Source organism: Colletotrichum navitas (genome assembly GCF_030913465.1).
Source record: "Colletotrichum navitas strain CBS 125086 chromosome Unknown LY79scaffold_36, whole genome shotgun sequence".
Classification (NCBI taxonomy): Eukaryota; Fungi; Ascomycota; class Sordariomycetes; order Glomerellales; family Glomerellaceae; genus Colletotrichum; species Colletotrichum navitas.
In genome coordinates, this window is record NW_026850582.1 from 1 (window position 1) to 239227 (window position 239227).

Genomic DNA, 239227 nt, shown 5'->3' on the forward strand with positions numbered 1-239227 from the left:
TGCGCTCTGTTGCTGTATATCTGGGATAGAATATAAGGACGCTATCTTGAACTCGGCTGACTGGGCTGGATACCGAGGTCAAATGACCGTGTAGAGGGTAGCTGTTCTCCTGATTGACCGGTCTCGGCTGCATTATTCCACTACTACTGAGGTATCCGGCACATTCACTGTATCGTTTGTGTAAACCTTGAGGTTTGAGTGTTGGGGTATACTCACCAAGAGGGCCAGTTCCACCTTGGTCAACTTTCACAGCATCTTCTGGTCCATCGTGACTTTAAACCCCTGCGCCTTCGTTTATCAGGAAGTCAGTTGTTCTGACACAATCCATTAGTCGGGCGGTTGGCCTATTTGTGAAGAAGTGGCGCTTGTTTTGAATGTGATCCAAAGTCTTTGCGAGGTCGAAGCCTTCGACCAACAACTCTATAGTTGATGGCTGGCTCCTGAATGCCCAAAGCTGTCGCACATTTCTCCTGCTGGGACTCAAGATCCCATCTTGATCGAGTAGCAGTTTGACCACAGAATCATTCCCACTCAAAGATGCGATTCCGCGGGTTGACAATCAATGGACGGTGGACTTTCTACCAGCCCCTTTTCTGGGAAGGAGATTTGCCCCTCGAGCTGAACCCCCAAGATAAGCTGCTTACCATTCGTTCTCAAAGAGTCTTCCTAGTTCGTTGATACCCGACGTTCTTTGAGAGAAACTTAAGATTGCTTCTCCTCCTCCTTTGTAAAGTCGCGCTTGTAAATGCTCTTTGGCTCCTGAGATTGCAAGCAACTGGCACTCATAATTCTGTGTCACGAAAAGTAGGGCATAGGCATCTATAACGGATACAGTTCATTTTGGTCTTGAGGGGTGATTCATGACATGCGACATAATCATCCTTTCATCAAGATTACCAAAACAGTCGTTGAAGAGACAGGATGACCCGGGAAGCATGAACGATGCAGTTGAATACAGACAACTGCAACACATCTAGAGATGGGTCGCTAGAAGAGTGTACTCGTCAGGAAAGGCTTCAGAACAAGCTTTACGTCGTCCTCTGGGTCATCGATTCATGCCATCCGTGTATCTATGAGGCTAACAACATCCTACAAAGATCTCTAGTGACTGCGCTGTTGAAGACCTCTACTGAGGTACCTGGATGGACGTTGGTCAAGTGCCGAGGAGAGAGATAGTGCACAAACTCGTTTCCGTCCGATCTCCTTTCCGCCAGGACCCGAAACTATAATCATCCGATGCAGAGACAGATATCTTACGCCGTGTCATCCCAACCGCTCAGGACCGTGCTCGTGTGATCTCAAATTCAACAATAAGACCAACCAAGCGGGACTTCCATTGAGGCAGTCGTGAGGTATGTACTGAGCCAAGTCCTGCAATAAGTGGACAGCTCCGTCCGGCTCAAAGCACCTATTTCTATTGGTGATGATGTCGACATTGCCAAGGAGAGTCGTTGCGCTTGCTAGTGAGATGACTTATGTTGGTTCTTGTTCAGTGCGGCAACGAGCTTACGTCTCTCGCGGTTGTGCCTACGTTCTCGTGGAGCCTTGAAGCAAGAAATGAGGGCTTGCTCTCGATAGAGATGCCGAGGAGAATGACAGATATGAGTTAGGTCCCATGGAGTACGTTGGGCAAAGATCGGATGCGTGCTCAAGGGGCTGGAAACACTCGCCTCGCCACAGCTCAGGAGACCAACGACCAACTTGTAATATAGTCTTGGTCGACAGCAGCTATTCGCGAGAAGCTAGAAAACGTATGTGCCGCTTTTCTGCCACATCGAGGCTGGCTGCAGCATAGCAGTAAGACGGACTAGAGTTCGAAACCATTGGGCCCAGCTTCAACGGATGCCGTACGTCGTATAGTCATTATCTACCATTTGCACTCTTTCACTAAGTCGACGAATGTTCGATCGATTAGTCTGATACATGACGCAACGACAGACATCAGGGAACCAAGGGACGAGCTCACGGAGAATCACTGACTCATCGACACGCCAAGCAGCAACGTGGATACCCGAACCCTCAATCTAATTCTGGGACTCCATCGTCTTTCTCCCCGGCGTACAAAGTCGGCAATGACGCAACCTCCACCCAAAGAGTTTCATGACAACATATGATGGGGATGATACGAAATGACCTAAGCAGTGTCGGCGGCAGCACCTGCTTTACAAGAAGGGGTAAACGGCTGCCTGCGGACGATAGGGACGGCATATCCACACACACACACACACAAACACATGCGCGCACGCATGTACGTTGTGTGCGGCATCCAAGTTTTTCCGCCCTCGCACGGCCGAGCGGTCAGTCCTTGCCCGGGATACGACTGGAGCCAGCACATCATCGTCACGTCCCTGCATGAGCCAAGGAGCACGTATTTCGCGTGTGTTGCTCCATTCGAGAGGATCCGGATATCTTCAGCTGCGTGCACTTGCCGGCTGCATCCAGAGAGTAACCCTCTCCCGTTATTGGGGAACATTCCGAGCCCACCGCAAGGTGTTAATTACGTTTATATGATTGCGGTCTAGACATGGTGGCAGTCTGATAGACGACGCTGGAAGCGATTGCAGAGCCTGAGCCACACACACCCACACACACCTCTGGCATCAACAATAAGCGGTCAAGATCTTTGAGAGATCCGAGCGCGTTTCCACTAGAGGTGGACGGCGCTGTGGTGGCATTGAGGCCCGCGCCATCGATAACCTTAATCGGTGATGGCGGCCGTGAGAGATGGAAGCGTGATTGAACGGACCAAGGAGAAGGAGGAGGTCCGGTGCCCCGCGTCGAGAAAGGAGGGGTCGTAGGAGGGGTCACGGTAACCAATCTGTCTCATACGCAATCAGATATTACAGAGGTCACCATACCAATTGGACTTCCCGTGGTTCAACTTGAACTCTTATCGACTCGACGAATCGATTGCCACTCGACGAGCTATTGTCGCGGACTCGAAGACGACCATGCAACTAAATTAGGTTGAGCCGACGTTCCGGATTGATCGACCATAGCCTCAAATAGTCGCCTGTCTTCCAAGAGTCCAGACAGTAGCGGGAAGCATTACTTGCATCACGGAAATGCAAGGAAGACAGCAGGCTGACAACGTCCTCGGGGCGAATCCCGCCAACGCCCAACAGACGGGCCAATGTGATTGGCCGACGGGCACCTCCAGGCGTTTCTTTCAGACGGAAAATCTCACACCGCAATTCGAAATCCAGGGGATGGTTTGCGGCAGGTTTCTTTTGCCGTTCAAGAGGGCGGGCACGGAAGAGGGGGGCGATGGCGGGGAGAGATGACCGTACCTGAGCGATCCCCTTCCCGGGCGGCTCCTCCAGAGCTATGGCTCTTGTCCGCAGCGTTGCTGCTGGTCTACTATAGGTATTTCGTTGGCCTTCTTGCATTGTCCGCCACCCCCGGTGTCGGGCCGGATTTGACCATGAAACTGTGGTTCACTTTGGCACGAGGTTCGCAGCTCAAACAAGACAGATGGCTTTTCTGACAACGGGTCCTGGGCTTTGGGGCGTTTGTACGACGTAGACTTTGGCGGATGCGTGACTGAGACCACACGCGTGGCATCTCGATTTCTTAGAATACCTCGTGTCTAGTGAGTGATTGTCCGGTTCGTGTGGAGTCCGACCGACCAACAGCAGGTGGCAGAGAACCAAGATGGTTAGAGGTAGAGAGGGTATGCAAGATGATGTGCCATTTTTATGCCATAAATGCGGGCAACCAAGAAGAGGGCAACTGGCACATGAATCGCCATCACCGACTAGAACGGTGTGGTGTGTCTTTGCAAGTGGACATGTCGGAACAACCATCGCCTAAGAAACCCGACGTCCGTTGCCCTTATCGCATGTGGCTGCTGGCAGGGTGTGGCTATCTTGGTGGACTGGAGGAGCTGGGAACAGGCCGTATCAATCGGGAGACAGGCGCAGATCTGATGTGCCTGGTTCGCAGGCGAAGCCAATAGGGGGGAACATGCTCTCGCGGCAAAGGAGGGCTACTACATACATACTACGTAGTAGTGAAAAGAGGCTCCCGCTTGTGCCATTGATCGCCTACTCAAAGCAAGAGGGGTCTTTCGAGGTTGGGATGCACCCTGATTCGAGCAGCCTCGCAACACAACGCCAGACATGATCCGTGATAGGAGGTGGGTATTAGCCCGTCGTGTTAAGCTGCCGCTGGCTGATTGCCCGCGCCGCGTCAAGCCCGGCTGCTCGACGAGCAAGCCTGGACCCTGTGCTGCGACTTGTTTCGTCATCTGCGACTGGTTTGTTTGGCAGGTTACGAGCTGCGCACCCTCCTTGCTGTGACGAGCCACTAGTTTATGCACGGATACACATACTTTGTACCATCGAGGAGGAATAGGATAGGTATCTGCTGAAGCCTCGCAATGGTCTCTGGACTGGCACTCCGCGATCCACCTGGTGCTCGGGCTAGACCGGATTTTCTAGCCAACCACAGGGGGGATGACGGCCTTGACAGCCAGCGAACCGTCGAACAATTAGGCGCATGATTCAGCGATCCTCCAGGAAGAAATCATTCCCGTGAGGAGGTTCCCACTAAACCGTATGACCCGTTCACCGTGCCATGGCAGCATCGCGTATCGCCCATCCGTCACGACCAGGCAACCAGCTTTGAGGCCATTGAACCGTTCCAAAATAGCCCGAGGCCAGCTACGGACGGTCGAAGCTGGCCAGCCAACATGCAGGAGAGCGCCCCAGCAGAGGCGGGGTCTGCAAGAAGGCAATCCGGACGCAGGTCGTCTCCATGATGTGGGGAGGGAGAGGGGCCTCGGAGACATCAAGTCCGTTCCGTTGTTGCCAAAATCGCTGGGCCATTGGTAAAGGTGGCTTAGCCCACCTGCAGTCTGCAGCGGGGGCATGGAGCCATGGTACGGTTCATCGGCCGAGGGGAGAACTGCGAATACCTACGTATACGGCAGCCAGGGTTTATGAGGAGCGTGCAAGGTCTCGCGGTTCGCCTGAGTTTTTGTTGAGCCGACTGCGAGCGGCTGCGTCGTCTTTTGAGCTACTCGGCATGCTTGTATTCGTAAGGGTGTCCCGGATCCGTATTTACAGAGTGGTGTATCGTATGAATACGGCGAGCTTGCGCAGGCGTACGGACTAGGGACCTGTTGTTATCCACTGCAGTGGGCTTCCCGTATGAGAAGATTTTCAGGCTTGTGTTTGCTAATACGGAGTACTGATGGTAAACTAGATCTGCGGCAACTCACGATCGAGACCTTGCGTAGCAGGCGAGTCGCCCATGGTTGCTTTGGTCCATGCTCGTGGGGGGGGGGCTCTGGTTGTGGTGGGTGGTGGTATTGTACCGTAGGAGGCGGGGCGGGTTGAAAACTCCGAAGGGTCTAGTCGGTGGTGAGAGGGGTGCGGCCCTGATTCTCCCCCAGCCACGGTGGGCTTGGCATCATGGGAGAGGGTCCAAGAGAGCCAGGTTTCCCGCGGACGAGGACTGATTGATTTCTATTGACCGAGGTTGTCCAGAGGGTGGCCCGGTTGAAAACCTTGGACTTGTTTGCTCGGTGTTACCGCTTGTAGAAACAGGGCGACAACGATGCCACTTTATTGATGTCGTCGATGTTGGTTGTCAGGGGGGGGTTGGACATGATGCCACTCACTCTTAGATGGATACGCGAGCTGCAAGCAACGGCGATACACAGTGTGTACCTCTTAGTACGGACGAGACCCTGCCGGAACGAAGGACAGAAGAGAAGAGAAGAGGGGGGGGAGGGGCCGAAGTGCCGTTGATGCGAGGTGCAGATAGAGTTGCCCGTTGGCAGCCGGTTCATTGCCGTGAGGAGGAAGGAGCTGATCATTTCGTAAAAGGTTAGTCTGCGTGCGCCTTTGCCTCTCCATTGCCCGCTTGGCACTGTGTACTGTGCTGTGCTGTCCTTTGGCTTGCCAGCTGCGCCGCTTCGCCGCGTCGTTGCGAGTCGCACAACCGCCATTCATTGTATACTTCCAGGCCACCCACCCACTTGGAGCTACCCTAGTATGTACTGCCCGGGTAAGTAAACTATTTACTTTACAGTGGCTAAAGGAGGACGGGAGCACGGTTGGATGCTGATCGAATGGTGCCCTGATCAGCCACCGGCCAACGTCCGTGGGCCGTGTGTATTGTATGTAAACCGCGTATTCCGCATCGCAAGAACGGACGAATGCTTCGGGGGCAGCCCGACCGGCTCTGTTTTGCAGAGTTGCAGATCGGGGTGACCCTGTACAGGCAGAACGCATAGCGCACGCAAACACACACCATCACCCATCTATCAGTCAGTAGTTCAGTCACTTCTCGTCCAGCCCGGAAGAGGGATCGACTTGGTGGATGACGCCGGACGCTTGTTTGGCGACAACCGCTAAGAATGGCCGGCGGTGGCGGCTGCAGCAGCGTCAAGTGAGCGAGAGGCGAGGGAGCGGTTCAAGCTTGCAGCCCAGTGCCGATGACCAGGTCCAGCTACAGGCTCGTGAAGGGCTCATCTGAAGAGAAGAGGGCGAGAGGAGGTCCAGTGGATCATTATCCGGAACAAACTGTTTTAGACTACTGCCTCTTTGGCCCTGCGTGCTGCAGGCACGAGGATTGCTCTGGAATGTGGAATCTGGATCAGGAGATTGCGTGCGCATTTTTGGTGCGGATACTGCAGGAGACAAAATGAGAGAGATAGAGAAGCGAGCCGTTGGAGCCGCGATGGCTGATTTGTGTGCTCGTCAATCCTGAGGCAGTAGCTGTGCTCATGAATCGTGATAGAGAGCAGAGATACGAGGCGGAGCAGCGTTGTCCAACCACGGTAGCAAGAGCGACTATCGCCGGCGATGATTTCCCAAATGTGTACAAGTGCGAGACTTGCTTGTACTTGAGAACAAGAATAGAGGGCAGAGAACAAGAGAGGAACAATGGCGAGAGCAAAGGTGAGAGTGACAGTGAGAATGAGAGTGACTTTACATGGATATCGCGAAGGTGGAGAGGAGGAGGAGGAGGAGGGTTCAGAACGTCGCCAAAGGCGGGAAAGAACGTTTCCATTGACGCTTCCAAGGTGGAGGGCAATGGGAGGCAGGTACGTACATGATGGATACCTACCCTGCAAGGTACGTATCGCACCCACACTACCTACCCACTACCTAGATAGGTATCTACCTAAGCACTGATGGCGGCTGCGATAGCGGGAATGTTAAGTACCGTTATGTGGAGGTGGTAGACACTGCACTGGGTACGTACCGTTAAGAGCTACTAGTATCTGGTCTCGCTTTTTTTCTGCGCCGTCCATCCAATATCAACTTTCCAGCCATTCTGCCATGGACAGGGTCTGATGGGACGAGGGCCCAACATCTAGCCCACTGTTAGCGACACGTTTTGCAACCGCCCATCCCACCCACAGTTTCTTACCCGCTAACGTGGAGGCTTGGCCAGCCTGCAAAATACAGTATCGACTCATTTATAACACGGTCTCACTCACACGGAGACGGCCGGCTGATTGGACGAGCTCGGGTTACAAAGTGGTCCTCGTGAGCAGCCGCCCCCCCCTTCCACCTTCCCAGCATCATCCCCTCCCCCCCATCCGCCAACCCTCCTTCTAGTTTACTGGCGCGAATAGAGCAGCCATCCCCCCCCCCCGGTCGTCCTCGCTCCACACTTGTGCAGCTGCAGAAGGACAACCGGCCCTGTTCATTGGCTCTGGCTCCCGGCCGGGGCTGGACGTTCAACTGCATCTCTCTCACCGCTTCTTTCGCGGGCTCGTCGCCGTTCCTCTTCACCCACGCATGCCCGCTTCTGGCCCCCCGACCAAGTCCCCTCGCCTCTCTCACCACCTGAATCCCTCTCAACCCACCTTTGCCGTCCCCCAAAATCTTGGTCGTCAGCGTAGAAGGTCCTCTTGCTGCCCTCATCCACATCCTCGACGCCCCGACGAAAGAGCGGTGTCTTGAGGAAAAAGCCCATATCTGCGCACCAACTCCCGTCCCTCGACTTACACCTATTCCCTTGTTGGACCTTTTCCCACGACTGATCTCACCCAACATGAACGTTAACTTTGATTCGAGTGGAGGCGACGGCCTCTTGGACCTCTCCTCCTTCGACCAGCGGGACCGGTTTTCCTACGCCTCGCAAATCCCTTCGTCCCAGAATAGCCCCCAGAGCATCACAAACATGCCCGCTCAGAGGATCTGGCCCATCCCTTTGGATATGTCCTCCAATGTCGCAGCCTCGAGTCCTCCCGAGGATCAGCAAGCCCATTCGCCCTCACATAGCTCATCACCTCTGACCCAGCACTCTCACCATTCGCCGTATCAGCAACCCGTCAACTCGCTGACCGACTGGGCCCTTCAACAGCACCAGCATCAACAACAGCAGACGCCTCATGGATTGCCCGACTACTCCCAGTTCGTCCCCGACGCCTATATGCCCGTCACATACAACCCGTATGCCCCTGGCTTCCAGACAAATCCCATTGACTTCCTTCCCGCGACGACGCAAGCGCTGCAGGCGGCAAATTTCCAACTCGCATCTGCATTCAACACCATGCCGCCCATGGATGAGACTGTTCCCGCCATGAACTGGAACTTGGGGATGGAGAGCTGGCACGACATCCAGGCTGCCGCCTCGGCTCTTCAGATCGAGGGGCTCTCACATAGCATCGGCAGCAACTCGCCGACCGGCACTTTCCTCGAGGTCCTGTCTCTGCCCAGCTCCAGCAACGGTGAGGGGTGGTCAATGGTCGTCGAGCAGGGTTCCGGAGCAGGATTCGACCACTTCCAGCAGGCCCAGCCCAACGCCGCCATCTTCAACCCCGGCCAGACGCTGCACCTAAGAACCAACTCGGACTCGTCGGACGGCGCCAATTCATTTGAGCTTGGCAGCTACGAGGAGATCGCCCCGTTCCCCATCTCGCCCTTCTCACCCGAGTCCGATGGATACGTCGATGCTGGATCGCATCGCAACTGCTTCGGAGACAACCACAGCCATAACCACGGCCACGGCCACGCCCACAACCACGCTCATGCTCATGCCCATGCCCACGCTCATGCTCACAACCACGACACAGCCAGCCCCGCAGCGGCCGTTCCTCCCATGGCGATCAAGAGCTCGACCACGCCCCCCCGGCCTACGCCCGCCAGCGGCTCCGGTGCCACATCTCCCCCCATCCTTACGACCGCTCGGAGAAACTCGGGTCAAAGGCGAAGCCCCGTTACCGGCAAGGCTACCAAGGCTGTCATCCGCCGCACTTCAACCGGCAAGAAGGACGGCACCGAGGTGAAGAAGGTTGGCCGCAGGAAAGGCCCCCTTCTTCCCGAACAGCGTAAGCAGGCCAGCGAGATCAGAAAGCTCCGTGCCTGCCTGCGCTGCAAGTTCCTGAAGAAGACCTGCGATAAGGGCGAGCCGTGTGCTGGTTGCCAGCCGTCTCACGCTAGACTCTGGCAGGTTCCTTGCACCCGCATCGATATCAAGGACATTGGCTACTTCATGAAGGACTGGAAGGCCGACTACGAGCGCCATCTCGGTCGCGGTGTCTCGGTCTACAACGTCAAGGGCTTCGCCCAGAACGAGACAATCATGTGGATCACTCACGGCTACGGCTTTGCCCTCCCCGTCTACGTCCGCGAGGTTTACGTCGCGGACGAGAGCTGCTTCCAGGTTGACTGGGTTGAGTCTTGCCTGACCGACCAGGAGCCCATCGACTTCGAGCTCCGCACCGAGAGACTTGATGTCGGTGCCAAGGGCGTTTCCGTTGAGGCTCTGTCCGACTACCTTGACAAGCACATCGATGGTGGCTTCGAGGACTTCATTGAGGACCACTTTGAGGGCACGCCCTTCATCACAGAGATCCTCAAGACGGCTCACCGCTACTACGTCAAGGAGCGTATGCCCGTCATCCGCAAGGCCCTTAAGCTGGTGCTTGCCTACAACCTCACCCTGCACATCACCATGGTTGAGAGCCAAGGCGAGGAAATCCCCCTTGATGGTCAGATTGATGACGAGGATTCAAAGTTCTACGGCAAGACCGTCGCCCCTGTCATGATCAACTTCCAGATCAAGTGCGCCATGGCCGACATGTGGCGCGAGCTGCAGAAGGAGATTCTCGAGGAGTTGTCTGCTCTGTACTCGAGCGTGTATAGCGGAGAGCGCCTCAAGAACTGGCCCACCATTTTCATGCTGGCCTCCATTCTTCTTGCCGTCTGGGAGGAGATGCAGTTCGACTGCCACTACCGCGTCCCCGACCCGGCTGCCGTCAACAAGTTCTGCAACGACATGGAGACTACTCCCGTCGGTGTCATTGTTGGCCTCTTCCACGCCATCTCCCAGAAGCTTCCAGCCTTTATGGACTGGGACACCGCCAAGCACGGTCACCTCCTCAACAACAACGTCGCCGTCTGCGAGGCCATGACCGAAGTTCGTCAGCATGTCATCAAGCACGGTAAGTTACACCGCAACAATATGGCGATATTGGTAGATTATACTAACGATTTGATTAGAGGCGTACCTGCGTACTCGCCCTGACGCCAGCTTCGATCGCAACGACTTTGACTGCTTGTCCAACAAGTTCCTGTCGAAGCTCGTCATCCGGGCCAACTAAAGCCCCCTACTGTGCTATATTGCTGCCATATATTTCTTGAGATTATGATTTCTTGGAAAATGCCTCGGGTGGGCGATTTCTTTTCATTTCTTTTGTTATTTCGAGTCACAGCGACGGCGTTGAAACGAGACACCACACATACGCGCAGTATCACTCCCCACACACCTCAGTTCGCTTCTTTTCGGCTGGTCACCTCCCCACCACGACGATTCATCGCGATGTGTTACGACCTTTTATCATGATTCAAATTACGAATGTATGACTCGAAACTTCGGGGGGTGGTGGTCTGTGGTCGCGCGCTGGCGCGAAGGGCTGCGCAGCGGCCAAGAGAGACGCGACATGCGCCAGAGATGTTCATGGAGACGATCATGCCGGCACGACAGGCAAACGACAGAGCATAGCAAGCGTAGACGATTACGATATGCATTGGAATTGGGCGAAAGGGAAAGGCCCTGGGGCAAAAAACACCCTCCAGACAAGCTTTGGAAAGGGCACATTGGCCGCTATAGGCATTACTTGTTGTAGTTAAGCCAAAGATCGATATATCAGGCTGTTTGTTTCATGTTCTTCCAATTCTTTATGCACTCTTGAACTCGTTGATTGAAATGAGGCGCCATATGATGATTGAAGACGGCACATACCATTCGAAAGATAAAGTGGCAACCATCGTGGCGCAGCCGACTAGGATCTCATATCTGACAAGGGGATGAACCGCTGCGAGATTATTCAATATACCTAGGTAGCAGGATCATGTTCCGACCAAGTAAGAGCAGTGGAGGGAGGAAGCGAACTTTGACGCGGTTGTGACCAATGCAATGATAGCAGGGGAGGGAGGCTGGAGGAGAGATGCAGATAGTGGTGTTACGCTACCATGGTGTTTGCGGTCTGCCACGTTGACAGGGGACTCGGGGTTGCATGTAACCTACTGTTATCAGGCGTGGCCATGCCGGTGCGAGCGAAGCACTCGGTCGGTCGCGATGAGGCCCGAGCTGGAGAACACCAGTGTCACCATCGTCCATTCCTCGGTAGATAACGAAAGCGTCAGTCCCTCGAAAGGGTGGGGGACGAGGGAAAGTTTGTGAAGAAGGGACGGAGGTTGCTCGGCGATGGTTCGTCGTCACTCGTGGTTTCTTGAGGCATGTTCAGTCGCATGCAACCCTCGGCTGATCGTTCCGACTATCGTTAGGGATGGCCGAAAGGGTTGTTGAGGTTTTTGTTCTCGTTCGGGCGATGGTTCAGGTAAATCTAGAGACGAAGAGGTTGGGTGGTCTTGGTGGGGGATGACGTCGGGTTCTGGTCTAATCCCGGTCTGGCCTGTTGTACCTCTCTTTCTCCGCACTTGAACGCTGCGCTCGTAACGATGGAGGACTCACTGACTGACTGGCCGCTGATATCATACATGTTCTTCTGAAGTCAATAGAAGCTTTTGTACGGGTAAGGCAGGCGAAGCGAGTCTTCGGACGATGCGAAGACTGACTAAGAGGCTGCAAAGGTGGCGATTTCCGGGATGTGAGAGCGACCGGTGTGACACAAAGCTTTTTGCGCAGTCAGTTCATTGTTTCTGGAGGGCGCCTGGACCGGCTGGCATCAGGGTGGCGGGTGGGGCGCTTGTTTGTCCAGACATAGTCAGACAGTCCGCGGTCGGGTCGGATGTCTTTGACCTTGGGGGGCTGACTTCGTCTGCAAGGCAGTGAGACACGGCGATTCCAGTGAGATGCCAAACGAACCATGGCCAACTTTTCCCTTTCCCATTGTCGAATACGGACACCGCAGGACAGGACGAGCATTCCAGGCTGATGCTCTCGGCGAGTGCTTCAGCCCCAACACTATCGTAGACGATGACGACGAGCTGTTGAATGTTTGCGTCTTCGGGGGGAGAAACAGCTACAGGGATTGATGAGCTCCCGAGAAGAGGGGCTGTATCGACCCATCAGTTCCTCACCGATAGCGCGCCCCCCAAGGCATTCTGGGGAAACAACAGACTAGGTATCGTGATCTTTTTTCTTTTCTTTATTTTTCCCTTCGGAGATTTCTCATCTTTCAGGTTCAAAGGAAACGCAAATCTTTGATCGCGCGCTCTCTCTCTCTCTCTCTCACTCCGGAAAAGCCGCATTGTGTCAACTGGTTCCGTAGGACTAAGGAGGGTTGCAGCGGTGGCATGAACGAGACCATCTGATCAAAGAAAGCGTGGCGGCGGCCAGCGGCCAACCGTCAACTGAGACATCCAATCCGGCACAGCAGTCAAAGTTCCAGCGGCCAAACGTACCTGGCCCGATAGCCAAGATAAAGGGTTACCGATACTTACTCGTGATACTATTTCGCCAGTTGTTCCGTTGGGGATCTAGGTACCTCTACTTTCCGCCGAAACCCCCACTTGGTTCTGGAGGGTTCCGGCTTGCTCCTGCTTACAGGTATCTCAACGCTGTGTGGTACTTGCGCAGTTGCTGATGAATCATTCGCCATTCCCCCAGACAAGGCACTCGCTGCATAATCTGCTCCACTCTTTAGTCCCTGCGCCTCCAATCAAGCGCCTCCTCCCCCTTCCCTTTCGCCTGCCTTCCGCAGTCAGTCACCACCCAGCCCGTTCCTTCCCTCCTCCAACAGACCGACCCGGGCCAACCTCCATCCTTGGTATTTAAACCACTTCACCTCTTCCTCCCACTCATCTTCCGATTCTTCCTGATACATCCTCTACCAATACGCTCTCGCTCAGCGAAATTCATTAGCGAATCCCTCGATCACGAACATTCAAGTTACGAATAATCACTCCCAAACACACAGACAGAACAAGAAGTCGCCATCATGCAGATCTTCGTCAAGACCCGTAAGTTGCCTCCCACCCCAGACCGTCCCTTCATCCACCAGTTATTAACGTTTCCGCAATAGTTACCGGCAAGACCATCACTCTCGAGGTCGAGTCCTCTGACACCATCGACAACGTGAAGTCCAAGATTCAGGACAAGGAGGGTATCCCTCCCGACCAGCAACGCTTGATCTTTGCCGGCAAGCAGCTTGAGGACGGCCGCACCCTCTCCGACTACAACATCCAGAAGGAGTCTACCCTCCACTTGGTTCTCCGCCTTCGTGGTGGTATGCAGATCTGTAAGTTGTTCTGCTATGCACTGCTCCTTTCCACCGTTACTGACCCCCCAACCAGTCGTCAAGACCCTCACTGGCAAGACCATCACCCTTGAGGTCGAGTCCTCTGACACCATCGACAATGTCAAGTCCAAGATCCAGGACAAGGAGGGTATCCCTCCTGACCAGCAACGCTTGATCTTTGCCGGCAAGCAGCTTGAGGATGGCCGCACCCTTTCCGACTACAACATCCAGAAGGAATCTACCCTTCATTTGGTCCTTCGACTCCGTGGTGGTATGCAAATCTTTGTCAAGACCTTGACCGGAAAGACCATCACACTCGAGGTCGAATCATCCGATACCATTGACAACGTCAAGTCCAAGATCCAGGATAAGGAGGGCATTCCTCCCGATCAGCAGCGTTTGATTTTCGCCGGAAAGCAGCTTGAAGATGGTCGCACTTTGTCCGACTACAACATCCAGAAGGAGTCGACTCTCCACCTCGTCCTTCGTCTGCGCGGAGGTATGCAAATCTTTGTCAAGACCTTGACTGGAAAGACAATCACGCTCGAGGTTGAGTCTTCGGACACGATCGACAACGTTAAGTCCAAGATTCAAGACAAGGAGGGTATCCCTCCTGACCAGCAGCGTCTTATTTTTGCCGGAAAGCAGCTGGAGGACGGTCGCACCCTGAGCGATTACAACATTCAGAAGGAGTCGACGCTCCACCTTGTCCTCCGTCTGCGTGGCGGTCAGTAAGCGATGGCCTCGGTACATATGGAAACTGCCTGTTTCAAGGCACCGGCGTTCATGGGTTATGATTAAGGGATATGGCATGGATGAACTTTTCACACATACCTAAGCATTAGCTAGGAACCTTGCGCTCACGAAAGCGCTTCAATACCAGACTCTATTTGAAGTCAATCTCTTTTCCTCGTTCCGCACCCTAACTTCGTGATTGGATAGGTAGAGTTTACATGTGAGCTGCATTGGTCTCTTATCAGTGACGTACACAGTGGAGCCGTCCATGCGACAGCGGGGCAGGCAGGTCACAGTGAAATCCTCCCACAGTATCCGTAGCTACTGGAGCCTTGCATCCAAATTGATCTTCTCCAGAATACACACACATTTGGCTCGCCTCCGTGTTGCGCCACGACATGAGGAGCTCACGGAACATTTGGAAACGCCTAGAAATACATGTTCTTCTGCCCCCATAGCGGCTTTTGATTTTCCCCTGAATTGTTTTTACTTTTCTCTCAATCATCCGCAAGTTTGCCAAAGACTGAAACGGCAGCGGCATCGCCCAGGAACGTGCGCCTGGTAAGGCTGAGAGAGGCTATGCGGTCCTTCTTCTACCACTTGAAGTTTGAGCTCTATCCCACCTCCAGCCCCGCGATAGGTGACGCAACGAAGACCAAAGGGAAAGCCCAAGCAGCAGCGGTGTTTAACAAGGATCTTTGGCTTCCTCCGAGAGGCGCCGACATCTTTGCCGAGCTTCCTGTACATTCGAAGAAGAAATCCAGACAAGCGAACAGTTCATACCGACCGCAGCCTTCGCCACTGCAGTCATTCGAATCCCCCTACCCCGCCGATACCTACAGGTCGGGTACACTGCGTGCGCCGATCGAGAGTCCGAGTCCCAACCTAATCGACTGTGGTCCTTCAAGGGCACCAGTTAAAGAGAACAGTGGCAGCAACATCGAGAGAATACCAGAGAGGCAGTGGAGGGCGCGCACGCAGAGCTTCCCCCCTCCACCTTCATCAGCTGCGCTACGACCAGAGGCGGCCGTCAGGGACTGGCGTTTCGGGCGAGTGAGCATCGAGAGTATTGACGTGGACCTGGAAAGCAACGCGCATACGAACCAGATGGCGACCGAGACAGCGAGCTCTGCGGCAGACTTGGGCGTCGGTCCGACGTTTGGCGGCACAGGGAAGTCCACCAAGGCGAAGTACGTTCCGCTAGAGACGAAAAACACAGAGGTCGGCTGGGGGGTGGTGCATTTCTATCGCGAAGAGGAGGACACGCCTGGATTGGGACTGCCGCCTTCAGAAGACGAGGGCGTCGAGGCGGAGGAATGTACGACGCTGTGTATACCTGCGGTTCCCAGTTACCTTAGTCCGGGCGACTTCCTTGGATATGTTGGCGAGAAATGGAGGGACGACATCAGCCACTACAGAATGGTCATGACGGCCAGGATGAACCGGTACCTCGTGCTACTGAAGTTCAGGAACAGCAAGAGGGCGCGCGAGTGGCAGAAGGAGTTCAACGGAAAGGTGTTCAACAGCATGGAGGTGAGAAGTCGCAGCAACTAATAACTGGTAAACCCACCCCTGACAAACTTCTCGCAGGCGCAAGTTTGTCATGTCGTCTTTGTCAAATCGATCACATTCGAGACGCCCACGAGGGAAAATCGCACGTTTCCCGACCTCAACCACGATCCCTTCACACCTTCCTCCTCCTCGGTTACTGCTTCAAGCAGCTTGAAGCCCTTCCCCCCGCCAACACCGAGTCTCGTCGAACTGCCGACCTGTCCAGTGTGCCTCGAACGGATGGACGACACAACTGGGCTGATGACCATTCCCTGCCAACACGTCTTCCACTGCACTTGTCTGCAGAACTGGAAAGGCTCAGGATGCCCGGTCTGCCGACATACAAACCCTGAGACGGCCTACGATCCGTCGAACCCGTATACTCAGCCGTTCGGATCATCAGTGTCGAATCTCTGTAGTGTGTGCGATTCCACAGATGATCTGTGGATCTGCCTCATTTGCGGCAACGTGGGCTGCGGCCGGTATAAGGGTGGCCACGCCAAGGACCACTGGAAGGAGACAGCACATAGCTTCGCTTTGGAGCTGGAAACGCAGCATGTGTGGGACTACGCTGGCGACACCTGGGTCCACCGTCTGATTCGCGACAAGGGGGATGGCAAGGTTGTCGAGCTTCCAGGGAGCAACAGGCATCACCACAGCCCTGAAGGCGGGTACGAGGACACTGTCCCGCGGGCAAAGTTGGATAACATCGGTCTGGAGTACACGCATCTCCTGACGAGTCAACTCGAGTCACAGCGGGTGTACTTTGAGGAAATGTTGAGCAAAGTAGCAGACAAGGCCTCCAAAGCCTCCGCGACCGCCGAGTCCGCCTCGACGCAGGCCGCCGCAGCGTTGGAAGAGAACGCGAACCTCAAGGCAGAGCTCACCCGCCTTCGAACGCAGGTCATCCCCCAACTCGAGCGCGACGCGGAGCGGGACCGCAACAAGGCCACCAAAGCCCAGGAGCTTGCCCGCAACATGGGAAAGGCCCTTCAGGAGGAGAAACAGGTAACGCAGGGGCTGATGAAGCGCGTGGAGCATAACAACGCCGAGGTCGAGGCGCTCCGGAAGAAGGACGGGGAGTACAAGGCGCAGATTGCGGAGCTGGAGGAGATGAACCGCGACCTGAGCATGTTCATCTCGGGCCAGCAGAAGCTCAAGGAGCTGGAGAGCGAAGGGAAGGTCGAGGCTGGTGAGGTTGCGGAGGGGAGCGTCAGTGTTCCTGAGAGGAAGGGGAAGCGGAGGGCGAAGAAGTGAGGTTTCGTTTTTTGCTACGTGGAACTTTTGGCGTTTGGGTCGGGGGATAATGCATGGGACGGCGGGGTTTGCGTGTATTAGTGGCGCAGAATAGGTGAACAGATGAAGGGCTCTCTCTCTATTTCAGCCCTTTACGTCTATAACCGCTTGACTTTCGTCAATTTCTCTAACGATTTGAAAACGAGATGTTATTCGAACGAAGATGTCCGCCCGCTCGCTCCAAAGCCTTCTGGAAGACCGCCCAACCTCCCTATCCCATGTTTACAGACAGTTCGAACTCGCTATTCTCGATCCTTTTTTCGTCCAGGACCCAACGCTGAGCGAAGTCATCATTCAACAACAGGCGAGGAGGGGTCATGAGCGTGGTTTGGTGGTGTTGGCGTCGCGTCACGGACTCGGTCTCGTATCTACAAAACTCAATCAAACCTTCCTCATAAGTACAATGCTCCTTTATAACGAAACAAGGCAACCCGAGATGAATGAGAAAACACAACGTCGCAACGCTTGGTGCCAGAGAAGAAGAAATTTCATCAGTTCGTCAAGTCATGGCGCAATCGTTCGCCCACGCCCGTCTCCCGTCCCCCATTTCCCTTCTTTCGCACGTCCCATCTGCAATAGTCCGCACTACCCCGCGGTGCTTTTCAGCAACAAGACCAGGTTCGCAACCACCATGACCGTGATCATCAGCCAGATCAGAACGGCCAGCACCGTCAACCACCAAGAGTTGGCCATCTTGACGCCCACAGTGCTGTACCGCCTCGCCGGCACGACGCCGGTGTCGCACCCGTAGCTCGCGGCGCCGGGGACGACCGTCATGTACTTGTCGCGCGAGGTGAAGTAGATGAGGGGCGCCGTGATGACGGGCAGCACGGTGCTGAGCACGACTTGCGTCCCCGTCAGCGCATTGCTGAGCCCATGCCGACCCGCGAGGGCGACGACGACGACGGTGGGCACGATGCTGATGACGCGCGTGATGAGGCGGCGGAGCCACGGCCGCATGCGCCAGTTGAGTGCGCCCTCGCTGACGAGCTGGCCCGAGATGGTGCAGACCAGCCCCGCCGAGACGCCGGACAGCAGCAGGGCAAAGGCGAAGATGATGCCGGCGGCGGACGAGATGCTGTTGGCCAGAAGGTCGTGCATGCCGAAGATGTCCGGGGCGAAGGACGTCTCGCCATGGTACATGGCGGCGCCGGCGACGATGAGGATGGCAGAGTTGACGAAGAGGGCGAAGATGAAGAGGGAGAGGACGATCTCGGCGATGGAGAACTTCATGCAGTGCTGGATGGCCGCCATGGAGGGGAAGTAAAACACCTTGCGGTAGCTGCCGTCCGTCATCATTGTGTCGGACCGGGGGGTCTCCTGGAAGTTGCCCTCCTTGGTGTCGTACTCTTTGAGGCGGGACTGCACGATGCCGGAGCCGAGCTGAATGCTATGCGGCATGACCGTCGCCCCTAGGATACCGCAAGACTGGTACAGACTGAGTAGTTGGATATGTTAGCCAGGACAATGCTCTCCAGGAGAGGTGTGGGGTCGGGCTGGGCTGCTGCCGCTTACCCCTGATTCTGGATGATGGAGCTAGATGGGAGATAGCCCCGGAAGACCTGGCCGATTGTCGTGTTCTCGATTAGAGAAAGCTGGATGCAGAAACATACAACAACCCCGAGCACCAAGATGCAGACGCCGATCTCGAAGATCCTCAGCCCCCGCATCGAGCCGTCGGGCCGGTAAAAAACCACGATAAAGACGACGTCGAGGACAGTCAAGGCGACGCAGACAGTCAGCGGCAGCCTTGGTATTAGTAAGTGCAAGGCCGTCGCCGTGCCGATGACAACAGCCATGTCGGTCGCGATGATGGCGACCTCGGCGAGGGCGTAGATGATGAGGTTGAGCCACTTGGGGAGGAACACGCGGGTTGCGGTGGCCAGGTCGAGGCCCGTGATCGTGCCGAGCTTGATAGCGAGGCTCTGGAGGAAAACCGCCACAACGTTACTCAGCAGGACAATAAACAGGAGGTTGAAGTGATACGACGCGCCGGCGGCGATGTCCGTGGCGTAGTTCCCGGGGTCAACTGCGGAGGATGGTCAGTCCCCGTGTGGCTCCTTCACGCCTGCTATCTTCGACTTACTATACGCAACAGCGATCATGAATCCGGGCCCAATAAATTGTGCAAAGGTGACGAGGTTGTCCCATTGCCGGGTTGTCCACTTGGGCCGCTCCTTGTGAAACCCGCCATCTCCAAGAGGAAATGTCGGTTTCGACAATAGAGACAGTGGTCCCGGGTCGTCTATCTTGTTGAGTTTCTTGGGCGTCTGGCAGGAATCGGTGGTGCTCTCTGACGTGCCCGGGGACGAGACGAACGTCTCAAGCACTACGTAGTCGGGAGGCACATCTATACTCAACCGTCTGGCATTCGCGTGCGACCGCCCGTGCAGTGTCTGGTTGATGGTGTAGTCCGCAGTAAAGAGGCTGGCGCTGAGCCCGCGGCCGTGGATGTCGTCCCCTTTCTTGGGCTCGTCCAACCAGGTCAGCTTCATGGTATCCCTGGTAACAGCGAGGGGCGTTGTGCAGGTTTGCGAGGCTGCACTCCCCGTGGGAGGTTATTTATTAGAGTCGATGGAAACAACAGATGGACAGGAAAGGCCTGATCAACTCACCATGAGGGCACTTATGAGCGACAGTGTATTGTTCTTTGCGGCGCGTCAAAGGGGAGGCAAATAGACAAAAGCGTTCCCGGGGGAAGAGAACAGGAAACGCGGGTTTTGTTATATCACGAGAGACGAAAGCCGGAAGCAGCCTTTAAACAACAATGGATCACACGTAACGGCAGGGTTCGCCGAATGCGGCACTGTGAGGGCGTACGGCACTTGTGTACGAGACCCCAATTCGTCATGGGCGCGGCGCGGAGAGCTGGCCGAGCTTCTGGGAATGGCAAAGGTCTCTCTCCAAGAAGTTGTCTCGCCACAAGTCCTGGGTTACGCCTCCAAAGAATGCTTCTGGGCCAAATCTCAAGACCTTCTGACTGTCTTTGAACTAGCCCAATGCACGACACATGCCAAGAAGATTCGGCGTGGGATGGGTATGGAACAAAAAGTTGGTGATTACGGCATGGCTTGCCAATTCATGTATAGGCATAGGCAGTGGGCTTGGATGGATAATTGCATGAACGTGTGGCGCAAGGGCGACGCCAACCATGCTATGTAAATTCTGATTTTCTGGTTGGTCTGACTAGAAGTGAAGGTTCCTCGGTCTTTGGTCGCCAAGGCATTCTGGGCAGCCGTACTCTGTTGAAGGCTGATCTCTGATTCTTGGCGGGCCGGTTTGGGCTGAACTCTGCCGGCCGGCCGTTCTCTCTCTCTTCTTCTCGGGAAATGGGTGCATGCATGTGGCGGGCCAGCTCACCGGGCTGACCGGTTTTTACCGGAGGACCGCATCTCGGTTCTTTCTCCCCCGGCGGGACCGTGCATGCATGGCTCCGTACACCCCCCTGTCGTCCGGTCTTGCGCTGCGGCCCCGACTCGGACGGAATTTTGGAGAATCATGGTGCTGTTGAAGCTGGGCCTCTTATCACCTTTACCTGACCTTCTTGGTGTCCTTGCCGGCAGCGCGCTCGCGGTCTCTCTTGGCGTAGATGCCAGCAGTGAAAGGGTTCTCGAAGCTCAGGGCGACCTGGTAGACAATGAAGACCCAGGCAGTCAGCAAGATGCCGGCAGGGTTGCCGTAGATGAGAGCGGCACCGAGGAAACTCATTGTGGAACCGTTGTACATCGGGGCATCGGTGATGTTGAAGGGGAAACCAGTCACAATGCCGTCCATGAGGATGCCGAAATAGTCACCGAGGAACGTGCCGGTAATACCCAGCTGCCACGTTGAGGAGAGAACGAGAATGTTGCCACAGGCGACAAGGGCATATCCCACATAGGTCACCGCATCGGACGAGAGCAGAGGGTGCGTGGGTTGGAAGCGAAGAGCCCGTTCGTAAAGCAGGTCACGGAAGATGCCGAGGGAGAAGATAGTAACCGCCAGGCCGTAGCAGGCAGCCTGCGACCGTCCGCCAAAGAGCTTGGTTAGGACTTTGTTCTTGTACTCTGGGGAAGAAGAGGACCGGGTTAGAGGGGCAGCACTACCAGGCACGACAGCAAGAGTGTGACGAACCTTGTCTCGCGACGATGCTACGCAGCTGTCAGCACATACGACTTCACTGGGAAACATTGGAGAAAAACTTACTTCCAGAAGAGCGGGTTGAACGCAATTGCGGCGGCGGAAACTATGTGCAGCCTGTCAGCAAGAAGGTCGACGAGGTGAGAAGCCGGTGGGAAGGCCCAAGCTCTACGAAGGCGGCATGACGTACTGAACAAGCTCTTCTGGTCGAAGTCGACCAGGGCCTTGCTTTGGAATTCGACTGGCGCCATGTTGTGTTCGAGTTTGGTATCAGTTCGGAGTAATGACTGCTGGGGAGGGGGTTTCAATTGGGGAAATGCCGGGGTTTTGTTCCTCTCTTGCGCTCTTTTTCGAAGGAGAAGATTTGAGGACAGACAGGCAAATGGAAGAAGAAGTGATGGGAGCGAGTCGCTTGCTTGTGACAGAAGCTTGCTCCACCCAAGTATTTATCTTGGTGGGGGCCGCTTGGCCATAGCGCCTTCGTCATCCACAGTAATAACGCATGGGTGCACCTGCTTTTCTGGGGTTTCGGCAGCCTTCGGGGGCTGGGGTTAAGACAAGAAAAGCTTCCATGTCGCCGAAGAGCCTCCAAAGAACAAGCCAAATCCCGTTTGTGGTACCGTCGCACGACCATCGAAATATTCGTCGTCTCATTATTTCTAAGTGGGCAGGTAAAATAAATAGCAAGCGCCGCAACGCCTGGACAAAACAATTCGCAACATGGGGGTATCAACCGCATCCTCAAAACACTCGGAACACAGAACCGTTCCCTCGGAGCTGGGAAAGCCAGCAACAACGCTTGGGCACCGTGTCACCTGCGATTCCTAGTCTTCTTGGCCACGGTGCCCGTGTCTTCCTCCTCGTCGTCCTGGCCCTTCTTCAGGTCCTCGGTCAGACCCCACTCCTCCTTGTCGTACCAGTCCTCGCCGTCCGACATGTCCCGGTTCGGTCCGCTGTGCGCCTCCGCCTTGGACCAGTGAAGCACCGTCTTGCGCAGCCGGTTGGCCTTGAGGAGGCCTTCGTGGAGCTTCATGGCACCGCGGCAGACCTCCTCCTGCTTCTGTACGTACAGTGCCAGCAACCGGCGGATATCCTCGGCCTCGGCCTCTGGCAGACCCACATCTCGGTCTGGACGAGCGTTGGGCGGCGGTCGGAAGAACGGGTGAACAAATGTTTCGTCCACCTCTTCCAATGCTATTGATGGCGCATGCATTCCGTTGTGGTCCAACAAGTCCGTTCCGGGCTGCGACCGGGGTGCCGCGTTGCCCTCTTGCATTTCAACATCGACAGCCTTTTGCTTCTGCTTCTTGTCGGCAATGCTCTCGTCGGCTCCCGCTTTCTGGGCAATGTCCGTCTTTGATGCCTGACCGTTGATTGGCCGAGACGCCTCGCCTGCGGTAGCTGTGTCCACCTTGGTCGACTTTTCGTCTGAGCCTGCATCAGCCATGGTCACGTCCCCGTCGCTGCTCTGCTTGTCACCCGAAGACTCTCCGTTCGTGCCGTTTGGCGCTCGCTCCGGTTTCGCGTCACCGTTCACTGTTCCTGAAGCACCGGCCTCGGTTTCTCTCGAGGCGATAGCTTTTGGTTTGCGCGCGTAGCCGCGCTCCACGTAGTCGCTCGAGTAGAGATCGGCGTCGTCAGGCCCAACCATCATGCCGCATGGCACCCATGTGTAGTCGCCGCATAGCCTCGTGAAGAGATGCCTTACCCTCCACAGAGATGCGTTCTCCTTGCGTCTGACTTCACAGCTTTGCTCAGCGATCTCGTCTAATGTCTTGGCGGTGAACGGCTTGGAGAGGGTAGGATGGCTTGGAAGGTCGGTCGAGGCAGTCAATGGAGCTAGGATCTCTGGAGAAACAGGGTCAGCTATGTTGCTATGGGGTCAATCAGAGAAGACTGACGCTCAATTCGAATGTTGGCATAGGGGTCGAGCTCGGTGGCCGCAGAGACGGCCTCCTGGATGCGCTCCTCGTCGTCGTCACTGTCAATCTCGTATCCCTCGTCGTCCACAATTGGCGGGTTGCGGCTGATGATCGTGCGCTGCTGTCCAGCATAATCGATTACCTGCAGTCATCAGTCAGTCAGTCATCCCTGATCGGAGACCAGTTGGCAGCGAGCGAGTGGGTAGGGGCGCGCGACGCACTTCGTTGTAGACTTCAGGACCGGAGGGTGGTGCGAGTTGACCCTGGTGGGAGAAAAGGGCACGCTTTTTAAGCTTGTGCCCGCGGTTTCCGTAGTGGTCAATTTCGTCGTCCGAGTCGGATTCTGCGAAGCTGCTTGTCAGAACGTGTACGGACAAGGGCGACGGCGAGGTCGTCGTCGAGAGGGGATTCCGGGGGGCCTACCATAGCTTTTCCGCTTGAGGGCCTTTTTCATAGCGGCCACCGTTTCGGCAAAAAGGATCTGTTGTGTAGCCATTGCGCCGTGTTGTCTGTTGCTCCTGGCGTCGTGCCGGAGCGATCGCGGAGGTCGGTCGGCTGGTCGGTCGGTGGTGAGGAAGGAGGAAGACGCGGGCGACGGCGAGGGGGAGGACGTGGTTGAGGGGCGTTTTCGAGCAAAGAAAGCAAAAAAGTTTCACAGAATTACGGTCGGAGCAGAATTCGCGGCGAGATGTGATCGAAAGGGAGTCATTTACGAGGTCGGAGAAGGAGGTGGTGTGGTGTGGGAAGAGGGTAGCCCTCAATTTCTGCGCGCAGTCTCTGTGACGAGGCGGGAGAAGAGGCACCACGCGGGCGGCAAGGCTGTCTGTCTTTCGGTTTCCTCCAGGGCACCTTTCGGCCATGGCTTGCTGTGAGTGCGCTCGCGCTTCCGCTCTTTACGGTGGGGCCCATGACAGCATCTGCATCTCCAGCCAATCATAGGTCATGCTACTAGTGACCACTCCAGTCTACCCGGCGACGAGATGCCCTGTTGCCAGCTGGAGGGCGGTGGTGTGTGCTGGCAAGGATACGTACCCACTCTCTGCGAAAGTTGCTACCTAGGTACCTACCTACTACGCTACGGTACGGATACAGTGAGATGTTTACCAGGTACCGGCAAGCGGAGTGTAGTGGGCTGGGATCGCTGGAAGGGAGCTTGCGACACCTGGGGACATGTACCTGTACTCTGTCTGCACTCTGTCCCGCTCGTGGAGGAGAGAGACCCTTGTTTGCGCGCTTCCCACTTGAACGAAGCTCCCACCTTCGCGACAATTCCTAGTCTTTCTTTGCTGCGTTTCTCTCCCGCCGCCAAATATACGATATCCTAGTCCCGGCGACGATGCTCCCTTGAGCACCACCATCCGTACGTGTCACCGGAGCTTTACAAGTGCTGGCCCTTGCATACCAGAGCTTTGCGATACGGCCGACTCCCCGCGAACCGAATCGCTATATTCATGGCCGCCTACCCCGTGTGCCATAGAACCTCTCGAAAATGGACGGATACCCAGTAGGAAGCCTGGATCACAACATCCCGCACATCGTCCTCGCCGGCTTGACGTCAAGTCCTACACGAGACCTGCCTCTGAACGCAGAGCTTCGAGACCAGGCCATCCTCCTTCGGTCAGAACTGCCGAGCATTCAAAGCAAAGATGCTGAAGCTCTGAAAGACTACGTTGTGCGCCAGGATGGGAGAAAGCAGCCTTGGAATGGGAGGGACAGCGGGAAGCCGTACAAGCTGCGGGTCACCGTCGCTGGTCGAGTATGGCTTACATCACCATGTGTCCTGTCGGGACTAACTCCTGCATAGTCTCTTGTCCTTCCTCCCCGTCGCGCCAGGCTCCCAGAGGGCCTCGAGGCACCCGAGACGCCCGCCGTCTTGCACTCGCCTTTTTCACCCCTGAGTCCGGCGTCGCCTTTGTATCCCGACGGCTTGATGAATAAGGATTGGCTTCAGAAACATGAGGATATGGTCCCCAGCGTCTACGTGTCATGCTACACCTTGACATCCGATCCCACTCTAGCGATGCTTCACGATAACCAGCTCAAGACCGACATCAACATGATCAAAGCGGCTCTCAGCAGGTCGGGCTACAGGACACGTTTTGCCGTGGTTCTCATGAGCGATGGCACCGTGCCCTCTTCCATGCAGGAGTTCATGCAGGACCGTCTTGACAACATCAGAAAAGGCGTTGCTCTGGACACCAAGTCGTTCTTCTACTTTTCATCTCACGACTTGTCCAAAGACTTGGAGCATGCAGCAGATTCTATGTTGGCAGCCGTCTTTCTTCAGGCCATAGAGTACTACCGCGACCTCGGTCGTCATGCTAGGAAGAAGCGCAGTCGGGGCGTCGCTCCCCAGCCCACGGTGCCTCCCACAAGCACCTCACAAACACTGACGGTGCAGGACTGGAACGTGCGATACGATTACAAGACGGCCATCTTCGCCGAGTATCGCCAAGAAATGGATGCGGCGCTACGCTCATACGACCAGGCCTACGAAGGACTTCTCAGCCAAGATGTGATGGACATCATCCCCAGCTGGAGTCCGAGATGGAACGAGGCGCGGATGCTAGCCGATGTTATTGCCATACGCAGCATGCGATGCTTGCTCTGGGCTGGACAGACTACGGCTGCAGCGCGGAGGTGGCAAATACACCGGGAAAGGATGGCGGATTTTGTTGACAGGCGTGGCCGAGGGACCAACAATTATGGCTGGGCCGCCTGGGAATCAAGATGGGCCGTCGTCATGGCCAACTTGATCGAGAGGGTGGATGTCCGCAGCTTGGCGCCGTCGACTCGGGCTCTGTTCCTTCAGCCAGAGAAGGCTGCCGCGGGCGAGCGACTACAGCCCTGGGAGATGCTGCACCACACGGGATACTGGTACCGCGTCGCTGCTGAGCATCTGATTGTCCGACGGGCCCTCGCTCGGTCCATTCCGGAAGAAGACCGGCGCTCGCCAGAGACTACTCCGGCATCAGCCCTGGCCAGCAAGGCGTTCCAATACGACACGTACATGTGCCCAGACCCCCATGAAGAGTTTCCTGTTCATGGATTGGGCGTAAACCACTCTCAACTTATAATAGACTGCTTAATGGCGGCCAGATCGCAGTTCCAGGCGCGGGGACAACTCCGGTTGTCGGCCGAGCTGTCGCTAGAGTGTGCCAAGGAAATGGTCAACATGAAGGCGTGGGACGACATAGTGGCGTTGTTGCGGCCGCTGTGGGAGGACATGTTATTCAGAACAGAAGGCTGGTTGAACATCACCGAAGACCTGAGCTGGGTATTACGTGCTGCGGCGGCACATGCTGGACAGGGAGAGCTCGTGGTTGCCATTGACTGGGAGCTGCTGAACAGGAGTAAGACGTGCCCGTCCACTTCCTACTGGCCGAAGACTAACATTGCTGGCAGAGTTCACGCGGCGGCCCAAGTGGCATTACGACATATCCAGATCCCTAGAGGGTCTTAAACTCGACTCGAAGCCAACGGTGACGATCAATGACAACGTCATCTCATCTTTCATATCCGCGTCCTTCATCTTCAAGACTGAAGACGGCAAGGCTGGCGAGGCTTGCCAGGCACAGCTTGCGATTAAATCAAACGCGTTCCCGGACACAGCGACGGTAACTCTCAAAGGCTTGAGGGTCGACTTCGAAGGCAGCCTCAAGACCATCACACTAGACCACGAGGCAGGCTCTACAACAGGCACAGAAAAGGGCAATGTAACGCTATCGAGGGTGCCTCTGACCGAGAAATCCCGGGCAGACGCCGAAGAAGGTGAGGAGGGCACATCAGGGCTCAGCGGATCGGCAGACTTGTCGGTGAGGCCGGGCCACATAAGTGTCTACGAAATGGCGATACCCCTGCGAGAGCCTGGGGAGGCTCACGCTTCTTCGGTGACTCTGGTTCTGGAGACTGACACTTTCACACTCAACTACACCATCGCCTTTCGAAACCTCGAGGCGGCGGACTTCTGGTTTAGCCCCTCGTTATCGAGGAGGCGGATTGTGCGGCAGAGCGCACACGTCATCCAAGTACAGGCGAGGCCGCCTAAGCTGGAGATAAAGCTGGCGCAGCCCCTGGAGCAGTTTTATGCGAATGAGCCCATGGACTTGCTGTTAGACGTGATCAACGCCGAGGACGCAGACGCGGTCGCCAAGCTGGAGGTTCACGTCTTCGGCGAACAAATCCCGCCCTTCCGGGTGCACATCGAGAACGGAGAGGAGCACACCGCGGAAGCCGGCAAGGAGGAGGCCAAGCTCACAGGCCTGTCGCTCGGCACGCTGGCGACGTCGCAAACGACCCGCGTCAAGATCGGCCTGGACCCGGCGCAACTGACAACCTCGTATGATGTGACGCTGAGAGTCTTCTACCATCTCACTACGGACCCGGCGACCTTGATCATGCAGATCCTGCCGGTCCAGCTGACCGTCGTCAACCCCTTTGAGGCTAATTACGACCTCATTCCCCGCCTCCACCCCGATCCCTGGCCAAGCTTGTTTGACCACGAGGGTGTGCAGGATCCCTCCGTGGACGAAGCCGCGGTGCAGCCTCGCGGACTGGCGCAGAAGTGGTGTCTGGTTTGCCACTTCGCATCGTTCGCGACGGACGACCTGGAGCTGGTCAGCATGAACGCCGAGGTGGTCGCATGCCAAAACAACGCGCGATGCACCACAGCGAGCCGGCCAGAGGTTCCCGAAGGAGGCCTCCGCATCCCGCCGAGGCAGATGCAGGAGGCGCAGTTCGACTTGGTGGCGCAAAAGTTCAGCCTCGACGACAAGGGACCGGCGTCTCTTGACGTGGCCTTTGTCCTCAGGTGGAGGCGGGCGAAGTCTCCGTCCTCGGCGGCGGCGACCGTCAACACGACCAGGATGCTCGTCCCGCGATACATTGTGCTGGGCACCGAACCCCGCGTCCTCGGTTCGTACTCGCTCGCCAACCCGCTGACGGGCCTGATCAACCTGAACATCACCATCGAGAACCCGTCGAGCCACTTCCTGACGTTCGGCCTGAGCATGGACCCGAGCGACGAGTTCGCGTTCTCGGGCTCTAAGCAGACGACGGTGCACGTGCTGCCGGTCTCCAGGAGGACCATCACGTATCGGCTGCTGCCCCTTGTGAGAGGCGACTACATCCGGCCCACGCTCGTGGTTAGGGACAAGTACTTCCAGAAGGTGCTGAGGATCATCCCGACGGAGGGCATGAAGATCGACAAGGAAGGTCTGCTGGTGTGGATTCCACCGGAAGAGGGCGAGGAAGGGAAAGAGGGAGAACGACAATGGCCAGCCTGACCAGGATGCCAGCTTTCTTGTATACATATGGTCTAGATCTAGAGTCCCTAGCATCAAACTCTTCAACGTCCCAAGAAAAACGACAAAGTGTCTACCATCGCACAGGCGTTCAAGTTCATCGCCCCGAAAAGAAAAGAAGAAAAAGAAGAAGAAAAGAAAAAGATGTCGCTGCTTGTGTATCACTGCCCACTCAATTCATAACTTCGCCTTGGGCGGCCGTGCAGAGCCCCCGAGCTTCTCCACCCACTCGTCCGTCAGCATCGTCTTCTCCGGCACGCTCAACCTCGTCCACCTTTCGTAATCGGTCTGCTCTTCCCGCCACTCGGCCAGCCCCTTCTCGATCCATCCGGCCGCCAGGCGCGCGCTCTCGCCCGGTACCTCCATGGGGAAGAGATGCCCGGCCCCCGGCAGCGTCACCTCCGCCACCTTGCCCCTGGCGGCGCCGCCGCTCCCGCCGACGCCCGTCCCTGTCAGGCGCATCTTTTCCTCCCTCAGCTCGGGGGTCGAGAGGTCGCTCGCACCGCCGAAGACGTACAGCACGGGCGGGCGCAGGTGCGGCAGGCGGGCGAGGGTGCTGGGGCCCTCGGAGCGGTAGAAGGGGAAGGTGAAGTAGCGCTCATTGAGGCTGGGGTCCAGGTCCGGTACCAGTTCCGGGCGCACAACCTCGCGGCCGGTGGGGTCGTAGGCGTGCCAGCTGGGGCGGAAGTAGGTAAAGACCTCCTGGTGCTTGGTGGTGGCGAGGGTCACGCTGCCGGGCGCCACCGTGGCGGGGTACAGCTGGGTGGGCACGTCACGGAGGCCGTTTGCGATCCAGGCGTCGAAGACGCGGGGATCCCAGGCCTGGTAGAAGGGGGAGCGGAGGAAGGCGGCGCGGGCGGCGTCGCGGGAGGGCCATAGGTCGCGGCGGCGGGCGGAGGCGGCGGCGGGGGAGGAGGTCATGGTGCCGGTGGCGTTGGAGGACCACTTGGAGATGACGGGGTCGAGGAGGACGATTGCAGAGAAGAGGCGGGGGTTGACGAGGGCGACGTTGACGACGGTGTTGCCGCCGAAGGAGTGGCCGATGCCGACCAGGGGCCGGGGCGGGCGCAGGGTGTTGACGAGGTGGAGGATGTCGCGCGGGTAGTCGAACCAGCCCGGGTCGTTGCCGAGAAGGGGCTCGTTAAGAGCCGAGGAGGCGCCCTGCCAGGCGGCATCGGCGATGATGATGGAGCGGATGCGGAAGGTCGAGGACGGCTTGAGGGACTCGGCGTGGAGGTCCTGCCAAAGTGCCTCGTAGAGTTCCTGGGGGGTTGTTAGTGGATTTTTCTTGTGAATGTCAAGCAAAGGCACGGCCCGTAAGCGAGTGATATGGCTTGGCCGTCCTATATTATGAGATGAGAAGACAAACGAAGTTTATGACTGACCTTGGGGAAGCCGTTGGCGTGGGCGCCGATGATGGTGACGTCGCCGGGTTTGGGGCTCGGGTTGTCCTTGGGAATGTACTCCTTCACGGCCAGCTTGAGGACGTCTTCCTGAGAGTGGGCGAGGGCACGGGGGAACTCGCGAATGTGAGAGCCATCAAGGACGTGCTCCTTGACGTGGAAGATGGAGGACACGGACGACGACGACGACATGGTGGCGATGCGCGAGAGCTTCACTCGAGTTTTATGAAGCGAGGTTGAGGCCCGAGCCGACGTAGTGCGGTTTGTGATGTAGGAGGACCTCACGGCGACGATGGAAAAGAATGAGTGTGGATTGAGACGGAGAATGAGCCGGCTATCTCAGAATGCCGTCTCGCAACTCATCGGCACCGGAGTAGAGACGAGGTAGACAGACTGAGGGGGTTCCACATTTTGCTGGAAGTCTGGGGTTTGTGGAGATGCCGAGGTTCCAGCGGCATATACAGCGGTTGAGCGGTTACCGGTAACAGCACCCTCCCCCGGGGTCCATTGCGTCCCTTAACCCTTGCACACATCTTTCCTCAACATATCCACGGCAAAAAAAGGGAAGGCATACGGATCAATCTAGGAGACGACAGGCTTGCGAACCTGGTGGGGGGGAAAAAAGGAAGAAGAAAAAAGATAATGCACTTTCCCGAAACATTGTGACTCGGCCACGTTGGACAGGCAGTTGTGCTTTGGGACACGCCATTCGAAGAAAGAGGGAGAGGACGAGAAGAAAAAGCAAGAAAAGAAATAGCAGAGGCGAGCCGGCGGATCGGAGGACGGTAAAAGGCGCCGCCGCCAGCCACCGTTTGAGATTCTGCAGTCTCTGTACGCCGTCTCGGTGCAAGTTCCTGTCTTCCTCGCCGCGCTTCCCCATGCATCCATCCATCTGTCACAGTGTTACCTACCCGCTTGTCACCCAGTCCGTGTCCTCCTCGAGATCGAATGGAGGAGAGGGAATGAGAGAGCCAGGGGGGGGGAAGCCACACACCACGACTCACTTCACGCCCCCGTAACGCCTATCCATCCTCTCTCCCCCCACTTCTTCATTATAAACTGTATCCGTACGGAGTACTTAGTGCCTGACTTATGTAGTACAGATGGTCTACCAACGTAAACCATCCACCCACACTTCAACCAACACGTTCGACTCGTTCCCCCCACCCCGGACCGGAGCTGATCCCGAAAAGAATACCCCTGCATGCCGAGAGTCATCATCTTCACCGGCGCCCCGGAGGCCGACTGGTCCTCCCCGGACCTCCTCATCCCCCCCTCCGCTTCCGCTTCCGCTTCAGCCCCGGCACCCATCTCGCATTCGACATCAACACCCCCCGCCGCACCACCGGCCTGGCGCTCCCTCCCGCTCCACCGCCGGCCCCTGGTCACGGGCTTCTCCCAACCCCACGGCCTGCCCTCCGACTTCCTCCCCCCCGCCCACTTCTTCTCCCTCTCTCTCGACGCCGACTCCCAGCAAGACACGACAACCGCCGGCGCGTCCCAGGAGCTCCTGTCGCAGTTCTACGACCACTCTCTCGCCCTGCACCACTCTCTCGCCTCCTCGCAGCTGCCCCCGCCGCTGACGCCGTCGCACCCCGACACGCCCGCCGCCGCCGGCATCCGCCGCGTCCTTCCCCCCTCGACGGCTGAGCAGCACACGGTGTCCTTTGACGAGACGACGGCCACCGAATCCTTCGTCTCGGAGACGACCGACTCCTTCCAGGACACCACCGCCGCCGCCGCCGACCTGACGTCGTCCGGCGCCCGGCCCCCGCCCGTGACGGCGCCGCCCCACCACCACCTGAGCGACCTGAAGGACATCCCCGCCGGCCCGGACCTCCTCCGCCTCGCACCGCAGACGGTGACGGTGAACCTCATCGCCGGCGTCATCTCCGTCTCAGAGCCGCGCGGCGTGACGACCCGCTGGGGCAACGAGCTGTCGCTCGTCGAGGTGCTGATCGGCGACGACACCCGCGCCGGCTTTGGTGTCACCTTCTGGCTGCCCTCGAGCGGCGGTGGCGGAAGAGACAGGGACGAGGAGGGCACGACGCCGATGCGGCTGCGGAGGCAGGACGTCGTCCTCCTGCAGAACGTCGCCCTGCACGTCTTCCGCGGCAAGGTGTACGGGCAGAGCCTGCGCAAGGGGCTGACGAGGACGACGGTGCTGTACCGGAGGAAGCTTGGCGACGACGACGACGACGACGAAGAGGGCGAGTACTACCGCCGGAGGGACCTGGAGGCGGGCGGCGGGGATGGGGCGCACCCGCAGCTCGTCAAGACCAAGAGGGTGTGGGAGTGGGTGCTGAGGTTCGTGGGAGGGGAGGAGAGGACCGGCACCAAGGGGAATAAGAGGAGGGGCTGGGATGCGCCGCCTGATGACACCCAGTGAGCGGCTTCACACGTACACATACACAACACATACATACATTCTTCCTCTACAGTTTCAATGGCACAAAACGCATCATTCAATATCACAACAAATTGCATTCAAAAGAGAAGGAGCATCCAACCCGGCGTACGCTCCATGCTGCCTTGATCCATATCGTACAGCGATCGTTCCACACATCTACACAGCAACGGCAGCGGCGCCGCTCTTGTCTTGCTGTTTGACACTCTTCCACTGGAAACCCAAGCAGGCAAAGAAGGCGGCACACACGCCAGCGAGTGCGACATAGAACGTGTGCCTCAGCCCCACCATGTAGGCCTCCAGCACCACCGGGATCAGGTCGACGCGGCCCATCTGGGTCAGGATGCGGCGGACCTGGTCGGCTCCCGAGTTGATGAAGATAGCGGGGTTGATGCCGGGGGCGTTATTGGTAACCCCGTCAATGAGCCCCTTCTGAAACAGCGTCTGGCAGACGGCAATCATGACGGCGCCGCCCAAGGCTTGGAAGAACTGCACGCAGGCCGAGGCGACGGAGACATCCTCCTGGGGTAGGACGGTCTGCACGACGAGCATGCCAATCTGGAAGCAAACACCGGTGCCGAGGCCGGCGAGGACCTGGTAGCCGAACCACGCGCGCATGGGCGTGTCGACGTCAAAGGTTGTGATCAGGCCGGTACCCACGGCGTACAAGGCGACGGAGGGGAGGACGACGGCGTTGTAGTAGCCGACGTAGGAGATGAGCGCACCGCCGCCGATGTTGCCGACAACAGACGCCAGGAGGTAGGGCAGGATCTTGATGCCGGCCTGGACGGCGCTGGCGCCCTGTATGACCTGGAAGTAGATCGCTGGTGGTCTGCGTCAACGTGCTGTAGAGAACGACAACGCTCGGCGAAGGGATGGGCACTTACACAGGTAGTAGATGAGGGGAAAGAAGCCGGCGCTGAAGAGGGCGCCAAAGAGGAAGGCGCAGAGTACGTTGCGGTCTTTGAAAAGCTTGGGGGGCAGCGTGCCCCTATCGCCCTGCCACAACTGGATGGCGACGAAGACGGCGGTCATGAGGGCGAAGCCGATCAACAGGCCAATGACGGTGGAGCTGCTCCAGGTGTACACGCTGCCGCCCCATTGCAGCGCGAGGAGCAGGCAGATGATGGCGGGGATGAAGATGGCGGTGCCGATGAGGTCGAGCTGCATGATGCGCCGGAAGATCGACTCGCCGAGGACGTTGTTCTCCTGGTTGATGGTCAGGAGACAGATGATGAAGAATACGACGCTACCGCCGACGGGCAGATTGACGTAGAAGCACCAGCGCCAGGTGGCCTTCTCGGTGAAGACGCCGCCTAACAACGGGCCGGCGACGGAGGCAATGCCCCACATGCCTCCGATGAGGCCTATGGCTATGGGCCGCTTCTGGAGGGGCATGGTGTACGCGATGATGACGATGGATCCGGAAATCAGGCCGGCGGTGCCCATGCCGGCAATGGCGCGGCCGACGATGAAGGCGGTGGAGGTCGGGGCCAAAGCGCAGATGAGGGAGCCGATCTCGAAGATGGCAATGGCTCCGAGGTAGGACCACTTGATGCTGAAGAGGTTGTAGATGGTGCCGTACATGGGCTGCAGGGCGGTGGTGGTGAGGAGGTAGGCGGCGCCATACCAGCCAATGTCCTTGACGGTGCCGTAGTCGGCCGTGATGGCGCCTAGGGCCGGGGCGACGATGGTCTGATCCAGCGCGACGATGAAAACGGTTAGGCACAGCGAGATGATGATGAAGACGAGCTTCAAGCCGGATGGGTACACGACTTTGCCGTCCTCGGAACCGTGGTCCTGCTTGCTGATCGAGTGAGTGGCGGTGGTCATGCCATCGCGCGAGTGTTGCTCATCGGCGGTAACGGAGGGATAGGCCGACGTGGTGATGTCGTTGAGCTTCTTTTCGGGATACTTTGAGTCCATGGCGGCGGTTGACTAGACTTCTTTCCCCCTTTCGCCGCAAGGGAGGAGGAAACCTCGTGAATAGTGTATAGTCTTACAAGTGGTAGGTGACGAGGGTTACTTTGACAAGATGTAGAAAGGACGACCAAGGAGTGAGCCTAGAATAAGGAGGGCAAGAGCTAGACGCGGAAGGAAAGAGAGGGGTACTTATCCTCCTATACGCCGGATTAATGTTCGTGATAGTGCAAAATCGGAAGCTACAGCTTCCGCGAGTTACGTTTGTACATATGCCACAAGCTCTAATTACACATCTGCAAGCCGCAGGGATAGACTGACTCAATCCAGAGCTTCTCAGGAAAATGGGCAAGTAGGTTCAGCTCAGTAGGTTGGCAGGCTCGGCGTGTGCTTGTTTGCGTTTGAGTGGGCGGGAGGGGACGATGTGGACAGACAGTCTAGAGAAAGGACAAGGAAACTGTCCGAGGAGCGAGTTTTTCCTTGAGGGAAAAGCGATGATTACCACAGTTACGGTACCTGGCCTTACATGCCGTACCTACCATGCAGTACCGGTACTCGTGCCCGGCGAGACGGCGCACCGGGCCAGAGGCCGTTCCAGGGCGGCCCCACCATAGATACCACCTATTTTACCCTCCTAGGTACCTAGGTACTTACCTTGCGCATACTTCCCATTGCGGCTTTACGACGGCTTCAGTCCGACTAACATGGAGTTGACAATATGGCAGTGGGCCGGGGTAAGACAGCAGGGATGAGCAATTGCCAAAGAAGATGGACGAGTAGAGAGTGAGCGCATCATCGGTTCCGCCTCTCTCGGACGTCGGAACCAAGCCTTGGCCGAACTGGATCGGAGTGGGCCCCCGATCATCAACCCTGTTCGGTCTTTTCTGCCATCGACACTTGGTCTTGGGGATCACTGCACGCGTACCTATTGATCCTCCATTCTTCTTCGGGGCTCGCCGAGGGCCATTGTCGTTGCGGACACGGTCGGACGGGAGATGCGAGCGAGTGTTGTGCTTGCCCCGGGAGACGGTCGACAAGACGCCTTCCCGGCCGGTGTACACGATAAGGAAACGCCCTGCTAGGTATTTTAAGCCTTCCCCCGCAGCGTCCCGCGATTGGTGCGGGGAACATTAAGAGTTGTCTGGGCCTTGAGGCGCTGTTTCACATTGCGAATGGGAGAATGCAAGAGGGTGCTTATCGGTAGTGAATTTGCATCCCTACTAGGTACCTTAGCTAAGTACCTAGGCACCTGGGTACCTAGATAGGAACAGTGCCTACCTAAGGTATCCGTACCTCTATCCCTTTGAACACAAGCGCTACCTATTTTAGTGCCTTGGTAGCCAAAGGGGACGACTGGCAATGACATAAGCAGCCTGCTTACATAATTTCCCTCTTGAGTAACTGTTTTTTCCCATCCAGCCCAGGCCCAGGCCGGTTCCAGAACCTCAGTGTGTAAAGGATGCTCACACGTCCAAGGGGACGAAAGATCTCCGTGGTCGGCTGGCGCGAGGCCAGAAAACGGCATCGCCGACAGCTTCTCGCCAGCTCGTCTAGGACCCTTATCGGAAATCCACTCATATTATCTCCCTCTCTATTGTACTTGGAAACCTACGCGCGCGTTTTCGTCAACTTTCAGTCTGCTGCAGCGTGCTGCGCTTGACCACGTGACTTGGCAAAGTTGCCTTGCGTTATAGGCACCCTGCTTCTTGTTGGGATACTTCACGTGAGTACAATGCCTACAGACATATTCTTATCTCTGTTAGGCCTTAGAGAGCAGTGGCTCAGTCGGAGGCAGATGAGCACACATGAAACAAAAAAAAAAAAAAAAAGAAAGAGGAAAAAGAAGAAGGAAAAAGAAAGAAGGGGAAAAAAAAAGGGAAGAAAGAGTATTGAAGTGTTGGTCTGGTCACGTGGGCCACTGCCAGCCAGATATCCAGCCTCTTCACCTTGCCAGCCAGCAGTCCTTTTCCTCTAGTTACATATTACCAATATCAATGGATATTGCCTCGTTACTCGCCGCCACCCACATCACCTACAGGTTATAAGCCCAGGCCTCTACCTTTTCTAACGCTATTAAAGCTATTTAGACCTTTTTTTTTCTTTTTTTTCTATAACAAATATCCTTACTGATTTCGCATAACTGACTAGCGCTCCTGCCTAGTCAGGCAACTATAACAAGGATTTTTCACCCTTGCCATAACAAGGATTTTTTACCTTTGCAACAACCATAACAAGGATTCTCACCCTTGCAACAACAAACACCTATCACAACAAGGGTCCCTTGCCCTTGCCAATCAACCATAACCATAGCTCCTGCTATATCTTGCCTCACTAGTCTTCCTATTCTCCACAGCAAAAAGAACTATTGCCACTGGCTGCTTGCCATTAAGGCCCTTCTTAACAAGGACAACCTTCTTAAGTATGCTGAATCCAACATCCCTGCTCCTGCCAATGACCGTAAGCAGTGGCGGAAGGCCTGAGCCTCAGCCTACGGCATCATCATCAACAGCATTGGGCCTATCCTTCCTTGCCTTAAGGGCTCTGGTTGGACCCCTAAGGGCCGCTGCCCCTACAAACTCATAAGCAAGCTTAAAGCCATTATCCCTCAGGTGTCTAGTGATGCCATTGCTGACCTTATCTGTGACTATAGACGCCTTAACGTTAATGACTCCAAGGATCTCTTCAAGCATCTTAAGACCTTCCATACCATAAGCCAGAGCATCAATAGACTCATCACTGACCAGAAGGCCATGTACTTCTACTTTCTTCTAAACTCAATTTACAGCAACAGCACCTTATCTAGGATCTTTGACAAGTACGCTGCCATCAAGCCTCAGGAGGCTAACCTCCAAGATCTACTTAACAACCTCTATCGCAAAGCTAACACTATTAGCTCTATTATAGCTAGCAAGGCTGCTCTTGTTAAAGTCAAGGCCAAAGATAGCATTATATATGCCCATTGCAGTGCTAACCATACTAGCAGCAAGTGTTACTTTGCCTATCTAGAGCTTATCCCTGTTAATCACCCTCACTATAAGGAGCTTTACAAAAAGGCCTATTACTATCACTGCACTAATGCCTACTGCAACAACTGCCCTGGCTCTGTCTTTATTAGAGGTGCTTCTGGCGCTCTTGGAGGATCTTCTATTGCTAGATGAGGCTATATAAATACAGTTTTGAGGGGAGGATTTACATCACTTGAGGGGAGGATTCATGTATGATAGCAGTCTGGCTAGGCAGAGCTGAGGGGAGGTGTTGGTCTGGTCACGTGGGCCACTGCCAGCCAGATATCCAGCCTCTTCACCTTGCCAGCCAGCAGTCCTTTTCCTCTAGTTACATATCACCAATATCAATGGATATTGCCTCGTTACTCGCCGCCACCCACATCACCCACATGAAGAGTCAATTGTGCTAGCTATCCACTCAGAACGTAGTCATAGAGTGGTCGGTTCGAATGAAAATGTACTAATCTCTCCGCAAGCTCGGCAAAGGCCCAGACCAGCCGAGCGGGAACGCAGGCGACTTGAGAAGACTGACCAGAGGAGTCTATTATGACACTCCGGTCAGAATCGGACTCGTCACGTTTCATGGACGACCCTACTGTCTTCCCAAAACCACCATAACTTTCCTTGTCCGTCGACATCATAGTCTGGGCTGGTGCCATGACAAGGTAAGTATGCGGCCCTTGCGATACCTTCTTCATACCAGTGACAAGCTCTTTTGTGGCTTTCTCGCATATCAACTTTCTCTGTTCGACTGTAAAGCTGTCCAGAACTTTGCCAACTTCACCCCAAAGGCGCAGAACATCGTCTGGATTGCGGTTGTCGACGTAAACTGAGAGCGTCAGCTCAAGCTCAACATGCACACCAGGCTTGCCCTCGACGGAATGCGGGCTTTGGCTTTTGACAACGCTTCCAACCACACTGGAGAAGCCACCCATGACTGAAATGAAGTCCGGGAGACTTTGCTTCTGTTCCCCTTTCTCGTTCTTGTAGTGTCAGCCATGTTTTAGCAATGCTTTTGCGGCGTCCAAGTCCGCACAAGAATGGGGGTTCAGATCGGCACGTAGGATATGGCGGATGTCTTCGAACGTCAAACAATACGTTTCGGTCGCAATTGCTCCCAGACTTTTCTCCACACCGTTTCGAACACTTTTAGCCTTGTCAAGATCTCTGATGTACGGTTCCTGAATGCATGGCAAAATTAGTCTCACAATGTCCTTATATGCATTCAGTAATGCTTACCGCAGGCCTTTGGTTTTCTTGAAGGAAGTTCATGATGAAGAATGGTATGTATTAAGCTATGAGTAGATGCCGACAGGTATGTGGAGATAGAAATCCCTTCATCAGTGGATTTGTCGACTTTTATACCATCCACCCTTGGCTTGGGAGTTTACACGAACGCTTGATAGACAGCCTCCTTTCCACCCACAGAGGCTTACCCAAGACTCGTCCTGACAAGTAACATCGAACGTGCCGTCATGGGCCATCTCGGCAACAGGAAGATGGCTTCCTTTCTCTCCACCGTCTCGCTTTCGCCGACGCATGTCGTTGAGACAATGTGCTCATACCATACATTAAAGACTTGCATCATTTTTTCAGCTGAACAGGGACATGCGGGCACTAGTTCGTCTGATTCTGACGGGCAATTGGACTATACTGTAGTCTGGAATCACCAACTCACGAGGTCAGTCGTAATAAGAAAGCAATGCGCAAGATAAAAAGGCGCATTCGCCCTTGCACTGCGTAGAATTGAATCATCAAACACCTCGTTCTCTCATCATCCTCCTTCACTGTAATTCGTTTCGATTCTTCCTTTCAAAGATGGGCAATGCTCTAAGTGCCTTAATCGCTCCCAATGAAGCAGCTGACGAGAATGAGAGGAAGAAGAAGGAACAACTGGAGCTAATGATGAAGCTCGCAGATGCACGACTGGACACATTTCAAGGGGAGCTGGAGAAAATGTTCCTGGACCGTGAGTCGGCGATGAAGACTAGTGTGCCAGGAAAGAGAGCATTGAGATTTGAGCGTCACGTCGCTGTTGATGCTGAAAGCACTGTGGGTTTGCATTCAAATCGACTCCAGAGTCCTTCACAAGCATCCAGTCGCTAATCTTGCAATACCCTAGCCCGGAAAAGGCGTTGAGGATGCCGTGGACTCCTTCTTCGGCGCTTCTGAGACGGGGGCCAAGGGCGTCCTCGACGGTTTCAAATCCGTGGTCAAGACAGGCCTTTCTGCGATTCTCGGCGACTCCTCAGCTGGCGAAAGCTATGACAAGAAGTTCTTCGTTTGTATGAAGCAGTATGATGAGCTCCTTCCATTTCTGTTACAAAGCCAACGAATGCTGATCAATGTTATCTAGCAACGCTATCATTCGTGTCGACATGTATACATACAAGTACACCTTCGGTAGCAAGGGAGTGGTCGATGTGCACAAGAACATCTTGGCCTATATCCTGTGCATCTCCGTTGTCGATCATAGGGATGTTACCCTTGACGAGCTCATCTATCTCGCTTCTGAGTTTGCCGGCGACGGTGATGTTGGACCGGGATCTGGATTCCAGCAATACCTGGAGATGATTATGAAGACCTGGAATGCTCTGAGAGCTATTGATCCTCTGCCTGTTAGCGGGAGGCCAGCTCTCGAGTACCCCGTGAACCTGCAGCTACCAGTCAGGACTACTCCTTCAGCCTAAAATTGACCATTTTATCTCCCCTGTATGGGTAGCTAGTCGCACATGAATGTTCATTCAGAATCTTTTATCCAAGCTGTACTTTGTGGCCTTATTTGGTTCAGAGATGCTGTACTGGACGGGAAGATCAATTTCATGGGACAGCGTCAGTTTCTTGACTCCATTTATATCCACGTCGAGGTGACCAAGCATCAACTCAACAGAAGGCTTTTCCTGACAGCAGTCAAGCACCAACTTCGGTCATCGCACCCTTGAGGCTGTGTCAGTTCTGCTCAATGGCTCTCCTATTCAACAAGGGACATGATGGTAATATTGTCATCCAACAAGCATTCTGGATTTCGACTCCCAATGAAGAACCACACCGCTAGTCCATAGAGGGCGTTAACGAGATCGAGAATACTGCTTGAGTATGATCTCAAGGCTATCCGTCTTTAAGTGAATTCCCACCAGCCTGGCTGCGAGAAAGGGAGCCAGCCTGTCCGCACAATCCCTCCCCTGGAGGACGTGGTTGACAAATACAATGATGCATGCCTGGGTGAGCTTGACAGGGTCATGGTCAAGCTGAAGGACAGCAACATCAAGATGATCATTTCTCCCCATGACTCCAACTCCCTCCTGGGTGACTATCGCGCGTAGGTTGCCTGCACTTAGCTCCCTCCCAGACACGCCACAGCCTTATTGACCTGCATCTTCAGCGGTATTTATTACGACACCTTCGGCAGGGATGCATTCTATGTAGATCAAACCGCTTTTGATGCCTACGACGCGCGTCTGTCACGTATAATTAACTTTCAAGGCGCTGGAAGAGTGTCCCTACAGCCAGGTTGAAGATGTTCTGCCTGTTGCGTGACCATTTTGCGAGCTTCCATAGCGACGACGGCGACTCTGCCGCCTGTTCCACATTCTCACGGTGTATGGTTCGCAGTGCTTTTCGTATTAATCGCCCCTTCTGGTTCCTGGCTACGCGCTATGCCTCCCAGCTTTGTTCGGTACGTTCCTGGCTGTATATCCGCCTCAGGCGCTTCCTTCAGTGCATTGTACCGAGCCCTTGTTCTTCCTGCCGCGAAAGAAATATTCGGCGCTCTTCTTTTTAGGCATGATCACTGCCCTGTTCGCAAGGCTCATGGGTTAAAGGATCAAGTGATCACCTGTTGCCGAAATCCGCAGAGTAAGAGCAGGAATTGGGTATTATCCGTTTGCGCAGGTAGGAAGTATGATGATGAGATGGAAAACAAGCGACCGCAGCGTCTCATATACTCATGACATGAGCCCAGCGCCCAGCGCTATTGCGAATATGATATGCGCAATTTTCGTGTCTCGTGGCTAAGCATCAGGCAGGCGGCATTCATGTGTCAAGAGAATGAAGAGGGTCGACAGACTCCGGGCTCGCTAACCAATCTGTCCGCGCCTCACCCCTGGTTGCATTCAACTGGAGCCTGATCCATGGCGAAAGGCGCATGAATTTAAGGCCATACGTTGTCAATTCATAAATGGGTAGGTGAGAGGTAATAGGTTAGCATGCAGCTTGTCGGAGGAATGGGCGAAGTTGAGGTGAACAAAGGTGATGCTCACTGAGCAAGGGTGATCAAAGCCTGAGCAAGAGCGGCGTTGCTGACTAACCCGGCCGGGGCGCGGACGTCCTGGGTTTCGTGGTAGACTACCTAGGTACCTAGTCCTCACCCCTGCAACAGTGCCGCTGTGGATCAGCGAAACAAATGGCCAGAAGCACGGGCGCATCGCTGAGGTACCGCCCCTACTAATCTGCGTGTGCCGATACTTATCTGTCACTTGCAGAGTACCGCCTGCGCAAGAGCCCCAGCATCCATCACCCGCCAAGGTTCGCTGTAAGTGGCTGTATGCGCATCGCCCTCCCGCCGCGTCGACTGAACCTCCGCTCTTAACCCACGACACGCCGACTGCCATGAGAGGCTGGCCGCGTTGATGCCATTTCCCGTCTCGCTGGTATCCCCACACAGACGACGCTCCAGACGACACTGCAACAGTCTTACCATGCCATTCGTCGAAATACACCATTTATCCAGTATCTCAATGATCTTCCCAAACCCATAATCACGACCCCGAAACGTCACCGAGCCCACCCACGCCCCAGTACGAACGATCCACTACCCGCTATTGACAAATATAATCCCATAGCAGTCGACGGCCTGTCTTGTTCACTCCTCGCCAACAACGGTGCAACCAGCTCTGCTGATACCATGGATCGAGCCATGGACTTGAGGGACATGGACTTTGAATCCGCCATCCTCGACGACGAAAAGGACGTCGACTTTGTTATCGGACACGCTCTCTCTACCCCACACCCGCTGGGCCGCTCGCCGCTGTCCAAGACGCGCTCCATGTCTGATGGAGGAGGGACCCCGGTGAAGCTCACGCCCTCGCCGCACGTTGCCGACGGTCGCCAGACATCCAAAGATGACAACCATATCAGAGAATCCGTCACCACGCCCGTCACTCCCCACCGATGCGAGTTTCCCCTCCGAGGCCTCACACTGCAGATGCCTACGAACCGCGACCCGGCCTCCTCTGCAGCCTCCTCGTCCGCCGCCTTCACAAAACCCGCACCGCTGTCCCCCAAGCTCGATCACTCCCAGATTTATGCAAGCCCCACCAACATCCTGCCGCGTCGCTCCCGCGGCCTCGATTTCTCGCGTGCTGCTACCAGCCTGCACCACTCGACCCTCGCCGAGTCGTCGCCCGACTCATCGCCAACCATTGGGGGAAGAGCCATGAACATCCCCGGCCGCAGGAGTAATGATTACGGCCAGGCCGAGCAGACGACCAACTCGCTCTGGTCCATGATGGGGAACCACGAGCGCATGACCGTGTCCAGCTCGCTCGGCAGCGCGAACCATCTGGGCTCGGATTCTTCTTCGTCTTCCGACGACGACGACTTGATGGACGAGGATACGGACGAGCCGTACATCGGGACGCCCCAGGCCAACAAATCCGTTCCTCCTCTCGGCATCCAGCCGATGATGATGGCGCCGTGGGGAGGCTCTCCCGCGATGAACAGCCTTATGCGCTTTCAGCACAGGCAGCGGCAAAGAAAGCAGCCGAAAAAGAAGCACAAGCTGCCGCTAAGTCTTGGCTTCAGTCCCTCCACAAACGCTGGGGTCTCCAAGTCACCGCCCAGTACCATGCCCAAGGATATGGCCGGTCATTCTCGGCGGGAGAGCATCAGCTGGCAAGCGAATCAGCTCCATATATCCGGGAGCGAGGAAGAGCGAGCCGATAACGTTGACGGTCTTGTTACAACTCCCAGCCGCGACGGACAGCGTCCAACCGTCATGCGACGCGTTGTCACACGTCGTGGGAACCTGTTGCCCAAGACGAAGAATTTCGCTCGTATCAGGGCGGCCTTGTTCGAGGAAGGAGCCCCCATCGAGACGGAAACTCAACGAGAGGCCGAAGTCGTCCGTCAAGTGCGTGAGAGCGACGTCGACCTTGGGGGATCCCGTCAGCAGACGGTGCTGGCCACCGCGTACTCGTCGCCAAGTCTTGGACCCCAAGACCAGCACCTGGACGACATTCCGGAAAGCATGATCACCGAATCGGCCCTCAATCTCTCGGGCAGCTTTAAGCAACAAGCCTTGAAGAACTCAAAGGGTACCAAGTTTTGGGACACGTTTTCCGAGTCGAGCAGCATCGGCGCCCGCACAACGCCACCGCCCCCGAACGGGGGCTTGCCCCGCGGCTCGTCTTCCGGCATGAGCGAGGACATGTGCATGGACTCGCCGTCGCTCGGGCCCACGGCGGGTTTTGCCATGGCCGCCAGCAGCGGTGAATCTCAAAAGGGCGACACCCCTCTGCTCGCGCAGGGCCCACAAACGGCGCCCAGTGTCGCAGATATCACACGCCGCATCAACAGCAAGCGCCGGCGGGACGACGACCACGACCCGGTTAGTCTCAAGCGTCGGGCCGTCAGTCCCGGCATGAGCGTGCATAACTCGCCCATCATGCAGAGCCCCATGCAGCGCGACGTGGCGCCTTGGGGGTCGCGGCCGGGCAGCAACAGCGGTGAGCGCGGCGGAAGCGGCGCGGCGAGCGAGTCGGGAAGCCTAGGCGGCACCCCCGGCAGCGGCGCCAACGCCAGCGGCCGTTTGAACGGCAACAAGGGACGTGTTGGGTTCCAGGGCATGGTCGACACCCACGACGGCCTGATGCGTATGAGCATCGAGTGATTATTAGGTTTATTCAGGGCGCTCTTGGAGCATTGTCGGCGCAATCTGCATTCATTCTAGGCGTTTGGTAAGTGAGGGGCAACGACGGATATCTTTGGTTGAAAAGTACACTACGGACGGGGAATCAGGACGGCGAATCGGCAGGTTATATAGGGGGGGGGGGAGAGAGAGGGAGAGAAAAGGAGAAACCAACCAGTATATCCATAGAAGCCTTTACTCGGCGACACACAGACGTGGAAAAAAGAAACGCTACACACATAACAAACACTTCAAACGAAATAGAGTCGTAATGACCAAAGGCATTGTACAGAGTGATCATACGAACATGGCGGTGACTGTTGGCCGTGGTATCTTGCCCTTCCCCAACTCCTGTATACGCCTGTAACTGTAGCTGCAATGCACCCAGAACCCTCTCCCGTCCCCAGAACCAAGACCGACACGGGGGAAGAAGCGCCCTCCCCTCCCTCTCGTGTAGCTCGGCCCAACCCGGTGGCAGAGGTATATAGTGACTAACAATGGTACTAATAAATACCCTTCAAAAAAAACCTCCCATTCGACACATCGTACACATCTGGCTGGGAACCAGAACCCCCCTTTGCCTGCCTCTTGCCTCCTTACACCCCCCACGGTAGCGGGGGGGAAGGGGGGCCCAAGCTATTCGACGCCGACGCCCTCCTCGGGGACCCGCAGGCTGCCGAGCTTGTCGTCGAGCCAGCGAGCCAGGTCCTCGGCGTGGCGGCGCAGGACCACGACGCCGGCCGTGTTGACGCTGCCGACGCTGGCGAGGCTCGTCGTCGTCTGCGCGCCGACGCTGAGGACGCTGTCAGCTTCGGAGGGGGAGGCGGGCACGAGGGCGGGGGTGGCGCCGCCGGAGCCGCCGTTGGGCTGGTGGTGCTGGTGGTGGTGCTGCGTGTGCAGGCCGTGGGCGGGCTCGGGGGCGTTCGGATCGATGGACTCGGCGAGGGGCCCGATGCAGACGAAGAGCAGGCCGCACTTTAGGCGGCGGATGACGACGACGCCGCCGGCGAGCTGGACGGTGATGGTCAGCGGTTTCCCCGCGCCCCCTGCGCCTGCTTTTGCTGCTGCGCCGCCGCCGCCGGCCGTCGCGCTGGTGGTGGTGGTGGTGGTGGTGGTGTTGTCGTTGTTGTTATTGTTATTGTTATTGTCGGCGGACGACTGCGGCGGCGACGACGAGGAGTTTGGCAGCGCGTCGGGGATGTCGGGGGCGGTGGAGGCGTGCAGGGCGAAGAGGGAGGAGGCGACGGTGGCCTGCGTGCGCAGCAGGGAGACGGGCTCCGGGGAGGCGTGGGCGAGGAGGCGGCCGGAGGGGGTCGCGAGGAGCGCCGTGTGCAGGTGGGCGTTGAGGTTGGCGGCGAGGAAGGCCGTGAGGCGCTTCGTTAGGAGGAGGGGGGGCGTCGGCTGGGAGAGCGACATTTTTTAATACTTTTTTTTTTTTTCTTCGTCGTTGGCCGGTTGTGTCAGAGGTGAGGGGGGTCGCGATCGTCGTGATGGTGTGGTGTGGGAGTTGGGGGGTGGGGGTCGGGCCTATGGGACGGTTATCGTGTCGCTTTCCAATGGCTTCTTCTCCTTCTTTTTTTCTTTTTCTTTTTTCTGGTGAAGAGATCAAGACGGGCGTCGCGGTCGCCAAGACTAATCGACGGTATTCGCAGCTGGATCTCGGGCTCGAGGCCGGCCTGGGAATACGGGTGTGGCGGGCAAAAGGTACGGAGAGAGGTCGAGGTTGGTGAGATCCACGAATCGAGAGAGCTGTATTCGCACGCTGAGGAGCCTCACGGTCCGCGAGCCCGGGTGGGGCGACCTTGGCCGTCAACCGTTTCGAGGGTACGTACTCCGTACTCCGTACTACGACCGATGCGCCACGCACTGATGGTGGGGGCGGGCACCCGTCGCGTCCCAACTCTCGTCACCATTTATTTCTTTCATGTAGTTCCGGTCGCGCTGATGCGGATAGACTGTCATTGTGTCTGTCTGTACCTTGGGTAGTCTTGCTCCAGTGCCGTCGCGTGATGGATGGGATGAACGGCCATAGAACGAGCGTGGACTAGCTTTATTACCTGGCCGCAACCGGCGATCGGAGAACTATGCAACGGCGCTGCGGGATATCGGCACCAATGTGTGTACTGTACATCTACATTGTGGGGAACAGACCGACAGACCAACGCCAACAGAACCAGACGACCAGTGTAGGCCGAATCGACAACTCATCCATCCATCTCCTCAGCCTTTCCCACGGCGGCAGCATTATTCAACACGAGGAACCGGTACTCGAGGTCATCATCGACGTCCACGTACTCCCGTCCGTCCTCAGTCTCGCTTCGCCAGCGCCGGTACAGCACCTCAATCTCGACCGCCAGTCCCTGGGTGCCGACGGCCGGCGCCTCGAGGTCGTAGTTGAGCAGCATCCGCACGGCGAGGACGAGGTTCGAGGAGTAGCGCGCGCGGTGCAGCGCCTCGTCGATGTGAACGTCCGTCTCGGCGGTGCAGGGCGTGGGACAGTGGCACCCGCGGAAGGCGTCGTGCTCGCACTCGCGGCCCGAGTGTTCTCCGTTGTAGACGCAGCTGACTTTGGCGCACCGCCGGATGTGGATGCATCTGCAGGCTCTACACCCGTCAAGGCTGGGGAGGGAGTGGCCGGTCATCATGCGGAAGAGGACGGCGCCTAGGGCCCAGTGCTCGTCGCTGAGCGTGTACAGCCGTTTGCCCTGCGGTTTAGGTTAGTTGCCGCGAGCCCGCGCAGTGGGTTTCGAGGACTCACATTTCTCCCGGTACCGAGGTACTCTCTCCACTGCTTGGCCATATTGGCCAGGCCCATATGACCCTTCTTGGGTGCGATCGGGAACCCGATGCTGTGAGGCAGCGGCTTCTCGTCGTCGGGTGCCCCGTCCCGCCGCGCGGGCACGCCCGATACGAAGGCGTTTCCAAACTTGCCCAGCTTGCACACGCCGTACGTCTCCCTGCCGCGCGGGTGCTGGAAGAAGACGGTCTGGGCGTTGATGCCCCGGTGCAGGATGGGCATCCACTCGGCGTCCGTCCTCATCCAGCGCCGCTCGCCGCTGGCCCAGTTCACCTCCTGGCGGTACCCATCGTGGAGCCAGACGAGAGCGCGCATGATTGACACGAGGACGTGCCAGCATAGAGACTCGGGCAGGAAGCAGCCCGGGTCGGCGTCGGCGTCGGGGTTCGCGAGGAGGTTCTCGAGCGTGCCGGCATCGCAGATGTCCCAGACGAGGTAGTCCTCGGTGGCGTTGACGCGCGGGTGGACGGGCTGCTGGCGGAGATAGCCGGCAAGGGAGATGATGTTCTCGTGGTTGAGGATGTGGGAGACGTTGCGGCCGAGGTTGCAGTCGTAGAGGAGGTCCATGAGACCCTTGACTTGGCGTTGCCTCTTTGTCGTGAAGCTCATCGAGTACTTGCCCGCCTCGTAGTACTCGTCAAAGTCGTCCACTTTGCGCGCGATGAACTCCTCGCCGTCGACATAGCTGGGGTTCTGGGCGACCCGCCGCGCCAGCCATATCTCGTCCTGGACTCTCTTGACGAGTTGGAAAGACGGCTGGGGATGATCCAGGTCCTCCATTTTTTTTTTTTTTTTTTTTTTTTGGTGATTGCGACTAGATAGCGGCAGACTGATGTCAAGAGGAAATGCAGACGACGTAGATGCGGTCGACGGCCAGACATCGCGGCAGGGAACCTGAGCAACAGGATGTTGTCATCTTTGTAGGCCTCCTTTCCTTTGCAGGGCATTGTAACCTGCTGGGAAGCGAAGCGTCTTCATGAATGCAGCCCCTTCGCGGTCAAGACAAAGAATGGCCTCGCTGCCATTGTCTCCCTTTTCGATTCAACGGCTGCCGCCTTGGCAAGAAAGAAAAAAACCCCCCGGTTGCCGCTTGCGCCTCTTGTGCATTCAATTCCCACGACCGTCAGGATACAAAAGAGATAATCACCGCAGGACTAGTCCAGGTGTCCTCGACGTCGGAGCGATCATATCTTGCTCGGTCAGGTTCGCCAGACGTCGAGTAACCAGAATGGCGATGCTCTCTCGACCGATGCTACCGCTGCCTGTAGTTTCATTATTGGAGCACTGTCGCAGGCTTGACCAAACATTAGGAAACATCTCAAGCACCCGCGCTGAGGCGTCAACCACTTCGCAGACCTGGCCCTCGGGGTTCGCGCAAGCACAGCCATTCTTGAACCCACCGTAGCCACCATATCACGGTCACGCCTTTATCGGCGTGTTGCATCAAGATTGGGATAGGGATAAAGATAGCCGATCACCCGGGGTAATCCACGTGCACCTCGCAAGCACCTCTAACGAGAACAGCCCCCTCCCGCTGAGCAAATTGGCCGTGGAAGCGAAATGGTGCGACTTCCAGATGTGGGAGGCGGCCAAGATTACCCTAGGCGTATTTTTCCCATGGTACCCATATTCTACAGGGCCGGGTTGGCCAACAGCTGCCGTCTGATCCGAAAGTGTTTTTGGCGTTTCCCTTGCAAGACGTTTGCGGAAGCTGATTGGTCGGGTTGTGCTTGGGAAGGACTCTAAGAGTGACGCAAGGAGTGCCGCTGTCAATCATGGCTCGTCTGTACTGGAAACGACCCTGCCTGCGATCGGCTGAACCATCGTCGAATGATATAAATGGATTAAGTAACAATGCAAGAAGAGAAAGAATGTGTGTGCACTGGCCAAGTCGGAGGTTGAGGACAATAGGTAGGCAGTGATGCCCCTGTCAAGGTCCAGCCAGGGAGCCGTCTCCGGCTTAATCGACGACTCGACATCATGCGTGCTGGGGTACGATTCACGAACAAGGGCTGCGCGTTTCACTGAGACGGTTCCGGGCGAAGCTGAAAAGCGTTGAGACGGAATGACCGCAGGCGAGGATAGAGACGACAAGTGCTGCTTCCCTCTCTATGGGAACCGGGCAGGGGTGCTTGGTCGTCAGCCACGTCGAGTTTTTGGTCGAGGAGGCCTCGCAGCGCGACCTCAGACCAATCGCCGGCGCTATTTTAGCCTCACGAAGCTGACATTGCAGATCGCGCGGGGAGAGTGGCTGACAATTAGCCCACGCTCCTTTGGGCGGGATGGTCGAGGCCACGCGAGCAGAATAAACACGTTTCCACCATCTCGAGAGGTGCAGGACTTGGTTCAATGGTTGGAAGGGTAAGACGGGCGCGTCCGAGCCGCGGGTGTGGTTCTTTTGTACATTTTGTAAGAGGCAAGAGACGGGAGGCCGCGAACCCGCAGGCCCATGTTCAGCCGCGAACCAGAACCTGTATCCAGCCAGACACAGTCACGACTGGCAGACGGTTACAGGTTTTGGAAGGGTTATTGGGATTCTGGAAATGGTGCTCTTTCAGTGGATGGATTGATGAATGAGCAGCGAATAAAGGGACGGAGGGAGCGGATACACTGTGGGGAAGGGGAGATATCTACCAGATACCTTAGTACAGTATTAGGTAGGTACCTAAGCTTACTCTTCGTGCCTGTTCCCTGTAGGTAGGTACATATGAAGCTATATCGTCGAGACAAGCCAATGAGAGCCGCCACACGGCACGGGAAAATGGGTCTTCAAACACTGCTCTTGCGCTAACCCCAGTCGGGACAGCTAGTGGTAGGGTACCTGCGTTAATGTGGCACGCTAGACGCCGTTGCTCCACATTCTTCCAGACGGTCGAAACTGCCAAACAGCGGCCGCGACAATTTTAGGAGGCATCTGTCTGTGTCTGCGACCGGCTGGGGATGAAAATTAATCGAACACATGGTACTCCGTACATACCACGTAGTAGTCGTTCCAAAATAACCCTGTTCCCCTTTGTCTTAGTACCGTCTCCTATGCTTGTCCCCCCCACCTGCAGATCCCTCTTCAAGACTCGAAGGTCCCGCTTACGTTCCTGTCTTGCGCTCCCTCGCCCTTTTTCACACACACATACACACACATACACGCAGACACGCAACATTCTCTCCCGAACTCGGCGAAGCAGTCTCACGGCCTACCTGGATAGAGCCTAAGACTAGACTCGACTCGGCTTCTTTCGATCGTGCGAGAAATCCACGTCTGTCGCTCCTTCTGTTCTGGACCTCGTCGACTCTTATTTGACAGCTCGGACCCGCGCGTTTCCCTCTCCCTTCCACTCTTTGCTTTTTTCGACATCCTGAGACTCAGCCTTGCAGCCCGCAGTGGCCGATCAAACGCGGATAATCGCCCAACCAGAAATTCCTCCCCCTTAACCCGCAATCCCACCACGACGCCGCTCGCTTTCATCCCCCTCCCAGGCTCCCCCTTCTCGACTGTCAACCGCAATCCGGCCAAGTCCGTACGAATGGTCTACTGGTAAACAACCAACCCGGCTTGGCCTTGCCACCGCTGTCGTCGAGTCATCGCGCACTCGTTACCATTACCCATTTTGATCCATCCCAACGCGCCCCGTCGCTCGGCCATGCTAGCTTAACTGTCCCGCGGTCCGACCTCTGTTTGTGTCGCACAATCCAAGCCCTCCGCACCCTTGACCCACATTCCATCAATTCGCCCTCTCGGTCGTCTTCTTCTTTCCTCAACAACCCCCGTCGTCCCGTCCCTTCGGTATCGACCATTTTCTTCAACATCATCAAGAAGAGAAACACTGTCGATTACTTCGCGGGCGAGTAACGACGTGTGTTGACGGCAGGTCCGAGTTGCGCTATCACACTCCTTCACCACTTCTTCTTCCTCTTCTTCGTCGTCTGTCTTTTCCAACTTGGCTCGGCTCGGCTCGATCCCATCGACATCCTTCGATCCCTTTGGACTATCAATCGTCCGTCCACCGACGCCCCGACTTTCAAGATGGGATGCCTCAGCCACCGTAGGAAGGTCGCCGAGCAGCGTGCCGAACAGAAATGGGACTACATTGTAGGCTGACTTCGCCGGCGCAACGGCACCGCACCCAGACGCTAACAATCTTTAGAACCTAAACGACTTCACTTCGCGCGGCTGTCTCACTCCCTTCGCCTACTTTTACCTCTGGCTCATGTTGGTCATTTCAATGGCCGTCTACGGTGTCGACATGTTTACTGCCGTCAACCTGCTGGCCTTCGACCGTTGGTCTTCTGAGATCGACCCCGCCATCGATTTCAAAATCTCAAAATGGATCTTCTCCATCTCCATCATCGCATCCTTCATCAACATTGCTTTTGAGCAGTTCAGGGCCATGCGCGTCATGAAGCGCGGAAATGTGGCAGAATGCTACCTCGACAACATTGCTGTCCGTCTCGAGAGTACGCGGATGGGCAAGGGCCAGGGCTGGAAGCGCTTCCTGGTCTTCGCCGAGCTCACCAGAAGCAAGAAGGGAGCCGAGTATATCGCCCTCTTCACCTACTTCAGCTTTCAGTGTAAGTCACACCGTTGTCGTTGTTGCACGACATCTATTGACGTATCCCAGCCTGGATCCGTGTCCTCGTCTGTTCTGGCCCCCGTCAAGTCGTCAATGCCTTGACCCTCAAGTCGGTCTACGATGCCAAGCTTGCAGTTCATGAATCATCCGTCGAGGGATCCCTGCTGGGCTTCTTTGATAAGATCAGGACGCTCGCCACCGAGGACTACCAGCAGGCTCTCATCCTGTCCGGCATGCTCTTCACCCTCGTCATCTGGGTCTTCTCCGTCCTGTATCTCATCCTGGCAGTCCTCTTCTACGCCTTCTTCCTGTTCCACTGGATCCCCAAGGCCGACGGCGGCCTCTCGGGTTACTGTGAACGCAAGGTCACCAAGGCCCTCATGAAGATCGTGACCGCCAAGGTCAACAAGGCCCTGGCGAAACAGGAAGAGACCAAGCGGAAACTTGAACTCAAGGCCGCCAAGAAGAATGGCGAGAAACTGCCTATGGAACGGCAAGCCACTCTGCCTACGCTTCCCAACGTCGGAGACCCCGATAAGCTTGCCGAGATGCCCATGTTTAGCCGCAACGACATTTTCGCGACGCTCCCCGCGTACGAGTCTCGACCCGGTACTCCTGGCAGCATCGAGCTCAATTCGATGGACCAGAAGCGTCCCTTGCCTTCGAGAATGGGTACCACCGCCTCCACCGCCAGCTATTCTTCTCGTGCGCCGTTGGTCGCTGGTGCGGCCGACTTTGGCTACCAGCGATCTGCCTCGCCCGTTCCGTCGCTCCCGCCGATGGATTTGAACAACTACCCGCCCGTTCGGCCCGGTACCTCCAACTCTCAACGGAGCTTCCGGCCTCAAATGTCACATATGCACACCAACTCACAAAGCTCCTTACGAGGGGGCTTCTCTGAGAGCCCCGCTGCATACTCCCGAGACGCCTTGCCCCCTTTCCCTCCTCCTGCCAGGTCTGCCACTGGCCAGACGATGGACGGCTACGGCCTGCAAAGGCAGAACACCTACCAGACTGACCGGTCCACGCCGGCACCTAGGGGCACCTATGATGACTACTCGGGCCAGTCTAACGGTAGAGCCAGCCCCGCACCTTCGGTCTACTCGACTCGTTCCGGCGCTCCCCCGTCGCGTGGTCCTGGCCCGCTCAACAACACGCCCCTCCAAGCGTACCAGCCATACACTCCGATGCGAAGTGCGACCGGCCCCGTTCCTCCCCGAGGCCCGCCGAATGCGCCTGTGCGGAATATGACGGCGCCTGTGCCTGCTCGTCCGCAGGAAGACTACATCGCCCGTCCGGGCACATCGCAAAGCCAAAGGCCCGCCCCGCGCGGTCAGGGATATGGCTACAACGACGATATTGAATCCCAAAGAAACCAGCGGTACTAGGCATATCGGACTGGGGCTCGAGGCCCATAGATCATCGTCGGGCTCGGGCCAGCCGCTTTCTTTTTCATAATGTCTCTTTACGTTTCAAGGGGCCGTCTTGCAGCGTGAAGGGAAAACGCGCATTGCTACCAAAAGGCTTCCCACCGTTTCTTCTTCACCCATGCTTTGAGCCTCACACTTCCAGGTTTGGATTCAAGTATCTGGCCATGCATCGGGTTGTCCCATCTTTTTACGGCCATCCATTCGATACCCCTCCGAGTTTTTCACTTCTCATTCGTCATGTACTATAAAGGGGATTAAGGGTCTGCTGGCTACAGAAGTGCTCCAAGGGCCGCTAAGGGAAATCCAGAACCATTGTACTACTAGCTACTAAAGTAATACAGATGTACCCTCTGACGAACAACCCGAAGTTTGCTCTCTTTCTATCCGTGATGGTATCTGCATTGCGCATCATCTCCATATAACCCCCGCGGTTTACAGGGCCCCTCGCTGCATCAGGAGATTTTAGAGTTTGGACCCACCCACCTGATGAACCCTGTCAGCTCGAGAGTGCCAACTGCCAGCAGTACTGCCAGCATCGGCATCTCAACTGTCAGTTACTCCGCATCACGACAAGTCGCGCCCTTTGTTGCTGATTTGTCACCCGCATATCAGTATAGTAAGCCATAGATTTCAAACACCGAGATTTTGCTAACATGAATCCTCGAACAATCTACTGGCAATCGCCGCTGCTGATAAATAGGATATCACTCAGCTGAGAAGCCGAGTGAGTATAAGGTCAACGAGGCGCTACCCCTACATATGAATTACACCAGCTTGCTAGTAACTCTATTCGCATCACACATCCTCCCACCAGAAGCTATATTCATCCCAGCGGGCAAAATGCCAGCACGGACAATTGAGTTCCACCCGGGTGAGGTCGCCCTCCACGACCTCCTCAAAATACCCAGCCGATCCAACCCCACCGCCGCCGGCCTCCCGCCGTCTTACGGCGCCCGCATCGCCGCATCGCCGCTCGTGGCCCTCGGCACACTTGACAACCAAGGCCGGCCGTGGACAACGCTCTGGGGCGGCGAGAGGGGCGCTGTGGCACGGCCAATCGCGGAGGACGTGCTGGGCGTCCGGGGCCTGGTCGATATCGCTGACGACCCTGTCCTCTCCGCGCTCTGGGGCGTGAGCGAAGAAGGCAAGGGCGTCAAGGAGGGGGTCGTGCAGCCCGGACTGGAAGCGGACGGTGGAAAGCTTGTGTCGGGATTGGGGCTTGACCTAATGACGCGGGACCGGGTTAAGTTCGCGGGTCGGATGGTTGCCGGGGCCGTGGAGGGCGAGGAGGTACAGATGGCGGTCCAGGTGAAAGAGAGCTTGGGAAACTGCCCAAAGTATGTGAACAAAAAGGACGTCACCGCCAGAGGCTCGGTCGAGAAGGGTAGGGTCGAGAGGGGGTTGCCGCTGGGTGAGGGGGCGCTCGAGCTCGTCAGACGGGCGGATATGATGTTCCTGACCAGCGCGCACGATGCAAGTATGGACACGAACCATCGGGGAGGATCGAGGGGCTTCGTGAGAGTTGTAAGCAACGACGAGGGTGGGGTGGAAATCATCTATCCCGAATGTGAGTTTTTCTCCTGACTATCCGGAGGCTAACATGGACGGTAACACCGCCGGATACATGAACCTCCTACAGTTTCGCAACCTAAACAAAGACAGAGTCCTGACCCGTGGTTACAGATTCCGGCAATCGGTTATATCAGACGCTCGGCAACCTTAAGCTGAACCCCTTGGTCGGTATCGCGATCCCAGACTTTGAAACGTCTGACGTCCTTTACGTGAGTACCGGTATCATTTCCTTTCTACGCCACCCCCCCGGGCTTTCTCTACAAAACCAGAAGAAGAAAAGAACATGCCCAAGCCAGTGACAAAAGGCTAACTGCGTTTTAGCTCACAGGATCGGCGTTGATCCTCGTCGGGCAGGAGGCCGCCGCCTATCTCCCACACACGAAGCTCGCTGTCAAGATTACGGTGTCGGCGGCCGTGTTCGTCGAGTCCGGGCTGCCGTTTGCCGGCACGCCCCTGGAAGCGTCGCCATACAACCCTACCGTACGGCGGTTGCTCGGTGAGCAGCAGCACTTGCTGTCATCCGAATCACAAGCCGAAAGGACGGCAACCTTGGTCCGTCGTGAAGCGATCACGTCGACGATGGCACGCTTCGTTTTCCGGCTGGAGCCCGGTGCGAAGTGGAAGGCCGGGCAGTACGTCACCCTCGACTTCTCCAAGGAGTTGGACGCAGGCTACAGCCACATGCGCGACGACGAGCCCCAGAGCCTGAACGACGATTACGTGAGGACGTTCACTGTCTCTAGCCCGCCGGGAGACGGAAAAGAGCTCGAGATCACGGCAAGACGGAAGGGGCCTGTCACGGGTATGCTATGGAGATGGAACGTCAAGGTCCCGCTCGAGGTTCCCGTGCTGGGTTTCGGTGGTGAAGAGGCGTTCAGGTTGGGACGACGGCAAGGGGACGGAGTGGAGGAGGTGTTTGTGGCGGCGGGCGTCGGGATCACGCCCGTGCTCGCGCAGACTGGTGGTGTATTGGCGGCGGGCGGCCGGTTGAAGATTCTCTGGAGCGTTAGAGCCCAGGATTTGAAGCTGGTGAAGGAGGTATGTGGGAGGGTGGATGGGTTAGGTGGTGTGTTGAAGGTGTTCGTCACGGGTCTAACCGGGGAGGCGGAGGAGGAGGAGGAGGCTATCAAGGAGATTGTGGGCCTCGGAGTTACGGCCGAGAGACGGAGGATACGGGAGGGAGACGTGAAGGAAGGATCTGGAAAGAAGAAGTTCTTTCTGTGCACAGGGCCGGAGATGGCGCGCGTTCTAGAGGGGTGGCTGGAGGGGGAGGAGGTTGTCGGGGAGATTTTTTTGTTTTGAGGCAGCACGCCGAAGGTTGTTGCTATACCCCATCGTCGGCACAGAGTCAAATTGCCTGGTGAACATTGATACGTGTGTGTTCTTTTGTTGGATGACATACCTACGTACGAGTCGCTCCAGGAAGACACAGTTAGGGTTGTTGGGTGATGTAAGCTCATGATGGAGAGTTAGGTGGTCAACTAACTTCCTGCCCAACCACTGTCTCATCGTACGATGCAGTGTGCGTCTAGGCTCGTTACAGAGCATATGGCTCGTTCAAAGAGTCGATCTGAGACACCGTGTTAGGGGTTTTAATCGAACCCCCCAATGGTACGCCCAGAGATCGGTTAGATTAAAGTCATACACAAAGCCCCAGAAGGGCACTGGCTTTGTGTAACGAAGGAGAGAAGTCCGAGGATGGCAGGTACTTTCGCGTCGGGTGTGTTTACCACTGTGGGGCGAGGTACATCCGTCTCCACTCAGCGATCGGCACCTGCCGGCAGCTGGGCGTCACCATCACGATCTTCCCCACATAAGCCACGATACCACACGATTTCTCGATCAGCACTACTTCCTACACCAACCCCGCGACGTTCCAGGCCTGCTGGTACCGACCGAGAGTCATCATCGACGACCGAGAGTCATCATCGACGACCTCGCCCAATCTCGCAGCAAGGCCGCCTCGTTGCGGAAGGAGAGAGAGAGAGAGAGAGAGAGGCTGGTGGTTAAGCTGGCTCACACCCCCCCTCCCACACCACTCCAAAAGCCAAGGGCTGGCTGCAAAGCAATGGGGCCCTACGAGGCATGTAAGCATTCGATTGAAATGCCGTCGTCAGACGTTCATCTATCGCGGCTGGTTTGCTGGATAAATGGGGCGGATGGGGGCCATTCTGCGTCAGCAAACATGGGGAGCTCTCACCGATTGACCGATCATACAAGCTTGGCCTCGGCGCAGCTCGATATTAATCGAGGTGGATCCATGGAGGGTGGTGAGGCATGCGGACTATGATCGAAGACGTGCGTGGAACAAGCATTCATTCTCGTTCGTGATGAGTGATCCAGCACCACACATGGGGATATCGATCGGATTGGAACTGAGGCCATCGTCGGATCGAACCAGCCTGCAAGACCCCCCAAACACGGTCGGATCGATGGACTCGGCAGATCACAGGACTCGCAACTGTCGTGTAGCAAAAGCTCCGGCGGCTGCCTCACATCGTCAGGTCCTCATCGCGCGTATGCGTCTGCGGCTCCGGCTCCATCACCCCCTGCTTCGGCTGACGATGCCTGTTGGACCGATCAAGCCAAGCCAAACAAGGTACATCTGGAAGACCGGGTTTGGACTAAAAATCCTCTCACCGATGCAAGGACGGCGGTTTGCATACCACCATACATACAGCAGCCACTGGCCAGCCCCGCCCCCCCAATTCGGACCATGCATTTGATAAGGACCCGGACTTCTGGGATAAAGAAAAAGAAAGAACGAACACAAACAATGTGACAGATCTAGATTGCGCCCTGACAGGGCGCTTGTCAACAGCACCGATGCGTGCCCGCTGCCGATTTGAACGCAAGAGCAAGGTGTTCATTTGCAAGTGCATCGGTCCCCCCATCGTCCTGCCATCGACGACGACGACCCTGGGCCACCCCTCTGAAGCAAGTGTGTCGCCTAGAGAGGCTCTTCCTTGGAGGAATGACGACGGAACGGGACCTGAGGCCTCGGGGCTGAAGCTGGAAAGCCTGACCCGCAAAAGGGAATGTAAGCTCCACGGATCATGGGGATCATGAATACTATGCACCCAGCATGGTACTCTGGCCAGACGGGTACAGTAGGATTCTCCAGCGACAAACGGCCGATTGCCGTCCCGATGCTGGTGGCCGTCTCCACCGCGAACATGCACAAAATCAGCCGATTTTTTTGTGCACCCAAATTGCGCGTCCAATCAGCCTCGGGAAGGTTGCAGGGTGATGATGCATCACAGCTACGTACAGGACACTGCGGAGTCAGAGCAGGGGTCCGAGGAAGGTGTGGAAATCGACGAAAGCCGTTACCTACCGGTACTGCTGCGTATGGCGATCGCTGTGATGGCCGGACCAAACGCGGATCTGACCATCGAATTCTGCTTCGACTCAGCATCCACACCACACATCCCTTTCCGCCCACGTCTTGTCACGCCCACACGCCCAGCACTCACTTCGGAGCATCGCACCGCTCGCCGCACGTCGCCACAGTTGGACGACCTAAAGATGGAGCCCACGAACCTGTCCGAGGGCCTTACTACGTAGTAGTATGCTGACAGTGGCCGAACAGAACAGCCCCTTGTCGGATTGTTAATCTCGTGTCTGACCCCCGCCTGAATCGCACAGCACTTGGCTAGGTCTTCTGGCCTATTCGAACGTACGGATAAGGTAACGATTTATTGCCGTCATGTAACGATCTGTTGCCGTCATGCCCCGCTCACCCGGCACTGCAGAGCATTCGTTCTTCTGCTGCTCCCTTCACCGATGTGGATATGGCCCTCCCTCTTTGCAGCCCGTTCAGGCATGAAAGCGGAACCTCTGCGAACCGGGAATATGGACCTGATCCTGTTGCTCCCATTAGCCATTTTACTATGGACAGAGACTGACTGAATCAATCAATGGTTCAATGGTGCAGTACCCCCCCTCCCTACACTACCAATCCGAAAACCCCGTTCTCGGATTGGATGGAGTAAGAGTCCCCTTCGATGTACCGATCTTGCGGTCCATGCTCGCTTACCTCACCGGACCACTGAGGCAAGGACCCTTCGTCTCGAGATTCTATCCACACGCCCCATGCCCCCGATCACCGTGTTCAACGCATTGACTCGCGATCAAGACCAACGGTATCCCACGATCGCTGACAACGGTAGCTTTAATCCCCACTGGTCGTCACCACCATGATTCCCCAAGTAGTCGTCTTTTGCCTAGCAAGTCCCACGTGTATAGTTTACAATCTGTTTTCAATCAAGCAGCTAGCCGCCCTTCAATCACTTCGGCTCGTCCATCCTACATCTGCTCAATGACCTGTCATCTTTTCTAACCTTTGATCTCGCACATCTATCATCAATCAAATCCTCTCGGCCTGCGGTTGACCTCCTGCCCAGCCTGCCAGCATACGAATAGCCGCGTGATGCAAAGTGCCTAATCACATCCTCATATTACCTCTTTCGGGCCCCGCTCCTATCTATTATCCAAACGAGTCAACCGACCCCCCGGCCCGCCATACTGCTTCCGCCTACTGCGCCGTTGCTTTATAATCGTACTTGGGCTCGCTGTCAACCTTTCATCATGTCTACACAAGAGCTTCAATATCAGACGTCTTACGTCCAAACTGAGAATACGGATCGTGTTCTATCATTCCGGACTCAGTACCGGAAACCCTCGACCATGAATCCATGGGAGTCGTGTGCGCTTGAGGTGAGTACCGAGTGATATTGAACCCGCGTTTACGAAACTGGCAACTGACTTGCCGGCCGCTCAGTATCAATTTTCCAACAGCGAAAATGAGCAAGGTTCTCAGGAAAACGCTGTGTCTTGGCGACGGCCCCAAGCAGCCGCCGATCCTGTCATGTACCCCGGGCTGTACTGTCCCTCGGGCTTCGACATGATGAGCATTCTTGTAAGCCCAGCAATATATTCACCAGCAACTCCCCTCAACTAACAACACTCAGCTACGCGTCGTGGGACGCCCCAACCCCAAGGTCGAACTTGGCGCCATCGACTGCTCCGTCGCACTGCTGCTCTGCGACCTCCAGCAACCCGACACTCCGATCGTGTACGCCTCTGAACACTTCAGCATCCTCACCGGCTACACGAACAGAGAGATCCTCGGCAAGAACTGCCGCTTCCTCCAGGCGCCCGGCGGCAACGTCAACAAGAAGTCGTCTCGCAAGCACGTCGACAAGGAAACCGTCAAGGCCATGCGCAAGGCCGTCGAGATGAACGACGAGATCCAGACCGAAGTCCTCAACTTCAGGAAGGACGGCACCCCCTTCGTCAACCTCCTCACGATGATCCCCGTCCGCTGGGACTCCCAAGATTTCCGCTACTCCGTCGGCTTCCAGGTGGAGCGGGAGAACTAAAAAAAATTTATCTAAAAAAGTGAGCGGGCTTTTGATCGAATTCTCCTTCGAAATCGATCTGGGGTTCTTCCGCAACGTTTAAACATTTGGTTCCCCCTACAAGGTAACAAGTATGTCGCGACTCTCTGCGAGGCATCTGCTATCAGGCATTTACGATACCCATGGTACACGCATGCGAATTTAGAGCTGAGGCAACTCCCAACTCGCAACAAAAATGACGTTTGAATTTTGATTTCTTTTTTTCTTATTTGTCTTTAATGTCTGGCGAGGCTTCTTATCCATGGCGTTAACCAAGAGTGGTTTCCAAAGCACAACATCATCATCAGCAAGGACAAGAAGGCGAGTTGACTGTGTGGGGATACGTAGTCACTTATAGGTGTACAGGAGGATTTTGGTATTTTTCTTTTCTTCTCTTTTTGTTCTTTCCCTCTTCCCGACCTCGCTGGAGGTTTCCCCCACATGGGTGGCAAGCATTGTTTTGTTTATTATTTCAAACGGGCGGACAAGGCTCGAAGCATCTGCGATGGCGTTGACAGTCGGGCACCGGCCTTTGACTGGAGTTCGTTTTTTTTTCTGGGAATTTTCTACCATGTACTGCACATGATATTTTGATCATACCGAAATAGGTTAGCACAGATGAAGAAACCTAGGCCGTCGGCGAATCGAAAGTCACTTGTGTTTCCTCTTGAGACAAATCCCTTTTTCTAATTGGTCCAACATTGCCTTGAGACGCTTGGTTTTGACGAACGATCTTACCGCAGTGATTATGACGTTACATATGGCGTACTTTACCATCAGGCCACCATCGCATAACTGTGACGGAAAGTAAACCTTGTATAAAAAACCACTTTCGCAGGTGTCTGTTTCCCCTTTCGAATGAGAGCACGAACTATCCCGACGCATTGCGCTAGTTCGCGGGCGTCATACGTCATGCTACTGGTGTGACAACTACACCTATTCCCCATCCGCATTGGGACAACAAAATGAATAAATGGGGGTTTAGCCGCATCAACTCGTGCTCGTCGCCGTAGGTACCGTACGTAGTCCCGTATTACTTTTCCTCTATTCGTCCTCCATCTCCCTCCTTGTGCCATTTCCGGCCGCACCCTGCTGCGCAAGAGTTTAGCAGACAACAGGTATCCGACGCGATTGGCGCGGCAGTACGGACGTCCGGATTTCTCACACCCTGTCCGCACCGAAAACGTGGACTCGAGTTACCTAAGCTTGGATGCAGGTGGGCAGGGCGGTCCGTTTTGAAATTGGAATAAAAGCCATCGACCCGAGCGGCCGCAACGTGGTCCAGACAGAAAGGAAGGAAGAGTGATCACAGAAAGGGATAAAGACAACTGAGAAGCGGAACCTCTACGTCTACGGAAAAGAAAGAGAGAGAGAGAGAGAGAAAGAACAAAAAAAGAGTCGCGCAAAAATGCCTCTCCGCGGACCCGTGCCGGTGAAGTTGTACAAGAAGGAGGACAGCGAAAAGATCTGCGTCGGGCCGATGACCATCTACATCTTCGAGGACGGGAGCAACACGGACAACCGGATCGGGTGCATGACGCTGGAGCTGCCGCCGGCCACGTCCGGGCCTCCGATGCACTGGCACCGGTTCCACGACGAGTGCTTCTTCGTGACCAAGGGTGGGCTTACCCTCCCCCTTCCTTGTGTTCAGCCCCCGCGATTGTACCACGAAGCCTGAGATCTGGTGATCGAGTTCGGTAGAGGGGAGAGGACGTACTGACTGACTTGGCGAATCAGGAACGGTACGCTTCAAGACACCCGACGGGGATGTCGACGCCGGAGAGGGCCAGCTCATGGTCGTTCCCCCGCGGGCGATCCACACCTTCGCCAACCCGTCCGAGACCGAGCCTGCCGAGTTCTTCATGACCTCCACCCCTGGTACGTCACACGACAGCCACAGACATGCCCCCCCGTGCTAACTCAAGGAAACTAGGGTACTACATGGACTGTGAGTTGGGGAAAGAAGAACAACCCCTCCCCCTACCTCCACCCAATAGCTACAGACAGCTTGTCATCCCAAAGATGGAGTTGGAGGTGTTGACCGTTGGAAAAAGCTAACGCCTGATAGACTTCCGCACGATGAGCAAGATCGTCGACGAGGGGAAGAAGCTGTCACGGGACGAGGTTCAGCACCTGATGGCGCTGTTCGGAACCTTTCCTCCGGACGTCGAGTCGGAGCCGTGAAGACTGGACTGATGCCCGCCGCGCGGGGTGGGCGTTACGTGGGGAAGGGGGAGGAGGCAGGCCTGTCATCCCTGTTCCCATCCCTTTACGCGCGAAGTTTTTGAGGGGATGTTGGTAGCCATATTTGGAAAAGGGGGGGGGGGAGGACTTGATGTGGACCCTCGATCGAGGGCACAATAGTTTATTTCTTCAATCGAAGGGATCTCCGCCTGCTACCCGCGTCCCCGGTCTGCGTCTCCGCCGTCTTGTCTTTCGCGGCTGTCTTCTTGGTTCTTGACGGGACCTTTTTGGCTTTCTCTGCGGCTCTGGGTCCCCTCGGTTTCCTGTTTGACGGAGCTTCGGGAGGTTCGGGAGACGACTCCTCCCCCTTATCCTCACCCTTTTGCTTCATCTCCGAGCCGGGCTTTGCCTGCGCGGGACCCCTGCCACCGCGTGCCTTCTTGGTCGGCTTCTCGTCTTCGCTTTCGCGCGCTTGCGCTTGCCTCTTGCCGAACTTCTTCTTCGGAACGGCCTTGGGCTGCGCCTCCTCGTCCCCGCTGACGGGCTCCTCCTTGGCCGAGGGCACGATCTGCCCAGTCTTTTTCTGCCTCCCTGGCGCGTAGCAGCTCGTGCGCCCGCCGACGGTGACAAAGGCGATCTTGTCGCCGTTCGGCAGCGCCGACGCCGCGCCCTTGCTCCCCTTGCCCCAGCGGTAGTTGAACAGCCAGTCGGCGGGGAACTCGTCCGAGTCGCCGAGCTTGTCGACGGCCGTCTGGCACACGAACCGCACCGCCTCGTATAACCGCGCGACCTCGGCCGCGTCGAAGCTGTCGCAGTACTGCTCAGGGTGCAGCCTCGCCTGGTAGAGCACCTCGTCGGCGACCCAGTTGCCGATGCCGCTGATGTGGGACTGGTCCAGCAGCAGCGCCTTGACGGGGACGTGGCGCGCGCGCATCTTGCCGGCGAGGTAGGCCTCGGTGAAGACGTCGACATCGACGACCGGGTCCGGCCCGTTCTCCTTCAGCGGCGAGTGCTTGCGGATGTCGGCGCCGGGGCAGTCCACGAGGCGGATGCGGCCGAAGCGGCGGGGGTCGGTGAAGGCGGCGGCGACGGGGGGTTTGTCGTCCGTCTCGAGCTGGAACTTCCAGTACTTTGGCGGCCAGACGTCGGCCTCGCCGTCCTTCATCTTCTTGTAGTAGTTTGTGTAGGCCGTCTTGTCGCCCTTGATGTGGATCCAGCCTGTAAGGTGTTAGACCCGTAGCGGGGAGGTTGGAACGGATTGGTGCTCATACCCGTCATACCCAAGTGCATCACCGCGTGAGGGGGCTTATCAAAGGTTATCCTGTAGAAACCATGAGCATCCGACAACCGTCCCGCGCGAAACCGAGACATACCAAAAGTATTTCCCCTGACTTCCCACAGACACAACCTTCCGGCCTTTCAGAGCCTTCTCGAACGCCGGGCCGCTGGTTCCGACCTTCCCAAAGACATTGGCATCATCAGGGGCAGAGACCTTGGCGATCGTCTTACCGAGGAGATGGTGGCGCAGGAAGTGCACGCACCGGGCGACTATAAAAGCATGAGTTGTCTGTCTGATTGAGGCAGATACCAGTCGTACCTTCGGCAATTTCAGGCATTATGTCTACAATTGTGAAGCGACTTGAATCACCCGTCGTGAACCGTCTCTACTTGGTCGTTTGACGATATGGGGACGAGCGGTTCCATGACGCAGACAAACGGGACGCGTCGAGCTCTCGCAGCCCCATCCGCGTTCTGAGCCGCGAGTACACGTGACCAGGTCCCTGAACTGCCCATTTTAGTGGGTCGTGGCCGACCGCGCGCGCCGAATTTTTCCCAGCCAGCCTCACCCCACTCGAGGCTCAATTTTCCACCACCTTTAAAAATCTTTCCTGGCAAGCTTCCGCATTCTCACGATCACTCCTTTCACCAACCAACGCCACGAAACAACGCGGCAGCGGCAGGGAGAGCTACGTGGCCTCGCATGATCCGGTAAGTTCGCAACGCGCGCCTATTTCTTTCATTTCTTCTGCTATACAATCCCAATCCTTGGTGATGACACACAAACACCGCAAACTAGAGTCTTTGACCTAAATGGAATGAAACCTCTGTTTTACACGTCAGTCTGATAGGACACGACAAACATCGCTTTTCGTTGTTGGACCTTGCGCTTCGCTTGAGCAAAGTCGCTAACTCAAGCAACCTAGGCTTTACATGCAGATCATTCTGACGCCGCGCTTCATATGGCCACGTTCCCGCCCTGAGATGGCTTGAGAAAAGGTACGATGCGCCCGCAAACGCTCCCTACACTGCTCCCGCCCCCGAGAACCTGATGATCATTTTTTCGTACTTTGTACGGTTGGAATTACCGGCTGAAACTTACTGTTGAAAACAACTGGCTGTTTCTGACTGTTCTCGTTACCACTCATTTCCGTGTGCTGTGCGTACTCGTGGATCACCATAACTAACATGGAATCCAATAGCCATCTCATACCCGATCGACAAGGTACATACGAACCCCCATTTTCTACCTTCATTACTACATGATGAAACGGCACTGGGCTCCGAGAGTACCCATAAGGGACTCAGCCATGAGCAGACAAGCCGTTTTGTGGCAGGCCTAGAAAACCTCGCCCACTGATTCCGAGCCAAACACTCAACTTGTTGGAAAATATCACTGTGCAGGAGGCTGACTTGCCTGTAACAGTGTCGAGATGGGAGCTTTGCTATCAACATTGCCTCGGCTGCCAGTGCAGCTTTTCGACCCAACCACCTCCCCCCTGGTCCACTCTTGGTAGGTCTACAATCTTTGTTTTTCTTACAATCCCCCACTGCCTACCTGATGAGTACATTAGATGACGAGTCTGATTTGGATCTTCCAATGCGGATAACCCTTTTTTATACCATTCATGCAACGACTGAACCTGGCAATCATACCCAAATTTTTGAAAGACGATGAAGCATGAACATCGCTAACCATTTCCAGATCACAGTTGTTGAAATGACAGGCACCCTGGAGGGGGGGGAGGAAACTTCATGGTTCAAGTGGTAAGCGCAGACTCTTCCTCTTTCACTACACCCAGCCTACCCACGGCTCCGTTCTTATGATGAACGATAAACCAAAGACAAGCATATGTCAGAGCCTAACGGCGAAGCTGAGACACGTTGACTACCAGTCATTCTGATCAAACGACCTCACAAATGCACTTTTTTCGGGACCATTGGAGACGTGCGGGTGGCTAACCTGACCTCCAGACCCATGTTGGATTCCATGTCGTTCGATCTTTCACCAGCAAGAACCTCGCGCCAACAGGTAAGCTGCTTTTCTTCCTCACTCTCATTTACATACACCCTCCTTCCCCGCGTCTACATGATGATCATAAAATTTTCACGACGGTCTCCATAGCCATATGCTTTGATGATAATGCCTTTGACAAGGCCTCCATACTGATATGACGCTTCATACACTGTTTTCTTTTCAAGTCGTGTGGTTTGCAAACAGTGGCTAACTGAAGTTCCCAGGCTCTCGTATTCACATACAACGTCGATTGATTTTGGCGCAGCAATGGTAAGTCTAGGACTAGTGAATTATATAGATGTCCGAATATAATGGCTCGTTTAAGAGCTCTGTTTTACTATCAACGTTACGGGCATATGACTCGGTGTTTTTGAGCTACTTTCGCGTGATCGCGGCATTCAGTATACCAGAAATATCAGACTCCCAACCATGGCGCGCCTATCAATTGGCAAGTGGTTCGCCGTATTTGCCAATTCGCCAAGACGGACAGGCATGCTGCAGGTAAGCCCTCACGTGGCCTGCTTCCTGCAGCAAAGCAGTAGTCTGCCTTGCTGCTGCTGCCTTATCTACCACATAATCACGCAACCCCGCCATTCTCGACGCCAGCTTCAAACGAAAGGCTCTTCTCTTTGTGTGGCCATCCGGATTTTCATCTAGATTATCGTCCAAATTTTGTCTAGACTTCTGTCAGACTTCCATCCAGATTTTTTATCCGAATTTCCATCTAGACAATAAATCTGCATGATGCGGATGCTTGCCAGGGTCGGACTAGATACCTCTGATCTCCAACATGGCAGAAGCATTCGGCCTCGCAGTCAACATTGCAGCCATTGTCCAGTTATCAACGAAGATTGCGAAAGTATGCCTTCAGTATTCCAAAGAGGTCAAGAACGCGAGGGAAGAGATAGCCCGGGTTGAAGAGGCGACCCTTAACCTGAAAGCCGTCGCTGAGAGTGCCTTAAAGCTACTCGAGGGCCCCCATGGCGCCACGCTGAAAACGTCCCAGACGTTGCTCAGTGCCGCCCGGGCAGCTGCGTCACGGCTCAAGGCTCTCGATGCCGAGCTTCGCCCTTCCGATACTCGCAAGGCGATGCGCCGGTTCGGCGTCCGCGCCTTCAAGTGGCCTTTCCAGAGCAAAGATGTCGAGAAGATAGTGCAGGATATTGAGAGATACACGCAGATGATCTCGATGGGGCTGCAAATTGACCAGACGTACGTTGGGAAGCCCATTTGTCATACCGCTGTCAGGTACCGTAGGCTAACCAGCCCATGTCACAGAACGATTCTACTCAGCCTCGATCAGAAATTCGTGCTCGACAAACTACCAACCGCCCCCGAGGCCTCATTTGATTCCCATGCTGAAGAGCATAATCCGACTTGCCTACCAAGTACGAGGGTAGAACTCCTGAAGGAGCTGGATCGATGGACCAACGACCCCATCGCAGAGGCCGTCTTTTGGCTCAACGGGATGGCAGGGACGGGAAAATCAACAATCTCTCGGACTGTCGCCCAGTCCTTGGCCAGAACAGACCAATTAGGCGCTAGCTTCTTCTTCAAGAGGGGCGAGGGTGATCGAGGTCACGCATCCAAGTTCTTCACAACGATAGCCTCACAGCTAGTGAGTCGTCTGCCAATGCTGGCGCTTCACGTGAAGGGTGCGATCGATGCCGATCCAGCAATACACACCAAGTTTTTACGAGAGCAATTCAACAAACTTATCCTTGATCCTCTTGAAAAAGTCCAAGGAGCTTATAAGGGTACTTCTGTTGTTATTGTTGTTGATGCTCTAGACGAGTGCGAGCAAGACAATGATATCAAACTCATCATTAACCTGTTTTCCTCCGGGAAGTCTCTCAAGTCTCCACGACTCAAGATTCTCCTCACGAGCAGACCGGAACTGCCTATTCGACTAGGGTTCAGTGCAATACAAGGCACATATGACAACCTGGTTCTTCATGAGATACCTGCTCCGATTATTGAACACGACATATCGGCTTTCCTAGAGCACGAACTGGCGCGAATTAGAGATGAGTACAACAGCTCTGTCTCAGAAGAAAGACGACTATCTCCAGTCTGGCCTGATAAATCGAACTTTCAAACCCTAGTGAGAATGGCAATTCCGCTCTTCATCTTCGCAGCAACCACGTGCCGTTTCCTTGATCAGCGTAGACGCGGCAACCCAGACCAACAACTGCAACGAGTCTTGGACCACTGGAACCGAAGCCAGGAACTAAAAGCAGACTTGGTCTCTAAATTTGACCCGACTTACCGGCCAGCGTTAGATCACCAGCTTACTGGTCTCTCTCTCCTGGAAAGAAACGAAGTTCTCCAGCAGTTCTGTCATATTGTTGGCACCATCATCTTGCTCTCGAGCCCTCTCTCGGCGGGTGCTGTGGCGCAACTATTGAATATTTCTCGGCATAGCGTCGAAGACAGGCTCGACATGCTTCATTCTGTCCTCGACGTCCCCGAGGATTCTGCTTCTCCTGTGCGATTGCTTCATCTGTCCTTTCGCGATTTCTTAGTAGACCCCCACTACCGAGACAGCAATCCATTTTGGATAGACGAAAGGGAGGTCCACCTCCAAACGGCGACAAATTGCCTCCGTGTCATGGGGAACCATCTCAGCGAGAACATCCTGAACTTGAAAGAGCCGGGCACTTCCCGGTCCATGTTGGACTTTTTGGACATTGATGCTCGCCTGCCATCAGAAACCAAGTATGCGTGTCTTTACTGGACACATCATGTAAAGCAAGCGAACTCCGGGGCAGACCTTCTTGGAACCGTCTATGATTTTCTCTGCCGCCATTTCCTACACTGGCTTGAAGTGCTGGGCTGGCTTGGAAAGGCCTATGAGATTGTCGCCATGCTTCGGGCAATTCAAGCCGCTGCCGCAGTAAGTGCATATAGAACCGCTGAGTACATGATGGCTAACCAAGGAACAATAATAGCACTTGGACAGCGGCGCGCTTCAAGAGTTTGTAGGCGACGCCATCAGATTCGTCCGCTCAAACTTGCACATGATCAGCACCGCACCTCTTCAGCTTTATTCATCTGCGCACATTTTCACTCCCCAAAGAAGCATAGTGCGTCGGACTTTCGCGGAGGCTACGCCCTCCTGGATTTCCCTCCAGCCAGAACCAGAACTAGACTGGGATCAGTGCCTGCAAAAGCTTGAGGGCCATGGCGGTGCGGTATATTCAGTCGCTTTCTCTCACGACTCGACCTATATAGTATCGGCATCTTCCGACCAAACGGTCCGAGTCTGGCGTACGGATACAGGCGAGTGTATTCACAGCCTGGAGGGCCATAGTGATACAGTACAGTCAGTTGCTGTCTCCCACGACTCGGCTCTTATAGTGTCAGCATCCTTTGACAAAACGGTTCGAGTCTGGCGTACGGATACAGGCGAGTGTATTCACAGCCTGGAGGGCCATAGTTATCCAGTACAGTCAGTCGCTTTTCCCACAACTCGGCCCTTATAGTGTCAGCATCCTTTGACAAAACGGTCCGAGTCTGGCGTAGAGATACAGGTGGGTGTATTCAACAACTTGGCCATAGTTATGCCGTTTGGTCAGTTGCTTTCTCCCACGACTCAACCCTCATATTGTCAGTATCGCGAGACGGAACAATCCGTATATGGCGTACAGATACAGGAGAGTGCATCCAAACGTTGAAAGACCACAGTGGAAAGGTGTTTTCAGCTGGCTTTTCCCATGACTCGGCCCTTATAGCGTCAACATCAGGGGATAGTACAGTCAGGATCTGGAACATCAAAGGAGGAAAGCATACCATAAAAAGAGAGGAACCTAGCAGTGCTTTCAGTTGGGTTGTCATCTCAAACGACTCTGATTGGATAGCATCGTCATCGTACGGTAGGCCCCTGGCCTGCCGTACTGTTACAGGCGACTGTATCCGAGAGCTTGGAGGCGATATAAGTTCCATATCAGCCGTTTTCTCGCACAACTCAGCCCTTATAGCATCGGCAGAGCATGATAAAGTTCGAGTCTGGTGCGCTAGGACGGGCATTTGTGTCAAAGAATTCAGAGCCGACGGCCTTGACCCCACTAGTGTCGTCTTCTCATACAGCTCAGCCCTTATAGCGTCAGCATTACATCGCGATAAAGTCTACATCTGGCATACTGACACAGGCGAGTGTACACAAGTGCTGGAGGTCCCTGACAGACCCAGATACAAATATTCACCCACTCGATCCGTCACTTTCTCACACGATTCAACTCTGGTCTTGGCAATAAGTAACTATCCTGATATTATTCAGATCTGGCGTACCGATACAGGCAAGCCAACTCAAAAGCTGGAGGGCCATAAAAGGGTCGAATCTGCTGTCTTTTCGCGCAACTCGGCCTTTGTAGTGTCGGCATCGAATGATCAAATCAGGGTATGGAGCACTAATACAGGCGACTGCGTCCGAGTAGTCCCTACAGGCGGGTGGGATGTGCGGCTCTTGTCGACCGAGCCTGGCAACTTGACATCCGAGCCAGGCAACTTGATATCCGACCTTAGCAGCACCTGTATCGTCACCGATACGGGCGTTGTAGCCTTTACCGATAGTGCTACAACCTTGACTACTGTTGGCATTGGACTTAGTCGAGATCGTTGCTGGATCACCTGGAACGACCAGAAACTGCTGTGGTTGCCGGTTGAATTCCGTTATGGGGAGACAGCTGTCCGGGGGTCGACTGTCGTGATCGGGTGTGACTCTGGCAGACTTATCGTTTTCCGGTTTTCCGAGACCGCTCTCCGACTGATATACGGCTAGACTTCGGGTTGGTATCCAGCAAGAGCTTTGTACACGCGTCAATGGACGACATCATAGTTCTGTTCTTCCTTCCGTTCTCACTTCGTCGTGTAGATTCCTGTCATAGGAACCAATCCAGATGTGGCTTTCGAGACAGAATGCTACCAATTCGTGGCAAAACGCAGAGCTAGAGACAAGGTTCAAGGGGCGCGAAATCGTTGCCATTACAGCTATCGTTAAGAGGGTATCATTAAAGTATTCAGCCAACACGTCCCGCACATATCTGTAGTGCCCCGTTTTCAAGTTTTTGTCCGCATTCAAATCCCAGAGAACGCCAATCACTGGATGCACCTAGACCCCATCCAAATGCTCCTCGCCGTACCATGTACAAAATGTACAAAATGCTCCCCTGAACTTGGTTTCCTTATAGACCCCCGACGCCGACGCACACCGCGCCGGCCATCATGGCGACCAATGCCGCGAAGGAGTCTCTCGGCCTGCTGACGGCACCGCCGCTCTTAGGCGTCGCAGTAGCGGTGAACAGCCCCGTCAGCACCGTCGACGAAGACGAGGCAGCCGGCTGCGTCGACGTCGGGGCCTGCGTGGCCAGGGGCCAGTCGCTCGAGGCGCTGTACAGCACGCCGTTGATGACGGTGCCGTCGCCGCGCGCAATCATGCTGACCTGCTCGTCGGTGCAGGAGCCTTCCATGTACCGCAGCCAGCACGTGGGTTCCGGCGAGCTCGGCAGCTTGTCCGTGTGCGTCGCGTGCGCGTCGCCCGAGGTGTTGAAGCTCGCCAGGTCCACCCTGTCGCCCGTTGAGACGGAGGTGCCCATGATGACGCGCGCAAAGACCTGGAACGCGGTTTCCGGCTGGTAGGCGGGCACCGAGTGACCGGCTTGGTAGATGCGGCTGAAGGTCAGGTTGCCGAACTGGCGGACGACGCCGCCAATGTACGAGTCGTTGACGATGATGGGGGCGTAGCCGGCGGCGCTGAAGCTGCGGCCGTAGACGGGGCCGGCCTGCCAGGCGAGGGTGGTGGAGGCGGCCTCGCCGCCAAGCCAGTTGCAGATGTAGTCGCGGTCGCCATAGATGAGGGCGACGCGGATACCGCGCGCGAGGAGGCCGGCCAGTTTCGGCATCAGGGGCCCTCTCATGTGGTCGCCGGTCGTCTCGAAGGCCGAGAGAACCGCCTGGCTCGTCATGGTGAAGTTGATGGTGGAGCCGATGGACTGTTGGAAGGCCGCCGTGTTGAGGTACTCGAGGTAAGTATTTGGCGGGAACGAGTCCGGGATCTTGCGCGCAATGTCGTACCAGCTGCGGCCGGAATCGGCGTAAGGTAAGATGGCGTCATTGTTGCAGGCGGTGTAGGCCTGGGAGCATAGGCTGTTCACCATGGCCACGCCGCCGGTGTTGTTGGCGTCGAAGACGGATTCGGCGGTGCGGCACTGCCGAATCAGGTCAAAGCAGCCGCCCGGCTTGTATAAAGTGCCGTTGACCAAGCTCGCGCGGACGTCGTTAATGGCCCTGAACCCATACGTGTTGTTGCTGGCCATGACAGGGTAGAATTCGGCCTGAATCTGGTCGTCGATGCAGCCGTTGATGATGCCCAGAGAGGTAAGGTGGATCTCAAGCGTGTTGTTGGCGGACAAGGACCCGTTTTGGCGCTTCTCATTCTGCATCTCCCAGACATCGGAGAAGACGGGGCCATATTTGCCTCCGTAGCTCTCGGCGAAGAGGTTGATGCCGAGGGAGCTGTTGTCGGGAGGGTTGTACTGGGGAAAGGCGCCCAAGAAGCCCTGGAGCATGTGCCATATGGCGATTGCGGCCGTGGCGGTGGTGTTTGCGGTGTTGTTGACGTTCAGCGAGCTGAAGGTTCCGTTGAGGAAGGTGGCGGGCGGCCGGCCGTTGGGGACGGGCTGGGGCGGGCTCGACTGGTTTGCATTGAAGAGGTCCATGGAGCCATTGGTGGCAATGTCGTAGGAAAAGCCGACTTGGTTAGGCTGCAGAGGGTCAGCTTGAGATTAGGCAAGAGCTTGGAGAGCGGCGAATGGCGTACCTGGTCGATGAATAACATGTTGGAAGCGCGGTCCCAGCCCCATTCCCTCGCAACGGTCTCGTACTGATCCAGGCCCTTCTCGACAACCTCACAAGGACCGACTTCGGTGAACAGGCCAAACAGCGAGCTCACACCCGGGCCACCATTGAGCCAGATGGTCATGGCCTCGGTGGGCTCGCGTGCACCGATGAACCAGAAGAACATGTTGGTCGGGAAGGGGCCGGGGACGGTAACCCATCCTGTGTACTGCTGCTGAGAGGCGTATGCGGTCTTGCAGGCGCCGTCGGGGATCTTGTAGCGAATGGTGACATTGCCGTCGACTGGCGACGTGATGGTGGTCAGATTGACCGAGGTGGAGGGGAACTGGGCGGCTGCGAAGGTAGAGAGCAGGGCGGCTCCGGCGAGGACAGCGTGAGAGAGGCGCATGGTGAGATGTCCTGCATCGTGACCTGGGCGCATCCTCTGTCGTCTGGGTCGGACGACGGGGCTCGTGTTGTTGTGGCTGCTGTCCCGTCGCTGCCGAGGTCCGATTCGAACGCCCGCGTTATGGTGCGGGTGTGCGGACTGGGCTCCGAATGGGATTGTTGAAGACTAATGGAGGAATGACGCCGAACAGACGAGGAGGAGGGTGTGGAATGGAGGAGCGACAAAGCTGCCGGGACGGGGATCGGGCGGGAGAGGAATGTTAACGTTTTCAAGGTTCGCAGTTCCCGCTGGGGCAGCGGCTTGGCAGACGAGCCCCTGCATCATCCTGGTGCTAATTTTACAGCAAGTTCCCCCAGTTGAACAGCGCGGCACAGGCCTGTCGAGACGCACGCGGCCCGCCGCGTGTTTGCGACAACGGGATCGTCTTACAGGTGCCGGGATCCGAGGGGCGCACTCACTCAGTGGTCGCAAGTCACTGACTTAGGTGGGTAGGTAGGTAGGTAGGTTCTCGTACAGGTATGTACACCAACTATTGTAGGTAGTCAGCATCGCAACCGCCTTTCAAATTCCCGCATCCACCCCGGGAGTTGGTTTGGAGATGCCGCTTTACCCGCAGCGATCCCGGAGACGAGACGAGGCCGTTCGTCCCATCCCGTCGCGTGACTGACAAACAAGCCCCGGCTGGGCCACGGACAGACGACCAATGTTGCTTGAAATGGGCCGAACCTTATAGGTAATTAATTGTCGGGATCTGTAGCCCAAGTCAAAGATTGGCACGGGATGCGTTTGTCATTCTGGAAACACAATACTTTCCTTACACCGCCCCGACTTTTACAGCCAATTTGTTCCAATTTCGACTGCCCCCGATGGAAGATACCTTTTTCATGATGCTGCACTGCACTGCACCGCACTGCACTGCCCCCGCACTCTGCAGTTGCTGATACAACAGGGTAGCGGTTAACAGGCAGACAGATTGCGGGTCAAACCTTAGCATCTCAGACTATCTCAAAGTACTGACCCACCTCCTCTTAAGTCACAAATTCTCCACACCACCAACTTCATCTACTAACTTCAAATCTTTAACTCCTAAGTCAACAAAAAGAAAAAAAAAGCTTTTTAATTAGTATAGTCTATAGTATATATACTTTTGTTTAAGGGGTAAGTCTCTAGGGGTAAATTTCTCTAAAAAGTTAATTTATGCTATTATATTCTAGATGCACCTTAAGCTTATAGAGATATCTCTGTTTTCTTCTTTTTTCTGTAGGAAAAGGGTAAGCTGGTCTGTGCGTAGGTCTGTGCAGGATTAAGCGAGAGACTTCAAGAGGTACTTTGATGACTTAAGTGCTGCCCCGCAATCTGTCTGCCTGTTAACCGCTACCTACAACAGGCATCCGGCTCTGTTTAACACCAAAACGGCTAAGGTCATCGCCAATGGCTCCCCAAAATTGCCAGGAACCGGTGCGGCTGAAGGTCGCCATCCAGGGGTGCTGAGTTCCCATGGCTGACGCAACTTTTCATGCTTTTCTTCGACCCAACTCTCAACCATTGACCTTGCTCAGGAACTCCCTTTGGCCTCCAAGACACTCGTTATCCCTGGGCCAATCCGAGACCCGCGGTTTCCACCCTCAATGGCCGACTCCGGCACCGGCTCCGGCACCTCCGCATCCGCCTCGGACATCATCACTTACATCGGCGTTCCTCTCGCCGTCCTCGGCGTCCTCCCCATCCTCTACAACACCGTCGTCACCCTCGCCGCCCGCTCCCGCATCCGCCGCATGCTCCGCCATGCCCGCCTGACCGCCCTGACCCGCTCCGACATTGTCAACCGCGTCATCGAGGTCGACCTGCCGCGCTACGCCATCATCCCCTGGGACCGCTTCGACCACCGCGAACAGTACTGGTCCCTCTCCCGCCACCCCTCCTCCATCCCTGGCGGGTCGTGGACCATCTTCAACTGGCGGACCAACACCATCGGCCTCAAGACCCAGAGGGTTGAGTATGCCGACCAGCTATGCCTGCCCCAGGCCGACATCAACTTCGAGGACCTGGTCTCGTACCTTCTGGACCTTGGTGCCGTCCCCGATGCTCACGGATGGAGATTGCTCAGAACTACGGGGTTATGGACCCCCGTCGGCTGCACTCTGATGCACAGCCCGGATGGTCAGCACAAGGCCCTTGCCATTGCGCCTCTGAACGACTCAGACGGCCATCTCTCGTTATCTGTAACCTGGTCCTCCCACTGGACCACAAGAAGCCATCAGTCTCTACCGCCTTATTGGCTCCGTCTTCCTCCGCCTCCCGAGGTCTCTCCAACCGACCCCGAACCCGAACCGGCTGAGGGTGCCAAAGAGCCACACTCCCCGGCATCCTCTCTCTCCAGCATATCCCGCGCCGTCAACGCCGCCGCTAAATCCCCAATCGCCTGCAAGCTCTCCTCCCACGGCCTCATCGCCGCCCACTCCGAGGTCGAGGGCCGCCCCGCCACGCCCCTGCACATTGACCACGTCCGCGTCCGGCCGGGCCTGTCCGCCGGCGTGTGGTTCGCGAGCGCCGCCACAGCCTACGGCACTTCGAGTACCACCGTCCTCTGGAGCTACACCATCCCAGACGACGTCCTGCGCTTCGCCCGCGCTTCCTCCGTGCCCTGCGGCGTGCTCGAGCTCCTGGGCCTCGTCGACGCGTCCCAGACCCCCGAGTGGGCGAGCTCGCACGATGACATGCGGGACAACCTCGACCTCGTGAGCCGGCGGATGCGCGAGCAGCGCAACGCCATGGCCGCCGAGTCGAGGATGAGCCCCAAGGACAAGGAGCAGGCCGTCCGCGACCGCCTGCGGAAGGAGGCAGAGCAACGTCTAGATGACCGTAGGTCCTCCCCAAACCCCCCTTCCATCACCACCACCACCACCTTCTCCTCCTCCCCCCTCCTCATATCCCAGCCCTGACCTCTCAACATCTCCATGACTCTTATTCTGACGCCGCTGCAGTCAAAGACAAGATGCGCCTCGATGTCCAGCGCCGCGACCTCCGTACCCACGAGGCCATCCAGTCCCCTAAATGGGACGCCGCCCTCGTGGCCTCCCACGCCCTCCCCTGGCTCCGGCAGCACGGCCACCTCGCCCCCGAGACCGCCGCCGACCCCCGCGCCGCCGCCGCCTCCCTGCTGCACCGCATGCTCCGCGACGGCGCCTTCGCCGCCCAGACGGCTGCCGTGCTCGACGCCTGGAAGGCCTGGACCGACAACGGCGGGATGCGCAAGGCCGACCTCGAGGCGCTGCGCGAGGCGCCCGCGCCCTTTGCGCTCGCGAGCCTGCTCGTCGCCGTCATTCAGGGCGCGGGCACCGCGGCCGAGGGCGGGCCGAGCGTGGATCTGCAGGAGTGCCTGGGCATGTGGCGACAGGTGAGGTTAGGTTAGCAGTGGGTGTGGTTTGTTGTGTGTTAGTCCGTGATACCCGTTGGTTTTGCTTAATGATGTACGGTATGGAATGCTCAGTACCTTTTACGCTGTATGGATACGGAGGCGTCACAACGGTCAAATGCAAAATGAAAAGAAGTTTGAATTCCACTGGTGGCCGTGCAGTCCCGATTCCTATAATTTCAAACTCGTTGTGACTTCCAGCCCAAGCGACCCATCTATGATCGATACCCCTTATGTCCTAATCCTTGTTATCCCAGCGAATCCAATCCAATTCCCAACTCCGTCGCTCCAAAATCAAAATGTAAAACATCACTCCCGCGATCCCATTATAGCGGCATGAGCCAGGCCCTGCTACAGCTCATCATCCTGCTCCGAATCAAATATAATGTCATCCTCGTTCTCCCGGCCCTCTGGCAACAAACTCTCGGGCAGCATCTGGCTCTTAGACAGCAACTGAGACGAGTCCAGCTGGAACGTGCCGGACGGCAAGCGAATTGGACTATCATCATCGTCGTCCACGAAGATGGGCAGACTCGAGTCCGCGTGTGTGGGCCGTGGCACCGACTTGGACGACGACTGCGATGGGCTCGACGCCTGACTGGCCGTCGTTGCCTGCGAAGGCCGCACCACGCGGCGGGGTGTGGGTTTGGACGGCCGGCTGAAGGGCGTCGGCGGCAAGGCCGGCTTGGTGAGGTGGAGCTCCGTGCCGAACTTGCGCCGACTTTTGGTCGGTGTCTGGCTGGATGGCACCAGCAGGTCGGCGTCCGATGAGGGGTGTTGGGTCGAGTGCTCGATATCGCTCCGGATCTGCTCAGCCAGTTCCTGTGATATCGTGGGATCCTGCGAACGCCCACCTCCAGCAGCCGGTAACGATCCACCCCTACCGGTTTCAGGCTCGGCCTCATCCTCCTCGTCTTCATCGTCTCCAAGAACGGAGCATCGCAGGTTGGCCATCAAATGCCCAACGACGGCCGGCGGCACGTAGGTGTACTTTTGTGGCGGTCCATGCAGGTAGTCCCGATCCATCATGTACTGGAGAGACATTGGATCGTTCAGCTCGTAGAGTTTGTACAGATGATAGGCAAACTTGGAGCCTTTCTTCTGATTAAACTCGGCGTTGCCGATGCCGTCTTCATCGATCTCGCCCGGTGACTTTGCGTCACTGAAGCATGCCATGTATTTCAGCTCTGCCACCGGTTGAGTGATGTAGAGCCACATGCGCGAGACGGTATGCGGGATCTTGTAGTTGCGGAACTCGTGGTTCTTCCTCCCGGACACAATCTCCTCCATGTGTTCAGGGTGTATTGAGATGAAGATGTCGGTGCGATCGCCCTGGGGGCCCATGCCGTTGATAACATCTCGAGGGAGTCGCTGACTCTCCAATCCTTGGGTGTGAGGCGTCTTTGGCGTCTCAACAAGGCCCCGTCCTTTGGTCTTGGGTGTTTTCTGGCTTTGCGTGGGTGTCTGACAAATAGACTCGTCATTTGTCTCCCCGCTTGCTTCATCAATACTCGAGTCACTATTGCGGGTAGGCTCAGGAGAAGACGTAATGACCTCGACGGTCTCCCTGCGATCTGACGCGGTCGAATCCAGGCGTCCTAGCTCGGGGAACACGAACGGCTTCGACAAAACCACCGTAGCTTCTTCCTCGTCCTCCTCGTCGGCAGAAGGGGCGACATTCTCCTTATCAGAGTCGCCGTCATCTGCAGGGGATGCCTCCTTGGAAGCCTGCTTCTCTTCCGACGAAGCAAGCAGCTGATTCATCTGGAGCTGGGTTTCTTCACCGACAGCGTCGTATCCTTCAGCCTCTTCGTCCAGGATTTCAAGATCTCCGGATTCATCCTCAGAGTCGGCAATCTCGCGTAAAGGTGACCTCGGGGGTCGGCGGGGCGACGGGCTAATATCACGTCCTTCCTGTTCTTCGCTGTCCGTCTCTTCCTCTTCCGCCGCCTCCTCCGTCGGAGGTTGGCTGGCTGTGGGATGCGGCGTGATAAAACGAACATTCTTGGCGGGCTGCAGTGGCACTTTGGAAGGAGAGGTGAACTGCTGACTTGAACCCTGGCTGCCTGTGGTCGCGTAGGAATCCTGAACTGTAAGAGTTCGTGGACGTTTGACAGATCCGGTAAGCTTTGGCAGCGGGGACATTGTGTTCGTTGACTTGTCTTTCAAGGGAGACCTCCTTGGCGCCGGGCTATACCTAGCCAACATGGGAGTGAGCGGGCTGCCTTGCGACGATGGAATCTCGAGAACGATGCGCTTGTTTGTTGGGGTTTGTGGAACAACGGACGGCGTCCTGCTTGGGGCATTCTTGCCGGACAACAGGTTCTCCTTATCGTTGGCCGAAGGAAGCACTGGTGGGCCGTTCTCTGTCTCATCATCCGATGACTGGAATTGCCATACATCTTCCTCTTCTTCCTCGACTGGGGATTTATCTGAAGATCTCCGCGACATCTGCGTCAAGGTCTGCGTGTGAAAGGAAGAGCTCGGTGTCGGTTCATCCCCCATGGTCTTTCTCCTCTTCTTCTTGGGCGCGGGGGTTTCTTCATCGTCGGATAGGTCTAAGCGCACGGGCGATGAGCGCGTGGTCTCGAACATCTGGGTCAAGGTCTTTTGCTGGTGATTGGGGATACGGGCGGTGGGCTTGCGGGCACTGTAGGTTCGCACTTCTGTTCGTCGATGCGGGAACTTTGCTTGCTTAGCCGGCTTGACGGACTTATAGACTCGGTCTGGAGGAGGGGCAGCTGTAACCCGTCCGCCGGAGCGGGTCTGTGGTGGCATGATGGACGGTTGGTGGAGTTGTCACTGGTGGGAGCTTTGCGTGATGTGATGACTCCCAGATCGTATGGATCGTCGAATGAGCAATGGGTGGAACGTTGAACCTGCGCGCAGGATAGGGGCCAACTCAGGTGGTCGAGAGCATGCTGACTAGTCCTTGTGCGGTTCGAAGGGCGCGTCGCGTAGTAAGTGGGATCGATTTACGCGTGTAGCTGGCGTGTCGGACGTGGTGACATCTGACATCACATGTATAAAACGGGGCGGCGGGGAAATGCATGTGAGTGCTGGGACGCCCGCTTAAGTAAATCCAAGACACCTGCACAATTTTTCGACTCGTTGCTGCAATCACGCCTTTGGGTGTGGCAGATTTCGTTGACAACACTATGGCACATTGTGTGTTTCATGAATTAAGGGGACAGCCGCTTGCGGCCGAAGTCCATGAATGTATAACTATTTCATATCATTTCACGACGGTGTTTATGCACAACATACTCTGAGTGGTTGAAGAATAGTAGTGGTTTGGAATTCTTAGTGGGTTCCAAGCTTCTGCTCTGACCCTGGTATCCAACTTGTAATGTACGCCCAATCCTCACGCCCAATGCTTGAATGCAATACACTCTTTCATACACCGCGCCCAGCGTGTATGTCTTCTTCATCACACTTTATTACGCGACCTAGCCTCCCTCTCGGCTGGTGTTGTGGTGTGTATGGTTCGCGACTCTGAGGCCAAACCTAAGCCCACAGCCTGATGTGAATGTTATTTGATCGAAATAGAGCCAGCTCAAGAGACTGCCTGACGATATAAGTCTTGGTCGGCATGTTACGAATCAAAACTTTGTTCAGTGAATATTTGTACAGGAGTCGTTTGGTGATTTGTGTGGTTGTGTGAGGCCATCCAAGGCAAGCGCCTCCTCAAAGCCTTTTCCTGGTGATACGTCGGAGAAAGCGTCTCAACTTGGACTTGGACTTCGTTAAAGAGTTGTTCGAAACCAATGAGACCGAAGATTGGGCGGAGATGGCCTCAAGGTGATAGTATTGCTCGATGTAGTCATCGATGAAGTCCTCAAGAGTAACGTCGTCAACGGCGAGGTCAAGGACGTGGTTCTGATAATATTGGGTTTTGGCCTCGTATCTCAAGTTTGCCATCTTGTCTGCCGACAAAAGCTGGGAAGTTGAAACAGTGAATGCGGCCATCTTCTAGCGTGTGAGATAATCTTTTTTTACTCGGTGACTTGGCTAGACGAGGGTTCCTTTTCTTCTTCTTCTTCTTCTTCTTCTTCCTCTTCAAGAAAGGTCAAGTAAGTATCGCTGCTGTGACTGGAGCAGAAAGGAAGGATGGGATGGGGGGAAGAAACAAGGGTCTTCTGGGGGCTCAAGAAATGCTTTGAAGGTAGAATCGGTGGGAAGAGTCACGAGCAGTACCAAAACCCAACGGTTGGTGAACCGTGGTTGGAATTGAGGTTAGTTTACGATGGCAAGTGGCCCATCTCCGAAAATACGCCCCGGCCACAACTCTCACGATACTTTGGGTTTATGGTTATGAGAAACCTGGCAAAAGCCATAGTTAACCACGCTTTTTAAGCGTTTGGCACAACCGCCTAAGGAGCAGGCGGACAGTTCAGCCATGATGGTTGTACAGCAAAGAAGATTCTAGAGTCAGTTATATACACATCAGAACCTTCTGATTTATTTCTTGGGCTCCTCCTTCTTCTCCTCAGGCTTCGCCGTCGGCAGCTTGAAGGTGTCCGGGCGTCTGTCCGTGCCAGGTCCAACCTGCTCCCAGGCGCTGCTGCCGCCCTCGAAGTTGCGGAAAGCCTGGGTCAGCTCAAGAGGCTCGGTGACGATGCGCTTCTTCTCCTCGTCGTATCTGATCTCAGTGTAGCCGGTAAGGGGGAAGTCCTTTCGCAGGGGGTGGCCCTCGAAACCGTAGTCGGTCATGATTCTGCGCAGATCGGGGTGGTCGGTGAAGAAGACACCGAAAAGGTCGTAGACCTCACGCTCGTACCAGTTGGCTCCGTCGAAAAGGGGAGTGACACTGGGGACGGGCGAGGCCTCGTCGGCGTACGTCTTGACGCGAATGCGCGAGTTGTGGCGGACACTGAGGAGGTTGTAGATGACCTCGAAGCGCTGGTCCCGGGTCGGGTAGTCAACCGCAGTGATGTCGCTAATCTGAGTGAACTCGGCCGAGGTGTTGTCTAGCGACTGTTAGATGTGAATTGGGCTACGTCATGGACAATTGACACGTACACTTGAGGAACGACATGATGGGAATGATTCCCGAGGGAGAAACGTAGATAGTGAGCTCGTCTTTCCAGACCGAGATCTGCTGGACGTACTTGGGCAAGCAGCCCATGATCCAAGATCCGTACTTGTGCAGGTTTTCGGCCTTGGAGCCGTACTTGTCGGCCGGGTTGACGAGAGGGGCTCTGAGGGTGCCGACGTGCTGGCGAGGCGACTTCCTCATGTTTTCGGCATCCTTAGGAAGCCCGGTCGGGAAGCCGGCCAATTGAGGGATGGAGGTCGAGAAGCAGCGAATCTCACTGGGGCGGCAGTTGCGCAAGCCCGCCAGAGCTCTACCACGATAGAGCTTGGTCGCCATCGTTGCCGTTGTTGCAGTGCTGGGGGGCTTGATGCCTCTGAGGAAGTGGTGATTGATGATGCTGTGCTTCTGTGATATGCTTGGGGAATGGAAAGAAGCTAGCCGGTTTAGGTTCACCCCCGGGGGCCCTGCTTTTGCCTTTCCCTGCTGCTTGAAATCTGGAAGGCTTATGTCTCTCAGTGCCCACTTGCAATTCCATATACCAAAATACTGTCAAAGGTCCTGGTACAGTTTAAACCCATAATTCTATCGAGCCGCCACACGCCTAAAATATCATCTTTCATATCATTTCAAAAGTCCATGTATTTGCACATGATCTCTGACGCTATGTCTTTCTTCTTCTCCGGGAATCTAGACAAACGGGGAGGGTCTCCCTAGACTCTGCTGACTTGCACCATTCTGAGCCTTTTGATTGGCCCACAAATCGGAATCTCACGGGGATCACGTGATGATGTCTGTGGGCCTCTGCTTCTTACCTAAGGTGCCAAACCTACAGACGACCCAGCCGGCAAAGGCTTTGGCTTCATTTGCGTATTGAACAACTTCCCTCTCCTTACCACCTCCACCCAGAAGCATACGAGCAAACCTCGCACAGAACACACTTACACCGCCCCAGATTGTCACCATGGCACCCCAAGATACTTTTATCGACGAGGAGGAAGACACATGGTCAGTCGCTCCCCTCCCTCTCATTTCGCGCCCATCGCAAAATTGCAAAGGCTTTCCAGTATTGGGCATCGTGAACTGACTTGCCATTCCACAGTCCGCTATGTATCGAAGAGTTCGACCTGTCCGATCGGAATTTCCGACCTTGTCCATGCGGCTACCAGGTACGGCAGCCCCTCGATCCGCCCGTCCTAGTTCCCGCCGGCGACCATCGATTTCTGACTGTTTCATAGGTGTGCCAGTTCTGCTTCAACAACATAAAGAACAACATGAACGGCCTGTGTCCCGCATGTAGAAGACCGTACGATGAAAAGACGATACAGTGGAAGGTTGTTACCACGGAAGAGTGCGTAACCTAATTAACCCCTTTGGGGCTGCCACGGTGACGCCACGCTGACAAAGTTTTAGGGTTGCCGAGTTTCGAGCAAATATTCAGAAAAACCAAAAGAAGCGAGCCCAAGACCAGAAGCAAAAAGAGGTTCAGAAGCGCGAGGTCGAGAAGGAGAGCCGCAAGAATCTCGTCGGCGTCCGGGTCGTTCAGAAGAACCTGGTCTATGTAACTGGTCTGACACCTACAGTACGAGAGGACGAACTACTCAAGACGCTGCGCAAACCCGAGTTTTTTGGTCAATACGGCAACATCCAGAAGATCTCGATTAGCAACCGGAAGACGTCGGACGGCCAAAACTCGCTCGGGATTTATGTGACTTTCGAGAAGAAGGAGGACGCCCAACGGTGCATTCAGGCCGTCAACGGTTCTCAGAACGGTGATCGCGTACTGAGAGCCCAACTGGGCACGACAAAGTACTGCTCGGCGTGGTTGCGGCACGAACAGTGCGCCAATAGGCAGTGTATGTTCCTGCATGAGTTGGGCGACGAGGAAGACAGCTACACTCGGCAGGACTTGTCTTCGATGAACAGCATCAGCTCTCAGCGGCCGCTGCCGGGTGGCTCCTCATCCAACAGCGGCGGCGGACCGTCGCGCGCTGCATCACGGCAACAGAACACCACGCCCTCTGTGCCTGCGGCTCCGCAACCCATGGCGCGATCGTCGAGCAAAGAGGGATCCGAGAACGGTGGTGATGGCCCGGCTCTGCCAGCATCGGCCAACTGGGCGAGAAATCCTCAGCCCAGTCGCAGGGGAAGCCACGCCACTAGTGGCGCCGCCTCCAGCCCTGCAATTTCGACAGCTCTCCCCGCAACCGCTGAGGCAGTACCCGAGGCTATTGATGAGACGCCCTCGAGAAAAGAGTCCCCTGCACCTGCGACCGAGAGCAAGGCCTCCAAGTCCCCCACCACAGCTGACAGCAGAAAATCCAACAGTCTCCCGGAGAATCTTCTTAAGGGACTCCTCAAGGCCATGCAGGGTTGTCCTTTCAGATACCATGCGCCCGATACGAACCAGATCGAGACGATATACCCCCCCATGTTCGATATCCGCGGAGGCGAAAAGAGACGAGCTATGCGTGAGGAGGAAGAGGCACGCTTGGGCGTTGACCAGGAGCAACAAAGCGATGCACAGGAAGCCTCGGAGGGCGAGCCAGAGACGGGAGGCAGCCTAGTACTCGGCGGCGAGCCTGAGGATCGGGATGCCGCTCGCGACGTCGCATTCGAGCAGCGTCGACCTGGAACCCAGCCGCCTATCCAGCGTGCCAACGGCGATGGTCTCTTCGGCCCTGCACTTGGCTCAGGGTTCGGCCAAGCGTCCGTATCTGGTGGTTCCGTCGGCGGTAGCCGCTCGATGACGCCTCAGCAACAACTCTTCGTCCGGTCCCAGAGCGGTTTTGGTGATCATTTGCCCCCGGGCATCGCAACTGCGCAGCCTTCGGCGGTTCAGCAACAAGGTGGCAGCCACAACAGACAAGGTTCGAGGTTCAGCTTTGCTAATGACAGCGCGGGCACTTCAGCTTCAGTCAAGGTTGCCGCGAACCCGAGAATCATGGCGCAACAGACGGCCATGATGCCGTCAGCTTTCCACTCGCAGCCCGGTAGCCAGTATTATGCATCCTCCATGCCCGGACCTCCTCCGGGTCTCAAGTCGACAGGCACGCCACCCAACATGTTTGGACAAGGCCACTCGTTCGGTGGCAGCTTCGGTGCGGCCTCAAAGGATTCCGCCGAGCTTCTTCAGACGTTGATCCGCGGTCGGGGAGCCAATGGTCAGGGTCATGATGCTGGTAAGCGTGAGTACATGTTATCTTCTTTCTCTAATCAGTATCCATCCTCTACCTCCTCCACCCCAGCTCCTGCTTCGGGCCTCCTGGCGTCGCTCTACGGTAACCAGCCTGGAGCATTCCAAGACTTCGGTCCCAAGCAGAAGAAGAAGGGGAAGAAGCACAGACATGCTAACACTTCCTCCTCTGGGGGAGGTGGCTTAGTGGATCTTGCGGACCCGAGTATCCTGCAAGCGAGAATGCAACACCAGTCGCAGAGCAACGCCGGAGTCGGACAGGGACTGTTCGGTGGACAGAGCCAAGGTGGGTACAACCCGAACATGATGTACAACACGCGCTTCCCCGGCGCCGGGTGGTAGCTTTTTCAGAGAGACAGCGCGATAGACTAGGGGCTTGATGTTTGTCGTTTACGGCTTTTGTTTTACACACACGCATACACACACACACACTTCATGTATCATGAGAAGCGAGGGCGTCGCGGCACATCACGGGCGGACGACGGCCCTTGGAAGGGGGCCGGGAGCGCACCGCACACATCATGCATTGATTCAGCGAGCATCGCGGAAAATATCAGGGGCCGCTCAGGGGAGTGGCAAGGGTTGCATTTGGCGTCGCGCTTCACACGTTTTCTTATGGGCAAACAAGGACCGACACCTACACGCGTCCCGGCACATTATACCTCTTTCTTCATTGGGACTCGCACGTCATGGATCATGGGTCACGTCAGTCAGGCAAGCCATCATCGTCTTCCGAATCGCCTTAATGTACGTTAACTCGCAGACCATCCTCCGGTTATGAGGATGGTGGGTGGCATAAGGAACAATATAGCATTTTGCTCACACCTATCGCTCGTTGTCCCCGCAAAACCATCAAGGAAGACGATGATGGCAGCCGTGAAGTGTTCCTGTAATCCGCACCCCTGTATATAAACGTTGTCTCTCGTGCTACCATGCTCTGGCATCTCTTTCCTTCTTCTCTCTTGCATCGGTTATTCGACGTCGCTCTGGGGAACCCCTGGCTAACTGGTTCCCTAGATGACGAGTTACTCTCACTCGACGAGGCTGCCTTCTTCTCGGTTGATGCACTGGTATCTGACGACCCTCTGCCGAGCCATGTTGGGACGATAGGGGGGTTAGCAAGGCCAGCGGTCCCAACACCGCCGCCTGGTCTCGGTCACCTTTCAAGAACGGCATCACCGGCTCCGCGGCAAGCGCCCATTCCGGTGGTACCTGCTACTCCACTTACGCCTGCTGCCCCGAAGCCTGCGGTTCCGACCATGGCCAACATTGTTCGGACGTCGTCCCCGGACCAGACCCCCCATAAAAAGGCTGCCGGGACGGAGGCCAAGAAGAATATCAAGGCTTTGGCAGTCGAGAGTGGCCTGTCCAAAGACATCGCGTCGCAAGCATCTCCGTCCAAGGGCAAGCCTCTGTTACATGAAGAAGATTTCCCTGCGTTGGATGCCGTCAAGGGGATTTCCACGCGGCCTGGCACACCGTCCAGGTCTGCCGTTGCAACACCAAAGATTGCTCCAGCCAGCATCAAGAAGCCCCAACAAGAGGCACCAACTGCAACTCCGACCCCGTTGGCCGAGGCGCCCAAGCCCATGTCCAAGGCTGCCGAGAAGAAACCGATGCCGGGCGTCTTGAACATTGCCGCGGCCACCAAAGCGGCTCAGTCGAAGCAGCCAGAGGCAGGTACGGCAGAACAGTCGGAATCGTCCGCATTCCCCGCCTTGCCAACTCCGACAACTGCCAGTGTCGCATCTCCCATTACGAGAGCTGCACCTAAGACTCTACGTGTCGTCTCGACTCCGAAGGCGGAAGTACCACCGGCCCTGCATTCTGGCACCGCCTCCGCTGCCGCCAGAGCCGTGTCTACCGCTCACGGTCGGCCCGGAACACCAGCGAGTGAGATCATCAGCGACAGTGCATCCATCGTATCGGCATCTGTTTCTGCATCCCGCACGAGTTCGCCTCCTCCCACCAGGATCGGGACAGCGCCCGTCCGCACTACGACGAAGAGCCAGCAGCGTAAACAACGCAAGGAGGCCCACAAGGAACAATCGGCCACCATTGCTGTGGTGCCGAAAGTAGCGGAAGCCGAGGAGCAAGCGCCCATCATTGGTCGCAAGAAGAAACAGAAGAAGGAGAAGCCGGTCACCACACCCCCGGCAGTGCCTAAGAAAGCTGCCGAGCGCGCAGCGACGCCGCCTCCCCCGCCGAAGGAGCCTACCCCTCCTCCCAAGCCCGTCGTCGAGACAACGATCGTTGATCTGCCACCTCCAAAGGGCAAAGCTGCCAAGAACGCCGCTAAGATGGCAAAGGCAGCCGAAGAGAAGGGTAAGAGCAAAGAGGCACCTGCGACAACTACGCCTTCGCCTCCAGCGCCGACTGCCGTCGCGGCGCCCGAAGAGTCGCAAGACATTGGAGACAACCCCAAGACCATCCCGGAAGTCGTCTTCCAGGACCTTGTCAGTGCCGGTGAGGCTCCTCCTCCCGACGCCCTTGCGCTGCTCAAGCCGCTCGCCGAGCAGAACACCCGCATTGATCGAGCGCATGCCGCTGCGGCGCATGGCACCAGCCCGCCTCCGTCGACCGCAACTAAGAATATGATCGCGGAAGCAGACCACGCCGTTCTTATGACAGGCCAGCCGGTTCGTAAAGTGATTGACGGCCACCGCGTGCTCATCACGCCCAACGGTGACTGTGTCCGCAATCTCACCGAGGAGGAGGAAGATAGATACCTGGAGCTTCAAAAGCGTGTTGCCGTGGCCAGCGAGCAGCCCGACAGTTTTGTTGCACCCCGCCACCAAGCTCGCCCTGGTGGCTTCTCCCTCATCAAGGGACGTGCTGTGCCCAACGGGCCTCCGTCATACTTCCCGCCATCCCCCAACGCACAGAAAATGTTCTCCGACGACCCGGTCAACAAGATCCAGCGCGAGGAGGCCATCAGCTACATCAACCAGTTTGTCCTGCCACGACTCAACCTCGGCAACACCAACTTGTTCCCGGGCAGCTGGAAGTCTGCGCCGGGCGCTAAGGATGCTCTCTCGGCGCGTGAGACCGCTGCTGCCAGCCTCAACTCGCTTGCTCCCTACATCTACGGCCATGACGCCGCCGCCGGAGCGGGCATATACTCGGCCGAGAGCGGCGGTTCGGGCAAGGACATTCCCGAAGACGAGACGCCCTTTGGCGGCCTGGACTCGCCGCACCACCAGGGTAGCGAGGTCGCCGTCGCGAGCGCCTCGGCCTCTGCCGCGGCTGCTGCTGCCGCGCAGGCCCATGCCCACGGCGGCAGCGCGCACCCCAAGCTCCCCGGCACGCCTCTTAATGCCATGTCGCTTATGAGCGTCGAGGACGCAGAGACGGCGCTGGGGCTGGCGCGCAAGGAGACGGAGAAGCTCGAGAAGGGTCTGAACCAGGCCATTAAGCGTAACCGGAGACTGCTTCTCGGCGGCAGGTGACTAGCCGTGAGTCTGATCGAGTTTGTCGAGAGGGCTATCGTGGCCGTGGCAATGCAGACGCTGGTGTTGGGGGTTGGTGTGGTTGGCACCGTCGTGGATCTCCTGTGGGATGCTGGAGGGGTGCGCTGGTAACTTCCGTCATGCGTCTCGGAAAACTTCGGCTTCGTGTTGCGTTTGACCGTCGTGATGGGCGGGGGCATTGCATTGGTACGATATGGAGGGGACGTTCAGGATACTTTCTTCGGCGCGTTCGGCAGGGCTTTTTATGACATGCACAAGGAATAGGTTATGTGTGCTTCCGGTTGAAGGATATGCTGTACTACTACTGTACATGTTGTTATTTGTACCCTTTACGGCCGCCCACGGGACGGGACGAGACGGGACGGTCGGGCACATTCGAGGAGTGGGATGGATGAAGCTTAATGACACTGATACCCCTTTGCGACGATAATGAGCTTTCAAGTCTTTTTCCCGGGTGTGAACGTGCTGTGCACGGGCATTGCTTGGGGCTACAGAAGATTCTTGCCTCTTTCCTCCATCCTATCATTCCTTTCTACTCCATTCCCAGCAGCTATATACTGACCGGATGGAGTACGTAACCTACGTATGCTGTTGTATGCTGATGCAGAGTTTGTACTTCTAATGCGCCTGGTTCGATACACATCATCGGATATAGACAGATGTTGTTACATGCAGTATATAGCAAATAACGTAAAAGATGAAAATGCTCAAATAAGAAAGTAGCAAACGCTGCCGGGGTATCACTCGCGAGACGTCTCCCGCACCTCGTTCCGCCCCTTCTTTTCGTCGGCCAGGTGGCGCTCCCTGTCCGCCGCGCTCTTCCTCTCCAGCTCCTCGTGCCGCACGACGTCGAGCTCGTCCCGCAGCTTGGCGATGAGCTTCGACAGGATCCACTCGCTCTCCTCCTGGCTTCCCATCAGCGGCGACTGCGGCCCGACCCAGGACCACTTGTCATCGAGATGCCACTTGCCTTCCACGTCGTTGTCTGCGTCGCCGCTCTTCTTCTTCTTCCTCCTTCTTTCGTTGTTGTTGCTGCTACTGCTGCTGCTGCTGTTGTTGCTGTTGTTGCTGTTGTTGTTGTTGTTGTTGTACTTGCCCGACTTCTTGCCGTGGATATGCGGGCGCGCCTTGCGGTGCATCTCGGGGTTGGACTCGTCCTCGCCGATGAGTTTGAGGTACCACGCCCACTCGGCAAAGGTGTACCGCCGCGGGGGCTTCTCTTTGGTGTGCTGCTGGACGGTGGCGATCTCGGAGATGAGGAGGAAGTGGTAGTCCGCGCGGGAGGCCGGGAGGGGGGTAGTCGGGGAGCGGCGGCGGCTGCGGCCGGGGGGGGCAGGCTCGCGCTGGGCGGGTTGTTTCTCGCGGAGTTCGTGGTCCGGCGACGATTGCTGGGTGCTGTGTGAGCGTTTGAGCCCGGGCGCGGACGAAGGCTGAGGCCCGCGGGAGTTCGCTTCCGTCCTGTCGGATTCGTCGTCTTTTTCGAAGAAGGACTGGCGTCGACGGTGGGAGTTGGAGAAGAAGCCTGCCGGCAGCCCGTTGTCCTCTTCCGAGTCCTCGGTCTGCGTCTCCTCTTCCTTCTCGGAGGGGCGGAAGACGGCGCCGCAGGAGAGGTGGTGGAGAAAGGACTTGAGGTCCCTGCGGAAGCCGCGCTCGCCGGGCAGGATGGTGATGTTGCCCAGCTCGAGGGTGGCGTCGCGGACGGCCTTGACGACGGTGTCGCCGGCGTTTGAGATCATGACGGTCATGGTGGGAAGGGCCAGCAGGGACCAGAAGACGAAGAAGGCCTTGCCAGCGTTGGAGACGGGGGTGCGGTCGCCGTAGCCGATGGTGGTGAGGGTGACGAAGGCGAAGTAGAAGCCGTCGAAGTACGACCAGTCCTGGTAGGCCCGTTCGCACTCCTGGAAGATCTTGGCGCCGACGAGCCAGAGGATGAGCACGGAGGAGAGGGAGATGGACATGGCCATCCAGCGGCGGCGGATGGAGGCCTCGTTCTGGATCTTTCGCATGAGGTTGAACTCCCTCTCACGGCGCTCCAGTTCGGCACTGCGCGTCGAGGAGGGCTTGGTGGACGGGGCAGAAAGATCGGAGTCCTCATGGATGGGCTTGAGGACATCGTCCTTACCTTTGCGGATCATCTTGCGGATGAGCTGGCGGCGCTTCTTCTCGACCATGCGGGCGTCAAGGCGGCGGCGGCCGCGCTCGAGGACGAGGCTTCGGATGGAGCCGACGACGAGACCGAGGCTGATGACGCCGACGAGGGCGTAGGGAATGAGCAGGGCGCGACCGAGGTGGGTGGCGGCGGCGAAATCGCCGAAGCCGACGGTGAAGAGGGTGACGTCGGCCCAGTAGACGGCGTCGAGGTAGGCCCAACCCTCAATGGTGGAGAAGACGAGGGCGCCGAGGAGGAGGTAGAAGAGGAAGAGGATGGTCTGCAGCATGAGGGTGCGCTGGGCGGGGGAGAGCTGGAAGTCCTCGGAGTAGTGGCGGGTGTAGGCGCCGTAGACGGTGACGACCATGAGAGAGGCGGTGAAGAAGTAGAGAATGGCGGCGAACATGCCGTAGTAGAAGGCCTGGGAGAGGATGTACTCGTCGGCGGGCTTGAGGACGAGCGGCCCTGAGGCGGTGGCGTTGAGGGCGATGAGGCAGACGGCCGAGACGTACCAGCCGGCGATGGTGATGGGCTGGGCGAGGGAGAAGCGCACGCGGCGGGCCATGTTGAGAAGGAGGAAGACATTGGAGATGAGGGCTATGATGAGCTGGATGGCATTGACGATGATGAGCCTGCGGGCGGGGCTGGCGTCAGTCTCGTCATACCGACTGTTACATCCTTTCCACATCACACTCTCTTACACCAAGGGAACAGGAACAGGACAAGAAAGACACCGGAGGGAACGGGGGAAGCGTACCATTTCGGGTCTTTGACGAAGGCGGCGGAGGTGATGTCGGTGCCGGGCAGGTGGTGCTGGCGCCACGGCCGGACGAGGGCGCATATGGAGAAGGCCGAGGCGACTGGGCCGAGGGTGCCGGCGATCATGGGGAAGGCGGAGGAGGCGAACCACCAGCGGCTCGGGTGGAGGTGGGCGTCATCGTTGGCGAAGCGCTTGTCTGACCGGGCCTTGGACTCCTCGAGGTGGCCGATTCGCTTCTCGATAGTGTCGCCCAGGTCGGCGTCGTTCATTGCGGCGGCTGGTCGGGGCGGCGGTAGTAGTAGCGGGCCTGGGGTGAAGGCATTCCAAACTGTGGTTTCTCTGGCCGGGAACGGCGGCGGCGACGGCGGGGAAAATCGATGCTTGGCTAGGTAGTCGAGGTTTTATCTTCAACCACTCATTCTCTAAATCCAATTTCTCGCTCTAACATACCTTTGTTAAATAGTATAGCTTACTACACGAATACGTCGCACGAATACGTCCCATGAAGAAGGTCCTGGTAACGGCGAAAGAGGCTTCGACAGATATAAAAAGAGTTTGGAAGATTACCCGTCATTAAAGGGAGAAAATGTCAACATGAACTCCCAAGGTCCAGGCCCGTGGTGGTCTTGGACTTGGAGCGTCGCTCGCCTGACCCCCTTGGCTGGGATGCCCCCGATCAGAGAGACAGAGGTACCTCGCGATGACGTCGGTCAGTGGTTCGAAGAGGGTGTGCAGCCCGTGTCTTGGCCTCGCTCAACTCACTCGCCCACCGGCCACTTGACGTTTTCTTGTTTATGCCGCGACACCGGACGACGTTTTTAGTTCCACGCATTCGGAGGCGAAACAAAACGTGGCGTGGGGGTGGTGTAGACGTGTGTCTGTCTGTCTGTCTGTCTGTCTGTTCAGTCCGTATGATCCCTGAGAGGCTCGAAGGCGTTGGAAACTAGTAGCGGAAATCAGGCGGTCTTTTGGGCGCCCCAAGCAGCCGTATTTGTATTTGTATGTGCGCGGCTACCGCGTTGAAACGGGGTCGACGCTGGCATTGCCCTTTTCATTAATTCATCCTTCTTGTGTGTCCGCCATGGACCGCACGTCTCTGGAAGGATTGTAGTGGATCATCGGCCTGGTCAGGTTGCCCTTGCATGCAGAAACGAGGGGGGCTCATGATCTTTGATGCAGCACAGCCAACACCCCTTGGCCGTTGGCCCTAAGGGAAAGCAAGCGACGGGCACACACGAGGGGGCGCTGTTTGGCTCATTTGGCGGCCACGAGATGACTCCCTTTTTTTATCGGCCACGGGGGGGGGGGGCGAAGACTTGGGATCCTGGGCGGTGCGACGGTGCAGAGCTAGTGTAGCTGGGGATGGGATGTGGAGAGGACGGATTGGCTGTTGGTTGGTCCGAAGGATACCCCCCAGCCTGGGAAAGGCGCGGAAAAATCGCGTCTCCGCCAGTGTTTTGCTTACTCATCTACGTTGTACATGGTGGTTTTCATGCAACGTCAACTCATATGAGGAGTTGCGTGAGTAAGAGCCAAACTGAATCATGCGAGGTGCGCAATATCTGCCTCCTGTTGTCTCTTTTTTTTTTTTAGACGATGAGAAGATGGCCGGGACCCAGGCTGTTGTCTCGTCTTCACTCAGGCCGCATCTTCCAACGGCGATGCTTCCATCATGACCCTTCGCCCGTTGTTGACTCTGTCGAGGTGGTTTGCGCCTCCTCGGGGAGCATCACAGTAGAGTACATATCCTTTGTACTCCCAACCGCCCGTACTTCTAAAGCTAACTCCTCTTCAGCCTGCATAATGTCGCCCGGCACGCCTCCTCAACCCCGCTGGTGCTGTACATCCCCCCCTTCTCACCAGCCCCGGGTGCACAGCCGGTTGTACCACGGTTCCTTCACCCGTACCCTACCGCCGTCATCAACTACAGGTGGTCCGCTACGGCCCCCACCCGGCAGCAATCCCCGGGCACTGTCGACCAAGAGCACGACTTCACCACGCCCTTGCAATGGCCGACGCCGCTGCACGACACGCTCGCCGGCTACACCTGGGTCACCGAGAACCTCCGGCCCCTCCGCGGCGCCCGCCGCGACGTGTACGTCTATAGCTCCCACGCCGGTGCTAGCATCGCCGCCTCCCTGGCCCTCACCGAGTCGCACAACCATGAGCGCATGGCCGTCCGCGGACTCGTCGCCTGGAACGGCATCTACAACTGGTCCATGTTCCTACCGGATCACAAGGTCAACAAGCCGGCCACCACGCGCAGCAAGAAGCTCCCACCGCGGCCCGAAGAGGGTTCGCCGCTGCACATGTTGCAGATGAAGATGCCTGAGCTGTTCCGCGCGCCGGTGGACCTTCTGGACCCCTTTGCGAGCCCGAGCCTGTTCTTTCAGACGGCGGGCATGATGGCGCCTCTGACGTTTACGCAGGCCGCTGCCGTGACCTCCTTCTTGGACAAGCTGTCTTCCTTGACGAGCGAGGTGAAGCCGTCAGACATACTGGGCCTCACTGGCGGCGCGTCCCCAACACCGAGACGGAGCGCGCTCATGTTTCCCCCGAGGAAGTCAACGCTGAAGCTGCCCTCGACATTACTCCTCCACGATTCCCCGCCGACCGAGCCAGCACCCCAGCGCAGGGCCAAAAATACGGCATCATCGCTGGCCAGGGAGCTCGCCTCGAGGACGGCGAGGCGGCGTCAGGTGGCCGGGCACACGTTCAAGGCCCAGACGATGGAGCTGGCGGGCCTGATGAGGCGGAGCCTGGAGAAGCTGGAGTTCAAGACGCGGTTGGCGTGGGACGAGGACTTTGACGAGGTCGCCGAGGCCGAGAGGCGGGTCAGCGTCGTCGATGCCGGCGAGAACGAGGGCTTGGAGCTCGGCGAGCAGGGACAAGAGGCTGTGCGGGAGTGGCTGGAGGACAGGATACGTTTGTGATACCCCCTTTTTACCGCGTTCTCTCCACTCTTTAACCTTTTTCTGAGAGTATGGCTGAACAGATCAGACGTTCTGTTTCTTTTGGTCTGCTCGCTTCGAGAGTTTTCCGGTGACGTATGAGGTCGTCCCCGGCGAGGCAGCAGCTCGGGTCCACGACGACTCGGACCACTCACACGCCCTCGTCGAAGACCCGGTCACGTGGGATCGCGAGGTGAGGTCGCGGTTACCATGGAAATCACCACCGCACCTGCATGCACCTTTTGTACACCAGCCTCCCCCCTTCGCTCCTTCCCTCCGAGCCTTTTATCAGGCAACGGTCCCCCATTCCTTCCAACCAGGACCAGCTTAGACCATGTGTAACCCGGGGCACATGGTCTAGTTGGTGGAAGAGACAAAAGAAATATCACGATCGGGGTCTCTCTGGTTAACCCGCGTGACGCGCAAGTTCAACTCGAGTGGGTTGACCTTGGGCGTGTACTTTTTTTTGCCCTTTCTACCCTCAGTCCTGGTTTTTATCCTCCTGATTTAACTTTTGGAGACTATTTTGAGAAAGGAAAACCTCTTGTTTACTCTCTATACGTAAGGAAAGTAGAGAATTGAGGAAATTCTATTCCGCTTGCTTGTCATTGCCTGACAAGCGGAGCTGCTGCATAAGAACAACAAGATGAAGGTCGCGTCTTGGGCATAAACATTGGAGGCAATGAATGAGCTTGGTAATCATCAAAACTGACTGGGCCTCTCTGTCTTGGGTGAAAACGTCTTTATTTTCGGATATCGGTTCATCTCGTAGCCGAACGAATAGAAAAGTTGGACCATGCTGGAAGAATGAATGCATGTGAAGTTTGGTATCAATCCCGGATCTCATTCATCGTGTCCAGTTCAATATCCTTCCTCATCAACCAAGGTAGTTCTGAGATAAACGTCTCGTAGGCCTCCGTCCAGATTAGGTCTCCTGGACGTTCTAACCCCTCGTCAACACCGTGTGCGAGCCCTTCTTCAATACCGACAGGCACCAGAGTAGGATACCCTGGTAACTCTTCGTCGCCGCCAAAAGCCGTGTCAGGGTCGCCACCTTTTCCGTCGTCCACCTCAAAGGTCTCCCCAGGAACCTCGCATGGAACTCCTGATACCTCGCACTCGGCCTCGGAAGTCCCTCTTGATGACCCGTACTCCTCGTCTGTTTCTTTGTCAACCCCTTCATCCGACTCGTAGTTGTGCCCACATCCGAGTAACTTCTTGTCGTCATATAGCCTCTGATCGGCCTCCTCCCAGGGCCGGTGAGATTTGATTAGTCTTGCCACTGCATGATGACCCTCGCTCTGGGCAAATCTGATCGCTCGGACGTATTGAAGACGGCCACTACCGACGGTCTTGACCCCAGAGTTGAGGAGTAACTGAACAACGTCCAATTTACCATGCTCGGCGGCGCCTTCTAACGCTGTTCGGCCCGTTGAACACCACGCTCCCAAGGCATTAGGATCTGCCTGGAACTCCAATAATCTGCGTACCAAACCAAAATAACCCCCAATGGAAGCATATTGCAAAGCAGTGGCGCCACGAACGCCAGCAGGAGCGTTGATGTCGGCACCGAGATTCTTGAGTTTCTCCACTAGAGGTAGATTACCCTGCCGAGAAGTCGCCTGGACAGGCGAATTTTCAAACCATAGCTAAGATCTTCACTTGCGAGGTTGACATCGACACCTGATGCAAGTAGCCACTCAGCGACATCGTAACATCTCTCCCCGATCGAACCCGAGAGTGTTCTCGACGTCATCTCCACACCAAAGCTCTTCATGGTTTGGAGATCTTCAAGACTTGAACAGCGTCCGAATCCGGGGCACCGAACAATCCGGCCGTACCCATATTGTCGCAATAAGATAAAAAAGCTGAGTCCTCGATCGTTGAAAAGACTGAGGGCACTTTCAAACAGATCAAGCTCCTCATAATCCTCGGTGTGAATCATCGAAACTTCGTGTCGCCATAGTACATAATCATCTGGCACTTGTAAATTCCCGTATTGGAGATCGTAAATGCCATTTTCGCAACCCACAACCAGACATTTCTCTGGTCGCAGCCCCGATGCCAGCATCAGTTCCACAATTTCAAGAAACCCGAATATTGCTGCCAAGCACATCGCTGTGCGATGCAACCGAAATGTGACCCAGTAGAAATTCGAAAATGCTTAGATCTGAGGTGGATTCCGCAACAAATATGGCCGCCCAGAGAGAAGACGCAACAACAGTCTGTGAGCTGTTTTTGATGATCTGAGAAATCAAAGCCATGTCTTCTGTGAGAGCCACAGTCTCCAGAACCGAGATTGCATCAGATATAGCTGAAGTCTCCTCGAAAGATGCTCCTTTGATGAGGAGTTCATCAACAACCGCGTCTTGACGGGATGCGATTGCGATTGCCAGTTCGCTTCCGACCAACTCGGGTCCTGCTTCGAGGAGGAAAATTGCATTCTCGTTGTTGTCCCAAAGAAAGGCCGATTGGAGAGCAGTTTTCCCAATATATGTGAAATCGGCTTTATAGTCGTTTGAATTACCCAAAGGCCATGCAAATCGAGAGCTTGAAGGATGGGTATAGTTAATCTTAGCTCCATGCCACAGTAATTTCTGAAGCATGTCGGCATCGGACACATAGGCAGCGTATTGAAGGGGAGAACAAGTAGTTAAGGTCGACGACGGTAGGTCGAGCGAGGCCCCCTGGTGAACGAGGCGTTCCAAAAGCTTTGTGTCTCCTGTATCAATAGCAGCCATTATTGGTGTAGCCCCCACTCGAGTCGGGTGGTTAACATACGCGCCAAAATGGTCCTGATCCTCTAATAGTAGATTCAGGACAATTCTGCTTCTTGCTTTGATAGCAGATGCGAGCAATTCCGGTTTTGATGCTGGGGTGTGAAGTCTTGTCCGAAAGAACTCAAAAACTTGCCTAGTGATTGGGCATGCCTCGACAGAAGCAATCTGTTCAGGCAGTTTGCAAGCCTCTTCATCGTCTTCCTGACAGAATACGAAATTCGACAGCAGAGATGTCATTGATCCCAAAGTCGTGCCGGGGGCGTTCCGGTATCCCCAAGCTGACCGTGTCAGTTCCAAATTGCTGCTTGGATGATTGGCATCCAACTCAACGAGTAGTTGAATTAAGGGGCGGTCGTTCGTAAAGATTGCATATTCGAATGCAGTTGCCGCCCTATGTATTAGATACTGTTGGAGGATGCTGGTCAGGGGTTGATTGGCATCAATGCCCACTCGAATCAAAGACCGGACAAGAGTAAGATCGGATCTTAGGATAGCTTCCTTAAACAGACGGTTCAGCGCCGATTGAATGCTCACTGGAAGATCGCTGTACTGCTGTGACATCAAAGGCGCCCAACCGTCGGTTTGCGGCAACACATCGAGCAACACTTCGATGACCTTATTATGCTCTTTACGCCAAGAACCATACCGATCAACAGCCCTATCAAGAAAGTTGTTGGTCAAGAGAAACAACATCACCTGAAGAGCACCTGTGATATTGCTACCATGCTTGGACGACAGGAGGAGGCTCTCGGCGTGGTATACATGGTCTTGTTGGAGCTGCTCGGGCATTATCAGGAAAGGGCCTCAAATGCCGACTGGAGCCTAGCTGTATGATTGGCTTGAACTAGAGGACGTTTAGTTGCCAACCTGAGGACCTCGTCTCCTGAAAGTTTGATATCCCAGAAGTCATCAGCAGTCCGCAACGAAGCGTACCTTTAATCAAGTTTCTGGCTATTAATCAAGGAATCTCGTACATGTTGTTCAGTTCGAAAACACTCTGGGGAGAAGGCGTCCGTATGATCAGCGATAGATCTATTAGCGACGGTGGCGCAACAACCAATCACGGCTGTTATAACTTGGTAGTCCGCGAACCAGCAACAAATGCCGTGAAGCCGCAACTAACCTCCCATGCTCTTCTCTAGAGCTGTCTCGTAGCAATGACGAACCCTTGCCTTTTCAATCGTCGCATCTCGCAGTTGAACGCCTGAAAGGTACACCCTGCTTTCTTTGCCTGCGGCGCGGCGCCTGCGAATGCGATGGTGTACGTATTTCCATTCCGAAGTGATCATCTTCTTGGTCATGCGCCATTGCGTCAGCTTCCACTCGAGCTGAGCTTTACTGTAGCGAGTTAGTGTACTGAAGATGCAGAACAACTTGAAGCCTGATGCTTTGATAGACAGCTCAGAGAAGCACACAGATAACTGACCTCGGACGGAAGCCATATGACATGCTGAGAATGGTCAAGAGGTCTTTTAGACTCTTGTCTTCGGTAAGATACAGCCTCCGGATTTCCGGCTGGAACCTCTCCCATCCCTCGTCGTCTTTGATATCACTCTTCTTGGCGCGAGGAGGCATGCTGGGGGCTGCTGGTGTGGTGCGTATCTCGACAAGCGATGTGAAGCCCGGCTTATAGAAGGGTAGTCCAAGCCTTCGGTAGTAGTCTTAGACCCGAACTCTGAAAAGGAGAGGCGCTGGTGCACGACTCTCATCCGATTGCGTTGGAGCGAGCACATTGGGGCTTTTGTATGTCATTCGTGAGCCCGGAGGGACGGCTGTCATGATTAGTCCGTACCGAAATCTGATGCGCCTGCCTGCCTGTTGGTGTTGGTGACAGGGCACTTCGAAATGGACGGCGTAGCCCAACGCAAATGATTGGCTGTTGCCGAAGTCTGGTTTCCTCGCATCGGCGGCGCTGACGTATCACGGTCGCAGCTGCAATGCACATTGATGCCGAGTATGCAGGCTGAGCGGTCGCCTGGGGGACCAGCTCAGTTGGTCGTCGGAAATAAGGCTGGGATGGAGGTAAGAACATAGAAAGGTCACCGGAACTACAAAGGCATTGCTTTGCGAGGGAATTCTTTGGAACGACTCAATGAGCCAGCTTGGTTCCATTCTCCTGCTTACGGGAAAGTTGTTTGGGCATCATGATACTGGAATGATGTGATGCTGAAAGGGCTAAGCTAATGAGACCGACGACTCAACAGGATTTGTATAAGAAATGCCACTGCATTAACCCACCTCGCCGAAATAAGGCGAGGGCAGCCCAACCAAGGTAAAACGGTGCTGGCTTCATGCAGTCTTCGAGTTCCCGAGCGACTGTGCCACTACTTTCTGTCTTGCTGGAAGCTCTCATGAAAGTCCCCCCCATGTGAGGCGAGAAGGAAAGTGAGTTACTATTAATTGCTCCGGTCTCAAATAGAACAACTCCACCACCGACCGGTTACAAATCGGCAGCAGCTACATACAAGCCGGCCCTTGCTCTCGAGTAGTTTATCACGGCCCGTCCAATCAGGAATTCCAACCTAGCTCCGCCCGTAGCAACCAATTTGATGGTCTGCCGGGAGCCACTTACACTGATTTCATTAACCTCTCTTCCCCCCTTCCTTGAAATTTTTTTTTGTCGAAAAGCCCAACTCGTCTCTCGACATCACTGGCAGCAGCTTTGGGGTTGTCTCTCAAAGCGCATTTTGTTTACCCCCATGTGCCCCAAATAACGGTGGTACGTACAGGAAGCCCAGACTGGCCCCCAGAAAGTCGCTTTTGACCCTGCGCAGCGCTGCAGCGGTAGGCGAGCGTGCCCACTGGCAGGCTCACCTGCCGTCAGTGCACGATCTACGAAACATAGGTTGCTAATTCGCCATCCCTGGCACGTAACAATTTCACATTTCCAGCCGATGATCGGCTTGTCGTGGCTCAATGGTCTAGAGGTATGATTCTCGCTTTGGGTGCGAGAGGTCCCGTGTTCGATCCACGGTTGAGCCCCAACCTTTTTAGTCCCTATTGCGACGGTTTTTTTTTTTTTGTGCAACTCCTCTTTGCCAGTGATGATGGGATTGATGGACACTGGAGTGATGGATGGAGTGATGGATGGATGGATGTTTGCGCACAAGTGTTGTGTGTGTTGCGATCCGCATGCACGAGGTGGATACGAGGCTGCTGAGTCTGCTCCCCATCCCGTTGGAGGTCATAGATCCGACGAAAGGACGGGAAGTTAGGTGAAGATCAACAGGCCAGTCGAGATGAACGGCCTCCGGCAGGCGAGGAAGACCCATCCGCACCAATTTCGAGCAATCTCGAGCCACGGCTCCAACGTTTGAACTTTCGGTACTCGCTGATTGTCTACGGAGTACCGTATACACTCGCTAGGTTCACAAACCGCACGGATCACCCACTAAGCCTATCTTGCAAGGCGGTCAACCAGCTTAGCCACCCACCCACCCATCCAACCCTAACCCTTGCCACCTAACTTGCTGCTAACGTTGACTAACCCCTGCATTTGCCACTTCTAGATCCCTGTTTCTGCCAGTCCGCTAGCCCCTATCCAGCAGCCCGTGATCAGTGCGGTTTGTGAATCTAGCGAGTGGATACGGTACGGATATCTTTCCCCAATTCTATTTTCCTTTATTATTATTATTTTCCTTTTCTTACTTTTTTCGATGGGTGTAAGCTTCTCCCTCGGCCCAGAACCAGCCTAGCGGCACGCGGGCTGGCTCGAAGGTGGTGTCGGACCCCTGTAACGCCCCAGCTCTTTATAGGAATGACGGCATTCCGTCAGATGTCGCGTTCTGCGCCAGCGCGTGCTTCATTAGCACAACCTGCACGAGCCAACCCATCAGGGCAGTCCTTGATTCTGCGGATGGGACGGGGCGAGAGAGATGACGGCCCTTGGCCCGGCCAGCGCCGAGGTGACGGGCGATGATAGGAACGGACGGGAATGGGACAGGGTTGGGGCGAAGAGATGGTTTGAAATGGAAAAAACTTGGCCGCATCTGCAGCGGGCGGGTGAGCGAGCAAGTAAGCTAAGAAAGCAAGCAAGCAAGCAAGCAGCCCCCCGAAAAGCAAGGTTTCAGCATCCCGCACTCTGGTCATCCCGTTCATCAAACTTCGGACTCGCATGAGGAGGGAGCTCTTTGCGATACGAAGAACGCTGTGCGAAGCTCGGATGATGGAAGGCAAGCAATATTGTCATGTTATATGGTTTAAGCCATGATGGCGGAGAGGGACAAAGGGTCCGTATGTCTCGGCGGCAGGCCCCCGTCTCTCTGGTTGTTGACGAATAGTTTCTTGGCCAGACGAGGTGCTACTGCAGTCGGCTGCAGAGTTGACGGCGGGGGGGAGGAGGGGTGCTGAGCTCGGAAACGTACCCAACGCCCGTTGGTTCGTGTTTCGCTCACTCGCTCGTTCGTTCATTCATTCATCCATTCATTCATTCATCTCATCCCTTGCCGTGGCGGCTGTGCAGCAGATGCCATCCCTATCCTGCCGCATACGACATGTACGGTGTACCTACCTGTATCCATAGATGAGTGTGTTCGATCCCAGTGGACCCACCTCCCCATTGATTGTCACTTGCCCCCGCCAGGCTTTTTCCAGGGCGGTTAATGCAGCCCCATTGGACCTGAGGTAGCTCTCTTTCTACGATAGGTACCTGCCGCCTTGCGCAGACACGGTGGGTGTAATGCAAGGTCGCAGTATCCCGGTATGGGGATGGGGGCAGCGACAGACAGAAGGTGCAGCAGGAGCAGTTCTTTCCCTTGCAACCCACTCACTCACTCAACCACTGTCGCTGCTTCCCCTTCCTGGTGGATGATGTGCCGCCGGCCTGGGCCAGGGCCATGCCATCCATGCCCATGCCAAGCATCCCATGGCAGTCACGCTGCTTGTGCCACCTTATGCTGTGCTGAGACGACACGACCCCCTTCCCTGGGCGTCTATTTCTATCTCGAGACCCCAGCCAAGCATCGTCACCCGTGTCCTCTTCTCTTTTTGATTCCTCTTCTGTCACTTCCATACCTCTGACTGACTGACTGCTCTTCCTCTCGTTGCGACCACTCCTCTACGGAAGGTCCATCTTTTTCTCGCCATTAGTAGCTCTTATCAACCACTACCGCTTACGCTGTTGCACGACACTACACGCCTCTGAAAGCTTACACCCGCGCAATCAGTCACCATGCCTGGAGTTCGTGAGTAACCGTCTTGCCCTTGCCCTGTCCGTTGAGGTATCACGACACACATCGAACCTTCCCACCGACGGAACCACATATGAACTCACACGACCCCGACCCCGAATGCCAAGGAATATTCGCTAACACGCTCCTCCTTCCAAACAGCCATCGACGCTCTGGACAATCTCAAGTCCAAGTTCAAGGCCATCTTCAAGAAGAAGGCCGACAAGAAGGCAGACGCCCCCAAGCCCGCCGAGTCCAAGCCCGCCGAGACTCCTGCCGCCACCACCACCCCGGCTACCGAGCCCACCAAGACCGACGCAGCTCCCGCCGCTGCCCCGGCCAGTATGTTCTCCCACCCGGACTTTCCTCGCCTTTTCAACGAACCGCCAACTAACAAACAAATCACAGCCGAGCCTGCAGCTCCTACCCCTGCTCCCGCTGCCGCTGCTGAGCCGGCCAAGGCCCCCGAGCCCGAAGCTAAGAAGGACGATGCCCCGGCCACTACCGAGCCCGCTAAGGCTCCCGAGCCTGGTAAGTTGAGATAAACAGCCCAGCTGCTTTGAAACTGCATCAACTGACAATTCATTTCTTAGCTCCTGCCGCCCCTGCTGCTCCTGCAGTAGCCACCGAGGCCCCCAAGGCGCCTGAGCCCGCTACCGCTCCTACCCCAGCGCCCGAGCCCGCCCCGGCTGCTGCCACCGAGCCCGCCAAGACTGAGACTCCCGCTAAGACTGAGACTCCCGCTGCCGCTGCCCCGGCCGCCGCCCCTGCTGCTGAGACCGCTGCCGCTGCCGCCCCCACCGAGGCCGCCAAGCCCGAGGAGAAGCCGGCCGAGGAGAAGAAGGAGGCCACCGCCGCTTAGACGGCGCTGCCGAGTGTCTACCATCTGGGCTTCCGGAAAAGTGTCCGAGGGCCGCGGCGGGTGAGCAGACTACGTTGGCAGCCGTCAAGCCGCGGCAGCATATAACGGGGAGGGATGCACGCGGAAGGAAATTGCATGACTTTCTTGCTTGGATTAGACCTTTTGGTCTAGTATGTTCTTTTGCTTAATTGTCGGATACCCATTAGTCTAGTAGTTGATTCAAGCGTGCCATGTTTACACTGTCCCCAAGGAGTACACGCCGCCTGTGCTTTTTGAAAAGAGTATACCGTGACTAGTCCGTACCAACACAGCTAGCTGTATGTAAGCTGCTTTTCTTCTACTGCCAGATTCGCGTGGAGCCAGCAGTGAAGGCAAGACTGGGGAAAGCGGGGTGCTTTTTTCCTCAGCGGGAGGCCGTCTTGCGTAACATCCCGGATCAGAACGCAGCAGCAGCTCCGGGTTTGCTCGAGATCTTTACTCGGTCAACCGCCACCTATTTTGCGCCCCTCTCAGATTGATGCTGGAGTTCGTGCCTCCTTAATGGACCTCAAAGCCCCCCTCCCTCCCCCCCTTTTTTTTTGGTTCATACAAAGACCGACACCAGCGGAGCCTACAAGTCGTCATCTCATCTCATGCTGCTAAACCCTGCTCACTTGGCCCACGGCGCCTTGGTCAACGTAATCTGCGCATCCGTCGTGCCGGCCCCGCTGCCTTGCCTGGCCTGCTGCGCGCCGGGGGGCATCGGCATCATGCCCGGGCCGGGTGGTGCCCGCGCCGCTGCCGCCGCGGACGAAGGCGTCGACGGTTGACGCGTCGTGTAGGGGATGCCGGCGCCGCCCGTCGGCGGGGGCATGCGGCCCGGGGCACCGGTCGCCCAGGGCGCCGCCGTGCCTGAGCCCTGTGGGGGCGGGGGCGCTGTGGTCGCGGGGTAGTTGTACGAGGGCTGGTTCGCGGCGTGGACTGACTGCGAGACGGGGATGGCGTCGGGGTCCTGGTCCCAAGAGAAGAGGGAGCCAAAGGTGAAGTGCTGGACGACGGGGAACTTTTGGAGCACCTCTGCGTTGAACATTTTGAGCATGCCCTGAGGCGGAAAGGGTGGGGGATGTCAGCATGCTTCCGTTCCTTCATACGGCCCCCCCCCGCAGACCGGGGTGTAGAGAGACTCACCTTGTTGATCTTCCCCCACCCATCCTTGACGCCCGACACGTCAAAGAGGATGGGGCTGTGCTCCCAAAAGGGGCCCTTCTTCACGTCGTTGATGAAGCCGACGGCGGAGAAGTACATGTTCTCGGACCGCTGGGCCTCGACGACGGCGGGCTTGACGATGTCACCCGTCTTGGGGGCGCCGCGGACGGAGCCCTCGGTGGGCATGGGGTCGGCGCCCGAGGAGACGGGGCTCGTGAGCTGGGCGGAGCCGAAGATGTAGGGGAGGAAGGAGTGGTCGTCAAGGCCCCAGACGCCGTGGGAGCCGGCGGGCTCGAGGGTGTAGGTGAGGATGAGGCGGCGGACGACGCGGAGGTAGGGCTCAATGACGCCGAGGACGATGGTGCGGTCGAGGGCGGCGGTGTCCGGCTCGCTGGCGGCGGCGGAGGTCGGGATGTCGTCGGCGAAGAAGGAGAGCTTGTAGAGGGAGCCGAGGAAGGCGAGGAAGGAGAGCTCGTGGCCGGTGCCGTAGTCGAGGCGCTGCGGGGAGCCGAAGGCGCCGAGGAGGTAGGAGAGGAGCTCGGACGAGGGAGGGTCGGAGCCCGAGGCGGTGGGAAAGGCGAGGACGGAGTCGGGGAGGTGCTCGGCCAACAGGCCGGGGGCGCGTTCGGCGAGGAGCTCGTGCCACCTGCGGAAGGAGACGTTGCCAAAGCGCCGGGGGCCCGGGTCCGGGGGCGCGAGGTCGATGAGGGACTCGGCGGCTGCGAGGAGGTTCTGGAGGGCGGCGATGGAGGGCGGGAGGCGGGCCGGGGGCGGCAGCGAGGTCAGCGGGTAGGTCGTGGCAGGGCCACCGCCGCCACCGGGCGGTCGGCGCGGGCAGAGGGAGCGGTTGAGCTGGAGGAGGAAGAGGAGGATGTCGCGGTAGGCCGTCGTCGTGAGGAAGGTCGAGAGGTCGGCGCCGGTGTTGATGCGCTTGGTGGGGGTCTGGAAGCTGCGCGGGGCGCGGGGCAGGGGTTTGATGGAGGGGAAGGCGGGCTGCTGGGGCGTTTGCGACGGCGGCGGCGGTGGTGTCGGCGTCGTCGACGATGCTGGATCCATGGTGTGTGTATGTGCGTTTTGGCGTACAGGCCGAGCGTTCGCTATGCAAGAATAAGGCGGGATGTTTTTGGTAGGTAGCTAAGTAGCTGTAGGTGTGCCAGCTCAGACAGCTCCCGGCGGTCGTGCGGACGGAAATGTGAGGCATGGAGGGGCAAGTGACGACACAGTGTCTTAGTCAGCGGGGCCGGACCGCGGGGTCATTCTCCTTTCCTCCCCCCATTGATTGAATGAAACAGGATGCATATTCCTCCGTTTGCTAGATTGTTCTTGAAGCATCTCGGCCTCGGGGACGAGATTTCCAATGACTTTCGGTCCTAGGCGGCTTTCTCTTGTTTGCGTTGTAATCATGTAATCCAGGGCCCCTCGCAGGGGACGAAGTGGAAACGGGACCGCGTCTCGGAATGGGCTGTAATTATTGCACGTCTATGCTTAGGTTTTCCTATCCAAACCTCGGCCATGTCTGAGCGCCGCTAATGGGACCCGCTCCCTAGTTATATGGACTCTCTCTTTCTATATGTACTTTTCGGCCGAAACCTTACGTCCGGGAGGATCTAGAGAAGCATAGTAGAAACTTGAGATAGATGGAAACAAAAAAATCTACAATGACCTGTGTTTCGAAGTAGCCATCTATTATCTACGAGGCCGCGCGGCCCTTTGAGGGCTGGCCTTCCCATCCGCACGTCTCCGAGTGCGAGCCGGGCCGCAAGTCTCTTTGCCCTGTGTTTCTCACGTTCTCGAACCGTTCAAGGCGGGTTTTCTCTCTCTGAAAGGGATGTCTATTTTAGCTTGTCGCCGACGAACTGCTTGATCTGGTCACCGTAGATACTTGGGTATTGCAGATGCGCGACGGGGTCGTTGCCGTTGCAGCAAAAGGGATCAGCCTCGTCACAAAACGACTTGATATTTTCCCCGTTTGGACATTGGAACCCCTGGGGTCGAGGTGCAAACTGGCTTGTGTGTCAACAGACCCGCAGTTTACTACTGGACGAATGTGTGAACTTACACCTTGTGTCTTGCAAGTTCCGACCTCGTAGGGAAGTCCCGCCACGTATCGAGGGTCGCCCATGAAGATGGCCACTTTGACCTGCCCCAAGGCCTCGTTGGAGATGAGCACGTTGGTTCCCTCGACGCCCTCAATGGTGTCTCCGCCGCCGCAGTACGCATTGTCCATGATTTGGGCTCCCTGACACAAGTTAGCATTTGCATCCAGGTGCATAAAGTCTGCCAAATCACCTGCGAAAAGCCCAGCATGACAATCTTCGTCTTGGGGCATTTCTTGTTGAAGTCGTTGACGGCCGTAGCGACAGCCACGGTCCCGTTCTTCACCGAGTCGGCGTAGCTCACGCCCGAGCAGTCAGCCGCCCCTCCGCAGGCAGGATACACAATGGGCTCGTTCGTGGCCCCCTGGTTTGCTTTCGTGATATCATCCACGATTCCAGAAGCCGCTCCGAACCCCGGCGGCGCCGTCGTCTCTCTCGCACCAAATATGTGTACGGGCGGGCAGTCGTTGCCTTGTCGTTGGCGGAGTTGCTGAAGAGCACGAGACGAGGCCAGTGCCTGGCCGAAAAGAAGTGCGATCCCCACGCTGAAAAGCATACCGGGCAATAACTAAACTTCGAGGCGGGACTCTTCGTAAATATTGGATTCGAAAACGAGTGAACATCAAACCAATCTCGCGGCTGGGCAAGAAACCTGGCATAGGTACTTCTGCGAGACGAAGACAAGCAACAAAAGGCTGGGCACCACCGAATAACACACTGCCACGCCTTGTGAAAAAACAATGCCTGGTGTATAGTCGATATGACTGAATCTTACGAGCGGTCAGAAGAAATACATTCATGCTTTCTAATACCACAGTGTTCATCTGCGGCATGGCGATCGAATCCTTATACGGCAGGCCGCCTTCCGCCATCAACTAAGGACGGCATTACCCTTTCTTTGGCGTCCTTGTCAAGGCTAGCCAAGAAACCAGGCGGGACGAAACGAAGATGGCGGCCACAGACGCTTGGAGGGCATTTCCATGCTCGAGAGTGGCAGTATGAAGCTCTGGCTCCGGGAAGCGAGGAAAGCGGATGGGACGTGTCGCAGCATTCGGATGAATTTAGCTATGCCGCATGATGCACGATCGGCACGAAGTTGCCAAGGCAGAAATGAGCTACGGTATTAAAGACGGGACTGAACGACAAGTAAGAGGACGAAGAGGATATCAGCCCCCGGCAGGTGGTGTGAAACGGGAGTGGAGCTGGATCACTATTGTGTTGGAACACGTCATTGTTTGACTTGGACCTCCATGCTCGACGTGTCTGTGTGCCTGGGCTGGATGAGGTCGGCTTTCCTGCCGATTGTATGCACATCCAGTCTAGGTCTGATGGGTTTGTTGAAAGCGTGGCTGCTACGATGCTGGTTCTTCTATCCTGTCGGAGCCTCTGAAAGTGAGTGCAAACCTATCGTCTAGGTACCTACGCTGATATAACCTTGTTTGGACTTGGGCTAAGTTAGAGTCGTTAGCACTTTACGATGAGCTCTTTTCCAATCTGACAGGGTCCGAATCGGGTCGAATGACGACCATTGGTGATGTTGTGTTACATTTGCAAGACTTCGGCCAGGCTGGAAACCTGACCAAATGACGTCTAGATGGGCGAGATAGTGACAGCACCGTCGTATTCGGGGCTGTAATGGACAGCCATCATGAGCCGAAGGCAAGCTCAAGTACATCAAGCCAAGAAAACGGCGTAGAATTTGCAATGGAAAAAGCCAAGTCCATCGCAATTGCAAACGGGATGGCATTGCCGAAGTGGCATAGAGAGAAGTCAGACTTGTGGATGCCTCACATCTTGACTGACGGAAGGTCTCTGATGAAGTCCTCATGGAGATCCACACTGCATCACCTTACCTTGTAGAAAAATCCGGTATTTTCAATCTTCTAATTTGTCCGTATAGTCCTTCCTGGAGTTGCTGCGGATGACGCTGATCCGACCAGTACATCCCTGATATCCGTACGTATGCTCCCTATATAAATCCGCTAACTAGCCAAATTATCACATACGACCATACCCACTGGAGAACTCGGGATCCCGTCCGCTCTCCCATAGATAAGCCAGTGAGGGCCGGATTAGTAGTTGGGTCGGTGACGACCAGCGAATACCTGGTGTTGTATGTTTTCGCCCCCTTTTTGTTCGGGCGGGGATGGAGAGTTCTATTTTGGTGGCGGGCGTCGACTTATAGTATAAGGTTGTTCGACTGGATGGTCCCGTGCTCATGCTTGCTTCCGGTAAACCGTTTTGACATAAAGTTAAATAGACAAAAAGCTCCATTCGTGGTGTTTGTCTCTTCGGATGCAAAGGTGCTTGTGCATCTTTCCGCAGCTCAAAACAAACATCATGGTGAAGTTGTTTGTAAAATGTGACAGACATTAAGCTTTCGCCAATGGCCCCCAGTCTTGGGGTAGCTATTACTTGCTGACTCAGCCAAGAAGGTATGGGGCATCGATCGGCCCCACCAGAGCATCGGGCGCTAGCAGGGTGGAGACCTGTGCGGCGTGGTACGATGAGCGCGTTTGCTGTCGCGCGCGCGAGCTTTGGAGAGGTCCCTCCGCTACTGGACCACCATCAGCTACGGTAACACAACAATGCGGCGCCAAACGCCTTGAACACCACAAAAGCAGCACTTGCAGCATGTTCTTGACGTCTTCTCTAGTGTTCAAAGTTATTTCGCCCTGCTGGCCTCACTACTGTGGATGTCGCCATGCCGACCTCTGCCAGAAGATCTCCACAGACCAGCTTCGATGGCGACCCTCCCGGGATCCGGCGTAGCAAGCGCCTGCGTCACGTCGAAATCGAAGATATACGGGACTATGAAGCGTTGAGGACAAGGAAACGACAGCGGATGCCTAAGGACCCCGGCGAAGGAGATGTCCGAGGTAGCGACGAAGTCGATCAAGAAGAAGGCGACGGCGATCAAGACGAAGGCGAAGGCGATCAAGACGAAGGCGAAGGCGATCAAGACGAAGGCGAAGGCGATCAAGACGAAGGCGAAGGCGATCAAGACGAAGGCGAAGATGCCGCCAATTCCACACCTACTTCTGTACCGACGGCGACCAGAGTAAGCTCAATCAAGTCTCCTGTCTTTCGCTCTGCTCACAAAACTCCAACAGGTTACGGATAGACCCGATCGGCAACAGGTACGGACGAATCTCCGGGTAGACACACTTCGCAAGGCCGCAAACACCACACGGCACATGAACAGTCGCAGTTCCAAGGCCGTCAAAGCCCCCCGGGCTCCCGATCACATAAACAGGGACACCAGATCGGCGAGTCTTGCCAGTAACCTCCGTGAGGCGCGTCCTCCAAGATTCATCTCACTGGCCAACAGCGAACATGCTGCCGAGACCGAGCCCGTCGGAGATGTTTACGAGTTCAGGGCTAGCTCGCCAAGGAAACCCAAATCACAAAAAGTTACAACCACTAGACCCCGAAGCCGCAGGGTATATACTCCGCAGGATTTCGAAACCGGCCACGGTCTTTTTGTCCAACAAGAGGCGGACGATGGAGATGAGAATGACGAAAATGGGAACGAAGGGGATGTGAACGGCGAAGATGAGACCGGCGGAGATGAGACCGGCGAAGATGAGAATGGCGAAGATGAGACCGGCGGAGATGTGCACTTATACGACGACCCCACCATCGTAGGACTACCACCTTCGGCGCAAACAGAAAGCCAGGCCACCGAAGATGCCGCACATGGGGCGGGGCCGCAGTCGAGCGCAGCAACTGAGCAACTCCAACACCTTGTTGCCGATATGGGCTCGGCCTCTCCCGAGCCCTCAGATGAAGCCGATGACGGATATCCGGACGATCACCTCATTTTCAATGAGCCTACGAGACAAGACCGAGTGGCCACAGCATCAATCAGGTCTTACTCCTTGAAGAGCATTACGGAGCTAATGAGGGGAAACGGCTGGACAAGATCTCGCGAAAAAATCACGCCCATGACCAACAAAGAGCGGCTCTCGAAACGGACACGTCCTCTATGGAACGAACTTTGCCACCTCAGAGAATTTTGGGAGGGAATGCCACGGGCGCCCCTGTTCGACCAGCAATGCGACTACTTGCATTCGGGCGACGAAGATGCGATAAGTGCGCGGCAGACCATCAAGAACGTGGACAGTCTTGTCAGCGCGGTAGCCTATAAAGCGAAGAAACCCAGCCGTGGAGAGGAATCACACATGCCGCCCCCACGGTTTGTGGTAGACCTCTATGAGAGTATCATTCCATTTCTCGTCAACATACTCGAAATCGTGTTCCAGAAGGGGGCCGAAACCGAGAGGTCGTGGTACACCGGGAGGTTCACCAAAATACTATTGCAGATCATGCAGAGATTGGTCGCCTGGATCTATAGGCTGTACGAGGCAATGCAGGCGAGCCTAGCAAGAAGAAGGCTGATGGAGCAGTCACTCTCGAAAAGGACCAGCCGAGAAAAGTTGGGCGAGTATCTGCGAGGCTTCAAATCTGAGCTCAGACAAATATGGGAGGAGACAGATGAGATCATCGAGCAGCAACAGCTTTATGAGAAGAGGTTGCTGGAGTTAAAAACCAGAAAGGAACGGGAGCAGCGTGAGTTGGAGGCAGCGAGACGACGGCAACGGGAGCTTTGCGATAGGCGCTTGCACGAGCGTCTGAGACGCAATTCTGTCCAAGCGGCACAGATAGAGGCATATTCGTCGCAGTATCCCTCTCAATTGGTGCTCTCTTCGCAGCTTCAGTCTTCTCAGCGGACAAGTCGCGGGACACAACAAGCGGCGCCGGCCCAGATCGAGCCAGGGGACCGCGAAGAGACTGCCATCGTCGGACCCAGCAAGCCGTGGCCCGAGGACGACGCTAAGAAGCTCTTGCAAATACTGACAACGAGGCCGTGGATGGAGATGGAGGCCCTGGTGTGGGAGTTCGAGCGTAGCGAGGAAGACGTTCAGGCCATGGTGGAGTTGCTGAAGCGGAGTGCCAGGACGTACGCCGCGTCCAAGGGCAAGACGGTTCCGGCGTTTGCTGCCAACTGAGAGAGCATAGGCGTTCCGCGTTGTCTGCGGAGCGTTTGTTATTGTTGGTTGCGAGGTCGTTATGTTTATGATACCCAAGCGTGTCTTTGCTGTAGAGTTCGGGATCGGTGTCCCATGGTGTTATTTGAGCACAGAGATGCATAGACCTTGGTGCCTATGGGAAAGTTTGGGGAATTGGAAAGGAACTCATTATCGATCATATCATATATCATTACCCCGTTACCTGACCACCCATGAACCCGAGCCCAGCCAAACTCCATCGGGTGAGAAGACTAATCAAGCTTCTCCTTCCAAGCGAAATACTGGTATGGGATGTAAATCGCGGCCACAGCCGCCAGAAACGCCGCCAGAAACGCCGCCAGCCCGAAACCAGATGAATCGTCCGCCCTCAGCGCCAGATAAGCGCCCATGATTGCACCGATTATCACGATCACCGTTAGGATAAGGAACAGGAACTGGCCCCAGTTGAAGCACTCGTTGACCCGTATGCCCCATCCGATGACCGGCTTCCCGTAAACCTCCGCCTCGCGACGCAGGGGATACCGGAGCTTCTTTGGGAACGTCGTGATCCAGTACTTGTCGCTGTGTCGGCCCGGCCGCGTGAGATGCCACAGCGGGATGGACGCGAGCGCTACGTTGGCCATTGGCACCGGCTCGTATAGATAGTTCCCGGCCTTCGCCTCGGAGCACGGGGGAAACTCTCCGCACTTGAAGTGGTTCGGCACGGTGGCCTCTCCAACCGGCACGAGTTGAAACTTTTTTGCTGGGTCAGCGGACTTGTCCTCTCTATTGGTGTCCAGGGACAACAGTAGGGGAAAGTTACCCGGACGAAATCGCCAGTATCCATCTTGAACAAGCTAATATCAGACAACGATCGAAATAGTCGGGATATCCATTTCAGCCAACTAGGAGTTCTTTTCTCAAGAAAGTCTGATACGCTGCTCATCACAGTAGCGATTAATAAAGGAACAAGAAAGGACGTCTTCCAGGTTGCCCCCTCCCGTATCATTCGGTAATATTCCCAGATTTCCCGGCAAAGGTACTGGTCATTCTCGAAAGAGCTGCACTCGATGTGAATCAGTATCGGGAAGCTCTTCTGGTTGATGCACGCCAGAAGGTACTGGAACCCCGACGGCTCTTCCTGCAGGATTGGTTCCTCGGACCACGACGAGGCTGACGGTGTCGAAGACCGTGTTGCGGATGAAGAGTTCCAGAGCTCGGAGCTCTGGAACGAAGCGGTAGACGGGCTTCTCTCGGACCGGAGATGCGCCGGGGGAGGCGGAAAGAGGCCTCTCGGAGCGTCTGTCGTCGAGTCTTGGGCGGCGGCGGCAAAGCTAGCCAGCCCATCTCTGGCCAACCGCTCGCGAAACCGTCCTACTCCGCCTGGACTTAGCTCCCTGACATCTAGAAACGTGTTATCGCCACATTCCTGTAGAAAAAAATCAGCCCAGGTTTCTTACGGAGCAGAGAGGTAGGAGAATGCAGCCACCTACACAGACGTACCTGACTCTCTGATTTCCAGGCTTCGGGGGAGAACAAAGGTCAAAAATTCCAGGCCGACAACCTCGCTCCCCAACGCAAGACCTTTGGTCGTTCAAGCGGCTTCGCAACCCGCACCCGCGGCGTCTCCTTTACTCGCTCGCGGCCTCGGTTGAGCAAGTCTTGAAACTCGGCTTTGAACCGAGCTAAAGGCACTCCAGAGACAAAGAAGCTCCTGGTCTCCTCGAGACCGACGCGGGCGCTGATGCTGTGGCGGTCCTCTTCATCCATGGAGCTTTCGTCATCTAAATCCGGTACGGTTTCCATGGCGTGTGTAGGGAGGCCCTTCGAAGTGGTTTCGATGCTGTTGAGATAGCGCTCCAGCGTCAGGTCTCGCTCTTCGTCCTGGGGCAATGCGGCGTGCACTCTTTCCCGCTTCGTCTTGTCGTGCGACTGCAACTTCTCTAGGACCTTCCTTGAAATGAGATCCCTGTGACTTCGCGGCCTGAGAAATTCAATGGCTGCCCTCTGTTTCTGATTTGTAGTTCGTGAACGCAGATACAGGTAGTATCTCTTGAGCAAGCGTCTATGGTTCCCAAAGAACCGGTAATCTTCTAGGCGTTGGGCCGCGTCTAGGTACAGAGGGGTCAAGTCCGGGTCCTCGGTCAATACTTCCGTCAGATAGATAGCTGACCGCAGCTGTTCTGAGCGCCCAAGGGACAGTTCCTGACCCGTCTTGGGATTGGATGTCTTCTGGTTCCGAAGCCAGGGATCAGATTTCATCGTTGTCGCCAGGGCGGTTGTCAGTGGTCTCGGTGTGGCTGTAGAAGTCCTTGACCTTCTGCTTGCGTGCCTCGTTGTCTCTTGTATGATTCGTTTCTTCTTCGAGCGATGATAGCTTCGTGGATGCGAGCTCCTCGCTGAGTAGCTGACTGCCTCTACCAGAGCTGGCGCCACTTTCAGAACCGCTGGAAGCTGTACTTCTTGAGTGTCCAGTCTCGCCGACTTCTGGTTGGGTTGGCGATAAAAGCGAACCCTCAGGAGGGTCAGGGGAAGCTGAAGCTTCGGGAACGGAAACGCCACCGTCTCCAACGAAGTATGGATTCTCTTTGCGTGGAATTGGGTCTTTTGAATTTTAGCAAAGCCGCGGTACATCAAAATGAATACGTAGGTTGAGTGCGAGTGGTCGTCGGTTCTTCTGCTTGTCCGTGGTTTTCGAGAAACGCTCTGGTCGTGGAAGCTGCCATTGCAGCAGCGAACTTTTGCCAACACTCGCCCTTGTGACTGTCGGCGTAGTCACACACCTCTTGATGATTATGCTCTGGAAATCGTCGTTGCGGGGCGGTCGGTTGGCCATGATGAGTCCTCAAAGATGTTGTTGAAGCTGGTTCTCAAGAATGTGTCTTCTCTACCTACTCAGCCTGGATTAGCTGAGGTCGTTCAGAACAGCCTTGCGAGTCAATATGAGGATATAGGCAAAGAATGACGATGGCTGTCGGAACGCTCTGATTAGGATGCAAGGCTGCGCCTCTACTAATATCAGGCAGGCGTGTCATCTGCAAAATTGATTGGTTCGTACACACAAACTGTGCCTCTCACGAATACTTCCTCCTTGTATGGCCATGTACAGGTGGTGCCATCATTCTCCAAGCTGAATGCCAAAGACTGAACACCATTTTGTCTGAAAAGACGCTTCTCGTTATCAGACCCAACGATGGCGGCGACTGAATTGGACGAGGCTCTATCAAGTTTCCAACGAGCTCCAATATAGGACCGAGAACACACAACACAGTAATTGCGTGATTTGAATCCCAAGAGGCAGTAAGCACTCAAGGAGGGCAGGCTGTACGGGCATCATATGGCTGGTACTTGTCAGAGGATTATACGGCGAGCAACTGCCAACCGGATCCGCAGATGTCCGAGCACTGAGGATTCACAGCTTCAGAAAGCTGGACGTTGCCTTGTATGCAATAAGCTTTTTGGCATGCTGTGATCGGCATATCGAGCATGCCAGTGCCATCAGAAAGTGGCTTTCACAGCCCAGGCTAGTTGAACCTTCTAATCCGCCGAGACTTCTGCGCAGGGTTCCCACTCGCATCGTTGACGCACTGGACGATGATGACTCGAGCCCGGTGGTTCCAACAGTTCAAAACTAACCCGGCCGTAAGTAATCTTATGTGATTGGATTGGCCTGCGGCAGTGATTCAAGTCTCAGTCGTCACACCGTATGAGGGGGCCTGGACAGGAGGGAATTGGCATTGCCGCGGCCCACGATGCATTTCCTTATTCATTCAAGGGCATCAACAAGGCCATCACAATGCGACGCTGACGCGATGCCGAACGCCGGTCTTGGCGGGACGGCGAATCTTATTTGTTTTATTTCCACGTGGCCCCCGACCGGTCCCGTCCGTGTCATGAACGGCAGTGAGAGTGGTACGGTAGGTAGAGCGGGCGGCGCATAGTGGTCAGCGCATGGAGGCGCGCGCGCGCTCTCTCTCCCATTCCTCTCGATGAGATCTAATGGCGGGCCCGTCTCTCGGCGTAGCTATACACCTAAGTCGAGGAAAGACGGCCGCCAGCCGTGTAGTCTTCATGATAGAGAGAGCTCACGAAAAACAACTGCCGAGAATGCTTTGGCGTGATGAGGTTATGACGCCACGTAGGTGACACTGGATCTGTTGGTTTTGGGGGGGTGGGCGGGGGACTTCGGCAGATGGATATGGGGGGGGATTTGGAACGGGAAGCGTAAGGGTCGGTCCCTGGACGGCCTTACTCTGTTGCTGACTTGGTTTCCGACGGGGAAACCAGTCGGTAGTTCCGGCTTGGGACGAAAGGAAGATCAGAAGGGCCTGACTCGGTAGAATGCGATTGCGCTTGACCGCAAAAGAGAGAGAGAGAGAGAGAGAGAGAGAGAGAGAGGGAGGGAGCCGCCGCGTTGGAGGGCAGTGAATGCATCTTAGCTCGAAGCGGCGAGCGGTGAACCGCGGTGGTGCAGTTTTTGGTGTGGTCCAGAGCCCCGGGACTTGGTTTGAAAGCCTAGAACATGGCCATTTCTGCTTCTTTACAGCCGACTTGAGGGAATAGTCCCCGCCCCAATTCGGACACGTGTTGTGGAAGGCTTTAAGGACCGGATGGCGGTCTTGGGGCTTGATGGGCTGGACGGCCAAGCCCGGCAGACAAGACGGCTGGCTTGGCTTAGCGATGCTGGATTCCCAGTGGCCCAGGTTTATCTGCTGGGCGAAGCTAGATAGGTAGATGGGGTTGCTGTTGGAAGACGACGGAATTCTGCCCGCCTTTCTGGCTGAGCCTCGGCGGGATTGAGGAGTCTACTGCTGCGTACTTAGAGGGAAGCGGTTTAAGACATGCCAAAAGTGCTGCGCTGTAACCCAACCACAACCCCAGCCCCTTCACTCAGCCCTTGCGGCGAGTGTGGAATCGATGATGCGGGTGCGGGGAACCCATGGGTTGTCACATGGGCGATGATACATACCCCCTTACGTAGTAGGTACCCGGGAGGTGCTGAGACGACCGAGAGCTTCGGACGTCGGCGGTGGGAGAAGGGCGGAGAGCGAAACCTGGAGTGAGAGTGCGGGGCCGAGAATGGATGGAAACGTGGGCAGCAGCAGTACTCTGTACAACACAATAGCAAAGGCATTAGTAGTAAGGCATAACAATTGCCGAGATGTGCTCTCGGCGGTTCAACCCAGTCAGTCAACAGTCAGTCACCGGCGTCCGGCACCAGGAAGAGACGAAACGGAAAAGTAAAAACAACGTTCGGCGGACCAGGACTAGCGCTTCGGATCCGAAAGCGTTTGACGAGTGTGCAGGGTCACTTGAGACGGGAGGTAATTGGGCAGGCTCCCGGAGAGGTTGCAATGGGGGGTGACTTGTGAGGGGGGCTGGTCCATGGAGGATGCCGAAGGGTGTCTTGGATCTCGCCTGTAGTCGTATTACATGCCGCAGCACTAGTGGACCTATATTAAGAGTTATATGGGTGTGATGCGCCAGCTAAAGCGGATAGATTCCCTGAGGGGAGGGGGGTCTCGGGTCAGAGAATCGGCAATGAGGGCCGAGTCGACGTTGAATTTGAGTGTCTCTGATGCTCTCATGGCTTCTTTGGCCGTCTCGACCGACCCATGGCCTGTTGTTGTTTGCCTCCGTTCGGCGAGAGCGGCTGCAGGAGACATGCCGACAAAGAGAAGTCGGGCCAAGAAGACGAAAGAAAGTCTGATCTGATATGATATCACGGAATCGTCACCAAAGCACGAGGAACAAAGGAATGAAGCAAATTCCCTTTTTCCCTCCCCTCGACTTGCCGAAATGGCCCAGAGTCGCTTCAGACTCGGGGGTTCTCAAGAAAGTCTTTGGCTGGTGAGTGAGTGAGTGAGTGAGTAGGTGAGTGAGTGAGTGAGTGAGCCTTCTCAACCCGTTCTGAGAGCGTGGGCGAGGGCAAACACAACTGCCGTGTCGCCAGGATGTCATGACCAAGAACTCATGCCTGTTTCCAGTCTCCAGTTTTCGGCTTTCTATGGGGTTTCCCCCCCCTTTCCCCCGCCGATCAAGTACACCGTAAATGCTGTGTATGTGTCTCGATACATACATCCATACCACGATAGAATTGCATCAGTATCTCCCTGACTCCGGTGGATTGTTCTGGCGATGCTTGTTTCCTTTGCCTGAGGTTCATTGGCGTCGGTCGACGTGCGCAGACGGCTCCGTTGTTGCCCGAGTCTATCTTTGCTGCCGTGACACCAGCTTTTGTTCCTTTCGGCTAACAATGACCGGACCGCACTTGGGACGAAATGCATCTGCCGAAGATCTCTCCCTCATCACACTAGTTACGAGCGGGACGATAAATCGTCCCACCTAACCGGAAGTATCCTACCCTGCCCAGCTCTCTCCCCACCCTCCCCTCCCCTCCCCCTCCACTTCCCAGCGCCATCCGGGGTCGGCATTGGCGATGTGTCCATGTCCGTGCAACCCGAGGGATTGACTGATGGAGTAACCGTACAGCTGCAGGCGCACTAGTGACATGAAGCGTTGTTCATTTCCCTTCGGCAGGCAACTCGGCTGCTGTGCAGCACCCTCCCCCTCCATCATTCCAGCGCGCTCTGTATGGGATGATAGCAAGCAGCAGAGATACCACACAACCCGTCTCGCCGTGATTCCGATGCGTCAAGCTGCATGTCTGGTGGATAACCGAGGTACTTACTGTACGTTGCCAGGAGTTAGTATCCGTCCATAATCCCTCGGCTCAGTCCCAGGAAACCTTCCCGCCTCCCCCTCCCTCCTCCCCTCCTCTCCCAAGGATTCTTCCCCATCCGTACCCCAGGATCTCCTCACGCGCTTGGCCACCGCATAATGGTGACTGACGCCTTTCAGGCTTCTCTCCCGACGCACTACCTGGCCGAGTGACCTCCCAAAGTTCCAAGTGTCATTCTGCAAGCTTCTGAGTGGCCAGCCGCCCCCCCCCCACGGTACCTGAGGCCGTACCACCAAGGCCACGGATGCTGCGTAAGGTGTGGCATTCCATTCGCTCATCTTTTTGGGATGACGACGCACTGGGCACTGAGCACTGTGGTAACGGAATCTCTGCCTGTCTAGCGGCGATTCGATCACAGAGACAGCCGTCCATCTCTACCTGTCCTTGTCTTCTGCGCTACCCGTTGACGCCACCACGGGGGCCATGGTGCTACGGCTACGAACGCCAGGCGGCTCGACTGAAAGCTACTCCTCCTCCTTATCTCTAATGTCTGCCTCCTGAACGGACTGGACCGGCTGGCCCGATTTGCGACAACGAAAACTAGTGTACGGATTCTTTTCCGGACCAACTGAAGAACAAGTAGTAGCCAGCCATCCAACGTCTTGTCCAGGCTCGCGGGTTCTGGCAGTGACGATCCCGGTATCCAGGGCCATCACTCGTATCGCCACCATCCCAGCCTCTCCCGTGTGGCTTTTTTTCATACTTTTTTCATTTTCATTTTCTGGTTTCTTCTTTACCCTTTTCCCGGCTCTATTTACCACGTAGCCTGCATAGTTCTATGACTTTCTCTCCCTCTTTCGAGATTATATATCTTCATCAGATTAACTTCCCATCCACACATTTGGGGAGGCATCCGCCAGACCAGGATTCCAGAAAGGCACAGAAGCGCAGATACCCCTTGCGCATGTATCCGAACTCTACTTCTCGCCCGTACTCTTGTCTCATGTTTCACGAGGCCTGACACCGAACACCTGCACCCTTACCGTGGCCCGTGGCAGCCAGACACGAGACGGCTGCAAACCCTCTCTCCGAACTTCCTTCTCTCCTAACTCTCCGCTACTTATGTACCCTGTAGCACGTTTATGAGCGTTAGCAAACTTACGTCCTTCGGCTTTCACCCAGGGTCCAAGATTATTTGCCGGGCCCGCAGCCTGGAGAAAACACACACACACACACACACTCACACACACACACACACACACACATGCACATACGATAGCGCCTTATCTGCTCAATTCGCCGAAAGCCTGGAGAAGACGCTCATGCTGCTCCACTCGCCGCAGACACAGTCGTAGCAGCTGCACGTCGACCCGTACGGTATGCCCCCTCGTACACCTCCCCGCCCCATACGTTCCGTCCGATGCGTCCCAAGGTAGCAACTGGATAAATTGCGTTTCGGTAACTGGCCCGGGAGTTCTACCTGGCGGCTGTCTGACAACACCTCTGCCTGCCCGCTTGTGGTTGTCCCCGTCCGGCCACAGTCTTATCCTAGACGGCCCTTCCCCCTCCTCCCTCATAACTTCCTTCTTTTGCCTGTTCGTTTCCCTTTTTTTGCCTCCAAAGGAAACAAACAAACGTCTTGACCTTGTTACGTGGCGCGGCAAACCTGTCAAGATGCACGGCATTACGGAAACCCTGCTGGACACGCTGGCCCAGCACTGGCTGTCGATAGGCCTGTCGCTGGTCGTGGCCTGGCTGGTCAAGAACCGCTACCACAACGGGCTCAACAGATACCCCGGGCCCTTCCTGGCCTCGTTGACGGACTGGTGGCGCTTCTTCGACGTCAAGGGCTGCCGGCCCGAGGTTACGCACCGGAGGCTGCACGAGAAGTACGGCGACATCGTCCGTCTCGGCCCCAACACGCTCTCCTTTGCCAACCCGGCCGCCCTCAAGACCATCTACGGCCTGAACAAGGGCTTCGTCAAGGTAAGCTTTTCTTCCCTCTCTCTCTCTCTCAATCTCTCTCTCAAACACACACCTCTTTTTCTTTTTCCATGCTGCCGTCTCGGCCGTGGAAAGGGGCGGCCGAGCTCGCTGCTGACGACCCCCCTCGCAGTCCGACTTTTACATTGTGCAGCAGTCCATCGCCAAGGGCTACAGGTTGGAGTCGCTCTTCAGCACGACCAACAACGAGTTCCACTCGCAGTTCCGCCGCTGCGTCAACTCGGCTTTCTCCATGTCGGCCCTGGTTCAGTACGAGCCCTTTGTCGACAACACCACCAAGCTGTTCCTGTCGCAGACGGAGAAGCTCTTCGCCGGCAACCCCGAGGGCTGCGACTTCACCACCTGGCTGCAGTTCTATGCCTTTGACGTGATCGGCGAGATCACTTACAGCAAGCGCCATGGCTTCGTTGAAAAGAACGAGGACATTGACGGCATCGTCGCCTACCTCGGCAAGCTGTTTCTCTACGTGGCACCGGTAAGTCCTCCCTGGGGAGACGATTATAAGTCGAAGGGCGTAGTCATCTGCCCGGGGCCACATACCCATGACTAACATCAACCCACCCCCTTAGATCGGCCAGATCCCCTTCCTGGACCTCCTCCTCCTCAAGAACCCCATCTACCTGAAGCTCTCTCAGTGGGGCTTCATCGACGCCACCTTCCCCGTCGCCCGCTTCGCCCGGGACCGCATGGCCGAGCGCCTCCCCGAGCTCGGCGGCGGCGGCGGCGGCGGCAAGGAACCCCTCCTCCCCGTGACGTCGGGCAAGAAGCTCGCCCAGCAGCCCGACCTGCTCTCCAAGTTCCTCGCCGCGCGCGAGGCGCGGCCCGAATTCATGAGCGACGTCCTCGTGCAGACCATGGCCGTGAGCATGGCCTTCGCCGGCTCCGAGACGACGGCCATCAGCCTCGCCGCCGTCTTCTACTACCTCCTGCGCACGCCCGCGGCGCTGGCCCGGCTGCGGCGCGAGCTCGACGACGTCGCCCGCGCCGGCGGCTTCAGCGATTCGGAGACGGGCCTCGTGACGTGGACCGAGAGCCAGCGGCTCGAGTACCTCGACGCCTGCATCAAGGAGGCCTTCCGCATGCACCCGGCCGCCGGCCTGCCGCTGGAGCGCGTCGTGCCCGAGCAGGGCGCCGAGATCGCCGGCACCTTTGTCAAGGGCGGCACCATCGTCGGCTGCAGCGCTTGGATCATCCACCGCCGGCCCGAGATCTGGGGCGCAGACGTCGACACTTACAGGCCCGAGCGCTGGCTGCCCGAGCCGGGCAAGGACCCGCTCGCCGAGGAGAGCCGCATCAAGGAGATGAACGGCCACATGTTCCAGTTCGGCATGGGCAGCCGCACCTGCATCGGGAAGAACATCAGCCTGCTGGAGATTTACAAGGTCGTGCCGAGTCTGCTGCGGAGGTTCGATGTGAGTGTTCCCTGTCTTTTTTTCTTCATCGTTCTTGTGCCCTGGCGTGTGCCGGTCAAGGGCGAGGAGGTGTCCGTACGTGTACACATGCTGACCCGACACCTTGGCAGATCTCGTTCAAGGACCCCAGCGAGGAGTGGGAGCTGGTCAACGCGTGGTTCGTCAAGCAGAACAACTTCAACGCAAAGTTCGAGCGGAGGGACATCATCAAGCCCGAGGTCGGCGAGAAGGCCGAGTCGTGAGAGCGGTTTGGTGTGCGAGAAACTCGATTTTTCCGATCCACCTAGTCGGCCAAGCAAGCTGCCAAGCAGGCTGCCGTACAGTGGCTTTTTTAGACTTTTTAGATACCAGGGCCAACTGACATGCCGGGCTGATTGAGTCGCGTAGGAACATTATACTTGAGATCATCTTGGCATTGTACCCCAATTTGTACAGCTGTAGCCTGGTACCATACGAGATACCATTACGGATTAGCATCTCCATTTAGCGTTCTCCATATTTTGTCACATCTTGTCTAGCTCCACGAAAATACGAGATACCGTGTTGGGATTACTATCCCCATCTTTTCACATTCTATCCGTACTGCAGGGAATGAATAGACGGCCAAGACAACTCGATTGCGGCCAAGCTTACTATAGCATGGTCTTGCTCGTACTACAATCCACTAGCCCGATCCTGTAGTCATTTATGGAAGAATTTGTACACTTGTCTATATAAAAGTTAGATTCCTACGCTCCTGGCCTGAAACAACAATAAATTCGTACAAGTATCCACGCGTGTTCCGTGAAATTGCACTTCCAGTGTATACTCTAGAGTTACTGTAGATGTGGTTTAGAGGATGTATATAGTTCTGGGATATCGTATGCGCTCTGTGAACCTACCTGTCCACCGCTTCTAGGCTAACAGCAATAGGCAAGGCGGTTGCCATAAAGAGAGTTAGGGTACTAGCACAAACCAGGCCCAGATACTAACAGAAACACTTCATCAGTCAACCTAAATAAAATTAGAAGAAGGGTTTGACTTAGTGTTTACGGTAATTAGAGCAGGTCACACTACCCAGGCTAGAATGTGTCGATAACCTAACAAGTGTCCAACCCGATCCGCGACGCCTCACGAACTCTGAATCCCGCCTTGTTATATTAGCCTCTCCCCCCATCCCCTCGGGTCCCCAACGTCCGTCCCACCCATCCCCTGGTTCCGATGGTAGGGAGAACAAGGCTCCTAAACCTGCCTTGCCTTGATCTCTGCGCTTCACTTTGGATCAGCCCCCCGGCTCCGTTTGTGCCTTGTTTCTCGAAAGAAGGAAAAAAAAAAAAAAAGAGTCGGAGCCGCCAAGCCAAGCTCAAGCTTGGCAAGATTGGACGGGGCATTTCCCCTCGGTAGGCATAAGCCGAGCTGACCCATTACCTCGATGCCTCCGTTCCCGTCTCCGCCGTATATCGGCTTCCGTCCGCCCCCCGCCCCCGTGTCCCCACCTCCCGTGATATCCGGACACCATCGGTGGGCGATGGTGCTCTCTGCTTCATACCTGCGTATCATCCCCCGCACCTACCAGACCGACATGCAGTCCGCATCGTGGCGTCCGCCGTCGTCTCCCATCGCAGACAGCTCTGGCCGGCCACTGCCGACGTAAGCTTCACTTCCACATGCATACTTACACTGCTACCTAGTCAGATTTTTGACTTTCCCAACAGCCATCGAGGCAGTCGTTCATCAATAAGGGAAAAAGGGGGTATCGTCCATTGCTATCTCGGCCCGTCAAAACACGCCACTGCACGCGTTCTTCGTGTAGTTACACAACGGCGTCCTTCCGACGCAACGCGCCTCTCTCTTACACACACACACACAAACACACACACACAGCAGGGCTCTTCCTCCTCTCTGACCAGCTGTCTTCACCCCCACTCCCTTCCTCAACAACCAATTTGCTACCAGTTCGTAAAACGAGCACTCGTTCCTCCGTCTTTTTTCCACTTCGACAAGCCAGCGCCAATACTAGGTACCGTCTGACAATGGGGAAACCCCTCGTGCTGTGTATATTAAAACAATAAACCTACACCCGGCCGTGCGGGTGAGGAGAAGTGGCCATAAACAAGCCCTGCGCTGGATAGGTTGCGAGGCCGTGGCGAGCCCGCTGGCCCAACCAGAAACCGTGCTCCTTTCTTCTTCGTCTTCCTCCCTTCCCTTTCAAACGCGCGCACGATGCCTTCGCTTAGTTGTTGAGCTGCGGCGACTGCTGGAAGTCCGTGATGGACTCCAGCATGGCCAGGTTCTTCTCCTGCATGTCGCGGTCCATGTTATGGATCTGGTTCGCGTTGACTCTAGCTCGTTGCAGCTGTCACACTGGTCAGCTTCCCGTCACCCGTGTAAAGGGAGCATCAAGCAGGGCCTTCCCACCACAGCTAGTGCCTCGGAGGAATGGTCTTCTTCCTCACCTTCCGCGGGCTTGTCCGCTGCCTCCTCCGCCTCGCCGTCGCCGTCTGCGAATCTGCTTGCCGCGAGTCCCTTGGGCTTCGCGAGCGCCGCATTGGCCTGTTGCCGTGTCAGTCTCGCCCTCGTCCGTGTGCCATATGCTGTCTCGTCTTGTCCTACCTTGGCTTCCGCAATCTCGGCGTCCTTGACCTTGAGTTGCGCCTGGAACTCCTCCACGCCCTTCTCCTTGTCGGCCAGCGTCTTCTTCAGACCCTCAATCTGCTCCTCCAGCGCCTTCCGCTTGGCCTGCTCCTCTTCCACGATCTTGGTCATCGTGTCGTTGAGCTCCTGGTAGTCGGCCTTGTGCGTCTTGAGCTGCTTGTCGGCCTCGAGCTTCGACGCCTCGAGTTCCTTCTGCGCGAGCAGCAGGTCGTCCTTGAGGTCCTCCACCTCCTGCTTGGCGGCCGCAAGGCTCTTTTGGACGATGCTGAGCTCCTCCTCGAGCCCCTTCTTGACGTTGTTGAGCTGCTCCCGGAGGCTGTCCGCCTCCGATGTGTCGGGCGTCTTGTCCTTGACGGCGTCGAGGGCCGCCTCGGCCTCGGCACGAGCCATCTTCTCAGTCGATATCATGGCGCCGAGCTCGGCGCACTCCTCCTCGAGCTTAGCCTTCTCGGCCTCGACCTTGGCGACCGAGTCCTTTGCAGCCTTGAGTGCGGCCTCGAGCTCGGCCGCACCAGACTGGCTCTTGGCCTTCTCGGCTTCTGCCTGGGCGACCGACTGCTTGGCGGCCTGGAGCGCGGCCTCGAGCTGCGAGTAGTCGGCAGAGATCTTGTCCACCTCCTGGGCGAGCGTCTTGCTCCTGGCCTCGTACTCGCTCGTCAGCTCCTCCACCACCTTGGAGTGGGCCTTGTTGATCTCGTCGAGCTCGGCCCGTGCACCCGAGGAGCTCTGCTGCTTCAGCGCCTCCAGCTGCTCCGCGTGCATCGAAATGAGCTTCTCTATCTCGTCCGAGTGGCTTTCGTCGAGCTTCCTCTTGGCCTCGGCGAGCGCCGCAGCGCTCTCCGTCTCCGTCTCGCGGATACGCGTCAGCGCCTCGTCGAGCTGGATCTTGAGGGTCGCGAGCTCTTCCGAGTGGGCGCTCTCGCTGGCCTGCTTGATGGCGGCCAGCTCCGCCTTGGCCTCCTCGAGCTCGGCCTGGTGGGAGGCGACGAGCTTCTCCTTGGCGTCCGCAAGCTCGGCCGCGTGCTCGGCCCGCAGCTTCTCGGTCAGGGAAGCGAGCTGCTCCTCGTGGGCGGCCAACAGTTTCTCCTTGTCGCCGGAGCTCTCGGCGAGGGCCTTCTCCCTTGCGCTCGTCATCTCCGCGAGCAGCCTCTCCTTCTCGCCAGAGGTCTCGGTCTGGAGGGCCTCGACGACCTCGGCGTGGGAGGCCTTGAGAGCCTCAATCTCCTTGGCCAGGCTCGCCTCGCTGTCGCTCTTCAGAATCTCGAGCTGCTTGGCGTGGCTGTCTTTCAGGCTCTGGAGCTCGGCGAGCTGGGCGTCCTTGTCAGCCGAGGCGCCGCTCTTGGCGCCCTCGAGCTCCTCGGCGTGGCTGGCGCGGATGGCGTCCAGGGCCTTCTGATGTTCGGCCTCCTTGGCCTCGAGGGCGGCAACGGCGGCAGCGAGCTCGGCCTTGGCAGCCTCGAGGGCCTTGGTATTGCCTTCGGCGGCGTCCGCGTGGCTCTTGGCGAGGTCGCCGTGCTGGGCCTCGAGCTCGCCGTGCTTGGTGGTGAGCTCGGTGTGCTTCGACTCGAGGTCGGCGAGTTTGGCGGTGAGCTCGCTGTGCGTCGTCTTCAGCTCGCCGTGCTCCGTCTCGAGCTCGGTGTGCTTGACCTCGAGGTCCTGGAACTTGCGCTTGAAGAAGGCGTCTCCCTTGAGCGACTCAATCTCCTCCTCGTAGTCCTGGGACACCTGCTTGAGCTCGGCGTCGTGCTTCTTGACCTGGGCCGAGTGTTCCGCCTTGGCTTTTTCGAGGGCCTCATCCTTGGCGGCCACCTCCTCCTTGATGCTGTCAATCTGCTTCTGGAACTCGAGCGCCTCCTCCCGGGCCTTGGCGACGTCGGCCTCGGCGGCCGCGAGCTTGCCCTCCAGGTCGGCGACGTTGGCCTGCACTTCGGCCAGCTCGGCAGTCTTGGCATCGAGTTCGGCCTTGGCCTGCTCGGCTGTCGTCTCGGCGGCCTCGAGCTTGCTCTTGAGGTCGGCGATCTCGCCCTCGACGGCGGCGAGCTTCGCCTCGTGTGCCTCGGCCTCGGCGGTGATCTTGCTCTCGTGCGCGGCCTCAAGCTCCTTCTGCGAGGCAGTGAGGTCGTCAATCTTCTTCTGGAGCTCGGCGACGGCGTCCTCGTGGCCGGCCTTCATCTTGGCCAGGGCCTCCTCCTGGTCGGTCGTGGCGGACAATCCCTGGCTCAGCTCGTCGGCGTGCTTGGCCTCGAGCGCCTCGATGGCCGACTTGTGCTGCTCGGCCAGGGAGCTCTGCAGCTCCTCGAGCTTGCTGGCGTGCTCTTCCAAGGCCTTGTTCATAGCAGACTCACTCTCCTTGAGTTTCTCCTCGTGCTCGGCCTGGAGGGCCTCCAGGGACTGCTTCAGCTCGGCGAGCTCGGCCTGCGCGGCCTCCTTGGCGGCGACGGCCTCTGCGTACTCGCTCTGCTGTTTCTCGTAGTCAGCATCGGTGGCCATAAGATGTTCATTGGCCTCATCCACCTGGTTCGCGAGCTCGGTACGCTTAGCTTCCAACTCGATAACCTGGTCCTGGTGGGCCTTTTTCATGTTGAGGACAGCGTTCCTCACCTGGACGGCATCCCTGTTCACCCCATCAGTGTACTGGGCGAGCTTGTCCTGCGACTGCTGGACCTGGGTCTTGAGCTCGTTCAGCTGCGACTCCTTGTCGGCAAGCTGGGTCTCCTTTTCGGCGAGCTGGACCTTGAGCTGTTCGACCTCCTTGCCGAGGGCCTCGGATGCGCCCGAGGAATCGGGGCGGGTCGAGGTGCGGGCTCGGGGGGCGGCGGCGGCGGTGGCAGTGCTCGAGGCGGTCGAGAGACGCTTCTTGGCCTCGGCGACGGGGCCGGTGGCGGCGGTCGAGGAGCGGGAGCCGATGGAGGGACGAGGCGCGACTGAGTTCGGGGTGCGCGTCGAGGTCGACGAGGGCCTGCCGGCGGTGGAGCCGGTGGAGGAGGTCGCGGGTTTCCTTGCGGCGGCTGTGGCGGCGCCGAGGGTCGAGGTCCTCTTCTCCTTGGTGGGCGAGCCGGCGGCGCTGGGGTTGCTGTTGGGGGCAGTCGAGGTGCGGCGGGCGGTCCTCTTGCTCTCGTCCTCAGAAGCGGACACGCTGGGCCGCGAGCGGTGGGTGGTGTTGGAGGAGACGCTTGCGGGCTTGCGGACGGTGCTGGTCGAGGTGGCAGAGCCGCCACCAGGGGGACGAGTAGGAGGCTTGGTCAGGCCGCCAGCGAGGCGGGAGGAGGTGGAGGAGGTGGTGCTCGCGGGCTTGCCGGTGCTCGTCGTGGAAGAAGTGGTGGGACGGCGGGCAGCAGTGGCGGAGCTCGAGGCAGGCTTCTTCATAGAGGAGGCGGCCGAGACGGTGGACTTTGCACTAGGGGAGCCCGAGGCGGCCTTGGGAGCTTCATCGTGCTGGACGACCTCGAAGCTGCCGGTGTCGGACATAGTTGTTGGAGCTCGTGAGTCGGCGGAAGGGAGAGGTTGCGTCGTTTGATTACTTGGTTCTGCGCGGGCATGGCAAGGTCAGCCGGGGACAGTTCGTGAGGGGGGGGATTGCGGGTGGCTGCAGGAATTGGGAAACACAAGGATATGGGAGGGACGATCTGGTAGGAATTACAGCATTCCTGGGAATCGAGCAGAGCTGGATTGAGTTCCCCAAGCGGGCAATTGGGTTGGGCGAGGGGCACCGAATTGGGGGGTGGTTTGTCTGGTTTTCATGGTAAACTCACCTCGCGACAAGTCGTACTTGACCCAATTTTGGTCTCCTTTTTTTCTTTTCCCCTTGCTTTTTTCTGTAAGGAGGGAGGGGGATTTCCTCCTTTGTGAGAGAGCTTGGAGCTTAACAGCGGGGAAATCAACAAAATAATCAAAGATTGAGCAGATGAAGAAGCCCCGGTAACAATACAGGAGACGCACGAATCAACGGGGGAATCGTCGTCGTATGTACAGAATTGGACCTCTGATCAGTGGCAACGGCAGCTGAACAGAGAAAGAGTAAGAGGAAGCAATTGGGAACAGGGGAGAGAGGAAAAGATGTCGGTGTCGGGATAGAGGACGGGCGGAAAGGCACGGACGACACGACGGATGGAGGTGAGGTGTCGAATTAGGTAAGGTGGGCGCCAGCAAGTGTACAGGTACACACACACCTACATACACACACCTAGTAGACTAAGGTATCCGTACGTGGTATCAAACACAAAACAAAAAAGTGGCTTCTAGATTGGCGTGGATGGAGACATGGAGCATGGGGATGGACACTCTTTTCCTTCTGCTGCGACCCTGTGCCCAGGATTGTTTCCAGACAGACCAGGCTCAATGCCTTCCTCTCCCGGGACCCTTTCTTTTCGCCCCTCCCCCTTCTCAAATCATTGGGGGTCATCAGGGTGACCTGTCATCACTTACTTAGATACGGGTAGTACAGTACAGTACCTACCTAGGGATGCATGGGATTGGATGGCATTGGCACAGGTACCGCAACACAGACAGGCGCATGATTAGGTACGGTGTAAGTAGGTACCGTACCTACTATAGTAAGGCAGGCAGGTATCTCTATCTAGGTGCACTCCGAAGACAGTGGCAGTTGGGTTGGCATTGGGCGGCCCTTACAGGCTTGCAGTACACTAGGCAGGGACGGCAAAGTACAGAGTACATGCCGCATTCTGCACATAAAAAAAAGAGGGTAGCCGTGAGTCGCCGTTACCGGCCATCCAGGACATTGTCACACATTCGCAGTCCTTCTGTCTTCCATTTCCTTTCTCTTCCTGTCCCTTTATTTGAATCACAGTCGGCAGACCTGGAAACCAGGGGAAACATATTCTAGGTACGGATATCTAGTTATTCTACTACCTACCTACCTACCTACCTACCTGAGGCAAGGTACCGGGCCTCAGCGCGCGGCTCTCGTTCCAGGGAGCATAGGCGGTGGGCCAACCGCCTCGTCCACGACCTGTCATTTGCCGCCATCTGTTAGCGGGCCAATCACATTTCGGATCATCTCATCCTCCGGGTACGTATATCCTCCCATGTGTATCGGTACACAGTACCTACCTACCTACCTACCTACCTACCTACCTACCTACTTACCTGCCGCGACGTTTCCAAACATCTCTCTGTCTCTCACTCTGTGCCGTGAAGCTCCTGTTCCATCGTCTTCATGCAACCACTCGGCCGCCCCTTTCGATTCGCCCAGAGTTCCAGTCACAAGAAATAATGCGCCGGGGATCGCCATGGACCATCGCCCCCCGCCCCCCGGACGCTGCTTCAAACTATGGACGTAGCAAGCCCGTCCTCGGTACGACGGACTGGCGCCTTTAATTGCTCAACGAGAAGAGAGAAAGAGAGTGAACAGAACAGTGACAGAGGGCGCCACCCCGAAGCCGTCATCATCACTTCAACCCCTGAGCTACAGTACATGGCACACACTAGACGACTGACTACCTACCCAAGGGTAGCAATTCCAACCGATCCCCCCCACCCCCATCCTCTCAGCCCGGCCTGTTGTCGATACGCCTTCTCAGCTTGTGGTTGTCGCCAATGGTCCGTCCTCTGCACGACTCATTTCGGCAACATGGGCGGGCAAAGGAAACAAGACAAAAAAAAGGAAGAAAAAAAAGAGTCGGGAAAAGGGGGCACGAGCGACCGGCCGCGCGGGTCACCCGCCCAAATTGACTCCGAAATTTGACCTCAGGTGGCCCGGAAGTATCACCGCCTACCCCCTGCCTGACTGACTGTCTGTCTGTCTTTCTGTCTGTCGTATCCGTACCGTAGTTCTGATTGTATCTCCTCCTTGCTCTCTCTGTTACTCTCCGTTGACCGAGCCATCGGATGGATACCGACCAATGGCTTCAGTCCCCCTCGACCCCTCCTCGCCCTCAGCCTCTTGGCCTCTTTTTACTTTTATTCTAATTTCATAACCTGCAACAGGGTGCTGTAGGGAACAAATACTGAGCCGTCAGCACTCGTCTTCGAGTCTGGCCTGTTGCCACCCTCACCAATGTCTCTCCGACCGCGCTCTGTAAACCGAAATAGTAAGAAAAGGGAAGAAGAATAAGAAGAGGGGAGGGGAAAAAACCCTAGCTCTCGCTACCAACTGAATCACACCTGCTCCCGGCTCTCTCCATCAAACGTCCGCCAGCATGTCTCGCATGCGAAGTATCCGTAAAACAGAAGGAAAGAAAAACAAAAACAAAATAAAGAAACCCCACAGATAGATCCCTGCCTGTCACACACGCAAACACACACACACGCACACGCATGCGAGGCGAATTCCACATGAACCCCTCCACCTCCCAAACAGCGACGCCAAACCGTCCGTGATGCGCTGTCAGCCCACATGTCACCGCGCCCCTCCCCCGCCGGTGTTCATGTGGCACCCTGCCGTTGGCCCCAGCCCGGATCGGGTTTCTACGACCACTACCACCAGGGCCTTCTTTAGGTAGGCAGCGTAGCATACTTACGTTGCATACTTATGTATGTATGTATGCCCTTGGGCCTTTCGTTGGCTTGTCGAATGACGTGCCGGCGGCCTACCTGAAGAGTTCTGGCGTCCTGGTTTCTGGCGCCTAAATACCGTCTGCCCGATGATGATGCATGTACCAAATCACAGTGTACGTACGTGGACGCATTGCTCCATGCTCACAATGGCAACCAGAAGGAACATCCAAGGTCGAGACGTGAAAGGAAGCAGAATTCCTACACTTTATTTACTCCCAGCTATTATTACAAAAGACTTGGCGGACAAAGCCGTCCTGCACATAAACCACTCTAGTAGTCATCGTCCGAGTCCGTGTCCTCGTCGGGCACGAGAGCACGGTATCTCCGGCTGGCGAGGTCCTCCTCGATGCCGCCCTCGCTCTCCGGGTCCACGTATCCCTCTCCGCCGAACAGGCTCAGCGCAACGGGCAGGAAGATAAGCGCGTGCGTGCCCGCGAAGATGACGAGCGCCAGCCACACCCGGAAGTAGTAAATCTCAAAGATCTTGGACCTTGTAAAGGCCAGCACGAAGACGCCCAGAAGCTTGGTGACCGTGATACCCGAGAAGACGGAGCTTCCCACGTTGACCAATGCCGTCCAGGCGCGCGCGTCACGCCCGCGGAAGCGGTTCTTGGCGCGCTCCATGACGGTGCGCGAGGGGAACATGAAGGCCCTCGCGATATGAGCGCAGAACTCCACGCCGATACCGACGCAGATGATGAGGTTGACGAGCGACACCGCGTTGAGCGAGACGTCAAACACGGCCATCGCCCCAATGATGTCCACGACAGTCATGCAGACCGTGACCGTGACAACCAACGCCGTCATCAGCGATCCCAACAAGATCGACGTAATGACAAAGATGATTGCCACCGCCGACCCGAGGAGCGTGGCCGTCAGCGACACGATGCTGGCATATTGGTCGAAGAAGATGTAAAAGAGACTGTAAGGGAACACGTCGGCGCCCGTCGAGCGGCTGATGTCGTCCGCAATTCTTCGCGCAGCCGACATGGCGTTGATGAAGTCCTGCTGGCTGCGCAGCGGCGTGTGCATCGTCCTGAAATGGCTGGCGGGAATCGTGTCCTCCTTCGTGTCGATAACTACGGCCGAGCCGTATGACGCTTGGCCGCCTAGCGGGCAGTCGTCATTCGTAGGCGCCTTGAGGAACTTCTCGAGGTAGTGGATGAACTCGCCATCCTGGGGCATGCCGGACAGGGTGATGTTCCAGGGAGGGTTACGGTCAGCAAAGCATGCCTTGCCGTTCTCCACACAGCACGAGTCGCCCAGGTCGGGGTTGAGCCACAGGAAGTAGTCGTCGATCCAGCTGGCAGCAGGCGAGGAGATGTACGAGACCTCGGGTCGCTTTCTCTCTCCCTCCAGGATGTTGGCGAGAGAGAACTGGTCGCATGTGGTGAACCTAGCGCAGATCTCGCGTTGGTTCTCACGTGCGGTGGCGTTGAATCCCCTGGTGACAAAGTAGACGGGCGGCCCAGTCTCCATGTATTCGTAGAGATCGTTGAAGTAGGGGATGAGGTAGGACCCGTCGGGAATGGCAACACGCTGGTCCAGGCCGAGCTGGACTTCGGGGAGGAGGGCGATGCCGGCGGCAAAGACGCCGAGGAAGATGGCGATGATGACGGCCTTGGCCTTCTTTGCGAGAATGGCGGGCGCGTACGTCCTACGGACGAACTGCTGCAGCCAACTCTCCTCCGGCACTTCGTAGAATCGGGCATTCGCGTTTCCGTTGCTGCCGCTGAGGTGGACCCTAGCGGCCTTGACTTGGAGACAGGGAATGCAGTCTGCCCGGTGGTCCTCGACACGGATCTGGTTCATAGCCAGGCAGGATACGAACAGCGTGATCTGGAGGATGGCGTTGATAAAGACGGCGCCCGCGGCGTAGGCGGCAAAGTTGCGCACCGCAGGCATACCAACAAAGGTTCCAAGAGCAAAGGCAACAGTTTCGGTCAGGGCTGACAAGAGGATGGACGGCCCCATGCGACCCAATGCCTTGGCAATCCGCTCCTCGACCATTTCGTCGGGATGGCTGACGTTGACTCGCTCAAACTCGTGGACAATCAAAAAGATGTTGTCGACACCGACGGCAAGGACGATGAAAGGAATGACCTCGGCGATGATGAGTGTAGCCTTGAGGCCAAACCAAGAGAAGAGACCGATGGAGGCGCTAATAGACATGAGAACAATCAAAATACCAACAACACCGAGGGAAAACTTGGACTGAACCAGGGCCACAGCCGGGTTCCTAATCATATCTCGGAACGACAACGTAGTGGATCCAAGAGCCAGAGATGCGTAGAGGAACATGATGATGTAGCTGATAATGACGATTTTGGCGTCAGTGTTGGTGGACTTGTTCAGCTCCTGCTCCAAACTGATCTCGGTGGAGAAGGACAGGCGGAGACCACGGTCTTGGGCCTCCTGCTGAGCCTCCAGAAGACGGTCCCGTAGTGCAATCTCCCAGTCAATGGCGTGCTCAACAGCAGGGCTGCCTTCAGCTGCATTCTGAACGACCCAAGTGACGGTCATGGCTGTGGCGTTGACGGGGTCGTCCTTGTAACCGCCCAGAATCATGTTGGGCTCGATGGGCAGGCCAAATTCGGGGCGACACTCGACGGGCGACTTCGCGCACTGCCGAAGCTGGTCCTGCCAGTCGTTCTTGCCGACGAGCGAGGGTTCATCACCGTAGTAGGCCGCAACGGACTGGACAACACAGGCGTTGCCAGTGGGCTTCAAGCAAATGTCGTCAAGAGTGGCACCGAACTTAGCGCTCTTCAGCTGTCTGACACTCTTCTCGACGTCCATCCACCAAAGCAGGGTGTCGTAGCTAAGAACAGGGGCGGGTTCCTTGGAGTGCTGGTCGTTGACCAGGAACGCCTTCTCGGCACGGTAAAAGGGACCGAACTGGTCATCGAAGAAGGCCTTTTCCTGCGCGGCAGGAGAGGTAGGACTAACCCAGAGACGCGCAGGGTCCCGTTCAAGGTCGAACCTGACCCATCCAGCACTGAGAATAATGACAAAGATGAGAGCAACGCCAATGGTGATTCCCTGGTAGCGTGCCGCTGCGTGCCCCAGCTTGCTGAAAGCCGCATCGCACCAGGTGTTGATTTTGTAGTACCGCTGAGGACGGTCAAACATGGCACCATTCTGAACCAAGTCGCCCTCGTCCTCGTCGTCGCTAGGCGACGCATCTTGCAGCAGCCTGAGGCGCTCGCTCTCTCTTCTGGCACGGCGTCTCCAGGCAATGTGCCCGATGACCCCAGCCACAGCAGCGAACAGCAGAACGCTATACGTGAAGATGGCAGCAAATGAGAGGCAAGGCAGAACGCCAACGTGGCACTCGCCGGGCCTCGACACTGCAGGGAGCTCTGGGCACACGGACGGGCAGTCGACACATGCACAGCGGTAGTTGGGGTCCTCGTCATTGCATCTCTTGGACTTCAGGTCGCGGGGCGCCATGCCGGGCTCGCTGTACTCGGTGGGGAAGTTAATTTGAAAGGGAGATCCGATGACCTTCTCGTCTCCCAAGAACTTAAGCAGTTGGGTGTAGTTCTTTGCGCCACCGCCAATGAAGTCCATGGCCCTCGAGTTGGAGGGTCCAAACTTAACCTCCTTACAGCTGTCGAAAAAGCCAGTGCCGTAATCCTTCGAGATCAACTGGTCCAGTTCCGTCACCATGGTCTTTTTGTTCTTCTCCTGGGTCTTTGTGATGTTCAAGAAAAGAGACTGGTCGGGGGAGCAGGTAAAGGTGCAGAATAAGTTGAAGAAGTTCTCCTTGCAAGCCGGGCAAGAGGAGATGATCTGCTTCGGGGTGCCGAGTTCGGAGGCGAGGGACTTGACCTGTAGAGACGCACATCAGTAAGCCAGCTCGCTTGCAGTGACTGCCGGGATGGCAATTACCTGGTCAGCATCACAACAGACGGGACCGGATTTCCATTTCTCTCCACAAAGGTCAACGATTTCTTGGCGCAGCTTCTCGTCGGGTTCCTCAGCCAGGCCGTTGTCGGGGCATGGCAGTTGCTTGCCAAAGAAGCTTTTGGAGCCACAGTGGCCGCGCATGGCACATCGTCCGGCTTCATGCTTGGGCGTGAATGGCTCTGCTGTCGCACTGCTGCTCAGGCCGGCCAGCAGCAGGCCGCCAGCTCCGAGAAGCTTCCACAGCGTCATGGTGGGGTGTCGTCTCTGCCGCTCAGCGGCGATGTTGGGGGGTTTCGTCGGTGCTCAGCTGAAACTTCGAGGTATTGAAAGGCGGGCGACACCAAATAAACAAGCGGAGGAGGATGCCGTCGCGGAATAGCCTAGGATGAAGAAAAACAACAGCGGCGATGGGAGATGTGGGATGGAGGAAGGATGGCAGAGAGGAGATGGAACGGTCGGATGTTGGAGGTCGGTCAAGGTGCGACACACGATACACCTCAGCAAGCTAGCTGCCTGAGAGGGAGCTCCGGTAATACTACCTCCGTAAGTAGGTACATCCACACTATGACTAGCGACTGTGCGTGACTGCGTGCCTGCGTCATTCAAGTGCAACAGCGTGTGTCAGTGTGGACTGCTGCCGGGTAGCGGTGGCTCCTGGCCTGTGGAAGTGGAGACAGTTCACTGCGCTGTCACTGCTACAGTTATCAATGGCGTCACGGCACCAGTCACGTGGCTGTCCGCTATGATACCTGCCCAAAATGGAACGAGCTTACGTTATGCTTGACAAGGTAGAAAATGTCACGTGCATGTATGCGTGAGCCCACCATCCATCTTTTGGCTCAAGCACCACCTGGAAGGGCTTCTACCATGGTGATCATCATCCTGCGGCGCTAGAAATGCCAGGGATTCCTTCTTGAACGCATGCTTGACATCGTTGAGGCAGTGATTACTCAAGACTCTAAAGAGATGGGGAAAATCCCCAGGTTCCGTCAAAATGGCGAGAAGTCATCGCCAAGATGTGAGGTTTGTTTGCTTCTCAACATTGACTTACCAAGCACAGTGTCCAGAAACTGGCATGGCCGCAGCCATTGGTACGGCTGCTACTTTATATGACAACCTGAGTTATTCCCCATTTCTCGATGAGCCAAGCGGATCTCTTAAGTATTTGATAACTACTAGGTGACTATGATGCGGCGGCGGTGGTCTTCATCCAATACGGGAATGGTCTGCTTCAACAAATCGCCATTACAGAGGCGAGGGACGTAGCATCAGGCTTACCGAGGCTCTGCAAGTCCATTCATCTCTTCTTCGAAGTGCGGCTTCACGCATAAATATATTGAGCTGCGTCGTTTTACCAAGTTATATATTTGGCCTGGCCTGCCTTTGGGAATCAGTGCCGGCCTGATCTACAGTGAGTTCAGCCACCAACATCCTCCTCGAAGCGCCCTCATAAAAATTCTCACCCCCCCTCCCTCCTTCCTCCCACCCCAAAATCTTTGGTCCGAAAGTGTACCACCCATACATCTCGACGCTCCCGAGGACGCAGAACCCGGCCATCAGCCAGTACCGCGCCCGCGAGCTTGTTGTGATGTGCCGGAGGCTGAAAACGGGAACCTCGACCGTACCCCCGCTCGGCCTGTTGTTCTTCATGTTGCTGGTGCTGTTGTTCTTTCCCGGCGCGGGGCCGCCGCCCGTGTTCGCCCGGGACGGGGCTGTGGAGAACGCGGCGCGCGGGAGGGGGGCCGCAAATGTCCTGCTTGCGATGCGTGCTGTTGCGGCGGACATGGACAGTTTGTTTATCTCTTTTTTTTCCCCTCTTTTCGATGTTCTTGTAGACTTTCCCCGAGATGAAAAGAATCTTCTTGTTGAGTCCAAGATTGCAGGAACCTTGCTTATATTATGTAGAACGATCCAGGGATGCGGGTGCGCCGGTAATTGTCCGCGCTTCCCACGGCTCATCTTGTACGCTGACGGGCTTATATCCTCGCTCCGTCGCTACACGACCCGAGCGTCTGCTGAAGGACTGTGCCTCATTCATCTTTGATCGGCATGGTCGAGCGTGAACATGATTTGCCCCAGCCGACTTCACCCGCGATTGCGGAGACAGGCCTGTCAGCTCGGGGGAACTCCAGAAAGGTCTCGGGTACCCCAAATTGCCTGATTCGGCCAAGTGGAGAGATATGGTGAATCGGATGGCTCGAGCAGAAAGCGGATCCCATACGGCGGCGCTTTGACATGTATTCTTATACTCCCATCTCTATCGTCCAGCCAAATCCTATGCCATCATGCCGACACTAAACGCCCCCAGAACCTAAGCAAAATACAGTCTCATCAAGCAATTATGACTTGTTAATAGTCAGTGGCTTGAAGGGTTTCCTCAGCCGGTCTATTGGTGCAATGCCCCCTTCCTTCTTCAATGCCGCAGGTCGCTTGAACCCTCCAAACCCGTTTGTCGTTGTCGTCGTGTGCAAACAACTAGCTGGCCGTTCTCGGACAGGCGGCGGCTGGTCCGCATCTTGGTTTTCTTTCTCAGGTGATGCTGGTCGAGGAGGGGAGCTCGAGAAGTTGGCATAGTGTTTCTTGAGCCCCACGGCGCCTTCAATCGCTGGTCTCGCAGGCTTGGGTGGCAGCTTGCTTGCTCCGAGCCTGTGTCCACTGAGGCTTGGCGCAATGGCCGGAGCAGGCTGTTGCACCTGGTGCAGATTCGGAAATTCAGGCAGCTCTTGAAGGGCCGACCGCGACTGAGGAGCAAATGCACGGCTTGCTGCTGGACCCGCAGCCACCGGCACGTCAGGCCTGGACCTTTTAACAAATCCCAGAAGACTCTGCTGGTCGGCTGGCCGCTTCGTCGTTCCCCTTCGAGGCCCAGTCGACTTTTGAGCGCCCGAGTCGCTGCGTCGGGCTGATGTTGCCATTTCGTTCGCGGCTGCAAGCATTTCCCGAGCTGCGCTCGCAGTAGTGAAACCAGGCAGTGTGAAGTCGGACGCACCATCCATTGTCGTGGAGGCATGCCATGTCGACACTAGCTGAGGATCAGTCTCTTCCGATGCTGAGATCGCCTGTGGACGAGGACGCCGCTGCCATTGCCTGTTTCTACCACCAGCACCATCCTCGAAAGAGTCCTCTGGATCCTCGGGGTACAGGTTGTCCTCGGGCCGTTCCAGGACGGGCATTTCTTTGAAGACTTCGTCTTGCGACGGCACCTTGGACTCTCGTCGCAGTATGCGTCCGATTTCTTGCAAAATCCCGGGTTCAAAAGATGGACCGCGTTTTCTAAAGTACGGGTGAATCTCTGATGGAACAAACTTGGACAATTCAGTACGCTCGCCCCCGTTCCCTCCGTGCTGCGAACTGTACATCGGGCAGCTAAGATAGAGAAGCGACTGGGCCCGCGTCATGGCTACATAGAGGAGACGGCGTTCTTCGTCAAGGTCCTCTGACCTCATGTGTGGGATAGACCCATTATACACGGCAGGGACGAAGACAACCGGCCATTCCAGGCCCTTGGCTGCGTGAATGGTCGAGATGGTCACCAGTGGCTTGTTGTCAGCATCGCCTTTTTGCTGGGCGTCCGACGCCAAGGAGACATTGGCCAGGAAGCGGCCAAGAGCGTCGTCCTCTTGCACCTGTTGGACTCCGTCGATCACCGGGAGACGATCTTCGTCCGCTGTTGCGCTCAGATCCCGCATAAAATCTCCCGCCAGACTGATAAACTCCTGCACATTGGCCCATCGTGTCTCGTGCTCGTCTGGGTAGTTTTCTTGGAGGTATTTTTGGAAGTTAAGTTGCGAAAGCAGGTTTTCGATCAGATCAACCAAGTGATAGTACGGACTCCCGGTGGGAGGTTCTTGGATCTTCTTCCCGAGTGCCGACACTAACCTGAGCAGCTCTCCGCTGATCTTCTGCTCCATGGCTTTTTTAATGTTCGTCTTTGCTTGTCGTTCCCCTCGGCAATGCTTGTTCAGCAATGCCCAGACGCTCAGCTTGGAGCTTTCAGCTTCTTCGAGAAGAGACTTAATGGTCGTGTCCCCGATGCCGCGGCGAGGAACGTTGATGATGCGGGCCACTGCATCATTGTTATCTGGTTGGTGGATGACGCGCAGGTAGTCAAGGATCACCTTGACCTCGGCGCGCTCGTAGAACTTGAACCCGCCAACCATTCGATATGCTATTCCAGATTTGCCAAGGGCTGATTCGATATTTCTGGAGAGAGATGCTGATCGTAGGAGAATTGCCACATCGTCGTGGGCAAGCATCTTGCCCGCCATCATCAGAATTCTCTTGATCTCAGACACGATCCATTCGGCCTCGACGGCGGAGGACTTGAGACGCCGCAAGACCGGTCGGGTGCCTTTGTTGTGTATTGGCAGCAGCAACTTCTGGTAACGTTTCTTGTCCTGTTGAATCACCTTTAAAGACACATCCAAGATTGCCTGCGACGAGCGATAGTTTTCCTCTAGCGAAATCTCATCCGTGTCTGGATAGTCTCTGAGAAGACGGTACAGATTTTTGATCTCGGCGGATCGCCAGCCATAAATACTTTGATCAGGGTCTCCAACGATGGTGATTCTCTCCCTTGCCTGAGCGAACAGCCGCATGAGCTCGTACTGAATTCCATTGGTGTCTTGGTACTCGTCGATGAGCACAGCCTGAACGTTGGCGACACAGGATGGGTGCTTGCGCAGCAGCTCGACACACCGAGTCAACAAGTCGTCGTAGTCCAGCAGGTTGGAGCGCTCGAGGTGGCTCTGATACTCGCGAAAGCATGTTTCCAGATCGCGGCTTTGTGGGACCTCCTGGCCGTTCCGCTTCTGCGAAGTTTGATTGTCGCCCTTTGCCTTTTTCTTGCTGATCCATGATCTTGCAACCGGAGGATCAACCGAAAGCTGTAATCGCTTGCATATCCTCTGGATGATGGATCTAGAATCCGCATCATCTGCGATGGCGAATTTCTCGTCTAACCCGATGCGTTTGCCGTAAGCTGCAAGATAGCGACGCGCAATGCTGTGGAAGGTGCCGAGAACAATCTTTTTCCCACGGTCATCCCCAAGGGCCTTGGTGATGCGTTCTTTCATCTCCCGCGCGGACTTCACCGTGAAGGTGGCGACAACAATGTCAGCGGGGGCATAGCCGACGTTGTCCAGGAGCCAGACGACGCGAGAGGCCAAAGTGTGCGTCTTGCCACTTCCAGGACCGGCCAGAATGGCGACTGTAGACGCCTTGGACGTGACGGCTCGGCATTGTGCTGGGTTCAGGGTTGCCAGGATAGATTCGGCTGGGCCAGGGGCCGAGCTGGGCGAGTTCATCGTCGAAGAGCGGTCATTGGCGGGAATTGCACACCAGATGTAAGTGTTTGTATTCAGGAGGCAAGTAAGCAACCGATCATGAGCCGCATGTCCCCTCGTCGTCAAAGGCTGTCGCGTACTAAGAGCTGGCCGACGCGTTTGGAGGGATGCACAGTAACGGCGCCAGCAGCCATGTCAACATCGCGACTCCCGGCACGGTGTCACATGATCCTATCATCTACCGAGGCACGTGATGATGAACGTGATGGACCATAGCACGTGTATGCCCAATTAGGTACGCACGTGCCATCGAGATCATCTTGTCGATTCCACCCCCATCCTCAACGGTGACCCCTGGGCACTGTACACCCACTTTGCCGCCGAAGGCACGTACCGGTAATGCCCTGGCACCCTTAGCTTTCGTCGCCGGATTTCGCTGTGCGGAGACTTCAAGACCACACATCCACGAAATGCATACTCGCGCACGCTTACTAGACTATTGGCATTTCTCGGCTAGAGGTAAAGTTCGTGGTGTCGGCCGGTCCACTTCTTTACCTCGCGCGCTCAGGGCTGCGTTGTGTTATCTTGGTCCACGGCCGTGACTGACTTGCGCCCAGCGTTGCATCTTGCTGGATTCGGATGCAGTCGTCGGCAGGTTGACAATCCGTTATCCTTTGGACTAACACCTTACTCAGTAACCCAGGTAATCTGAATCACCTACAGGAGATCAGGAGGTTATCCCCTAGCCCTACGCTGAGACCATCAATCATGCCGCTGACTCGACGAACTGGAGGTTTGTTTCCTTCATCAATCGTCCCATCTCGTTGCTTCCATATCGCTACCGGCCGAGCAGAGGTGTGCAAGGTATGCCTGATTGGGGCATGGGCATACGGTTACCTAGCATGGTACGGACAAAGTTTGTCCGCACGTGCTTTGATGATTCGCAAAAAGCTCCTCTGCCTACCTACCCCCCAACAACAAACCATTGTCCGCCGCAAACCCAAAGGTTTCCCCTCTCTGCCACGCATAATAAGTTGAGCGAGTGGAAGTCTATCTCGATGTTCCATCGGCCGATCGGAGAGACGACGGTCTCAATCCTATCACGGTGACGAAGCTAACGACCATCACGCTCTAATGCTGCTCCCAATGTGAAGTCACACTCAGGCAGACATCCCATTCGAGGACGTTCTGTAATGATACCACATGGGGTGGCGGGGGGAGGATGGCCTGTGCGACGAGTCGCGTCTAATTGCAGGAGGGAGCGGCGCTTTGCGGTCAGAGAGACGGGAAGACTGGGAGGTCGAGAGACACGATCCATGGGCCGACGCAGGGACAGGCCTCATGTGACTCAATATGATCGCCCGTCTTCTTTCATCGGCGCAACGGTCAAGGACGAAGACAGGACGAGAGAGCGCGAAGACCACGACCGACAGGCCGAAAAACGGCTGATCCGGAGAGCGGTGGGAGGAACCGCTCACCTTTTCACCACCTTTCCTTCCCCTATCCAAGACCGGAACACGGTGCTCCCGCCTCTCAATGGACGGGCCGTTTGTGGCCCTGACCGACATGCCACCGCCCTGTACTGACGAATTGAGTTGGCAAAATCGATTCCGGTGTGGTACAGCGCGGGGTTTGGTCAGCTCAACTGTGATGGGGGGATCCAATCAAGACCCCGGCAACCGGGCTGGGCGCTTAAACCCCCTGGCCATCACCACGATCCGTCCAACCACACAGCCGGATGCCCTTGATGCTCCCGCCTCCCCTCCTCTCGGTAGAAAACAATAATAGCCACGGGTCTTCGTAGGCGCTATCATTGCTGCTCGTCGCCATCGAGACCATTATGCAAGTGCGACCGCTTTGCAGGATTCGTGCCTGGAGAGGGGGGGTAGGCTCCAGCAAGTCAGAGTGCAGAGCACACGGTCAGCGCCAATCTCGCGCGGCATTACCGAATCTCACCAGCCGCTATATACCCTTTGTGCGCCATATCCGTGCCTTTCCATGTAGTTTCTCCATCATAATGTGTTTCGGACCCTCCTCCAGGAGGTAAGATCATCAAAGCTGGGTTTGACTTTTAAAAAGAGTTGCTGTGTCCATGCCAGCTAACCATGAAACCCTCCCAAGCCTTTATCAACCTTCGTCCTCAACTTCGACTTCGCTTCTTGTCCATCACTTTCTTCTTTGCCTTGTTCGTCTGCAGCTGCCCTACTACCGCGCGTGCAGCACCCTCTGTCCACGAGACTCGCAACAACAGTCCTCTAAACATCAATAGGGATCTCGCACCATCACTCGAAGACGGACCCCCAGCAGCATCTGCTGGTGCTCCCAAAGACCCCTCCTACCTTCCTTACCAGATCGGCGCCATCGTCGGCTCGTACGGAGTTTCCTTGGTGCTGGTTGCCGCTTTGTTACTCATACTGTCCAAGAGACGCCGGGAAGCCCTAGCCGCCGGCAACGAAGAGGTCGACTTCGAAGACCCAAAGCCCCATCCCCCAAAGCTCACGCTAGAGGTGCCAAATTCCCCCCGTAGCATCCCGCGGAGTCCCGTTCGCAACATTTCGTATCCCGCCGCGGACGAATACCAGACGCCGGAGTACCCGATACCCCAGACACCTTACATCACCCCAACACCCACCTCGACGCTTCACGCCCCAGGAGTAGACTTTGCCGTGGACCAGACTGTGGTCGCAAAAGACAGGAAGATGGCGCAGACGCAACTCGAGGAGATGTACAAGTACGTGATGGAGCAGGAGGAGGCCAAGGCGGCGGGCATCAAGCTGGAAGGCTCGCCGGTGCTCCCCAACAGTCAGCCACAGCTGCCCACGCCGACAAACGCCGGCTTCAGCAAGTCGACGCTCAGGAAGGAGAAGCACAAGCCGGGGAACCTGACCCTCGGAGAGGAAAAGGGCGAGAAGAAGCAGTCTAGGGCGTCGTCCATCTTCGCTGCGCTGCGCTCGCCCAAGAAGCACAAGGAAGTGCGGGGCATCAGCATCTCATCACCCATCATGACGCCCATGACGGGCACGTTCCCGCGCCAGGAGTCTCAGGAGCTGAGCGCCATCCCGCCGCGGCAGTACGCGCCGCCGCCGCCGCCGCCGGCAGTGCCGGGCAGCTCGTCGACGTACGGGGGCGCGCAGCAGCACAACGGCCAGATATCCCCCGTTAGCCCGGAGCACTCGCCCGAGAGCACGCAGAGCATCGACGAGAGAATCGGCGGGCAGATACCTTTCGGTCACGCCCGGAACCCCTCGGCGGCCTTGTCCGAGATGGAGCACAACTCGGCCGTATCGGAGAGGTCCACTGCCCCGCTCATCGGGCTGCCGCAGTCCCCGAAGCCGGGCGCACGGTTCTCCAGCACTCTCCCCGCGTCCCCGAAGCCCGGGTCGTCGTTCCAGATCCCCCCGGCTCCGAGTGCCGCCGGTGGGTTCCGATCCAAGGCCCCCTCGGCCGTCCGCACCGGAGGCAACCTGCCTCTGCGCGCGTACGAGCCCGCGATGAGCTCGCCCTCGCTAGTGTCGCAGACCACCAAGCAGACCGTCTTCACTCGCGCGGGCCCGCTGTCGCCGTCGGGGGCGCGGACACCGGCGACTGGGATGGCAGTGCCGTACTCGCCCTACCAGCCCTTTACACCTTGCGTGCCCATGACGCCGACACTGGTCACCAAGGCCGACCGCAAGAGGATGAAGAAGCTGGAGCCCAAAACGCCGACGTTGGAGATGGTCCGGAGTGAAAACGATATCTGGTAAAAGCAAAACAAAAAGAAGAAGAAAGCACAAAAAAACAGCATGACCCAAGGCTGGCAAGGAAGGGGCCTAGAGAAAGGGAAATACCATATAGACCGTATGGAGGGGGGATCAAGAGCAAAGCCCGCCTGGCGGGCGACCGTGAGTGTAATGTCGTGATGAAATTTTCTGTTTTCTTTTTTATTCCCTTTTTTTGGTCTGTTTTCCTCGAAGATGTTTTTTCTTCTTCTTTTTCTTTCCCTCTTTCGCCACCCCTTTTTTGTTTCGAAGCTTTCAAAAACGAGAGTGCGCGGGTCAGCGGGCGCGGCTCCTTGGCAATGTCTCTGTTGACGTTTTGTTCCCTGCTTCAAGCGGATTTACGTCGATCGCGTTGCAGCAGACACGAGTATGAGGATGAGGATGAGGATGAGGATGGCAAGTTAGGAGAGGGAGTGAGTGGAAGAGAAAGCACGAGTCACGCGCCCTGTCGACACTCGAGAGTGAATCTGGGTGACGTGAACGAAGGGGATCCAAGGACCAGGAGGCGAGGTGAGGGGGAAATCCGCGATGCTGCGGTAATCTGAACTAGTAGCATCGACGATTGAGGAAGTAGGATATTTACATAGTAATAGGGTTTTTCCATTCTACGCGTCCTTCCTCGCCCGTCTCGGCATTCCCAGGGCCTTTCCGTGACGCGGTGACATGCATGGATGGCCCCCAAATGTCCCAGGATGGGAGGAGTGCGTTTCAGAAGGCCCGGAAGGGCTGGAGATGAGGCATGCGACGTTATCTGCCGCGTCCTTTCGTGTGTCGGGGTGGGCTGGAATGGGGAGGGGGAGCATGTGCTGATGGGCGGGCGGTGTTGCGGTCGGTCGGTCCCTTTGACGACAATGATCTTCTTTTTTTACTGGTGCCCAGAACTGTGATGCCGAGCACCAAGCTTACTGCTGATTCTACACCTTGCCCATCCGGATACGAATATAACTTCGCTGCTCTCTTCACGGACTACCTGATCAAAATCACGAACCCGAACGTATCTGTATTGTAGACCCGTAATGCAGGGGACCTCTTTGCCGCTCCAGGGCATCTCATGATTGACGCCGGGTCTCCTTGCACACCCAAACAAGATTGAGGTAGGTATATTGGATTTTTGCTGCTGGGGGTGCCCATGTTGGTGAACTTTTCCACTCGTTATAGTTAGATCTAGACCATGGCAGCGGTTTTGTACTGCCGACTTTGAGCGGAGAGAGATGGCACAAGCCGAAAAGACGAGAGAGAGCGAGAGAGAGAGAGAGGGAACGAAAGAGTCTCGGCCCACTGGGAGACGGCAATGTGCCGGGGCTGGGGATCGTTAGATGTTACAGAGGCACGGTCGATCGGACAGTCACAAGCATGCGGGGGGGGGTTCAGATTCACATTTTTTTTTTTTTTTTTTTTTGCTTGCCCCGCTGTCAGCTTGGCGGGTTTGATGTCGCACCCAGCGCCAATTGTGAGACAGACACTTACTGAGGCGTTGGAAAAGAGAGGAGGAGGGGGGTAGCGAAGTGACATGGAGGCGAAGAGGGAGATTAGAGAAAGACGGCCGGATCCAGCGAGACTCGAAGGCCGACCCACGACGACGGAAACCCGTAGGCAGCTGTGGCAGGCATCGGCAGATATTAGCTGACATTGCGACAGGTGTTTTTGGGCAAGACAGGGCGGCGATATTCAGATGGAACGGGGAGGATAGCCGAGGGCCACAGCTGTCTGTCTGTTTGCGGCTGGCGTTTGTGCGTTTTATTATTTTAATTATTTGTTTTAGCATGACCGACCCGACGCCGTGGCGAGGCGCCGGTGGGAAACCCACGGCCCTTCATTGGACGTTTTGGGAACAGATAGCCGCGGACACGGAAATTCGGGCAAAAAGAAACAGCGACCGCCGCTGCCTGTGGGGGGCTTCTTGTCTCTCTCTTGCTTTCTTTCATTCTTTCATTCTTTTTCCAAGTTGAGGAAGGCGTGTTTCCTTGCAAGGAACTGATTTGTGGGAAACGGTGGTTCACAATATCCACAAGGCTCCTTTCTTCCGCCTCCCCGCTGTCTCGCTTATTATGGCTTGTTGCTGTTTACTTGTACCTAGGTAGGTAGTATAGGTACAGTGGGGTGCCAAAAATCACGGTACACCTCACTCGATAACGCGTCACAACGCGTCCTCCAACATTCACCTCCTCTTCTTATCTCCCCCATAACTTCAGTAAATTATGGCTGACTTGCAAGCCTCTTGTTCTCACATATAAAGTTGATGGTTTTGTTGCTAGTTAAAGTGATGCAGTCATAATGCTGGTGGCCAGGAAATTAGTGGGTGTGCCAAGACCATTTGGCACCCCACTGTATGTATGTGTGCCGCTCTTTCGCTGTCGGGCAAACCTTGTTTTTCTGTTCTTTCTCCTACCCTTCTCGTTTTTCCCTCAGCGTTTCCTTGGCTGCTACCGGTACTGTCTGCTCTTTGCTAGGTACACTAGGTACACTGTACTACGCTGGCGGCGTCTCTGCGCCGTGGACCATGGTTACGAAAAGATGCTACGCCGTACGTGCTGCTTAGCGAAAATGAGAGTGGGTATGGCCCGGCTGGGATGCTCCCCGGGGCTGGCTCCGTCTCCAGCGCAGCGCCCAGCAGACGCTGAACAGACGCCTTAAGCAAGAAACATAGGCGTCCATGCTGAGATGCTTTTATGCAAGGATGCATCGATGCAATGCATGGAAGAGAAGGGAGAGTGCAGGGTGGCGGGGCCAGACAGGAAATGGCAGCCAGAGGCAGGCACACACTATCTACCTATCGACAGGCATAGGCGGGGCATAAACAGACTGAGACGGACAGACAGGTAGGTAGAGTACGAGCACCTGTCTCTACGAATGGTGGCCGAGGATAGGTAGCCGGCGGGCGGGTAGACGGACGGGACACACACCGGTGGGGACGAGGGAAGACTAAAGAGAGGCATCGTCTCATATTGTTTAGCTTGCCGAGGTACGTATCTGCCTGACACACGTGGTCCACATGGCAGCCGAGCCTACCTCACACCCACAGCCCTTGTCTTTCCCGTCCTGGACTCGACGAAGACGCTTTGGGACAGAAGAATGGACAATCGAGGGAAAGGATGAGGCCGAGTAGGGAGCTACATGGCACGCTTCGGTCATCTGCACTGGAAAGAAGGTGCTTTATGTACACGTACCTACCTACCTACGGAAAGGATAACTTGAAGGGAAAGATGGAAGGGAAAGGGGGGTACGATGAGGCAAGGACGGGCCAGGGGTGAGCAGGGACGGGCAGGGACACAGGTGGTGGTCTGGGCTCCTGCTGGTTTCTGGGCTCATAATCGTACGATGGGCCCCCGTTTCTTTCCTTCTCTGCTCTCTCGACTCTCTTTCCTTCCTCTCCCACTCCATTCGCGTCTCTCCCCGACTCTACTACGATTTCTTCCTTAGTCCCCGACGACTTCTCTCCCCCCCTGCACTGCACTGCACTGCACTGCACTACACTACACTATATTGTACTGGACTGCACTGTACCGACTGTACTCTATTGCACTCGCCTCACTCTGCTCTCCTTCGGGCAAATCCTATTCAGTCCATATTTTCTGTCTGTTCGACCGAACGAGTGACAAAGCTCCGTACTCGGTGTCGCGACAGTGGAGTGTGCGTGTCGATTCATTCCCACACCCACGACACCTTCCCCACCACCCACCGCCCAACCACTGCATCTCTTGTAAACTAACAACCATACCCGTCCCTCCCCGTCCCCATCCCTCCCTTTCCTCCCCCTTCCCTTCCAAACTTGGTGTACCTACCGCAACCCCCGCTCCACACACATCGATCATCTCTGCACTCAACCCAACCCAACCCAATTAACCCAGACTGCAACTGTGTGTGAGTGTGAGGTTAACTGCGCGAAGAATAATCGCTGCAGGGAACCACAGAAAGAGTAGGAAGGCAGAAAAAATAAAATAAGGCCAGCATCATACGACTCGAGCTTCCCGCCTGGGTCTTTCCGCCTGACCGCGTCTCAGCTGACACAACCACTCTTCGCATCCATCCCTCCCAAATCTGCTCATCCCAATCTCTGCCGACAGTCGTACGACTGACAACACGATTCCTCTTCTTGACAGAGTTCGGATCGCTCCCGTTTACACCCCGAATCTCACTGGACCCTGGGGCCCTTCTCGATCGATCCTGTTGCCACCGCCGGCCACTCACATCTCGTCCCGGGGCAGCAGCGGAAACCGGCTCGCCATTCGCGCAACCGCCCCGGCACTCTAGATGGTTTGTGCCGATTTCGATGAATTGAGCATCAGTCCATAGTTGCATACCAAACAACCCCTCAGCAACATGGCGGACCAGGATTCCAATGCCTTATTTGGCCTCGATAACAACAGCCTCGGTGTCGCCCCGTCTTTCCTTGACGACTCGGAGGGCCAGAACGTCAAGCCTGGCTCCAACGGTGCCTCTAACCTAGCCACCGACAACCAGTCCTACTACGATACTACCAATTGGTCCTTTCAGGACACGCCCCCGTACGACTCCTACACTATCGCGGCCACCACCGCCGCTGGCGCCACTTCTATCTTCCAGACGGCTTCGCCCTGGGAACTCTCTCCGAATCAGCAGCAGCAACAACAACAACACCAGCACGTCGTCCCGAACGTCTCGTCCGCCCTCGACCACTCGACCCTCGCTCAGGCTGGCTTTTATGCCGCCTCCACTCCCGCCCCTGCCCCCAACCATTACTCCCAACAAGCTGGCAAACACGACAGCCTTTCGCAGGAGAATCCGAGCCTCTTGACGCCCGCCCAGCAGGAAAAGCTCAGGAACATTGCCATGCCCGCTCATCTCCAGTACCAATCCCCCAAGAGCGAGCCGAGCCCCGGATCTGCCACGAGCGACCACAAGGCAGCAGGACTGTCGTCCCCCGAAGCTCATGACCACTCTAGCAAGGCCAGCAGGAAGCGCAAGTCGTCGGCTGATGTCGACGATGACGACGACGAGGATGACGAGAACCACCCCGTCAAGAAGACGGCTCACAACATGATCGAAAAGAGGTATCGCACCAACCTCAACGACAAGATTGCCGCCCTTCGCGACAGCGTACCCAGCCTGAGGATCATGTCCAAGAGCGCCCGCGGCGAGGATACCACCGAGGACCGCGAAGAGTTACACGGCTTGACGCCGGCTCACAAGCTGAACAAGGCTACGGTAAGTCGAGATGGCAAGGACGAAGGCACTGGCCGAAACGCGGGTACTGACGTTCACAGGTCTTGAGTAAGGCGACAGAGTACATCCGCCACCTAGAGAAGAGGAATAACCGACTCTGCGAAGAGAACAGCGCGATGCAGGCTAGGATTAGCGCCTTTGAGAAGCTTTTCGTCGCCGGCGCAATGAATGGCGCTATGAGCCCCCTCCAGCAACCGCCGACGCCGATGCAGTACCCGCAAGACCATTACATCCACACCCCATCGGCACACCGCGTGGCGAGTCCGCCCAAGGCATAATTCCCGTGCCCGAAGACATGAAGCGCATCATCTCCGCTCAGATGGCAGTTGGCCAGCCTTACCCCGTCCCGCAACAGGGCTATCGCGGAAACCCCAACCTCATGCGGCAGCAACAGATCCAACAGCAACAGCAGCAGCAGCAGCAGATGCAGCAGCAAGGACGCTGGGGCGCTGGCCCTTACTTTGGCAAGCTGATGGTCGGCTCGCTGGCTGGACTGATGATCATCGAAGCTGTGCACGAGAACGAACAGAGCAACGAGTCGCCCGACGGACGTGGTCTCTTTGCCATGCCCATTCAGCTACTCAGCTACCTCGGATCGACTTCACACATGCACTTTGGCGGCTACTACATTTCTCCCGCTCAGATCATTTCTCATTTGAAATTCTTGCTCTTCCTCGGTACCTTGTTGTGGGTCTTTGTGCCCTCGCTGTTTGTGCCATCCGAGAGGAAGCCCAAGAAGGCCCACCAGGTCAGAGAGTCACTTCAGGCCGCAGGCTCTGTTGCGTCACCGATTCATGTGCGCCGGCAGGCGTGGCTGACAGCCATTCAGACGGTCTGGGTTCCGCAGCACAACTTTTTCCTCGAGGCTGCGGCCTTGATCTTGAAGACGATGAAGCTAAGCATGCGCAACGCCATTGGCGTGCATGGCTATCAGATGCTCACTGGCCTGACCGAGGAGCAGGAGGCCGCCCGCGTCAAGGCATGGTCTATTGCCCTGGATGCACAGTTGGCGGGCGGCGACGTCGAGATTAACAAGAGCCGCCTGACGCTTACGCTGCTGGCGTCCGGTACCCTTCCCGAAACCCCGTCCCGACTGATGCTCAAGGCTCTGCATGTTCGCGTCCTTCTCTGGGACCTCGGCTCCAAGGGTCTGCACAATATTGTCGCCAAGAAGCTCGCCCGCTCTCTATGGAACGATGCCAGAACTATGAACCGCATGCTCGCCCAGCTCCGCCGCAACTCGGAACAGGTCGAGGACGACCTCCCCGACCACCTTGCCGCCCTGATTGAGCTGGAATGCGATGACGTCCTCAACAACAGTGTCATACAGCGAGCCTACAACTTGGCATGGAACCTGGCGACGACCGAGGGCGTCACCGAGCACAATGACGGCATGGACTCGGTTGTCGACGACCAGGCTGTGCGCTCGCCCCTCGACGCCGTGGCGGCGTGGTGGTCTAGCCAGACCATCCAGCGCGCCTTGATCACCAGCCTCGGGGCCGATGAGGATGACGGCGACGCTCCGAGAGTGGTATCGACTTGCTTGGAGTCGGCACTCAAGACCGCCCCTATCGGATCTGGTGTACAGGCACGTGCTCTGGTAGCCCGCGCTGTACTCGTCGACGAGAAGCGGGGCGCCAACATTGCCGCTGCACTTCAAGACATCCAGCCGACGGATGAACAGAAGTCTTTCAGCCAGATTGCCGCCATTGTCGGCTCGTCCACAACTGCCCAGGCTCCCGACGTCCAGATGGCGCTCAGGTGCGCAATGGCCATTGCCCACCTGCAGCGTGCCAAGTTGACGGCCGCGGCGCCGCAAGAGGGTCTCCGTCTCATCGAGAAGATTGTCCTCCCGAGGGCCACGGCCAACATGTCGCTCCTCGGCTGCGCCGCACTCTTTAGGCTGATGGAAGAGCTGTTTGCCAGCGGGCCATCAACCGAGTGTTTCAGCACCTCCCTCGAGCGGCTTGCCGGCAGCCTCCGTATCTGGATAGGCAGCGCGCCCGGCGAAAAGTGTGGCCTCGAGCAGGACGTCCGCCACAAAATGGTGGACCGCTGCATCGGCATTACCAAGAGCGTCGTCGGCATGGAGACGGATACAGGCTACGGCAGCATGAGCGAGTGCGAGGAAGAGGACTGCTGATGTGTTCCTTTGTTTCCCCCGTCTCTCCAGGCGGTTTCTCTCCCCTTACTACATTATAGATGCAGTCTTTTCTTCTTCTCTTTTGTATTTGCCACGGCCGGGACCTCTTTGAATTTTGGCGTCGGGCAACCGGAGCAGGATTGTATTCTACTGTATGGCTTGCAGTGGGGCGTTTCTCATTCTACTTATTATTTTTTCCATTCTTTTGTGTAGGGAAAGCAACGAGGCAATTGGCTGGAAAAGGTCGGGACCAGCGGATTTATGCATGGACAGAGAGACCCCCTGGTGGTTGACATTCAAGCTCTCACAAGGACTGTTGAGGGATGGGAGCGGTGTTCTTGGGATATGCACTTGACGGCTCGAAAAAAGTTGCAAAGGGATGTGTCTATAATACGTGGGCCATCGGGGGCCAGGCACTATGCTATGTAGAATCAATTATTGGCAATGTGTCGTTGCTTAGCAGTATATGACGGTGCATGACATTTTGTAATGAGCGATGGTGGTGAACGATGCATGGGGCGGGAAAGACGGCCTGGAGATATGTCCTGATGGAGCAGGTTGCCAGCGCTGGGAGGGTTACAACGGGCAGGATGCCCCCCCGGCGACTTTCCTATCTCGATGCAGATAGATAGATAGATAGGATTGTCGCCACATGACGAGGGTTGTTATATGATGAGCCCGGGATCACGCGGTAAAGAAAAGGGGCGGGATGGGATTGGATCAGGAGAGAGCGCCGGTGACGTTGATGTTGGAAAGAACTCTCTAACACGAGGCCAAGGAAAAAAGCATGGCAAGAGGGAGAGGACACCAAGGTGTTATGCTACACAGGTACTCCGTAGTGAGGCACGTATAGTCCCAGACCGAGATTTTCTTCTACAGGGGCGCGCAGACAGAAAGGACGCCGCCTAGCGTACCTATCTAGGTAGGTAGGTAGGTACCGAATGCAAGTATTCGTCACTAGGTACGGATATCTGTAGTGTAGTTTAGATAAAAGAAAGCAAGAGCGGGATCCCGCCTTCTCCAACTTCCAGATACTGTAGGTACGTGCATGACCCCGCCCGGGCAGAAGATAGGAAGGTACGTATGGAGTATAGACACTCAACACAACATCAACGGGGTAGCCAGGTGCCCCATCTCTTCTCGCAATCTGGGCTGTACACCACAGAAAAGCACATGACGCGCCCGAAAAGGAAACGTCGACATAGACTATTCTCTGCCAGGTGACTGGGAGAGGTTGCATGCATTCGGCGGCCTGCTGAATCGGGATTCGGGGTGTGGTCTGTCCCGTCTCTCTGAGTCGTTATCTTCTGCACATACCGCCGGCGACGCAAAAAGTAAGTCCTGGATCGGATGGGACTTTCGGCGCTGATACAACTTTGATTCTCTAGTATCAGCATGTCGGAATGAGGTCCGTTGCAAAGCGACCAACCAGTTCGCCAAGAACACACGCCGCAAAACCAAATGTCTTGGACGAGGACCGCATGCCGCCGTGATGGCTCAGTCCGCCACGAGCTGGAAGCTCTCTTTCAGCACAACCCAACCTTCGAGCCCCGGTAACCCACCCAATTCGCGACAGTCCTGTTCGATACCGAATCGGAAGTCATCCTGCCGAAAGGGTGTCCATCTTGGATATCTTGCTCCCCTCCCTTGCCCCCTCCTTTGGACCAGGACCGACCGGCATGTGTGTGCCATTTCACTCACGGTACCTAGTAAACCTGACCTCCAAATTACCATTTCCCCCGCATCCTGATGGCAGCCTACCGCTTTGTCTAGATCCAATCAGACGCCAACATCACCGGGCGCCATTTGACGCAAGATTGCAGCCGGCTGGGCAATGACAGCCTGCTCCTCTCGCCCCCCCTCTCCCCAGGCTCGACTATCGCCGTTTGCTGTCGGTAACTGGTTAGTATCGGCCGGCTCGCTCGCGGGCGCGCGTCTCTCTTTCTGGCCTTTTTTTTCTTCCAATATTGACATGTATGGTCGATCACCCTCGCTTGAGATGTCCCCCCTGCCGTCCAACCCATGTCGTCCACTACTCAAGGACTGCGCAAGCAAATCATTGTGCCCGAATTGTCGGCATACCTTCCACTTCCTGCGGCACTGGCATTCTGATGGTCAGGTACCCGTCCTGCTCATGCTTGTGTAGGCAAGGGAGATCGATTACTTTCACTAGCTCCAAGAGATCCCATAGGCAGGGGGGGGAGGAGTAAGATGTCATGTTCACGAGTTCAGTTCCTCGGCGATGGGTAGAACATTATAAAGAGCGGGCAATTGGTCGTGCCTTTGGGCTCTCGTGTTCTGGGTAGTCAAGCTCAAGCGACGCTAATCTTTCATGATGCCTCGTTACTCTCGCTCCGGGCTCGACATGCCACGGCGCTCCTTGTTCGCCGTGTTTGCCCTCGTTTCGTTTGTGCTTCTGGTCACCATTGGCCTCGCCACGCGCGGATCCCACCAGGGCCCCAATTTGCGGTTTGAGCGCAGCGACGATGGGAAATGGCATGCCAAGGCCAAGGCCAAGACCCGTGCCGCGCCCGCTGGCGACAAGTACCTCGTCGGGGCCGGCAAGGCCGACATCACCGGCCCCGTCGTTGAGATTGGGTTCGCCGGCTACGCGGACCTGTCCCAGGTGGGCACAGGGCTGCGCCAGCGCATCCACAGCCGCGCCTTCATCGTCGGAGACGTCAACAACCCGAGCGATCGGTTCGTGTACCTCGTCATGGATACGCAGAGCGGCGACACGGCAGTCCGGAAAGGTATCATCGAAGGCGTGCAAGCGCTTGGGTCCGAGTACTCCGTCTACAACAAGAACAACATCGCCGTGACAGGCACCCATAGCCATGCCGGGCCGGGCGCATGGTTCAACTACCTCCTCCCGCAGATCACCAGTCTGGGTTTCGACAAGCAAAGCTACCAGGCCGTCGTCGACGGCGCCGTGCTCTCCATCAAGAAGGCCCATGAGTCCCTGACCGAGGTATGTCGGCCTCCTCTCCCGCAGTACAAAAATTGGACCAATTAACTGACGTTAACAGGGTTACCTCGACGTGGGCACCGCCGAAGTCACCGACGGCGCCATCAACCGCAGCCTCTGGGCCTATCTCGCCAACCCCGAGGCTGAGAGGGCCAAGTATAGCTCCAGCACCGACACGACCATTACCCTCCTCCGCCTGCAGCGCGCCTCGGATGGCAAGAACATTGGCCTGCTGACGTGGTACCCGGTGCACGGCACCTCGATCCTGCAGAACAACACGCACGTGGCCGGCGATAACAAGGGCGTCGCGGCGTACCTCTTGGAGAAGGACCTCGCGGGCGACGCGAGCGCCGCGCCAGGCTTCGTGGCCGGGTTCAGCCAGGCCAACGTCGGCGACACGACGCCGAACGTGCTCGGCGCCTGGTGCGACGACGGGAGCGGTCAGCAGTGCAGTCTGGAGAACAGCACGTGTGCCGACGGCAAGAGTCAGTCGTGCCACGGCCGTGGGCCCGCCTTTGACAAGTTGGACCTGGGCATCTCGAGCTGCTACGAGATTGGGAGACGGCAGTATGCCGGTGCCAAGTCGGGCTATGTAAGTGATCTATCTCGAGCGACGTGAGTGTAGGAATCGCAGCTAATGCTGTCAGGATGCCCTGGAGTCTTCCTCGACCCCGATCGTTGGCACGAGCGTCAAGTCCTTCCACTTCTTCCACGACATGTCCTTTTACAACTTCACCCGCGCCGACGGCACCGTGGGCCAGACGTGCCCCGCGGCGCTGGGTTACTCCTTCGCCGCGGGCACGTCGGACGGCCCCGGCGCGTTCGACTTCACGCAGGCCGACTCGGGCAAGCCGGACGCCAGCCCGCTGTGGGCGGTCGTCTCGGGCCTCCTGCGCGCGCCGACGGCCGAGCAGGCCGCCTGCCAGCAGCCGAAGCCGGTGCTGTTGGACGTCGGCGAGTTGAGCGTGCCCTACTCCTGGAGCCCCAACATCGTCGACATACAGATGCTCCGCGTCGGGCAGCTGGTGATCGTCGTCGCGCCGGGGGAAGCGACGACGATGTCCGGACGGCGGTGGAAGGACGCCGTCAAGGAGGCTGCCAGGACCATTGTGGACGACGAGCCTCTCGTCGTGCTCGGTGGCCCGGCCAACACCTATTCCGTAAGTGGCACCCCACCTCCTCGATCCATCAGAGTGAACAAATCCCGGCTGACGACGATGGCGACGGTAGCACTACATCGCTACACCTGAAGAATACGGTATCCAGCGCTACGAGGGCGCGTCTACCCTCTTCGGGCCCAACACGCTGCCGGCCTACATCAACCTCACCGTCTCCAACATCGGCTACCTCGCGCCCGCCTCGACGTCCACCCCGCCCGACGGGCCCTCGCCACCAGACAACCGCGGCAACTCGCTATCCTTCATAACGGGGGTCGTCCAGGACGGGGCGCCGATCGGAAAGTCCTTTGGCCAGGTGCTCACGCAGCCGGCAGCGTCGTACTCGCGCGGCGCCGTCGTCAACGCGACGTTCCAGGCGGCCAACCCGCGCAACAACCTCCGGCTTGAGGGCACCTACACGGCGGTCGAGCAGCTCGGGGCCGACGGGCAGTGGACGCAGGTGCGCAACGACAACGACTGGTTCCTCGTGTACACGTGGAAGCGGACGAACTGGCTGCTGGGCTACAGCGAGGTCGTGATCAGCTGGGAGACGGGCGCGGACGACGGGGCCGCGCCGGGGACCTACCGGTTCAAGTACTACGGCGACTCGAAGCCGCTGATCGGAAGCATCAGTGCGTTCGAGGGGACGAGCGGGAACTTCACGTTGGTTTAGGGGATGGGGCCAATCGTTGGGTGGTGGGAGTAATGATGATATTCGGTTATGAATGAGCGGGCGGTAATGCCGATGACAGCTAGCGACTTATGGATACCTTAATGCTACGAATTTCTTGTTTGAGTCCCGAAGACGAATAGTACCCATGCCGTGTGTTTCCGCATCTGCTGGCTTTTATATACATTGTTCATCAAACACGCCGTCGCAGTCCGTCATGTGGGAAGGTGTTTCGCCATCTCACGCATGTATTCCTGGTCTCTGAACATGCACGCATTCTAGCATACGAACCACATACCAAAGTTCAGCTTGGTCTCACACAAGACCCTGTCAACAGACAAATATGCCACGCTGCAAAAAGCAAAGGATCCCGCTCGGCACCGCCGTGATCCCCCCCGCCCCCCCAATAAGCTCAGTGGCTCATGGCTCACCAGGCCAGCAGACCCTTCGTCCATCTTTTCGCTTGCTATGGCTCCTTGGCTACAGGGCGCACGTGGACTGGACAAGGTGAATGCCTGTGACCAGGAGCGAGGGCGTTGTGTGGTAGAGAGCGAAGAAGGCGTCCGGATTTTTTTTTTGGGGGGGGGGGGGGGGGGGGCGATATGGGAAGCTATTTCTGGCGAAGTCTGAGGCGGCGAGAGCATGTCCGAACAACACGGGGCCCGGAGCGGGTTCGCCACTCCGCCGTCGTCGGCCGTGTCCGCGCCGACAGCCGCTGTATATAGGCAACCCTGGGCCAGGTGAAAATTCAAGAAATGTTATCAAATCTATGTCACGACACTGGCTCTTCCTTCATATAACACATATGAGTAACGATAGTCGTGAACATGTCTGCCTCACATTCGATAATGAGGAATAAGTGATCAAAGCAAAATTGCACTCCGCCTTTGAAGTCCGCTTTTCCGCTTTTGAAATCAAGGCAATGCTACATCGAAGCTGTTTTACAGTTTTATTTTCTATCTTCCTTTCTCCACCCCCAAAAGATATCATACAGCATATCCTCCCGAGTTCTTCTGTCTCGGCTCACCCGCCGCCTCGAAAGTGCCGTTCGGCAACAGTCTCACGCCCTGTGCCGTGCTCCCGCCGGGCGCAACCCAGGTGACGTTCGTCCCCAGCGTCTGGAGGTAGCTGGTCGTGGCGTTGTCATAGGCCCACTCGAAAGCGGCGGTGTTGGGGCTCAGCTGGTCGTGGAAGCGGGGCTCGGCCAAGGCTTCCGCCGTGGTCAGGTTCCTGTCGAGGACGTTGTGGATGTTCTGGATGGTCGCCGTGGTGATGCGGCTGCCGCCGGCGGAGCCGATGACGAAGTACAGCTTGCCGTCGGGGTGCTCGACGATGACGGGGGAGATGGACGACAGGGGCCTCTTGCCGGGGCGCACGAAGTTGGCGGGGCTCGGGATGTAGCCGAAGGCGTTGCTCGAGCCGGGGATGCTGAAGTCGTTCATCTCGTCGTTCATGATGACGCCCGTCTCGGGGACCATGAGCTGCGAGCCGAAGAGGAGGTTGATGGTGGTGGTCAGGGAGATGGCCATGCCGCTGGCGTCGGCCACGGCGATGTGCGAGGTCCCCGGCGTCTCGAGCGACTCGATGCCGTCGGGGTTGTACCACGAGGTGTTGTGGGTCCGGAAGTCGGAGATCTTGGAGCGGACCTCGGCGCCGACCTCGGGGGACAGCATGTCCTTGGTGTACGACGTCAGGCCGTCGACGAACGACGGGTCGCCCAGCTTCGTGCGCTGGCCGTAGGCGAAGCGCATGGCCTCGTCGAGCCGATGGACGGTCTGGTTTCTCGCGGCGGGCTCGCCGAAGCCCTCGTACCCGCTGACGATGTTCAGGGCGCTCAGGGCGACGACGCCGCCGGACGGCGCGCCGCAGGCGGTGAGCTTGTACCCCCTGTAGGAGATGCGGGCGGGCTCCCTGATGGCGACGGTGTAGTTCTTGAGGTCCTCCAGCGTCATGATGCCGTTGGACCTCTGCAGGGCCGCGATGGTGGCTTTGGCGAGGGAGCCGGTGTAGAAGGCGTCGGCGCCCTCCCTCGCGATGACCTCGAGCGTGTCCGCTAAGCGCTTCCGCGTGATGGTCTCGTTGAGCTTGACGCGGTAACCGTTGGGTGCGAAGTCGACGGCCCACGACGGGTCCTCGGTGAGGAACTTGCCGTTCGGCGTGACGCTGTCCATGTATCGGACCAGGTCCTCCGTGACGCGGAAGCCGTGGCGCGCCACCTTGACCGCCGGCGCCACCACCTTTGCCCAGGGCAGCTTGCCGTACTTCTTGTGCAGGTACTCCAAGCCACGCAGCTCGCCAGGGACACCGCTTTCGAGATGTCAGTTATTGCCGTCCGTAGAGGGTCCCGAGCGTGAACCGGAAGGGTGGGGGGGGGGACTTACCTGGCCATGCCTCCGTACATGCTTGCGCGCGTGTTGTTCCTGTACATGTCCTCGAACGCGGCGGCCGGGGCGGTCTCTCTGAAGTCGATATACTCGTAGGTCCCGTTGCTCGACCGGACGAGCATGAAGCCGCCGCCGCCGATGCCGCTGTGGTACATGCCGACGACACCGACACAGAGGACGGTGCCCACCGTCGCGTCGGCGGCGTTGCCGCCCTTCTTGAGGATGTTGGTGCCAATCCGGCTGCAGATACTGGACTCGGATGCGACGGCGCCCAGCTTCGGGATGGTGCTCTGGCTCGGGGCCGCGAGGGCGGGCTGCGCGATGCCGAACAGCAGCTGCACGAGGGCAGCAGAAGTCAAGGAGAGCTTCATGACGGGCCGGGACGGGGGGGTTAGCTGGCGAGGGCCTGTGCGAGGGAGCTGGGCTACAAGGTCGGGAGCGGGAACGACCTGGCTGGCTTCAAGAATGTCAACAGGCGCGCCCGAGTTATAATGTAAACGAGACCCGGATGGCGCAATCGTCACGGGGCAAAGTTCACCCCGATCTCGTTATGGTTCCGACTCAGGCCGTGGACCTGGTCGGGCTGTGGAATGGTTCATTTCGGCCGCCCGCAGGGCGGTGACGATCATCACCAACGGTCGGTCCGCCTTATCGCGATGGGAACCGAGAAGCAGATGTGCCTTGGGACAACACAGGCACGCACATAGTATGTGTCGTATGCCCAAGGCAGACCAATTGGGACACTGTATCTCGGCTTCCCCGCAGGGCCCAGAAAAATCACATTTCTCATACTACGTAGACTCAACAACCTGAGATAAGCTCACACAGGACCGGGCAAACTGCCTGCGGGCGTTTTTACTGCGTGCCTGAGCCTCGTCGACAAGGACCGGGCCGGTTGTGGCCTTGAAAACTCGGGTTGAACAGTAGCATCTCATGCGCGTGTGGGTGGTTGGGAAACAGTGAAGGCTGATTGGTGATGCACCACCAAGAAATATCGAGGAAAACGCCGAACGGAAACCCACATTGGAAAAGTTCAGCGGGGTTTGATATCAGATCACCTTCCTATTCCGGATAGCTCACGGCGTCCCCGGCCGCCCTCGGAGGCTTGTATCATCGCGTAGCCACGCTCCGCAACGGGCACAACAAACATACCATGGTTGATGGTTACAATATACAGAAACGCAAATCTACCTCGTTGGTGTTCCAGAAGTCGTGCTGTAGAACAAGTCGCTTTGCCAATGTGACAGGAGTCGATGCAGAACCATCATAAACTCATTACTCGTTATCCCAGCAGAACACGTTCTAGGGCACAGCGAGCTTGACTCGGGTGCCATGGAGCATCTGTGCGAGACAGGAACAAGCCTCAATGCTTTCTACTTTGTCCATAGTGGGGTGCCAAAGGCCTGGAAATAATAATCATATATTACAGTGCAACACCAATACCCCCCTTTCCCAGACTTGGCTTTCCTGAATTAAACTTATTTGTCTATGTAAACAAGTCCGACTTTTGCGAGACGCCTTCCTTATGCGTGTTGGTGCGCATCACCCATCTCCTCTCGGAATCAAGTTGAGTCTGTTTGTGACGGCGATGATAAACCCAAAGCTGCAAGCAGAAGTTTAAACAAGTATATGCGATAGCGGTTACTGTGTGAGATGCTCGACTCTGGTTCATGAATATTGTGTTGTGGGTACAACTATAGAAACTTCATTCTACCCCCGACCAAGCGAACCCTCTTCGCATGCAGGACCTTGTCAACCAACAGCTTGGCCAAGTCGTGGACTAGGGTTACCGCAGTTTCAAACCCAATGCCTCAGCGTTAAGATTCAACATCCAAGGCTGGGGATTGCCTGGTGATAGGTTGCGAGAAAGACCAAAAAGAAGAACAGGAAGAAGAAGGAAGATAGTTACCCAATAACATTATGCTTTGAACGCCTCAATCTCGGCGATTGAAAAGAAACCCTCATGTACCTGTCACATGACACTCTTGCTCGCATCATTCTATGCAGACCCAGCAAACCAGAAACCCAACGCTTTCAATGCATTCCCTCCCGTGCGGAATAGCAGACTACTACTAGGTAGCCGAGTATCCCCCGTCAACAAAGATCGTCTGCCCCGTCACCGCGGCACTGGCGCCGCTCGCCAACCACACTGCGACCCCGGCAAAGTCCTCCACCGTGCCGTTCCTTCCGATCATCGTGCGGGCCGCGTGCGCCTCCGCCTTGTCCGTGTCGGCGAGCAGGCCCTCCGTCATCGGCGTCTCCACGAGCCCCGGCGCGATCGCGTTACACAAGACCCCGCTCCGTGACCAGGCCTCGGCCTGCGAGCGCGTGAGCGAGACGAGACCGCCTTTTGCAGCACCGTAGGCGCCGCTGTTGTCGAAGGCGCGAAACGACTGTTGGCTGACAATGTTGATGATGCGGCCGCTTCCGCGCTCCGCCATCCCGGGCCCGAACGCCTGCCCCAGCGCGAACGGCGCCGTCAGGTTGGCCGCGATGGTGTAGTCCCAGTCTCCCTGCGTTATCCGCGACAGAGGTGGCCGGTGAGACACCCCGGCTGCGTTGACAAGGATGTCGGGCACGCCATGGGTCGACTTGATGCGGGCGCTGGCGTGGTGGAGATCTGCGAGATTTGACAGGTCTGCTGTTATCGATGTCGCGGGGATGCCGAGCTGGGTGAGTTGCTCGACAGCGCATGTCAGAGGCTTCGCCCGGCGCGCGATGAGAATCACCGTCGCGCCGCTCTGCCCGAGGGCGAGCGCGATTTCTTTGCCTATGCCCGAGCTGCCGCCCGTAATCACAGCCGTCCTGCCTGCCAGGCTGAACAGGCGGGTCAGGTATGTTGGTAAGGCGCTCAGATTCCTGGCCATCTTGTGCAGCGGTCTATCTTCAGCCTCTGGAGTGGAATGAAATGCTTTCTTTTCCTCTTCGTACACTACAGGACGACAGGGGTTGAATATGGTTTGGTGTTATGGTGATTTGAGATGAACATCAGACAGTGAGGGGTTCAAACGATGAAATGCTAAATTGCGAATACACGCGCACTCCTATGACTAGATGAACGCGAACAACTGGCAGTCCAAGCCAAGCAAGGACAACATAGTGCGACTCAAGGCGGGGTAAGTCGTATGCAGCTACCGGCGTCTCAAAGGCCTTAGACTTGGTAGGTCGTGAGTTATTGCCCCGGAATCGTCACACGTGATGGCATTCTGCTTCACACTATCCATTCAGAATGGTTGCTTCTACTTAGAGCGAGGGGTTGGCATGCATGGGTTAAGGCTCGCGTGAAGCGAACAACCGCTAGCTGGAAAAAGGGGGTTGGTAATTGGGTAGGATGGTTTAGTGAGTGAGCGAGCCTGAGTAGATACCGTGTGACGACAAACGATGAGTCAGGTCTCAGCCGAGGGACATAGCGATGAAGACCACCATTTGAATTTTCAGATTGAGGCGGATTCAATTGCAGAGGCTGAGAAGACTCGAAAAATGACCTTTCTGGTGGTTGGCTTTGTCGTGTAGCAACATTAACATGAGGTTGTGGCCTGCCTATTAGCGCCAGCTTAGCGCAGTTGGTTTTGAATTGGCGGAAAGAAAGTGAGATATACATGATCATGTCATACAAATAATGTTTCAACCGCCTGCGGGAGACTGGTTGAAGACGACGTCGTGCTGATCCGTAGATGCTCCGCGTATTCCTCTTCCAAGGTAAGTGTTCGTCCACGATTGATGAGTCTTTGTACACGATGATGATGAACAGTCCATGGTTGTCCAAAGTGTAGAATTGATGACGCAGTATCCAGGTGCATCATTTATTGGTAACGAATCGCAACTCCCTCCACAACACAGGCAGTCAATCCCAGTGTTAACTCCTTCAACTTATTATGCTGCACTCAGTGCAATAACCCGTAACTCCAACCATGTATCGCCAACAAACCATTCACCAATAACACTTGCTTGCCATCCAAGACACCAGCATGCTCTCCAACGGCTCTAGTAAGGAGGTATGCAGTGCATGGCCCTAAAATGTTGCTTAGGAGCGGACCAGAAAAACCACGCGAAGACCCAGAGAAACCCAATGGTCTTCCCAACTTTGCCGCTCATCTTGTCGTAAAAGCGCGGGAAATAGGCCCGGATGAAGTGGAGCAGTGCCGTCTCGCCGGCGATTACAACAAAGTTCATGTTCCACCACCAGATCTCCCACATCCAGGCGCAATGGACGCCGGAGATGTAATCGGTGCCTGCGTGGAAGATGCCGCTGATGAAGAAGACAAGCCCGTTGAGCAACCAACGCTTCTGTCCGCGGAATGGTCGCTGGCCGAGACCGACGGCGGTCATGAACATCTCGCCGAGGCCGTTGACGGGGCGGTAGATGAGCCGATCCCAAAACTTGCTCCAGAGGCGGCGGAGGCTCCAGGCCTGGCGGATGTCGCCGAAGACGGGGGGCCAATCCTCGGGCTCGTCGATGCGGAGGGCCACGAAGAAGATGGCGATGATGGAATGCACCTCGGTGTAGAAAGCGTAGGGGGACCAGACTGATTGGACGGCAAAGAAGCAGCGAACGATGACCTCGTGGGTGGTGACTTCGTTGAGGCGGCGCAAGAAAACGGTCCTTTCAATTTGGATATCATCCCAATCAAATCCGATGACTACCTGGGCGTGTTCGTTTGCGCGGTCCAAGACCCAGACAATGATGATGGTTGCGATTGTTTTCGTGATCCAACGATTCCTGTGGCCGATCCAATTCCAGAGCCTGACCACGGGCAGGCCTACGCAGCCCCAGACCCAATGGCCGACTTGTCGTACACCATCGCAGGCGTTTTTGATGTGAAGGAAGCGGTTGCTGCATTTGTCGTCGGTGTTTCCAGCAAGGACGGCATGTTCGTCGAGTTCCTCGGAATCCTCCTCTTCCACAGTAGTAGCGCGAAGTGCGGTCTTTCGAAGCTCTTCATCCGCCTTTAACAGGTGAAAGACAGGAGCAGGCCGGGACGTTTTGACAAATCGTGAGTTCCACATGATTTTGTATGTGGCGATGGCGCGTTGTCCCCAAGGCAGCTTCTTCTGCTCCTCGGTGAGACAGAACTTCTCCCAGAGAATCATGACGACAGCACCCATGTTGTGGATGATGATGACCCTGATCAGGGTGTCCTTGACCACGTACTCAAGGCTCATAGGGCTGAGGCACTGGAGGATCACGACCCCAATCGCAACGGAGGCGGCAACCCATGCTCCACGGTAGCGTTCCTTGGTGTTGAGAGCAATGGCGATGCAGGCTACGCTGAGAATATAGAGAAATGCTGGGTAGAGAAGCTCCTTGGACGCCATGTTTTGCATCGACACCCACGTCTCCCAGATGAAGAAGGTGTATAGGCTTTCGATCCAGTCCATTCTGCCATAGTAGCCGTGAGGGTAGAAGTCGGAGTACTCGGCGTACCCAAAGTCTGACCAGTTCAACATCTCTCCCAATGGCATCTCCATTGCACTCATCGCTTCCAACGTGTCAATGCTCTGCAGGGACTCCATGTTTGCGATGTTGTGATTGAAACGGATGGCGAATCCTAGCGAGTGTATCAAGGACTTTTGCTCGAACGGTGTAAGAGGAGGAAAGAAAACTGAAAGACAGGGTGGTCAAGAAGAAGAACAGAAGAGGAATAGAGTAGAGAGAACAACGCTGTCACTTCATGGCAGAAGGGAAGAGATGGAGCACTATAAATAGCCCTAATCATCGTAATATGATTGGAAAGGCTCAAAGGTTACGTGAAAACCTAAGAGCATAGGAGGCTAGAGTTGGCATACTACCATGGAAGCGGTAGTCACAACGGTTCGTTACTGAACCATAATGTACAGGCGAACCAGGCATAGCCAGGGCGGCCAGAATCAGGCCCGTGAGAAGACCACTTATAACACCAGTTTTGCGGATACAACGCCCGAAGTTTCATCCTTCGACGCGGCACAACTTGCCATTCTCATGAGGGAGTCCGTCAGCCGTATGGATTGTCCAAAACTCACTGCCGACCGCGGTAGCTGCATAGAAGACATCGTTCGGATCCCATTTGCGCTTCAACTCCAACAAGCGCGGGTACTTGGTGTCCCCGTAGAAGGATTGCTGAAAGTTCGGCTCCATTCTGTCCGACTCAGACAGGTACGAGCCCGCCCCTGGCGACACGTCCCGCCAGCGTTGCATGTCGCCGAAGGTAAAGCCCTTGCGCGCCTCCAAGATCTGATCGGCGGTCGCGTTGACTGGCCATCTGACTGACTGGATGGCGAAGAGGATGTTTTCGCGCCAGGCGGGGTTGACTGCGTTATCCGGGTTATCAGGGCTGGTTGCCTTAATATTGAATCCGACAAAAACATGGTTCGTCTCGAGCGAAATGCGGATGGCGTCGAAGGTGGCTTGCTTCAGCTCCACATCTTCAAAGTTTCGACGTGGGAAAAGACGAGAACCGCTCTGCACGTTGACCTTTTCGACCGCCTCGAGAGGGAAGAAGTCTTGCCAGGCAGGGTAGAAGCTGCCATACTGCGTGATGTTGGGAGTAAAATCGATCCCAAGCTTTCGAAGCTCGGCGAACCACGGATCGAACAAGGCATTGACATCTTCTACAGTCTTGTTCGGTGCAAAAAACGGCGTCATCTGGAAGAGAAAGTCTCCAGGACTCGGGTTGTTGGGCAGCATCACAAAGTAGGCGTACGTGCCGTTATCGGCGTTGTGGATGAACGAGTCGAAGTAGCTCCGCACGCCGGCCCAAAAGGTCTCGTTGGAGATGCCATCCGCGGTCGAAAACTTGAAAGCCGCCGCGGTCGTCGTGACGTCCGGGAAGGCTTTGACTGTGACGGAGATTGCAACACCAAAAGTCGAGCCCCCGCCACCACGAAGAGCCCAAAACAGATCCGAGTTTTGGGTGTGGTTTGCCGTCACGAGCTCGCCGTCGACCGTGACAACTTCGAATGAGAGGGCTTGGTCTGCTCCGGTGCCATAGATCGAGCTGAGGGGACTGTGTCCTCCGCCCTGGATGTAGCCTCCCATAACTCCCACTGTCTAGAAAAGAGTTGTCAGCCACACAAGACTCTGATTGAGGACCTCTTTGATAAAGTACCTCTCCTTCGCCACCAACAACCACCTTGTTGTACTCCGAAGCCACCTTGTAGATCTCAAAAGCCTGAACTCCAGTGCCACACTTGAATGCGGGACCAGAGTACCCCTCAACTGCATCGATCACCTCTTCGACATATTCGACATCTTTCAAGTAACGGGTCCAGATGCTCAGCGACTCCCCGCCACCGGACTTGCCTGAAAAGTCATGTCCCGTGTTCTTCACCACAAGCCTCACACCTGTCTCCGCGGCAAACCTAACGCCCTCCTGTACATGCTTCGGCGAAGTCGCATTGATGACATACCATGGGAAGCCACCCATGGTGCAGTTACCCGAGTCGTAGATGTTGGGTGGCAGACACGTCAGGCCTTGATATACAGGCGAGAACATCTCAATGGGATCCTCCAAGTGGATGTATGAATTGGTCCAGTTGCCCGACATTCTCGCGCAGGCGGCCGCATCGTATTCGGGGCCATTGTAGCATGCCGCCGCCTGCGGGCGCGGCTTGAGGAGGCGGTTATCGACGCGTTCGTTGAGTGACGTCCACGCTTCATCCGAGGGCCAGGCGGCGTCACCCGGGTAAACTTTACATCGTACTGCTGCTGCGAATCCGGTCGATGCCATCACGGCGCAGGGGATGAGCGATGAGAGCCAGCGCGCCATGGCTTGATAACAAGGGTACTGTTGATTGCACTCCGCAGCGGTGCCTGTCCATCTTACGTTGCGAGGTAAACTCTGTAATTCTCTTCATACTTATGTGAACAGACCCCTGGTCGGAATTCTCCCTGTCCTGGTGCGGGGGATTTCTGACGTTGCGCTCAAGCATGCGGTCTTTCGACCCGGGACGGCGATCTTCACTGGAACCAGACCGTAGCATGTCAGCGTAGCAAAACCCACCCACATCGCCACCTAGACCGCCTATCTATATCCTCGCATATGCCGAGAGGCCTCTTGTGATGGGCCAGCAGCCGAGGCCGCGCTAGAGAGAGAGCCATCAGAAATGCCTTGCCACAGAATCAGATTTCGGACTCTTCCAATTGCCGAGTTTCACTGGTTGAGAGCTCCTTTTCGTCGGATCAAAACTGGCGGTCTTTGATTACTTGCACTAGCTTGGTGCTACCGCTACCGAACGACAGAGAACACCCCTGAAACTCCTTCGACTCGACACAAATGAATGATATCCCGAGCTGCCTCAAATAGTCCCCAAAAAGCGTTGCGGCAGCCAGCCCAACAAATTGCCGCAGCGTTGAAACCCTTCAACAACAATATCCTCCCTGTAAAATCACTAAGCTTGCGCACCGCCAATTTGTGTCGTTGTGGTCGTAGTCGTGGCCGTGATCGTCGTTGTCGTCACCGCCGCTGCGGTCGTCTCTGCTGCTGTTGTCTCCATCTGTGTTTGCGGAGTTATCAAATTTCAGGCAGCGAATGCAGCTCCGCCAAATGTCAAGTTGGACCCTTGAGTGGCTCCAGGGTTGAAACCACGCGCACCTCCATTGGCACCTCCGTTGGGACCTCCACTGGGCCTCGAAGGAGGAGCCGCGTCCCATGCCTGGATGCCATCGATAGCTGGGCTGCGCGGAATCCAGACAAACGCCTTTCTGGTACAATTCTTCCCGTGGCGGCAGATGAACTGAACAAAGACCTCGTGTCGGGCGCAATCCGTAAGGAAGCTGTCCATCTTTTGGATCTCCGCTTCCGTCAGCCCCGTGACGTAAACACCTTTTATGCTTGCTCCTCGACGGTCGGAAAGAGGAGACTGGAGGGGGTCATCGCTGAGAGTGGCTTGTATAAAAGTGAATCTCTCCGTCAATACTGGATCGGGATCTGAATTGGAAAGGATCAGGTTATAAAGAGTCTTCGGTTGGCTCCAGATTCCGTAGAGGAAAATGTGATTCTTGGAAAGGGAAGTATTCGAAGAGGACTTCCTGGAAGAAGGTATTCTAGAAGACGACATCCTGGGATATTCGGATTACCACGAACGAGGGCTCGTATTCGGAACAACATGTGAAATGAGAGCAGAATGCAGTTGAAAAGAGTAAGATTGCACAGTAAGCAAGAAGTTCGGGTTTGTTCGGAATCCTGGGGCATTGAGACCAGGTTATAATTCAGCCCGTCTCCGGTAGGGCTGATCGGCGAAGAGCTGGCGAACCATTGCACACCATCTCCTCGTATTAAAGTTAAGGCGACCGCCAGGTTACGGAGCACCAGGTTGGTTGCCTCCATCCACTCGGACTGGTTATTTTTGGAACTAGACAGCCATCGCGGGAAGATCAGCAGTCCCAGGCTCCCAGTCCATACTCTGGCATAGTTGGAGACAACCTAGGGACAGGTGCCTATAACAGGCATAGTACTAGGGCTCAACGTTTGTCGAGCGGCGAGGCAGGGCTCGATATTGGGCTTCTAGTAGCTTCAGCATGAAATGATGGCCGGCGTAGACTCCTTTTCAAGACTGGAACGACCCATAGTGGAATTCAAGTAACCAGACTCGGAAGGAAGTATATCTGCTAGCTGAGTATTTATGACCACCTCAGAACGCCTGCTACCCACGGATCATTGCTCGTCAGTTGGCACTTCGCCATTGTTGCGTACATAGTAAAAAGACGACAACATTCCATACCAAGGTACCTAACTTTCCAGCTATGGACTTGAGCCCTCGCCAATCCTCGCCTACACTTCACCCGAGTGACACTCATGTGCCAGTTCTTTTAATACTCTGAGCTCTGGTTAACTATGAATTCAGTCGCATCAAAGACTTCTGAAATGCGTGACCTGGGCTTTTAAAAATGTCATTTAGTTGGTAAATGCGTGGCCGGGCCAAGACACGCATTGCTGGCTCGATGACACACTGAAGATATACGATGGAAAGTGACTCCGGAATCTGGTGGTATTTTTCATCAAAGAATTTTAAGATTACTCGGATAGTGTTTGTAAAACGCTTTTCACTTGGACTTGTCCCTTCATCAAGTAATAATATGTGGCCCCTAGACTATCGCCTGTGGTTGCTCTGCGTTACAAGGTGTCTTATATTATGTATCGAATGTGGTTATGCGTATCGTCAATTTTGAAATATACCAGGCGAAGAAGGCTAGGCCGCTAAATAGGGCCCAGAAAGATAAAAGAAAAACCAGAAATAATAGCAGATATTGGAAAGATACGTACAGAGCCCCTCTGCCTTTGTATATATTCTAAAAAAGTCTAAATAAATCCTCTTCCGACCGGAAACTTCAACAAGCGTGGTGACATGCCTGTATGTGAATCATGAATTTACGCAAAAATACTAGGGTTACTCCCATTCTAATCAGCGTCGTTTCCTTTGGATAATTTCATGTCTGGCAAGGGACGACTCAGCTTATCATATGTGTATAATGGCTGTAGTACGAAATGGATCTCATCCCGTCAACAGACCACTGTTCTTTCTACCATTTCGCCAAACTCTTCTCTTCCCAACAAAAGCATCTATTTCCATCTTTCTCAACCACAAACGTGGCTCAACTCACATCATCCAGCATCCTTGCCACTGCACCGCCCACCAAAGGCCAGCTGGTCACCGACCCGCTGGCAGAAGATGAAAAAAGTCAGTGTTGAAGTCCGTGTCTTTTGTGATGTCCAGTCTGGGAGGAATATTCGACACCGGCATGGGAATACTATGTCGTGAACACGGCCCTCGGAGGGGCGAACCAAACACCAAGCATCGTGGGGATAATCCGCTCCGTAGGCGATGTTGCCTAGATACGACGCTTGAATGACTGAACGGAGCCCGAAGAATATGACTGACTTAGTGAGTGGGCCGTCTAATATATATTGTGGCAGGAGGAGGTGGGCTCCCGCTTCGGTTTCTCTAACGAGGTTATCTGGGCCTGCTACTGTAAGTAGTTGTCACGTAACAAAACGATACCATTAGCTATGTGGACAGTAACCACACCTGTATAGCTCGTGAAAGTAGTTTGCTCAGATTGCGGATGAGTACATGGTAAAAACGGCCTGTTAGGCGTCACTACCCAGTCTCCTTCCGTTCTTTCATCCTCCCCTTGTCCTCTTCTCAAATTTCTTACAACCTCCACCCCGCATAACAACAGACTGTGCGCTACCGGCCCTCTAAATACCATGGGTTTCGGCATAGTTTGCGACCCTCACGAGCTGCACAGGAATCTTCTCCAGAGAATTATGAACGGCTAGTCATCAGTCGACGACGATCTTGTGGAATCTGTTGCGCCCACTTTCCAGGGCATAGTAAAGAAACAGCCTTGCAAGGGAACAAGGAGTCCAGCTAGATGAATAATGTGTTGTCTGTCTCTCCTAATCAGAAACTACGTTATCTCATCCGTATACCTGAGCTTCTAGGCTAAACGCACGGCACATGACTACAGGTGTGTTCTCAGACGGGGCCAGTACAGTCTTGAAGGCTAGGTAAGTAGAACTGCACCGGCCGCCAGCCTTATGCTACAGTCCGTCTTCGTTAAATTCAACTGGAAGGGTAATTCTGTGCCTAGGGGTTATCACAGTGACTTGAGTCGTTCTTACCCCCGGTCTACGAGGCTGGAGCGTTTGTCCACATCAAATTGTGAGATACGCAGCTGTCAGCGAAAGACAACTTTAAGCAGCATCCTTACGACATCAGTCGGAATTCTGGCAAGCGGCAGCCGCATTCTTTTTTACAGTTTTGTCACCAGTACTTTGCCCAGGAAACAAATGAGGAAACAGGAATGTTCGAGGCCTATTATCCACTTGATTGCTTCATTATACTGGCCTGGCTCATAGGCCGGAAAGCATTCGGAATTAGAGGTAAACTCCCAGTCGTCGCAAACAGCAAGAGCAAGATAACGGTGGAACCTTCGCGGGGAAGCATTCATCTACGAGCTCGAGTCAGGGACCACATTTGGTGCCGCACCGTTGATCTCACGGTTGAGAGCCCATGTCTAGTATGCTTTGTTTTTGATGCTAGAAACGACAAATACAACACCGGTCACGTCACCGGTGTAGTCAACGAAACATATGATGTCTTTTGCCTTATCAACCACCCCCGACCATAGCTATGAGAGAACCCGGGTTTTCGACCACGCTTCCATAGATGAACCGGTGATTTCGGATGCTCAAGTCGTTTTACATGGCCAACAAGGATGACAAGTTCAGTTTCCTGCGCCACCTGCCGCGGAACCCACGCTGTCATGCGAGACCAAATTTGGTTCATGTGTGGTCTAACCCTCTTGGAAGTCCCTTCCCAAGGCTGCGTTAGAGACTTCTCTGTGAAAACGTTCTGGCTCGGGTATGTGATTCCTAAGCGACCAGTGGATGCTGACAGGCAACACATTGGATGGTGCCCCCATGAAAAGGCAGAACCAAGCTTTGCAGCGGCTGGTGGACCAACAAGACTTCATCACGTATTTGACAATATATGGAAGCTGAAGACAAACATGTTTCGTGTCAGGGCTGTTCCTAATCCCCAGTTTCTATCAAGGTCATAGTGCCGCCCCTTTGCCAACAAGCATCCAAGGTGCCATCTTCGTAGTAGACTACACCCCCTTTCTCCTTTATTCTACCCTAAACTATTTGCCGAGATCTTTCCAACTACTTTCGAGGCGACTCTACGTTGATAGCGTTCGCAATTTGAGGCACTAGCTATTGTAATACTCGTTAGTGTCCTCCATTGGTAGCGTTTGCAAGACCGCTACTCGTTCCATGCTGCCTTTTCCGTCTCCTTCTCACGTGGCGATGAGAGGTGGGTGGTGTGATCCAGTTCCTCGGAACGACACCTTTCCTAAAAGGAGGGACTCGGCGACAAAGCCGTCGATGGTCCGCTACCACAATAGTAGGTGACAATAGAACAAGGCTAGGTCTTCCACGATTCTCATCCCAATAATTTGACTGATCGAGCCACAGCCAGAGCCGGGAGAGAAAGGGGGATAGAGGAGAGGCGGCAGAATGTTCCGGCTAATGGCATGGCCCCTCTCTCACAATGGCAAGCCCAAGTCTTTTCGGCCGGAAAGGTATCTAGCCTACTTGGTCTGCAGAGTCCTCGCCTTTGAGCTCTCGGCGCTGCAAAAATAAGCCAGACGAAATTCGGGCTGGAGCTTCAATGACGCTTTGGCTAGCGCATATCGATGGTAATTGACAACATCGAGTCTACAGGCACGGACAAGAGGGATGGCTGTAGCTGGTGTTGAGGCCGGGGCTTTGCTGGGACTATGGTATTATTGATCAAAATGGCGTGATGCAGCACAGTCGCGTGGCAGCAGCAGCCCGCGATGCAGAGCACTGGCAGTGTGGCTTGCCGCCGGCGACTCCATTGCCGTTCAAGAACTCCTCGACATGGCACATGGGGATAGCCTCTAACCTTTTCTTTCACCAGAAGGGTGATCAATGAGTGGAACGCTCTGTGCCATCTTCGATAGTCTCTTCGAAGGGCTCAAACTTGCCTGGAGATGAGTAAAACTATCGAAGCATTGTTCTGACGAAAAGACGGGTCCATCCATGTAATTCGTAGTGATGAAATTTTGATGGGCTGATTTGCGACGTACAACATCGACCCATGGCACCATTGATGTTATCTGAAGTCGGCCAGTGCAGTTACCATCGGCTTGTACCGTCGATAAAATAGGTGAAAAACATACTAACTGGGATGGGAACCTTGGTCCAGTCGCTTCTTGAGACTAGTTGAAAGACTGATCCACTCATCGGACAAGGGAAATCGAGTCCCATCCTCATGCAGTCTGGGCTCCCTTTGAGCATACTTTCAACCGTCGTCGTTGTTAGGTTGCGATTCAGGCGTACTTGCTGGATCGCAGCAGCAGCTGTCCCGAGGCTGAAAGGAACGATGACAATGTTTCTAGGTTTTGGTGCCCTGTGTCTTGTAACAAATCTATGTCTTTATGGCTTGATGTGATACTGCTTTAGAAGAATCGGGCTGCGTTATTTGGGCGGGCTTCAACGGTGCTGCAGTCAGTGGCGTGGCTCGACAGGAGTGGATAGGATACCATATCGGAGGTTGTGGCTGATTATGTGCCGCACCGCAATGAACCTATCAATTGTGCTTATGTTGATTCCAAACGACTTTGGGGCCGGCCTGCTCGTCTGGAAATTGTTTACACGTCAGCCAGAGTCATCACATACGCATCGTCACCAATTGCTGATCTCTGGCTTCTCTTGGCTCTTATCGGGCTAACCAGATAAGTAAGATAGCTTGCCTTTTTCCGGTGGCCAAAGATCCGGCCAGACTTTCCAAGTGGACGTCGATCAGTAGCGGGCCCCCTCTATGGTGTCTCACCCCTGGAAGCTTGGCCTGTTGCGTGATGAAAGCTGTGGCCATATTTCCGGTGATGAAAGAAAGAGAAATGGCGGGCGAGGACGGGGATAAAGGTGTAACGCCCGGATGCGACCAAACCTTCTTGGAGCCTGAGACGGCTTGTCAATGGGGCTGTCTCGGCTCTCTAGCCGTAGCCGTCGATCCCGACGGATGGGCTCTTAGGGGAATCCTGGCTTATTCTTGGCCACCGACGGACCAATGCCGCGTTCGCCTGAGCGAACCCTCCACAATCGACTGGCGTTCTACCAGACTGCTGATTCGTCAATCCCCCTCGTCTGAAAAAAGGTAGGCCGCAGGGGAAAGACCAACACACGAACGCGTCGGGTAAAGTTGTTTGTCCTGTCAATATTTCCTGAGGCGCTAAAGTCTTCGCGGACTCTCCCCGCCCTTCTCGGACTCGCAGCTGCCCAGGAAGGGAGGGACGGGACAATACTCCTTGTAAATGACCACCTGTGTGTTTGCCCGCGGGATCACGTTGCATTCGGTTCCCAAGATGAGGCCACGGAACCGGGATACGATCCCCTTGAACTTTCATGTGGGCATATGGCGTAGCCGAGGATACGACTTTGCCAGGAAGGGCGAGAGAAGAAGGGAAGCGAAAAATGCGCGTCATGTCAGAACCGTCCTCGTGTATCTGCTCTCGGCACGCCTACTCTGTAGATAAGGAGATGTGATGTAGTAAGGCCGATGAAGATGTCTTACAGAAGCATACCTGATTCATTCGTGAATCACGCATGGTCAGCATTGCATTTACACGTCTAGCGCACCACACGAGTATGGTCATCCATCATCTAAATGACCCTTCGCACCTATGGCCGGCCGGTCGGCTTGTGGGGTCAGATATCAGTTGTCAAAACGTTGGGGAACGAAACTTCTGCATCTCCGATCCCTGCCAAAAGGCAGAACTTTTTTCTCCTTTTCTTTTTGAGAGACAAACTCCATACACCTACCTGTCTCGGCTGTCGCGAACCCATCACACAGGAATCTCAAATGCGTCTATTTGCCCTTCTCCGCACACACTGACACCCAGCGATCTTGGCCCTTTTGGCGGTGCCAAAACGCCAGTCTAATTTGTTTGTAAAAACTGAAACAAACTGGTCTAGCGATGAGAGGATATCAGACTACCATGTCCTATACCGGTGCGTTTCCGCTTCCAGAGTGGCAGTCCCACGTGTGCAGGGCCCCCAGTGCATACGGCCTTTTCTGGGTACCGTGGCGCGCACCACTGTATAGTTTCCTAGAGCTGCTCCAGACACGCCCCCCCCCTCATCCTCATCCGATCCATCTGCAGACCCGACGTCTTTCATTGTTGGACTTGAATTCACTTATCATGCCCCGGTTCCCCCTCCCTCTGTGACACTCGTGTACGCACTTGCTTCTTCGACGCTGCTCCCAACGGTGTTCCACACATTCCCGCGGGTTGACGAGGACGAGGACGAGGACGACGCCGGGACATTTGAAGCGAGCAGAATTCATCGCAGCCGGAACGTGGAGTTCAGGCAACGGAAGGCCCTTAAACTATGCGAACTGCAACGATCTAGATCTCCAAGATCCCGCGTGCCAATGGGCAACATTTTGGAGTTGCTCGGCAAGACCGACAACCTCAGTGACCCCGAGCCGACTCTCAACAGGCAAGCGGCTGTCCTGGGTATGGTTCTTTCGTTTATGGTAAGTGAATCCCCCTGCTTCAACTATGGCGGCATCCCTTAACACTCGCAATAGACTGTGGCATGGATCTGTGGTGTCTACCGACTTTATGTTCGCTACTTCATTCTTCGGTGTCCGGGATGGGATGATTACTTTGTCATACTATCTATGGTATGTGACATCCCGTGGATGGAGTTTGATTGTTGATGTCTAATCTTCTCAATATAGCTCACAAGTTTACTTCTGTCGGCCGCAACTTGCGTTGGTATGTTTCCAACCCCATTCCACCCGTCGTTGATATGTGCTGACTTTCCTGATATAGCTACGGAGTATGGACTAGGAAAACACTTCATTTTGCTTGGCATCAATAACATGCAGGATTTTATCAAAGTCTTCTACGTGTGCAACGGCGCATATCCCATGGCCACTGCTCTCATCAAGCTGGCCTTACTCTTCCAGTACCTTCGTATGTTCGAGCGCGGCACCAAGTCGCGATACATAACCATTATCTTCATCTACATTACCGCCGCTTGGGGTATCGCGTACTCCTTCCTCGCCTGGGTCCCGTGCATACCCGTATCGGCCTTCTGGGACATCGCGGCGACGACGGAGACACGATGGGCCTTTGGCTCTCGCGATCCCGAAACCTTTGCTCGTAGCTTCGAAAGCCATGTATCAATTAATGTGGCGTTGGATCTGATCGTGTTCGCGATACCCATTCCCCTGTTCTTAAAGGCGGGTCTCCGGGCGAAGTCTCGGGCGAGTTTATTTGGCCTGTTCATCATGGGCGTGCTGTGAGTGTTCCCAGGCCCTGGTTATTCTCGTCAATAGGCTATATGCTGACTCGCCCACTCGGCAGTGTTAACATTCTTGGCATATTCCGTGTCATTGGTATTGCACGTTCTAGAGCCGGTACATACCCGACTCTCGACCCCAGCTGGTATGGCTGCACTCCCATCGTGCTCGCTGCCGTCGAAGTCAACCTAGCGACTATCTGTGCCTCACTCCCAGTCTTCTGGCCTAACCTCCAAAAGAACATTGGCCAGATCTTCATCACGAAAGAAGTCGAGATTACTTCGGAGGTTCGTCGCTTCAGCGCCCTCCAAGACGCAGAGGCCACTGCAGAGCTTCGTGAATTCTCACCACAGACACCGCTCAAGGCTCTTGATAATAGTCCGTGGTACACTGATACCCGGATCCTGGCAAGACCGACGACAGAGGCCGAGGTCGCGTCGAAACGACTTGCTTCCAGGCCGAGCGAAAAGTCGTTGTTTTCGGACGGATTGAAGAAGATTTCAGATGACCAGGAGTCGCAGGATCGGCTAGTTTTGACACCATCCCGTGGCGGTATGCGGCCATGAATATAATTGATTGTTTATTTCGAAGTTCTTGTGGGTTCGTGTGCTGATCGCACTGTGTTTACGCTCATCCTATCATCTCGTGTGTTATTATGAAAGGTCTGTTCAGCATGATTAGCTTCGCTCGTCAATACCGGCTCGAGCAGCCAACAGATACCCATTTTCCTCTTATTCTAAATACCTAGATAAACACACATCAATACAAATTCAATGCTTGCTCCCTTGCAACTGTGACTGCGACATATGGTCTAGACATGCGACTGGGTCATCAATGGTAGCGTTGCTTCCCGTCATGGATATCATCGGTTGCGGTATGCCTGACTCGCAAACTAGGAGGAGTGGGTGGGGGGGCTCTGTTTGCAGCTAGCTTCATACCGGAGCCGCATCTGGGGACAGCATTATAGATGATAAGTTTGGTCTTTATCGATCAATTCGGATCTCAGAGTGGCTTTATATAAAGATCACAGCTTTTTCTTCGATAGGGCTAAACGCAATTGCGAATTAATATCGGATTTGTAAAAGGTGCCAAATGCAACCAAGTTACAACATCAGCTATCACCCACGTGGTACTGATACTGACAGTAAAGATAAGGTGGGCTCCACAGAGACCTATTGCGAATGCCTGACTAGCAACGGGTCGCCGACCCTTGTCCTAGTGAATTGTTCAAGTCACAGAGGTGGGCGAAAAAAGATATCAGATACTATCGTGATCTTATCTTCGTTTGCTCCATGAATAAACCAAGAAAGTGGCCAACGAAGTAGAACTATAAGCTGATTACTGAACGAGATCATTCCAGTCTTAAGGAGGCTATTAGGGGTTTCCGAGCTGGGTGCGAACAACCACTCCACTGTTTTTTGCTTGCCTCCACAAGAACTCCTTACTTACGGAACATCGTCCGTAATCTTCTTGCGGGTCGGCAGCGTGGCAGAGAATAACACAGGCAATTATCCCCTGCATATATAATGTGGATCGAAAGTTCCTGACCACCGCGAGTGCGTAATTACGACTGCAGCTGGGCCCTGCGAACATGGCTGCAGAAGGTGTGTAAACCGTTATCGATTCGGACAACGCCCGTCTGACAGGGCTGTATGCCCTCAAATCTCGACTATGATGCAACTAGTTTGGTCTTCGGCTAGGGTAGCACGGCACGGAAGTGTAGATGGGCCTGACACGGTGGGTAGTGCGCGAAGCTATGGGGCAATATCAGCGGGCACCATGCCCTTTTTAGTAATGATCATCACATACCGAGTCTTTCGACGACGTTAGTCCCGACTTGAGTTCCTGAATATATCATTTATCGAAGTCGATAATTTTTAAGAGTATGATATCATCCGGAATAGCGACTCTTTCATCCTTGAACGCGTTTCGGTGCTGTGAAGTCTCCAGTGGTTGGTGGACTTTGTTTTTCTTTTTCTTCTTCTGCCCAGGTGGCTTCATATCAAATAAATTGACAAACTCGACACGCTTCAAAGCATTAATCAAACAGCCCTATATTGAGTAATCTAGTACTACTGTGCATAAGGGCTAGAGAGATTGTTGACTGTTAGTCTCAGAATGGTGTAGCTGGCTATCATTTAGCATCAGAATTGCCGTATTACATCTGAGATACAGATGCATGTAATATTACGTCTTAGTATCACATCAAATACTAGGAAGCCCGTGCAACATGTGGCAAACTGACCTGAACCTCAACAGCTCACGGGAGGTAATATCTATTCGTGGGGATGAGCTGTTACTGTCTGGAGCAGAGCCTTGTAGCCAGGGCTAACAGCGCCTGTCAGGAGAAATTGGTAGAACGAAATAATGGTAGCAAAGTGCCTGATGACAAAAATTGACTAGCCTGCCGCATGCCCTTCGCATAGGCTCTGTGGATCTGTGTTCGTTTACACACTGAGAGATCGCCGTGGGTCTATGTTAAAAAATCACCTCAGTCTTGTCAAATGGGGTACTGATTATTGGTCAGAGGTCAGTGAGAAAGGAAGCTCAAAGATGATCGGCCATAGGGGGCCTCGTAAGCTCCTTGCTTGGTACGGAATTCGTTACGACCATGTTCATGTTTTGGAGGATGAGAGCCTCGACTTCTACCGGGTTTTATGCAGCTTACCGTTCAACAGGCGAACCTGGTCCAGAGGGTTCTAGTTTCACGTCGTGCATAAGGCAAGCTAGAAGAACCACGGGGACTGTATTTTCACCCTTAGCTTAGGTTAGGGTAGCAACCTTTGAATTTCAAGTTTTGAAGTAAGAAAAGGCTTGTATCACACTGGCAGACATAAAATCTAGATACATCCCCTCACGATCGGCAAGGTGTGCTGGGATGGTTTCTCAGGAGGTTCCTCTCGCATGGCAATTAGTTATCATCTTTGAGAGCCTACATGCGGCCCTACACATGAATTTGAAAGAGGTTGAAATTGAGTATGTGTCGGGTTCTCTACTTCAGCTACACTGGAGGGATTCATAACTGAATTTCGTGACGAATGAGCTGTAAGTGTGTGCTCTGTACTTGAAGTGTCCCCTACACATTCTTACGACGTCATGATCTTTACGTGGGGGCAGACTCTCAAAAGCCAAGCCGTCGGTAAGAGAAAATGGAGGTTAGTGAGGCACTGTTTATCTTAGGGTTCACTGCCATTAGGTATGCTGTGATTGATAATTAGTAGCCTAATCGATGCCGTCTGTCTGGATCGGGGTAAACATTTGCCAGCCGAGCTGATTGTGATACAAACTAAAGAGAGGCCGGTGAGACATTAGTAGCCTTACTGGTATCGATGCCATTAAATATAAGCCGCCTGATTTACGTCCCATGTTGAGCAATCCTCTTCCCCAAAACTTGACCACCCCTTCCCGAGTTTCCAGATCTGCTGTCTTGCGAGACCCGACCGTATCGAAACGTCACGCATGCTGCTCTTCTACCGCCGATGAGCAGTTCGTCTTCAACATGATCTCGGTACTTTCTTGATCCTTTAAGCGATCATGATGACGAACGCTGCAGAACTGGTAGCTCGGGAAGAAGAACTACAGAGAAAGTCAAGCTATGAAGAACAAGAGAGACTGGCACAGGAGAATCACCATAGGTACATCGGAAGAGACACGTTCATCGAACTTACCTTAATGTATATTCTGATTACGCTCGGTAGTTCTAAATATCTCCCAAAACTATACTTCACAGACAAGTTCCACAATGCAGGAAGCTCTGCTTCGGAACTTGTTCTGAAGGCGCTTGAAGACGATCTCGATCCCAACACGCTTTGGATCTATGAGGATATTGGCAAACACTTGAGAACTGCTCTGGTGTTTCCTCGTGTTGGCATTGCCATCCGATCTGAGAATGAAGAATACAGTGTATCATACAAAGATGGATATGATTCGATCGTCCGGCGCCAACATGTTACGGAGTTCAAAACAGGTCGAGTGGTTATTGTCTGAGGACTATATTTAGCGATCCTTCTACATTGGGGCCATCTTTCTCTGTGCATGTGTATAGTCCATTTGACATCGTTCAACTGAAACTCGATTGATATTCTCCCACTTATCTCCAAAAGCTTCAATCATATCTCTGCGAGCCAACCGGAAGTTCCTGTTCAGGTATTAACCCTGTTCATTCAACACCGGCGATGTTCTTGACAGAATGAAGGGACTCATTACTACGCAACGAAACCTCCCTTTCTGTCAAACATGATGAAGGACACGACGCATATTTGATTGCGCCTGAGGCTCAATACATGAATAGTTCCATCCTGCCCTTACACTTTTCAAGACGCCGTATTGTAGACGTGTAATTGTCAACGGATGGCTGATTCCGGTCAGCAATTGCAGCGGGGCCCAGGACATAGGTGGAGTCCGGATGTACCTTCGGTGTGTTTTTATTACCATTATTCCAAAACAGAAAATTATTATGAGTCATCTAGACATGAGTATTGTGAACGATTTGTGGAGTCAAAAGCCGTACCCAACTCAAAGCTCCAGCTCATCAGGCCGAGGCGGCGCTCCAATCGTTAACCCCCGCTCCGAGGGAGGTTCCTTGACACATCGGCGTTGTGGCAGAGTGGTCTAATGCGCAAGACTAGAAATCTTGTTCCTTCGGGAGCGTCTGTTCGAATCAGGCCAACGTCGAATACTTTTGCCTCTTGGGTCGGTGAGTAAGCTTCCCCGTCATTTTCACTGGGCCCAAAGTCTCATCGTTGTTGAACTTCCCGACGGCGAAATGTCCACATTGTGTGTTTTCTCAGCCGGGTAGAAAGTGGAAACTTGACTTTCATTTCTCCCGCTTTTTGTCACCCAATACTTTCACACCGAGACCGAAGGCTTCTTACCTAAGCAGTTGAACCGCTGTAACCTCTCGACATCACTTTTATATAATAACAAAGACAGACCGCAATTCCTCTTGGACACCTGCAATCGTAACAGTCGATCTAGTCAGCCTTGTAGCGGTGCATTGGTTGTCACTAGAGGGGTTTGGTTTCAACGTCACAGACCGTGGAATGGAGCTGGCGTCGCTATTGCAAGCTTTTATAAACCAGTATTAACTACTACTATCATGCTCATAGAAAGGCACGGGTCAATGCCGTGGTTTATCTACTATACTCAGAGAGCCACCATGGGCCCCCTACTTTTCTGGCAATACGAGTAGGATACTAGGCCAGGGGAGACTAGACATTGTCAGTCAATGGACAGAACCTTATTCGAACCAAGCGTACATTCCAAAGAGAAATATGCAAAGGTCACGAGCAATCTTTCCATGCTGCTTCCAGCTATAGTCATTGAGCCATCATGTTTCCGGAAGGCAGAATGAAGCGGTCGACTAGCCCCCAAGTGCCCAACTACAACTTGGCTTCGGCGTCCTTCATGGAGATCGCAACTTCGCAAGTACGTTGGTTGATATATATGCTCGTTTGTCCCACACCTGACAGCTCGCCCCTAATCGTCGCTCATTATGCGGTGGTCACTGCCGGCTGGTCTCGAGTCTACGATCCAAGACATGACTTCCCATGACTCTCGAGACCGACACGGCGGTTTCATGAAGCGTCCTCTGCATCCGGACAGGAGGGATGAACGATTGGGACAGGTTCGTCTGCAACACAGAACCCCCCCCCCCCCGCTTTGTATCGTGCTCTCCCGGGCCGCACGCTGACCCGACACACCTGTTGAAGATCCGGAAGAGGACTGGCGGGGAATGTGAATGAACGACTTGCCTGCCAACCTAAGCGATCGATCGAATCATCTGAGACCAGCAAAACTCCTCTTTCCACACGCGCGCCCACCAATGGCTCTTCTGAGCCGATAACTCTGTCAACTAACCCCACGCTTTCTCCGGACCGTCTGTCTACCCTTTCTTTTTCGTTCGTCCGTACGCGTTTCTGGGACCCGTCGTGCTGGGCCTCGGGTTGCCGACGCGGGCCGCCAAATCGGGATGTGTGACTGGCTAACCACCTCCTCCCCCCACCTGATCCTTGAGACGGCTTGCTCTCTTACACCAACTCAATGCATTTCGCAAGGCTGCGAACCGATGTGGCTGTCATCATAACTTCAACTTGGCTCCCTATCTCCTCCAGACAAAGCTGGGACGAAATGACAGACAGGGATATCTCAGTTCAAGAGAAGCATCTCGCAGTTGGTACATTGCGTGCCAGCTTACTTCACTCCCGAGCAATCACCCCCGGGCCGATCAACCCCAGACCGTCGCCGGGCGCTAGATATCCCCCCTCATCCTTATCTCCCCGACCTGCAATATTAGTTAGTCCTAGTCAGCTCGGCTGCGGAACGAAACCGACTCGCCCAGTCTCCCAGATTCCTACTAAGAAAAGGAGACTCAGGGCTCGTCGCCATACCATCTCTGGAGTCGTTCCCTCCAACCCAGTCAGCCTGGACTCTCACGCCTGTCCAGCTATTTTGTCAAAGCAAGAGAACGTAAAGGGGGCGGGAAGAATGAACAAGAGGGAGAAAAAGCTGAATAGGATCTCGTGAAAAAAAAAAAAAAAACCGATAAAGACCCCAATGCATCCCTGCATTCTTCGCGACAACGGCCATGGACGCCACCCATTTCCCCCGTCGCCGTGCCCCCTCCTCCGCCTGAGGGACAAACATGGCTCTTTTAGCCTATGCGCTTCAGCTATTTATACCCCAGGCCTGGCCCTTTGTTCCTATCGCTCGTGTATGTCGCGACCGTTTCCACGTGGCGGCGGTCCCCCTTTGTCGGGTGAGTTTTCAGACGCTACACAATCCGCCATTCTACGGTCATTGTCTACATTGATGGGGATTCCCCCCTCCCATCCCCCTAAGGATAAAGGGGCCCGGTACGCGTCTCTATATCATGCACATCGTGCACCGGTCCTCCAAGGCCCTTCGCCCCGTCCAAATCAACTGGCCTCCTGCTCCCCCCCTCTTGAGCCTCTTTCACCGTAGCTGGCGACATCCACAATGCTCACCTCAACATTCCTCCTCGCCTTGGCCGGTGTCGGCCCCTTCACTCCTACCCTCGCCGCCGCCGCCGATGAAGACGCGCCCCAGAAGCCCCTGAACCCCGACGCCGCGAACCCATCCCCACCGCGGCCCTCCGTCCCGCTCCTCCCCGGTGCTGGGTCCCACATCCTCGCCTTCGGCACCGTCGCCGCGTCCTCCTCCACCGTTTTCTGCTCGCCCTTCGAGAAGGTGTGCGACGGCAAGTGCATCCCTATATCGGGGGCCTGCTGCGACACCGGCCGCGGCGGCTACTGCGAGGAGGGCAACTACTGCCTCGCCGGCGGTTGCTGCAAGACCGGCAAGACGTGCTCAGGCCCGCCGCAGGGGTGCGGCGCCGGTAAGGTGCTCTGCAACGGCCTCTGCATCCCCGTCGGCACCGTGTGCTGCCCGTCGGGCGGGTACTGCGCCGCCGGGGAGACGTGCGCGGCGGACGAGGCCTGCGTCAAGTCCTCCGGCGGCGGGGGTGACGATGGACAGTGCGAGGCCGGCAAGGTGGTCTGCGGGAGCGGATGCATGCCGGCCGGCGAGGTATGCTGCTCAACGTACTACTGCAACGCCGGGGAGACGTGTGCGGCGAACGGCAAGTGCAACACGGGCGGCGGTAGCGGTGGCGGTGGTGGCGGCAACGGCGGCGGTGGCTCCAAGTCCCAGTGCGAGACAGGACAGGCGCCGTGCGGTGCCGGGTGCATGCCCAAGGGCGTGGTGTGCTGCGAGACGTTTTACTGCTTCGAGGGGCAGACGTGCGCGGCGAACCGCAAATGCCGGAACCCCAGCGGCGGGGACGGCGGGGAGAACAACGGGTCCGTGACGTCGTCCAGCCCGCGGCTGATCCGGACGACGACGACGACGACGGCGCGTCCCGTGTCCACGACGGCGTTTGCGAACGAGCCGGAGCCGATAACGACGACGACGACCACAACGACGACGTCAAAAGAAGGGGACGATGATGTCTCAACTTCGACTTCGGCCGTCTTTACCCGGACGGCGTCCACGGAGGCCACAACGCCCACGACGGGGACTGGGCAGACGACAGGGTTGGCGGCGCCGAGCACTCCCGCCAATGGAGGCGCCGGGCGCGTTGCGAGGAATATCGAAGGCGCGATCCTTGTGATGGGCCTGTTCGCAGCAGCGCCGCTGGTCGTCTGAGGGTAGATGTCGTCAGCGTGGAAAAAATAGCTTGGGGATCACGATCGACGAGCACAAGATACCAAAGGGCGTTTTTGTTAGAAAGAGATCAATATAACCTGTCGTCGTTCATCTATAATCTGAATGCGTAATGTTCATTCCCGGACTACCTTGAATACGCTTCCCAACGCCCGAATGATCCTTTTTGCCAAACTCCAAACTTTTTCTTGCCTGTGATGTAAACCTCAAAAATGACCCGATGCCATGCGTATGTGATGCTGACTACTGCCGAGCAATGCTGCCTGCATCCCCGTGATACAAGTTTCGTGAGTATCCTATAGATACCTGGGCCTCATCCACTCGACGTTGCGGAGACCCAGGTTGAGCCCGTTGCTGGCCCACCACCTGCGCACCTGCTCCTGGTCACCGATGCTATCCTCCAACGCTTCTTCAATGTCGCACGTCCTGTACTCGACGCGCTGCTTCCGCCCCTCCATGCCTTCGAGCTCGCCGTATGCGAACTTGCGCCACCATTCCAGTACGCCAATGTGCTGGTGGATGGTTGGCTGGACGAGCACCTCGCCGTCAAATGCAAGCTTGTCATCGCCCTTCAGTTTCCGCCAGAGCTCAAGGACACCGACCTGACCCCAGCGCGAGGCAATCTTAGCTACGCCGTCCCCGTGGGCGACGGGGATGCCGGACGCCATCCACCATCGGAGGACATCCACCTGGCCATGCTGAGCGGCCCACAAGAGCGACTTGCCGGGCCTCAGCACAATGGTGTCATCCTGAGCGGCGGCGTCACGCCACCACTCGAGCACGAGGAGGTGGCCCTTGCCGCTGGCCTGCTCAAGCGCTGCTTCGGTGAAGCGGAGCGGCAGACCGGAACGGCGCCACCACCAGTCGAGAACCTGGACGTAGCCGTTCTTGGATGCGCCGTCGAGGGATTCGGCATCGTAGCACTGTTGATGGCGGCCGCGGAAGTACCGACTCTCCTTCCAGTAGTCGAGGACATCGGGGCGGCCGAAGTAGGCGGATGCTTTGGTCGGGAGGACTTTGCCGTCAAAGGCCTGAAAGAGGTCGGGTCGGTTGGCTTCCATCCAGGTGAGCACTTCAATGAGCGAGAAGCGGATGAGAAGTTTGATGACGAGGGCTGGGAGTTCGTGGAAGGTTGGTGGGGACTGGAGGAGCTTTTTGCAGATGGAAGTCGAGTCGCAGGTGAGAACAAGCCATTCGAGCTCGTGCTCGTAGACCTTGAGCGGGTTGTTGGGGTCCCTGGGCTGCAGCTTCCAAGGATGCGGCATGGGCAGGTTGGTGAAGATGCCCAAGGCCTGGGCGAGTTCCCAGTCGCCGGCGTAGTCGAGAATGATGGTCCAGATCTCGGGCGGCAGGTTCGAGTAGACTCGCGGGTCGCCCGAGGCGAGGTAACCGAGGTGCGTGACGACGTCGACGTCGCGGCCTAGCCCGAGCAGGTCGGCCTGGTTTTTGATGATACCAAGCACGTCGTTGAAGCCGTTCCAGTTGACGATTCGCTTCGGGTTCTTGTGGGAGCCGTCGTAGTGCCACAGGATGGGCGACATGGCGCGAATCCACGGCCACTTGCTGTTGATCTTGTTGAGCTGTCTCTTGGTGGTGGGGTTCTCCCACATATGGGTGCTCATGCCGGGAACAAGCAGTATCTTCTTGGCCGTGTCCCAGCCTCTCAGAACCTCGAGGAGGAAGGTGTCGGCGATGCCGACCATCATCTTGGCCATGTTATCGGCGTCGATGGGGGCGAGGACGAGCAGGTCGGCCCACTCAACCAGCTCAAAGGCCTGCTGGCGGTAGAATTCGACATCGTCGACGTCGGCCTCGGAGCCTGCACGCGAGGGGCCGAGTGGAAGGGTCATGGAGCGATTCTGCATGGTGATGACGGTCTGGCTGAGGCGGGGGACTGCGTCATCAACGATGGCGCGCATCTCAATAGCGGAGCTTTTGGAGAGGCGGACGACGAGGGTCTGGGCCCATGATATGTCGCGAGGGCCGTTGGCGGCGACCAGCAGGTGTAGTTTCCGATCGCGAGGCTTGAAGTGGAGGGACGAGGAAGAGGAGGCGCTCCGCGTTATGCGCAACGGTAAGGGATCGGGGGGATCCATTGACGCATGCTCTGGTGGCGGTCGAAAGGGGAGATGGCGAGGGTCGGGGCCGTTTCGAGGACGGCGGGTTCGTACGGGCTGTTTGAGGTCGTGTCGATATCAGACAGATCAAAAAGTGGCAGGAGTCGGAGTAGCGGTAGGTTGTTAGATCCAAAGGCTGGATTGGGCAGAGACGATTTCGAGATTGTTCGGGTCGGTCGCTAGAAGAGAGATGGTGAAGGAAGTCGCTCAGCAGATGGCGGTGGTGAAGGAAGAAGGAGGTCGTAAAGACAAGAAAGCGGGTGCGATGGTGATGGTGGAAAGACTATACTATACGTATTGGATCGAATCTCAGTGGTGATGCAGAACGGGTTTGTCGGCCGTCAGTGGCGGTAGTGTGTTTGTGATGTTTGCGGACTGGGTAGTTTGCGGTGTGTGCAGTGCAGCAGCGACGGGCCAATAATTTCCGGGAGGTGCATCCGCAAGGCCTTGCGGGATAGGTACGTGCGGTAGTCGGTCAAATATTGGGTTAGGAAGCCAGGTCGGCCAGTAGGAAGGGTTGCGGGCGACGGCGGGAAGAAAACGACATGGATCTGGGCCGCAACATGTGGCATCACCATGACATGGGGGATCGAGTTCCTTAATTCCACCTTTGGGTTCGACGTGTGCGTGGGACCGTGCTGGTCGTCGGTGGCCGGGAACAAGCAAGGGATAAAGGTAGGGCTGGACGCTGGATGCTAGACGCTAGACGAATGGACGTGTTGCGGTGGCAGACAAGGGTCGTTCCTCGGGCGTGGCAGAGGGGAGAAATGACACTCGTCGTGTCGTCGAGTCGAGTCGTGGAAGTCAAGCCGAGACGAGACGTAGCAGACAATGGAGAACCGGAAGGAACAGGACGAAGGAGTGGGGAAAAGTGCTGCAGGGGGTAGGGCAAAGGGAAGGGACGTTGGCAGAAGGGGCGATACGAATGTACAATGTAGGTAGTATCTAGTGTAGAATGCCCAATGGGCGTGGGATGTACCTGGAAGCGAAGATACTTTGCTAAGGTAGCTACCTACGATGTACCTACGCACTACGCACTTGCCTGCCCAAGGTGCTTAGGTACAGACAGTAAGTGCCCAACGGCAAATCTCCAGTGCCCTCCCTTGCCTTGTGCTTGGCCACGCTGCGCTTCGCTGTTCTGTTCTATACGCCTCACTGCTATCAGTTACCGCCTATATATCCATGTTGTAGTACTCCGTAATCATACTGCACACTACTGAGTATATGCTGGATTTGCAGCGGTTGCATGATTGGAAATGCAGATATGATAACCGAGAGAAAGGTCAGACGCTGCCGCCAATCAAACCGTGGATGCTGGTCCAGCGGACGCTTCATTACCTAATCACCCCCGCCTTCTGCGTGTGTGGTTCCCGCTCTGTCTGCGCCCGCTACGTCACCACCGCTCTTTCCGTGTGAGACAGACACACGACACACGAGGAAGGAGGTGCGGCCCAATCCTTTTTTTTTTTTTGCTGCTGCTTGGACACGTACCTCAGCTCAATCTGCGCCTTCCTTCCCCCTGGATCTGGATGAAGAAGGAGCAAAAAGACACCGCCATCCGGAACATTCCCTCCTTTCCAGCTAAACCAAATATCCCACATCATCACCACCACCATCACCACCTTTACCCGTCTCACATCTCGCATCATCACCTCACTAAACCCCTTGACACTCTGCCTCTTCATCATATCGCCATCGTCATACACGCCGTGGGGCTGTCATCCTCCAACACCGCCAGCACATCCTTGCTTGCCTTACGGCACACCCGCAAGATGCTGTGTGTAATGCGTCGTCTCAACATCAACGCCAAGCAACTCCGTCCAGCCCCCTTCTCGACTCGGATTGCGCTAAGTTTGACGCGTCTCGGTCTCCACCCCGCAGGGGGTCCTCCGTGTCATCGGCACCGGATCCCGCCGGCACGGCTACCACCTACCACGCTACATATCCCTACCTAATTGTGAACTCGTCTCGACTCGCCCTCGTCCCTTACAGTGTAGGTAGTACCGGCAGGAGGTCGTCATGCGAGACCCCGGTCACTCCTTACCACAACGACAGGGGGAGATGAGCCTTACATACCTACAGTACCAGGTCAAAAGTCTGGCGACACAAATAAGGGTCACATTATGCTTGCCTCACATAAACCAGGGCTAAACAGTCCGGTTAATGTTATTATGATAATGCTGTGTAACTCTCTTATGAGTATGGGTCGCACGGTGGGATCCTAGTTGCTTGATTGGTTGCCCTTATTGGTGTCGCCAGACTTATGACCTGGTACTGTACTACAGTAATAAATACTGACCCGTCCAGATAAGCTCGGCTGACATAAGCCACTAACTACCACGACAACAGCCATGGCCAGTTTTCAATTTCTGCATAGCTGTCCCCGAGGACGTCATTCCACTGTCGTTTCTTTGCCGCCTTCTCTTGCTACTCTTCGGTTCTCTCTTTGCAGCGTCCTTGCAGCTCTCAGCATACTACCCGCTCGGATACGTTATGGGACTGATCTCACACGATCGACTTGAAGTGGGGCGAGTAATGTTGCAAAGCCTTACACCCATATACAGATAACCAAAGATCTCGGCATATATTTGAGCTAGATCCTCGTGAGTACTTGGAACACAATCTGTGATGCTCCTCCATCTTCCGGCTCTCTCTACTAGCTATGGTCAGTCGTGATAAGGTTGAAACTCATCCAGGATTATATGCCAAAGGTGAAGCCCTTGGTACTGACGAAGTCGTTTAGCTATAGACTTTTGATGCTCGAATGCTACCGACGCTAGCAGCGCCGATACGGTTGTCTCACAATCCACCTATTTCTTTGCAAGGCCCAGCTCCCCAACACCTCCCTTCCCAACCCAGGAGAATCTGACCACTTCTCAATAGAGGAATTGCCATTTGGCCAACGACGCCTGGAAATGAAATTGTTTCCTAGCATCTCGTAGTAAAACTCGAGACGACTGACTGCGAAAGACAGTGCTGTGTCACCTTCAAAGCTATGGTTTATCGTTGCATTCATTGCATTGAACGCCCAGTAAAACCTGGCAAGTCTTGTCTCCAGTCTCCAAGCAAATCTTTGACGGATTTCTACTGCGCAGCGGACCTTCCCAGCTGATGATCCGGATCAGCTCCTGTTCGTAGCAGATCCTGGATCGCGATGTCATCTCCTCGGAAAGCAAAAAGCATAAGAGGTGTAAATCTATTGTCACTCAAAACATTCGGGCTCGCGATGGCGCCCAATCGTCTTGAGTCATCCGCCGCAAGCGAGATGCAGTGGAGCTCAATTCTGTTTCATCGAGGACATTTGGGTCCGCCCCATTCTTGGTCAGGTCGACTACGAATCCCCAGTCTATCGTAGGGCGTTCAACGGCCATTTGCAAAACAGTTTTGCCATTGTGTAAGATTGCGTTGATGTGTGGAATTCGGTTCACCAAAAACATCAATAAGCTTTTGTTCCCGGTCAATCCGTCATCTTCAATCAAGTTGTCGTCGCCGAGCATCTTCGATATCGTGAAAAGGGCGATGGTCTCTAGTGAAGCTCTCGCAGAGTGCGTATCCGTAAACAGATTGTATTCTACTTCCACGTCTGAATGAATTTCTGCGTATTCCAGAAGAGTCTTTAAAGCCGATGGCTTATTGTCGCCCTTGAAGTACAAACTGCACGCAGGAGGAAGAACACCCAATTTCGCTTCCGAAGGCTCTTCTCAAGGGGTTTAAACTCAGAATCGAAGGACGTGAAAAGAATAGTTTGTAGCTGACTGCAAAGAGACTTTAACTTTTAAACGTAAGTAACAACTTTCTTGTAAATGTCGACCTTTACGATTGTGTACTTGCACATCCAGATTTGAATTTGACGACGTTGAGGGTAGAGCAGTGCAAAGTCTTGGCGCAACGACATGGACCATCCAATTCTGAGAAGCATGGCTGGAACTTTGTCGAAATAAAATAGATAACCTAGGGAAAGCTGCTGTGAATCCAGAATTAGTTCCTCCAAAACGGGACGTGTTTGATGGCTTATTCCCAGCGTGCAATACCGGATCGAAAGTAACCCCCGTTTGCTTCAAGAAATAAATTACCATATATGACTTGGAAGTCAATGGCGGATGCTTAAAATTTGAGCTCCCGCTCTCTCTGCGGTGGAAATGAGGGGCTTACGAAGCTATTGTGCTGACAAGGCTGCGGCTGAGGCGAACACTGAACGCGATTAGGCCATCGATTGGGTCGACAAGGCACACACGCATGCCAAGAGTGGTTGGAAGCCGAAGACATGGAACAAGGGTTGAATCGAGTCACGTAGTTCACTGGACTCCTGGAGTATTTCCTGAAGACTGATCTGCTGCTGAGAATGGTGATATGTGACAAGGCAGACTGTGATCCATCATTCCTCTGCTGATCACAGCGAAGAGCACACGTAATCTAACCTCTTTTTCCAACGTAAAATGCCTTGAATGAATAAATGAATATTAAATTATTTCAGAAAATAAATTCAAGCGTTGTAATTATAGAGTAGTAGAAAATTCACAAACGCCATGTTCTGTGCGAGTCTAGTGATGTTGGACCCTGTATCCATGGCACCGCGCTGACTACCAATGAGGAATCAGTCATCAGAATCTTTGCTGTCGCTCTTCTCAACCCAATTCTGGGCTCTGGATGCAAATTTGGAGATCATCAACAGCAACACCCCGGCCGACAAAGCCGATAGAGCAGCTAAGCCGTCACAGTCAGCACGCGGTGCGAATATCAGCATAGAGGAACAGAGGGACGCTTACTTATCGTGAATGACCATCCTACGCCTATGGCATCAATCATTGGTACGACGCCACCGATGCTACCAGCGCCAAACATGTACTGAATGACATACTTACCGCTGATAACGGCTGTTCTGTGTTCGGGAAGCGCCTCTGTAGGAGTGAGGTTTAGATGGCTGGCCATAGAAAATGCAGGCATATACAAAGAAAGGAAGACTTACCAGCAGAGTACGTATTAAGACCACTGAAAGACCACATAAGCCCAAGGCCCTGGATGAAGGAGCTTACGACTGGCAGCGCCACTCCACCAACTTCTTTTTGCAAGCTCCACCCAAATATCAGTGTGCCGGCTGGAAGAACGATAAAGACGGCTGGGAGGCTGCTGTTCAACCTGTCTTGTGGAAGCCGGAGGCCGTTTCGCTTGCGAATATACCGTTTCACGGTATAGTCAGATACTCGGCCACCGATGGTACTGCCCACCAAGAGGCCTGCGCCCGGGGCCAAGTAAAACAGACCACTGATGAGGGGGGAAGTGAGGTTGAAGCGCGGGTTGATGACACGCCTGATCGAGCCAAGTAAGCCGTACTGGTTGAAGCCCAGAAGTCCACACGCAAAGTTCTACGCATTGGATCAGAATATGTGTAAGTCATTGATCGAAGCGGACATCGAAGAAGGCAACATACGGCGGCGAGGACATTGGGGTATCTGAACTGGCGGAAAACCCCCATCGGGTTGAAAGCACGGCAAAGTTCACCTAGGGATCGCACAGGGGTCTTTTCTGCAGCCTGGTGCTTAGCTAGCTCGCTAGCTTTCGGCACGAAGAAGAACGCCATGATCAGACCGAGAAACGCCATTCCCGCTTGGACGCCGTAGATCACCCTCCACGAAGTGAAGTTTACAATTACACCTCCAGTCAGTGGAGCTAGCTCATGTTAGATAGATGCAGAATCCATTTACAAGTTGCCACTCACCTAGTGTGTTTGCTACAACGCAGCTGCCCAAGAAGAAGCCGACAGCGGTTCCGCGAGTTGTCTTTCCAAATTGTCAGAGATGTCTCAGACATTACGCTCGGAGGCCCGACTTACGGGATCAAAAATATCGACCAGAATCGTCTGCCCTGCGACAAGGAAGAACGGACCCGTCGTCCCCCCAATGATCCAGGTCGCCGTGTAACAGGCAAAGTTGTTGGACACCGCCGAGCCAATCGAGCATAGGGTCAACAGAGTGTTGGCAACCAGATACGTCGTCCTTCGGCCAAGGATGTCGGTCATTGGCAGCCAGATCAGCGCGGACATGGCCATGGCTACGAAGACACCGGCGTTGGCTGTGGTGATGGCATGCGTTGATATGCCAAAGTCAGCAGCGACTTCGTTCGTCGCCGACAAGATGGAGCTTCCGGAGAAGATGACGGGCAGGGCCATCCAGCAGACGACGAAGAGTGTAACCCACTTACGCCATGTGGGCATCTCCATCACCACATCGTCAATGGCGGCAGGCCGCAGAGGGGCAGGAGCAACCGGAACGGGGCCGGAGGATGGATCGGCAATCATGAACTGAGGGACGTTGGCTGTATGTGCTTGGGCCGGGGTTTCGGCGCTCGGCGAACCCATCTTGGAGTCTCTTGGATTGAACAGAGATGAAGAGAAGCTAGTTTCTACGCTGTACCATTTTCAAACCGGACCGTGACCCGGGAGGTTCCCCGGGTGTTTATAGTCGCGGGAGCTCCGCCGTTCGGAAGCATCCTTCGAGAGGCGAAATTTCTTCCATTATTCCAGTCTTCTCCTGTGACTCAAATGTTTCGTTGAGTGGACCATGCATGACACCTTTCGTCAAGACCGGCCCGGGTCTGTGACGGGATCGCGACTGATATGCAATTTCAGTGGTTGATAACTCGAAGAACTAGTCGGCAACTCCACAAGACGCCGACTTGGGAACATGGCCGGTTATTCATTCCCCACTAGTGGGGGAAAGGAGGTCTGTGGGGTTGAATCGTGACGAATATGCTCGGCAGGATTCACATGATGCCGATAATGTGGGGAGATTACCAATCTTCTCTCGACTTGATTGATAAGCACCTACAGCCCGAGCCGGCATTCAGATTGAACATCATGGCATCCGAAGGAGATATATCTAGTTCGGAAGACAGGGGCCCATTGCGACCCGCTCCGACATCTTCCAAGAGTACGAGCCGTCCGAGGATCAAACCAACAGCGTAGGTACCATCCTCTCTGCGCCCCATTAATGTCTCATGATTGATGTTCACAACTGTTTGCGCCAGATGCCGTCGATGTCATTCCAGAAAGGTGAAATGCTCCGGGGAACAGCCCTGCAAAAACTGTCAGCAAGTGAGCAAGGGCGCAGAATGCACATATCCTCGAAGAAACCGCATGGTCAAAGTCAGCCAACGGTCAGCCTTACTTAATACTTGTTACTTCAGAACGTCCCAAGCCTGGTCGCTAAGAGAAACCCACGCTTAGGTACATTGATGATCTCATCGCCGAAAACCAGCGTTTGAAGAACACCAGTAATGCGGCCACACAATCTCGCGCAGATGCCCTTCTTCCAGAAATCACAGTGGCGCCCGTCATGGAGACGACGGACAACGCCGTTGCCATCCCGCCTCCTTCGCTCGATGAACGTCCCTGGTTCTTCGACATGAACATCCCGCATACCCCGATCCTCATCGGCAATGAGCTGAAAGTGGCAGTAAGACTTGTTCCTCTTTCCTCTGATTGGTCCTAGCTCCGCTCTGAGGTGTTATCTGATTTGTCTGTAGTGCAGTGCCTTCGCCATAAATAGATCGACGTGGGCGAGTAGCAGTTCGGTAGCACACAATAGATGAATGGTCGGCATCTAATGCATTAGTCTACATGTACGCACAGCAAGGGTATAACCGCCATAGCTTGAGCTCGAATGCGATGCAGAGGTCCTTTCGACCTTGTTGTCTCCTTTATCGCTAGCATACCTGCACCCACGGTACACCATGATGACCGCTTTAGGCTTCCAAACTCACTACTGAGGTTGTCTGGTGTTTTTTGCGCACCTCGAAATAGAGTGAACTTCAGTGAGACGAGCCTGCCCTGCGCTCCCTTGATCGGGGACTATTGCTTGATGCGGCTGCTCTTGCCTCCCACAAAACCTCACAACATCAAACCAGCAGGACCGACTGCACCTCCATCCCCCAGGACACATCCTGCCGCGCCGCTCCTGCCGCCCCCCTTCACTGTGCATGCTACCGTGTGAGGCTCAGTGGTGGAATGGTTCTCAAGCTCTGATATGTAGCTATTGTGAAAGTCGTAGTTCGATCCTCCGTGTATGGATATAGCAAATATGTTTTGCTCCCAGACACACGTGTGAGTGACCGTGCAAAATCCAGATAACTATAGAGGTAAATGCGGTGAAACTTTTGGTACCCTTTGCACCTTTGTAGCTCTCAAGGTGGGAAAGCTTGGAAGAAAAAAAGAAGGGATCGAAAGTTATAAAAAAGAAGAACCCCTCATCTGAGGAAGTCCTGGTCCCTCAGTTTGATATGGTCTTAGCACATTGGAGCGAAGCTCCTGGCTCAGGGGTGAAAAGCAATTTTCGTGTCATCATTGGGACTGTGTTGGAATCTTTCGACACATTTTTACAATATAAAGGGATGGTGCCTAGGACGGGAGGCAGGTGAGCAGGCGATGCTGCTGACCTTGCTTGAGGGAAGGAGGGGTGGGCCTCTTCTTGCTCATGTCGAAGTGATTGTTATTACGTCGAGGAAGCTACGTTCTTGCTGCATGGAGATGCGTCGGAAAGTCCCTGCCCACACTCCTTTGAAGCAAGCTCCGTCGCTACATGTCTGCTCCATGGTAGACCTACGGGAGCAGTGATGAAAAGCAAGCGGGAACAGTGATGAGAAGACAATCACGGAGCCGTTTCCCCTCGGGGGGGAATCTTAAGACTTCTAGGATTTCATATCTGAGTTCTCTTGATCTGGCCCACAGTTCCGCAGCTCCAGATCATGCGTTTCCAATGGAACAATTTCCCTCGCTCTGTTGACATCCCTCCAGACGTAGTCCGTCGTTGTTGATTCGTATTTCCATTTTAGGAGTTCTCTGCGGCCCAGATTTGGAACAATGTCAAAAGGAGATGGCGAATGAGAGGGTGTAAGGCGTGCTTGCCTACAAAATACCTACTTGAGCAAGCCTTCCCCGGGGATCGTCCCGAATTCCAGAGGACTCTCACCGAGCAGGACCAACTCATGATGATGATGATGATGATGATATTGTTTAACGCCTAACAAGTCTATCTAGGTAGCACAAGGCGCCTACGCAACCTATCTTCTATTACTAGCCCAGGATCCCTCTGCCAAGGGGTCATGGGCGAAACAACGTCCCCCCGTGACCCGGCCCAAGGGAAACCTAAGGCAAGAAAGGTCAACGTTGAGACATGGAACTCCAGTATTCCAACGGCCGACCTGTCGACGGATCTCAGACCGATAGACGACGGAATGTGAACTATGGAATTATTCTTGGACGACTTTAGATGCAGAAATATGCAGCTGTCTGTTCGATCACACGTGCCATCTGATATCTGGCAGAAATACGAACTGGTTCAAAATGCGAGACCTTAGAAGCTAATGATTTGTCCGGGCCGCCAACCCTTTAAAATTTAGCAAATGGCGTCGACTTAACACGGTTAATGGCACCTGACCATATGCATTCGTCTCTAGGGGCACCAAGTATCCCGAGATTTGAAGTACTAGCTCTGTACGGGGAAGTGCTCTTCGAGAAACCTCTGTCTGCACTGGCTGCCTACATTCTGCCTCGGCTCTCGAGCTTCATCCCAACCTCCCCCGCTAATGCTGCAATGTCAGTTTGCGCTAGAAGCCTGCCGCTATTCCATTCTGTTACCTATTCTGCAGCCTGCTAGACAGCTTGAACTGCCGCTGCGGAGATGCTTAAGCCTATGGCACCTTTGAAGTGAGCCTTTGTCTGTCTTGTAGCCCCTAGCGCTGCTACTGCGCCGGTAATGATAGTCTCGTAGAGCGGAAGGCCTTGCGTCTTCTTAGAACCCCCGATTACGAACCTAAAGACGACCGTGTGGGTTATGTATGCTGGTTGGAAGTGCGAGTGTGCAGTTACAGTATGGTTGGAGAGGAATACTCACTCAGCTCAGGGAAGAAACCACCCATCATATTTATGGCTTCCGAGTTCCCCGCGGTGCGATAAATGGTCTTCCTAGTTTCCAGCCCCTTTTGATGCCAGTTGGCTTCGGAAAGAAAAGGTCTGAACCGAATCGACTCTTGTTAGTTCCACCATGGCTTAGCCACGTGAGATGCTGCATTAGCAATTGGGAGGTTTTGTGATAGTCTAGATATGAATTCCCAGTGAGAATGTAGAGGATTGAATCGAAATGAAGTCGAAAGAGAATGGAAGAGGAACCAAAGGTGAGAGTAAAAAAGAGATATTCAGGGGTTGGGCGCTTAAGTACGAGGATGTATTTTCAGTCACCGAAGTTCTGTTATCTGTACACGGGTTACGAAACATGTAGACGCACTAACAAGTCGCCAACATCAACAATTGCTCACCCCCCCGCTCACCATACCCCAGCTTCCTCGGAATTCAACCTCATTAAAAGCAGCAGTAATTAGGTGAGCAACTGGGTGAGAAGATTCCGCTTAAGTAGCGTAGTGTGTCGCCACCTTTGACTGTTTTTTCACACAGTATCTCTTCTCGGCAGCCACCGTGCTCGCCGCCTCCAGCCTCCTGAATGGAAAGGAAAGCCACAACGACAGGGAGCAGTTCGAGGAGGCCGCCCAATTCCTCTCGCAGCTGAAGGATAACGGCAACTACGCAGCAGAAGAGTTCTGTCAGCACATTGATGCCATGAAGAGGACCATGGCAGCGGCCCAGGCCCGTCGGGGAGGCTACGCCACTGAAGGAGATACGTCGACCGCCACGCCTTCTACCATGCCCTCTTTCACCGATACGGTGACCCTTGGTCAGCCTTTCCAGACGCAACACACGACGGCTGGCATGGCGCTTAACGAACCATCCCTTCAGGAGCCCTTGGCTCAGCCACTTCTGGATTTGCAGTTTATCGATGCCTCGATTCACAACGATGGTGCACAAGGGCTCTACTGGCCGGATTTCAGTCCGGAATCTTGGACAGCTGATACATGGGCACCGACTTAAGCTGGACTTTTCCTTGTCATTCAATCACGGGTGCAATCTAGTATTAAATAGTTAAGGAACATTCCCTGAATCCTTCAATAATCTCCCAGATGCCTCCACTTTCGCATGTTGGGTGTTGGGCGCTTCCTACAACACTGGATTACGCCTACCAAAACTTGAAAGGAACGCCCAACCTTCTCGCAGCGTTCGGTGTCGGAGAACTGGAAGCCGTCAGGGTCGAAGCGCCGGACCCTGTCTCTGTCGCCGCACCGGTTTCTGTTCCGAGTGTCTCGGTAGATGTCGCCGTGACAGTGGTCGACCCCGTCACCGACGCCGTGACGGTGGCAGTTCCACTTCCGGTACCGCCGCAAGATTCCTCTCCCGGGATGATGGTGTAGCTGGTGCTGCATCCGACGCGGGCACAGGGATTTCTGCATGGAATAGAGACATATTCCGTCAGCACCGGGGTAGGGCAGCCGCAGGACTGCGTCAGAGTGGACACTGTGAGGCACTGCGGCACCGGGCAAGTGGCGCAGCTTTCCGTCACCTCCGTGACGGTCGGGCAGGCAGAGCCTGTGCCGTCCGTCTCAACCGGAAGGGTAACCGATGCGGTCAAGTCGATCGGGAGTATCGAGTATAGATCCGACGTGCTTTGGGCAGCAATTGGCCCCGCGCTGGTCTCGTTAGTGACATACCCACTCGGCGTGATTGATAGATTCATACATGAAGACAATGGCTGAGAACTGCTTGGTAAACTTCATTGTGATCGATGACTTTCGGCTCGAGGATTGTGCAACAAGATATCGAGAGTTTGAACAGGTGACTGAGAGAACAAGTTTGACATCTAGGAAAGAGGGCGCCTTTTGTGTTCTTGCTCTGTGGCAGGTGACACCGCCGGTGATCTCCTCTTCTCAAGGCCTTGGTACTCATTCGTTCGGTCCATCGGTGTACGAGTTCAAACCACCATCCTCTTTCGGCGTTGGGGTCTTGGCTTGCAGGGGTGAAGTTGCGGAGATCCCGTGTTGACTGGCCACCGACCTCTTTGGTTTTTGACCAATTACAGTAAGTTCTCGGGGACCTTCACCGTTTGACCACACACGGTAGAGCAGCCAGCCAACTGTAAAAGGGACCGCCTTGGCAACGTACCTTAGTCAGGTTTATAGCACCTTACTGTCTCACAAGATACTCTTGACCTGTATGGGTAAGGTCAAACTTTGGTAGCCAATGGGGTGGATAGACACCTGGATAGCTCCATGGTATTGTGTTTTCTCCTACAAACCTTCTATTGTGCTGAGTATTGGGCACAATAATTATACTGTGCTTTTTAGACTGTGTTGAGAGTATTATTATTGTGTACCTGTGCGACCTCAAAAGGCACCGCGGATTATGTATCATAGTTTCACCACCGCTGTTTGTGCAAGGAAATCTTTGACGGCGGAAAAGTCTCACTGCTGTGAGACAGTGTTTGTCGTATCCCAATCGCAGCAGCTGTAGCAGCACACGGGTTTTTATGCTAGTTAAGTACCTTCTGGTCAAAAAGTCCTTATGCCAACTGAACAGCACCCAGTACCTGTGCTACACTGGTGGGCCAGAGGCAACCATATTTATTTATGCATTTTTGGACACAAACGGCCCGCTTTATGTGCCTTCAACGTCGCTAGACACTCTCGGTGACTGATACAGCTACATGACGCCCTGCTGGCGTCTATTGGTGACTTTTTCCCGTGATGAGCTTCTGTTCTGTGTCCAAGTCTCCTCGTAGCTCGGCGCGCGAGCCTCAATTGCAAAGTACTCCGAAGTCTGCGGCACGCCGTCGATGTCCAGCGTACCGGCCGCGACCATGATAGCCAAGCCGCTTGATTTTCTTGCGTCTTGCCCAATGTAAGGACATCCTAGAAGGTCTGCTGGACTTGAGACTCACGAATTCGCTCACTGCCAACTTTCTGACATCTAATTTTGGGCTACGGAAGTGACTGGGACGCGGGTCAAGAGCCTAGCATTCTACTATCTCTGGGGCTCTCGGCTTTCCGGCTTCGGTCCGTCCCTCCGCCAATTACCAAGGATCTTGGCTCACGAGAGCTACCAGCAGACGCGCGATATGATGAACTTTCTCCATATCCTGGCACAAGCGCGGCAGCGCCAGTTGCCAAGATCCTGATTAGGACCTCGGAACAAAACTCTTGTGGTTGGCGCGCTAGGGAACCATCGACATCCGTCCCTTGGCTCTTGGAGCCTGGGCTTGGTGCTGCGCGCGCCTTCTCATGGACATATCACGTCGCCAAAGACATATTCTCAGGAGAGGGATCAGAGGCTCGCATAGAAGGATGAAACTTTTCTGTGAAACTGTCAGGAGTCTCAATATGAACCTTTCCCACTGGCAATCTGAGCCATAGGCCTGTTCCAGAGTTGACTTTTCACTTACTATAAGTATTACTTCTTGAGTCATATGTCAACTTGGATTGATAATTCCGAGCGGCTACGGCTTGTCTCGATGATGCCAAATACAACTCGTTCACGACTCCAGTGTGAAAAGTCTGCAGAACCTATTTCTCGGTCTTTTTGCTCTCAAGCTACACGGTTAGGACTTTGACCCAACGGGTCTTCAACCATGGAAACCAGGAGTTTGTTAGCGTTACTGATTCTCAACTTTGGGACGCGAGTGGCCAACCAAGCTATATAGATCCTAAATGAGCGGTTTTCATGAGACTGAACGATGTGAAGAAATACTTGTATCGAGAGCCGTCCATTGGTTTCCGTACCTGAAATTCACCCAAGTCTTAAAACCAATAGTATTTCGCTTACAATTTGAAGGACAACCTAGTATTACTGGTAAACAAGGGTTATTAATGTTTCGGTGACTACGAATCCACAATTAACATACGGTCAAGACTGCTAGACCCGAGTCAAGTATATAGTATTCAAGAAGTAGCAGGATTCATCGGTGAAGCTTAATAAAAAATCACATCAATACCTTATACAGGACGACGGTTCCCCCAGAAACAGGTCGCAACGCGTTAATTTTGTTGATTTCATAATAGAGGCCAGAATTGCGCTATAACTTTCTTCTCATAACGCCATTCAGGTGTTACAGCTATGTGGCAGTATTAGGAATTAATCTTACACTATACTGTCGAATCTATAGTGTTATAGCTTTATTGATCTATCTAGTCGTTGTAAAGGGCATATTGTGAGCATACACGCTTCGTTATGGAGTCTGGCGTATTGAGACGTCCGAAGGCCATATCCAACATGACTCGATCGCCGTCGAGATGTGTTCGAAGGCTCGACCACTTTTCTACTTGACTTCACGGGCGCTTGGGTTCATGACACATTTCAACAGTTGTCTGATACCTTGGTACGCCATTTAGTCACTGAGATATCCTGAGGATAGACTAGTGGGCTTGCTTCAGCTGCCTCGATAGCGTCGGTTCAAAATTTCCGTGGGTACATACATGTAGCTTGTAACGTTAACCTACCTAGATACCCACCGTTTTAAACTGGACACACAATCCTTGAGCGGTGTTACATGATTCCCGAGGAAAGACTTTTACCTAAATACATACATTGCATAATTTAGATATACAATTATTGTCCTTTGCAGGAAATCACAGTATAGGTGTACCGTCGATCTTGGTGCCATTTCACCTGTCCAGCTTTCGTGTCGCCGCCACTAATAATGTGTCAAGATTCCACTTGGCGGTCTTTGGAAAATTGATCGTCAAGTGTGTTTCCCCCCATTCCTAATGCGGCCCATAGTTACTGAATCCCGTTTCACGAACGTCCCTTTCTCCTATAAGAAATACCTTTAACTACGGAGGAATGCTTGAATGTCGATCGTTATTCATTCTAAAAAGCATCAGCACCAGCGACCCGGAGCCGGGTTCTGTCAAGCTGCTTTCAAGGACCCACGCCCGGGTAAATGGGTATGGCCACAACGGAAACTTTTCGTCCAAAATCTTCCATTCAAGACGTCTGCCCACTTGGCTTCGTCGGTGGCCCAAAGCGAAAACCAATCTATTAAACAGTATGCATCTGTTTCAGAAGCGCAGTGTAATGGGTAACTCTCCCTACTTAGGACTCGGAAGTTTGGTGTAGCTGTCTAAACCCGGAATATAGTCCCATCATGATTAGTGATATAAACAACGACTTAGACAGGCCAAGTATTGTCATCGGGCAGACTAGTAGACGTGCATCTGCAACCCTGTTCGGGTTCGGCCTGTCCCGTGCACTTGTTTAGTTTGCGTCGACAGATCCTGGGTAGATTTCCGCCAAAAGCCGCTGCACTTTAACAGCATGGAATAATGAAGCTAAGGGCCTGCTTCAGCTGCTCAGACTACTACCATGGGTCCACACTTCATGCTGTCATACTGTCTCGAGCTCCGGCGCTAGACGCGCTAGCTAGCCGCCAACTTCAGCTAGGAGAGAACCAGTGACAGGGCCGTCTCCCGAAGCAGCATACCGGAGGTCACAGTGAAACCAAGCGTGTTCTTTTCAACGTTACGTCAAGCATAGCAGTGTCGATCATTAGGTATCCGCCAAGACATTTAGATCCTTCGTTAGGAATCGGTTGGGGTTCGTCTTCGCCCCACTACCAAGAATTCAGCAGGAAGAGACCGTCAAGGGATTTCCTATTTAGGATTCAAAATTCTTGACCTTAAGCATGGCTTGTCTTAGGTTACGGGGGTTTCTGACCTTAGCCAATCTGATTCTCATAACGGCCGTGACTGGAGGATATGCTACAGGTAATGTTTCCTTCATCCGGTGCGTAATTGGGAGCATCCTATGCCCTAAAATGGCAATGATATCACACCTTTGCTTATGTATACCGTATCCACTGGGTAAACTGACAAACCGCTAGTACGCGCGCTAACGGTAAGAGATATCGCAGCAGCTGAAAGAGGGCTAGCTTGCTGGCAGAAACCTTCGTCAGATACTGCACAGGTTAGTTGTGTACGTCAGCAGCAGTTGAGGGCTAAGCAAAAGGTTGACCGCTTTCTATAAATGGCTTAGTTATGCCGACAGCTGCTAGACTATTTGCCGTTAGCCTGACTACTGGCGTTTTGTCAGTTTAGCTAGTGGATACGGTAGAGTTCTGAGCCCTCCAGAGCACGCTCAGGGTCCTGGAGTGTCGAAGACATTGTTGACGTTTGTCTTGGGTTCACGGCTCCGCAAGCCCCCGGCAGCCGATCCCACAAAGGTTGCTACTTCAGGACATAATATTCTCAATCTGGAGAGGGATTTTCTCTGAAGTCTCAAACACCTGATCTACTAAGGTGAACACCGGCGGGCCATGTCTTGATTCTCCGCTTCCCAAGACCATAGAATAACGCTTTATGCCTCTTTTGGGGCTATCAGCTACCCCTTGAGTCAAGTTACCAAGGGAAATCCGACAATGACTGGTACTCGCATAGATGAGAGAGTGGTGATCTTTTCTATCCTGGGAGCTTTGCGTCCCTTAGTTGAGAGACACTCTGGTGTCCATTGGCATGGAGGCTTTTGCAGCTTTATCTTGAAAGTAACATGATGTGGTGAGAGTAACAAAGTGCTTGAATTTTGCAATGGGCAAGGGATTCACCCTTCGGATCAGGATTCAGGTATAAAATGAGATCATCTCCCGCCTGTTTTCCAGACTCTATCCTTCATCATCACTTCACATCAATTCGCCTCCTCATCTACCTAGTCAAACCCTTTCAACCCTTTCAAACACCTCCTCTCTTAGCCTAATCGGTTCTCTCCCCCACTACGAAAATGCAATTCTCAATCTTCAAGCTTGCAGTTGCAGCTTTGGCTGTGTCTAGCGAGACTGTGCTAGGAGCCGTCGTAAAATCCCGGGCTGTTACGCCGGCTCAGATCGTCAGCAACATCCAGATGATCACGCAAAAGTCGCAGGCTCTTCAAGCCCCTGCACAGAGCATCACTATTATCAATGGGCCTCTGATTGTTATTGGACAGGGCCCCTTCCCGGTATTTAGGCCCTTTACTCTTTATCTTCGTCTGACACCTACCTAGGGTTTGCCACGCTTAATTTTGGACAGATACTAACAACCTCCCCTAACTAGCAAATTATTGCCGGTTTTACAGACATTGTTTCCACTGCTGCCACTGCCATAGCACAAATGCAAGGAACCTCGCCAGTTGGGGCTGGCGCTGATTCCGATGCCATCTTTAACGCCTTCCGCGAGTTCGTACGCGTTCACCAAGTCCTTCTCAACATCCTAATTGGCAAGGCTGGTCTATTCAATACCGTCCCCTTCATTGGGCAACCTGTGGCGGCTGTACTGAGGCAGATTGAGAATGTTGTTGACGTAAGTTACCCGGAAGATGGTCTAGATACCTAAACGATGTGATTAAGTGCTAACCTACTTGAATTGAAAGACCATTGCTTTTGCCCTGATTGATATGGTTCAGAGCCGGTCTGAGGATCTCCAAGCTGAGGCAAGAAACCTGGACATGACCCTTGAAAATGCCATCAACGCCTACAATGGCCTCAGCCTCAACTAAAATATCATACCACCAGTCGAAGAAAAAGTGAAAGGACTATCTTGATCTTCTGGTGGTGTCTTTTGAGCAGCCAGAACACCACAATCCGGATGAGCAAGTCAAACGTATCAAATCAGGTCTCGGACTAGAAACCATCTACTTGAGCTGCATTTGAGAAGTCCGAAGAACTAGAAATGGTCATAAGTTGCCGGCGTAGGAAGTCGTGAGGAAGGCCTGATCTGTGGGGTTATACTTCAAACATCTGCTTTTCGTTTACAAATAGTTTTGAGCCCGATCATCCGATTCAACATGCGGAATAAAATGCTGTTTTGCAAATATGAACTTGTGTTTACAAACTCTGCATTGATGTCGGCCAACGAACATAATTAATCACCAAACAGCGCAACACTAAGGCCAGAAATCTTACTACGCAGGATAATGATGGAACATAACATTTCACAATAATGTTTGTAAGGACAAGCAAGAAGGGGGTCACTCAAACATGTCTCGGTTGGTGTATTTGATTAAAAATCCCGGTGGAAATGCGACATTTTAATAAGCCGAGTTGCGCTATGCAGCCTCAGAGATACACCCTAACCCCCATAATGGAACTACCCCCGTGGCGATGAATCTAGACCAGTCGCTATAAACATTTATTTAGCAACTTGCGTCATAAGGAGACGTTAGTCATGTCCAAGTCCACTTGATGGTGTGAAGACAGCGGCTTGTGATACGGGGCTTGGATTGTCAGGAGTTACTCAAAGAAATACTGCCTAGAGTCCGCATATCTTAGTTCCTAGTTACAGTATGTTATCGGCCTTCTAGCCTTCTTCCAATAACAAGCAGGCGCACTCCAAATACTATTTCCTTCTGCCTTCCAATCATTTCTCACTAAATACTTCCCTGCTTAGACCGACGCATTTAGCGAGGATTTTGCTTGACTTTACCGATTTTCAGTAACATGATGTCGATTCAGGTAAGTCAGTGAAAAGTGGTAAGCAACATACATATACAATTCGGCTTGCTGAAAGTGTGAAATAATAATAGAGTTGGATAGTTAGTCTATGTTCCCACCCCGGCCTTCATCTACTCGTACATATCTTTACATACTCTCCCATCTACAAGCCCACGTCGGATATATGTATGGTTATCAGACTAACCACGTGGGTCATATTCTCCATTGAAGTAATCTCAATCGGACCAATCATTCAGGCAAATCGGGTCATTCAAAGCAAGTTTCTCAAAGCGGATTCAATGCATTAGTTCATGATTCGATGATTCAAGAACCCCGCTCCCGGAATCCCTAGTCCAAAGGCATACCTTTTGTAGGTGTAATCTGCCAAGAGATTGCTCTCATTCACCTTAGTTTTGCACAATTTGTGGCTGACTGAAGTGTCACTAATCAGCAGTAGGCTGTTATATCCAGAAGCAGTCAATCTATTTGACGGCAGGGGTCGGCTATGATCCAGTCTCGAACTGTTGAACGGGGAACCAGGCGGCGTTGGACTTAGCCAAACTTCAAAAAATGGAAGCCGAAGCAAACACTAGCTAGTCAAGAGACGCTTCTGCATGCGTAGCACAGGGGGTTAAGTCAGAAAGGAGAGCGACCCATGCAACAGATTTGGCCCTGTCTCTCGACCTGTGATTGTCTTCTCACGAATCACTTGAAGTTTCCCAATCAAGAATCGAAGGGGCGTGAGTTTATGCACCTCCAGTATTAGAAGCCTGCGAGCTTCATTCGCAAATTGCGGCGGGCTTCCCCATGACACGGAAAAAGAAGGAGCAGGCCGGACCCCCAAGTCCGACATCTCCTCCGAATGCTGGGATGCCGCTCCTTTTTGAGACTAGTCACCCGAATAAGCTCGAATCTAGCGCATGTCATATTTTATTCCTATTCTTTTATATCCTACATAACCAGATCGATATCCAGTGCGAGTCAAACATATTCTTTTCCAATGCTGATCAACAAGAACGCAGCTGAAGACGAACATTTGTCAACACTCCACCACCGACTTGTTCCCTAAGTTTGCCTTCAACTATACTTCCGCCATGGCAAACACCATCTATGCGGTCACAGGAGGCAACAAAGGCATAGGGCTAGGCCTTGTAAAAGGCTTATTAGCCAGGCCATTTACGACAGTCATTGCATCTGTCCGCAACAAAGAAGCAGCTGCCTCATTGGAATCCGCCATTGGGAATGCCCAGAAAGGCGACAGCAGCCAGATCCACATCATGATTCTCGATTTCACCAAAGCTCCAACCCCGTCTGCTGTTCGCGAGGCTTTTGACCAGGCAACATCTAGCGCGATTGATCACATCGACGTCTTGATCAGTAATGCTGGTGCAGGCTGCCTGGCATCGCCGGTAGCATCACTCAGCGCCGAAGACCTCAGAAGCCTTTTCGAGGTCAACACTATCTCGCCCTTGATGGTGTTTCAAGGTCTTTGGCCACTGATGAACAAGCCAAGAGCTACCGGAGAGATCGGTCCCAAATTCATCGCCATTTCGTCAATAATGGGGTCCATCGAATTCTTCAAACCCGTCCCTAGCGGCGCGTATGGCCCAAGCAAAGCTGCTTTCAATTGGCTTGTGAAGGGGTTACATGTGCAGAACGAGAACCTGGTTAGCGTGGCTGTCGATCCAGGCTTCGTCCGGACTTCAATGGGCGAATATGCGGCCAGGCAGTGGAACGTTGATGTTGAGCACCTGATTGACGTCGAGAGCTCTGTCAGTGGAGTGCTTCAGGCTATTGACGGAGCGAGTCGTGAGACCACGTCAGGAAAGTTGGTGTGCGTTCCAGACAAAATTTTGGCTTGGTAGATGTCACCCGGCAAGCATGGCTTTAGTGTCTTCAAGCTACTCAAACGCAAGACGGGCAAAGTCATGGGGAGTGCAGCCTTAGCAAGCACATTTCCCCAGTATGTCCTGAAGATTATCCAACCCATGTTCCTTGGCAGATCCTTTGCCCCCACTGGGCAAACGGACTCTGCTGGTCCAGAGATCTGCCAGCGGACTTGAGTGATTTTTTGAGCTGAGCTTATTCTGTACTTGAGCCTGCATTCAATAGTGTAACGGGACCCCCGGTATTCCAATGCCGAGCATGAAGAACGCCATGCAGAACGTCGAGCTCGCCCAATCATAGCTTCAACTAAAAATTTTGACCCCTTCATAATACTGAACTAACAGATCTGACATAAGAAGACATGCGCAGAGACCTAACGAGCCGGCGAAGATGACGTGAGATTTATACAAGTTATTGCACCTATCGCAAAGCCGTTATGGATCTGTGGCATAAAGTTAACCGAGAAGCGTTATAGAAATAATAGTCAGTGGAAGAATTACCGAGATGTAAGAGCCTATGACTCCTGCTACCATCGCATCACTGATTCTCTACCTCTTGCGAGCAGCAATAATAAGCTGAGACGTCCGAAAGAATGCCTGTCGACTTCACCCTTAGTACCACCGAAGAGCAGATTCGCAAGACTGCGGCTGAATTTGCCCAACATGTACTCAGACCTGCACGAGCTGAGTATGCAGTACATTCGGAACAGCACAAGCGATTTCAAGCTACTCGGTCGATCTACAGCACAGCAGTGGCGGGCGGAATGATCAAGGGGCAGATTTCCAAAAGCCTCGGTGGTGCCAGTGGGTCACTGCTTGAGGCTGCCATTATGGTTGAAGAGTGTTGTAAGAAATTTCCAAACTTTTGACCTATTCCGACTCGGGTAGGAAAACAAATCAAACAGTAAAGAAACCGCCGAACTATAGTATAGAGCAGCGGATCTACTGAACAGAGCCGCCTTCAAAACAACATACCCACTGAACTAGATATTGACACTATCTTTGACAGATGCGGTGGAACCGAGCGCTTCTCTTACCATCTTTGCGACGGGCTTAGGATTGACACCTCTGAACCTGACGCAAAAGCCAGAACATCGCGAGTTTCTGGAGCCCTTTTTAAGCAGTCAAGGGGCCCCGCTTGCTTCACTTGTATTCAGCGAGCCAGGTGGAGTAGCTAATTATCTGGAAAAAGGCGCGGCCGGACTCAACACCACGGCTTACCGCGAGGGGGACGAGTGGATCATCAACGGGGAGAAGATATGGGCGACGAACAGCGCAGGCTGGGAGCTTAAGGGCGCTGATTTAGCCTGCGTGGTCTGCCGCGACGTGTCTGCCACGCATCAGCCGGAAGCGAACCCTGAAGACAGCGTTATGATCATTCTGGTCACCCCCGCGGATCTTGAACGGAGCGGCGATGGAAGCTTCCAAGTCCTGCGCCAGGTTTCTACCCCCGGGCACACCTCTACTTCCGGACCTCATATCAAATATCGAAATGTCCGCGTCCCTGCGAAGAATGTTCTCTGTGCACCAGGGGAAGGTGCAGCGGTCGCCTCGGGCTCGTTCGATTGCAGCGCCGTGCTCGTCGGTGCCATGGCGGTCGGTTTGATGCGTGCAGCTTTCGATGCTGCCCTCTCCTTCGCCAAACGCGACTGCCGCGGAGGCAAGGTTCCCCTGCTGGAGCGGCAGGCTGTTGCCGACCTCCTCTCCGGTATCAAAATGCAGACGGAGGCGTGCCGAGCATTGACATGGAAAGCCGCTCACGCTTTGGAAAACGGGCCGGGCGATTACAGCGCAAGGCGTGAGCTAGCGCTGGCAGCCAAGGTCTATTGCAGCGATGCCGCCGTCAAAGCTGTTACTGATGCTATCAACGCGGTTGGAGTGTAAGTTTACCATTGCCTGTTTTGCATCACGATAACGTCCACAGCCTTACGATTGTCACGAACTCGCAGATCCGCCTATGATACCGAGCAGCCTTTTTCGGAGCTTCTCAACAACGCAATGGTTCTTCCAATTTTCGACGGGGGAAACGTGGGAATCCGACGTCGACACATGCAGCAGCTGATGCTTTCCCCAAATTATGACGCTTGGGCATCGACATATGGCCCTAGCCTGGGCTAATGACGAGATTTGAGCATATGCCATTGCCATATACGGTTTACTTAGTCAGAGTGAGTGTCTGAGAAGTCTAGGCGTGGAGTTCGAGTTTAATGATAGAAACGTCTATCAGTTAAGGCCAGCCCGACCTCTACTTCTGTCCCGGTGAAGTCTGGACACTTATAATTGAGGTGGGCTGCAGTACGGTAAATGTTAGAAAATGAATGCCTAGTGGAACTTGAGACGTTGAAAAATCTGTCTTAAGCTATTCATTGCCTTACAACTTGGCATAATGAACATGAACGTGGGTATGGGGACCGTTCTGTGGCTGCGTTTAAGATAGCAATACTTGTCATTATCGCGAATGAGGATGGATTCGAGTGTGCCATAAGTGTTCCTACGCATTAAATTCCTCCTTTCACCTCCGTCGTTCAAAATTTATGGAACCATACAATATTTCTCAGCCACCGGCCCCCAGGCTTCAATCAGATAGTTCTACCAGGGGTTCTTCGGTCGGGTTTTTGTCGTGTCGCCAAGCTGCCAAGAGATCATGTCGTGATACCCATGTTTCTGGGGATAATCCAGAGCCCGAGGCATGGGCTTCACTGATGGACCAAGCAATCCGTCAAAGGCGCGGTTGAGCATCTTGCCAGCTCGACCCTTAGCGAATTGGTACCCGTCGTAAAACAGTCTTTTCAAACTGAACTTCTTGGACTGACCAGAGCTCGGCGCCGTCTTTGCCGCCTTCTCGTCACTTTTCTGTCTTTGAACCATCTTATGGTTGATATCGATGAAGAGACGTTCCCACATGCCGATTCGCTCCTCTTGGATGGTCTTTTTTCCATCTCCGACATCTTTGGTCCAGACCCATTGGTTCTTGGCTTGGTCAAGGAGACAGAGGTCCCTCTCGAAGGGCATTTGATGGACAACCAGCGTGTGGTCTTTGTGAGATTGGGTCTCCAATGCATGGCCCCCATGGACCGAGGAGACTTTTCCACTCAAAGTCTCATAGGTAGAGGCAATCGGGTCTCTTAGGTACTGATCTCCAAGCTTAGGAGGCTCAGTACTCTTCTCGAGTGTGTATCCATTCTTTGTCAATGCCGCGCATTCCCACTCATCCTCGTCATCAAGGCCCAATCCTTTGTAGAGGTACCTAATACGCACCGAGGGGTGTATAAACTCATTTGGATCCTTAATCAAGGTCTTTTTGTCGTCTTCCTTGTAGTTTCCGGGCGTTCGGGTGCCAAGAACGGTGTTCTCACGATTGAGTCTCTGCCAGGGGTACCACAGTGCGTTATATGCCTGGTCTGGGATGGATGTAGTGGCGTCAGGATTCGCAATTCGCCCTAAAGCCCACTCACGTGGTTTGACGCCAGGCTCAAGCGTGTAAAAAAGACGCTTCATCTCCGGGGTGCTAAACTCAACACCAATTGACGTGAGCTGATCAGCCATCCCTGCATCGTCCTCTGGTCAGTATGCGACTGATAACATCTGTCTCACTTAGGAGGAAGACACATACAGGCCATGGCAATTGATGCGATTTGCTGGTCGGGAAATCCCCCACCTACGTTGCTGTGGCTGCCGGGAAACCAAACTTGTCGAAGATTAGTTGTACTATTGTCTTTCATTCCCCACAGGGTTGGTTTGAACGCCGTCCTCCACTCATCGAGTGCAAGTGCATGGAAAGCGTGTTCAACTTTTGGATGAACATCAAGACTTGCGAATCGAAGCTGAGGACTGTTAGTATACCAGACTCCTACAAGATGAGGTAGCATAAGTAGAAAGATGTGGAAACAATATTCATACCTCATCGGCGCTGCGATCTTTGCGAATCTTCTCCCACGGCATCTTTGGCCAGCCGAGACTTCCAACCGTGTCCCATACACCTAGTTGCCATGAATCTGTCAGTTGATACAGACCTAATGCATCAATCCCCTGCGGCCTGTTTTACTGACCTACTGCTTTGACCTTGACCTCTGTGGGGACAAACTCATTGACTATCCGGCCACCTTCATTCCGTGACTTTCTTTGGCACAGGATCATCTCATGCTGGTAATTTGGTCAGAGGCAAATTTATAGTTCAAGGATGAAAACATAAGCCGGAAGGAAACGGGGCAGAATATCTTACCTCTACAAGTCCCTTCCTGTAAAGCTGTGCCATTTCCCGAAGCCTTGTTTGACCGTTTCCTCCTTTGCACTCCACCATGGATTTGAAGATTTCTTGCTTGTTCTCGTCAAGCGCTTTTTCCAAAGCTGCGTTGCTGCGTCTTGCTGGACCCGCCTTAAATATCTCAAGACGCTCAAGATTAGACAAAGTAAACCCCACAAGGTGATCATCCTTGTTGAACTTCCCGTCTGGCTTCCAGTTGGCGAAGTTCTGGTAGTCATGGAAAATTGCACCGAATTGTGACAATCCCACACGGTTCAGGAGCCCAATGTTGCACACAAGCCCCGAGACTGAACGAGCAGTGAAAGCACCCCTGGAAAATCCAAGAATGATAATCTCATCCCCGGGGTTATAGTTGTCGCAGATGAAGCGATAGGTATCCGCAATATCCTAAACAGGGGTTCCTCGTCAAAATTGCGCAATTGCGACAGAACCATCATATCGTGATGGACAGGCTTACCTGGACTACGCCCTTCCCCAAGACGCCTCCAAGGTACTGTCCAACTTTGGAAGAGTCTGTGCCCGCTCCTCGTGTGTAGTACACAATTTGTGGCATGCCATTACAGCATTTACGAGCGATTGCAGCCGAAATACGAGCAACATTGGTTGGAATGCCCCCCATCTTGTTTCTGTTGAAATGGAGCTTAGTATTTCAACAGGGAAAGCAAGTTCTTTGACCTCACGAATTGTTCCATGTTCCATCGCAGCAAGCAATTATTCGTTTGTTATTCGTTGTCTTGTTCGTTCGGTGGGCACAGTCTGCGAATTTCTGCGTACTACCAATTTGAGAATCCGGCAGTTGCATTTGCGATACCCAGGTTGGGCCGTCTGTCGATGCGTTGGCCATGTTATGAAGTCTTATAAGCGTTGAGATTGACGGGAGAGAGTTGAAAGGTTCGGTGCTGAAGGGATGGCCATTTTAAAGCGATGCCCCTGTGAAGTACGAATAAGAAAAATGTTCTGGCCTGTGATTCTGCCTAGGGACCCACCCGTATCTAAACTATCGTCTGATTGCTCGATACAAGAGTTCCCTAAATGGGATGGCGCGAAGTTTGGGCTCAATGATCATCATTGACGGTTGCGCTATGTCTTGGATGTTTGTGGGGATTTGTCGAGGGGGTATCTCCAATGCAGAATAGTCTGCAACTACGCATACCAGAGTAGTAAGTCATAGGCGGGGTCTCCACAGCATATACTTTCACAGCCAGTCCACGGGGAGCTTCTGGTGAGGATTTTGTCTTACATGGCAATCTCACGGTCATTACTAGGCCAGCAGTACAGGAAAATACCGATTCCAGAGTATTGAACTGGATGCCGACGATACTGAAGCGTCGGCTGGTTGCTACAGATTATATTGACACTTTTGGGTCGTTGACCCTATGAACCAATTTTGCTGACCAAAGCAGAAGCTGATATAGGTAAGGGGGTTGAATCTGTTTTGGGATGCTTTGATCAATTGTGAACGGGAAGCCACAACTGCAGCCCAACGTAAGTGGCGTCGCAGATCCCGTATAACTGAGACACCAGAGATGACCGCAAGGAGGCTGAGAACGTACTGGGATTATGCTCATCGAGATCGAGCTAAATGGGAATTCATGATCGTTCAGTGTACCTACGTATCTACTTCCCAAATAATCAAATTTTTACTTGAACGGAACATCATCTTATGGCTTCCACAACGAGTTCGAACGGCTGGTCTCGTCTGGCAACTTGGCACAAATGATCGCCGGCATTCGACCTGCGCTCGAGCGTTGAGCGGAGGACGCTAGTAGCAACCGAAGCAGTCGGGGCGGCCCGCGTTGTGGGGCCGAGCCAGGAAGGCGTCGGAGCCACGGACTCGGCATTTGCTTTCTCCCGGTACCCTTCTTACTGGCTAGAATTTCAGAAATGAGGGCTTCGCCGAAGGCCATAAGAATGAGGTGGTAGTCCATCCGTATTGATTTCTTGCTATGGTTGGTTTCCGAGCTGAAGCAACCCTTCTCGGTTCCGCAATGCCTCATACAAGAGCACTGGTAGCCCTTATTCTCCCCTAGTGTACGTGCCCACATGAACGTTTTCGAGTAAGTCCCGTAAACGGAAGCAGCCGAATATGCCTGTGTGAGTGTTTTCCAGCGATTCAGCTTATCAATAGCCTGGCTGTATACTGTCGCTTGCTGGTTGTCAATCGCAAAGGGCTGTTGTCCATCGCCAGTCAGCCCCCTCATATCACAGGCGCGCCAGACTACTCGAGCAGGTTGCATGCTGCGCCGAGGTCAACATGCATGTCATGTCGGGTTATCCAGCCTCAGATCCTCACACACGGGGCAGGTTGTGCCACATAATATACACGTCGATGATTGGTACGCATAATCTGCCGGGGAACAACCGGAGAAGCCACCACCACCAACCGATCACATCGAACGAAGGAGAAAGAGAACACCAATGATTCTTTTACAATATGGACTGACTGGAAACAATCCCTGCTTTTCACCGTGCAGCATTCAATGCCAGGACGTCATCCGGTCTGGGCAGCATCTGATAACCGCATATCCGCCCTATCGGCTAGCGGTAATCGGGTTGCGGTACCTCCAGGTCGCAGTAATAGATTGTTACATTCAGTTTCTTCAAGCAGGATGAAGTTAAGAGTCAAAAGTACCATCGAGGAACATCATGCAAAATATCCAACCAGTGTCCAATATGACCCTGCATATTCCGACCCGTGCAGTTGAATATTAGTTTCCCCGCTCAGCCGTCTACCGAGTCACACGGCGTCGGCATGCTTGTGCTTGCATGAGTATAAGGATACGGCTTCCCAGGGTCACCATGCCCAGACTCGGTTCCATACCTGGTCATTCAAGTTGTCCGGCATCCTCGAGTCGCTGAAGCGTCCAAATAACCCACGTACTCCAGGGATTGGTCCAGTTGGCGTGCAGCGTGTGGGGCCTACATTTGCCTGTTTCGTCTTTCCCCGCATTGTCATGGTCCATCAGATACGATTTCGCGGGGTTCAACCCGAAACCCCAGATTACGATTCAGTCAGCATATTACTGGAGTTCAACCAAATTCTTGATGGGAACATTTCTCCCTCCACGAAAGACTTCACAAACCCATTCGACGCCTTCTGATATTGTCGTTTTGTTGAGACTTTGAACCTTTTAGAGCACGCAACTCTCAATCATGTTTTTTAGTCTCGGTCGGGGCAAGAGCCTTCAGTTCGGCGTAACGATATGCTGTCTGATTGCATTTGTGCTGTTTGGCTACGATCAAGGCGTAAGTCCCCCCTTCTCTCAGAAAAAGAAAATGTCACGGTGAATCCAACTAACATACTAGCAGGTCTTTGGAGGTATCCTCCAGATGGAGGACTGGCTGAACCAATTCGACCATCCGTCTGACTCAGAAACTGGTATCATCGTGTCGTGTTACAACTTGGGATGCCTCTTTGGTTGCGTTCGTAAGATGATTTCCGCTTCCAACTCTTGAGATTGGAATTCGCGCTAATTCCTCGGAACCTAAGTGAATTTCGTCTTTGGCGAAAAGCTCGGCCGACGAAAGACGATCTGGACCGCCATGGCGTTCGTTATTGTTGGAGCCACGCTGCAAGCAACGGCATACACTGTCCCTCACCTAGTAATCGGACGTATCGTCACGGGCTTCGGCACTGGTATGAAGACCTCGACTGTTCCTATGTAAGTGAAATTCACGTCTCAGATCCCCGAAAAAGTACTCACGAACGTCTTCGTAGGTATCAATCTGAACTTTGTGATCGAAAGTACCGGGGCCGACTGGTGTCTGCCGAAACACTTTTCGTGGGCGTCGGAATCGTTTTCGCATACTGGTTCGATTTCGGCATGTCATACGTCGGCGGCCCTATTGCGTGGCGGCTTCCCCTAGCCTTCCAAATTGTCTTCGCGCTCGTCGTCATTGTCTTGGTTTTTGCCCTGCCGGAATCCCCTCGATGGCTTTTCAAGCACGGCCGCGAGCAGGAGGCAGTTCAGGTTCTCTGTGACGTTTTTGACAAAGACCCTACCGACGAGTACATCCGAACAGAAGTCCACGCAATACACCATGCCATCGAGCTAGACGCTATAGAAGAGAAGTCGTCCTCTTGGGTCAGCATCTTCAAGAACGACCACCTCAGAACCGGCCATCGTGTTCTTCTGGCATGGGGTGCACAGTTCATGAACCAAATAGGAGGCATCAACCTGGTTGTTTACTACATCCCGTCAGTTTTGGTGCAGAATGTCGGAATGACGGCTCACCTGGCCCAGATCATCGGGGGTTGCGTGCAGATGATGTTCATGTTCGGCTCCATACTGCCAGCTCTTGCCTTGGACCGAATGGGCCGCCGCAAAACTATGATGTGGGGAAGTGCTGGGCTTGGATTCTGCATGCTCATGATTTCGGTGCTCTTATCTCGAGTCGGGCTTGCAAACGGTCAAGCTTGCGCTTCGGCTTCGGTAGCATTTTTCTTCCTGTAAGTGGCCGCTCGCAAGCCTCTCTCGGCCGAGAACTGACCGTGGACAAAGGTACAATCTGATTTTCGGAATGGGTATGAACTGTGTTCCGTGGGTCGTCGTCCCCGAGATCCTCCCGCTCCACGCTCGAACTCGCGGGACGGCTGTTGGCATAAGTTCCAATTGGCTGTGGAACTTCTTCGTCGTCATGATCACCCCAGTCATTATCAATCGCCTGCAATGGAAGGCTTATCTGATTTTCATGGTCACCAACTTCGTCTTCGTTCCCGTAATCTACTATTTCTACCCAGAAACTAGTAACTTCGGACTAGAGGAGATTGACGAGTTCTTCACATCTGGTCGCAACCCGGTCAAGGTCGCAAAGGAAATGACCAAGGCCATGAGAGCCGGTGTCATTAGGCCTGGTAAAGGTCCAAATAAGACGTCGACCTCAGAGGAGAAGGAAAAAGTAGAAGTGAAGCATAACTAGATGGGTGTCCGGATTTGAGGAAGGATAATACCCAAGCGTCAGGTCATCTTTGTCATAATAGAGGAGAAAGTAAATACTTTTCGCTTGCTGCGTGAGAGTTTGGTCATATTATAACATAAAGTTCATCTAACAGACCTAGAAGGGGTTTTTGGCCTCCCGCGGTTTTGTGGTGACCCCGGATAGACAACGGACTTCTCTGGATGGAAAACACCGGGCTCGCTTGGTCCTTGAGTGTGAGAAGCACTTGCGATACAGTACCGGCTCAAGAGTCTTCTTGCAGCGCAAAAGGATAACCCGATCAAACATAACAGAGCGTCCCATTGGCTTGAGGTCACTTCACAGCGCACCACCAGAAGGTCCCATTTCTTATCACCCCACTACAGCTGCCGATCGGGTTGCTCCTTTTGCTCGGCCAAGACTTTAAGCCGGTAGCGTAGAAAGCGTTTGTGGGGTCGATACCGAATGATTGATAATCCAGTCTAGGTTACGTGAGCAACCTGCCATCGATGGAACTGGGGTCAAGAGCCAACGAAGGTTCGCCCACGGCCTAGAGGATCAGCGGCATGCCTTCGGACTCGGTCCAATCTCAAATGTCCGGTCGGGTCCAAATAGTTCGGGGTTGGGAAATCGATTACGAGTTGCAGATGACACCGCGTGTCTGTTGGCGTGCGGGTACGCCTCGAATAGATGTGAAACAGAGGGGTAGGTCAACGAGGAAGATGGCTCATAGTCGAGAGATGCATAAATACCAGCTGATTCCAGAGCCACTTCCAGGAGGCTGCAAGACAAAAAGTACTCGAGACATTCAAAGCCAATCATCTTATCTCAGAAACAACCTACGCACACCAAGCCACCATGCAGGAGACCGTTCTGGTGTTTGGTGCCTCTGGCAACATGGGTGTCTCTGCTATTATTGCCGCCTTGAGTTCGAACCGCCAGGTCATTGCTGTTGTCCGCGACAAGGCCAACGCAGAGAAGATCTACAAACACGCAGGCACCAGTGACGGAATCACGATTGCGCAGGCTGATCCCACGTCGGAGGACTCTCTTCGAGGCCTTATCGATCAAGTCCGTGCCGGAAAGCTACCCAGCTTCCAGCATGTATGGGCGTCACGTAAGTAGATTCCTTGTGCCTCCTCTTCTGGACTTCCAAAGCGACTATTCTACCCCGTGGATTAGGCTGATTCGGACTTTTAGCTGGCGGCTTGTACTGGGACACGCCAATTCTCGAACTTGAGGCCGCTGCGTTACGCGAAGCTTTGAAAGTCAATTTTGAGGCATATGTCTGTGAGTGACTGGGGCAAAACCAGGGACTTTGCGGTACGAAGAGGATTCGGGCAACTGACCACATGCCCTAACAGACGCATACCGCGCCACCGTGCCGTATCTTCTCGAGCAGGGCTTTGAAAGAAGCACCTGGACAGTTTGCACCGGCGCTCAGGGAACTCTCGGTGAGCGTGTGGCCCCAGCCGTGACTCAAGGTGCTCTGTTCAGCTTCGCCATTGCCGCCGCCCGCCAGACTGAGAACACAAATGTTCGCTTCAACGAGGTCTACCTTGCCTATCGCGTCCAGGTCGAAGTAGAGAGGGGTTCCCAGAACTGGAATGGCTTTCAGGTCACAACCTCCAAAAGCTTTGCGCCATTATACGAGAAGCTTTTGGACCGGACTGACATCAAGGGCAGCCGGGTTAGTGCCAAGAGCCCAGAGGATGTCATCAACTTGTCTACGGAGAGGCTGTTCTGATAACACCTGCGTATTTGATGGCTTCGTAGTCGCATAATCACAGGACGGAAGAGAATTGATTTTTGTGGCAGATAACATAGCTTAGCATGAGCATTCAATATCTATATGTTGGAAACGTCGTCGATGACAACGTTATCCTAGCATTCCGTAGCATGTTTCGTCAGCAGTGATGCAATGCGGGTCCTCAATGGATCCAGAGGCATTGGTCGAGCGGAACAAGCCCATAACGTTATCAAAAATAAGCTATGGTCTTGGGATGAAAGTGCAGAAGCGCTTGTGGACACCATGAAGAAATTGCTTAGTTCAAGGCCTACTCCCAATATGCAAATCCTCCCACGATGGTAGATTTTACAAATTTTGGTGGAGATGCATAAGTAGTGCATGGTTCTGAAAAGACAACAGTGGTGGTTGATGCGTTGAATTCAGGGTGTACTATGACTATCAAGAATCAATGAAACACCGCCGATTCCCTCACAGACAACCGATTTTCAATCGAGATCTCATATACAACACCCTTTCTGTCCTCCAAACTCAACATACGAGGCTCAGAAAACTCCTCCCCAGGCTCGTATGCCTTGGCTATAAAGTCCGAAACATGCGCTTAGCTGGCAATGACAGAAAGAACGGTGAAAGGAGCACCCGTGCAAGCGTTCTGAACAGTGGTCTTGAACGACTTGCCCTTGCAGTCGGTACCCTGGAAGGCCGTCAGGGTTAGGCCCTTGTTGCTGTCGTAGGTGAGGGAGTTGCCGGCGTTGAAGTTCTTGCACTTGTTGTTACCGGCCTCGCCAAAGTTCTTGTACTGCCCAGTGACGCAGTTGGTAATGGAGAAGGCGTTCGCGGTAGTGGCCAAGACGGCGGTCGCGGCGAGGATGGAGGCAAAAGTGGTCTTCATTTTGGCGGGGGTGAGGTCAGCTGTAGAGGAGTGTCAGTTTTCCCTCGTATTCGTCAAAGGAAGGGAAAGGGGAGACAAAGGAGATGGTAGACACACTTTTAGGTGTAAGTAGTGAGTTGTATAGGGTCTTGTGGAAGAGAGCTGATGATAAAGTTGTATTTGTTGGATGAGTGTGTGAGATGGTCTAAACATTCAGTTTTCTAGAGGCATGAAGACTCATATTTATACCTTTGAAAATAGAATGGCGACCGCCTATTCTCCTATGAGAGCTACTGAGACCTCGGTGAGGTCATTCCGAAGGATTTCTAGATTACTGAAAGGATTCAATGGACCCCGACAGGATGAATCATGTTGATGATCTCTCCTTCGATAGTTCACCCGTGATAGCTACTGAGACCTCGGTGAAGCCATTCTGGAGGATTTCTACGTTACTCAAAGGATTCTGTGGACCCCGACAGGATGAATCATGTCGATGATCTCTGCTTGGATAGTTCCTCTGAGTGGGGTCCGGCTTCGTACGTATCTATTTGTGGATGTATGCACATTGCTTTTTCTGCCTTGTAATACTAGGTAGGTAAGGGAGAACGGTGATGATGCCCATACTGTCTACAGTCCTCCCTTGATGCATTCTGCCAACAATGAATAGGTTCATGAACGCAACACTAACTCTCGCACTCAAATGGAAGTATCCGCGGCTTAACCGAGTAAATATTAGATCTACCGTCTGTATTCCAGTAACATTCAGTCGTTGGGAGTATGTTTAGGGGCTTGTAGAGATTTAAATCGGGTCTGTCGTCTATCGGCGGATGCCGCTCCACTCGGAGGAAGCTGTTGCCTAATACTGTAATACAAGATATCGCCGAGTTGCTAGGTTGACAGACGCCGACTCCACAGGGACGTCCCCGAGAGGCAATGATCGTAGTAAAAGCACCGAGCCGAGTGCCGTAAAGTCCGTCCTGTTTGCGCTGCCACACCGCGAAGTAAAAGCACCGAGCCGAGTGCCGTAACCATCAGGATTGGGCCGTGCGTTGTCCGCAAAAGTTAAGTGGCGGACGCGTGCGCCGTCGATGACTTGCTAGCCAGCTAATAGAACACAATGGTTTCACTAGCCTTCCTAAAACCAGTCCACGCGCGTCGAAAGCTAAGTAGACCCTTAGCTCCGCATAAGTGGCGAAGGGAACACATCGGGCTCTGCATGCCGCGCCGGGTAGCACAGTGACCATACAGTTGCTGGGAGCGAAAGTTCACAAAATTCGAAATCGGAATCGCCACTGGAACATACTGACGGATCTACGTTGCCGAGGTTGCAAAGGAAATCATAATCAGCTGGATGATCCGTACTCGAGATCAAGCCCTCATAATACAGACGACAAGGCTTTCGCCACCTAAAATGTCGGCAACTAGAGACAACGAGCGCCCAAACAGCGCTGAAAAGGAAACTAACCGGGCATCCCGCTAGGCTTCAGTCTGACATCATGGGGGGGATCGTAAAGTTGGTACAAACGATCGGCCGGCCCATATTATCCATCGGCCTACTGACTTGATCCAGGAGCTGCGGATGAGACAGCATTCATATGACCCCATGGCACTAGAATCCCCATATATGGCAAAGTGATTCATGCTACTTTCCATACTCTCGATAGAATTATAGGACACCAAGGTACGACTAGAAAGAAAGTATTCCATGGCAAGGGCAACTAGAGATTTAGTTCCTCAGGGTGATCTTTTGCGTCCTCGTGAACACAATCGCATAGACAGAAAAAAGGGATAGCATGACTCCTAAGATGAAATATCATCCACATACCAAGGGCTGTTGTTTCTTTTCCTCTCAGAGAACTTCCAACTCCAGTTTTTGTCCGTTCCTTTGACAAAAATATCGGAGAAATGTTGCCTAGGAGAGGGAGCTACAACCTCCAGGACAAAGATATCGACCACGTGCGATGAATGATATCTTTAAGAGATTCGGGACTCTTTCGTCAGTTCTGAACCCTCGTCAGTGGTTTCACCGAACTGGGAAGCTGAGACCTGACGACAAGACGGCCTAGCCGTGATGGACACCGACGTGCACAGTCTCAGGATTCTGGACTACCCAATCAGCCGCAGGAAAGGCAGCCGTTGCCGCCGTTGACGAAGGGTTTTGGTTGCCAATGTGACAACCTGCATTTTTCCTCGGGGCCTAGGTTGCCCTGAAGAGAGCATGATATCACCTGTTGGCTACTCCCGAGCAAATGACAGATTCATCGAAATCTTGATTTCCTAGACTCCAGGACAAGCGTCTAGCCACTTGGCAATGACAAGAGATTGAGATACCGAGAAGGACTGATGATGTTGACCAGTGCGGAAGTGTGATATTTGGATCCGCCCGGCTCATCTGAGCTAGGGAGTCCATGAACCAACTGTTTAGGGCAAAGACGATGCTGAGAATCCTTCGGGTAGCTCCCATACAGCAGTCTTTGAAGCGAGCTTCTCTGTCGGGCAAAAGTCCAAGTCAAATCGTATCGTCGATATTTTCGTACCGGTTAGCCAAGAAAGGCTCCTGGCCAGGGAGACAGCCATGTGAGGTATTCGGACGGCGCTGGCGTTGGTATTAGAGACAAGACGCATCGATGCAAGAGCGCACAGCCAAGGGCAAACTCTGGCAGCTCTGGTCTGCTGAAGAGGAACACGGGCTTCGGAGGAGGAACGTGATTTGCCAACGGAGAAGGTTAAAATCGGTTTGGTAATTGCTTGGGCTTCTTGATGGATGTGGCAGCCATTACCGGGGTGACGGTACGTGGCCTACGAGGACGATTCGGTGATACCGTGGAAGGACCGGTCAGGGTCATCCCAAGTGTAAGCGCGGGTAGAGGCAGTAACGGCAAGGCAGGCGAGGCGTGGCTCGGGAGAAAACTCGTCAGTCAGCCTTTCGTGATTAACGCGAGAGAGAGTTCGGCTGATTGACTGGGTATGGAGGAAACCGGGGATGTAGCTAAATCGGGGAAATATTGGGAGAGGTTCCGGGTTTGGTAGTATGGGTCGAGGGACAAATAAGGCGAAGCTCAGTAGACAGGAGAAAGGAGCCCCGACGGGGTGTGGTCAGAGTCTGGTGGCGTTGACATTCGACGGTTGGGTTCGAGCAGGTGGAACGAAACCAGAGGAAGGCATCCGAGTTCTTGGCCGCTTGGCTGCTTGGCGGAGGCAGCACGATTTATAGAAACTTGATCCATTGGGAGAACGAAGGCGTCAGCGACTCAACTGTGATCTCGAGGAAGAGAGCGTCCGGGGAGATGCGGCGGGAAGAATCCATCCTACACATCTACACGGAGGGACCAAGACCACCACGTGGTGGAATTGGCGGGCGTGATTCGGCAGTCGCGCAGGACAGCAGCGGGGCCACACTTTCCCTGAGGGCGATCAGCTAGTGCTCCTGCCAGACAAGAGCGCTTGGCGCTTGGCGCGCGCCAAGTCGGTTACAGTGCCTCGGTCGCTTCTTTGGGGAAGGCGCCTTGCCGACTTCCTTCCTCGTTTCTCAGAGTAAGTTGCTATCAATTTGCAGGCAGGAACTACTCGCAAGGTGCCTAAGGTAGGTAGGTACCGAGACCAACGTCGAAATTCCCCTCCAGAAGTCTGTTGCTGTTTCTTACAACGCCGTACACCCATTCGTCGTCCTCGTCTTCGTTGCCCTCGTCTTATGCCATGGTTGGACATTGCTACTCAACAACCACACCCCCTAGGGACCCCGGCGTCTGGGGATCGAAGTGGAAATCGAAGATATCGGCTCTGACCTCGACCATTGGCCCGTCGGTGAACCTCAGAGTGCACGAGCTCATCACTTTGATCCATTCCACCCTCGTGTCCACCACGGCCGTGCCAATATCTTCACCCGTCGACGGGCTGATCTTGCCGACTTCTGGGAATGCCGCCTCATCAAGCACGCCAGTCCATCCATGGCACGTGGGAAGAGCCAGGCTGCGTCTTTCTTCTGTTACTGCTCCTGCCTCTCAGCCTTTATTGCCCATTTCCCCACGCCCCATGCAAAGCAACGTCCAGACAGCCCGGTCTTCAGCTACTTGACCTATGGTATCATCGGGTTTCTGCCATCGATGACGCCCCCACTCTCCTGCGCAGTGCCGCAGTATGTTGCCCAGTTGAGGCGTGAGGATTTGAACACTCCATATCCGAGCCGGGCACGAAGTCAGCTCTCACCATGGGAGACGAGATGATGTCTAGAGCCTGTCGAGCACGAGATGGCCTGACCCACGGGACCGCAATGGCAGTTCTACAGACTCCCTCTTCAGCATAACCTCTCGACTGACTTATCTAGGCTGTCTTAAAGAATCATCAACGTCGTCCAGGCTTCCCGTCAAACTGTTCCTAAACGGGATATTAAACGTGCTTCGAACGGCTGCGCCAGAGCCATGGCAGCCCAGGGAGCCACCCGTGTGAACTTGATCGAGGTACATGGGCCGAGCTCGCAAATCATGGCACAGAGCGAGCATCCTTGTCATGCGCATCTGCGCTTTGCAGAATCCTGCCTGCCTGCCTGCCCTTGGGAACCAATGTCTTGCCCAGCCTCTGCCAATGTTTGCCTTCCCCCATTTTGCCCACACCTACCTAGGGAACCACACCCGGCAAGATAATCCTTGCTGGCCACCGATGTGGCCAGACGAGAGGGCAGGACATGTGCATCTTCGGAGGGTGGTGGCCTCGGGTGGGCCGACGTATGGTCTTGATCGCCCCTCCCATCTGGTATATATCCTTTGCAACTTCCCAATCTTCTCTGTCCTGCTTCAATGTCGACATCTCAAATATCACCCCTACCTGGCCTTGCCTTCCGCGCCAACAAGAGGGTCTTCCATCTCTTCCTGTTGCCTCCATAAGTCTACACAGAGTTGGAGCGCTTGAGCTTCTCGGTCCAACACTCGTTGAAACATCGTCAACCTCTATCAAATCGACTCTCTGTGCCCCGGTGCCAGATACTGATAAGATGGAGACCCTCCATCAGTATGATTACATCTTCGCCATCGGTACCATCTTCGCGTTCCTCGACGCGTGGAACATTGGTATGGGCCCACGAGTCCTGCTGCATCGTCGGTCCTTAGGGGTATTAACCTTTGTTTCCTTATAGGTGCCAACGATGTTGCCAACTCCTGGGCCACTTCGGTATCGTCCCGATCCATCTCCTACATCCATGCCATGTTCCTAGCTTCCGTCCTCGAGTTTGCCGGTTCCGTCGGTGTCGGTGCTCGCGTTGCAGACACTATCCGTACCAAGGTCAGTAGAGAGCCCCATACAGGTCGTCGTCAGATCCTGCGCTGACCTACATGCCCCCCTAGATCGTCGACATCGACCTCTTCGAGAATGACCCGGCTCTCCTCATGCTCGGCATGTGCTGTGCCGTTACCGCCTCCGCCATCTACCTCACTATGTGCACCAAGATTGGCCTCCCCGTCTCCACCACCCACTCCATCATGGGCGGTGTCATCGGCATGGGTGTCGCCCTCACCGGTGCTGAGAACATTCACTGGGTGTCAGAGAGCGGCAGCATCGACTCTGGTGTTGTTTCCGTCTTCCTCGCGTGGATCATCGCCCCCGGTCTCTCTGGAGTCTTTGGGGCCATCATCTTCTCCATCACAAAGTACGCCATCATGTTGCGCAGAAACCCCGTCATGAAGGGTCTAATCTCCGTGCCCTTCTACTTCGCAATAACCGCCTCTCTCCTGACCATGTTGATCTTCTGGAAGGGCGGCTCCATCAAGGTTACTTTCAACGGCGCCGAAACGGCTGGTATGATTATCGGTGTGGGTGTCGCCTGGTGTCTTTTAGTCACCGTCTTCCTCGTCCCTTGGTTGTACCGCATAGTCGTCAAGAACGACTGGCAACTGCGCTGGTATCATATCATTTTCGGCCCTCTCCTGCTCAGGCGCTCCGAGCCACCCGTTCAGCCCGAGGGCGCGACTGGAGGTATCCGTGATTTCTACGCCGGCCACATGACCAAGAAAGAGCTCGACGCTGCCCGCAGCAGCGGTGTTGCTCAGACCCACAGCAACGACGTTGAGTCCGGCTCTGCCGACGGTGAAACTAAGGTCGTGCAGGACTCTACCGACTCCGCGACAACGACTCCCCGTAAGAACGACTACGCTCACAAGTCCATCGTCGGCCCCCGACCTGAGGGAGCCTGGTTCAGCCGCTCCGTCCTTTTCTGGATGCTCAAAAAGGCTTTCCTCTCGGGTGTCGACCAGGACATCATCAACATGCAGAAGAAGGAGAGCGCCCTTACCGGCGACCTGGAGGAAATGCACGCCCGCGTTCAGCACTACGACAACAAGGCCGAATACCTGTACTCCTTCATGCAAATCATGACGGCGTGCACAGCTTCCTTCATACACGGCGCCAACGACATCGCCAACGCTATCGGGCCCTACGCTACCATCTTCCAGATCTGGAACACGGGCGCCCTGTCCGGCAGCAAGTCTGAGGTTCCTATCTGGATTCTCTGCTTCGGCGGTGCCGGTATCGCGCTCGGTATCTGGACCTACGGCTACAACATTATGCGCAACCTTGGCAACCGCCTGACTCTCCATTCCCCTGCCCGTGGGTTCTCCATGGAGCTGGGTGCCGCTGTTACGATAATCCTGGCCACCCGCCTTAGTACGTTCTCCGCCCTGCGATCGCTTCTGTCATCCTGCCGCTAACCTCTCAAAACAGAGCTCCCCGTCTCCACCACTCAGTGCATCACTGGCGCCACCGTAGGTGTCGGCCTCTGCTCCGGTACCTGGCGCTCCATCAACTGGCGCATGGTTGCCTGGATCTACATGGGCTGGATCATCACTCTCCCCACGGCCGGTATCATCTCGGGTTGTTTGGCCGGTATTATCGTCAACGCCCCTCGCTGGGGTATGCCCAATTAGGAAACACGCTCTCTTGTTTTTCCGCTTGATGGATCTTTTGCGATACCCATTCCTCCCTGCCTGACCTCAGTCGTCCAGCTTGCGTACCCGGGACGGGGCTTGTCAGAGCCGTGCCAGACGAAAATGATGCATCGTTTCTGTTTGTCTCATAGACCAATACTCATACCGTCATTGTTAACGTAGCAATTAATGAGCTGTACTATAAAAACCACGAGCCATCTGTGACAGTGTTGAGCGTGTGTATCAAAAGTAAATGGGTGCAACGGGCCAGCTGACTGTCCTTTCAGAGAATGCTCCAGTCGCATAGTAACTGGGTGTTCAACTTTGTGTAGAATCGCAAAGGGAAGAAAGTTCAATGTCACCACCATGAATTCTTCCGTGGGAGACCTACGCTGAAAGTAGGCGGCATCTCGAGCGCAGATGTTGTCAAGGAGATGAGTAGAATGGAAACATTATGAGCTGACATGATCGAACGAGCCCCCGGATCGAGAAGTCAAATGGTGACATCTCCGTGTGTGATCAATGCGCGTCACAATATATAGCCACTTCAGTGGGTAATCTCAAGACCGAAGAACTTTTTTTTTTATTGAGTGGCCTGACAAGTATGGCTAGTAAAGGTTATTCTGATTCGTGGTTGATTCAACTTTAAGTTACGAACTTAGTTTTCACATAGGACCTACTAGAAGTGCTGCTTAATTTAGTGATGTCCTTATAAAAATACAGTACAAAGCCCCAAAGTAGCGTAAAGAGGTGACCTGTTTGCTTGTGGAATGCGCTAATAGTCCGGATCTTAAATGTCCTTCCAACGAATGAAAGTGCCTAACAGGACGGTGCGTCGTGCTTTGCCACCCCCTCAATGCCATGATGGACTTCGAGATCTGTCAGCTCGTTCGACAAGACCATACCGTCCAACAGATGAGCCTCAAGTGGTGTCTATAGGCACTAAATTCCAAGTAATGTCAATAGCAAGCAAGGACTTGGGGGCCTTCTGTCTGATGTCTGTCGTGATATTTTCAAATAATTGTTCGTTCAGAGACGTGTCTGTCGCCATGCCAGGCATGTAATTATCACCCATTGGGGGTTTATCTCCGAGAATACCCACCACCACGCGCGCGGTCCACTTGGGTATTAGTGGATATCTCGCCACCCTCCGCGATAGCTTCTTTTTCTTCTCCTTAGGCATGATGATTGAGATTAACCACCATATCCCAACTATTGGTCACTCCTTCGACGTAGGTCAATGCCCCTGTGATATCGAATTTTTCCAGCCAAACAAGACCGCCGTCATGCCTTCAACCTACCGCTGCACCACCGTATGGCTAGTACCAGTCGTAATGGGCACAGATATGGCTCGCCACTCACACAGACCACTTCGTATGGATACCTACCTCTACCCGGCATCGCCTCGTATGTAGATTCTAGGTTGGACGACTGCTGTGCATTCTGGCCAGCATACCCTGCGGCTCACCACATCTGCTCAACAACGGCGCGCTGATCAAGCTGCTGGCACGTAGCGCTGAGCGGCACGGCATTTCAACATAACCAAAACCACTCAATGTTCAGCCATGTAACACCCCAACGCACATCTGTCGCAAACGACACCGTTAATTGCGGGCAGCAATTAACGCCTTATATCACCCTTGACGACATCAAGAAAGCGACCCTAGGCTTGATGGGCACAAGTAGAATAAAAGTCTGACGACCCGTGGTGACTGTGCTAGGTAGTGGCCTGTCTCTTATCGTACGGGAAGTGCGTCCTTCGGAATTGCGGCAAATCTTGCAGGGTTTCCCGAATCGTCTATCAACCGCCGTGCCGGACCCGGTCCTAAGGGAGTGATCCCTGATTGCCTGCCAGAAGCAGACATAAGTTCCCCGCAGCACCAGATAAACCCAAGATAACGCGGAGGAACTCGATTGGCCATGGCCGTGATTCGCGGACAGAAATTGGTTTTTTAGGGGGCACAATCGGGGCTCGTGACGATTCAAGGATCCTTTATCTCGAGGAACCTTTGTCAACGTTCACTCGGACCCTTATCAAGACCTGGGTAGCTCGAATGAACGGTGCCCGGGCGGATCTATAGAGAACGAGACCGAGGCACACGCGCCCACCGCGCCGAGCCAGATATAACAGCGACGACATGCCGCGCCGGGCGCTGCCGTCTTGGCTGCTCTAGCTGTCGCTTGCTCCCGCGCCAATGCCACGCTCGAACACCAGTATGGCAGCCGACATCAGCCGCACGCCGCCGCCCGAGGACGTCGACTCTGAGAAGTCCGCGACGCACGATATCAAGACAGCGCGCAACACCCACGGCCAAGATTTCGAGCTTGAAAATGGGCATCTCACGGAGCTGGAGGTCGACATGGGTCGGGTCCTCGAAGATGAGGCCGAGGGAGACTACGAAGCCGACACTTCGCCCTTCCCGCAGGTGAGGGCGGTTGTCCCGGAAACCGACGATACCGCGCTTCCGGTCAACACGTTCCGGGCCTGGTTTCTTGGTATTGTACGCATGCGCGCACCTCCTTCGTCCGAGTAGCGTCGATGTTCGCCAGCTGACTCTGACAAGATCTTCGTCTTCCTGGGCGCAGGCGTCAACCAGTTCTTTTCGCTGCGCTACCCGGGAGTCCACATCGTGGCTCTCGTCGCGGAACTGCTCGCGTTCCCGATCGGCGTCGCGATGGCCAAGGTTTTACCAATCAGCCGCTTCAACCCGGATCGGCACTTCAACATCAAGGAGCACGCCCTCGTCACCATCATGTCCAACGTTTCCTTCGGTTTCGGCTCCGCCGACGCGACGAACCTGATCCAGGCCGCAAGGCTGTACGGCTTCACCGTGCCGCCCGGCATGTCGGTTCTGGTGGTGCTGTGCTGTCAGCTCAGCGGATACGCCGTCGCCGGTCTCGCCATCCCCTGGCTCGTCAAGCCTGCTAGCATGATCTGGCCCGGCGTGCTCAGCAACGTCGCCCTGCTCAGCACCCTCCACTCGAGAGCCAACGCGGTTGCCGATGGCTGGCGCATCACTCGTATCAGATTTTTCATGGTTGTCGGCGGGTGCTCTTTCGTTTGGTACTGGTTCCCGGGCCTCATCTGGACGGGCCTGAGCTACTTCACCTGGATCTGCTGGATCGCGCCCAACAACCTTGTGGTCAACCAGGTACGTAATCTAACACCTCTATATACATTTTTAAGAAGGCTATTAACAGTTTCAAGGTATTTGGAATGGTAAGCGGGATGGGTCTCTTCCCTCTGACCTTCGACTGGTCAATGATCGCGTACAACTCGAACCCCCTCTTGAGCCCTCACTGGGCTGCTTTGAACGTCTTTGCTGGGTTTGCGGTGTTTTTCTGGATCGTCACGCCGGCCATCTACTACACGAACACCTGGTTTACGTCATACATGCCATTCTGCACGGCGGACGTCTACGACCGCTTCGGCACGGCGTACAACGTGACCAAGGTCCTGACCAACAACGAGTTCGACCAGCAGAAGTACGCTGCGTACTCGCCTCCGTACCTGCCTGCGACGTTCGCGTTCGTCTACGGATTGTCCTTTGCGTCCATCACCAGGTAATTATCGCCCATGACGAAGACTGGCCTTGTTGCCCACGACAAGGACTAGCTCCATCGCCCACGACAAAAGTCTAGCCCGTTTACTTACACGCGAGTCACAGTGTCCTGTCGCATGTCTACTTCTTCCACTTCGATGAGATTAAGCGCGCCATGAGGGGTACGCTCAAGCTCGATATCCATGCACGACTGATGAAGTCCTACAAGTCTGTCAAATGGTGGTGGTGGGCTGTCATCCTCCTCGTTGTTTTCGGCATGAGCGTCGGCACTGCAGAGGGCTATGACACTGGACTGCCATGGTGGGGAGTTATCCTCGCCTTCGTCATTCCGGCCTTGTACATGATCCCTTGCGGCATGATCCAAGGTGTCACCAACGTCAACGCCAACCAACTGAACGTCCTCTCCGAGTTTATTGGAGGTTACATGTTCCAGGGCAAACCTGTCGCGAACATGCTGTTCAAAATTTTATCCACGGACGTCGTCGGCCAGGGCCTATATTTCGCAGCCGACATGAAACTCGGGCACTACTTGAAGATCCCGCCCATCACTCTCTTCTTCGCACAAGGTCTTGCCACGATCCTCGGGGCACTGACGCAGACCGGCGTCACGCTCTGGATGCTGGGAAACATCGACGGCATCTGCACCGAGGACCAGCCGAACGGTTTCTCTTGCCCCAACGGCCGCACCGTGTTCTCCTCCTCGGTCATCTGGGGCCTCGTTGGCCCTGCGCGTCTGTATTCCGTCGGCGCCATCTACTCTGGTCTGCTGCATTTCTTCTGGATCGGTCTCATCCTGCCGCCCATCACGTACTTCATCTACAAGAGGACAGGGTCGGAGCTCGTTCGCAAGATCAACTGGCCGCTCATTTTCGTCGGAACGTACAACGTGCCCCCCGCTACTGGCATCAACTACTCCTCCTGGTACATCGTGAACTTGATCTTCAACAAAATCATCTACCGCAAGTTCTATGCCTGGTGGACCAAGTACAACTACGTTCTGGCTGCAGCGTTGGACACCGGCCTCGCAATCAGCGGTATCGTCATCTTCTTCGCCGTTACCTATGGTGCGTAACCTTTATACAATTCAAACAATGCTCTCGGTGACTGACTCTCCTGTCTTTAGGCCCGAACGTACAGTTCCCTAACTGGTGGGGCAACACCGTTTGGCAGAACACTGCGGACGGCCAGGGTTTGCCTTGGTTACAAATGCCGTCCGTCGGTTACTTTGGGCCTGCGAATGGCACTTGGGCATGATATGTGCAGGGGCTATTCTTCGCAAGCTCCTAACTAAAATCAATCTTCTGAGCCAATTGTTTACAGTCTCTCACGATGTGTGGCTTGTTGTGCGGCTGGACAACGCAGCAAGCTCATCTCCGGACTCCGTTGATGCTGGATCCCAGTTATCGCCATAGTTACAACTCAGTCTTGGGTTGTGTATTAAGTAGGAAACCCCAGAGAGACTATTAGAGATATTTATAAGCTGTTGTTTGATTGCTTCCGATTGTATTTGCGGATCATCTAAGTTTTGTTAAGTAGTAACTTCTAATGCACTTAGTCGAAGTCGAAGGGCATCTACAAGTATATTTTTTTCTCTTTATTTTTAGTCACATTCACCAACACCTAGCAGGCGATTCTTACCTGGCAGTTGTTGGTGCTGGCGTGGATGGTCTTCTATCCACAGGGAGATACTCTGATCCGCATCTCTTAGTGTTCTGAGACTTCCAGAGGCGCCTGAGAGTATCTTTCGAAATGCCATGTTTAATACTGATGTGCTACCTTGCTAGCGAGGTCGCATATCTTCTATACTTGCCAGACGCTGCAGGAGCGCCGTGCCCTTGAGCCACACATTGTGTATAGCAGGAGACTGATCCTCGCCCCCCCCCCCGACACTGATCCCTCAATAATATTTTACACTACCAGGCTCACAACCCACCATAACCCACTGGGTGGTGACAATTACTTACAATCCTGTGGGATCCTAGAAGATCAAAACATAATCATTACCTCTCTCCTATAGGGTTATACCTCCAAGCAACGCATTGGTTGGTAGCAAGCAACTAGACTGCCACCAAGCTGCTCTTTTCAACAACTTTAACAGCGAACTGGCGGATCGACTCGCCGCCCATGATTTCGAGCAGGGCTACGTTGGCCTTCATCGCCCCGTTGATCCAATTGCGTACTTCGATGGCGACAAGCGAGTCAACGCCGTACTGGTACAGAGGACGCGACGGGTCGACCTCGGACGGTGGGATTTGTAGGATACCAGCCGCCTTGTGCACAAGCGCGTCGGCGACAACGTTGGCGGCTTCATCTCTGGTCGACGCGCCGGCCAGCCGAGACGCCAACGAGGAAGAGGAGGACGCTTTCGCGTCGCCTCCCCCCGGACCAGACCGCCGTTGCAAGCCCGATGCGCTGCCTCCGGCCAGCGCAGCGAAGCGCGGATCGGCGAGGTAAGCCGGCGGAGGGGCGATGTCGTGGGCCTCCCAAGCCTCGGCTGACCCGAGGCCTGAGCAGACCTGTGGAGGCGGCCACTCCGGGTCGGAGCTCGAATAAGTATCACTGCCTATAGACTGCTGCTGCTGCTGTTGTTGCCCCTTGATCAGGCTCTTCATGAGAGCCAGGAAGACGGCGCCAGGGATGCCGACGACCTCAGCCCACTGACTGAAGCGCGTGCCGAAGCTCTGCTCGGCCGCCATGCCAACGTCCCTGATGATGCCCAGGTCGACCGCGACGCCGGCCAGCCCCCGAGCGCGGCGGCGGTGCGCCAGAGCGTCCTGGTATGTGTTGGCCGCCGCGTATGCAGTCTGCCCGGCGTTGCCCCAGATGCCCGCGACGGAGGCGCAAAGGATGAAGAAGTCGAGCGGCCGGGAGCGGTCAAAGTAGTCGTCGAGGTTCCGCGATCCCTGCACCTTGGGCCGCAGGGCCGCAGTCCACTCGTCGTGCGTCATGTTCTCGAAGACGGCGTCGCGGAGCACAGCGGCCAGATGTACAACGCCGCGGATGGGCGGCTGCCCCTCGTCCTCGTACCGACGCATGGTGGCGAGAAACGATTTGCTGTCGGCCACATCGCCGCGAAGCACGCGCGTCTTGGCGCCCATGCTCTCGAGCTTGACAATGTGATCCCTAGCAGCGGAGGACCCGTCGGGCAACCCCGAGCGAGAGAGAAAGACGAGGTTGCGAGCGCCGCATGAGACCAAAAGCTGGGCAAGGCTGCGTCCCAGGCCGCCCAGGCCTCCGACGAGGAGATAGGCCACATTCGGGTTCAGAGTGAGCGAGTCCGTGGCCGGGAACAGGACGGGCACTCGGGCACTGGGGGCAAAGGTGAGGACAATCTTGCCGCGGTGCTTACCCTGCTGCATCGTGCGGTAGGCTTCCTTGACGCGATCGACGCTGTAGGCGGTAATAGGTGAGACGGGCGTTAGACGGCCGTGGCTGACCAGGTCGTAGATGGTGTTGAGTAGTTTGGCTAGCGTAGGCACAGGCAAGTCCTTGACATCGAAAAAGGAAAATGTAATGTTCTTGTGGAACGGTCTCATGTGGAGGCGCGTGTTGTTGACGACATCACGCAGGCCAAGCTCAACAAAGACGCCAAAAGGCGCGACGCAGTCCCACGAAGCGTGGAGGAGGTCGCCGGACAGCGAGTTGAGAACACAGTCGACGCCTCTGTTGTCCGTGACACGGGCAACGGCTTTGGCGAAGCTGGCGTCGCGCGAGTAGAAGATGTGCGACGGGGGCACGCCATAGCACTCCGTCAAGAAGGCCATTTTGTCACGCGAGCCGGCCGTGGCATAGACGACGAGTCCAAGGAGCGAAGCCACCTGGATCGCGGCCTGGCCAACGCCACCAGCGGCCGCGTGGATGAGGACGGACTGGCCCTTGGACAGCTTGGCAACATTGACGAGCGCGTGATAGGCCGTGATGAAGGCCACAGGGATCGAGGCAGCCTGTTCAAAGGTCAAGGAATCAGGGATCCTCGTGACAAGACTCGAGTCTACTCTGACAAGTGTCTTGTGTGTGCCCCCGGGACAAAGAAGTGCCACGCGGTCACCCACTTGTAGATTCGAAACACCGCTGCCAGTACGAACGACAATGCCGCCGGCTTCTGAGCCTAACGCCGGTAAGGCTATCATGCCCATAGCCGCCATGATGTCCTTGAAGCTGAAATGGGAATTAACAACGACTTCATAAATGTCGCCACGGACAGACAGAGGCGTAAAGCAAACAAGAGGGTTAGAGTCAACTTACTTGAGGCTGGCAGCATGGACCTGAACCTCGACGTCCAGGTCACCCAGCAGGTCCCTCATACCACCCCCGTTGTCCTCCACGAAGCAGAACGTGTCAAGGAGCCCCGGATGGCCGATGGCGAGTTTGAGCGGGAAGCCCGCCTCTTCGAGGCCCACAACACGCGTCGAGTCGGCGAGGTGCTCAGCGACCATGGCATCGCCCCGGCGGTCCTCGACGATCCGGGCAACCTGCAACCGACCACGGGCCTCGCGGAACTCCTTGTCCGCGGATGATTCGACCGTGACCACGCGCGCTATATGACGCGGTGCGTTCTCCACCGGCCCAGTCCCGAGGTGGAGTACGCGGACGTCGGCGGTGGCGTTCTCACTACGGACACATCGCGCCAGGCCATCGACGATGTGCAGCGAGGGGTCGTCGCCGCGCGTAACCCACACCATGCGCGCGCTCTGCAGCATCATGGTCTTGACGGTTTGCAGCTCCAAGTCCGACATGGATTCGAGAAACGGCTGCTCGAGCTCCAGCATGCACACTACCGTCCTCCCGGCAAACACCGTCTCAGCGGCCGTCGTCGACGACCCATCTATCGCCCAACGATGTCGGACAACATCGCCGTATAGCTCGAGGGCCTTGAGAAGCGTGCCAACGCAGAGCTCGGCCATCTCTGTTGCCACCGCCGGCTCTACAACGACGATGTGCCCTGTGGCGTCTTGCATCTCACGAGGCATCGATTCCCGGCGACGGTACAGCACAGGCGCCCCGTTTCCGAGAGGACCAAGATCGACGGCGCTGTTATGACCGTCGTGTCTGCTATGGCTGACGGGTGACGGTCTGAACCCGCTGGCCTCGAGGACGGGTATTATGCTGGGCAGGGCGGCGCCCAAGACGACCGTCGCTTCGGGAGCAGCCAGAGAGACCAGGCGCTCTAGAACCCCCTCCTCGGCCATAGGCAAGACCTCGGCCGCCCATGACGGTATTAGGAGCAGTCCTGCGGATTGCAGTTCATGGCGAGATGCGTCCTCGACGCCGCTGGCACCAGCTAGGCTCACTACCTGTCCGTCCCACCGGTCGGCCCTCTCCCAGCCTTCGCCGTCCGCCGCCACGTACATCACACGAGAGGCCAACGGCATCTCCGCCAGCAACCGCGGCTCCGCGCCCTGCCGCACCAGCTCAACGGCCGTAGCTGCGGGGTTCATGCCATGGAGCACCAAACCAACAAGCTTCGCCAGTCTCTCCCGCGCGGACGGGGCGGTGGCACCGGCGACAGTATCGGAGATGGCGTCCGCCACCTCCTCGGGCGTCATGAAGTCGAGTGCATCGTCCCACTGCACGGACGCCGTCAGCGCCGCCACGCCGGATGATTTCGTGGAGGCAACGGCACCGGCACCGGCACCGGCACCGGCACCGGCGCTGGCTGCGTCGAGCTCGCTCAGCCGAAAGTCCTTGAACGAGAGACACAGGCTGCTTAGCGAGTCATCGGCGAACAGACTAGCGTCGACGGACCACTCGTTGAAGCCACTACGTCTCGAAACACACACGCCCGGGAGCAGCTGACCCTTGGGCGCGGGAAAGCCGGCCGAAACCTCCATCTCGGCCACGAACGTCGGCGCGTACGGCTTCTCGGCCTCGATGCGGCCGCCGCGCATCGTGCTGCCCGTCCAGGCTTGGAAGATGGCGTCCAGCGCGGCGCCGTGTACGAGAAAGGGCCTCTGTTGCCCCTCCTCCCCCCCCTCTAGCTGTCCCGTGCTGAACGTCTCCTCGAGGCTGGACAGCCGCACGCCAAAGGTTGCGCGGCCCGCGCCCGGGTGTATGTCCTCGACGCTTCGGAAGTGCCCGTCGTACTGGAAGCCGAGTTCGGCGAGGTGCCGATAGAAGTCGTCCGGCGCGTACGTTTCCGACCGGAACGCGTCGAGCGTCGCGCGGTACTCGCCAGTCTTCTCGGCCGCGAGGTGCTCGTCCTCGCGCCTCGCGTGCTCGCTTCGGTCCTCGCGATAGTCGAGAGAGAGCAGGCCGCCGCAGTTGTCGCGCGGCGGGCTGGTCGTCCCGACGCTCGACGAGATCAGGAACTCCCACCACGACGAGGTGCCGGCCGTGGTGCCGTGGCCCACGGTGCCCAGGAGGTGCGGGCGTATGGTCAGTATCAGCTCGGTCGCCGTCGACTCGGGCAGCGCCAGCGCGGCGAAGAAGGACACGTCGCGCAGTCGGATGGCGTGCAGCGTCTTTCCAGCCTCGGCGATTTGGCGCCCGCCCTCAATGGCGATGCTGAGCATGGCCGCAGCGGGCAGCACGACCGTCACGCCCACCTTGTGGCCACGCAGCCAGGGCTCCTCTTCGAGCCGGACGTGGCTGCGCCAGACACGCTGCGTCTGGTGTACGGTTGGCATCTGCGTCCCAAGAAGGCTCCGGCGCGGGAGCTGGCGGTGTAGGTACTCCTTCTGGATGCGAGACGTGGCGTCGAAAAGCCTGTCGTGATTCCACGGGTAAGGCGGCAGGTCAGTAAGGAGCGAGGTGCCCAAATCCTTGTCGCCGTTGACGGCGGCAACATCGAGAGCCACGCCGGCGTGGAAGAGGCCTCGGGCGAGCTGCAGGGCCGTCTCGACAGCGTCGTGGCCCCGAAGCAGCACCGACCGGTATTCCACCTCGCCTAGGCCGTGGTCGGACAGAGTCTGGGCGACAGGTCCGGCAAGCGTGCTATGGGGGCCGATCTCAATCATCATGTCGACCGTGTTACCGGCGTCTTTCTCGGCATCGTCCGGGTCAGACGGCCGCACCAGCTCGCGGATGCCGTCCGAGAAGAGAACCGGTGATAGCATGTTGGCAAGCCAGTAGTACGGGCCGAGCATGTCGGGCGTCGCTTCGGAGGCCGTCACGCTTGAGATCATGACTGTTCCTCCTGATATTACAGGGTCCGTCTCTTCTCGGGGCTGTATGTCGGCGATGGATGACAAGTATGCCTCAGAGACGGGCGCCATGAGAGGGGAATGGTACGCGACCTCTACCTTGAGCCGTCGGTGGAAGATGTTTTGCTCTTGGAGGACCCGGGCTAGCTGGTCGAGCTCCGCCGCGTCGCCCGAGAGCGTGATGCTCCCGGGCGAGTTCACGCACGCCACCGTCACTCCAATACTGCCGTCACGGCTTGCGATCAGCTTCTCAGCCTTTTCTCTGGAACAGCCGACGGCCATCATGCCCATGCCCCTACCCGTCGACGTGCTCGTAGCGACAACAGCAGCCGAAGCCTTGCCGCGGAAGTAAGCGGCCGCGATAGCGTCAGCATGGGTCAGGGCGCCCGCACAATACGCCGCGGCGATCTCGCCGCTCGAGTGACCAATCACCTTTGCCGGCCGTATCCCCCACGATCTAAGCTCGTCAACGAGCCCGATCTGGAGGATGGTGCAGACGGCCTGGCTGATTTCCGGACTGCTAAGCCGGCTCATGTCGCCCGACTTGCGCATTTCCTCAACCGGATCCCACTCGCATCCAAGCCGAGCCAGGTGGGCCGTAGAGGCGGCCACAGATGCCGCGAAGACGGGTCGCTGGAGCAGCTCGAGTCCCATGCCGGCCCACTGCGCGCCTTGGCCGGTGAAGACAAAGGCCAACCTCGGCGCGTTGTCTTTGTCCTTCTCGCTGCGCCGTCGTCGCGTGGCGTCTTGTCCCGCGCCCAGGTTCAGTCGTTCCCGCACCTCGGCTAAGCTCTCGGCGACGAAGCTGCTCACCCATCCGAGCCCCGACCGTGCAACGGCGAGCGTGTGGGCCAGGTCGGCCAGGTATTCAGGGCGAGCGGCGAGCGGCCCAAGGCCGTCCAGGTGTCGGACGAGCGAGTTGCCGATGCGGTCGAAGCCGCCCTTGTCCTGGCTGCTGAGCACGAACAGTCTCTTACGATGACAGGTGATTCCGCTCCTGCTGCCGTTGCTGCCGTGGTCTCTGATGACCTGGGAATTGTGAGCCTCCATGACGACGTGAGCATTGGTGCCGCCCAGACCAAAGCTGCTGACGCTCATGCGCCGGTACTGGGCAACGGGCCACGCCGTCAGCCTGGTAGGTATCTCCATGTTCCATTCGTCGAGGGGGATGTTGCGGTTTATCTTGGTCAGGTGTATGTTGGGTGGGATGAGGCCGCGTTCCAAAGATAACACGCCCTTGATCAGCCCGGCGATGCCGGCGGCCGGTTCTAGGTGACCGATCTGGCAACAAAACAACTTAGTTGCATGCCCTTTTCAAGCTCGAATAATTTTAAGTCAGACAACTTCAAGGGGGGGGGGGGGGGGGGGTATGGAAGGGGTGTTCGCTCACATTTGGCTTTACGCTGCCCATGATCAGTTTCTGATTCCTGGTAGCCCTGCCGATGGTGTTATAGATGGCGTGGGCCTCTGTCGGGTCTCCGGCCTTCGTCCCAGTTCCCTACGGCGTTGAATATAAGCCTCTATACATGCGACTAGAGCCTCGACGGAAGAAAAAAGAAAAAGGGGGGAGTGATCAAGGGGTATAGGGATTTAAACAGACGTACATGTGCCTCCACGTATTGGGTCAAGGAGTAGTCGAGACCAAATGTATCGTAGACGTCCTTGATGAGTTGCATCTGCGACTCGCCAGAAGGCAGGGCCATGCCCTTTGTCCATCCATCCGAATTGCAGCCGGTGGCCCGGATGATGGCACGGATCGGGTCTCCGTCGCTGAGGGCTGTTGAAAGGCGCTTGAGCACCACGATGCCGCACCCCTCTCCACGGCCGTATCCGCGTCCGTTGTCATCAAAGGACCGCGAGCGGCCCTCTGGGCTGAGCACCGAAAGGTTCTGTAGCTGCATAAACGTGTCGGGCGATAGCAGCAGGTTCACGCCGCCCGCGATGGCCATCTAAATTGCGTGACCAATGTCAGTTTTGCACATTCAGGCTTGAGAAACGTCCACAAAAGCAAATTGGAACACGGTGGAGGACTAGAACGGACATTGGACTCGCCCGCGCGCAGGCTCTGGCATGCGAGGTGGACGGCGACCAGGCTCGACGAGCAGGCCGTCTCGACGGTGGCGCTAGGCCCGTGCAGGTCGAAGAAGTGCGAGAGACGGTTGCTCATGAGCTCCTCGGAGATGCCCATGATGAGATGCTGGGGCTGGTTGCCAAAGTCGCGGACGATGCCGTCCTTATACTCGGCCATGTTGGCGGCGGCGCCCATGAAGCAGGCGGTTCGCGTGCCGGCCACGCGGTGCGGCGGCAGGCCCGAGTTCTCGAGCGCCTCGTACGCGACCTCGAGGGCAAGCCGCTGCCGCGGGTCAGTCGCCAGCGCCTCGCCGGGAGTGATGTTGAAGAAGGCGGCGTCGAAGGCGTACGGGCTGCCCTGCAAGAAGTGCGCCCCCTTGCACGGTAGCACATTCTGTCGCCCGCTGCTGTTGGCATGGTAAAACGCCTCAGGGTTGAAGCGGTCGGCCTCGGAAAAGGCGTCTGGTGGGAACCGTTCAGTATTAGCTTTCCCATCGCGGCTTCAGAACTTATCACATAAGTGGTCTCTCAACTCACCTCTGCCGTCCTTGAGGAGCTCCCAGAATTTTGAAGGGTTCGTCGCCTCACCCGGAAAGCGACACGCCATGCCGATGATGGCCACCGGCTCATCGCGGCCGCCCTTAGAGCCGTCAGAAGCCATGTCTGGCTCCAGGTTGTCCTTGGTTGATACTGCCCATATGTCACGCGTTAAAGCGCACAGCAGGTCACAGAAGGATTCAGGTCTAAAAAGCTTATTTCTATAAAGTAAAAAGGCAGAAAGTGAGGTCCTATATATAGAGGAGCGAATGTGAAGCGGCACGTGATATGGTACCTGGAACGCCTGTTGCAGAAGGTGGAAATACGTGAGGTTATCGTGACACGATATGTGTGGAATGAACCAACCGATAGAGAGTCAGCCTCGTTTGTATTGGAGGCAGAAAGACGGGATCTGAATTCCAACCTGAATTGATCTGCCATGTAGGCTGCGGGCAAGAAAAGCATAGTTTGGTGATCTAGATAGATGTGGCGTTGATATGATGAATGCCCACATCGCGATCCTCTGCACAAATCGGTCGTAGCAGCACCCTGCTGCTACTGAGCATAACGGGATAGAAATCTCCCCTTCCTCTACCCCCTGAGAATACACTAGATATTGTCTGACTGTTTTGATGTAAGTATTCCTCTACATTAGGAAACCCTTGTAAACCCAAACTAAATCGCGACGTTGTCTCTAAACCGGCGACGGGCGTGAATCTAAGTCCGAGTCAGCTACTTGTTACGCGATAGTTCCAGAGCACGCACTCTAAACTTTGACGCGTTGAACCTCTAAACTTTGAATCGTTGAACTTTAATTTATTAGATATAGTCACAGAATGTTGTTCTTTAACTACCCGGGGATGCTGGTTGATAGTCAGCCTATCCTCCCACAGTATGGCCGGGGGAGTACAGGTACTTAGTTAAGGGTAAGGATTGTTCTGTAACCCTGTAGGCCTTCTTTTCTTTTCTTTTCAACTTTGTTGAGTGGCAGGCCTCGGTTGTTCTGAGATGGCCACGGCATCTCGGCATTTATATAAGATTTCATAATAACTCAATTCCGGAATACAACCATGTACAAGTGCGATGGTCATACGGAGACGAAATGTGAACTGTGGTCACCAGCCGTTTCGTATAGATCATACCGATCGTGCAATTACTACAAAGCACATGAATTTGCAACCAATAGATAGCCTTGCTTGAACCCAGTGACCTATTTCTGATACTATAACAAGATATAAAGCGTTGATTGTTGCGCCGATTAGCAGCGTTGATCTGTTTTCATGTTTACAGGTGCCCAACCGCGTGAGTTGCTACACTTTTTGAAAGTATATCCTTCCATGTGTGTTGGCTGCACTACCATCATCTGCTAGCAATATTATTCCCATTGGCATGAGCGTCCCTAAGCGCAGGGTCCTCTTGTTTGGGGACTATACCGACCCCTGGGCCGACTCATTCGACCATCTCATGCTGAAGGCCGCCTCCACCAAGTGGCTGCAGAGGTTCCTCGACGAGACCGCGTCCATTGTCTCCGCGGAAGCACAGCAGATGGATGGCGAGCTGCGTGAGAGCCTGACGCAGGACAATGGCGTCTGCTTTTCCAGCCTTGCCGAAATCGCCGACGCATACCGGGGGCGCCATGATCATGTCGGCTTTGTCGACGCCGTCATGGTCTACGTCGTGCGAGCGGCGGCTCTTCTCGGGTGCGTTTGATGACGCGGTTCCTCGATTTTCTTCCCTCGATTTCCCTGACTGTTCTTTGCTGACCCAAATGATCATCAGATGGGTCCGCGAGAATCCGGAGTCCCTGCGCTCTGAACCCCCAGACGCCCTGGGCATATCCGGCGGCTTGTTCAATGCCGCGGCGCTGGCAGTTGCCCGGGACTTTGATTCTTTGTACGATGCAAGTCTTGTCGTGGCTGGGCTCGTGTGCCGACACTGTAAGCTCGCGTGGACGCGGTCTAGTGATGTGGAGGAGTCTTCTCCGGAAGGCGGCGTGTGGGGGTGGACTGTCACCGGCATTTCATCCGCCGAACTCGACGCCGCCCTAGCCGAGTTCCAAGCAACAATGGTGAGTTTCGATTCCCCGACACTCCCTGCGCAGGCTGTTCGGCTGCCCATTTGGTCTCTGCCTGCCTGGGTGTGTGTGTGTTCCGTCTGACTCGTCATTGGAGGGGGTTCCCGTATACAAAATAGCGCGCGTCGGCATCCGCGGCGACAGGTGGAGCACCGTCATCGGCCCGCCTTCGGTTCTCGAGATGTGTCTTGAGCAGTGTCCCAGGCTGCGGACGGGCGTAGGCAAGGCGCCGCTGGCCATTCACACCCTGCAGC

General features: G+C 55.2%; 77 protein-coding genes and 2 non-coding genes across 79 annotated transcripts; 39 read left to right on the forward strand and 40 right to left on the reverse strand.

The window, feature by feature from the left end:
• Nucleotides 1–4396: 4396 nt before the first annotated feature.
• LY79DRAFT_232868 (uncharacterized protein) lies at nucleotides 4397–5072 on the reverse strand. The gene has a single exon (XM_060551689.1). The coding sequence runs from the start codon at nucleotides 4871–4873 to the stop codon at nucleotides 4493–4495; it is 381 nt and encodes a 126-aa protein (XP_060413279.1). The 5' UTR covers nucleotides 4874–5072; the 3' UTR covers nucleotides 4397–4492.
• Nucleotides 5073–8016: 2944 nt separating this feature from the next.
• On the forward strand, nucleotides 8017–10570 carry LY79DRAFT_517126 (uncharacterized protein; the record flags this gene model as incomplete). The annotated part of the gene is made up of 2 exons (XM_060554893.1): nucleotides 8017–10411; nucleotides 10470–10570. The coding sequence occupies 2 exons, from the start codon at nucleotides 8017–8019 to the stop codon at nucleotides 10568–10570; spliced, it is 2496 nt and encodes an 831-aa protein (XP_060413280.1).
• Nucleotides 10571–13372: 2802 nt separating this feature from the next.
• On the forward strand, nucleotides 13373–14753 carry LY79DRAFT_633530 (polyubiquitin; the record flags this gene model as incomplete). Its single annotated transcript, XM_060562216.1, has 3 exons — nucleotides 13373–13394; nucleotides 13457–13672; nucleotides 13728–14753. 3 exons carry the CDS (start codon nucleotides 13373–13375, stop codon nucleotides 14405–14407), a joined length of 918 nt encoding a protein of 305 aa, XP_060413281.1. The 3' UTR covers nucleotides 14408–14753.
• A 1-nt stretch (nucleotide 14754) lies between these two features.
• On the forward strand, nucleotides 14755–17330 carry LY79DRAFT_556211 (Zn-finger in ubiquitin-hydrolase). The gene is made up of 2 exons (XM_060557997.1): nucleotides 14755–15940; nucleotides 15998–17330. Exons 1-2 carry the CDS (start codon nucleotides 14987–14989, stop codon nucleotides 17213–17215), a joined length of 2172 nt encoding a protein of 723 aa, XP_060413282.1. The 5' UTR covers nucleotides 14755–14986; the 3' UTR covers nucleotides 17216–17330.
• Nucleotides 17331–17839: 509 nt separating this feature from the next.
• LY79DRAFT_517150 (metal ion transporter metal ion transporter) lies at nucleotides 17840–19749 on the reverse strand (the record flags this gene model as incomplete). Its single annotated transcript, XM_060554895.1, has 3 exons — nucleotides 17840–18692; nucleotides 18770–19283; nucleotides 19341–19749. 3 exons carry the CDS (start codon nucleotides 19747–19749, stop codon nucleotides 17840–17842), a joined length of 1776 nt encoding a protein of 591 aa, XP_060413283.1.
• Nucleotides 19750–20600: 851 nt separating this feature from the next.
• LY79DRAFT_233027 (phospholipid methyltransferase) lies at nucleotides 20601–21823 on the reverse strand. Its single transcript, XM_060551690.1, has 4 exons — nucleotides 21564–21823; nucleotides 21440–21479; nucleotides 21368–21384; nucleotides 20601–21300 (listed from the first exon to the last, which is right to left on the reverse strand). The coding sequence occupies exons 1-4, from the start codon at nucleotides 21622–21624 to the stop codon at nucleotides 20786–20788; spliced, it is 633 nt and encodes a 210-aa protein (XP_060413284.1). The 5' UTR covers nucleotides 21625–21823; the 3' UTR covers nucleotides 20601–20785.
• A 104-nt stretch (nucleotides 21824–21927) lies between these two features.
• On the reverse strand, nucleotides 21928–24153 carry LY79DRAFT_556220 (RXT2-like protein). Its single transcript, XM_060557998.1, has 4 exons — nucleotides 23719–24153; nucleotides 23517–23638; nucleotides 23275–23437; nucleotides 21928–23221 (listed from the first exon to the last, which is right to left on the reverse strand). Exons 1-4 carry the CDS (start codon nucleotides 23789–23791, stop codon nucleotides 22185–22187), a joined length of 1395 nt encoding a protein of 464 aa, XP_060413285.1. The 5' UTR covers nucleotides 23792–24153; the 3' UTR covers nucleotides 21928–22184.
• A 334-nt stretch (nucleotides 24154–24487) lies between these two features.
• On the forward strand, nucleotides 24488–28622 carry LY79DRAFT_608554 (Gryzun, putative trafficking through golgi-domain-containing protein). Its single transcript, XM_060561913.1, has 3 exons — nucleotides 24488–25051; nucleotides 25100–26648; nucleotides 26701–28622. Exons 1-3 carry the CDS (start codon nucleotides 24785–24787, stop codon nucleotides 28578–28580), a joined length of 3696 nt encoding a protein of 1231 aa, XP_060413286.1. The 5' UTR covers nucleotides 24488–24784; the 3' UTR covers nucleotides 28581–28622.
• Nucleotides 28623–28775: 153 nt separating this feature from the next.
• On the reverse strand, nucleotides 28776–30193 carry LY79DRAFT_517224 (Alpha/beta hydrolase family-domain-containing protein; the record flags this gene model as incomplete). The annotated part of the gene is made up of 2 exons (XM_060554904.1): nucleotides 28776–29861; nucleotides 29984–30193. The coding sequence occupies 2 exons, from the start codon at nucleotides 30191–30193 to the stop codon at nucleotides 28776–28778; spliced, it is 1296 nt and encodes a 431-aa protein (XP_060413287.1).
• Nucleotides 30194–31205: 1012 nt separating this feature from the next.
• LY79DRAFT_517041 (uncharacterized protein) lies at nucleotides 31206–32390 on the forward strand (the record flags this gene model as incomplete). The annotated part of the gene is made up of 1 exon (XM_060554886.1): nucleotides 31206–32390. The coding sequence occupies one exon, from the start codon at nucleotides 31206–31208 to the stop codon at nucleotides 32388–32390; it is 1185 nt and encodes a 394-aa protein (XP_060413288.1).
• An 89-nt stretch (nucleotides 32391–32479) lies between these two features.
• On the reverse strand, nucleotides 32480–34334 carry LY79DRAFT_688441 (major facilitator superfamily transporter; the record flags this gene model as incomplete). The annotated part of the gene is made up of 2 exons (XM_060564695.1): nucleotides 32480–33232; nucleotides 33296–34334. The coding sequence occupies 2 exons, from the start codon at nucleotides 34332–34334 to the stop codon at nucleotides 32568–32570; spliced, it is 1704 nt and encodes a 567-aa protein (XP_060413289.1). The 3' UTR covers nucleotides 32480–32567.
• A 1437-nt stretch (nucleotides 34335–35771) lies between these two features.
• Nucleotides 35772–36131, forward strand: LY79DRAFT_556226 (uncharacterized protein). Its single transcript, XM_060557999.1, has one exon. The coding sequence runs from the start codon at nucleotides 35788–35790 to the stop codon at nucleotides 35986–35988; it is 201 nt and encodes a 66-aa protein (XP_060413290.1). The 5' UTR covers nucleotides 35772–35787; the 3' UTR covers nucleotides 35989–36131.
• A 1612-nt stretch (nucleotides 36132–37743) lies between these two features.
• LY79DRAFT_659910 (uncharacterized protein) lies at nucleotides 37744–38352 on the reverse strand (the record flags this gene model as incomplete). The annotated part of the gene is made up of 1 exon (XM_060562755.1): nucleotides 37744–38352. The coding sequence occupies exon 1, from the start codon at nucleotides 38266–38268 to the stop codon at nucleotides 37744–37746; it is 525 nt and encodes a 174-aa protein (XP_060413291.1). The 5' UTR covers nucleotides 38269–38352.
• A 745-nt stretch (nucleotides 38353–39097) lies between these two features.
• LY79DRAFT_608563 (uncharacterized protein) lies at nucleotides 39098–40109 on the forward strand. Its single transcript, XM_060561914.1, has 3 exons — nucleotides 39098–39385; nucleotides 39456–39628; nucleotides 39690–40109. The coding sequence occupies exons 1-3, from the start codon at nucleotides 39152–39154 to the stop codon at nucleotides 40021–40023; spliced, it is 741 nt and encodes a 246-aa protein (XP_060413292.1). The 5' UTR covers nucleotides 39098–39151; the 3' UTR covers nucleotides 40024–40109.
• A 1626-nt stretch (nucleotides 40110–41735) lies between these two features.
• LY79DRAFT_580385 (uncharacterized protein) lies at nucleotides 41736–44222 on the forward strand (the record flags this gene model as incomplete). Its single annotated transcript, XM_060560100.1, has 3 exons — nucleotides 41736–41764; nucleotides 41815–41864; nucleotides 42175–44222. 3 exons carry the CDS (start codon nucleotides 41736–41738, stop codon nucleotides 44220–44222), a joined length of 2127 nt encoding a protein of 708 aa, XP_060413293.1.
• Nucleotides 44223–44876: 654 nt separating this feature from the next.
• Nucleotides 44877–45656, reverse strand: LY79DRAFT_670365 (uncharacterized protein; the record flags this gene model as incomplete). The annotated part of the gene is made up of 1 exon (XM_060563768.1): nucleotides 44877–45656. The coding sequence occupies one exon, from the start codon at nucleotides 45654–45656 to the stop codon at nucleotides 44877–44879; it is 780 nt and encodes a 259-aa protein (XP_060413294.1).
• Nucleotides 45657–46444: 788 nt separating this feature from the next.
• On the reverse strand, nucleotides 46445–47817 carry LY79DRAFT_670366 (uncharacterized protein; the record flags this gene model as incomplete). Its single annotated transcript, XM_060563769.1, has 2 exons — nucleotides 46445–46945; nucleotides 46999–47817. 2 exons carry the CDS (start codon nucleotides 47815–47817, stop codon nucleotides 46445–46447), a joined length of 1320 nt encoding a protein of 439 aa, XP_060413295.1.
• A 3241-nt stretch (nucleotides 47818–51058) lies between these two features.
• Nucleotides 51059–52993, forward strand: LY79DRAFT_517166 (uncharacterized protein; the record flags this gene model as incomplete). The annotated part of the gene is made up of 3 exons (XM_060554897.1): nucleotides 51059–51124; nucleotides 51180–51603; nucleotides 51654–52993. 3 exons carry the CDS (start codon nucleotides 51059–51061, stop codon nucleotides 52991–52993), a joined length of 1830 nt encoding a protein of 609 aa, XP_060413296.1.
• Nucleotides 52994–53597: 604 nt separating this feature from the next.
• On the forward strand, nucleotides 53598–56144 carry LY79DRAFT_556239 (oxidoreductase FAD-binding domain-containing protein). Its single transcript, XM_060558000.1, has 3 exons — nucleotides 53598–54602; nucleotides 54719–54816; nucleotides 54929–56144. The coding sequence occupies exons 1-3, from the start codon at nucleotides 53795–53797 to the stop codon at nucleotides 55907–55909; spliced, it is 1887 nt and encodes a 628-aa protein (XP_060413297.1). The 5' UTR covers nucleotides 53598–53794; the 3' UTR covers nucleotides 55910–56144.
• Nucleotides 56145–56655: 511 nt separating this feature from the next.
• On the reverse strand, nucleotides 56656–57620 carry LY79DRAFT_233936 (uncharacterized protein). The gene is made up of 3 exons (XM_060551691.1): nucleotides 57274–57620; nucleotides 56808–57094; nucleotides 56656–56683 (listed from the first exon to the last, which is right to left on the reverse strand). The coding sequence occupies exons 1-2, from the start codon at nucleotides 57499–57501 to the stop codon at nucleotides 56819–56821; spliced, it is 504 nt and encodes a 167-aa protein (XP_060413298.1). The 5' UTR covers nucleotides 57502–57620; the 3' UTR covers nucleotides 56656–56683; nucleotides 56808–56818.
• Nucleotides 57621–59296: 1676 nt separating this feature from the next.
• LY79DRAFT_517085 (vivid PAS protein VVD) lies at nucleotides 59297–59991 on the forward strand (the record flags this gene model as incomplete). Its single annotated transcript, XM_060554890.1, has 3 exons — nucleotides 59297–59326; nucleotides 59391–59528; nucleotides 59581–59991. The coding sequence occupies 3 exons, from the start codon at nucleotides 59297–59299 to the stop codon at nucleotides 59989–59991; spliced, it is 579 nt and encodes a 192-aa protein (XP_060413299.1).
• Nucleotides 59992–61251: 1260 nt separating this feature from the next.
• Nucleotides 61252–62224, forward strand: LY79DRAFT_234246 (RmlC-like cupin domain-containing protein). The gene is made up of 4 exons (XM_060551692.1): nucleotides 61252–61628; nucleotides 61747–61887; nucleotides 61943–61957; nucleotides 62064–62224. The coding sequence occupies exons 1-4, from the start codon at nucleotides 61418–61420 to the stop codon at nucleotides 62072–62074; spliced, it is 378 nt and encodes a 125-aa protein (XP_060413300.1). The 5' UTR covers nucleotides 61252–61417; the 3' UTR covers nucleotides 62075–62224.
• A 150-nt stretch (nucleotides 62225–62374) lies between these two features.
• Nucleotides 62375–63809, reverse strand: LY79DRAFT_670371 (formamidopyrimidine-DNA glycosylase domain-containing protein; the record flags this gene model as incomplete). Its single annotated transcript, XM_060563770.1, has 4 exons — nucleotides 62375–63411; nucleotides 63465–63514; nucleotides 63567–63741; nucleotides 63791–63809. 4 exons carry the CDS (start codon nucleotides 63807–63809, stop codon nucleotides 62375–62377), a joined length of 1281 nt encoding a protein of 426 aa, XP_060413301.1.
• A 2469-nt stretch (nucleotides 63810–66278) lies between these two features.
• Nucleotides 66279–68973, forward strand: LY79DRAFT_517222 (uncharacterized protein; the record flags this gene model as incomplete). The annotated part of the gene is made up of 3 exons (XM_060554903.1): nucleotides 66279–66700; nucleotides 66782–68384; nucleotides 68440–68973. 3 exons carry the CDS (start codon nucleotides 66279–66281, stop codon nucleotides 68971–68973), a joined length of 2559 nt encoding a protein of 852 aa, XP_060413302.1.
• A 605-nt stretch (nucleotides 68974–69578) lies between these two features.
• LY79DRAFT_517216 (Quino protein amine dehydrogenase) lies at nucleotides 69579–70268 on the forward strand (the record flags this gene model as incomplete). The annotated part of the gene is made up of 1 exon (XM_060554902.1): nucleotides 69579–70268. A coding segment is annotated over one exon (690 nt), but the record flags the coding sequence as incomplete, so codon positions are not given.
• Nucleotides 70269–70671: 403 nt separating this feature from the next.
• On the reverse strand, nucleotides 70672–72731 carry LY79DRAFT_517110 (serine carboxypeptidase; the record flags this gene model as incomplete). The annotated part of the gene is made up of 2 exons (XM_060554892.1): nucleotides 70672–72249; nucleotides 72306–72731. The coding sequence occupies 2 exons, from the start codon at nucleotides 72729–72731 to the stop codon at nucleotides 70672–70674; spliced, it is 2004 nt and encodes a 667-aa protein (XP_060413304.1).
• Nucleotides 72732–73928: 1197 nt separating this feature from the next.
• Nucleotides 73929–76263, forward strand: LY79DRAFT_633578 (uncharacterized protein). Its single transcript, XM_060562217.1, has 3 exons — nucleotides 73929–74055; nucleotides 74119–75593; nucleotides 75716–76263. Exons 2-3 carry the CDS (start codon nucleotides 74360–74362, stop codon nucleotides 76141–76143), a joined length of 1662 nt encoding a protein of 553 aa, XP_060413305.1. The 5' UTR covers nucleotides 73929–74055; nucleotides 74119–74359; the 3' UTR covers nucleotides 76144–76263.
• LY79DRAFT_556272 (uncharacterized protein) lies at nucleotides 76264–79201 on the reverse strand. The gene has a single exon (XM_060558001.1). The coding sequence runs from the start codon at nucleotides 78922–78924 to the stop codon at nucleotides 76498–76500; it is 2427 nt and encodes an 808-aa protein (XP_060413306.1). The 5' UTR covers nucleotides 78925–79201; the 3' UTR covers nucleotides 76264–76497.
• Nucleotides 79202–79221: 20 nt separating this feature from the next.
• LY79DRAFT_556273 (uncharacterized protein) lies at nucleotides 79222–80230 on the reverse strand. Its single transcript, XM_060558002.1, has one exon. The coding sequence runs from the start codon at nucleotides 80113–80115 to the stop codon at nucleotides 79834–79836; it is 282 nt and encodes a 93-aa protein (XP_060413307.1). The 5' UTR covers nucleotides 80116–80230; the 3' UTR covers nucleotides 79222–79833.
• A 47-nt stretch (nucleotides 80231–80277) lies between these two features.
• On the reverse strand, nucleotides 80278–81679 carry LY79DRAFT_659922 (NADH dehydrogenase). Its single transcript, XM_060562756.1, has 2 exons — nucleotides 81169–81679; nucleotides 80278–81116 (listed from the first exon to the last, which is right to left on the reverse strand). The coding sequence occupies exons 1-2, from the start codon at nucleotides 81518–81520 to the stop codon at nucleotides 80608–80610; spliced, it is 861 nt and encodes a 286-aa protein (XP_060413308.1). The 5' UTR covers nucleotides 81521–81679; the 3' UTR covers nucleotides 80278–80607.
• Nucleotides 81680–82145: 466 nt separating this feature from the next.
• On the forward strand, nucleotides 82146–84719 carry LY79DRAFT_517096 (RNA recognition domain-containing protein; the record flags this gene model as incomplete). The annotated part of the gene is made up of 4 exons (XM_060554891.1): nucleotides 82146–82189; nucleotides 82284–82350; nucleotides 82420–82532; nucleotides 82595–84719. 4 exons carry the CDS (start codon nucleotides 82146–82148, stop codon nucleotides 84717–84719), a joined length of 2349 nt encoding a protein of 782 aa, XP_060413309.1.
• A 218-nt stretch (nucleotides 84720–84937) lies between these two features.
• Nucleotides 84938–87895, forward strand: LY79DRAFT_234475 (uncharacterized protein). Its single transcript, XM_060551693.1, has 2 exons — nucleotides 84938–85266; nucleotides 85395–87895. The coding sequence occupies exons 1-2, from the start codon at nucleotides 85155–85157 to the stop codon at nucleotides 87824–87826; spliced, it is 2544 nt and encodes an 847-aa protein (XP_060413310.1). The 5' UTR covers nucleotides 84938–85154; the 3' UTR covers nucleotides 87827–87895.
• A 692-nt stretch (nucleotides 87896–88587) lies between these two features.
• Nucleotides 88588–91025, reverse strand: LY79DRAFT_590857 (uncharacterized protein; the record flags this gene model as incomplete). Its single annotated transcript, XM_060561204.1, has 3 exons — nucleotides 88588–88858; nucleotides 88940–90628; nucleotides 90754–91025. The coding sequence occupies 3 exons, from the start codon at nucleotides 91023–91025 to the stop codon at nucleotides 88588–88590; spliced, it is 2232 nt and encodes a 743-aa protein (XP_060413311.1).
• Nucleotides 91026–92428: 1403 nt separating this feature from the next.
• Nucleotides 92429–93689, forward strand: LY79DRAFT_517191 (uncharacterized protein; the record flags this gene model as incomplete). Its single annotated transcript, XM_060554900.1, has 2 exons — nucleotides 92429–92490; nucleotides 92552–93689. The coding sequence occupies 2 exons, from the start codon at nucleotides 92429–92431 to the stop codon at nucleotides 93687–93689; spliced, it is 1200 nt and encodes a 399-aa protein (XP_060413312.1).
• Nucleotides 93690–94537: 848 nt separating this feature from the next.
• Nucleotides 94538–97251, reverse strand: LY79DRAFT_580401 (ankyrin repeat-containing domain protein; the record flags this gene model as incomplete). The annotated part of the gene is made up of 3 exons (XM_060560102.1): nucleotides 94538–95329; nucleotides 95801–97145; nucleotides 97184–97251. The coding sequence occupies 3 exons, from the start codon at nucleotides 97249–97251 to the stop codon at nucleotides 94538–94540; spliced, it is 2205 nt and encodes a 734-aa protein (XP_060413313.1).
• Nucleotides 97252–97445: 194 nt separating this feature from the next.
• Nucleotides 97446–98409, reverse strand: LY79DRAFT_688494 (uncharacterized protein; the record flags this gene model as incomplete). Its single annotated transcript, XM_060564696.1, has 3 exons — nucleotides 97914–98409; nucleotides 97611–97825; nucleotides 97446–97519 (listed from the first exon to the last, which is right to left on the reverse strand). The coding sequence occupies exons 1-3, from the start codon at nucleotides 98060–98062 to the stop codon at nucleotides 97446–97448; spliced, it is 438 nt and encodes a 145-aa protein (XP_060413314.1). The 5' UTR covers nucleotides 98063–98409.
• Nucleotides 98410–99397: 988 nt separating this feature from the next.
• Nucleotides 99398–99469, forward strand: LY79DRAFT_t150. The gene has a single exon. It is a non-coding gene; the product is annotated as a tRNA-Pro (tRNA).
• A 662-nt stretch (nucleotides 99470–100131) lies between these two features.
• On the reverse strand, nucleotides 100132–101027 carry LY79DRAFT_556286 (uncharacterized protein). Its single transcript, XM_060558003.1, has 2 exons — nucleotides 100243–101027; nucleotides 100132–100149 (listed from the first exon to the last, which is right to left on the reverse strand). The coding sequence occupies exon 1, from the start codon at nucleotides 100601–100603 to the stop codon at nucleotides 100259–100261; it is 345 nt and encodes a 114-aa protein (XP_060413315.1). The 5' UTR covers nucleotides 100604–101027; the 3' UTR covers nucleotides 100132–100149; nucleotides 100243–100258.
• A 550-nt stretch (nucleotides 101028–101577) lies between these two features.
• LY79DRAFT_234597 (uncharacterized protein) lies at nucleotides 101578–102903 on the forward strand. The gene is made up of 4 exons (XM_060551694.1): nucleotides 101578–101670; nucleotides 101818–101997; nucleotides 102064–102186; nucleotides 102249–102903. The coding sequence occupies exons 1-4, from the start codon at nucleotides 101658–101660 to the stop codon at nucleotides 102515–102517; spliced, it is 585 nt and encodes a 194-aa protein (XP_060413316.1). The 5' UTR covers nucleotides 101578–101657; the 3' UTR covers nucleotides 102518–102903.
• Nucleotides 102904–103390: 487 nt separating this feature from the next.
• Nucleotides 103391–104949, reverse strand: LY79DRAFT_556290 (uncharacterized protein; the record flags this gene model as incomplete). Its single annotated transcript, XM_060558004.1, has 1 exon — nucleotides 103391–104949. A coding segment is annotated over exon 1 (1136 nt), but the record flags the coding sequence as incomplete, so codon positions are not given.
• A 371-nt stretch (nucleotides 104950–105320) lies between these two features.
• Nucleotides 105321–106565, reverse strand: LY79DRAFT_688498 (cutinase). Its single transcript, XM_060564697.1, has 3 exons — nucleotides 105992–106565; nucleotides 105762–105941; nucleotides 105321–105705 (listed from the first exon to the last, which is right to left on the reverse strand). Exons 1-3 carry the CDS (start codon nucleotides 106352–106354, stop codon nucleotides 105535–105537), a joined length of 714 nt encoding a protein of 237 aa, XP_060413318.1. The 5' UTR covers nucleotides 106355–106565; the 3' UTR covers nucleotides 105321–105534.
• Nucleotides 106566–108502: 1937 nt separating this feature from the next.
• On the forward strand, nucleotides 108503–110810 carry LY79DRAFT_670385 (uncharacterized protein; the record flags this gene model as incomplete). The annotated part of the gene is made up of 2 exons (XM_060563771.1): nucleotides 108503–108859; nucleotides 108912–110810. 2 exons carry the CDS (start codon nucleotides 108503–108505, stop codon nucleotides 110808–110810), a joined length of 2256 nt encoding a protein of 751 aa, XP_060413319.1.
• A 136-nt stretch (nucleotides 110811–110946) lies between these two features.
• Nucleotides 110947–112057, reverse strand: LY79DRAFT_234649 (uncharacterized protein). The gene is made up of 2 exons (XM_060551695.1): nucleotides 111634–112057; nucleotides 110947–111565 (listed from the first exon to the last, which is right to left on the reverse strand). The coding sequence occupies exons 1-2, from the start codon at nucleotides 111817–111819 to the stop codon at nucleotides 111083–111085; spliced, it is 669 nt and encodes a 222-aa protein (XP_060413320.1). The 5' UTR covers nucleotides 111820–112057; the 3' UTR covers nucleotides 110947–111082.
• Nucleotides 112058–112203: 146 nt separating this feature from the next.
• On the reverse strand, nucleotides 112204–113414 carry LY79DRAFT_659931 (uncharacterized protein). Its single transcript, XM_060562757.1, has 2 exons — nucleotides 112314–113414; nucleotides 112204–112239 (listed from the first exon to the last, which is right to left on the reverse strand). The coding sequence occupies exon 1, from the start codon at nucleotides 113070–113072 to the stop codon at nucleotides 112353–112355; it is 720 nt and encodes a 239-aa protein (XP_060413321.1). The 5' UTR covers nucleotides 113073–113414; the 3' UTR covers nucleotides 112204–112239; nucleotides 112314–112352.
• On the reverse strand, nucleotides 113062–113646 carry LY79DRAFT_580407 (uncharacterized protein; the record flags this gene model as incomplete). The annotated part of the gene is made up of 2 exons (XM_060560103.1): nucleotides 113062–113414; nucleotides 113592–113646. 2 exons carry the CDS (start codon nucleotides 113644–113646, stop codon nucleotides 113062–113064), a joined length of 408 nt encoding a protein of 135 aa, XP_060413322.1.
• A 5520-nt stretch (nucleotides 113647–119166) lies between these two features.
• Nucleotides 119167–121150, forward strand: LY79DRAFT_580408 (cytochrome P450; the record flags this gene model as incomplete). The annotated part of the gene is made up of 4 exons (XM_060560104.1): nucleotides 119167–119478; nucleotides 119609–119971; nucleotides 120066–120908; nucleotides 121019–121150. The coding sequence occupies 4 exons, from the start codon at nucleotides 119167–119169 to the stop codon at nucleotides 121148–121150; spliced, it is 1650 nt and encodes a 549-aa protein (XP_060413323.1).
• Nucleotides 121151–123120: 1970 nt separating this feature from the next.
• On the reverse strand, nucleotides 123121–127010 carry LY79DRAFT_670388 (viral A-type inclusion protein repeat domain-containing protein; the record flags this gene model as incomplete). The annotated part of the gene is made up of 3 exons (XM_060563772.1): nucleotides 123121–123243; nucleotides 123306–123440; nucleotides 123501–127010. The coding sequence occupies 3 exons, from the start codon at nucleotides 127008–127010 to the stop codon at nucleotides 123121–123123; spliced, it is 3768 nt and encodes a 1255-aa protein (XP_060413324.1).
• A 3318-nt stretch (nucleotides 127011–130328) lies between these two features.
• On the reverse strand, nucleotides 130329–134219 carry LY79DRAFT_517168 (patched sphingolipid transporter; the record flags this gene model as incomplete). The annotated part of the gene is made up of 2 exons (XM_060554898.1): nucleotides 130329–133892; nucleotides 133953–134219. The coding sequence occupies 2 exons, from the start codon at nucleotides 134217–134219 to the stop codon at nucleotides 130329–130331; spliced, it is 3831 nt and encodes a 1276-aa protein (XP_060413325.1).
• A 1040-nt stretch (nucleotides 134220–135259) lies between these two features.
• On the reverse strand, nucleotides 135260–136156 carry LY79DRAFT_234737 (uncharacterized protein). Its single transcript, XM_060551696.1, has one exon. The coding sequence runs from the start codon at nucleotides 135927–135929 to the stop codon at nucleotides 135330–135332; it is 600 nt and encodes a 199-aa protein (XP_060413326.1). The 5' UTR covers nucleotides 135930–136156; the 3' UTR covers nucleotides 135260–135329.
• A 4936-nt stretch (nucleotides 136157–141092) lies between these two features.
• Nucleotides 141093–143375, forward strand: LY79DRAFT_234743 (uncharacterized protein). Its single transcript, XM_060551697.1, has one exon. The coding sequence runs from the start codon at nucleotides 141361–141363 to the stop codon at nucleotides 142996–142998; it is 1638 nt and encodes a 545-aa protein (XP_060413327.1). The 5' UTR covers nucleotides 141093–141360; the 3' UTR covers nucleotides 142999–143375.
• A 343-nt stretch (nucleotides 143376–143718) lies between these two features.
• LY79DRAFT_234916 (uncharacterized protein) lies at nucleotides 143719–145123 on the reverse strand. The gene is made up of 2 exons (XM_060551698.1): nucleotides 144391–145123; nucleotides 143719–144315 (listed from the first exon to the last, which is right to left on the reverse strand). Exons 1-2 carry the CDS (start codon nucleotides 144776–144778, stop codon nucleotides 143879–143881), a joined length of 825 nt encoding a protein of 274 aa, XP_060413328.1. The 5' UTR covers nucleotides 144779–145123; the 3' UTR covers nucleotides 143719–143878.
• Nucleotides 145124–147333: 2210 nt separating this feature from the next.
• On the forward strand, nucleotides 147334–150358 carry LY79DRAFT_590868 (helix-loop-helix DNA-binding domain-containing protein; the record flags this gene model as incomplete). The annotated part of the gene is given in 6 exon segments (XM_060561205.1): nucleotides 147334–148197; nucleotides 148257–148426; nucleotides 148438–149536; nucleotides 149546–150197; nucleotides 150210–150295; nucleotides 150308–150358. Coding segments are annotated over 6 exon segments (2922 nt in total).
• A 2365-nt stretch (nucleotides 150359–152723) lies between these two features.
• On the forward strand, nucleotides 152724–155156 carry LY79DRAFT_517133 (neutral/alkaline non-lysosomal ceramidase; the record flags this gene model as incomplete). The annotated part of the gene is made up of 4 exons (XM_060554894.1): nucleotides 152724–153329; nucleotides 153388–153918; nucleotides 153974–154486; nucleotides 154557–155156. The coding sequence occupies 4 exons, from the start codon at nucleotides 152724–152726 to the stop codon at nucleotides 155154–155156; spliced, it is 2250 nt and encodes a 749-aa protein (XP_060413330.1).
• A 983-nt stretch (nucleotides 155157–156139) lies between these two features.
• LY79DRAFT_590870 (gamma-glutamyltransferase 1) lies at nucleotides 156140–157908 on the reverse strand (the record flags this gene model as incomplete). Its single annotated transcript, XM_060561206.1, has 2 exons — nucleotides 156140–157460; nucleotides 157535–157908. 2 exons carry the CDS (start codon nucleotides 157906–157908, stop codon nucleotides 156140–156142), a joined length of 1695 nt encoding a protein of 564 aa, XP_060413331.1.
• A 1701-nt stretch (nucleotides 157909–159609) lies between these two features.
• Nucleotides 159610–160404, reverse strand: LY79DRAFT_670396 (short chain dehydrogenase; the record flags this gene model as incomplete). The annotated part of the gene is made up of 1 exon (XM_060563773.1): nucleotides 159610–160404. The coding sequence occupies one exon, from the start codon at nucleotides 160402–160404 to the stop codon at nucleotides 159610–159612; it is 795 nt and encodes a 264-aa protein (XP_060413332.1).
• Nucleotides 160405–161521: 1117 nt separating this feature from the next.
• LY79DRAFT_590872 (uncharacterized protein) lies at nucleotides 161522–163051 on the reverse strand (the record flags this gene model as incomplete). Its single annotated transcript, XM_060561207.1, has 1 exon — nucleotides 161522–163051. One exon carries the CDS (start codon nucleotides 163049–163051, stop codon nucleotides 161522–161524), a length of 1530 nt encoding a protein of 509 aa, XP_060413333.1.
• Nucleotides 163052–163463: 412 nt separating this feature from the next.
• On the reverse strand, nucleotides 163464–165282 carry LY79DRAFT_517154 (FAD binding domain-containing protein; the record flags this gene model as incomplete). Its single annotated transcript, XM_060554896.1, has 2 exons — nucleotides 163464–164564; nucleotides 164623–165282. The coding sequence occupies 2 exons, from the start codon at nucleotides 165280–165282 to the stop codon at nucleotides 163464–163466; spliced, it is 1761 nt and encodes a 586-aa protein (XP_060413334.1).
• Nucleotides 165283–166033: 751 nt separating this feature from the next.
• On the reverse strand, nucleotides 166034–166573 carry LY79DRAFT_590874 (uncharacterized protein; the record flags this gene model as incomplete). Its single annotated transcript, XM_060561208.1, has 1 exon — nucleotides 166034–166573. One exon carries the CDS (start codon nucleotides 166571–166573, stop codon nucleotides 166034–166036), a length of 540 nt encoding a protein of 179 aa, XP_060413335.1.
• Nucleotides 166574–173280: 6707 nt separating this feature from the next.
• Nucleotides 173281–175118, forward strand: LY79DRAFT_556332 (uncharacterized protein). Its single transcript, XM_060558005.1, has 5 exons — nucleotides 173281–173587; nucleotides 173642–173737; nucleotides 173795–173831; nucleotides 173889–174360; nucleotides 174426–175118. The coding sequence occupies exons 1-5, from the start codon at nucleotides 173483–173485 to the stop codon at nucleotides 174925–174927; spliced, it is 1212 nt and encodes a 403-aa protein (XP_060413336.1). The 5' UTR covers nucleotides 173281–173482; the 3' UTR covers nucleotides 174928–175118.
• Nucleotides 175119–178953: 3835 nt separating this feature from the next.
• Nucleotides 178954–179035, forward strand: LY79DRAFT_t151. The gene has a single exon. It is a non-coding gene; the product is annotated as a tRNA-Ser (tRNA).
• A 1943-nt stretch (nucleotides 179036–180978) lies between these two features.
• LY79DRAFT_556333 (uncharacterized protein) lies at nucleotides 180979–182601 on the forward strand. Its single transcript, XM_060558006.1, has one exon. It carries the CDS (start codon nucleotides 181340–181342, stop codon nucleotides 182525–182527), a length of 1188 nt encoding a protein of 395 aa, XP_060413337.1. The 5' UTR covers nucleotides 180979–181339; the 3' UTR covers nucleotides 182528–182601.
• Nucleotides 182602–182841: 240 nt separating this feature from the next.
• On the reverse strand, nucleotides 182842–184641 carry LY79DRAFT_517035 (flavoprotein; the record flags this gene model as incomplete). The annotated part of the gene is made up of 1 exon (XM_060554884.1): nucleotides 182842–184641. One exon carries the CDS (start codon nucleotides 184639–184641, stop codon nucleotides 182842–182844), a length of 1800 nt encoding a protein of 599 aa, XP_060413338.1.
• Nucleotides 184642–189135: 4494 nt separating this feature from the next.
• LY79DRAFT_650329 (major facilitator superfamily transporter) lies at nucleotides 189136–191394 on the reverse strand. The gene is made up of 6 exons (XM_060562535.1): nucleotides 190493–191394; nucleotides 190379–190439; nucleotides 190091–190329; nucleotides 189629–190025; nucleotides 189429–189560; nucleotides 189136–189366 (listed from the first exon to the last, which is right to left on the reverse strand). The coding sequence occupies exons 1-6, from the start codon at nucleotides 191015–191017 to the stop codon at nucleotides 189257–189259; spliced, it is 1464 nt and encodes a 487-aa protein (XP_060413339.1). The 5' UTR covers nucleotides 191018–191394; the 3' UTR covers nucleotides 189136–189256.
• Nucleotides 191387–192408, forward strand: LY79DRAFT_556342 (uncharacterized protein). The gene is made up of 3 exons (XM_060558007.1): nucleotides 191387–191619; nucleotides 191686–191814; nucleotides 191885–192408. Exons 1-3 carry the CDS (start codon nucleotides 191408–191410, stop codon nucleotides 192147–192149), a joined length of 606 nt encoding a protein of 201 aa, XP_060413340.1. The 5' UTR covers nucleotides 191387–191407; the 3' UTR covers nucleotides 192150–192408.
• Nucleotides 192409–194811: 2403 nt separating this feature from the next.
• On the forward strand, nucleotides 194812–195649 carry LY79DRAFT_688536 (uncharacterized protein; the record flags this gene model as incomplete). The annotated part of the gene is made up of 2 exons (XM_060564698.1): nucleotides 194812–194829; nucleotides 195107–195649. The coding sequence occupies 2 exons, from the start codon at nucleotides 194812–194814 to the stop codon at nucleotides 195575–195577; spliced, it is 489 nt and encodes a 162-aa protein (XP_060413341.1). The 3' UTR covers nucleotides 195578–195649.
• LY79DRAFT_556345 (uncharacterized protein) lies at nucleotides 195508–196682 on the reverse strand. The gene is made up of 2 exons (XM_060558008.1): nucleotides 196280–196682; nucleotides 195508–196230 (listed from the first exon to the last, which is right to left on the reverse strand). Exons 1-2 carry the CDS (start codon nucleotides 196315–196317, stop codon nucleotides 195723–195725), a joined length of 546 nt encoding a protein of 181 aa, XP_060413342.1. The 5' UTR covers nucleotides 196318–196682; the 3' UTR covers nucleotides 195508–195722.
• Nucleotides 196683–197215: 533 nt separating this feature from the next.
• LY79DRAFT_556348 (uncharacterized protein) lies at nucleotides 197216–197592 on the reverse strand. Its single transcript, XM_060558009.1, has 2 exons — nucleotides 197527–197592; nucleotides 197216–197455 (listed from the first exon to the last, which is right to left on the reverse strand). Exon 2 carries the CDS (start codon nucleotides 197396–197398, stop codon nucleotides 197240–197242), a length of 159 nt encoding a protein of 52 aa, XP_060413343.1. The 5' UTR covers nucleotides 197399–197455; nucleotides 197527–197592; the 3' UTR covers nucleotides 197216–197239.
• Nucleotides 197593–200216: 2624 nt separating this feature from the next.
• Nucleotides 200217–200804, forward strand: LY79DRAFT_580427 (uncharacterized protein; the record flags this gene model as incomplete). The annotated part of the gene is made up of 3 exons (XM_060560105.1): nucleotides 200217–200298; nucleotides 200415–200497; nucleotides 200601–200804. 3 exons carry the CDS (start codon nucleotides 200217–200219, stop codon nucleotides 200802–200804), a joined length of 369 nt encoding a protein of 122 aa, XP_060413344.1.
• A 398-nt stretch (nucleotides 200805–201202) lies between these two features.
• LY79DRAFT_659948 (uncharacterized protein) lies at nucleotides 201203–202374 on the forward strand. Its single transcript, XM_060562758.1, has 3 exons — nucleotides 201203–201520; nucleotides 201616–201861; nucleotides 201932–202374. The coding sequence occupies exons 1-3, from the start codon at nucleotides 201305–201307 to the stop codon at nucleotides 202055–202057; spliced, it is 588 nt and encodes a 195-aa protein (XP_060413345.1). The 5' UTR covers nucleotides 201203–201304; the 3' UTR covers nucleotides 202058–202374.
• Nucleotides 202375–203906: 1532 nt separating this feature from the next.
• On the forward strand, nucleotides 203907–205205 carry LY79DRAFT_556351 (short chain dehydrogenase). The gene has a single exon (XM_060558010.1). It carries the CDS (start codon nucleotides 204086–204088, stop codon nucleotides 204854–204856), a length of 771 nt encoding a protein of 256 aa, XP_060413346.1. The 5' UTR covers nucleotides 203907–204085; the 3' UTR covers nucleotides 204857–205205.
• Nucleotides 205206–205470: 265 nt separating this feature from the next.
• LY79DRAFT_633635 (acyl-CoA dehydrogenase domain-containing protein) lies at nucleotides 205471–206995 on the forward strand (the record flags this gene model as incomplete). Its single annotated transcript, XM_060562218.1, has 3 exons — nucleotides 205471–205723; nucleotides 205887–206757; nucleotides 206827–206995. 3 exons carry the CDS (start codon nucleotides 205471–205473, stop codon nucleotides 206993–206995), a joined length of 1293 nt encoding a protein of 430 aa, XP_060413347.1.
• A 471-nt stretch (nucleotides 206996–207466) lies between these two features.
• Nucleotides 207467–209985, reverse strand: LY79DRAFT_517073 (uncharacterized protein; the record flags this gene model as incomplete). Its single annotated transcript, XM_060554889.1, has 7 exons — nucleotides 207467–208425; nucleotides 208491–208701; nucleotides 208778–208857; nucleotides 208927–209020; nucleotides 209100–209528; nucleotides 209599–209767; nucleotides 209822–209985. 7 exons carry the CDS (start codon nucleotides 209983–209985, stop codon nucleotides 207467–207469), a joined length of 2106 nt encoding a protein of 701 aa, XP_060413348.1.
• Nucleotides 209986–212294: 2309 nt separating this feature from the next.
• Nucleotides 212295–214061, forward strand: LY79DRAFT_517183 (general substrate transporter; the record flags this gene model as incomplete). Its single annotated transcript, XM_060554899.1, has 5 exons — nucleotides 212295–212387; nucleotides 212451–212568; nucleotides 212632–212803; nucleotides 212860–213591; nucleotides 213644–214061. The coding sequence occupies 5 exons, from the start codon at nucleotides 212295–212297 to the stop codon at nucleotides 214059–214061; spliced, it is 1533 nt and encodes a 510-aa protein (XP_060413349.1).
• A 490-nt stretch (nucleotides 214062–214551) lies between these two features.
• Nucleotides 214552–215925, forward strand: LY79DRAFT_659953 (uncharacterized protein). Its single transcript, XM_060562759.1, has 4 exons — nucleotides 214552–214763; nucleotides 214836–215175; nucleotides 215259–215348; nucleotides 215423–215925. Exons 2-4 carry the CDS (start codon nucleotides 214917–214919, stop codon nucleotides 215803–215805), a joined length of 732 nt encoding a protein of 243 aa, XP_060413350.1. The 5' UTR covers nucleotides 214552–214763; nucleotides 214836–214916; the 3' UTR covers nucleotides 215806–215925.
• LY79DRAFT_556370 (uncharacterized protein) lies at nucleotides 215926–217094 on the reverse strand. The gene is made up of 2 exons (XM_060558011.1): nucleotides 216794–217094; nucleotides 215926–216717 (listed from the first exon to the last, which is right to left on the reverse strand). The coding sequence occupies exon 2, from the start codon at nucleotides 216695–216697 to the stop codon at nucleotides 216407–216409; it is 291 nt and encodes a 96-aa protein (XP_060413351.1). The 5' UTR covers nucleotides 216698–216717; nucleotides 216794–217094; the 3' UTR covers nucleotides 215926–216406.
• A 3278-nt stretch (nucleotides 217095–220372) lies between these two features.
• Nucleotides 220373–220750, forward strand: LY79DRAFT_580434 (uncharacterized protein; the record flags this gene model as incomplete). The annotated part of the gene is made up of 1 exon (XM_060560106.1): nucleotides 220373–220750. The coding sequence occupies one exon, from the start codon at nucleotides 220373–220375 to the stop codon at nucleotides 220748–220750; it is 378 nt and encodes a 125-aa protein (XP_060413352.1).
• Nucleotides 220751–221663: 913 nt separating this feature from the next.
• LY79DRAFT_670411 (phosphate transporter) lies at nucleotides 221664–223587 on the forward strand (the record flags this gene model as incomplete). The annotated part of the gene is made up of 4 exons (XM_060563774.1): nucleotides 221664–221739; nucleotides 221805–221950; nucleotides 222013–223327; nucleotides 223385–223587. 4 exons carry the CDS (start codon nucleotides 221664–221666, stop codon nucleotides 223585–223587), a joined length of 1740 nt encoding a protein of 579 aa, XP_060413353.1.
• Nucleotides 223588–225803: 2216 nt separating this feature from the next.
• Nucleotides 225804–228404, forward strand: LY79DRAFT_670412 (OPT family small oligopeptide transporter; the record flags this gene model as incomplete). Its single annotated transcript, XM_060563775.1, has 5 exons — nucleotides 225804–226088; nucleotides 226152–226739; nucleotides 226796–227151; nucleotides 227256–228214; nucleotides 228274–228404. 5 exons carry the CDS (start codon nucleotides 225804–225806, stop codon nucleotides 228402–228404), a joined length of 2319 nt encoding a protein of 772 aa, XP_060413354.1.
• Nucleotides 228405–229207: 803 nt separating this feature from the next.
• Nucleotides 229208–237023, reverse strand: LY79DRAFT_517066 (mycocerosic acid synthase; the record flags this gene model as incomplete). Its single annotated transcript, XM_060554888.1, has 7 exons — nucleotides 229208–231308; nucleotides 231396–232092; nucleotides 232135–235573; nucleotides 235683–235790; nucleotides 235897–236241; nucleotides 236334–236824; nucleotides 236900–237023. The coding sequence occupies 7 exons, from the start codon at nucleotides 237021–237023 to the stop codon at nucleotides 229208–229210; spliced, it is 7305 nt and encodes a 2434-aa protein (XP_060413355.1).
• Between the last annotated feature and the right edge of the window lie 2204 nt (nucleotides 237024–239227).

Excerpts from the sequence above, each read along its gene's own strand:
- LY79DRAFT_232868 (XM_060551689.1), bottom strand. The coding sequence starts at position 4,873 with ATGCCCCCGCTGCAGACTGCAGGTGGGCTAAGCCACCTTTACCAATGG.
- LY79DRAFT_556211 (XM_060557997.1), top strand. The coding sequence starts at position 14,987 with ATGCGGTCCTTCTTCTACCACTTGAAGTTTGAGCTCTATCCCACCTCC. Across the intron at positions 15,941-15,997 it reads AGGTGTTCAACAGCATGGAG|GCGCAAGTTTGTCATGTCGT; the intron begins GTGAGAAGTCGC and ends AACTTCTCGCAG.
- LY79DRAFT_233027 (XM_060551690.1), bottom strand. The coding sequence starts at position 21,624 with ATGGCGCCAGTCGAATTCCAAAGCAAGGCCCTGGTCGACTTCGACCAG. Across the intron at positions 21,480-21,563 it reads CGACCAGAAGAGCTTGTTCA|TTTCCGCCGCCGCAATTGCG; the intron begins GTACGTCATGCC and ends GGCTGCACATAG.
- LY79DRAFT_556220 (XM_060557998.1), bottom strand. The coding sequence starts at position 23,791 with ATGGCTACACAACAGATCCTTTTTGCCGAAACGGTGGCCGCTATGAAA. Across the intron at positions 23,639-23,718 it reads CCTCAAGCGGAAAAGCTATG|AATCCGACTCGGACGACGAA; the intron begins GTAGGCCCCCCG and ends GCAGCTTCGCAG. Across the intron at positions 23,438-23,516 it reads GTCCTGAAGTCTACAACGAA|GTAATCGATTATGCTGGACA; the intron begins GTGCGTCGCGCG and ends TGATGACTGCAG.
- LY79DRAFT_608554 (XM_060561913.1), top strand. The coding sequence starts at position 24,785 with ATGGACGGATACCCAGTAGGAAGCCTGGATCACAACATCCCGCACATC. Across the intron at positions 25,052-25,099 it reads GGGTCACCGTCGCTGGTCGA|TCTCTTGTCCTTCCTCCCCG; the intron begins GTATGGCTTACA and ends ACTCCTGCATAG. Across the intron at positions 26,649-26,700 it reads CTGGGAGCTGCTGAACAGGA|AGTTCACGCGGCGGCCCAAG; the intron begins GTAAGACGTGCC and ends CATTGCTGGCAG.
- LY79DRAFT_556226 (XM_060557999.1), top strand. The coding sequence starts at position 35,788 with ATGCTCACACGTCCAAGGGGACGAAAGATCTCCGTGGTCGGCTGGCGC.
- LY79DRAFT_608563 (XM_060561914.1), top strand. The coding sequence starts at position 39,152 with ATGGGCAATGCTCTAAGTGCCTTAATCGCTCCCAATGAAGCAGCTGAC. Across the intron at positions 39,386-39,455 it reads CTGTTGATGCTGAAAGCACT|CCCGGAAAAGGCGTTGAGGA; the intron begins GTGGGTTTGCAT and ends GCAATACCCTAG. Across the intron at positions 39,629-39,689 it reads TTCTTCGTTTGTATGAAGCA|CAACGCTATCATTCGTGTCG; the intron begins GTATGATGAGCT and ends AATGTTATCTAG.
- LY79DRAFT_556239 (XM_060558000.1), top strand. The coding sequence starts at position 53,795 with ATGAATTACACCAGCTTGCTAGTAACTCTATTCGCATCACACATCCTC. Across the intron at positions 54,603-54,718 it reads GGAAATCATCTATCCCGAAT|ATTCCGGCAATCGGTTATAT; the intron begins GTGAGTTTTTCT and ends CCGTGGTTACAG. Across the intron at positions 54,817-54,928 it reads AAACGTCTGACGTCCTTTAC|CTCACAGGATCGGCGTTGAT; the intron begins GTGAGTACCGGT and ends ACTGCGTTTTAG.
- LY79DRAFT_233936 (XM_060551691.1), bottom strand. The coding sequence starts at position 57,501 with ATGGGGGGACCGATGCACTTGCAAATGAACACCTTGCTCTTGCGTTCA. Across the intron at positions 57,095-57,273 it reads TGGCTGCTGTATGTATGGTG|CCGCCGGAGCTTTTGCTACA; the intron begins GTATGCAAACCG and ends GATGTGAGGCAG.
- LY79DRAFT_234246 (XM_060551692.1), top strand. The coding sequence starts at position 61,418 with ATGCCTCTCCGCGGACCCGTGCCGGTGAAGTTGTACAAGAAGGAGGAC. Across the intron at positions 61,629-61,746 it reads GTGCTTCTTCGTGACCAAGG|GAACGGTACGCTTCAAGACA; the intron begins GTGGGCTTACCC and ends TTGGCGAATCAG.
- LY79DRAFT_633578 (XM_060562217.1), top strand. The coding sequence starts at position 74,360 with ATGGCCGACTCCGGCACCGGCTCCGGCACCTCCGCATCCGCCTCGGAC. Across the intron at positions 75,594-75,715 it reads AGAGCAACGTCTAGATGACC|TCAAAGACAAGATGCGCCTC; the intron begins GTAGGTCCTCCC and ends ACGCCGCTGCAG.
- LY79DRAFT_556272 (XM_060558001.1), bottom strand. The coding sequence starts at position 78,924 with ATGCCACCACAGACCCGCTCCGGCGGACGGGTTACAGCTGCCCCTCCT.
- LY79DRAFT_556273 (XM_060558002.1), bottom strand. The coding sequence starts at position 80,115 with ATGGCCGCATTCACTGTTTCAACTTCCCAGCTTTTGTCGGCAGACAAG.
- LY79DRAFT_659922 (XM_060562756.1), bottom strand. The coding sequence starts at position 81,520 with ATGGCGACCAAGCTCTATCGTGGTAGAGCTCTGGCGGGCTTGCGCAAC. Across the intron at positions 81,117-81,168 it reads CATCATGTCGTTCCTCAAGT|ACAACACCTCGGCCGAGTTC; the intron begins GTACGTGTCAAT and ends AACAGTCGCTAG.
- LY79DRAFT_234475 (XM_060551693.1), top strand. The coding sequence starts at position 85,155 with ATGAGGATGGTGGGTGGCATAAGGAACAATATAGCATTTTGCTCACAC. Across the intron at positions 85,267-85,394 it reads GGCAGCCGTGAAGTGTTCCT|ATGACGAGTTACTCTCACTC; the intron begins GTAATCCGCACC and ends CTGGTTCCCTAG.
- LY79DRAFT_556286 (XM_060558003.1), bottom strand. The coding sequence starts at position 100,603 with ATGCGAGTCCGAAGTTTGATGAACGGGATGACCAGAGTGCGGGATGCT.
- LY79DRAFT_234597 (XM_060551694.1), top strand. Across the intron at positions 101,998-102,063 it reads TCCCGCCGCTGCCCCGGCCA|CCGAGCCTGCAGCTCCTACC; the intron begins GTATGTTCTCCC and ends AACAAATCACAG. Across the intron at positions 102,187-102,248 it reads CGCTAAGGCTCCCGAGCCTG|CTCCTGCCGCCCCTGCTGCT; the intron begins GTAAGTTGAGAT and ends TTCATTTCTTAG.
- LY79DRAFT_688498 (XM_060564697.1), bottom strand. The coding sequence starts at position 106,354 with ATGCTTTTCAGCGTGGGGATCGCACTTCTTTTCGGCCAGGCACTGGCC. Across the intron at positions 105,942-105,991 it reads TCATGCTGGGCTTTTCGCAG|GGAGCCCAAATCATGGACAA; the intron begins GTGATTTGGCAG and ends AACTTGTGTCAG. Across the intron at positions 105,706-105,761 it reads GAACTTGCAAGACACAAGGT|TTTGCACCTCGACCCCAGGG; the intron begins GTAAGTTCACAC and ends CACACAAGCCAG.
- LY79DRAFT_234649 (XM_060551695.1), bottom strand. The coding sequence starts at position 111,819 with ATGATACGGGAGGGGGCAACCTGGAAGACGTCCTTTCTTGTTCCTTTA. Across the intron at positions 111,566-111,633 it reads ATACTGGCGATTTCGTCCGG|TTTCAACTCGTGCCGGTTGG; the intron begins GTAACTTTCCCC and ends CCAGCAAAAAAG.
- LY79DRAFT_659931 (XM_060562757.1), bottom strand. The coding sequence starts at position 113,072 with ATGAAATCTGATCCCTGGCTTCGGAACCAGAAGACATCCAATCCCAAG.
- LY79DRAFT_234737 (XM_060551696.1), bottom strand. The coding sequence starts at position 135,929 with ATGAGCCGTGGGAAGCGCGGACAATTACCGGCGCACCCGCATCCCTGG.
- LY79DRAFT_234743 (XM_060551697.1), top strand. The coding sequence starts at position 141,361 with ATGAAACCCTCCCAAGCCTTTATCAACCTTCGTCCTCAACTTCGACTT.
- LY79DRAFT_234916 (XM_060551698.1), bottom strand. The coding sequence starts at position 144,778 with ATGCTAAAACAAATAATTAAAATAATAAAACGCACAAACGCCAGCCGC. Across the intron at positions 144,316-144,390 it reads AAAAAAAAAAAAAAAAAAAT|CCCCGGCACATTGCCGTCTC; the intron begins GTGAATCTGAAC and ends AACGATCCCCAG.
- LY79DRAFT_556332 (XM_060558005.1), top strand. The coding sequence starts at position 173,483 with ATGGGCAACATTTTGGAGTTGCTCGGCAAGACCGACAACCTCAGTGAC. Across the intron at positions 173,738-173,794 it reads ACTTTGTCATACTATCTATG|CTCACAAGTTTACTTCTGTC; the intron begins GTATGTGACATC and ends TTCTCAATATAG. Across the intron at positions 174,361-174,425 it reads CTGTTCATCATGGGCGTGCT|TGTTAACATTCTTGGCATAT; the intron begins GTGAGTGTTCCC and ends CCCACTCGGCAG.
- LY79DRAFT_556333 (XM_060558006.1), top strand. The coding sequence starts at position 181,340 with ATGCTCACCTCAACATTCCTCCTCGCCTTGGCCGGTGTCGGCCCCTTC.
- LY79DRAFT_650329 (XM_060562535.1), bottom strand. The coding sequence starts at position 191,017 with ATGGGTTCGCCGAGCGCCGAAACCCCGGCCCAAGCACATACAGCCAAC. Across the intron at positions 190,026-190,090 it reads ACCCCAATGTCCTCGCCGCC|AACTTTGCGTGTGGACTTCT; the intron begins GTATGTTGCCTT and ends TCCAATGCGTAG. Across the intron at positions 189,561-189,628 it reads TCTTAATACGTACTCTGCTG|AGGCGCTTCCCGAACACAGA; the intron begins GTAAGTCTTCCT and ends TCACTCCTACAG.
- LY79DRAFT_556342 (XM_060558007.1), top strand. The coding sequence starts at position 191,408 with ATGCTCGGCAGGATTCACATGATGCCGATAATGTGGGGAGATTACCAA. Across the intron at positions 191,620-191,685 it reads CCGAGGATCAAACCAACAGC|ATGCCGTCGATGTCATTCCA; the intron begins GTAGGTACCATC and ends TGTTTGCGCCAG. Across the intron at positions 191,815-191,884 it reads ATGGTCAAAGTCAGCCAACG|GTACATTGATGATCTCATCG; the intron begins GTCAGCCTTACT and ends ACCCACGCTTAG.
- LY79DRAFT_556345 (XM_060558008.1), bottom strand. The coding sequence starts at position 196,317 with ATGAAGTTTACCAAGCAGTTCTCAGCCATTGTCTTCAT. Across the intron at positions 196,231-196,279 it reads TTCTCAGCCATTGTCTTCAT|CGCGGGGCCAATTGCTGCCC; the intron begins GTATGAATCTAT and ends TAACGAGACCAG.
- LY79DRAFT_556348 (XM_060558009.1), bottom strand. The coding sequence starts at position 197,398 with ATGGTCGCGGCCGGTACGCTGGACATCGACGGCGTGCCGCAGACTTCG.
- LY79DRAFT_659948 (XM_060562758.1), top strand. The coding sequence starts at position 201,305 with ATGCAATTCTCAATCTTCAAGCTTGCAGTTGCAGCTTTGGCTGTGTCT. Across the intron at positions 201,521-201,615 it reads TTGGACAGGGCCCCTTCCCG|CAAATTATTGCCGGTTTTAC; the intron begins GTATTTAGGCCC and ends TCCCCTAACTAG. Across the intron at positions 201,862-201,931 it reads AGATTGAGAATGTTGTTGAC|ACCATTGCTTTTGCCCTGAT; the intron begins GTAAGTTACCCG and ends TTGAATTGAAAG.
- LY79DRAFT_556351 (XM_060558010.1), top strand. The coding sequence starts at position 204,086 with ATGGCAAACACCATCTATGCGGTCACAGGAGGCAACAAAGGCATAGGG.
- LY79DRAFT_659953 (XM_060562759.1), top strand. The coding sequence starts at position 214,917 with ATGCAGGAGACCGTTCTGGTGTTTGGTGCCTCTGGCAACATGGGTGTC. Across the intron at positions 215,176-215,258 it reads CCAGCATGTATGGGCGTCAC|CTGGCGGCTTGTACTGGGAC; the intron begins GTAAGTAGATTC and ends TCGGACTTTTAG. Across the intron at positions 215,349-215,422 it reads CAATTTTGAGGCATATGTCT|ACGCATACCGCGCCACCGTG; the intron begins GTGAGTGACTGG and ends ATGCCCTAACAG.
- LY79DRAFT_556370 (XM_060558011.1), bottom strand. The coding sequence starts at position 216,697 with ATGAAGACCACTTTTGCCTCCATCCTCGCCGCGACCGCCGTCTTGGCC.